Source organism: Engystomops pustulosus, chromosome 3, assembly GCF_040894005.1.
Source record: "Engystomops pustulosus chromosome 3, aEngPut4.maternal, whole genome shotgun sequence".
NCBI classification, from domain to species: Eukaryota; Metazoa; Chordata; class Amphibia; order Anura; family Leptodactylidae; genus Engystomops; species Engystomops pustulosus.
Window position 1 is genome coordinate 144,642,750 of NC_092413.1, and position 235,367 is coordinate 144,878,116.

The 235,367-nt window shown below is 43.4% G+C and overlaps 4 protein-coding genes and 1 long non-coding RNA gene across 9 annotated transcripts; 3 read left to right on the forward strand and 2 right to left on the reverse strand.

The window, feature by feature from the left end:
* Positions 1 to 14,396: 14,396 nt before the first annotated feature.
* LOC140120568 (5-hydroxytryptamine receptor 3A-like) lies at positions 14,397 to 36,048 on the reverse strand. The gene is made up of 9 exons (XM_072139558.1): positions 35,957 to 36,048; positions 30,350 to 30,513; positions 28,131 to 28,175; positions 24,324 to 24,433; positions 22,055 to 22,224; positions 20,505 to 20,650; positions 17,911 to 18,121; positions 15,970 to 16,188; positions 14,397 to 14,779 (listed from the first exon to the last, which is right to left on the reverse strand). The coding sequence occupies exons 1-9, from the start codon at positions 36,030 to 36,032 to the stop codon at positions 14,520 to 14,522; spliced, it is 1,401 nt and encodes a 466-aa protein (XP_071995659.1). The 5' UTR covers positions 36,033 to 36,048; the 3' UTR covers positions 14,397 to 14,519.
* Positions 36,049 to 50,023: 13,975 nt separating this feature from the next.
* ABCC5 (ATP binding cassette subfamily C member 5) lies at positions 50,024 to 107,002 on the forward strand. Of its 5 annotated transcripts, XM_072142412.1 has the most exons (30): positions 50,024 to 50,179; positions 51,249 to 51,424; positions 65,201 to 65,361; positions 66,360 to 66,515; positions 70,771 to 70,918; positions 74,356 to 74,589; positions 74,723 to 74,896; positions 78,095 to 78,242; positions 78,716 to 78,864; positions 80,631 to 80,738; positions 81,687 to 82,037; positions 82,673 to 82,744; positions 85,056 to 85,180; positions 87,101 to 87,173; positions 88,035 to 88,238; positions 88,341 to 88,484; positions 91,701 to 91,803; positions 97,669 to 97,853; positions 97,983 to 98,129; positions 98,208 to 98,337; positions 98,613 to 98,766; positions 100,334 to 100,462; positions 100,547 to 100,733; positions 100,929 to 101,018; positions 101,136 to 101,325; positions 102,134 to 102,293; positions 102,592 to 102,670; positions 103,129 to 103,242; positions 104,986 to 105,150; positions 106,452 to 107,002. In XM_072142412.1, exons 2-30 carry the CDS (start codon positions 51,296 to 51,298, stop codon positions 106,551 to 106,553), a joined length of 4,311 nt encoding a protein of 1,436 aa, XP_071998513.1. In that variant the 5' UTR covers positions 50,024 to 50,179; positions 51,249 to 51,295; the 3' UTR covers positions 106,554 to 107,002. The 5 variants fall into 5 exon arrangements, with proteins under 5 accessions (XP_071998513.1, XP_071998516.1, XP_071998515.1 ...); XM_072142413.1 differs by lacking the exons at positions 50,024 to 50,179; positions 51,249 to 51,424; positions 65,201 to 65,361; ... (4 more) ...; positions 78,095 to 78,242; positions 78,716 to 78,864 and having other exon boundaries at positions 80,642 to 80,738; positions 81,590 to 82,037; XM_072142415.1 differs by lacking the exons at positions 82,673 to 82,744; positions 85,056 to 85,180; positions 87,101 to 87,173; ... (14 more) ...; positions 104,986 to 105,150; positions 106,452 to 107,002 and having other exon boundaries at positions 81,590 to 81,740.
* Positions 107,003 to 115,182: 8,180 nt separating this feature from the next.
* RNPEPL1 (arginyl aminopeptidase like 1) lies at positions 115,183 to 130,341 on the forward strand. The gene is made up of 11 exons (XM_072142417.1): positions 115,183 to 116,618; positions 117,504 to 117,644; positions 119,589 to 119,740; positions 120,141 to 120,257; positions 121,518 to 121,753; positions 121,933 to 122,046; positions 122,851 to 122,963; positions 123,047 to 123,155; positions 123,233 to 123,460; positions 125,114 to 125,256; positions 128,195 to 130,341. Exons 1-11 carry the CDS (start codon positions 115,548 to 115,550, stop codon positions 128,435 to 128,437), a joined length of 2,667 nt encoding a protein of 888 aa, XP_071998518.1. The 5' UTR covers positions 115,183 to 115,547; the 3' UTR covers positions 128,438 to 130,341.
* On the reverse strand, positions 117,353 to 169,263 carry LOC140122047 (uncharacterized). Its single transcript, XR_011854247.1, has 4 exons — positions 169,162 to 169,263; positions 160,731 to 160,869; positions 159,761 to 159,911; positions 117,353 to 117,674 (listed from the first exon to the last, which is right to left on the reverse strand). It is a non-coding gene; the product is annotated as an uncharacterized lncRNA (long non-coding RNA).
* Positions 169,264 to 174,603: 5,340 nt separating this feature from the next.
* CAPN10 (calpain 10) lies at positions 174,604 to 199,930 on the forward strand. Its single transcript, XM_072142419.1, has 12 exons — positions 174,604 to 174,914; positions 174,990 to 175,121; positions 184,262 to 184,458; positions 185,170 to 185,357; positions 185,960 to 186,101; positions 186,495 to 186,661; positions 193,104 to 193,360; positions 193,783 to 193,985; positions 197,567 to 197,819; positions 198,023 to 198,210; positions 199,157 to 199,202; positions 199,594 to 199,930. Exons 1-12 carry the CDS (start codon positions 174,789 to 174,791, stop codon positions 199,618 to 199,620), a joined length of 1,926 nt encoding a protein of 641 aa, XP_071998520.1. The 5' UTR covers positions 174,604 to 174,788; the 3' UTR covers positions 199,621 to 199,930.
* Positions 199,931 to 235,367: the final 35,437 nt, after the last annotated feature.

Sequence of the window (235,367 nt, forward strand, 5' to 3'; positions counted from 1 at the left end):
AAAACCCGATGTATTTGGAAAAACCGCCGCATTTAATAACTGAAAATTTGTCTCTTGGGAAGCGCTTACCTTCACCTGGTCCAGCTCGGTGTATTACGGTGCGTTCAGATGATTTTCAGCGCAGCAGCGCCACCTGGTTGATGGCGGAGGAACTACCTTCATAAATCCCGTCCGGACCCGAAACCTGTTCAGAGAACGCGCCGCTGGATCGCGAATGGGCCGGGTAAGTAAATCTGCCCCAATGTGTCTGCTTAGAGAGTGCCCGCCCACACTCTGAAATTCTGGTGGAGCATAACCGCGGTAACCGTGGGGGGGGGGGGGGGCGGCAGTGGAGGATGTTGGAGCAGGTACCTGCTGGCTGCCGCACAATAAGCACGTACTATACCCGGGGATAATCACAGCAGTGAATGTGGTCAAGGACCTTTGATAAGGTCATGTGGGGGGCAGTGTGACAGGTATATAATGTGGGGGGCAGTGTGACAGGTATGTAATGTGGGGGGGCAGTGTGAGAGGTATATAATGTGTGGGAGGGCAGTGTGACATGTATATAATGTGTGTGGGGGCAGTGTGACATGTATATAATGTGTGGGGACAGTGTGACAGGTATATAAGGTGTGCGGGGGCAGCGTGACATGTATATAATGTGTGGGGGGGGCAGTGTGACAGGTATATAATGTGTGGGGGGGGCAGTGTGACAGGTATATGTGTGGGGGGGCAGTGTGACAGGTATATAATGTGGGGGGCAGTGTGACAGGTATATAATGTGGGGGGCAGTGTGATAGGTATATAATGTGGGGGGGCAGTGTGACAGGTATATAATGTGGGGGGCAGTGTGACAGGTATATAATGTGGGGGGGGGCAGTGTGACAGGTATATAATGTGTGGGGGGGCAGTGTGACAGGTATATAATGTGTGGGGGGAAGTGTGACTGGTATAAAACGTGTGGGGGGACAGTGTGACAGGTATACAATGTGTGTGGGGCAGTGTGACAGGTATATAATGTGTGGGGGGCAGTGTGACAGGTATATAATGTGTGGGGGCAGTGTGACATGTATATAATGTGGGGGGACAGTGTAACAGGTATATAATGTGGGGGGCAGTGTGACAGGTATATAATGTGGGGGGCAGTGTGACAGGTATATAATGTGGGGGGCAGTGTGACAGGTATATAATGTGGGGGGCAGTGTGACGTGTATATAATGTGTGGGGGGGCAGTGTGACAGGTATATAATGTGGGGGGGGCTGTGTGACAGGTATATAATGTGGGGGGCAGTGTGACAAGTATATAATGTGGAGGGGCAGTGTGACAGGTATATAATGTGTGGGGGGCAGTGTGACAGGTATATAATGTGGGGGGCAGTGTGACAGGTATATATTGTGTGGGGGCAGTGTGACAGGTATAAAATGTGTTGGGGGAAGTGTGCAGGTATATAATGTGGTGGAGCAGTGTGCCATGTATATAATGTGGGGGGCAGTGTGACAGGTATATAATGTGGGGGGCAGTGTGACATGTATATAATGTGGGGGCAGTGTGACAGGTATATAATGTGGGGGGCAGTGTGACAGGTATATAATGTGTGGGGGGCAGTGTGACAGGTATATAATGTGGGGGGCAGTGTGACAGGTATATAATGTGGGGGGCAGTGTGACAGGTATATAATGTGGGGGGCAGTGTGACAGGTATATAATGTGGGGGGCAGTGTGACGTGTATATAATGTGTGGGGGGGCAGTGTGACAGGTATATAATGTGGGGGGGGCTGTGTGACAGGTATATAATGTGGGGGGCAGTGTGACAAGTATATAATGTGGAGGGGCAGTGTGACAGGTATATAATGTGTGGGGGGCAGTGTGACAGGTATATAATGTGTGGGGGGCAGTGTGACAGGTATATTATGTGTGGGGGCAGTGTGACAGGTATATAATGTGGGGGGCAGTGTGACAGGTATATATTGTGTGGGGGCAGTGTGACAGGTATAAAATGTGTTGGGGGAAGTGTGCAGGTATATAATGTGGGGGAGCAGTGTGCCATGTATATAATGTGGGGGGCAGTGTGACAGGTATATAATGTGGGGGGCAGTGTGACATGTATATAATGTGGGGGCAGTGTGACAGGTATATAATGTGGGGGGCAGTGTGACAGGTATATAATGTGTGGGGGGCAGTGTGACAGGTATATAATGTGTGGGGGGGGCAGTGTGACAGGTATATGTGTGGGGGGGGGCAGTGTGACAGGTATATAATGTGGGGGGCAGTGTGACAGGTATATAATGTGGGGGGCAGTGTGATAGGTATATAATGTGGGGGGGCAGTGTGACAGGTATATAATGTGGGGGGCAGTGTGACAGGTATATAATGTGGGGGGGGGCAGTGTGACAGGTATATAATGTGTGGGGGGGCAGTGTGACAGGTATATAATGTGTGGGGGGAAGTGTGACTGGTATAAAACGTGTGGGGGGACAGTGTGACAGGTATACAATGTGTGTGGGGCAGTGTGACAGGTATATAATGTGTGGGGGGCAGTGTGACAGGTATATAATGTGTGGGGGCAGTGTGACATGTATATAATGTGGGGGGGCAGTGTAACAGGTATATAATGTGGGGGGCAGTGTGACAGGTATATAATGTGGGGGGCAGTGTGACAGGTATATAATGTGGGGGGCAGTGTGACAGGTATATAATGTGTGGGGGGCAGTGTGACAGGTATATAATGTGGGGGGCAGTGTGACAGGTATATATTGTGTGGGGGCAGTGTGACAGGTATAAAATGTGTTGGGGGAAGTGTGCAGGTATATAATGTGGGGGAGCAGTGTGCCATGTATATAATGTGGGGGGCAGTGTGACAGGTATATAATGTGGGGGGCAGTGTGACATGTATATAATGTGGGGGCAGTGTGACAGGTATATAATGTGGGGGGCAGTGTGACAGGTATATAATGTGTGGGGGGCAGTGTGACAGGTATATAATGTGGGGGGCAGTGTGACAGGTATATAATGTGGGGGGCAGTGTGACAGGTATATAATGTGGGGGGCAGTGTGACGTGTATATAATGTGTGGGGGGGCAGTGTGACAGGTATATAATGTGGGGGGGGCTGTGTGACAGGTATATAATGTGGGGGGCAGTGTGACAAGTATATAATGTGGAGGGGCAGTGTGACAGGTATATAATGTGTGGGGGGCAGTGTGACAGGTATATAATGTGTGGGGGGCAGTGTGACAGGTATATTATGTGTGGGGGCAGTGTGACAGGTATATAATGTGGGGGGCAGTGTGACAGGTATATATTGTGTGGGGGCAGTGTGACAGGTATAAAATGTGTTGGGGGAAGTGTGCAGGTATATAATGTGGGGGAGCAGTGTGCCATGTATATAATGTGGGGGGCAGTGTGACAGGTATATAATGTGGGGGGCAGTGTGACATGTATATAATGTGGGGGCAGTGTGACAGGTATATAATGTGGGGGGCAGTGTGACAGGTATATAATGTGTGGGGGGCAGTGTGACAGGTATATAATGTGTGGGGGGGGCAGTGTGACAGGTATATGTGTGGGGGGGGGGGCAGTGTGACAGGTATATAATGTGGGGGGCAGTGTGACAGGTATATAATGTGGGGGGCAGTGTGATAGGTATATAATGTGGGGGGGCAGTGTGACAGGTATATAATGTGGGGGGCAGTGTGACAGGTATATAATGTGGGGGGGGGCAGTGTGACAGGTATATAATGTGTGGGGGGGCAGTGTGACAGGTATATAATGTGTGGGGGGAAGTGTGACTGGTATAAAACGTGTGGGGGGACAGTGTGACAGGTATACAATGTGTGTGGGGCAGTGTGACAGGTATATAATGTGTGGGGGGCAGTGTGACAGGTATATAATGTGTGGGGGCAGTGTGACATGTATATAATGTGGGGGGGCAGTGTAACAGGTATATAATGTGGGGGGCAGTGTGACAGGTATATAATTTGGGGGGCAGTGTGACAGGTATATAATGTGGGGGGCAGTGTGACAGGTATATAATGTGGGGGGCAGTGTGACGTGTATATAATGTGTGGGGGGGCAGTGTGACAGGTATATAATGTGGGGGGGGCTGTGTGACAGGTATATAATGTGGGGGGCAGTGTGACAAGTATATAATGTGGAGGGGCAGTGTGACAGGTATATAATGTGTGGGGGGCAGTGTGACAGGTATATAATGTGTGGGGGGCAGTGTGACAGGTATATTATGTGTGGGGGCAGTGTGACAGGTATATAATGTGGGGGGCAGTGTGACAGGTATATATTGTGTGGGGGCAGTGTGACAGGTATAAAATGTGTTGGGGGAAGTGTGCAGGTATATAATGTGGGGGAGCAGTGTGCCATGTATATAATGTGGGGGGCAGTGTGACAGGTATATAATGTGGGGGGCAGTGTGACATGTATATAATGTGGGGGCAGTGTGACAGGTATATAATGTGGGTGTCAGGTTCGCTAGGGAGATTGCTGGGACTTCTGGTTCTTCTGGTGGTGCCAGCAGCGTTCTCCGTACCCCGGCGCGTATCCGCGCAAACTCCACCTCTCGTCCTGGGCAGCGGCTGCTAAGATCTCGCGCTGTCTAGGAGGGGCTGGGACTTTGAACCTCTGCTGGGTGCCTGGTTATTCTGCACCGTGAGGGGTTAATTCCCAGGTACTGTCCAGCTCCTATCAGATTCTGGAGGTGGAGTTCTGGCTGCATAAATTGCAGCTTCACTAGTTCCCAGTGCCAGTGTTTGAAAATCCCTTTCTCCCTGGTTGCTGCTCGTTTGTATTGCTCAGTATCTGTATCTATATTGTTGTTAACTCGGTTAGTTTTTGGACTTTGACTCTTGCTTACTGATTCTGCCTTTGACGTTCCCTCTAGTTGTGACTCCGGCTTGTTTACTATTCTTTCATGTTCTATGTTTGTCAGTCTGTTTGTGTTTGCCCTTATCCACACTTACTCAGTATATTCCGAGTCTTCAAGTAGTCGCCCCACGGTTTAGCGTGGGGGGGCTATAGGAAGGGACAGAGGTTGGGGTAAGCTCAGGGCTCACCTTCCCCTGTCTTGTGTGTACCCTATCCTAACAGAAACACTGGCCTAACATAGGTCTGCATCCTGTATCCGACCTGCTACATTCTCTCCTTCCATGGAGCCTTTGTCAGCTGTGGTCGCTCAGGTCCAGACCCTAACTCAGTTTGTTCAGGATCTAGCTTCCCGTCTCCAAATTCAGGAATCTATGCAGGTTCCACGGCAGACATCACCGCAGGATCCACTGCCACCCATACCTGAACCTAAGGTTCCTCTCCCTGACGTGTTTTTTGGTGACCGTAAGCATTTTTTTTCATTTCGGGAGGGCTGTAAACTTTACTTTTCTTTACGCCCTCGTTCATCGGGCACAGAGATTCAAAGGGTGGGCGTGGTAATTTCCCTGTTGCGTGGGGATCCGCAAAATTGGGCTTTTTCTCTCCCACCTGACTCTCCATCCCGTTCTTCTCTTGACGCTTTTTTTTCTGCTTTAGGCCAGATTTATGACGAACCTGACCGTCGAGCACTTGCAGTTTCCCACCTTAGATCTCTGTGTCAGGGAAAACGGACAGCAGAAGAGTATTGTGCCCAGTTCAGACAGTATGTGACTGACTCGCAATGGAATGACTGCGCCCTAAAAGACCAATTTATGTCCGGACTGTCAGACCGAGTACAGGACTTAGTCTTAGCTTATGCCGAGCCTCAGACATTAGATGATGCTATGACTCTGGTCATCCGAGTTGATCGTCGCCTAAGATCCAGGCGATCACCTCGGGTGTCCTCGGACTGTCAGCCAGCGGCCAGTCCGTCTCCGGGTAGTCCAGAATTGGAATCCATGGAGCTGGATAGCATCTCTCCTGCACAGCGGAAGCAACGTCGAGTGAGACGCCATCTTTGTTTCTACTGTGGAAGTCCTGATCATCAGATCAACACCTGTTCCAAGAGGCAGCAGCAGGAAAACTTCCGCTCCTAAGCAGTAGTCGGGGGGACTGCTTAGGAGCTCAGGTACTCCCTATTGTGGCTAGAATGTATTTACCTTGTACGGTTAAGTTTCAGTCTGTTTCCTGCACTGGTCGCGCCTTTTTGGATTCAGGTGCTGCGACTAATTTAATCGATTATAATTTGGTCTCTCAGTTTGGCATGTCATTGATTCCATTGTCCACTCCTATCCAGATGTCGGGTGCGGATTTGACCCCTCTACAGGCAGGGTTGATCAAATTCCGAACCCCGCAGATGAAGCTTATGGTGGGAGCTATGCATGAAGAATGGTGTTCTTTTCTAGTTATGGAAAACCTGTCTGAAAATGTCATTCTTGGTCTACCCTGGCTCCGGATCCATAATCCGGTAATTAATTGGGAAACTCTGGAGCTGGTTCATTGGGGTCCTCTCTGTAAGGAACACCTGACCAGAGTTTCACTATGTACAGTAGTGACGGAAGATCAGAGTCTTCCAGGTTTTCTCTCTGACTACTCAGATGTGTTTTCTAAACCCTTGTCCCAAGTCCTTCCTCCTCACAGGGAGTTTGATTGTAAAATTGACCTTCTTTCCGATGCTAGATTGCCTAAGGGTCGTATATATAACTTGTCGGTGCCAGAACGGGAGGCACTAAAGAGCTATATTGAGGAGAGTTTGGCAATCGGACATATTCGTCCCTCTGAGTCGCCCACTGGGGCCGGGTTCTTTTTTGTTGAGAAAAAAGATGGTGGTTTACGGCCGTGTATTGATTATCGAGAATTAAATAAGATAACGGTAAAAAACTCAGGTCCCCTCCCCTTGATCCCGGATCTCTTAAATCAGGTTTCTGGGGCCCAAGTTTTCTCTAAATTAGATCTCAGAGGGGCTTATAACCTGATTCGGGTCCGAGAAGGGGATGAGTGGAAAACCGCATTTAATACACCTTTGGGGCACTTTGAATACCTGGTTATGCCTTTTGGTTTGAGTAATGCCCCAGCGGTTTTTCAAGGTTTTATGAACTCCATCTTTCATGATTACATCGGTGTGTTTATGGTGGTGTATCTAGACGATATTTTGATTTTTTCTCCTGATATGGTTTCTCACCAGCAACATCTCCGCCAAGTACTTACCAGGTTGCGCAAAAACCACCTCTTCGCTAAGCTGGAAAAGTGTGTTTTTTGCGTCCAGAAGGTTTCCTTCTTAGGTTATGTTGTGACTCCCTCTGATGTACAGATGGATCCGAGTAAGGTTCAGGCGCTCACGGACTGGGTTCGGCCTACAAATCTTAAGGCCCTTCAACGATTTTTAGGTTTCGCTAACTATTATCGGAACTTTATAAAGAACTTTTCTGTGATCGCCAAACCCCTCACGGATCTAACCCGTAAGGGTGCTGATCCAAACAACTGGTCCCCTGCCGCTTGCTCAGCGTTTGAAACTTTAAAAGCGGCATTCTCGTCAGCCCCAGTTTTGGTTCAACCTGACCTCTCTCTACCGTTTGTTGTGGAAGTTGATGCCTCCGAGGTAGGAGTAGGTGCAGTGTTGTCTCAGGGGTCCTCCACTCTCACCAGACTGAGGCCCTGTGCATATTTCTCTACAAAGTTTTCCTCTTGTGAGAGGAATTATGATATTGGTAATCGAGAGCTCCTTGCCATTAAGTGGGCATTTGAAGTCTGGCGACACTTTTTGGAGGGAGCTCTTCATCCGATAACTGTGCTCACAGATCATAAGAACTTAGTATATTTGGATACTGCTAAGCGTTTGAACTCACGTCAGGCTAGGTGGGCCTTGTTTTTCTCTCGCTTTAATTTTGTGGTCACCTACCGACCTGGGTCAAAAAATGTGAAGGCTGATGCCTTGTCCCGTAGCTTTGGGACTCCTGAGCTTCCAGCGACTACGGACAGTAATATTTTGTCTCCAGGTGTTGTGTTGGCAGCTGTCTCCTCCCACCTCTCCTCTCAAATTTTAGCAGGACAAAAATCTGCACCCAAAGACCTTCCGGAAGGCAAATTGTTTGTTCCTATTTCTTGTCGTTTGAGAGTGTTGGAGGAGACGCATTGCTCAGTATTGGCAGGTCATCCGGGTATGCGGAGTACCTTGGATCTCGTAAAGAGAAGTTACTGGTGGCCTCACATGACTAAAGATGTGCACACATTTGTCCAAGCCTGTCAGGTCTGTGCGCGAGGAAAGACTCCCAGGAGACGTCCTGAGGGGCCTCTTCTTCCGCTTCCAGTTCCCACCAGGCCATGGTCTAAAGTGTCAATGGATTTTGTCACTGATCTGCCAGCATCTCAAGGCTATACAGTGATTTGGGTGGTAGTGGACCGTTTCTCCAAGATGGGACACTTTGTTCCATTAAAAAAGTTACCCTCAGCTGAAGAATTGGCTGATTTGTTTATACAGAATATTGTACGCCTCCATGGTATACCAGATGATATTGTGTCTGATAGGGGCGTACAATTTGTTTCCAAATTTTGGCGAGCATTCTGTTCTAGACTGGAAGTTAATCTGTCGTTCTCCTCTGCGTTTCATCCTGAGTCTAATGGTCAGTCCGAGAGAATGAATCAGGAGATGATTCAATATCTGCGACTCTTTGTCTCGGACAGTCAGGACCAGTGGGTGAAATTCCTTCCGTTGGCAGAATTTGCTATTAATAACCACTGTAGTTCGTCCACACAGGTATCTCCGTTTTTCTGCAATTATGGTTTTCATCCTCGTTTCTCTTTTTCATCTGTGCCTGTCTCTAACATTCCTCGAGCGGAAGCTATTGCATCCAAGTTACGCTCGCTCTGGTCACAAGTTCGGGAGAGTATTCGGAGGGCACAAGATTCTATGGTCCAACAGACTGAAAGAAGGCTCACTAACTCTGGTACGTTTGTGGTGGGGGATAAAGTGTGGTTATCCACGAAAAACCTTAAATTGAAGGTCCCCTCTTTGAAGTTTGCGCCCAGGTTTGTGGGTCCGTTTGTTGTCACTCATATGGTTAACCCGGTTTCCTTTAAGATTACACTTCCAGCGGGGTGGCGGGTTCATAACACCTTCCATAAAAGTCTTCTTAAGCGCTATGTGGAGCCTGTGTTGCCTCTTCCTGACCCTCCTTCTCCATCTATTGTGGAGGGGAATCTGGAATTTGAAGTGGAAAAAGTGGTGAATTCCAGATGGGTAGGTAACTCCCTGCAGTACCTGGTCCATTGGAAGGGTTTTGGTCCTGAGGATAGGTCTTGGGTTCCGGCTAGAGATGTTCATGCTCCACGGTTGCTCAGGTTGTTTCATCAGGCCAACCCTCAGAAGCCATCTTTAAGATCTAGGGGTCCGAAGGCCCCCCGTCAGGGGGGGGGTACTGTCAGGTTCGCTAGGGAGATTGCTGGGACTTCTGGTTCTTCTGGTGGTGCCAGCAGCGTTCTCCGTACCCCGGCGCGTATCCGCGCAAACTCCACCTCTCGTCCTGGGCAGCGGCTGCTAAGATCTCGCGCTGTCTAGGAGGGGCTGGGACTTTGAACCTCTGCTGGGTGCCTGGTTATTCTGCACCGTGAGGGGTTAATTCCCAGGTACTGTCCAGCTCCTATCAGATTCTGGAGGTGGAGTTCTGGCTGCATAAATTGCAGCTTCACTAGTTCCCAGTGCCAGTGTTTGAAAATCCCTTTCTCCCTGGTTGCTGCTCGTTTGTATTGCTCAGTATCTGTATCTATATTGTTGTTAACTCGGTTAGTTTTTGGACTTTGACTCTTGCTTACTGATTCTGCCTTTGACGTTCCCTCTAGTTGTGACTCCGGCTTGTTTACTATTCTTTCATGTTCTATGTTTGTCAGTCTGTTTGTGTTTGCCCTTATCCACACTTACTCAGTATATTCCGAGTCTTCAAGTAGTCGCCCCACGGTTTAGCGTGGGGGGGCTATAGGAAGGGACAGAGGTTGGGGTAAGCTCAGGGCTCACCTTCCCCTGTCTTGTGTGTACCCTATCCTAACAGTGGGGGGCAGTGTGACAGGTATATAATGTGTGGGGGGCAGTGTGACAGGTATATTATGTGTGGGGGGCAGTGTGACAGGTATATAATGTGGGGGGCAGTGTGACAGGTATATAATGTGTGGGGGCAGTGTGACAGGTATAAAATGTGTTGGGGGAAGTGTGCAGGTATATAATGTGGGGGGGCAGTGTGACATGTATATAATGTGGGGGGCAGTGTGACAGGTATATAATGTGGGGGGGCAGTGTGACATGTATATATATATATATACATATGTATACAGTGTGACCTGGGATCGGGTCTGGGATCGGGGAGGAGGAGGTTGTCTTCTTGTGTCCTCGTCTCGTTGGTCGTTTGGGTCTGGTTGGGTACGGGAGTCTGGGTGTTGATGAGAGGTAGGGGGGCGTCTGTGGCCTAAAAAACGATGTTGTCTTGAGTCAGTGGATCTGTCGCCGCTTGACGAAGATGATCGTCGTTGGTATCTTTGTCTTTGTCGGAATCCCTGAAAATTCGAATCTTGCCACTTATATACTCTCTTTTGTTGATAGTCTTCGGTATCTCTCAAAAACTTTGCCCTTTTCTTACTTTCTGTTTCCACCCGGAAGTCAGTTATTGTTTTGTCGATCCTTTCGACAAAGGAGGAGGAGGCTGGAGGACAGGAGGAGGAGGCTGGAGGAAAGGAGGATGCTAGAGGAGGCTGGGGGACAGGTGGATAAGGCTGGAGGACAGGAGGATGCTAGAGGACGCTGGGGGACAGAAGGAGGAGGCTAGTGGACAGGAGGATGCTAGAGGAGGCTGGGGGACAGGAGGAGGAGGCTAGTGGACAGGAGGATGCTAGAGGAGGCTGAGGGACAGGAGGAGGAGGCTAGTGGACAGACAGAAGGATTCTAGAGGAGGCTGGGGGACAGGAGGAGGAGGCTAGTGGACAGGAGGATGCTAGAGGAGGCTGAGGGACAGGAGGAGGAGGCTAGTGGACAGGAGGATGCTAGAGGACGCTGGGGGACAGGAGGAGGAGGATAGTGAACAGGAGGATGTTAGAGGAGGCTGGTGGACAGGAGGAGGAGGCTAGTGGACAGACAGAAGGATGCTAGAGGAGGCTGGGGGACAGGAGGAGGAGGCTAGTGAACAGGAGGATGCTAGAGGAGTCTGAGGGACAGGAGGAGGAGGCTGGAAGACAGGAGAAGGCTGGGGGAAACGAGGAGTTTGGGAAATCAGAAGGAGGCTGGGGAGCAGAAGGAGGATGCTGGAGCAGGCTGGGGGACAGGAGGAGGAGGCTGGGGACACGAGGAGCAGGCTGGAGAACAGCAGGAAGATAAGGGATGGAGGAGGCTGGGGTACAGGAGGAGGAGGATGCTGGAGCAGGCTGGAGGACAGGAGGAGGGTAGAGGATAGCAGGGCTGGGGGACAGAAGGAGGAGGCTCTAGGGCTGGAGGACAGGAGGAGGAGGATACTGGAGCAGGCTGGAGGACAGTAGGATGCTAGAGGCGGCTGGGGGACAGGAGGAGGCTGGAGGACTAGAGGAGGCTGGGGGACAGGAAGAGGCTGGGGGACCAGAGGAGGATGCTGGAGGAGGACAGAGGACAGGAGCTACAGGAGGAGGATAGAGGACAGTAAGCTACAGGAGGAAGATGGAGGACAGGAAGCTACAGGAGGAGGATGGAGGACAGGAGCTACAGGAGGAGGATGGAGGGCAAGAGCTACAGGAGGATGGAGGACAGGGGGCTACAGGAAGAGGATGGAGGACAGGAGGAGGATGAAGGAAAGGAGGCCACAGGAGGAGGATGGAGGACAGGAGCTACAGGAGGAGGATGGAGGGCAGGAGGTACAGGAGGATGGAGGACAGGAGGCTACAGGAGGAGGATGGAGGGCAGGAGGAGGATGGAGCTACAGGAGGAGGATGGAGGGCAGGGGGCTACAGGAGGAGGATGGAGGACAGGAGGAGGATGTAGCTACAGGAGGAGGATGGAGGACAGGGGGCTACAGGAGGAGGATGGAGGACAGGAGCTACAGGAGGATGGAGGACAGGGGGCTACAGGAAGAGGATGGAGGACAGGAGGAGGATGGAGGAATGGAGTCCACAGGAGGAGGATGGAGGACAGGTGCTGCAGGAGGAGGATGGAGGGCAGGAGCTACAGGAGGATGGAGGACAGGGGGCTGCAGGAAGAGGATGGAGGACAGGAGGCTACAGGAGGAGGATGGAGGACAGGAGGAGGATGGAGGACAGGGGGCTACAGGAGGAGGATAGAGGACAGGGGGCTACAGGAGGATGGAGGACAGGGGGCTACAGGAGGAGGATAGAGGACAGGAAGCTACAGGAGGAGGATGGAGGACAGAAGCTGGCGGAGGAGGGTGGAGGACAGGGGGCTACAGGAGGATGGAGGACAGGGGGCTACAGGAGGAGGATGGAGGGCAGGAAGCTATAGGAGGAGGATGGAGGACAGGGGGCTACAGGAGAAGGATGGAGGACAGGGGGCTACAGGAGAAGGATGGAGGACAGGGGGCTACAGGAAGAGGATGGAGGACAGGAGCTGCAGGAGGAGGATGGAGGACAGGAGCTGCAGGAGGAGGATGGAGGGCAGGGGGCTACAGGAGGAGGATGGAGGACAGGGGGCTACAGGAGGAGAATGGAGGACAGGGGGCTACAGGAGGAGGATGGACGACAGGGGGCTACTGGAGGATGGAGGACAGGGGGCTATAGGAGGAGGATGGAGGAGGATGGAGGACAGAGCTACAGGAGGAGGCTGGAGGACAGGGGCTACAGGAGGAGGCTGGAGGACGGGGGGCTACAGGAGGAGGATGGAGGACAGGGGGCTACAGGAGAAGGATGGAGGACAGGGGGCTACAGGAACAGGAAAATTAAATTATATGTTGCAGAGTTGCATTAGGGGATATTATATTGGTCCACAAGAAGGGGGGGGGGGGGGATTAAGGGGCGTTGTAGCATTTGGGGACCATCAAGTTCGATATTAGACTATGCTTGTGGGTGAGACAATGGGCGTGGTTTAGAAAAAGTGGGAGGGGCTATGTGTCCCTCTTTCTCATGCTCGAAAGTTGGGAGGTATGCTAGGGGATTGAGATTTGAGAATTCTCTTTCATGGAAAAGCATCTTTAAGGATGCATCGCTTTTATGTTTTTTGCATATTGCATTCCCACCTTCCAAAACCCATTACATTGTTATTTTTTTAGTCTACAGAGACTAAATGGGTGCACCATTTAATATTTTGTGCAAAATACTAGTAAGATGGAAAAAAGCTAGATTGGCACCATAATTGTGGCACCCATGGATAGCCGTTGTTTAGGCAATGTGGTCAAGCTGCAGCAATTAACAGGTTAAGACCAGACACACAGGGGCACATTTACTAAGGGCTTTGCGCCGGTTTCTGAAAGACTTTGCACATTCTTTTAGGTGAAAACGGCTTGAACAGGTATTTAAGAAGTGTCGTGCCACTATTGTGTCGCACCCTTTTGTGTCGCAGCTGCACAAGCCTCCATGCAATACAAATTGTCGCAGTGCTCAGTCGGACCGAGCACTGTATTTAGCATCCAAAGTCTGTTGCATGACCTATGTTAAAGGTGAACCACAAAAAAGTTGATGAACTCTGTCGGGCCAGTGCAGGGAAGCGCCCGATTCATGATTTCTGGTGCACGTTCTTAATGAATCTGTCGCACCTATCATTATACACAGGCAAAACTCTTTTAGTGAAGTTTAGTAAATGTGTCCCATTATGTTGATTCCTGAACCACTATTTATATGCACACTTAACCCCCTTTCTTTTTTAAATTTGTATTTCCATTTTTGCTCTCTTTCTTTTATTTTTTCATGTTCGGAGCTTTATAAGGGCTTGTTTCTGTGTAACCAATTGTCCTAGTGGCAGTATTTAATTTTCCATGCTGTGTAATGGGAAGAGGAAAAAAATTCAACAAATGCAGTAAAATTGTCAAAAAATGCTTTTGCAACATTCACTGTGCGCTCCAAATGACACCTCCTCTTTATTCTGTGGGTCAGTGTATTTGGTTTAATAAGTTTTTTTAAATGTATATCTTTTGCCCTATTCTGATGCTAATAATTTTTTGCATACTTTGGCATATGGAGGTGTCATTAGGATGTTTTCATTGCTACCATTTTAAGGACTGTATGACCTTTTTATCAAAAAGTGGCATTTTGGGCGCTATTTTCTGTTACGGGATTCACCGCCAGAAATAACTGTGTATATATATTGATAGAATAGGCATTTTGGGATGTGGCAATATCTGATTCAAGATGACTGGTCACCCGCGGGTGTTAGCTGCATAATGCAGCAAGAATCCACTGTGTATGGAGCGGCTCTTAGCTATAATAAGTAAATGTTAGAGAAAGTAATATTGTTTCTTACAATAGGAGAGAAAAGAGAAAAGACACATGTTTGGTTACGCTTAAAATTTTTTATTTTTCATTTTGTACTTTTATTTCAACAGACAATGTAATAATACAAAATGTAGGGACTGGTAATGTTATTTAAGTGAAGAAGGGTTGCATTTAACCAATTACCAGTTTCTTTAGGAAATAATGTTTGAGCCTTGTATAACTATTATATAAAGAGAATTTCTTTATGCATGATACCAAGTCCCCCATATAGCCAAAAGTATTATAGCATAAACAGTCATGAAGAAAAGGTAGAACCGGTAAACCAGTGCATCAAGAATAAGCCCAATTTGCAACCACTGCTCTGCTATTTTTTTCTTTTCATCCTGACCTTCCATCACCTGCCTCATAGTATGTAGATCACCTGAGATGCTGCTTAGAAATATCTGGGACTGGTTTCCCTTGGTAGATGTAATTTGAGTGGCTTCCATATCATATTTATCCCCTGTGTATAAAATAGAGTCAACAAGCATTGATACAATTATTGACAAGATGGCTATTGAAGTAGGAGATAAAGGAGGGCTCTTACCCCTGTGGGACTCTTTATTCCATGGTGATGTTCTTACCATCAGAATAACCTGTTTGTCCTCCCTCCCATGCCCCATGTATTGTGGTGACTGAATGGATTGAAGAGTCCCACGAGAGTGAGTGCCATTCTTTATCTTCTGTATTCTAAATATAGTACATTTGTCCACATGCAGAAGAGACCGCAGTCCCCACTGTTATCCAGTGCAACTAGTCCTCCGAAGTAATTGAAGTACGGTACATTCACACAATGCAGTGCCACGTTAACAAAAAAAGTTATTGTATGGTTGCTGTAAAAACTGGTTAACTAGTTGCACTGGTTAGCAATGCCAGCACAGCAGATATTTGAATAAAATGAAGAAAAAAACAAAAATAATGAGGATGAGGATTAACCTCTTAATGACATGGCCCTTTTTGTTTTTTTTGTTTTCATTTTTTGGTCCCCGCCATCAAAAATCCATAGGGGCTTATTTACTAAGGGTCCACGGATCGCATTTTCGTCAGACTTTCCGACGTTTTCGGGACGTGATTTGCGCCACTGGGACAGGTGTTTAGCAGGAGATTGTGTCGCACGTGGTCGGAAGTTTGGCGTAGCTGTGCTGGCTTTCATGTGACAGAAATCTGGGGGGCGGGCAGTTGGACGATCAAGCACTTACATGCACCAGGAAGAAGAAGGTGAACTCTGCCGGACCTGAGCGGGAAAGCGACACATGCAGGATATCAGCCGCATGATCTTAGTGAATCGCAGCACAGTGCATTCCGATCGGGTGAACTCCGTCGGCCGCGTAAGTAAATGTGCCCCATAATCTTTTTCCATGTACAAAGTATTTATTAATTTTCCATCCCATGTACTGGGAAGCAGGTAAAAAATTGTAAATGTGATAAAATTGGCAAAAGTTTTGATAAATCTGTCCCCTTGTTGTGAAATAGATATACCATTTATAAATTCCATGGAAACTAATTTTATTCTCCAGTATTCTCCATTTCCATCTTATGTGTTTTGTTTTTTTTGGATAGGGTGACTTAACCCCTCGCTCAAATAATTCTAGGTTGAATTCAATTAAATCATGTAACTGAAATATTCCCCCAGAATGTGATAGAATATCATACCTGCAGCTTCATGGATGGTAGAAGTATTTTCTTGTTCTTTGTCAAAATGATATTGTGTTTTGTAACACAGCAAAAGAGCAAAATAATGAAGCACTAATGCATGTAACCACAATGGCACACGTGAACGATTCAAGGAACCTTTGTATAAAATATTCATTATAAAAATTGTTTCTAACAGTCCAATAACCAATAGCGCCAGGCACAGTGACACATAAATACCTGTAGAAAAGAATTTACAAGAAATTTCAAATTCATAGCACAGAAATTATATTTTACTTTCAAGCAGCACAAAGAGACACTCCCACGGAGAAAATAAAAAGTTACCTCCCTTTTCTTCTAGTATGGGATCATTAACATATAAAACATTGACAGAGATATGAACTGAATGCCTGGCGATAGTTAAATGATAATAATAATCCCAATGGGAAATTCCTTTATAGCTTTTGTGATGCGTTTAAAAATGCATGCATTAACACAAACAGAATGCAACATGTTAACGCAGTCTTAGGTGTGAAGTAATATGTGAGGTAATATGATAACCACCATATACAGGAGCCATTGTCTACTGTGGCAGTAAGCAACCATTCACAGCTCAGCTTCTATTTTGCCACAGGTCATTAATATGAGCTCTGAACTTTGATTGGTTACTACAGACAGTGAATATAATACAGCTTATGTGAGAGGTAGAGTGAGTGACAGAGAGACAGGCGGGGAGAGTGAGTGACAGAGGGACAGGCAGGGAGAGTGAGTGACTGACAGAGAGACAGCCAGTGAGTGTGAGTGATAGACAGATAGGGAGAGTGAGTGACAAAGACAGGCAAGGAGAGCGAGTGACAGAGAGACAGACAGGGAGAGTGAGTGACAGAGAGACAGACAGGGAGAGTGAGTGACGGAGAGACAGTCACTGGAATGAGAGTGCCCAAGACCGACAGTCACTGGAATAAGAGTGCCCAAGACCAACCCTCACTGGAATAAGAGTGCCCGAGACCGACAGTCACTGGAATAAGAGTGCCCGAGACCGTCAGTCACTGGAATAAGAGTGCCTGAGACAGATAGTCACTGGAATGAGAGTGCCCGAGACAGACAGTCACTAGAATGAGAGCCCCCGAGTCAGTTACTGGAATGACACTGCCAGAGACAGACCGTTACTGGAATGAGACTGCCAGAAACAGACAGTCACTGAAAGACTGCCAGAAACAGACAGTCACTGAAAAAACTACCAGAGACAGACAGTGTCAGTGACAGAGACAGTCAGTGACAGAGACAGTCAGAGACAGTCTATAGATACATTTAAAATATTTTATGTTAACCGAAGAGCCTGGACACATTTTTCTATGGACGTTTTTTACCAGCCCAGATGAGGATCCACATTGGTTCTATTAAGTATTTAGTGGAGTGAAAAGCATTTTTTTTCTTTCAGCAAGCTTTAGATGCCTTTCAGACAAAACATATTTTTATATGCATATTAGTGTGTATATAACCAAAACAAGGATGTGGGGATTTGTAGATCAAGATAAAAGAGCAAGCAATTACAGCTCAGCTTTTATTTTACCAGTGCTCATGAATATTTTAAAGGAGAGCTGTAATTGGTTGCCATAAGCAACTCTTACTCTTAGACAGCTTGATAAATCTGCCCAAGGTGTCTCTAGGTGAGCAGATATCAACGAAAACTTTGTTCCATTTACATTTCCAGCCTGCACTAGGGGCGCCACCAGTGTTTTTTCCATTATATTTTAGAAAAATAGTTTAGAAAAAGACACTAGTAACATGCTGTTTACAAAAGCTTGAAATATATAATGAAATCCTAAATACATAATCCCATGATAATGTAACCCCAAACCTGGTGACAAGTTAATAATAATAATTATTCATAGAAAAGTTACATATTAAAAAATAATGCATAAGGTATAGAAAACTGAATTTTTCAGAATTATAGCTTACCTATAAGTGGCGTTCCACTGGATGTAGCAGGCAGCAAATCATTTATGATTAGAAGAAATACCATATAACCTAACAGTAATGTCATTTTGAAGGTAGCTCTGTCCATGCTATGTGGTAAAAGGTTAAAACTGAAGATATCTACTAACATCAAGAAGGCACTTGGGAGCAGCAGATTCACCACATACAAAAGTGGGCGTCGTTTTATAATAATCTGTCATAAAACATATTTCCATCAGTTAACAGTAGCATGGATTTCCAATCAGATTTTATGTTATTACAGTTAAAGGGAACCTGTTTACACCATTAAGCCAATGGTACCCACGGAATATCTTTTTAGTGAATCACTATCTGACTAAAAAGTGACTTTATGGCCGAAGCTGCTTCGGCGCAGGGAGGTACGCGCTCGGCGCACCATGCGTGCGACCGTGCAAGCGGCTACATAGGAAGTGAATGAGAGCCGCGGGCACGGCGTACCTCCCTGCGCCGAAGCAGCTTCGGCCATAAAGTTTAAAAAGTGTTTTAAACTGCGATACTGCGGTTTAAAACACTGACATAACTAAGCTCCGGCACCAGCTCACCCTGAGCTGGTGCTCGGTAGTTCCCCCTTATACCTGCCACTTCAAGTGGTAGGTTTCCTTTAAATACCTGTGCAAGCAGTTTGCCCTAGAAAAACGTGCAAAGTCCGACAGAAAACTGGCGCAAAGCCCCTTTATTTTTGTAAGGCAATCCCTGTGTGATCCCGGAGGACACCATGTTTTGGCAAAATGTAAGCGGTAAATAGCATTTTTACAGCAACAAATAAGCCCATAGGGCACTATATATCAGGTACATGATTGCATGCCAGGAACAAGCTGCAGCCTTAATTAAAAAATGGTAAAAGTATTAGGAAAGATTTACAAGCAGGGCCGGCCATGAATCACAGACTATGGGGCAGATTTACTTACCCGGTCCATTCGCGATCCAGCGGTGCGTTCTCTGTGCTGGATTCGGGTCCGGCCGGGATTTATTAAGGTAGTTCCTCCGCCGTCCACCAGGTGGCGCTGCTGCGCTGAAAAGCATCGGAACGCACTGGAGTTCACCGAGCCGGGCCGAGTGAAGGTAAGTGCAAGCTCCGCGACAGATTTTTTTTAAAAATGCGGCGGTTTTTCCAAATCCGTCGGGTTTTCGTTCGGCCACGCCCCCCGATTTCCGTCGCGTGCATGCCAGCGCCGATGCGCCACAATCCGATCGCGTGCGCCAAAATCCCAGGGCAATTCAGGGGAAATCGGCGCAAATCAGAAATATTCGGGTAACACGTCGGGAAAATGCGAATCGGGCCCTTAGTAAATGACCCCCTATGTGCCGAAGATGGGATATGTGGGATCACATTGTGATATATGATGCAAAGAGTCTGTTTTCACCACAAAACAGCATCATTGCAGTGTTGCTTCTGATGTTTCATGGGGAAGCATGATACATCACTAAGATGCGCGGAATCCTGTTGTTGGCACTGTTGTTGGTCTGGGAAATACAGCTAGCGCATGCTCTGTGATTCACGGATCGACCACAGTCATGTGCCTCTTGTCATAGATGTCCATCACTTTTGAGGCTTGCAGCAATGAGAATATCTACAGATTACATATTGACCCAAACAAAAACCAAATAAAGTTTGTTATTTATACATTTTAAGGTCGTAGTGGGTTATATTTTCATGTACATTAAAAGCACAAAACATGATGACAGTGAGAGAAATGGAGGGGGAAATGAGGGAGTTGAGGGACATTGGCAAAATGTAAGCGGTAAATAGCATTTTTACAGCAACAAATAAGCCCATAGGGCACTATATATCAGGTACATGATTGCATGCCAGGAACAAGCTGCAGCCTTAATTAAAAAATGGTAAAAGTATTAGGAAAGATTTACAAGCAGGGCCGGCCATGAATCACAGACTATGGGGCAGATTTACTTACCCGGTCCATTCGCGATCCAGCGGTGCGTTCTCTGTGCTGGATTCGGGTCCGGCCGGGATTTATTAAGGTAGTTCCTCCGCCGTCCACCAGGTGGCGCTGCTGCGCTGAAAAGCATCGGAACGCACTGGAGTTCACCGAGCCGGGCCGAGTGAAGCTCACCCTGAGCTGGTGCTCGGTAGTTCCCCCTTATACCTGCCACTTCAAGTGGTAGGTTTCCTTTAAGAAGTATCCGCGCCACTTATTTATCTTAAGTGACCCTTTTGTGTTGTGGCTGCACTATTCTTCATGCGACACAAATGTTGTCACTGAAATGGGCGTTCCAGAGCTCAGTTGGACTGTGCGCCAGATTTAACATGCAAAGGTCCAACAGAATTGTGTTGCATGTCCCATGTTAAAAAAAAAGTGGTGCACTCTGTTGGAGCAGTGCAGAGAGTGCCAGAATAATGCAGAACATGAGCCAGAAATCCTGAATCTGGCGCCCTCTGCACACTACACAGGCAAACTGCATGTAGTACAGACTGCACTGTTCTTGATAAATGTGCCCCATTGACTCTGTTTTTGCAAACAGAGGCTGAATCAGAAAACTCTCCACCCCACTTCTCTGGAAAATTAGTAAATAGTGAGAAACAGCTATTTAAGACTTACATTGAATGTCACCATATTCTGCATATTTCCAGAATTGGAGATTTCAATCTGGACCAGTTCCCACTCACCCTGTGGATCGTTATCATCTGAAGAAATTTTGTCAATGCCACCATATGTTGTGAGAAGACCGAGTTTAATGTGTTGAGCTGTGGACACAAACAATACAAGATGTGAATGAATATGTAACTTAAAAAGGACCTGTCACCGCTCCTGACAATAAAGCAAAGCTACATCGTTCTATTCTGCTGCCTCCTGCTGAGGGAAGTATATGCTCAGCAGAGGCCTCTGAACTTCATGGGGGGTTATTGTAGCAGTACTAAACCGCCATTGTCCTTCACTAGGCATGATGTTTTACATATGCTACCAGTGATTTACGGATACTACCTACTCCAGGCAAAGACACGCCTTTTGCTTCTATGATGCCAATGTGATAATTTACTAACCATTGAACTAAGGACATTACTTCTTTATTCCTAACTAACCAAGTCCAAGTCCTGTCCCACTGAAAGTTTCTGTATAATCCTTTGAGACGCAAATAAAGCATCTCAAGCCTTGCATGGCATCATCATCATACTTCTGGTGTGATTTCTTTGAGCTCACTCAGTGAACAACCTGAGGTTGTTTAATCAGGGGCAGAACTTGACACACATAAGGATAGAGTGGGATATGAATGTTGCATACGTAGTAAGGATTTGTCAGGAATGATAATATTAATTCCTTATTCATATAGCGTCTACAGATTACGCAGCTTGCCAAATCGGTCGAATTATCTCAAGGTGTCCTTACAATGTATGGAAAAACAAGATGTGAACGTAGCCTTATCTGGCATACCTCGTAAAGCAAACCTGTCACTAGGAATGTCATTTTTAGTAGGTGACAGGTTCCCAGTGGCATAAGTAGCATCCACTGGGCCCCGGGACAAAATTGCTAACAGGATCACCCTCCTATTATACCGAAAAAAACCCTTCAAATCCTTTCTGCCATGAGACATTTCAGTGTCTTGTACTGCAATACTAAATTGAAGCAGGAAGCTAGGTTTTTGTATTGTTACTACAGTGAATATTTCAATACATTCTAAAAAATAAACAAAAAAATCACAAACATGTTAAGTATCGCTGGGTATAAAAACAGTTATTCCCATTGGTAAACCCTTTAAGTAGAGCCCAAATAAATAGAACTTAAAAAATCTGAAAAAGAATTGAAAAAAATACACTATATATAGGTCTGCGCTTAAAATCTATTAGATCTATTAAATAATCTATAATCGAAATAATCTATTAAATACATCTATTAAAAACTAATAGAACCTATACACATTTTGTATAACTGTGATCGTATCAACCCAGAGAATAAAGGTGAACGATCATTCCCAGTATATGGCATGGAATATTAAATGCCATGGAAAAATGAAAAAGTTATAGATTTTTGAAGGTGGGAAGTGGCGCACAGCTCTTAGTAAATGTGCTCCTATAAGTTTTCCATGATAAGAATATTCAGTATATCTATTTCATACTTACAAATCGAAGAATAGTGTGATACAATCTACTCACCTGTATTTAGGGATGTTCCAAATGTCAGGGAACAATTATGAATGTCAAAAGGGAAGCGAAAAATACTGAGCTTGCAAGAACTAACAACTCTCATTGGCTTCATGAATCTAACCCATCCCGTGTGATCCACTGTTAGATAAGAAAGTTGTTGATATTTGTCCTCATCCACACTGAAAGATGAAAATATCAAAAGGAATATGATAATCTATTCTAAGAGCAACAAAGTTATTAGACATAAAGCATGGTCATAAAAATGTAACATGTAGGTGAATATAACCCCAGTTAAATGGATTATCCATAATTAGGAGAATATGACTGCTGTCTTATAAAAACATAAGCTCTTGTGAGCAGGGCCTCACTCCTCTACTCGGTAATGTAGCATTTTATTTAATAATAATGATTAATAATAATAATTTATTTATATAGTGCACACAGTTTACGCAGCGCTGCGCAGAGATTGCCAAATCAGTCCCTGCCCCCATGGGGCTCACAATCTAGTCAACCTACCAGTTTGTTTTTGGAGTGTGGGAGGAAACGTATATACTGTATGTCCCATAAGGTTTCTAAAGCGCTATATGATGGTGCTATATAAATAAAGCAGGCAGTTATGTTTTTCAACTGCAAAATTGTTCCTTAAGCAGTCGACAGCTGTAATGGTGGAAACGTCATCTAGTGTCTGCACGACCTGGACATATTGCCAGATTCGCTACCCCTAACTACCAGCCATGGTTGTGATTGGCCAAGGAGACACTACTGGCCAATCAAAGCCATGGCTAGTTTCTAGGGGCGTTAATATGTCATACTGGCTGTTCAGCAGCCAATCCGGCAATATATCAAGGTCAAGCGAGGCGTACAAGTAGTTCGGGTTCCCTCATCTCTACTTGTAACTATTTTAAAGATAGTAACCCTTATGCCTAACAATGACCTTGAGCTAGCCGCAAAAACGACATCTAACTAACAGATGCTATTGAGGTCTATTATGTCCGGTCATGATGTGGTGAGCAAATACTCAAAGGCATCTGGCTGTCACACAGGGGCAGTTAACGCTGTGGTGGAACTAAATGTAATTTATGCAACCACATACAAAGATCTAAGTTTTTCAATCCATTTCCACTTTGTCACATTTATCACTAAATTACTAAGATTGCAAATCATCTTTTGTGATATACCTAGCGGAGTGTAGATCTTGCAGACTACAGTACACAGGCTGAAAATTAAAACAGAGAAACATTATAGTGGTCGTAACATAACTGGCTTATCCAGACATTTCCGTTACCATCACCAGGATTGCACAGCACATCTACCTATTATGGCTATTGACTTTGCCATAAACCCAAGAGAGGGATGACAGGAAGAAAAAATTAAATATGTGTGAAGTCCATTGCATATTAGCCCTGGATACTTGTTACCCTAAAGGGTTAAACTACAAATATTACTTGTATATATATTAATTTGATTATGCCCTCTTTCTGCTGTGCCTTCATGTGGTTTTCCCACTTATCACATGACTTCACCCTCGTGCATAGTACACACTATATGGTATGAGTAAGGTCCCCTAGTGGGCTGAAATGTGTCACATTTGTGCTTTTGTATCTGGCCATATCTTGTAATATGAGCTAAATTTAGTTTTGTAGCTTTAATTATACATTTTGATGTGTGCTGGTGCTTGCTTTTTCAATTATACAATTGCCAGTCTGCTTAAACTAGTGGGATAAGTTATAGGATAAACCTCCGCTAACAGAAAACTTAGGAGGCTACAGGAAGTACCAACCATGGCATGTAAATGATTTGACAGATGGTGGATGCTCCCTGTATCAGCTAATCTGTTCCCTGAGAAGTGATGCAAAATGTGGTGATATTAAACTAACTTTCTGTTCTGTATATCATAACAACTTTTATTGTGCCAAAATATCAAAACATCATAAATTATATATATTATGCAGATTATTGTAGTCATATCGACCGATAAAATAAGTTGTTTTTTTTTTTCATACTGCAGGCATCCACAATAGTGCAATTGAAAAACCAAAACTCCTCCTGCAAAAACCAAGCCCTAGGATAGGTAAATTAAAAATTGAATAGTGGGTGTTCAACATCCCACCAATTAGTTAAGTTGTAGAGGTGAAAAAGAGCTGTGCCTACATTGTTGCCAGATGTAAGAACATAGCTATCTGCTTGCTGCTCTTACACTCCAGCACTCCTGTGGATTGGTAGTGGTGCCAGAAAGGTCATAAGCAGTAAAGTAATTTCTGTTGTGTAGAATACTCACAACTGCTGGATAAATATATCTGGAACCCACATCTTTTCAACTGGAACAGAGATGTCCTTGATGCCTCCACAGCTCTCTGGATTCCATTTTGCAAAGTCATTATACCACAGCTTAAAAATAGATAAAATATTGTTATCCAGGGGCAGAACTACTGCCGTAGCAGGTACAGCAGCTGCTATAGGGCCCACACAAAGAGGGCCCCAGCAAGCCGACAACTCTTTCTGTCATAGCACACAGAGAGTTGACAGCAGTTGTGTAGATGCTAGGTGTGGTTAAGTGTGCCAGCGTCAATACCTGTCTGGCTGCATTCAGGACAAATTACTAGTGTCTATTTTGCGGGTACCTGTCATCCTTGCCCAAACAGCAGTTTCCTTTACTTGCCTGTATATTGCATGTCTCCTCTATGTGTGTAATCCTGTCACAGCCTTAGGCCTCATTCACATGGCCGTGGGCAGGCTTTTATATGGCTGATGTATATACGTCACATATATGTCCCCCATAGTCCAGCAATTGGCGCACTGCACCGTACGGAGCAGTATGGTACAGCACACTTGCTGAGCCCTACCGTTCCATAGCCGGGGAAAAGAAAGGACACGTCTTTTCGTTCTTTCCCCGTAATATGGCCCGAGCACCATGTTTCACTATGAAAAGGGGCGGGGGTGAGCAGCGCTACGTTGCTACAGTAAAGTGGCCATTTATCCTTATGCTGTAGTGGCAGGTGGGCGAGAGCTGAGAGTGACATAGAAAGTGGCTAAAAGACACAAAGAGCCCACAAGGAGGACCTCTAACTTCAAAGTTATATGCCTTTCATCTGTCTCCACCTACTATATCTTGTGCGGTGCCCATCCTTTCTACTCCCATGGTGTAGTCCCTTTTACCTCAGACCTGCTGTAATAATCTCCTTCCTGTCTGCAATACTGAAGAAGTAGGTAGGAGTGTATATGTGAATGAATGTAAAATGTGCAATTAGTGTCTGTAATGTAAAGTTTATATGTCACTGTAATTGTATACTGTGAGGCTAATGTGTATAAGGCTGGGTTAGTACTTTGGGCCACATTAATAAAAACTAGTGCAAACTGTACTATGTGCAGTAAGTCATCAAAACTAGCGCACATTTTCTGGTGCACCCTCCACTGCCCTGGATGGGTGCACCATTTGTGGCGAAGACAGAATTGTGCCGCACGTAAGTAATACATGTGGTGCAGACTACAACTAAGCATTTACACACCAATTAGGTGCTGATTTATACTGTCTTGTCAGACACAGTGCAGCCGCGACACAAAACTGGTGCAGACACTTTATAAATACATGTGCAAGCAGTTTGCACATTCTTTCTAGTGCAAAGTCAGACAGAAAACTGGTGCAAACACTTTAATAAATGTGGGCTTTTGAGTATTGGACATGTTCAGCACGTATGCCAGGGAATTTACTAACATACATATTGAATAAGTCCATAGACTTATAGGGGGATATTTATCATACGCTGGCGCTCGTGCGCCAGCGTATGATAGCCCCGCCGCTGCAAATTTGCAGCCCGATACATGAAGAGGCTTCTGCCTCTTCATGTATCGGGCTGCCAGATGCGCAGCGTTTATCCTACGCCAGGCCCTGCCTGGCGTAGAAAAAAACGCAACCGGCGACTTTTCACGTATGAAAAGTCGCCGGCAGCAGCGAGTGCACAGGCGCGGGGACAGTAACGCCCCTCGCCGGCCCACTCCCGTCCGGCCGCGCCCCCCCTTCACACCCCTTCACGCCCCACTGGCGTGAAGGTGGCGGATTGGGGAAAATAATCGCAAAAGCTAGCAATAAGCTAGCATTTGCGATTATTTCAGGGCCTCTGCGCCAGTGGCGGTGCGCAGAGGTCCTGATAAATATGCCCCATAATGACACATGGAAGCATCCTTTAGGCCACGGTCTTCTCAGTATGTAGCATCCAGCAGTATACACAGAATGGAAATTTATATCAGACTGCACTATATAATGCTGGTTACTGCTGGAAAAAAGGTATATGTTCAGTAAATTTTGGTGACACCGTATGGCATGTATCTTCGGCCTCAGCTTTATGTCTTGGGTAATTATTCATAGACCTATCTATCCTATGTAGAGACATCCTGAACATCGCTGGCTGCGATAATAAGTGCAGAATTGGAGGACAAACAGTACAGACCAAACGTTTGGACACACCTTCTCATTCAAAGATTTTTTCTGTATTTTCATGACTATAACAATTGTAGATTCACACTGAAGGCATCAAAACTATGAATTAACACATGTGGAAATATATATTTAACTACTGAAGTATATCTTATATTCTAGTTTCTTCAAAGTAGCCTTTTGCTTTGATTACTGCTTTGCACACTCTTGCCATCCTCTTAATGGGCTCCAAGAGGTAGTCACCAGAAAAGGTTTTCACATCACAGGTGCCCTGTCTGGTTTAATAAGTGGGATTTCTTGCCTTATAAATTTCGGTTGGGACCATCAGTTGTGTTGTGCAGAAGTCAGGTGAATACACAGATGATAGTCCTACTGAATAGACTGTTAGAATTTGTATTATGGCTAGAAAAATGCAGATAAGTAAAGAAAAACGTGTGGCCGTCATTACTTTAAGAAATTAAGGTCAGTCAGTCAAAAAAAGTGGGAAAACTTTGAAAGTGTCCGTAAGTGCAGTTGCAAAAAAACATCAAGTGCTATAAAGAAACTGGCTCACATGGGGACCGCCCCAGGAACGGAAGACCAAGAGGCACCTCTGCTGTGCAGGATAAATTCATCCGAGTCACCAGCCTCAGAAATTGCAGGTTTACAGCACCACAGATTAGAGACCAGGTCACTGCCACACAGAGTTCTAGCAGCAGGCACCTCTCTACAGTACAACAAATGTTTAGAGGAGACTATGTTCAGCAGCCTTCATGGTAAAATAGCTGCTAGAAATCCACTACTAAGGAGAGGCGAGAAGCAGAAGAGACTTGTTTGGGCTAAAGAACACAAGGAATGGACATGAGACCAGTGGAAATCTGTGCTTTGGTCTGATGAGTCCAAATTTGAGATCCTGGGTTCCAACCGTTAGCAGAATTTAACATGCAAAGTCCGACAGAAGTGTGACCCATGGTAAAGGTACACTAAAAAAAGTGAAGCACTCTGTGGGGGCAGTGCAGAGGGCATCAGATTCATGAAGGACAGGTGCCATAAATCATTAATCTGGCGCACTCTGCACACTACACAGGCAAACTGCACATAGTTTTTAGTAAATGTGCGCCTTTCTGTATTTATTTCTGGTTTTCTTAATCTCTGCGTGCTGTCATTCTTTGTCTACTTCTAGAGGATAGAAATCTGTCTATGATCACGAGATGTCAAGGCTGGTTACATCAAAAGGCTTGGATTACTGTGATATCACATGACCAGCAAGCAGAGAGTTAAAAAATCCTAAAAAAAGAAAATTATACAGGAAGTATTTATTATCATATTAATAGAAACAATACAACTTTCTGAAGGAAGGGAGAATTATATTATGGGGGGTCTTTAAGAGGAAGGGTTTAATTAACTAAAATTATTTTAATGATGGTGTAACTGATGGGGTGGCTGGTATATTTGCATGCCGCAACGTACAGTTTGGGGTACCTGTCAAAATTTTGATATGGGACCCAATCAATTCTATTTACTCCCCTGTTATACATAGCTAAATAAAACATAATTATAGTTTTAGAGTAGTTTCAGAATAACTGCATGGTATATATTAGGTCCTGGGGTTGAAAGTAGGCAGTTCAAACAACTGTTATTGGAGCTCACCTAAATATTTATTTGCTTACTTACCATACGTATCCATACAAAGGTTGTCAGCAGTTGTCCTTTCTCATTCTTAAATTAAAAGAAAAACATGAAAAATTCACATGTGGAAGTTCTGTTTAATTCATCTGGGGAGCAAACAGCCACCAGTAACATCCATGATTGGTGCTGGCACCGTTCGCACGTGCAAAGCCACAATATTGGCTTTGATTGTCGACCCCCATGATGTTACAGGGGAGTGACAATCAGTTGCAATGACGTACTGGAGTCTTTATAAGACTCCAGGACCTGTCATTGCTGAATATCTGTAACAGTGTACCAGTGGCATACTTTTACAGATCAATAGCAAATTCTCCATATATTGCAATACAGTAATATTGCAGTATATGGTAGGATCAATCAGACTCCCTAGAGTTCTTTAACTCTAGGGAGTTTAAAAAAATTGTAACCCACCTTTCCCTAGAACTGGTATAAAAAAACAAATAAAATAATAAACATATTAGGTATCACCGCATCCTAAAAGTCCTGATCTATCAAAATATAAAAATGGATTAAAACACCATAAAACCTGTATAAATTTGGTATCCCAAATGATCGTTCCAATCCAAAGAATAAAGAAAATTTGTCATTTGGAGCACACAGTGAAAAACCAAGCTCACCAGAATATGGAGCAAATGGTTTTTTCACCAATTCAACAAGTCCTCATCCTCACCCAGCTCTGTACAGGGGAAAAATAAAAAGTTATAGATGTTTGAAAATGGGAAGTGACAATGGCAAAAAAAGGCCAAGTCACTAAGGGGTAAAAGCTAACCTGTCACCAGGAATGTACTTTTTAGCTGTGACAGGTTCCAGTACCCCTATGCTATACTGATTTTTAAAAGTCCTTTGTCAGCATTCTGAAGCATTTCAGTAATTTATATACGTTAAATTTACATTACTTGGTTCCCTACCAGCAGCATGTGGGAGAGGCAGCTACAGCCTGTGTGTACCTGTGTCTCCTCATGCATTCATACTCTCCTCCACACCACCCCCTTCCCCTGCCTGCTCAATGAACATAACAGGAAGTGGGGAGGTAGGGAGTTGGATTAGTGTGGAGGAGAGGAGACTGACACAAGCACACAGAGGCTGCAGCTGCCCCTCCCCGGGAACTCACAACCCGCTTCTAGCAGGAAGCCAGTTAATATGAATCAAATTTATATAAACTAATGAAATGATTCAGAATTCTGTCAAAGGCATTTTTAAAAGAAGAATCACATAGGCTACTGGAACCTGTTACATTACTAGTGACAGGTATGCTTTAAGGGGACCTGTCATCAGAAATTGGCCCAATAAATCAGCAGAGCAGCTTCTTGATGATGTTTCTTTCATGGTCTGGTGTGGTGGCATCATCCAGAAAATCAACTTTGAAGTGAGATATAAATTGGTTTTATGAGGTCAAGGAGGCAGAGATTTTAACACTGAAGTCAAGCTTTTTCTGCCTTAAAACACCCCCTTTTCTGTAACTGATCGTCCTGACATCATTGACCAGATCTCCTGGTGTCAATCACATGAGAGATTTTCAGAGAAAGAGAGAATTGGACTTCAGCATTAAACTATCCTCCTCCCCGACTTAATACAGCTAGCTTACATCCTTCTTCAAAGTTGATTTTCTGCATTATGCCACCAAGCTGGGCCATGAAAGAAACAGAAGCTGAACAACTGCTTGACAAAATACTGGCAGTGGATTATTAAGCCAATTTCTGATGACAGGTTCACTTTAAGGTTTGTGAGAAGTGCACACTTTTTTTTTCTCTGCCTAAGGGCTCATTCACATGGCCGTCTGCGGGGACGTACATGCAGCCGCAAATTTACGGCCGCATGTACGCCCCCATAGACGGCAATAGCGGCGCGGTGCAGATACGGTGCCACACATGCTTGCTCTATCTTTTGGCGTGTGTGTGGCCGTGCGCCGCTATTCTCTATGGAGGGAGGAGGGGTCACCTCCTCCTCCTCTCCAGCACACGGCGGTATGCCTGCACGGCAGGCATACCGCGTGTGAATGAACCCTAAGGCACCAAATATAAAATATTTATAATATACCTAAACTTGTTAGACAGTCTAGATCAGGTAAAACCAAAAAATAATAATACAAAAAAAATTGTTTTGCAACATATGTTCCAAATTCTAGGCTTTAGAGGGCATGCTCCAAACTCTACAACTTGCATCAAAAATAAACCTTCAAAAGTATTTATTTATATAATACATACCACTCCTAGAACTGCATACAATGTGATGGAAATGTTCACTGATGTCGGGTAATTGAGATTTCCTGATGGGCGGAAAGCCTTCTTTAAAAGTACTTGTTGAAACGAATCAAGAAAGGCTTCTGCTGTACCATTAGCACAGTGAAACAAACTCACAACTTGGTTACCTGGTAAAGAAAAATCAGATACTATGTAAATGTGGAAGACTAAGTATTAAAAAAAAGAAAATACACATGTAAAGCTGTGTGCAAACTTCATCTTAAAATTGTAAGGATCAGTTCACACAGATTTAATTGATAAAGAGATTTTCTTATTAGAGTACCGGCAGCAAAATAATGCCCTATGCTTAGCTTTCCAACCTACCGTTATAATATGGGGCTCGACATATCTCACCATATACTGTATACTGTGGGATATGTTGCCCGGTTTTGCCCCATCCCCCTGAAAAGGCGCTTCCCCAGTGGTGATGCTGCCCTTATAAGGACACTTATATTACTGGGGACCTCCCTGAGTGTACGATCAGAGGAGTCCGGGGCTGCATCTGTATGCGTAAATGGCCTCCACTGAGCATATATGTCTATCAGCTGGAGGCAACTAGCTGCATCTTTCCATCCTCGTTTTCTCACATTATACAATTTACATTGTGTCGCCTGAGGCAAAAACTATACCTCCATCTTCCAGTACATGTCTATCCTGATGTATACACTGAGCATATAAAGAAAACTACATGTGAACCTTGTCTTATTCATACAAACTGTATTTCACTAACTTTTGCAGATACTTTACTGGTGTACAAGTATTAAAAAAGCATGTACGAACCATCAGTAATTGTGATTATTTCTCCCTTTACAATACTTCTGCGCTCCCTATGGTGTGAAGGCGGCATGGCTGGCGGTGGAGCGAACCAGCCGGGGACGTTTCCAAAGTGAAAGCACGCTGCACAGCCCAGTCCGAAGACAAATTTAAAAGGCTAGAGGGGCGGCGGCAGGGCCGCATCTGCCATGAGGCGAGATGATTTTGTTGCCTCAGGCGGCAGATGGCAGAGCCCTTTTTTGGAGCGGCAAAATATTGGAATATAATGTGGGTGATTCGGGTGCTCATGGCCTTCCAAATTGCCCACCACAAATATCAATCACATCTGTGACCGTGTCACTGATGCAATTGATATACAGAGCGACGCAGCTGCCTACGCCGCTCTCATCTTCTTCCGGCTCTCCTGCCGGGTCTCTCTGTGCAGGGTCACAAATCTGGGGCCACATATTTATAAAACCTAAAAATTAAAATAACCCCCCTTTCCCTAGAACTGATATAAATATAAATAAAACAGTAAAAAATCATAAACACATCAGATATCGCGTCCAAAAATACCCGATCTATCAAAATATAATAACGGTGTTTTACTGCGTTAAACCCTGTAATGGAAAATAGTGCCCAAATTTGAAAATGTCACCTTTTTGCCATTTAAAAAAAAAAATCAATAAAAAGTGATCAGAAGGTCGTACATCCCTAAAAATGCATTGAAAACCTCAACAGAAGTCGCAAAAAAATGACACCACCCACAGCTCCTACACCAAAATATGAAAAAGTTATTACCGTAGTTCCAGAAGATCTCAAAATCTGAAAAAAAATTTTGTACAGGGGGTTTTAATTTTTGTAGATGTATGAAAACATTATAAAACCTATACAACTGTGGCACCCCCGTAATCGCGACGACCCATAGAATGAAGTAGACATGTCATTTATGGCGCACAGTGAAAGCCGTAAAATCCAAGCCCACAAGAAAACGGCACAAATGCGTTTTTTCACCAATTTCACTGCATTTGGAATTTTTTTCCCGCTTCCCAGTACACGACATGGAAGAATAAATACAATCACTATGAAGTGCAGTTTGTTACACAGAAAACAAGCCACTACACAGCTGTAAAAAGAAAAAGTTATAGATTTTTGATTGTGGAGAGTGAAAAATAGAAATGAAAAAAAAAAAGGGCCAGACCCTTAAAGAGTTAAAGGGCTATTTCCAACTGGGCATTTTATTTCATTCATTTGCCATATGTAAACATTTCTTCAATTGGATGTTATTAAAAAAAATGTTCCTGTGAGAAGATAACTTCTCATGTAGCCATGTTGTCCCTTAGAAACGAGAAGGCTTCCTCGTCTACGACCACCTCACGTTTTGGCAGCGGGGGCCAGACATGCACTATTGGGACCTGCATGACCGCTAGGCTTCAGTGTTCATTACAACAGGACGGCTGCAGTAACTCCGGAACATTTCATACACAAAAACTTTTTGTTTCTTTGTGCAGTCACTCCAGCAGAGGTGGTCGTATCCAGGGACACAGTCTTGTTTATAAGGGACCATATGATTACAATTATGAGAAATTATCTTCACACAGGTACATTTTTTTTAAAATCTAATTAAAGAAATGTTTAGCTATGGCAAAGTAATGAAACTAAATGTGAATGCTCAGACGAGAATAGCCCTTTAATTAGAAAATACAAGATACTATTCATATGATGCGTTTGCTTTGCGTTTTGAAATGGGCAAAACAGATCAGCAAACGCATAGGTGTGTAATAAGTGGTAGCCTGTATTTTACATTGTTGACCTAATTGTTGTTACTTCTATAAATAATGCACACATATGCGTTTGGTAAAGTGCTTTGCCTCATGCGCTTATACTTGGTTTCAAAACAAAATACAAACGCTCTTTGTTATGGGGGGTTCTATATTAATAAGTTGGAGCGGTATTTAATTACTACAGGGGTTTCTGTATATAATAAATGGCATGTATAGCATGTCCTGTACATGCTATCATTAATTCCAGGGGACTATATATACAGGACCATTATATGGCTGGTTTTACTTGGGGGGCAGTGCGGTCAGTGGTGTTGTGAGGGTTATATATATTTAGCAGTACAGTGTTGTTATCCAGGTGACATTATACTGTAAGTCACTGTGGTATTTATACTGTCCAAATGTGGAGATGTGCTGCACGGAGCTGAAGACATCTGGGGATGGAATCAGCAGTAATGGCCAGTAGAAGTCATGATAAAATCCTCTTGCTGATGGAGCAGATTATCATCTATAACAGTGGTGGCTAACCTATGGCACGGGTGCCAGAGGTGGCACTCAGAGCCCTCTCTGTGAGCACACAGGTCCTCGGCATAGAGCTCATAAGACAGGAAAATAAGACAGGACCCATGGCCTCCTCCTGCAGTCGAAGGCACAGCAACACATCCTTGGCTGCCTGGGACTGCAGGAGGAGTGAGAAGATGTAGACAGAGCTGGATTATAATTTGAGCTCCTGTCATGGGCCCTGCAATTCTTCCTGTACAGGGGAACCTAGAGGGTAGCTACAATAATAATCTGAATTTTTCATCTTTCTACTGTATTGATGTCCTCAGGATGCCAATGCAATTGAAAGCTTTGACAAAGCAGTGAGCAATAAATTATTGCTAAAATTGCCATGATAGCACTTATAAATAGGTGAGTTTTTGTTGTAATTTGGGCACTTGCTTTCTTAAAGGTTCACCATCGCTGATCTATAAGGTACTATTTGCCACTTGTGTCTGTGTCACTGACTGACCTACTAGTGTGTGAGACAGCGTCAGCCTGTCTACTGTCAGTCACAGAGTTCCTGTGGATGTTATGAAAAGTTAGTAAAGTCGTCCATATTTTCTGATGATAGTGTGGGCACCTACATGTTTGATGGAGTGCATATATCAGGGGTTCAGGGGTAGGCTGCTTGTGGGGGGGCACATTTTTATTTCTCGCCTCAGGCAGCAAAAAGTCTAGATTCGCCCCTCATACGCCAGTGGACGAGCGCCGACGTATGATAAATCTCACCTAGAGAGTCCGAATAGTAAAGCAAATAGTTCAGGTTCACATAATTATAGTCCTGGAAAACATTCAGTCATTTTATTACTCAAGCTTGATTTCATTTCAGCAGCCTGCACCATTCTTCTCCATGACTGAACAAAATGTTCTCCAATCTCATCAGCTGCTAAGTAACTGACAAGTCGTTCTAGCAATAGATCATGAAAATCTATACTGTATTACATATTCATTAAGCGTCTGGAAGTTAAGAGGAGACATTGGAAAAATATAAATATCCAGTTCTATTATATGTTTGTACACTTTGTACACTAACAGTTATTAGTGTCAAAATATGGCAAAATGAAGACATTTTTTTTTTTGTACAGAAGGTTTTAATTTTTTAAATTTGGTATCCCCCTAATCATATCAACCCAAAGAATAAAGGGGAGGAGCAATTTGGAGAGCATGCTTACATTTGTAAAAACATAGGGGCACATTTACTTACCCGGTCCTGTTATGATCCCTGAGGTGCGTTGACAGCGAGGATTCGGAGCTGCCGCAATTCATTAAGATTGTGCGTCCAATTTCCTGCATGGGACGCTTCCCCGCTGAGCTCCGCCGGAGTTCACCATCTTCGTCCCGGTGCATGTGAGTGTTCATCTTGTGACACAATTTGAATTTTAAATTCTGCGGTTTGTCCGAATCAGTCGGGTTGTCCGATGGCCCCGTTTTATATTGCATGAAAGCCGGGCGCCGATGCGCCAAAATCCGATCGCGTGCGCCAAAAACTTCCATGCAATTCAGGGTAAATTGGAAATAGTTGGGAAACCCGACGGAAATGCGTCTGATGGACCCTTAGTAAATGTGCCCCACAGCCCACAAGAAAGTAGTACAAAAGTGTTCACTGTAGTTGGAATGTCCTTTCCTGATTCACACTACACGGCATGAAAAATTAAATACTGCCACTAGAAAGTACAAATTTTTACGCACAAAACAAGCTCTTCTAAAGCTCTGTACAAAAAGATTGAAAAGTTACGGATTTGTAAAGAAGGGGAGCAAAAAATGGAAATGTAAAAACTTGCTTTGGGGAAGAGTACTTACTGGGGGCTGTGGGGATCATTACATACTGTAGGCCAGTGATGGCAAACCTTTAAGAGAGTGAGTGCCCAAAATGCAAACCAGAACCACTTATTTATTGCAAAGTGCCAACAGAGCAATTAAAGCATTAAATTAAAAAATTGTCTTGCTCTGTGCTATACCACAGCTTCAACGGTCCTGAGGACACCAATATCTTTGACGGTGGGAAAATTCTGATTACCATTGGAGCTTCCCTGAACAGGAAGAATTGTGGAGCCAAGAGCAGGAGCTTCAATGGCTCCAATGATAATCTGACCATGTCCACACCTTCTCTTCCTGCAGTCTCTTCACATCCTGGGCTACCTGGACCTGCAGGAGAATCCATCAAGTCCTGTCTTGTGAATTCTTTGCTGAGGCAACAGCCTGAGTGCCCACTAAGAGGGCACAGAGTGCCACCTCTGGCGCCCGTGCCATAGGTTCGCCACCACTGCTGTAAGCTGTAGGGATCATTACCTTGTGGGGACTGTATTGGGCATTACTTATAAATATACCTATATAAGCCTATAAAACATATAGGTAAATGAGCAGTTTTAAAATAAAAAGATAGAAAAGATATAACTAGGTAATTAAAATATAGATGTAAAATATACTCTATAGTCCCTAACAACACAAACATTTTACACACATATTCAATCCTTCCCAGTGTTGCACAGCTCACCTTGTAATAATAGGATAGCTAAGTGCATGAAAATTCCAGTTCTGGTTCCTAAAGTCTTCATCCCCGTATTCTGCATGAGCTCTGATGTGTCTTCTTTCACCAAACACCTACTTTAATAGCATTCCAGCCAACAGAATTCTTATTACATTAAACATATCTAGGCAACAGATCATTGTGACTTTTTACAGCACAATATTTACTACACAAATGATATGCTAGAGCATTACATCATCTCTTTCTGCCATAGAAAAAATAGAAATCTAGTAATGAGCTTATGTGACTCACTGAAACAGTGAGCTTCATCCCAGGAGAAAGCAAATAAAGTAGGAAAATCACATCATGAATCGCCTGCTAAATGAAAGCACCAAGGAATTAAAGGTAAATTAGTCAGCTCAGAAGTAGACATAATGCAGAAAAATAAAAATAATAATTATCTCCAGTAATTAATAGTCTGGAGGACTATGACGATGAACTAGTTACAACAATCCTAAATTAGAACAATTTAGGTCAGTTAAGGGTTATTTTGCAATATGTGATGCAAATTTATATCATACTATGGCCCACATTTCTCAAAAACAAAAAATGGAAAGAGTTCTAAGTGGCACTTATCAATCTTATATATCCAACCTTATGTGCTACCACCTTATCCCTTAAACACCAAAAGGGAAAAAGAGGGGGGATTTGTGAAAAGTTTTTATATATGGGAGTGGGCGCTAATAAGGATCGGTTCCAAACTTCTTGGCTTTAAATGTAATATTTTTAATCTTACAATTTAAAAGTACATAAAATCAGAACTATAAACATCTGTAAAAATAAATCTGAATATAATATCCTTACATCAATACATCAAAGTAGTATTTGTAAGCTTCAATAAATGTTTATTGACTCTAAAAGGCAATATAAAATATCACAAAGATGCATAAAAGAATGTATAATAATGCATGTATCGCATAAAAAGGTGAGTTTATGTTTCGACAGTTCAAATAAGATTGAACCCGAAAATTATGGCAAATGTCGTTAGTATGATCATGCACTCATGGTTAGTTGGATCTTGCTGGATCTTATGCCATATCAGTTTTTTCTCTATGTTGGAGGGCGATGGAACGCTGTGTCAAGCGTTTGTATTTGTATTTCACTCCATTGTTCCTACCACCGCATGTGTTGCGTAATTGCGTTTGGAGACGCCAGCTGAGACGTAAGTTTTCCACTGGAGGATGCAGTACTGACTACGTAGTCTCGTTCCTCGTTGTCCTATGATGTTTCTGCCATATATCGCAGTATGTGTTCGTTACAACCAGCGGAATGTGTCCACCCCAATCAGTGGAATTTTGATGTTGTTGTAGATACAAAGGTTGTCTCACTGCAGATTCCTCCGAAAACACTTTTTACTGCAGGAGTTATCTTTAAATGGTTTGTACATGCGTTTTTCTCAGTGATTGGTTGATGAATAGGGTTCGAACACATGATAATGGCTAGACGCGTTTCAGAGCGAGATGCTCCTTCCTCAAATGCTTGACACGCCGTTCCATCGTTTTGGATGCTGGATAGGGCAGATAAAATAGTCTCAAAAATTCCAAGAAATGATTTAATTTACAACCAGTCTAAAAGAAACAAAATAAAAAATAGAAATAACAATTCCTTGTTTTTTTTCCACCACATTCAGTACATAATATCATCAAATAATAAACATAATAAAAAGGAACTTACCCCAGGACAGATGACAAGCTGTTTAAAATTCTGGAGAATGAAGTCCAATATGTTGCTAAAAAAGACACAACTGTCCCCCAGTCAATTCTGTATTGGTGAGCCCCGTAACCCCACTTGGCTTAAAGGGGTTGTCCGAGTTTAAAAAATATATATATATGTGGCCGGGAGTGGGCTGACTAAAATAATAAAGCTGTACTTACCTTCTGGTGCCCTCCCGTATCCAGCGCTGCTGTCGCTCCGGTCCGGGCACCATGTAAACAAACATGGCCGCCGGAGCAGCGCTGCATTCAGCTTCCGGCCGGCAGTGGCCGGGTACGCCTATCCGTCCCTATACACAGCATTGTGTATGGGGGCCGGAAGGTTGTCGTGTCCGGCCGGAAGCTGAATGGGATACGGGAGGGCACCGGGAGTACAGCTTTATTATTTTAGTCAGCCAGCTCCCGGCCACATATATTTTTTTTATCAAAACTCGGAGAACCCCTTTAATAGTATGGGTTCATTCAAATGTGGGCATGATGTCTGCAAGTACTGCAAATACGTTTCGCCCACTAAAACCTTTTGCTCATTTGTCACTAACCAACAATTTAACATCAAGCAATATAGTAATTGTAATAGACCATATGTGGTCTATCTGGTTTCATGTAATACATGTAAAATTCAATACGTAGGATGCACCAGTAATCCCCTGAAAGTAAGATTCAGACCACACTTATCAGACATCACAAACAAAAATGCAGTAAATATTTCAGTGGTTTCCAGACATGTTCACAATGTACATAAAAATGACACTAGTTCCCTTAAAGTGTGTGCAACAGAAAGAGTACTGTATACAATCTAACAGTTTGAGATGTTAAAGGAAACCTACCACTTGAAGTGGTAGGTGTAAGATGCATATATCGAGCACCAGCTCAGGGTCAGCTGGTGCTTACTTTCATTAGTGTCCTAAACCCCTGTACCGCGGTTTAAACACTTTTTATTCTTTACAGCCGAAGGAGCTTTTTGGCTGAAAGTAAGCACCGGCATATGCATCTTACACCTACCACTTCAAATGGTAGGTTTCCTTTAATACAAGAGCAAAAGCACTCTGGAAGACAATTACTATGGCGTTTCCGCCAGTTTTGTGGCGCTCTCACCACATGTTCTGCTCTCAGACCTATTTATTAGCTTGCGGCGCCAGAAAAAATGACTTTTTCCGTCTGCTCTGACTCTTCTCCCAAAAGGGGCGTGGCTTTGGCGGAGTGGAAACTCAGACACAATTAATATGTGTCGCAGCCCTTTTTGGGCGCTGTAAACTGGCGGAAAGTAGACCAAAAGAAAACTGGTCTAGCAGGGACTGTTGGACACATTTCTGGTGCTCGGGACAGATTTTGGTCCCAGGGACAGAAAATGGTCTCAGCGCCAGAAATGTCTCTGCAGAGCTCTACAATATTAAATGTGTATCTTCTTTCCGAGAGCAGGTCGGTAACAAAGCCAATGCAGACACCGACACTTTAACCCCTTAACGCTCTGCGCCGTAGCTCTACGGCGCAGAGGTATAAGGGATGTATGAAGAGGGCTCACGGGCTGAGTCCTCTTCATACAGAGGTGGGGGTTTTTGCATTTTGCACAAAACCCCCACCGCTAATAACCGCGGTCAGTGCTTGCACCGATCGCGGCTATTAACCCCCTAAACGCCGCCGGCAAAGTCGCCGGCGGCGTTTAAAAGACGGCGGCGCGCGGGCGCCGGCATCTTTTTTTCGATCGCCACGCCCCCGAACGTCATCGGGGGCCGGCGATCGGTTGCTATGGTAGCCTCGTGTCTTCTTTTGACACGAGGCTATCTGGCAGCTGCAGATTCGGTACAATGAGCCAGTGGCTCATTGTAATGAATGTGCTGCAAAAATGCCATATATTGCAATACAGAAGTATTGCAGTATATGGTAGCAGCGATCTGACCATCTAGGGTTAATGTACCCTAGATGGTCTAAAAGATAGTGAAAAAAAAAAGAAAAAAAAAAGTTTAAAAAATAAAAAAAATTAATAAAATATTAAAAGTTCAAATCACCCCCCTTTCCCTAGAACGGATATAAAACATAACAAACAGTAAAAATCACAGACATATTAGGTATCGCCGCGTCCCAAAATGCCCGATCTATCAAAATATAAAAACGGTTACGGCCGGCAGTGACCTCCGAGACGGGAAATGGCGCCCAAATGTCCGAAATGCGACTTTTACACCTTTTTACATAACATAAAAAATGAAATAAAAAATGATCAAAATGTCGCACAGACCTCAAAATGGTAGCAATGAAAACGTTGCCTCATTTCGCAAAAAATGACCCCTCACACATCTCCGTGCGCCAAAGTATGAAAAAGTTATTAGCGTCAGAAGATGGCAAAATTTTTTTTTTCTTTTTTGTACACATTCGTTTAATTTTTGAAAATGTATTAAAACACAATAAAACCTATATAAATTTGGTATCACCGCGATCGCACCGAACCAAAGAATAAAGTAGGCATGTTATTTGGAGCGAAGAGTGAAAGTCGTAAAAACTGAGCCCACAAGAACGTGACGCATGTGCGGTTTTTTTAAAATTTTTCCACATTTGGAATTTTTTTTCAGCTTCGCAGTACACGGCATGTTAAAATAAATAACATTACGGGAAAGTAAAATTTGTTACGCACAAAATAAGCCCTCACACAGGTCTGTACACGGAAAAAAATGAAAAAGTTATGGATTTTTGAAGTTGGAGAGCGAGAAATGAGGCGAAAAACCCGCCGTCCTTAATGGGTTAAGTAAATGTCCCCCTCTGTGTTTATTTACATAGTGGTGCATTGGGATCCACAGAAGTTGATTCACAGGAGCCTGTGGGATTCAATGATCCATGTTCATTGGCTCTGAATGTCATGTGCTCCTACAGCTGGGTCCTTTAAATTCCTGCAAGGTGTGATGCACACCAAGCTATGATTAAGATTTTATCGAAACGTGTAAGCTATCAGGGTCTTGCGCCATTGTTCCCTTGTTTTCTCTGTCCTGTGCTCCTGCCTACCATGTGTATGCTTTTTTAAACTGAAAGAATAAAGCTGGAAGATTGGTATTTTTATCTGGTGCGGGAGCTGGAGTTTCTTTCTTTTTCATAGGGGATACCAACCCCAAAATGGTAACACTGGAAAAAGCATCTCATACCGCAAAAAAAATGCCATCACATGGCCCCAATAACAAAGAAGCTAAAATTTTATAGCCTGCAAAAGGGGCCAATGAAGAAAGTAAAATCCTGCACCTGCAATGCGCTCCTTCCCTGCTGCGCTCCTGCGCTGTGCGCCCATAAAGAAATTAACGGCCACATGTGGGGGGGGTCTCTGTACTCAGGAGAAATTGCATAACAAATTTTAAGGTGGTTTTTCTCTTTTTCTCTTTTGGAAATGTGTAAATTTTAGGGCTAAATGAACGTATAACCGACAAAATTTGACCATTCTAAATTTCACCTCCATTTTGATACAATTACTATGAAGATGTCAAGGGGTTAACAATCTTTGTAAAAGCTGTTTCTGGTAGTTTGATTATATAGGAGGTTTTTGATGTTAAATATGTAAAATTTCATTCAAAACAGTATTTATCTGGAAAACCGATATTCGATTTGCAATAAATTATCCAGACATTTCAAAAATTATGAAAATGTAAAGTAGACAAATGGGAAATGTTATTCAGCAACTTATTTAGGTAGTAAATCTATCTGCCTGAAACCAAAGTTCATGTAATAATCCCAGAGTGCCAACATGGCTATTTAGCCTAAAATTACCAACAATACCGCTCTATAAGAGACATATTATACTGCCACATGATAACCATTACCAGTACAACAAGATAAATACCACCATACTCATAATAAACAGACCACTATGGAAAGACCAACATCAGCAACTATATCAAAAAGTAGGAGAAAATACAGTGAGGAACACTACCGCCATACAGTGAGGAACACTACCGCCATACAGTGAGGAACACTACCGCCATACAGTGAGGAACACTACCCCCATACAGTGAGGAACACTACCCCCATACAGTGAGGAACACTACCCCCATACAGAGAGGAATACTACCCCCATACAGTGAGGAACACTACCGCCATACAGTAAGGGACACTACCTCCATACAGTGAGGAACACTACCGCCATACAGTGAGGAACACTACCGCCATACAGTGAGGAACACTACCTCCATACAGTGAGGAACACTACCGCCATACAGTGAGGGACACTACCGCCATACAGTGAGGAACATTACCTCCATACAGTGAGGAACACTACCCCCATACAGTGAGGAACACTACCGCCATACAGTGAGGAACACTACCTCCATACAGTGAGGAACACTACCCCCATACAGTGAGGAACACTACCGCCATACAGTGAGGAACACTACCTCCATACAGCGACGGCCACTACTGCCATACAGTGAGGAACACTACCGCCATACAGTGAGGAACACTACCCCCATACAGTGAGGAACACTACCCCCATACAGTGAGGACCACTACCGCCATACAGTAAGGGACACTACCTCCATACAGTGAGGAACACTACCTCCATACAGCGACGGCCACTACCGCCATACAGTGAGGAACACTACCTCCATACAGTGAGGGACACTACCCCCATACAGTGAGGAACACTATCTCCATACAGTGAGGGACACTACCTCCATACAGTGAGGGACACTACCTTCATACAGTGAGGAACACTACCTCCATACAGTGAGGGACACTACCTCCATACAGTGAGTAACACTACCGGCATACAGCGAGGGACACTACCGCCATACAGTGAGGAACACTACCGCCATACAGTGACGGACACTACCCAAATACAGTGAGGAACACTACCTCCATACAGTGAGGGGCACTACCCCATACAGTAAGGAACACTATCTCCATACAGTGAGGAACACTACTGCCATACAGTGAGGAACACTACCGCCATACAGTGAGGAACACTACCGCCATACAGTAACGTACACTACCCCCATACAGTGAGAAACACTACCGGCATACAGTGAGGGACACTACCGCCATACAGTGAGGAACACTACCTCCATACAGTGAGGGACACTACCTCCATACAGTGAGGGACACTACCCCCATACAGTGAGGAACACTACCTCCATACAGTGAGGAACACTACCTCCATTCTGTGAGAAACACTACCCCCATACAGTGAGGAACACTACCGCCATACAGTAACGGACACTACCTCCATACAGTGAGAAACACTACCGGCATACAGTGAGGGACACTACCGCCATACAGTGAGGAACACTACCTCCATACAGTGAGGGACACTACCCCCATACAGTGAGGAACACTACCCCCATACAGTGAGGAACACTACCCCCATACAGTGAGGAACACTACCGCCATACAGTGAGGAACACTAACCCCATACAGTGAGGAACACTACCTCCATACAGTGACGGACACTACCCAAATACAGTGAGGAACACTACCTCCATACAGTGAGGGACACTACCCCCATACAGTGAGGAACACTACCCCCATACAGTGAGGAACACTACCCCATACAGTGAGGAACACTATCTCCATACAGTGAGGAACACTACCGCCATACAGTGAGGAACACTACCCCCATACAGTGAGGAACACTACCCCCATACAGTGAGGAACACTACCCCCATACAGTGAGGAACACTACCGCCATACAGTGAGGAACACTACCGCCATACAGTGAGGAACACTACCCCCATACAGTGAGGAACACTACCGCCATACAGTAAGGGACACTACCTCCATACAGTGAGGAACACTACCGCCATACAGCGACGGCCACTACCGCCATACAGTGAGGGACACTACCCCCATACAGTGAGGGACACTGGCTCCATACAGTGAGGGACACTACCTCCATACAGTGAGGAACACTACCTCCATACAGTGAGGAACACTACCTCCATACAGTGAGGGACACTACCTCCATACAGTGAGGAACACTACCGGCATACAGTGAGGAACACTGCCCCCATACAGTGAGGAACACTACCGCCATATAGTGACGGACACTACCCAAATACAGTGAGGAACACTACCTCCATACAGTGAGGGACACTACCCCATACAGTGAGGAACACTATCTCCATACAGTGAGGAACACTACTGCCATACAGTGAGGAACACTACCCCCATACAGTGAGGAAAACTACCCCCATACAGTGAGGAACACTACCCCCATACAGTGAGGAACACTACCGCCATACAGTAATGGACACTACCTCCATACAGTGAGAAACACTACCGCCATACAGTGAGGGACACTACCGCCATACAGTGAGGGACACTACCTCCATACAGTGAAGGACACTACCCCCATACAGTGAGGAACACTACCGCCATACAGTGACGGACACTACCCAAATACAGTGAGGAACACTACCTCCATAAAGTGAAGGGCACTACCCCATACAGTGAGGAACACTATCTCCATACAGTGAGGAACACTACTGCCATACAGTGAGGAACACTACCGCCATACAGTGAGGAACACTACCCCCATACAGTGAGGAACACTACCCCCATACAGTGAGGAACACTACCGCCATACAGTAACGGACACTACCTCCATACAGTGAGAAACACTACCGCCATACAGTGAGGGACACTACCGCCATACAGTGAGGAACACTACCTACATACAGTGAGGGACACTACCTCCATACAGTGAGGGACACTACCCCCATACAGTGAGGAACACTACCGCCATACAGTGAGGAACACTACCGCCATACAGTGAGGAACACTACCGCCATACAGTGACAGACACTACCCAAATACAGTGAGGAACACTACCTCCATACAGTGAGGGACACTACCCCCATACAGTGAGGAACACTACCCCCATACAGTGAGGAACACTACCCCATACAGTGAGGAACACTATCTCCATACAGTGAGGAACACTACCGCCATACAGTGAGGAACACTACCCCCATACAGTGAGGAACACTACCCCCATACAGTGAGGAACACTACCCCCATACAGTGAGGAACACTACCGCCATACAGTGAGGAACACTACCCCCATACAGTGAGGAACACTACCGCCATACAGTAAGGGACACTACCTCCATACAGTGAGGAACACTACCTCCATACAGCGACGGCCACTACCGCCATACAGTGAGGAACACTACCTCCATACAGTGAGGGACACTACCGCCATACAGTGAGGAACATTACCTCCATACAGTGAGGGACACTACCTCCATACAGTGAGGGACACTACCTCCATACAGTGAGGGACACTACCCCCATACAGTGAGGAACACTACCGCCATACAGTGAGGGACACTGCCCCCATACAGTGAGAAACACTACCGCCATACAGTGACGGACACTACCCCCATACAGTGAGGAACACTACCTCCATACAGTGAGGGACACTACCTCCATACAGTGAGCAACACTACCTCCATACAGTGAGGGACACTACCCCCATACAGTGAGGGACACTACCTCCATACAGTGAAGGACACTACCCCCATACAGTGAGGAACACTACCGCCATACAGTGACGGACACTACCCAAATACAGTGAGGAACACTACCTCCATAAAGTGAAGGGCACTACCCCATACAGTGAGGAACACTATCTCCATACAGTGAGGAACACTACTGCCATACAGTGAGGAACACTACCGCCATACAGTGAGGAACACTACCCCCATACAGTGAGGAACACTACCCCCATACAGTGAGGAACACTACCGCCATACAGTAACGGACACTACCTCCATACAGTGAGAAACACTACCGCCATACAGTGAGGGACACTACCGCCATACAGTGAGGAACACTACCTACATACAGTGAGGGACACTACCTCCATACAGTGAGGGACACTACCCCCATACAGTGAGGAACACTACCGCCATACAGTGAGGAACACTACCGCCATACAGTGAGGAACACTACCGCCATACAGTGACAGACACTACCCAAATACAGTGAGGAACACTACCTCCATACAGTGAGGGACACTACCCCCATACAGTGAGGAACACTACCCCCATACAGTGAGGAACACTACCCCATACAGTGAGGAACACTACCCCATACAGTGAGGAACACTATCTCCATACAGTGAGGAACACTACCGCCATACAGTGAGGAACACTACCCCCATACAGTGAGGAACACTACCCCCATACAGTGAGGAACACTACCCCCATACAGTGAGGAACACTACCGCCATACAGTGAGGAACACTACCCCCATACAGTGAGGAACACTACCGCCATACAGTAAGGGACACTACCTCCATACAGTGAGGAACACTACCTCCATACAGCGACGGCCACTACCGCCATACAGTGAGGAACACTACCTCCATACAGTGAGGGACACTACCGCCATACAGTGAGGAACATTACCTCCATACAGTGAGGGACACTACCTCCATACAGTGAGGGACACTACCTCCATACAGTGAGGGACACTACCCCCATACAGTGAGGAACACTACCGCCATACAGTGAGGGACACTGCCCCCATACAGTGAGAAACACTACCGCCATACAGTGACGGACACTACCCCCATACAGTGAGGAACACTACCTCCATACAGTGAGGGACACTACCTCCATACAGTGAGCAACACTACCTCCATACAGTGAGGGACACTACCCCCATACAGTGAGGGACACTACCCCCATACAGTGAGGAACACTACCGCCATACAGTGAGGGACACTGCCCCCATACAGTGAGGAACACTACCCCCATACAGTGAGAGACACTACCCCAATACAGTGAGGGACACTACCGCCATACAGTGAGGAATACTACCCCCATACAGTGAGGAATACTACCGCCATACACTGTGGTACACTACCGCCATACAGTGATGAACACTACCCCCAGGTAGGCAATATGAAGAATTGTTGAATCCAATTTGGGTTTGTAGGGCACAGTGTGTGTTGTCATATATGTGTGTATATATATATATACACTTCCATTGGTCCAGAGCTCTGGGCACCTGTGCCATCCTGTCAGTGAGGACAGTGTAGTGCACCCAGGCACAGCAACAAGAGATCTGGGCCAAGGGCAGTATATATGTGGCCATGGACAGCTGTCATGCAGGGTAATTTGGGACACAATAATAAGGACCTATAGTTATAGTTGTTTAGTGTCCCAAAGCCACCTGCCTGTGTAATACACACAGAGCAGCTCCTGCCTGCTCCCTCCTGCTGTACTTTTCTGTACTGGACGCTGATGCATTATACTCTGGTTCTGTCTCTCTTCTTGTGTTCCCAGGCTGCAGGGGGAGGAGGAGGGACTGGAGGGGCGGGCACTGACCTGCTGCTGTTTCTCTAGGCAGCACTGTTGAGCACAGAGCAGGTCACACGCAGCCTTCAGTGAGAGAGATCACTGGAGCTCTCAGCGAGCGGCAGCTTTTCCTGCCTGCCTGGTGTTCTAATGATTTATATATAGACGGCAGGGGAGATGGTCCACGTGCCCACAGAGAGGGCTCTGCGTGCCCTCTGTGGCACGCATGCCATAGGTTCGCCACCACTGCCCTAGGAGATGGGGTGAACCAGAGACAGGAGCAAGGACAGGTAAATTAGAGCTGCAGGGCGCTGGGGTACAGACATGGGTCGTGGGAGCACCCGTGACAATGAACATTAGTTTAATGTTATTTTAGGTTCGTTCATGTTATTGCTGCTGGCATATAAATTCTGCTGTTCGGTCAATTACACCATATTTTTTAATTTTTACTCTTCTTGAGACAACTTACTAAAGACATTATCAAGTTATCAAGTTAATCCAGATGTGGCAGACGGATTTATAAATTGTGACTTTTAAAACAGTTGCAAATTTGTTGCACATCTACTCCAGTGGAAAAACTTTTGTGCAACCTCTTTTTAATAAAAAAAAGTAGCAAATTCAGTATCGACACCAACACCTCTTATTCTAAATTTGTCTGTGATAAATCTGACTTGCAAAAGACACCTTAAAAGGTCAAAAGACACTTAAAAAATATTCCTGCCTAATGATACGTCTCACCCTCCTGTTTCTAGACAGCTTTAAATTTCATGGCGAAATTAATGCCATAATCTGCCCCACACATAGAATATTGCCCAGGAGTTCAGAGGTATGTTGACATAGAGCAACTGCATACATATTATCTATCATAGACAGCTCAGCACTTTTATAGCTGTATATACTAGGAATAAGCACATGCAGCTTCTCTGCTTTTTGGCTAAGATCAAGTGTACCATTATGGTTCTATTTTTCAATTGGTCTGTTTAACCTTTCAAGGACCCAGCCCTTTTAGAATTCGGTTTTTGCTCCCCTGCTTTTAAAAACCATAACTTTTATTCTTTATTTACTGATATGTATTAAGTCTTGTTTTTTTTGCCAATGAAAATTACCTTTGAGGGGTTACATTCAATATTCCATGACAAAACCGACACTAAAAAAATATGTCACTCCTCTCCTATGGGCTCTGAATTTATTGATTATGATTTGCAGAGCAAATGAAACGTCCCCTTTATTTGTTGGATCAGTGAAATTATGAAGATACCAAATTTATAGCTTATGTCATATATGAAAAGAAGAAAGAATGGCACTTGCCATTTCCACAGCTTCACATAATTCTCTTATTCCAGCACAGTAAGTCGAAAAAACGGGGTAAGGAAGTGATGCAGAGCTGCTATGAGAACGAGCGATGGCCATTTTGTGTGTGCAGTGCTTCTTCCGAATTGTTGATGAAATTAATAGCTTATGTTTTAATAACTTTAATTTTCCATATGGTCATTTTCTGGCTTAACTTTTTTTTATATTTTGGTATAAAGAGCTGTGGAAGGTTAATCGCTTTGCGGGAAGAGGTGACACTTTCATTACATTGATACCATTTTGAGACCTTCACACTCTTTTGATCGCTTTTTCTACATACATTTTTATTTGACATTTATTTTTGCATTTACCACTTGAGATACTAGCAATGCGGCTGCTATAGGAAGTAGCTGCTGTTTGGGCCCACAGACCGAGATGGAGAAATCATTGTTGGGTCAGTTAGTATATGGTGGAAAGATAAGAAATTCAATCTTAGAAAGATTACGTTTCAAGAAAATAGAGGACATAATGTTAGAGATGACAGAGAGACAGACACTGAGGAGATGGGGGACAGTGCAGACTATAAGGGTTGGTGAGTTGGTGAGTATCAATGGCATGTGGGTTCCAGTATGAATGGATGGAAGTATTTTGAGAAGGTGAAGGATTATTGAAAGTAAAAGAAGGAAGGTTATGGTCTGAAAATGGAAAGGAAGAATTGGTAAAATTAGATATTGAAGAAAGTCAGGAGAAGACCAAGTTGAGGATGTTTCCCTCATTATGAGAAGTAGTTAGTGCTAAGAGCTGAGAGGCAGGAGGGCTAATTGGAGTGATAATAGGGATGTTAAAGTCTTCCATAATGATGGTTGGAATGTCACAGGATAGAAAATGAGGGAGCCAAGAGGCAAAGCGGTCAAGGAACTGGTAGAGCGAGCCGGGAGAATGGTATTATACAGCCACATGAAGTGAAAATGGGTGCAAAAGTCTAAGGGTGTGGACCTCAAAAGATGGGAAAGTAAGTGAGGGTACAGGAAGAATGACCTGGAAAGTGCATTGTGGAGAGAGGAGTATACCTACCCCTCCTCCAAGCCTATTCTCAGGTCTGGAGCAATGAGAAAAGTTTAAGCCGCCATAAGACAATGCGCACGGGAGGCAGAGTCATCCTGCTGGATCCATGTTTCAGTGATGGCCAGCAGGTCAAAGGAAAGAAAGAAACGGATTCTAATTTATTGCACACAGAGTGGGCGTTCCAAAGGGCACACAAATCAACAATAAGGATGCCCACCTGCTGTAGGCTATGACACAACATGCACCAGTTTGTTCTACACAGTAGGACCATTATCACCCTCTCCCTGATCTGCTAAAGATGAAGGCTATTTGTTACTTTAATATATTACTGTCCATAATTGGCACTCTCTGTACAGCTCCATAATGCAGCTCTACCCTGAGCAGTTATTTCCTGTAGGTTTCTAAGCTGGTGAGCTGCCAGGAGGACAGCACAATGCTACTGACTGTCACACCCAGGCCTAAAATGGCCTCACTCAGATCTCCACATAGAACCTTCCAGAGGATGATGCTGCAGCACGAACATATGGGCGGGGCTCCATTGAGAAACCCTCCCCCTCGGCTTTTTGACAGTATAGTCACGCCTCTCTTTGGCCCACTGCATTCTGGGAGCTGCAGTCAGCACACGGGAAGTTTTAGTAGGCGTTGAGGTAAACGAAAACTACATTTCCCATCACACACAGCACTACTGCCAGCCTCTGCTGACGCTGAGCATGCGCAGTGCCTCTCTGCCCGGACACCCCCGCAGCCCGGCTGCTTGTTTTCCTGAGTTGAAGAGCCGCAGTGGAAGAGATAGGACGGAAGCTGGTGACAGCTCTGAATCCCAGACACCTGCGCCCACAACCTGCCAGGTAACTGGGCGCGACAGCGGTGCTGCAGAGGGCACTGGCGTGTAGCTGAACCTCAGTGTGACTGAGGTATATGGGGGCGCACTCAATGTCACCCCTAGTTTCCAGTCAGACGCGCTCCCTTTGTCATTGGCCGCTGAGGCGCTGCTTGTAGCTGAGCTCTGCGGGCCTCCTGGCACAGTGTTGTGAGCCCATAGAGGTGACATTGCGGCTGCGAGGGCCGTTACCTCACACAGACGTAGCGGAGGTGATAGGTGTAATAAGCCCATGCACTGTGAGGGGAGCAGTCTGCCCCCGCCGGGGTACCACACGGCGGGGTACCCTTTTTTGTTTATTTCTCAGTGCAGTTCTCGTGCTGAGCAGCAGGGGGCGCAGGCGGTCTGTCCCTGGCTCCTTTATTCTCGCACAGCGCAGGGGGTGGCACATTGGCTGCTCTGGAGTTGGCACAGATCAGCGGGCATTTGTACGTATTTATGAACACTGCGGCATGACGCCCGGCTTCTGCCTGCATAGATTGGGCAGCTTTGCAGTCTGTACAGGTGACAGAGATGTCTATGTGCTCTCATTTCATGCACAATATATTTAGGGCCGGATGTTCATCTCTAAACAAAGCAGTGGTGATTTCTCTGCATGGATTGTGAGACTGGTGCTGGGGTTTAGACGGTTAGATGGCTGTATGATGAGAGTATACACTGTAAGAGGCAGGGTGTACCAAGAATGTCTCCATAAAAGCAGATTAGATGTAAAGCCACTAATCTAACGGGCAGTTTTATAACAATCCTGCGCCTCCCTCTTATCCATGACACACTTACTGATCCGCCTGCTGCTTTCTCTTCAGCCAAGCGATGATGTCATGAATGAAGCAAAATGCTGGCAGAAGTAACACCAATCCTTTCTGATGGACCAAATACAAGGATTTCGGTTGAAGACTTGTCTGGGCATGTGCCTGCTCTTGTAACAGAGCTTTACTGGAGGCTGTGAAAATTGTAGTCAGTGTAGGACTTAATGTGTGAATAATTACAGGAGGTGCAAACAGTTTTTTTTTTTTTTTAATTCATTTTCTTTTTATTAGTTTTTAGTGAACGCTGTGTCACTAGAGGCACTCAATGCTAAGAAAAGATGAAAGATCTAGATCTCGGAGTCGAATATGTCATACCCAGCATCGGGTACAGAAATGTTCGGGAGCAAACCAACAAAGATGAGAAAAAAGAGCAAGAAGACTTCAAATATACCAAGGCAAAATCACCGGTTAGTTTTTTTTTTTTTTTTTTTTTAATTTAGTTTTATGTCGTTAAAAGTCCACCGTTTTATAGATTACATATTATACACTTTTTTTAATATCTTTTCCTTAATCAAGGAGGTTTTCTTGTATAGAATATTTTAAAAATTGCATTCCAGAGCATCCGTCATGCCTTCCGTCTCTAAAATGTGGTGGAGACCAATTTGCTTTGTTTTTGGTTCCATATATGGTACTTCCATCGTTCAGTTGTTGACTCCCCTGTTGACAGGTGATAAATGCTGATTCTGGGAACACCACTTTTAAAGCGCACCTGTCACCAGGAGTGTCATTTTTAGCTGCTGAGAAGTTCACTAGCCTATACTATGTTGAATTTAAAAATGCTTATGTCAGCATTCTAAGTACTGCCACTACTTCTTAAAACTTTATTTCACATTTTTCCACATTTAGAGGGGCAGGGGCATCAGCATTCTGTCTGGATCTCCTCATGCTTTCTTCCTCTCCTCCACATTGAAATGGAGGAGGGGACTGACTGCCTTCACCCCCTTGCTCCAGGAGCTTGGTTATGTTTTATAATGTAGTGTCAGTATTCGGCATATCCTAAGCTAAGGCAACCTGCCACCAGTTGAAAATGACATTACTGGTGACCGGTCAGCTATATGTATAACTGGACACAGTAGGCATATGATCGATCCTACTTTGTGATTGACAGACCTCCCAATTTATATATTTTTTTTTAAATAATTTCTATATGGGGGTATATTTAGTTGCTGTGTTTAGGTGAAGTTTAAATGCACAAGGAAGCAACTGTAGCATATGAAGGATAACATCTAAAAGGTCCTAATTTTCAAAGGAATCTCTTGTGGATTTAGGCCCATAATACACCAAATGATTGACTTTCTGATAGATTGAGCATTACACATAGAAAATAATGTATTCAAATGACATTTATGGAGCCACATGGGTAGAGAAGTGTCTTAAATATGGCTTAAATAATAGCCAATGATACTAAGATGTCAGTATGTACCTTGCTTATGGAACAGCAATCAAGCCAGGAAGAGACTTCCCAGTGTGTCAATATTATTTGAATGTTGAATAAGTCTCAACTGTATAATTAGTTCACTGTAAATTCTCGAAAAGTAGCATATTAAGGGTCTTATTGAGTGAAGACTGTGCTAAAACATAAGTTTTATTCCAAAACACATAAAACCGCATAAGTGTCATAAAAACTGTGTGTGTGTCATAAGTAATAAATATCAAATTAACTTCTTTGCAGAAGTATACACTATGGAGGTGTTATAACGAGCAATAGCGTCTGATATTTTTTTTTTTTTTGTCTTAGTGCATTAGGGTAACATCACTCTTACCATAATTCAGATGTGTTTTGCTCCCAGGCTGGAGGTAGGGGATGCCAGATGAAACTATTGTTCCTATAGGGTCCCCTATAACTCCCGCCCTTACAAGGGTAGTCCACAGTTGTCCCTGTTAGAGCATGCTCCTGTACATGCCAAATTCCCTGACGCATTTTGTAATTTGACTCCTCAAAGGGATTAAAGTGTCTCAGTACTGGTACGGCCGTCCATAAAAGTGGTTTAGCTCGGGCCAGACATCCAGTGGCATGCAAGTCACATAGGGTTTGCTGTAAGCTAGCGCCCTGAAAAGAAGACTGCTCGTCTCAAGTCCTGGTGGACTAGGAGATCCTAGGTATGCAGGCTGGCACTTACAAATTCTGTCGCACCTATTGGTCGCAAACCACAATGTACACAGCCTGGAGCATAGTCAACCAGTAGTGCGCATGATCCAGTTTGGTGGGTAGGATTTGATAGACGCGTCTCCATGGTGATGCTGAAAAGCCCATCCCCTTGTGGGTGTGTTTACCACTTTGAACGTAGCAGAGGACATCAGCAGGAAAACGTATAGGAAGCCGTCTACCAATTGCAGTAAACTTCTGGTTTCATATACAGGGCCGTGTGAATAGGGTCCAGCATCGACGCAATATATGAACCCTTGACATAAGATAATCTACATGGTACTGCAAACCTTTTCAATGACATTAACAAAGCAATGTACAGGCACATAGTGACCCCCACCCTCAGCGCAAGAAAAACAGTATTACATAGATATTATAGGAAGGTCTAGGGACAAGGTCAAGAGACTGCCCTTGTCATGGCGGGAGTTATAGGGGACCCCATAGGGACAATAGTTTTATCTGGCATCCCCTACCTCCAGCCTGGGAGCAAAACACATCTGAATTACGGTAAGAGTGATGTTACCTTAATGCACTAAGACAAAAATCGGACGCTATTGCTCGTTATAACACCTCCAGAGTGTATACTTCTGCAAGGTAATTCATTTGATATTTATTACTGATGACACACACACTTTTTGCAGATGACACTTTAGTGCAGTTTTTATGTGTTTTGGAATAAAAGTTGTGTTTTCGCACAGTCTTTACTCAATAAGACACCTAATACATTATCTGAATGCTGTTTAATAAACTGGAGTAATGCTTAATCTTCCAGTGTATAAAATGACATCATTGTGCACCGGTTAGTAGCCAGGTTGGTGACCATTAATATTCCTAAATCATGATGGCTTCTCTTTAAATTTTGCTGCACAATAACTCCATATGTGTCCTTTCACACTAAGATCTTTGTTCAAGTCACACAATAGTATTTTGTTTCTGTACAACTAGTGTGCTGTGAAGCAGGGAACATTGGAGAATGTTTGTATTGTTTACCAATGTCTACTGCTTACACTATGAGGGCTCATATTAATAGTGGCGCACCTGTTTGTTCTTTATCAGGTATGATTTATTCATGAGCTACTGTTGCAGGTGACGGATTCACATGAAGGAGATGTATATTTCACTTGCTCACTCGTGCGATCTTCCAATTAGTGACTATGACAAAATATGGGAATTAATGAATAGTTTAGGTGGAAAATAACCGGATTGGGTCCTTATAATTAATACAAGTAAAAGGACAAAAAAAAGTTATTGTAGGAAAATGAAGGTAGGTTTCATTCTTAAGGTCTTTGGTAGATTTTCCATAAGATGTGCCATCTGCTTCATACAATCCAACCAAGCATTTACTCCTAGATCCAGGCACTGTGACTGTGGTAATCTTCTTTGTTATTCCGTGGCCTCTTCTAAAATGAATGTTTAAAAATAATGCTAAATTATGCTCTGTTGTGGTTTTATAGGCCCTGAGGCCTTGCCAGAGCCCCTCCGTGTTGTAGCTTGACATGCTGGTGGAGTGTACAAGGATTACAGCAGGCAGAGTGAGGGGGAAGTGCTGATGGAGCAGTTGGGAGCGGTGTAATAGCCTGTGAAAGTACAGCACAGAGGGGCTCTGTTAGTTTTCCTTTAAATGGCACCTTTCTGTAGGTTTTGAAGACTGGTCATGAATAGCAGAATAAATATTTAACTCCATTCCTGATATTGAACAGAAGATTAACTTAAGGGGTATTCTCATCTGGGCATTCACATTCAGTTTCATGAATCTACCATATATAAACATTTTTTCAATTGGATGTTATTAAAAAAAAATGTTCCTGTGTGAAGATAAATTCTCATAAATGGAGCCATGTTGTCCCTTAGAAACGAGATGGCTTCCTCGGATACGACCACCTCACATTTTGACAGCAGTAGCCAGACATGCACTATTGAGCTCTGCCTGACCTCCTGGGTTCAGCAATCATTGCCACAGGACGGTTGCGGGACATGCAGTAACTCCTGGACATTTCATATACAAAAACTTTGTTTCTTTGTGCAATCCCTCCATCAGAGGTGGTCGTATACAGGGACACAGTCTTGTTTCTATGGGACCATATCACTACATTTATGAAAAATTATCTAAAATTTTTTTTTATTAAATTTTTTTTTAATATCTAATTGAAGAAATGTTTATATATGGCAGATTAATGAAACTGAACGTGAATGCTCAGACGGGAATACACCTTTACCTTTTAAGCTTTTTTAAGAGAGCCTGTCAGGGTGATTCCTTATGGATCAGTGGTTCAGTGCCCCAAATCACCCTTTTTAAGGTTCTTGGCACAATATTGGGCACAATAATAAAAAAAAAAAAAAAAAAACACACTTGCCTTCTCTCCTGAGCTTCATGTGCCATTGCTCTGCTGCAAGTGAAGCCAGTGTGGTACATCCTGGCTTCAGTGTGCATGCACTGTATGTATGATGCATGCACAATGGAGCTGGGGACTGATCTTGGCTCCACCCAGTATTGCACGAAGAGGTTCTCATCAGACTCTCATCTAGGTAAGTATAAATATGTGGGTTTTTCACAACTGGTCTACTTGGAGACCTGATAAAGGCCGATTTGGGGCCCTGAACAGCAGGTCTATTTGGACCTGCAGTTGGTTTAGGGTCCCAAGTTGGTGTGAAAGGTCCTCTTTAATTGTGCAGGTTGGGAAAGTGCTGATCCTGACATGTATTTTTGAGGTGCAGGTTTTGCTATGTGCACACTCATGACCAGGCAGGAATAGGTCATGCCGAGTTTTGTGGCTTGGGTAGTCGTCCTATGCACTGAAACCATGGCTTTGTCTATACGCCCGTTAAGGTAATTGGGGGCATAAGCTAGCCGTTCATGGCTAGCACACATCCCCAAATTATCTGTGCATTAGGCCTAACACTGTGTTAACATCGTCCAGGATATTCTTCTGTGCTTATCTCTGAATACAGGTGAAATAAATAGATCAAATCTAAAGATCTAAAAGTCTGGAATCGGTGGGCATAAATTTATTGTAAACACATCTTTCAAGACCCAAAGCCCTCTTTTGGGCATTCTGTAATTTGGGTAAATGGGTGTGGTACATGCTTGTCATTCCACAGTGCCAATAGTAATGACAGCTTTGAAGGTAGGAGCAAAAATGGTCCTTGTGCTCATCCACACCTTGAAGACCCTTGCACCCATCCTGTCAAATTTGTAAGTAGGGTTTTTTCCTAGAACGTTGGGATATGACATGTTATTGATCTTTTGAACAAGGAGTTGTACAGTTTACAATTTTGACACTGTTACAAAACAATATGCAGTATAAGCCATCAGAATACATCTGTAATCATCTCAAAATGTTTAACCTGCTAAACTTGGTTCTGCGGTCTAAGCTATTAATCTAGTATGCTAATACCACTATTCCTTATGTGGCATCTCAGAACTGAAATACAGCGATCCCAGAAGGTTGCCCTAAGAATAGAATCATCTGAACTGGGCACCTTAGGTGTAGTGATATGCCCTTTTGTGGGCTAACTTGCATATTTGAATGTGGTGAATTTATTAATAATCTGTTTTTTAGTTAGCAATTACCACACCAGCTTTAGAGGTAATACAATCTACATCTTCGTAGACTTTCTGTGTTCTAGTCCAATTCTCCCACTTAAATTACTCTTTGCAGTGACTCATAGTTGTGGGGAAGCAATTCTTGAATCCAGTCATATATTACTCATGCAAGCCGAGTCATCGATTAATTTACAGAGATAATGGAGATGGCTTATAATGATTATGATGGTTCACAAATCCTTTGAGAGTTGCCAAGTTTCTGAGGGCAGAACTGTTCTAGTAGCCAATGGTAACCAATTAGAACTCCGCTTTTATTTCCCCTGTTTATAAAATGAAAGCTGAGCTCTAATTGGTTGCCATGGGCAACTAGAACAGTTCTGCCCTCAGAAACTTTTGAGAATATAGACTATTCCAGAGCTTGGTAATCCTATTGGATTCTTAAACATATCTAATGAAACTTGAATGTAGCAGATGAGATGCAAAAGAGGAGTTTATTTGATGAACAAGACAATATACCGGTAGTATAATCAATTATTTATTAGAACTTGTATAATCTATCGGCTGTGATTGTGGCCAGTCCTGAAAAATTCCCCTGTTCTCAATACTGTCATCATATTTGTGGGATTCACACACAGTAGTTTGGAAATTCTATACTTGAAGGGTTTTCCCATGAAAGAAAATTCTCAAGTCTCAATCCCCTAGGGATGTTTACACCTTAAAGATCATTTTAACCCCTTGCTTTACAATTTTACAATTTGTATTACTGTTTTAGCGCCTAGCACTCCCTAGGATGATCACTGAAAAATTCCAGGGTGTGGGCCGGGCCTCTATATACATTTTATATATGTTTATACACACTTTCATCTGGCTTCTGACTTTGTACTGACAGACACATGAGATATGAGATCCCAGACTTTTACACTGCCAGCGCTGCTGCATTTCTGTTCTCACAGATATGTGCCTGCTGCCCCCTTCCCCCGGATAACTTATTTCCTTGTAGTCTGCTTCTCTTACCTCTCGATGACGGGCACAGAGCAGAGAGAGACAGAAATCTCCGCTCCATGCTGTCACACAGGAATCCAAGATGCAGGACTGATAGAGACATATACAGAGTGATCAGCTTAACAGCAATGAATTGCAAAGTCAATATTTGCCTAGAAAATGAACTTTTTCCCCCAAAACACATGTCAACTTCATTGCAGGCCTGCCTTAAATGGAGCAGCTAATATCGTTTCAGTGATTGCTCCATTAACACTGGTGTGGGTGTTGATGAAGACAGGGCTGGATATCAATCTGTCATTAATCACACCACTGGACACTTTCTAAGTGCTCGGCATCATTGTTTCTCTTCTGTTAACCATGGTTATCTCTAAAGAAACACATGCAGTCATCATTGCACTGCACAAAACTGGCCTAACAGGGAAGAGTATCGCAGCTAGAAAGATTGCACCTCAGTCAACAATTTATTGCATCATCAAGGAATTCAAGGAGAGAGGTTCCATTGTTGCCAAAAAGGCTCCAGGGCTTAAGTGTTTCGGCTTCGGGATCGGAATGGTAGCAGGCAGGTGTGAGGCATCTGCATGCACTGTTAGGCGGAGAATCTTGGAGCAAGGCCTGGTGTCAAGGATGGCAGTAAAGAAGCCACTTCTCTCCAGAAAAAACATCAGGGACAGACTGATATTTTGCAAAAGGTATAGGGAGTGGACTGCTTAGGACTGGGGTAAAGTCATTTTCTCTGATGAATCCCCTTTCTGATTTCTTGGAACATCTGGAAAACAGCTTGTTTGTAGAAGACAAGGTGAGCGATACCACCAGTCTTGTCTCATGCCAGCTGTAAAGCATCCTGCAACCATTCATGTGTGGGGCGGGTTCTCAGCCAAGGGAATCGGCTCTCACAGTCTTGCCTAAAATCACATCCATGAATAAAGAATGGTTCCAGAATGTCCTCTAAGAGCAACTTCTCCCAACCGTCCAAGAGCAGTTTGGTGATCAACAATGCCTTTTCCAGCATGATGGAGCACCTTGCCATAAAGCAAAGGTGATAACCAAGTGGCTCAGGAAACAAAACATAGAGATTTTGGGTCCATGGCCTGGAAACTCCCCAGATCTTAATCCCATTGAGAACTTGTGGTCAATCATCAAGAGACGGGTGGACAAACAGACAACCAACAAATTGTGACAAAATGCAAGCATTGATTGAGCAAGAATGGACTTCTATCGTCAGGATTTGGCCCAGAAGTTGATTGAGAGCTGCCAGGGAGAATTGCAGAAGTCCTGGAGAAGAAGGGTCAACACTGCAAATATTGACTTGCTGCATTAACTCATTCTGACTGTCAATAAAAGCTTTTGTTACTCATAATATGATTGCACTTGTATTTCTGTATGTGATAAAAACATCTGACAAACACACATAAAAACCAGAGGGCAGCAGATCATGTGAAAATATAATATTTGTGTCATTCTCAAAACTTTTGGCCATGACTGTACCTGTGAAATCCTGTATTTTTTTGTTAATAAGTGACTTGGAGAATGTGTTATTTTGTTAACCTGAGTTCATATAAGAAACTTGTCTTCATGGGAATACCCCTTTTAAATTGTGAGAATTTAGAATGACCTTGCATATCTGTGTGTAACATTTGGTTTACTACAGTTCAGTTTTTTTGTTGGCCTCTCTTAGGGAGGTGTGGTTGTGACTTCTTACCCACATAAGCATGGGTGTTGCCAATTTCTAAGTATATGGATACGATGTGGAAAGTGACAGAACCAGTCAGTTTTGGTATATATATAGTGTCTAATTTTCTGATGCCTTTACAGACTACAACATGCTGCTTATTCTTTATGAAGATGTGTTGTAGTGTATTTATATTACTAATGCAATGTGTAGGCTACACAGTTCTTCTGAAATTCTCTTTCTACTATTGGCCACAATGTCTTTTATGTGAGGGGCTTTCTAGTAGCTTTTAGTCACTAGTGTAATGACAAAGACCTATGTATTTGTGTTACAGCAATTGCTTGTGTAAACAACACAACACAAAAAAACAACACATAAAACAAAAAAGAACAAAGGTTAATATGTGTACCTCAGATACATAATTTTTTAATGTTTTAGGGTTTCTGTGTTTGTTTATGTAATGTTTCTGTTCATAAGATTTCCCACTTTTCTCCCTCCGCTTATTCTCAAATCTTCATGTGGATGCAAAGATAGTTCTGTTGATATTTGTTTTGTAATCGGTTCTGTCTATATATACCTAAAGCTTTTGTTTAATAGTTGTAGTGAAAGTGTTAATTACAAAGCACTGAATGTACTGTAATAATTACATTAGGTCAGCCTTTTTGTCTGAATGAGTCAGCATTTGGTCAGGCCACTTCCTTATTTTCCATCTCCTTTGATTATGCAATGTGTCACGTGCCACGGCTGCAGACACTCAGTCATTGTCATGTTACTGCTTCAGAGGACATTGGCTGCCTGCCCTGACTTCTTTATATCCAGTGACCGGGATTCCTATGAAAACGTTATTCTCATGAGCTGAGTGCTTTTACCCAGTTACCAGACTTGTCTACTAAGCAAACAAGACAAGAAGACTGTAACTGGTTGGTTTCGGTTTATAACTTCCTCACTTAATTGTACGTTTAGCAAATCTGAAGGCAAGTTTTTGGGGGAACAGGGAAGAGCCACTTGTACTATTTCTCACAGCTGCAGTTTTCCCCACTGGTCATAATTTCTATTTATTCTTTTTAGATGCAGTAACAAAAAATACTGCTTCCAGGATTTTCATGTTTTTAATACTGTTTTTGTTAGAGTATATTTTCATATTCGGGCTTGATTTAAAGGGAACCATCACCACATTTGCACATATATAGCCAGTGACAGATTCCTATAGAGCCCTGGTAACTAACACCCTTTTTTTTTAGCTTAAAAATGTTTTGCTTACATTCACATAAATCACCTTTTATCTTATGTTACCTGGCATCAGAGGGGGAGGGGCGTGTCCTGCTCATGTGGCCCCTCCCATCTACTCCCCATGCTTTATGCCTCCTTACTGGTCACAGTTCATGTCATTTGACCAGACTGACATAATCTCAGGTCCTTTAGCCTTTTAACATTAGCAAACTGTACCCCATGCATGTATCTGAACACATGAAGACACACCTTGATGGACTTCTACTCCTTTCCATCTTCCATGGAGGCTGCTGTGATTTCATGCAATCACATACATGGTGTACAGTTTGCTATTATCAGAAGGCTAAAGGTGCAGGGATGATGTTACTAGGGTTGCACTATGCATCGAAATCTCAGTACTTGAAGTGGTAGGTGTAAGATGGGAATACCGAGCTTATTTTTGTTAGTGTTTTAAACCGCTGTATCAGGGTTTAAAACACTTTTTTTAAACTTTATGGCCGAAGCTGCTTCGGCGCACCATGCGCGCGACCGTGCGCACGGCTACATAGGAAGTGAAGGAGGGCCGTATGGTCGCGCGCATGGTGTGCCGAAGCAGCTTCGGCCATAAAGTTTAAAAATTGTTTAAAACACTGACAAAAATAAGCTCCGGCACCAGCTCACCCTGAGCTGGTGCTCGGTATTGCCTTCTTACACCTACCACTTCTTCAAGTGCTAGGTTTCCTTTATACAATACTTTAAAAGCCAGAACGGTCCAATACCAGGTTACTGTTACTGAATGACTTCCACAAACTCTACAGACTCCGGCCCATTCGCTTCATGCCCCACTGGCTTGAACGTGGCGGAGAGGGCTAAATAATAGCAAGTGCTAGCAGTACGACGCCATGGGCCGGTGGCACCTCCTCCTAGTCCCGCCCACTCATGAATAAGCTTAGCGGTCCGGCATATTCAGGGTATGGCACTGCAGTGTTAGCTAGTTTAATCGGAAGGTTCCGATCAAGCTAACAGTTCCACACTGCTAATAATGAGGCATCGCTATCAGCTACTTACGCCCCTACAGTGTTTTTATTTTTTTTGGGGGGGGGGGGGTTTACTGGACCTCTTTCTAGCATTCCTGAGTTATGATCACTCATAGTGACACATGTCGGATTTTAAAAAAGGGCCGTTTCGGGAAGGTGCAAAATGACCAAGTTGTAAAGAGGTTAATCGCGGCACAAATAGACTTTGACATAATCCCATGTCCTTTTCACTTGGTTATATTTTAAGTCTATCCACTGTGTTGCTATGTTCCATACCTAACTGTAATTAAGAGCTACTTATGTCGAAGTCTAAACTATATATGCAGACATTTAGTTTTTGGTCTTGACATAATGTGACCCTTGAAAACCTTCTTGCCAATAGTCTATCTGTTGGCAAGATGTCCACATTTTATTGGTTGTGAAAATTCATTCCTACTAGAACTGTGTTACATGGTGTAGAGACACTGTCTTGCCCCTATTCCCTTTATATGACATCAGAGACGCTGCATGCGGACAGGACTGTCGCTGAGACAACCACCTAATGGCAAGTATTGTACATGTGTCCTATACATTACAGGGACATGTGTGGGCTGTTTGTTTGTAGCAGTCTGTGACCTGCAAATTCCGTTCTCTAGGGAAAGAAAGCAACCTAGCAAAATCTGGGGGAACAGAACACTGCCGCCTCAATGTCCTCAGAAAAGTGACTCCATGCAATATTGTGCCCTTCACTGGTTCTGGTGGGACTTTTCTTCTGAATGTTTCAGAGGCATTGAGTTAACTGTTAAGAGATCTCCGTTTTATGGGAAATGAGCCAAAATATTGCAATTTCTGCTAGTAAGCAAAAATGGTTCCACATTATTTATTTGAAGTGTCCATTTTAAAATACATACTAGGTTATTCACTCTCACATTATAGCCAATAGGAGATGTAAAGTTATGCAAAACTTTAATTGTTTTTGTTTTGGTTGCTTTGGTTACAAGTACAGGCAGTCCCCGGGTTATGTACAGGATAGGTTCTGTAAGTTTGTTCTTAAGTTGAATTTGTATATAAGTCAGAACCGTATGCTTTATAATTGTAACCGCAGCCAAATTTTTTGGAGGTCTCGGTGACAATTGGATTTTTAAAAATGTTGGGTTGTCATAAGAACCAGGGTTAACAATAAAGCTTAATTGCATACACATTTGATAATTGTTACAGCTGTTTATTGATGCTGCTGGCTTCTCCTACAATGTGACCGCTGGCAGGGCCGTGCTGGGGGTGTGTCGGCCGCCCCCTTATGAATACCGCCGACTGCCAGCACACCAGATACAGGATCCGACCTTATTTGGTAAGAGGTCGGATCGGTTTAAATCAATTTACTGCACATAAGTTAAAAAAAAAAAAAATGGCTAGGGAGAAAGGGGCTGGGGGAGGATTATGGGGAGCACATTTGGTGGGTGGGTTTTTTCTGGGGTGACAGGTCCTCCTTTAATGCCCTGGAATACCCTATTTGAGCGGGCTCCCTACTTGTTTCCTGAGCCATCAGTGATGGAACATTTCATCAGGGGTTATTTTGACTCCTGTGTTAGAGGTTTACTGACCCTAGGAGCGCTGCACTTTTCTGGACAGTGGTCTCCATCTTAAGCACATTGGTACACCATTTGCACCATTGTTTAAACCCGCCCAACTCCGGGCCTGCCGCTTTATTTTATATGGTTATATTTTGATTTTCCATGGAGGTGAAAATATTTAATTTATGTTTTTAGCCCATTTTTCACCATTCCTATATGTTTAGATTGGATGGTGGATTATTTTATTTATTTTTTTTTGGTCTACATAGATATACCTTACATACCATGTATTTTGTGTATATTATGAAAACTTACTGAGGCTTTTAGGTCTTCCCTTTGATTTGTGAGAAACGATAAATGATTTCCCTTTTCCAAAGAATTTTTTTCATCCGCTTTTCTAGCTTATCATTTTAAAACCTTCTTTTTGCTCAACATCCCCCATTTTTCGTTTCTTTATCTTTTATTTATAAAGCTTTTAAAAAGCTCAAATGTCTGCGGCATTAGTACTTCAGGTAACAATTGTGATTTCAGACTTTTTCAGATAGAGCAATGTATCCATACTTCATGTACCAGATCAGGAAGCAATCTCGCCTATTTTTACATTTCTAAGGCTGCCTCTGACAGTAATTGTCATTGAGTGTAGCTGCATAATGGAAGGATCATTCTTTCTAGTGTTTTATTATAATGAAGTACCATAATGGAGCACTTAAAGCAATGTAGAAGGCGGTTATGACTCCTCTTTAAATTTTATTTTGGGAATCTTGCATACATTGTAAAAGGTGTGGTGTTTTTTTTTTGTTTTGTTTTTTTCTCCATGCATTGTATTTGGGTAATTGTTTTAATGGTCATGAATTGACTTGATACTATTGACAGATGCTTTATACAAAGTTATGTTACATATTAGATAACTGATACATAAGATAAATCTACCCAGTATCTTTTCCAGTGCACGCCATAGTTTTACTCCTGTTGCAGTCCTATTTCCAATTTTGTATATACTTTTTCACTACTAGCCTTCCATAAGCCATAAATACAGCAGCATTGTAGCTTAAGGGAGTTATGAAAATCCCATACACATATTGTGGAAACTGTTTTACACTGCTACAAAATCCAGTGCAGAATTCAACCATTTCAGTGGTAAGGTTGAGCTTCATCCCCATGCATAAAATACACAAAAAACAGGCAATGTTTGGCTTATTTCTTAGTCTTGCAGAACTGGGTTAAATTCTCTAGCAGTCTAGTGCTTGAAATACATGCCATATGCGTAATGGCTAAACCTGGCATTTTTGGCATAGTTGGCAGAAAACCTTATGTGCATCAGTGTCCTCCTGACTTGCCCACAAAGGCATCTAATATTTTGCAGATTGGACATCCTGTTTTTTTTTTTTTTTTTTTTTTGAGAAATGAAAATAAAAGCATTTTTTAAAATACAACTGTGTGTAAAGGCACACATCCATCTCAGGGAAGTAAAAGGTCCAATCAGCAGGTGTAAGTGAGTTCATAAACCTGCAATTCTGCATTAATCAGCGAGAACCATTTCCCTAGCATAGGGCGCTTAGGAGGATTCCAGTTCAGCAGGAAAACAATGCCTCCTTTTGCCACCTTGAAAGGCAGCCCCCTTGACACCAAGTATGACCTACAAGAAGTAGAAACAAGAAATATGGGGTAAAGTTAGCACTTCTGTTAGTCGGGGCTTTCAGAATATTTCTTGCAATTCTCGGTGGACCATTAGCAAACAAACCCCCCCCCCATCCCCAATGATGGTCAAGAGTTTACCAATGGAGAGGAAATGAGATCTAGGTAACACTGAGCAGCACAGTTCAGATAGAGGAACATCTTAAATTCTGTTTTTGTTGATGTCCTCTCCCAGTTCAACACAGATGTGCTGCTCCACCAGGGTAGTGGAGTCAGAAAAGTTGGCTGTTGGCCAAACTGGTGTTACAGTTCCTCATTACTATTTTGAGATTTGATATTTTCTAATACCTGCTGTATTGTTAGTAATCCTGTTTTCTTTTCCAACTTGCAGAATGTGGACTGCCTTGATGCCCTAGAAACTGCTGCACGAGCTGAGGGGCTTCCATTGGATGTCTCCGCACACTCACAATTGCAGTTCTTGGGTGAAAATCACCCCAATAGCAAATACCACTATGGTCTACACTTGCTGAAACCGTTTCGAATTACTTCCAAGTAAGTTGTCTTTTCCATCTCTATATGCTTGTAAGACGCTAAAGGGACACTGTCTCAAGATTTACAACATTAAACTACTAGCCTAATTAAAATATTTTTAAAACCCTTGATTCCTGGAAACGCTGCACCACATACATACTAAAAGATTACTGCATATCTAATGGTAGATGTCCTTTTAAAGGGGTTTTCTTATGTTTCTTATATGTACTCAGGATAACAAAAACACATTCTTTAATTCAGTGTTATTAACAAAAATGCAGCATTTCAGATATAAGTCCAACCTGTCTCTATCAGTCCTGGTGCACACAATTTAATTTGCCCCTAGACAGGACCATGTAACTTCTGACTTGGGGTCAGGTGGCCGCCATCTTTGATTTGTATGTGACAGCATGGAGCTGAGATTGGTGTCTCTCTGCTGTGTGCCTGTAGCCACTCCCCCTGGACATGGCTCACACTGATACAGACACTTCCTGTCAGCACATTGTGAGCAGAGAGCAGCTGCAAACTACCATCTACAAGGAGAAAAGTGATCTGAGGGAAGGGGGAAACGGGCACAGATCTGTTAGATGTAGCAGCGCTAACAGTGTCTCTGTGTAATAGGCATATCATGCATCTCTGATCTGTCTCTTTCTATGTGTCTGTATGTTAGTACAATGTCAGAAGCCGGATTAAAGGGTATATACACCTGTTCCTGATAATGTAACCACATTGTCACCCCACAGAACTAGATGGATCATAATGTGTCTGCTTAGAGCACACCCTGGGATTTTGCCCTGAGAAGCCTGGGAGCTTAAACGGCAATACAACTGAGTAACATTGTAAAATAAGGGGTGAAAATGATTTTTATTGTGTTTACATCACTTGGGGATTGAAATGTGAGAATTTTCTTTCGTGGGAAAACCCCTTTAAGATCTACTACCCCCCGACACAGTATTTAAAAGTGATCTGAAATACTTTGCATAGCTTTTTTAATAATTCTCGATTTATGTTCTTTACAGACACCAGCACCCTGTGGATAATGCTGGATTGTTTTCGTTCATGACTTTTTCTTGGCTTTCACCTCTTGCACATAAAGCCTACAAGAAAGGAGAGTTGTTTTTTGAAGATATCTGGCCATTGTCCCGCCATGAGTGTTCTGATATTAACAGTAGACGGTATGTTGTTTTATACTATATATACTTGTTGTTATTCATCAGTTATCTTACTCTATTGTGGACCACGCTAGGATCTCATTCATGGTACCTAAGGTTGTTTAACAAAGAATCTGTTCACATCTGCATCAGTATTTTCTTTCTATTTCTTCAGTGAAGCAGGACAACAAAAATATTCTAACATACACCATAGAGCTGTAAAAATAAAAAACACCCTATAAAGGAAAACAGTTGTGGAATGTACACTCTAGTATCAAATTTGGGAAATGGGTGGGTGCCAGAAAAACAGCGCAGTATTGGAGAGAAAATAGAAATTATATTAAGAGAAAAGGAGAATCTGTGACCCCATCAGCCTCATGGAATATCCTGATATTGTGATATCAAGATTTTTATAATGAATAAAATGCAATTAAATGTAGTTTAAACAAAACGTGAAAAAAAAATCATATTTGGCTTATAACAGTGTGGATTTCGCAGGGCCCTCGCACATAGATCAAAAAACTATTTGTCACATATCCCTTATACTGCACTTTATCAATATATAGTACAAAAAAAGTTGAAACCAAGAGTAAAGGAAGAAATGGTTTAAAACATTATTTTCATCACCAGAAGTCTCTGAATTACTTACCGTAGTTTCTAATGAATATAACTGCAATGTTTTTAGGGCAAGGCGTAATGTATATAGCAATCGGGTGTGTTACCACAGCATCTTAGACCTATCTCACTTTAATAGTGTTGAAAAAGTCTTCAAAAACGCATTTGATACTTCACCCTTTAAGGACCTCTCCCTTTGTTGTTTTATTTTTGGATCCCCACAATCAAAAAAAAAAAAATATATATTATATATATATATATATATATATATAATATATATTTTTATTTTTTTTTTATTTACACGTAAAGAGCTCTGTGAGGGCTTGTTTTCTGCGTAACAAATTGCACTTCATGGTGATGGTATTTATGCTTCCATGCTGCATACTGGGAAGCAGGAAAGAATTTCAAAATGCAGTGCTGTATTAAACTTCTTGTAGGTTCTACTTGGTGTTAAGGAGGCTGGCTTTCAAGGTAGCAAAAGGAGGCATTATTTTCCATTTAACACCTTGGAAACCATATTTTCATACTTCCCAGAATTCCCTAGTGGAGCATCAATGGCTTTAGGTCTCCACAGGCCTATAAGGCGGCCTTAATTGGCAAAATCTCCAGTAGGAGAACTCTTGCCTTTTGACTGAAGACTATGAGCCATCAAATCCATCATGATTAACCAGGGACACTTACTCATAGATCCATTTTTTTCTGATATTTAATATAAATTGTCTTTAGAGAGTTTTTGATTCTGTATTCTGCTCTTTGTCTGAACGCATTTTAATAGTGTGTGTTTTTTTTTTTTTAATATACCGTATTTTTCGGACTATAAGACGCTTCTTACTATAAGACGCACCCCAGATTTAGGCTTCCAAAAAAAGGAAAAATATATTTTACACCAATTAAAATATTTCTGTCGGTTGCACTATACGCACACTCGCTCAGCCCACCTATACGCACACTCGCTCAGCCCACCTATACGCACACTCGCTCAGCCCACCTATACGCACACTCGCTCAGCCCACCTATACGCACACTCGCTCAGCCCACCTATACGCACACTCGCTCAGCCCACCTATACGCACACTCGCTCAGCCCACCTATACGCACACTCGCTCAGCCCACCTATACGCACACTCGCTCAGCCCACCTATACGCACACTCGCTCAGCCCACCTATACGCACACTCGCTCAGCCCACCTATACGCACACTCGCTCAGCCCACCTATACGCACACTCGCTCAGCCCACCTATACGCACACTCGCTCAGCCCACCTATACGCACACTCGCTCAGCCCACCTATACGCACACTCGCTCAGCCCACCTATACGCACACTCGCTCAGCCCACCTATACGCACACTCGCTCAGCTCACAGCCCACCTATACGCACACTCGCTCAGCTCACAGCCCACCTATACGCACACTCGCTCAGCTCACAGCCCACCTATACGCACACTCGCTCAGCCCACCTATACGCACACTCGCTCAGCCCACCTATACGCACACTCGCTCAGCCCACCTATACGCACACTCGCTCAGCCCACCTATACGCACACTCGCTCAGCCCACCTATACGCACACTCGCTCAGCTCACCTATACGCACACTCGCTCAGCTCACCTATACGCACACTCGCTCAGCTCACCTATACGCACACTCGCTCAGCTCACCTATACGCACACTCGCTCAGCTCACCTATACGCACACTCGCTCAGCTCACCTATACGCACACTCGCTCAGCTCACCTATACGCACACTCGCTCAGCTCACCTATACGCACACTCGCTCAGCTCACCTATACGCACACTCGCTCAGCTCACCTATACGCACACTCGCTCAGCTCACCTATACGCACACTCGCTCAGCTCACCTATACGCACACTCGCTCAGCTCACCTATACGCACACTCGCTCAGCTCACCTATACGCACACTCGCTCAGCTCACCTATACGCACACTCGCTCAGCTCACCTATACGCACACTCGCTCAGCTCACCTATACGCACACTCGCTCAGCTCACCTATACGCACACTCGCTCAGCTCACCTATACGCACACTCGCTCAGCTCACCTATACGCACACTCGCTCAGCTCACCTATACGCACACTCGCTCAGCTCACCTATACGCACACTCGCTCAGCTCACCTATACGCACACTCGCTCAGCTCACCTATACGCACACTCGCTCAGCTCACCTATACGCACACTCGCTCAGCTCACCTATACGCACACTCGCTCAGCTCACCTATACGCACACTCGCTCAGCTCACCTATACGCACACTCGCTCAGCTCACCTATACGCACACTCGCTCAGCTCACCTATACGCACACTCGCTCAGCTCACCTATACGCACACTCGCTCAGCTCACCTATACGCACACTCGCTCAGCTCACCTATACGCACACTCGCTCAGCTCACCTATACGCACACTCGCTCAGCTCACCTATACGCACACTCGCTCAGCTCACCTATACGCACACTCGCTCAGCTCACCTATACGCACACTCGCTCAGCTCACCTATACGCACACTCGCTCAGCTCACCTATACGCACACTCGCTCAGCTCACCTATACGCACACTCGCTCAGCTCACCTATACGCACACTCGCTCAGCTCACCTATACGCACACTCGCTCAGCTCACCTATACGCACACTCGCTCAGCTCACCTATACGCACACTCGCTCAGCTCACCTATACGCACACTCGCTCAGCTCACCTATACGCACACTCGCTCAGCTCACCTATACGCACACTCGCTCAGCTCACCTATACGCACACTCGCTCAGCTCACCTATACGCACACTCGCTCAGCTCACCTATACGCACACTCGCTCAGCTCACCTATACGCACACTCGCTCAGCTCACCTATACGCACACTCGCTCAGCTCACCTATACGCACACTCGCTCAGCTCACCTATACGCACACTCGCTCAGCTCACCTATACGCACACTCGCTCAGCTCACCTATACGCACACTCGCTCAGCTCACCTATACGCACACTCGCTCAGCTCACCTATACGCACACTCGCTCAGCTCACCTATACGCACACTCGCTCAGCTCACCTATACGCACACTCGCTCAGCTCACCTATACGCACACACATACTTCCCCCATTCCCCTTCTTCTCACCCTGTCCCAGCGCAGCATGAGAGTATGAGACCTGCAGTGATGTAAGAAGCATGTGATCAGTCACATGATTCTGACATCACCGCAGGTCCCGTACAGTAGGACTTCGGGGAGAGGTAAGAGCAGTGCGGAGGCTCTTCTCTGGGAGATCGGGTGCAGTTCTGGGTAGCACCCGATCTCCCTTACAGAGGTCAGGAGGGTCTGGCAGTGCTGGATCCTCCTGACCTCCGGACTATAAGACGCAGGCACTTTTTAGCAAGATTTTTTCTTGCTAAAAAGTGCGTCTTATAGTCCAGAAAATACGGTAGGTTTTATGTTTAAATGTAAAACCTTATCATATCAGACTGATAAAGAGCCAAAAAAATTGTCTTTTATACAGTTTACAAAATGTTCCAAATATCAGATCTGTAGAGACATAAATATGTCTATTCTCTGTATATGCATGGGTATAGTGGACCTTCACGTCATAGAAAAAGAGAAAAGTAGTCTCTTAAGCATGGCTTACAAGAACCTGGTTTATGCATGTTATTTTTTCATACAGGTTAGAGAGACTATGGTGTGAGGAGATGAAGGAGCGAGGGGGTGACGAAGCATCTCTTCGGAGTGTTGCATGGAGATTCTGTCGAACACGGCTGATCATCTCCATCATGTGCCTGATGCTCACTCAACTAGCTGGCTTCATTGGTCCAGTAAGTAATTTCCACCCTGTTTCATGCACCCACAGGGAATATTGTCTTTAGCTTTTTTTTTTTTTTTTTTTGTGGTTTCTTTGCCCTAATATAGAGCATTTTATTATTGATCTGCAGAATAAGTCCTGTTTTTATTTTTTTTTATTATTTTTGGCCACGTTTAATCTGTGGTTGACTTTACATGAATATAACGTATTTCAGAATTACGAATTCTAAAAAGAGATATAAACTGCAGATCATAAAATGAATTGACTTGTCTGTAATGTTATGTAATATAAAGTAGCAGTGTTTGGCTTTTGCCTTTCACTGAAATGGATTAGCTGTGTAGGGCAACTGCTGTCTTGCTTACAGAATAAGACAGATGCATTAGGCACAAGGATGAATTCTAATAAGGTCTCCCTGTGGGCACCTCTTACCTCACATAATTCCACAGCGGTTGTACATGCATGTTCTCAGCCAGCTGTAGCATCCTATTCTCTCCATTGCAACCTGTTGCCAATTTTTCTTCAGGTATATAGCAGTTTCGCTACTTTTAGTACTAATTTTCAGTGTGCTGTGTAAAGATGAAGGTGCAATATATGGGTAAGTACTTATGGGGCACTGTTATAATGTTTAAGTTTTATTTTTATAATGACATTCACTGCCTACAATTGTTCTATTGGCAACTTGTGCTATTTTTCATGAGGTTTTGATAATTTTGAGTCTGTTGGTTTAGGTGTTTTATTACTCATAGAATGATCTTAACTTAACAAAACAAGATTCATTAAGAAGAGCTTCTGTCATTGTTACACTACATAGGAAATGGGTTCTCCCACGCAAACTACACAAGTGGCTTCATTTTCAAGCAATAGATTATAGGAAGACAAGTTTATATCCATGTTTTCTTTTTTTGTGTGTGTGTTCCACACTCTTTAGGTCATGGTCAGCAGACTTGATGTTTTGTGTTAAATGGCTTTTTATGGTAGATCATCTCTATGGTCTTGACATGAATTTAGGACGAACAATGGTTTCCTGTTGAAGTAAGTGAGCCATACGGCTTGGTACCTTTTCCAGCTAGTTAGGTGCAGAATTGCTGTAACGATGCCGATACTGATAGAGCTTTTACATAATGGACTATTTTGTGTCCATTTTTAATCTTGTTTGGAAAATGTGGTTGTTGCTTTTCTTGGTCAAATATCAGAAGGCCTTTGTACTGAAAAAAATACTCTGGTAGATGACTTGGCACAATAATCCTTTTGAGATGAGGATGGAAGGTATATTATGTAATCCATTTCCATATGACTATCTATCCCCTTTTCTGTATTGTACAGTAAGAAGAACATTGGGTTGTACTGATAGAGAACATTGGTTTGATTTCACATGTGTTGTCCAGCCTCTCCTGTTTTGTCATGTGAGACGCTGGACTAATAATGGGGTGGGAGAGGGATCATTACTAACGTAACCTCTGTAGTGGAACCAATGACAGAAGCTATTCTTTAGAATTTCCAGGGTGGCAGTTCTGCGGCCAGATTCAGCCAGGCAAGCTGGGCAGAAACACACGGGGTGCAAGATCAAGGTAAGGTCTTCTTTATTCCACGGGAATGCTTACAACCACAAGAAGCTTAAGCCTATGGTAACATTAATCTGCAGATTCTCCCATTAACTCTTAACAGTGCTTTCATTATTTGCTTCCCATTCTACATTTATTTGTTTCTGTTTAGTTTATTTTTTTTCACCTGGTAAATTGATAATTGTGAATGCTGGGCATTTGTTTTCTTACCCTTTAATCATTGGATACGGAACATTTTGATTTTTTTTTTCTTGAGTCTCTACCTGGTTACTGGAGGTGCACACACCTTCTGCAGTGCCTTCACAAGGCTCTCTTAGAAGCAGGTCTTCCATTATCTTGCTGTATCTGTGGTCCTTTTTTTTCATTATTATTATTTTTTTTTTTTAGTTTATGTATCCAGTGTCTTTAAAAGTAGTTTGTTTCATCCTTCGGTGCCAAAATTTTACACAAGCAGGTACCCCAGTGTTCCATTACCAAACAAGCAGCCTTATGTGCAGTCTCTTCGCCTTTCCAAGTGCTGCCTTTCCCTTATACAAATATGAGCTGAAAGCTACCCCCAACATGGCTGAGTTGGGGAGACAACAAGGACATGGACTCATCGGACTCCTCCTGTAATAACAGGAAAGGCAGGCTGGGTAATGCGTAACATCAGGTTTCTTCCTACCTACCGATGGCATACGCGTTCAAAGCTCATAATCTGTGCCAGCCACATGCCAACCGAGTGATTGGCTCAGCTTGAAAGACTGTTGTACAAGGACTAGAAAAGACTCAAAAGATTCCAGCCATCCGGTTTATCGTTCTGATCTTTTGTTAAATCTTTGTATTTCATCTCTATAAATTTTTTTTTTTTTTTGTCATTGTGGCGATCTAATTATTGGATACAGCTCAAGAAATTGATGAAAAGTTTTTCTTTTTCCTTTTTTTTTTTTTTTTTTTTTTTTTGCTTTTTAAGTTTAATATTTTCAGAACCAGTGGAATGAATTGGTAGAATGTTTGTTTGACACCTGTATATTATCTCTCTATGAATTGTATGTGATTCTGTTACTACAGAAGTGCTTGTTGGATTCTGTTTGGTGAAACACAACCCCACTCCCTAAATAAAATTTTGTTTTTTCCCTAAGTTGACAGTTTTTTATCCATGATAGTTAAATGCTCAATTGTTGGTAAAATAGTGGTGCAGTAGTGTAACTTAATTGATTTATTTAGCGATCTAGAGAATGACAAATAGGAAAGAGCATTATGAATTCGCCGGCTGGGATGTGAACCTGTCAGAGCTTTTGGTATAGTGGAAGACTGGTTGCCTGGGTAAGCGTAAAGTGTCCAGAGTACACAGTTGAATTGTATTGTTTTCACTTTCTTGTTTTTTTTTTTTTTTTTTCTACAATAATGAACTGCTGATATTTATTTTCAGGAATTTATTGCCAAAATGTCCTTCTCTTCCCCGTACAACTGTAGGTACAATTGTTCCTTTTTATCCAATGCGCACGTTGAATACAAATTAAGTATTTGCATTAAGATTTATTTTTTACTTTTATTATTTTTCCTTTAATTTACTGCCTCTGTTTCTGTTAAACTATTTTGGTTATTGTATGATATTGTACTATTCATAAATGAAGTTTTATGTTAAGTTAGAATGCTTTTAAGTCCTGTCACAAGTCGGTACTGCTGTTACTATTTTGAGGATGTATGTGTAACCACCTTGCATTTTATGTCTCTTATAACTTCTATTCACCATCTCTACATATTACACACTTGCCTCCAGCAGTATTGTTTTCCTGCTCGGACTTTGGGAAACCAATGTCGGCATTCTAACTTTGCATAAAGCTTGGTAACATTGTTGTGAAAAGGATACAAGACTCCTCATGCCTCTTTGCCTCTCTCCCCGTAGGCGTTCGTAGTGAAAAGCCTCTTGGAATATACCCAGCAGAGTGAGACGGACCTCTCATACAGCTTGTTGTTAGTGTTTGGGCTCCTCATGACAGAGATTGTCAGATCTTGGTCCCTGGCACTTACATGGGCTTTAAATTATCGAACTGGTTCCCGACTTCGAGGGGCCATACTTACCATGGCCTTCAAGAAGATTCTTAAGCTAAAGAATATAAAAGAAAAATCACTGGGCGAGGTGAGTATTTCGCTCAGTATAGATTGCTGTGTATGCTTTTTAAAAAACAGAGGTAAAACTAATATTTTTTTACTGGTTTAAAATCCCATTTTTTTTTTTTTTTTTTTTTTTTTTCTTTTAAATTTATTTGTAGCTGATAAATGTTTGCTCCAGCGATGGGCAGCGAGTGTTTGAAGCTGCAGCTGTTGGCAGCCTGCTGGCAGGAGGACCTATAGTTGCAGTACTTGGGATGGTGTACAATGTCTATATATTGGGCCCCACTGGTTTTCTTGGCTCTGCAGTGTTTATCCTATTTTATCCAGCTATGGTGAGTTACTTCAGATCTTTTTTTAAGAACTAAAAATAATTATTTTTGCCTCAACAGATTTGGGAATGTATCTAAGCAGGAGTGGCTCTTTAAAGGACATCTAACACATGTAATTTACTGGTGGTAGAGTGTCCTCATTAGACGCTTGTTCCGTCTAGGGAATTGGGGACTTCGGGCATCTTTATTAATGATCTGCTTTTAATTTATTCACACACATGCACACCCCCACCACCACCCTTACTGCTGCAAGCCACCTTGCTCCCGGCTGGGGAATTGCATTCCGGCCAGTGACGCCAGAGCCTGTGGGCGTGGAAAGCGGGCGGTGTGCTCTCTCTAGTTCCCTGGCCAGGAGCAGGAGACTGCTTGCAGCGGAGGATGTGAATAAATTAAAAGCTGGCGCCGGCTGCCTTACAAAGTGCATATTTAACCCCTTAATGCTCTGCGTCGTAGCTCTACGGCGGAGAGGTATAAGGAGTGTATGAAGAGGGCTCATGGGCTGAGTTCTCTTCATACAAGGGTGGGGGTTTTTGCATATTGCAGAAAACCCCCACCGCTAAATACGCCCGGGCGGCGCCATCTTTATTACGATCGCAGATTCGTTACAATGAGCTGCAAAAATGCCATATATTGCAATACAGAAGTATTGCAGTATATGGTAGGAGCGATCTGAGCATCTAGGGCAGGGGGCCCCAAACTACGGCCCGCGGACCGTTTCGACCTGGCCCCCGACGCTTGTCCTGCCAGCAACGGGCCCCCGCGGCCTTGACAGTCGGGCAGGAGCCTCCGTCCGTCCGGACAAGAAGCTCCTGCCCGTCACTGTATAGTGCTCGGTGTGGCCGCAAACGGCCGCTCGAGCACTATTACTGGAGCGATGTGGCCGGAATACAACCCCGGCGCACAATAAAACCTATATAAATTTGGTATCACCGCGATCGCACCGAACCAAAGAATAAAGCTGCGGTGTTATTTTGAGCGCACAGTCAAAGTCGAAAAAACTGAGCCCACAAGAACGTGACGTTTTTTAAAATTTTTTCCAGATTTGGGATTTTTTTTCAGCTTCGCAGTACACGGCATGTTAAAATAAATAACATTACGGGAAAGTAAAATTTGTTACGCACAAAGTAAGCCCTCACACAGGTCTATACACGTAAAAATTAAAAAGTTATGGATTTTTGAAGTTGGAGAGCGAGAAATGAGCAGAAAAACCCTGCGTCCTTAAGGGGTTAATTAATAATGGTGCCCGAAAACTTGCTAAAAACGGTCCCCCCATCCCCTAGACCAGTGGTGGCGAACCTATGGCACGGGTGCCAGAGGTGGCACTCGGAGCCCTTTCTGTGGGCACTCAGACTATTAACCCCAAGACAGAGTTCACCAAACAGGACCAAATTCAACCAATATCTTCCTGCAGACCCAGGCAATTTAAGAGAGGCTGCAATCAGCGCTATTTTAAAACGACACTTCATTGCCTGTTTGGAACTGCGGTAAAAGTGAGAAAGTGTTCATAGAACTGCAATATCTTTATAGGTCATCCTACTGGACCCTACATTCTTACTGTACAAAGAGACCCTGGTGAGAAGCTACAATGATAGTCTGAATGTGCTCTCCTTCTTTCAACTGTATTAGTGGCCTCAAGGGGCCGATACAATTGATAGATGTTGAAGAGCAGGTAGCAATAAGCTACTGCTTAAAATGCAATGTTGGCACTTTGCAGTAAATAAGTGGATTTTGGTTTATAGTTTGCGAACTTGGTCTCTAAAAGGTTCGCCATCACTGCCCTAGACTAAACAAGTAGTCTAATTAGGACACTCTACCACCAATAAACCTTTAAAGGAAACCTACCACTTGAAGTGGCAGGTTTCAGATGGAAATACCGAGCACCAGCTCAGGGTGAGCTTACCATGCGCGCGGCTACATAGGAAGTGAAGGAGAGCCGCGCGCATGGTAAGCGCCGAGCGCGTACCTCCCTGCGCCGGCTATAAAGTTTAAAAAGTGTTTTAAACCGCAATACAGCGGTTTAAAACACTAACAAAAATAAGCTCTGGCACCAGCTCACCCTGAGCTGGTGCTCGGTATTTTCTTCTGAAACCTGCCACTATAAGTGGTAGGTTTCCTTTAAAAGGCTGAATGCTTTCTTCAAAAACCAATGCCACATCTGACCACGGTTTTTATGCTGGCATTGCAGCTCCGCTATGTTGAGATGAATGGTGTTTTGTTGCAATACTACACACCACCCAGAAGAAGAAGCACTTCTTTGAATAAAGCAGCCATGTTTTTCGACCTCAGGACAACCCTTTTAAACCTTAACATCTTACACAGCATAGACAGAAGGAAACCTGTATTAGAAGTCAAAGGCAGCAGTGAAATGGCTGTATGCAGTTATATTTAGTAGGATTTGTTAATAAGGGGACTCCAAACCTCATCATGATAATCTTTATATAGTGCCATTAAATTCCTTAGCACTTTGCAAATCATAGACATATACAAATTTAATAATACATTACAGAGTACAAACAGTCATTTGGAACAATAGCAGTGAGGGTCCTGCTCGCAAAAGCTTAGTCTGTAAAGGGTGACACGAGGTATAAGAACTTTTTATAATAGTCTAGCCATTCTTTATGAGTGAACAGTATAAAATAATTTTAATAAATAAAAATTCGGCTGCTTGAACCAGCCATCAGCCGCCGTCTTAAATACAAAGTCCAATGAAATTAAGGGCACCAAGCTCTTGGCATAGTTCTAGGGCAGACATGGGGAAAAGAAACCTACAAGGATTGTAAACCAAGCACACTGATATACTGGCGTGTACCCCCTCTGGCAGGATCTGCTTTTCTTGGAGCTTCCTTTTACTCTTGTTTTTAAGAAAAAAAGGCTTTGAATTATACAAATGAGCCTGAGGGGATCCAGGCTCCATTAACACTTATAGAGTGCTTCACGCTCATTCGCATCATTTTTAAAGCCTTTTTTGGAAAAACTAGGACATTAGAAGCTATGAGAAGAACGGACCTGCCAGAAGCAGCACACCCCACAATGTCACTGTGCTTGGTTTACAATCCTTCCTCCTGGTGACTGATGTCCTTTAAGTATTGTGACCATTGGAATGTAAGCTTCCGTATTCCCACTAAATTGAATGATGTTTGTGATGATATTGGGGAAGTACATATTCACACCATAACAATAATTCTTCTCTTTTTGGCACAGATGTTTGTATCCAGGCTTACTGCATACTTCCGAAGGAAATGTGTTTCGGTCACTGATGAACGTGTTCAGAAAATGAATGAGGTCCTTAACTACATCAAATTCATTAAGATGTACGCCTGGGTGAAAGCCTTCTCTCAAAACGTCCAGAGTGAGTACAGTGCTCTCCAGAAGACTTAATGAAATTCGTACAGGATTTTTGTTTGCTTTAAAAACATTTTTCAATATAAGGCAGTGCTGTTTTTCAGCAATACGAACCTGCTGCATGTTTCATCAAAAGTAGTAGATGTGCACTGATAAATTGTTTCTAGTTTTGCATATATTCTGTATACTACTGTACATTTTATTAAGTTGCTACACGTACCTATGCCCTTCTATCCGGCATATTCATGATGAGTTCTGCAGCCTGTGTGACAATGAATTTTTTTTTTGTGTGTGTGTGTGCATGTTTTTTAAAATACACGTTAAAATGTTCATATCCTGTATATAGAATTGTAAAATGTGCTGTCTTGGTCCATGTAAGTTGTACAGGCCATATATGTAGAAGGCAGCAGTCATTGTTTTTCAGAAATGAGTTTGAAAACATTGATGTAATGTTTCTATACACCTCCTTTTTAATTTTAGAAATAAGAGAAAATGAACGCAAGATTCTTGAAAAAGCCGGATATTTCCAGAGCATCACTGTGGGAGTTGCTCCCATTGTTGTGGTCATTGCCAGTGTGGTCACTTTTTCTGTGCACATGATGCTTGGATATGACCTCACCGCTGCCCAGGTAACATATAGTTACATATAGGTAACTGTTTTAGTTATAACTTCCCTTCATATGTGTGCACATTATGGGTTTTAATTCAGTGTTTAAAACATTGTTTCAACATTTGAAGAAATGATGATTACTCTTTGAAGCAAACCTGTTACTTTTTTCTTTCTCCTCCATGTCCCCTATAGACAAATGTGAAAGCTAATTATTAATACAATATTGCCAATTATATCACTTCAGCAGTTGTCCAGTGACCATCAGATGTAAATAGACATATGAGGTCACTGTGAGATACAGCTATTGACTCGGACACTCCTACCTTGCTCTCTTAACATATTTTGCTAGACAAACAAGGGAATGTGTGTGTGGAATGCTATACTTAGCCTGTAAGGGGGGGAAACCAGGAGATTCCTATAAATAAAGAAGTCTGAAACACAGGGCTAATAGACCCTTTTGAACACCTGCTATGTGTGTGCTCACTCTCCCTGCTGTGAGCTGTCCACTTTATGTGAGGATATAACTTTAATTTGGTGCCCCCATTATCCGAACTGTAAGGATACCAAAATAATTCTAGTAACACAATTGTGAGCACATCCCCAAAAAGTTTTATAATAAATCAGGCTTTATTTATTTATTTTTTTAGTTCTAACAATGAAAGAATGTAATGATGTACAGAGGGGAGAGGCTAAGTGGGAGGAGTAAGATTGTGTGTGTGTTTTTTTTTTGTTTGTTTGTTTGTTATGGGGGGGGGCGCTGCTCATTGGATACACCCTGCCGACATAGAGAAAAGGGTAAACTTGGCTTATACCCGAGTATACACGGTATATCAAAGTTATCAAAGTTTTTCAGCACACTTTTTGTACTGTAAAACCCCCACTTGGCTTATGCAAGAGTATTTAAAAAAATAAACGTACTACACACCCTGTCACGTCCTTTCCTTCCCAAAGTATCTCTTCAGTATCTGTGCAATCTGCAGGAGCAGTGTCTCTGCCTGCTGACAGTATGGTTTGTGCGCCAGCAGATCACATAGAGTTGTATCTGCCTACTTGGTCGGGAGACTGAAGAAGTGCCAGGGGTAAATGCTGGAGGTTGAGTACTATGTTTATTTTTTTAAGGGTGCTCTGGGCATTTTATTGATAAAGGGAGACCGCTAGACATTTTATTGATGTTGGGAGACTATTGGACATTTTATTAGTATCCGCTGAATTTCCCACCATACGTTTTCTGTTTTTTTTTTTTTTTTTTTTGTTTGTTTTTTTAAATTTGGTACCTCGGCTTATACTCAGGTTGGCTTTTACGCTAGTATATACAGTAAGTTTTTGTTAGAACTAAAAATAGCCTGATTTATCATGAAAGCATTTTGAGAATGTGCTCAGTTGTCTATGGGGACATGGGATATATTGTGGGACTGCATGACAAATCTTTACAGGCTACCATGGATTTTGATGAAAATGCACAAATCTCTTCTATTCTGCAGCAGAGGAAGCCATTATTCCAGCCCAAATAGATTCTAGGGACTCAGAACTGCGACCTAATGTCGTTTGCACATGAGCATGTTTGTTCCAACCAACTTGCTCCGTGGTCTGCTGGATTTACTCTACTGAATACAGAGCAGCTCATCCAATGCGATGAGGTCCGTGCAACCAGTGTTCAATGCTGGTAAATCCTGAAGACAGAGCAAGTTGTCGTGGCTTCTGGCAAAGTTATTCTCTAACTTGGCAAAGCTTGTTGGGAAAGTAGAAGTTAATTTTATTGAATTTACTTTTTGTTTTTTTCCCTAGGCATTTACAGTTGTCACGGTGTTCAATTCCATGACCTTTGCGTTAAAGGTGACTCCGTTCTCCGTGAAATCTTTGTCTGAGGCTTCTGTATCTATGGAAAGATTTAAGGTAAGCTGTGGTCCTCAGACTTGATCCAGCTTGGTTCAGGGGGTATCCAAAACTGCCATTGATTTTTTTATTTTTTTTTCCCAGTTTTTAATTGGGTTTGAAAAGTTGTAATTTAGAATTAACTATTGGTTTTTAGAAGTCTTAGGCATCTAAAATGTACTAGCCACTTTGATTCTTACTGGGAATAATGCTGTTTCATTTAGGTAACAGTATTTAACTATTACTTTGCATATTTCCTGGCCATCAAGTCAAAAAAGATGGAATTTTCTGCAGATGTTTCTATTTAAACAACTCACTTTTTGTGCTTAACCAGTCTTTAGGTCTATATACGTAGAGTTATGTCATGCAGGTTAAAGTTACACTGGAAAAGGCAGAGGCACCTATGGGCTACTGAGAAGGTAACGTAGGCCCAAAAGAGCATGTCTGCTCTTTTTTTAATTAGCTAAAAAAAAAAAACTAACAGTCGTTTGTTTCAGCTCTAGCAAATCAAGTCAGATTGGTCTCCTGGTCAAATCTCATGGCTGTAAGTGGAAAGTCTACTAGGTGCAGCTACACATGGTATAGCGAAAAGGCAGAAATAGTGGATAGCTGGTTTTTATAATAGGTTCTATATATTCTTGAGTAAGGTCATTGGTAATTTTGCATTTGCTGCATGTCTTCTAGATTCAGGTGTTGTTGGTTTGAGTTTGTTGCAAGTGTACGGGGCCACACTCCTAATGAGAGTTAGGAATTATCCAGATTCTCTGACTGCCTGATTTAAGTAGAATTCAAGTGTTAATCCAGAAATGCTCCCAGGCACCGTTAATATGAAGTTAGTTGACTCTAATGAGCTACCTTTTGCTCCGCAGCAGCTTCCTTCCACTGTATAGCCTGATGTTTTTGCCTCCTGAGTGACCTAGACCTGACCTGCTGTCTCATCTTTGCACCTTTCTCACAACCTCTTATCAGAGTTTATTTCTAATGGAAGAGGTTCACATGGTAAAGAAAAAGCCATCCTGCCCAAACATCATCATTCAGCTGAAAAACGCTACATTAGCATGGGATTCTTCCCATGCCAGCACCCAGTGCTCTCCGAAGACAACCCCCAAACTGAAAAAAGATAAGAAGGGGGCAAAAGGAAAGAAAGAGAAGACTAATTTGCAAAAAGATGGACCACAGACTGTTCTAACAGAGCAGAAAGGACATCTACTGGTGGATAATGATGAGCAAACCAGCCCCGACGAAGAAGGCAAAGATATCCATCTACCAAGTATGAGGCTTCAGCGGGCTTTATACAACATTGATCTGGAGATTGAAACGGTAGGTTACAATCTATACAGTACACTTTGTATTACACCTAGGGGTGTTGTCAGCACTGTATCTTTGTTAGAGAATGGCAGCCCAGATGTTGGGTCAACATTATTGCTAGTAATACTGCATACTGCAATTTGGCAGTTATATGGAAAGTTCACCTACATCGGACCTACAACAATACATTTATAATAATTAAGCATGTAATAATTCTAAAGGTGGACAATCTGTGAATTATCTGCAGCAGAAATAATGCAGATAAACAGTAAGTTTCTTTGGTTTTGAAAAGGCTGAATTCCACATTTTATAATTGAAGACCTTCAGAATACAAATCTGCACTGCAGGTGAATTTCAAATCAGATTTTTTTGTGCTGCATGTAGAATAGATTTCTCTCATTCACTCTGCAGCTGCTGTAAAATTGTGCAGAGATTATGACCTGATGGGGGTTCTCTGTCATGTTACCCACATATGAATATGCCAATAGTTATTTTGTTTTCTTGGTTCCAATTTTGTGTACTGTGTAATGACTAACTATCAATTTAGTATTCCTCTGTTTAACTGGCTGTAAAAATGAAACGTGTTATTGGGTTTAGCTTTGGTTAATCACTTAACAGTTTATTGTTCTCTCTTGTTTGTTTCTTAGGGCAAGCTCATTGGGATATGTGGTAGTGTGGGCAGTGGAAAAACATCCTTAATTTCTGCTATACTGGGACAGGTAATGTACTTGATAAATGCATAAAATGTTTGTTGTTTGAGGAACATGACTATCATCACATTCATACGCCACATAACTGCTCAGCCAAACCCTGGCTTCAGTAATTATCTGGGGAATAATGGTTTATGACCAGGTGTTGGCACACTTCTACTGTGCACAATGTACATAACAGAATTTCTGGTGGGTATTTGTTTCGTGGTTCGTTTTTTCGATTACTAAAAAACATCACTTTGGTGGGTTTTTCAGGAAATGGACAAAACTTAAAATGTTAAAGGCACTATAATTGGTAGAGTTAAAGAAAATAATCTCTAAGCTCACGAAAGCAGGGCCCTCACTCCTATTGTTCCATATGACTGTTTGTACTGTGTGATGTCTTATTTTATTTGTATATGTCCCCTATGATTTGTAAATCGCTACAGAATATGATGGCGCAATATAACTAAAGATTAAGAAAATCTACCATCGCAATCTACCACTTGCTCATAATTCCAGGCACTGTGACTGGTAAACTTAAGGGGGAAATTTATCACTGCTTCTACGACAGTTTTCTAGCGTAGAAGCTGTAAAAGAATTGCAAATCCTTGGGTAGTGAAAGAATTTGCGATTCTTACAGAGACTATGCCACCTCCACAACATGTGATCGTGGAGGGGCGCAGCTGCTAGTGGAGTGGGTGGGCACAGGACAGGCACCAGCCTAAGCTTCTCGATGTATATGGCCGGAGGCGGGCCATGATGATATCCATGGCTTCCCTCCTCCTCAATCAACTTCCAAAATTATGCTAATGAGACCGAAGGCCTCTGGGAGTGTTACCAAAGCCCCATCAATGCTGCAGATTCACAGGTTCACAATGAGTAGAACATGACTCGCCAAACCCCCTGCTCCCTCCCCACCTGCGTAATCTAGCATCAGCAGGAAGTGCAGCTGTAGGGCGAGACCAGTTCTGCTCATTGCCATAGCTTCACAGGTTGTAACAATGATGGGCTCTGGAAACACCCACCTGAGCCCTTAGGGCTCATTAACATAATTTTAGAAGTTGATTTTTAGAAGGAAAGAGGCCATGGATTACCAATATAAGAAGTTTACCACAGTCACAGAGCCTGAATCTACGAAAAAGTACCCCTGTTTTATCATGCTGGATTTTGATGGTAGATTTCCTTTTATGTACTTTTCATTTATGAAAATATTTTTCCAGCCACTTAAATGTAAGGGTGTATTAAAATATACATTTTTCATCAATATAGTGTAATTATAGGGTTTCAATTTTGTAGTGCAGTCCAAAACCAATATTACATTGTAAATAAAGCCAAAAACATATAGAAGTTTTATGTAGTTTCATGGATACATTTACTGAGCATATTTTTAATAAGCAGTACTGATCTATTTAGTTATCTTAGTATTATTTTAAAGGAAATTTACTAATTTACTTTTATGCATTATGAACAAAACATACCTTGAGAATGCTGTAGCTACACTGATGTAGAAACATATCTTGTTTAATCCCTGAATCGAGTGGTTTTGCTGATGACAAAAAAAATTGTAAAATTATATTCTCCAGCCATGTCCTGCCCAGCATAAGTGGAGAATACGTCATCACTGTGTTGTGCCTGACATGTAGAAGTGATCAATACCTGCACCATCCACCAGCTGCTGTGTACGAGTCATCGAGCTCGGGTTAATTAGCCCTGTCTGGGCAGTTCAGGAAGGTCCATGTACCGTATATACTGGTGTATAAGCCGAGTTTTTCAGCACAAAAAATGTGCTGAAAAACCTCCCCTTTGCTTATACACGAGTCAATAAAAAAGCAAAAAAACTTCCATACTCACGTGGACGCGTATCTGCCGGCTGACACAACACAGAAGGCCGGAGACCTTCTTTTTTTTTTTTTTTTTTTTTTTTTATGTGCCTGGCGAACGGGGCTGGCAGGCTGTATACTGGGAGGCATTTTCCACCCTCGGCTTATACTCTAGTCAATAGGTTTTCCCAGGTTTGGGTGGTAAAATTGGGGGCCTCGGCTTATACTCGGGTCGGCTTATACTCGAGTATATACAGTAATGTGTTTATGTACAGCAGTCGGCCTTCCCAAGGTTTTGAAATGTACAATTGTTTTTTTAAACAAAACCACTCAGATCAGGGATTAAACAAGATATGTTTCTGCATCAGTGTATCTACAGCTTTCTCAAGGTATATTTTGTTCACAATGCATAAAACAAATGGCAAATTTCCTTTAATGAACCAACTTTATTCCCCAAATATCTCAAGTCATTTCTCTTCCCATCTCCAAAATGCCTGACTGTTCTTTATTCTTCACAGATGACACTCTTGGAAGGCAGCATTGCTGTCAATGGGTCATTTGCCTATGTTGCTCAGCAGGCTTGGATATTGAATGCCACTTTAAGAGACAACATTCTGTTTGGAAAAGATTATGATGAGGAAAGGTATGCATATATTGTCTTAATTCACACATTGAATATGAGGTTTCACAAATGGGCTACTGACTTCTCCCAGTCTGTGGCTTGTACCTAGTTTTGTTTTACCCCTTTCTTCATGTATATATGAATTATAAACAAGGTCCACTTCTATAAAATTATCTCTTATAGTCAACATTTTGAACTGGAGCATAAAACAAGTCACTAAATTGCCTTTATACAAAATAAAGATGAGGAAATAATCTGCTTGCTTGATTGAACTGGATTGTGAACTCTATTTCCATCTGATTAAGTATTTTAACAAACCCTTATGCACAAAATCTAAGTGCATAAACTGTGTTTAGGATCTGTTCATATGTGGCATACGTGCTTCCCATGTTCCTGTAAAGGAAACCTCCATTCTGGCCTCTCACGATGTGATCCCATATCACATTTCACTGTAATCATACCAAGGGTGATGTTATAACTCACCAACCTCTTTTCTGCTCATGTCCCATAGCCTATAAAACTCATGAAGTCATTGCTAGCCTACAGGTTCTTATGTTCAAAAGAAGACACGTGGACTACATTTCTGAACGGCTGTTAAAATAGTAGACCTACAGAGATTGAGAAACTTGCCTGTCCCTGCAGAAATAAAAATTGTATAATCAGATTGCCTTATTTGAATTTATAGTAGAAAACAGAGATGACTTTGCATTCTCCTCAATAGCTGACATTGTAGAACACTTGTTTCTGAGAACCGGGCTTATAGAGCTGTATGTTGTGAAATTTTATGTTTCTGACAACCATTTACTGTAAACTGATAACGTTTTGGCCTATTAAACTAATTGGAATGCATCTTGTATTACCACAATAGTGATGTATACTTGGTATGGTATTTATGAGGACAGGTCTAAAAGATATAATTTGAGAGGCGATACCCGCTCGGGGCAGCATTCTGCCCTGATATCTTTGTGCATACTTTTAATTCCTTTATCATGTACACTCACCGGCCACTTTATTAGGTACACCTGTCCAACTGCTCGTTAACACTTAATTTCTAATCAGCCAATCACATGGCGGCAACTCAGTGCATTTAGGCATGTAGACATAGTCAAGACAATCTCCTGCAGTTCAAACCGAGCATCATTATGGGGAAGAAAGGTGATTTGAGTGCCTTTGAACGTGGCATGGTTGTTGGTGCCAGAAGGGCTGGTCTGAGTATTTCAGAAACTGCTGATCTACTTGGATTTTCACGCACAACCATCTCTAGGGTTTACAGAGAATGGTCCGAAAAAGAAAAAACATCCAGTGAGCGGCAGTTCTGTGGGCGGAAATGCCTTGTTGATGCCAGAGGTCAGAGGACAATGGGCAGACTGGTTCGAGCTGATAGAAAGGCAACAGTGACTCAAATCGCCACCAGTTACAACCAAGGTAGGCAGAAGAGCATCTCTGAACGCACAGTACGTCGAACTTTGAAGCAGATGGGCTACAGCAGCAGAAGACCACACCGGGTGCCACTCCTTTCAGCTAAGAACAGGAAACTGAGGCTACAATTTGCACAAGCTCGTCGAAATTGGACAGTAGAAGATTGGAGTGCTCCAATAGAGCATCTTTGGGATGTGGTGGAACGGGAGATTCGCATCATGGATGTGCAGCCGACAAATCTGCGGCAACTGTGTGATGCCATCATGTCAATATGGACCAAAATCTCTGAAGAATGCTTCCAGCACCTTGTTGAATCTATGCCACGAAGAATTGAGGCAGTTCTGAAGGCAAAAGGGGGTCCAACCCGTTACTAGCATGGTGTACCTAATAAAGTGGCCGGTGAGTGTATAATTGGAATAAAAATGCCAGATCCACTTTCAAGTCGCATTGTAAATATTACTTACGGAATTCGTTCAAGTAATAATGCAACAAAGCAATATTCATTATTTTTTATTTTTTCAGGTACAACACTGTGTTAAGCGTTTGCTGTCTGAGACCAGATTTGGCAATACTGCCCAATAGTGACTTGACAGAGGTGTGTTCAATAGTTTGCTGTATGTCTTGTTATATTTCTTTATTTACTGCTTTAACACAATACCTACTACCGTATATACTCGAGTATAAGCAGAGACCCCTAATTTTACCACCAAAAACTGGGAAAACCTATTGACTCAAGAATAAGCCGAGGGTAGTATACAGCCAGCCGGCCCCCTGCATGTTAAGCACATTAAAAAAAATAAACTTAAAGGGGTTATCCGGGTTTAAAAAATTTCTTATGGCCGGGCTGGGGAGTGCTATTTAAACACAATAAACATGTACTTACCTCCTCCGGTGCTGCCGATGTCCCGCGCCGCGGCCGGTCTTCTCTGTGTGCCGGTTTCGTTACAAGTGCGCACAGAGAGCTTCCGGCCGGCCGGTGCTCCCATGCGACACCATCTCCCAGCGCTTACAACGCTGAGAGATGGGGACGGATGGGAGGAGCCGGCCACATCGCAGCCCGGAAGCTCCCTGTGCGCGGCTTCGGTGCCCCTGTAAACAAACAGGGGCACGGATCGAAGGGACCGCGGCGCGGGACATCAGCGGCGCCGGACGAGGGAAGTACATGTTTATTATGTTTAACTAGCCCTCCCCAGCCTGGCCCTAGGTAATTTTTAAAACCCGGATAACCCCTTTAATACTCACCTTCTGGCGATACCCCCCCAAAATTGACACTTTTTTAAAACCGTTTTTGACACCGTTTTTTAAAAAATTTCTTTAACTGAAAATTGGTTCCCCTCGCAGAAATAGAAACCACCCCATTCAGATTATTAGAACAAATTTTATGCTGTGCATGAAGACCTTGACTGCGTTATTGTGATACTCATGGTCCACTGTATGTATCTTATTTATTTCATAGATTGGAGAACGTGGAGCCAATTTGAGTGGTGGCCAGAGGCAAAGAATTAGTCTGGCAAGGGCCCTTTACAGTGAGCGCAGCATATACATTCTGGACGATCCCCTCAGTGCCTTAGATGCCCATGTAGGAAACCACATCTTCAACAGTGCCATCAAAAAGCACATGAAATCTAAAACTATTTTGTTTATCACCCATCAACTTCAGGTAATGGTTAGAGTGGTGCCAGGGTGATCTATCCTGAACATATGATGAAATTTGACAAGCCTTCTGTCAATCTATGCCCTCTTTAATGCTTCTTACCTCCAGTACCTTGTGGACTGTGATGAAGTCATTTACATGAAGGAAGGATGCATCACAGAAAGGGGAACACATGAGGATCTTATGAAGCTCAATGGAGAATATGCTACAATATTTAACAACTTCCAGCTAGGGGATGCACCTCATATTGAGGTAAGCTTATTTGATTTAATCTCTGTGGATTTTTCTAATGTATTGTAAACTATGCATCTACAAATAATTTACAGGATTTGATTTAAATAGACATTTTTTTTTCTCTGCACATTGGTGGCAGCTTTATCCTGGTGGGGTTAGTTTTGCATCTATGGTTTATCCTCTGGCCCTGGCAGAAGTGTTTTTAGATTAAATTATATCATTGATTTACTTCACATGTTGAGAAATAATGTCAGTATAATTTTGCTGAAAGTTTACTAAATGGTGCTGTTTTTATAGTTTCCCTTCACATTTTCCCAACAGTCCTAAGTTGCCTCTAAAATATTTTCTTTACAAGAAGTCAAGTGCTCCAAGTTGAGGAGGTATTCACTGTGAGAGACTTCTGCTTGAGTGTATTCTGCATGGCTTTAATAGCTCCCGTGTGTATTCTCATAGAATCGATCCAGCCTTATGTTTACTTTGACAGAGCATTAAATTCATAATCATTTTACCCTTTTACACTGTAGGCGCAGAGGTGCCGGGGTTGTATGAAGAGGGTTCCCCAGGTGAGCCCTCTTCATACATAGGTGAGGTTTGCTGCATATAGCACCGATCGAGAGTATTAACCCCTCCAATGCTGGCTGCGGCATTGAAAAGACGGTTGTAGCGATCGTCGCTCCCCGTGACGTCATCTGCAGTTTCATTGTAATGAATTCTGTGTAAAAATGCCGTATAACTGCAGTACAGTAGTAGTGCAGTATATGGTACAAATGATCAGACCCTCTAGGGTTAAAGTACCTCAGAGGGTCTTAAAAAATAGTAAAAATAAAATTTAAAAAATTTTAATTTAAAAAATCCTGAAAATGTAAATCTCTCCCCTTTCCTTAGAACTGATATAAAACGTTATAAACAGTAAAAATTACAATGTATGTGTTAACCCCTTACCGACATGTGACGTAATAGTACGTCACATGTCGGGTCCTGATGCATGGAGCGGTATATTGTAAGCAAAGGCTTACTGGTAACACCCGCGATCGGTTTCGGCACCGATCGTGGGTGTTTTCGGGCTAATCGCCGCCGGGAAAGCTGCCGGTGGCTTTCTGAGGATCGTCGCTCCCCGTGACGTTATCGGGGAGCTGCGATCTGTCGCCGTGGTAGCTTCGGGTCTCACGAAGACCCGAAGCTACTTCGGATTAACCCATTCATTACAATGTGCTATCAGCACATTGTAATGTATGAGTAGTAAAATACACATATACTGCCATACTGTAGTATGGCAGTATATGATAGGATCGTACAGACGTCCTATGGTTAAAGTACCCTAGGGAGTCTGAAAAATAGTAAAAATAAAAATTAAAAAAAAGTTTAAAAAAAAAAATTATAAAAAAAACCCTAATAATTCAAATCACCCCCTTTTCCCTTGAACTCATATAAATATAAATAAACAGTAAAAATCATAAACACATTAGGTATGGCCACGTCTGAAAATGCCCGATCTATCAAAATATGATAACTGTTTTTTACTGCGTTTAACCCCTAACGGAAAATCGCGCCCAAAGTCGAAAATGGCATTTTTTTGTCATTTTTAAAAAAAATTTAAAATTCTATAAAAAGTGATCAAAAGATCGTACAGTCCTAAAAATGATAACATTGTAAATGTCATCAAAATCCGCAAAAGATGACACCACCCACAGCTCCATACACCAAAGTATGAAAAAGTTAATAGCGCCAGAAGATGGCAAAATCCCCCAAAAAATTTTTGTACAGGAGGTTTTAATTTTTTTAAATGTATGAAAACATTATGCAACCTATAGGAATTTGTTATCCCCGTAATCATACCGACCCAAAGAAAAAGTAGACATGTCATTTGGGGCGCACAGTGAATTCTGTAAAATCCAAGCCCACAAGAATACGGCACAAATGCGTTTTTTTTACCAATTTCACTGCATTTGGAATTTTTTTCTCGCTTCCCAGTACATGGCATGGAATATTAAATACCAACATTTTGAAGTGTCATTTGTTACGCTGAAAATAAGCTGTCACACAGCTCTGTACATGGAAAAATAAAAAAAGTTTTTTTTAATGTGGGGAGTGAAAAATATAAACTCAAAAACGAAAAAGGGTTGCGGTGGGAAAGGGGTTAAATTCAGTTGTGGGCCCCAGAACGGAAAATTGTGCCTAAATGTCTAAATCTTCTTTTACACCATTCTACATCCCATAAAAATAGAATAAAAACTGATTACAAGGTTGCACAGTCCTCAAAATAATAGCAATGAAAAGGAAAGCTCATCTCACAAAAAATTACACCTTAACAGCACCCTAGACCAAAGTATGAAAAAGGTATTAGCGTCAGAAAATGGCAAAAACAATTTGTTTTCCTGTACACATTCTTTTAATTTTTAAAAATGTATTAAACCACAATAAAACCTGTATAAATTTGATATCACCGTGATTGAACCAAACCAAAGAACAAAGTAGATGTATCATGTGGAGTGGACAGTGTAAGCCATAAAAACTGAGCACAGAAGAAAGTGAAACAAATGTTTTTTTTTTCATTTGCAAATTTCCACACATTTAGATTTTTTTTTTTTTCTCACCTTCCCAGTACACACCATGGGATAATTAAATAATTTCACTTAGTAAAATTTGTTATGCAGAAAATAAGCCCTCACAAAGTTACTGCTCTCTTGTGTATCCAGATGACACATTTTTCTGTATATGAAGGTCTTCCCTTATAGGAGAGTTATAGGAAACTGTACTACCATATATCTCTACTTGCAAGGTGGGATTAATGCACTTCATGTAATAATATAAAATCTTCCTCTTGTGAATACAAATGATTCATAATTATGCATTTTTGTTGGCTTTATCTTTTGTGCTGTGTGGGCATATAAAGAGCGGACTTGAGCTGATATCTGCTTTATTTTATCTCATAAGATGAGAATAGATTTAACACTTGGGAGAATTTAGTATTGGAGACTGGTTTCTTGCATAGAATGATCAAATTATGGTTCTATCCTGAGATTAAAGCTAGCACAACGGGAATCCCCAATTTTATTGCAATACACTCCCGGGGTCCCCTTTGCCAGATTCACTACTTGTTGTTTTACACAGGGGCATGTTTATTCACAGGATGCCCAATGTGTTTCTGCGCAATCGCTTGTTTTCTCTGCATTGTTCTTGCATGTTATTTTGCCTTTGCCAAATCTTAACTAATATTTTATTTTATCTGTGCAGGTGAGTCTCAAAAAGATTGTGAGCAATTCATTAAAGAAGCCTTTAGACAAAGGAAACAAGCCCGGGTCTGTGAAGAAAGAGAAGGTCACAAAAAAAGAAGATGGTAAACTATTTATAGATTTCTTGGTGGTGTGCCACAATTAACAAATGAGAATATTAACCCCTTAACGCTGAAGCCACTTTTCACCTTCCTGACACGGACCATTTTTTAAAATCTGACATGTGTCTATTTAAGTGGTTATAACTTTGGAACGCTTTAACATATCCAGTTGATTTTGAGATTGTTTTTTCGTGACACATTGTACTTCATGCTGGTTGAGAAATTTAATAAATATATTTAGTATTTATTTATGAAATAAATGGAAATTTGGCAAAAATTTTGAAAAAAACAATGTTTTCCAAATTCAAAATTTTCTACTTTTTGGAAAGTTGGTCATATCACTAAAATAACTTGATAACTAACATTTTCCATATGTCTGCTTTAACTTGGCATCATTTTTCAAACATCTTTTCCTTTATTTTGGATGTTAGGAGGCTTATAACTTTAGGTGAAATTTTTCAGATTTTCACGAAAATCATCAAAACCTACTTTTGGAGGGTCAATTTAGTTAGAAGTGACTTTATAAGGCCCACATGACAGAAACCCCCCACAAATGACACCATTTTAGAAACTACACCCCTCAAAATATTCAAAACAACCTTTGGGAATTTTGTTAACCCTTTGAGCGTTTCATGAGCGTGAAAGATAAATGAAAGTGAAATTAGAGAAATGTAATTTTATCTTACTATAGATTCATTGAACACTAAAATTTGCACCTTCACAATGGGTTAAAAAGGAAAATGCATTTTACAATGTTGAGGGCAATTCCTCCTGAGTATGCCAATACCCATTTTGTCACTGTACCCTGCTGTACGGGCACAGGGGGGCACTTGGAATGGAAAGAGCGTTGTTTCGTTTTTGCAGGGTAAATATGGCTGAAAAAGTTTACATGTGTCAGGATGCATTTGGAGAGCCATAATAGTACCAAAACAGAGGAAAGCCCCAACAAGAGACACCATTTTGGAAAGTACACCCCTTGGAGAGTTTAGCAACGTGTAATTTGTGTATTTTCCCCAACAGGTGTTTGATTCAATTAGGCCCCAAAAGGGAAAAAAGGTGAAAATTTTCTCAAAAAAGTCACTTTTACCCCAAATTTTTGTAAGCCACAAGGGATAAAAGATGAAACAACCCCATAAATGTGTAAAACTATTTCTCCTAAGCACAGAACTGCACCACTTTTGCATATAAAGTGTTGTATGGGTGCAAAGTAGGGCTCAGAAGGGAAAGAGGGGCTTTGGCCTTTTAGAAGCCAGATTTGACAATCATCCTTTACATGTGTCAGGATGCATTTGGAAAGCCCTAGTGGTACCAAAACAGAGGGGAACCCCAACAAGTGTCACCATTTTGGAAAGTTCACCCTTTGGAGAATTCAGAAAGGTGTAATATGTGTATTTACCCCTACAGGTGTTTGCTTCAATTAGGTCCCTAAAAGGAAAAAGGTGAACATTTTCCCAAAAAAGTCACTTTTACGGCTAATTTTTGTATCCCATAAGGCAGTGATGGCGAACCTTTTAGAGGCCGAGTGCCCAAACTACAACAAAGACCTGCTTATTTATCGCAAAGTGCCAACACAGAAATTTAATTTGTGATTTATACTCCCTTCTCTGTCACAGTTTTCATTGATACCAGCACCCTGAGTACACCAATAAAGCAGAAAATAGTCCCAGGTAGCTCTGTCACTTTAATATAGCTCTGTGCACAGCAAGTCCTTGGCTGTCTGGGACTGCAGGAAGATACCTGGAGTCCTCTCTGGTGATGGCCTGAGTGCCCACAGAAAGGGCTCTGAGTGCCACCTCTGGCACCAGTGCCATAGGTTAGCCATCACTGCCATAAGGCATTAAAGATGAAACAACCCCAAAAAATGTGTACTAGCATTTCTCCCGAGTATAAAATTGCCCCACACATGCAAATAAAATGTTGTATGGGTACGCAGTGAAGCTCAGAAGGGAAAGAGGGGCGTTGGCCTTTTAGAAGCCAAATTTGACAGACATCCTTTACATCTGTCAGGATGCATTTAGAGAGCCGTAGTGGTACCAAAACAGAGGGGAACCCCAACAAGTATCACCATTTTGGAAAGCACACCCCTTAGAGAATTTAGCAAGGTGTAATATGTGTATTTGTCCGTAAAGGTGTTTGATTTAATTAGGACTTAAATAGATAAAAGGTGAACATTTTCTTATAAAGGTCATTTTACTCCTAATTTTATATAGCCACAAGGGATAAAAAAATGTAATAACCCCCCAAAATGTGTGAACCTATTTCTCTCGAGTGTAGAAGTACCCCACATGTGTATATAAAATGTTGTATGGGCGCACAGTAAAAGGAAAGGGGAATGTTTGCCTTTTAGAAGCCAAATTTGACAGAAATGTTTGACATGCATTTGGAGAACCCTAGTGGTATAAAACAGATAAGAATCCGAAAAGTGACCCTAATCTTTGAATGCACACCCCTTAGAGAATTTTGCAATGTGTAATATATGTATTTGCCCCTACAGGTGAATGATCCAATTAGGCCCGAATCATTAAAAAGGTGAAAATTTTCCTATAAATGTCACTTTACCCCTAATTTATGTAAGCTACAAGGGATAATATATTAAATAACCCCAAAAAAGGTGTAAAACTATTTCTCCCGAGTGTAGAAGTACCCCACATGTGCATATAAAATGCTTTATGGGTGCACAGTAGAGGAAAAGAGGGATGTTTGTCTTTTAGAGGCCAAATTTGTAAGAAATCCTTCACATGTGTCAGGATACATTTGGAGAGACGTAGTGGTACCAAAACAGAGGAAAACCTGAAAAGTGACCCTAATTGTTGAATGTACACCCCTTGGGGAATATAGCAAGGTGTAATATGTGGCGTAGTGTAATACACGTGGTGAAATGAGCATTTTGAACATATAGGTGGTTTCCAAATACGATGTGCAATGGAGTCCAAGATGGAAATTGCAATTATTTCTGGAAAGTTCAGTGCCCGTTATGTGGCGCCCCTTATGAAATAATGGAGGGTTATAGGGAGCAACGGGACATAACAGTTGTTACAATTATTCATTTTACCGAAATTAATTCACAATAGGTTGGGCGTGAATTGTGAATGTCTAGTGTATAAGGAGGTAGAATATACCAAGGGACCAACTAAACTTTTGTCACTCTGGAGTTGTCGCAGGTCTCTTAGTAGTATGTAGTGTCCATCCTAACTCCTCTTTTGGAACAGACTCTTTATTGAGTCCTACCATTAGAAGCAGCAGAATTCACCGGGAAAATGCTGTCCTGGAACATCTAAACCAGAGGTACTGGGGCCCCGTCCTTCTTGTCCCAATATTAGTTTCCTAATATCTTTCTCTTGAAAACAGAGAAATGATACGGCAGGACCTGCACATTGGAACAGCTCGTAAGAGTTATACAGCAGCATCTGTACAATGTGCACGGCCCGCACTTTTGTACCATATCTTGGTTTTTCGTAGGGAAATTATCACCAAGTGTTGCTCTTATTCACCCTAGCGATGCCCATTGTGACGAATATTGCTGCTTTTGGCTGGACCATATCGACCAGCAAATAGTGGCAAACATGGACAGAGGGGGGCAGCAAAACCCCTCTGGACCGCAAGGCAAAATTGGTGGCTGTCAGGAACAGCCGCCACCCTGCCCCGATCACCGTGTCTACAGACATGGTGATCGGTATTACTGACGTCATAAGTAAATTCGCTGCTATCGGCTCGTCTGAATTGATGAGCCAGTAGCAGCGATAATAAACTGGGGGTGTGTGGGGGGGACGTAACCCTTCTGGTTCATGGGGCAGGATGGATGGCTGTGAGGAACAGCCGCCGTCTTACCCCGATCAGTGAACAGCCGCCGTCTTACCCTGACCGGTGTTGGAAAGTCACTACCTGCCGCACCGTTCTATAACAACGCTCGTTGGGAATAGGCTATACAATCTTTATTTATTTTTTAAGCAATTTAGACAAATAAGGGCTTATTTTTTGCAAGACGAGATGCACTGTAAAAAAAACTTAATTTTAGTGGGTTTTTAGCTTATTGAAGAAATTTTATTAACTTTTTACGTGTGGAGGAAAATAAAATCATCAATTCTTGTTTTGGATTTTTAGCATTTTTTTGGGGGGTTGTTCACTGTAGCATAACAATAATATATTATCTTTATTCTACGGATCACTACGATTACGGTGATACCTCATTTATATAGTTTATTTTATATTTGTCCAATTTTATTGAAGGAAAACTAGAATAGAAAAAATTGCATTTGTTTTAGTATTGCCATTTTTATAGTGGCATAATTATAGTATTTTTTGGTTTACGGAGCTGGTTGTAAGCTTATTTTTTGCGTGACAAGTTGCTCTTTTTATCGGTATAATTTTGGTGCTTGTAACTTTTTCGGATCACTTTTTAGAACATTTTTTGCAAAGGAATTTGATAAAAAGTTTTAATTTTTGGCAAGTTTTTGGGGTTTTTTTTTTTTACCACGTTCACCGAGCGGGTCCAATTATGATTAGGATTTATTGTACAGATTGTTACGGACGCGGCGATACCAAATAAGTGGGGGTTTTTCGTGATTTAGTGTTTTTTATACTTTATTACCTGTGTAAAGGGAAATGTGGTGTTTGGGGGGACTTTCACTTTCTTTTATTATTTATTTTTACTGTAAAAAACCTTTATTTATTTATTTTTCCTTTTTTACAGTTAATGACATCTAAGCTTGAACAAGTGATCTTCTGATCACTTGTTCAAGCTTTTTTACAGGTTACACAGTGCAATACAGATGTATTGCACTGTGTAATGTAAGTCACTGAGCATGCTGCGCATGCCCAGTGTCTTACAGCCGGGTCCTGCCAGGAGGCACGGACCCGGCACCGAGATGAGGATCGCGCAGCCCCGGGCACCGGCAGTCCTGGGGCTGCGATCGGAGGAGTGGACCCCCCCGGTAAGCGCCGCGGGGGGGTCCGATTCGCATTTAAATGACTTTAAATGCCTCTGACACGCCGCGGTCAGCGCGACCGCGGCGTGTTAGGGGTTAACACCCGCGATCGGAGAAATCTCCGATCGCGGGTGTTAGAGGCGGTTGTCAGCTATAACATATAGCCGACACCCGCAGCTTCTGGCCCCGGCTCCGTTCAGGAGCCGGGGCCAGAAGCTTGACGTAATAGTACTGCATTTTGCGGGAACGCACCTCCCGCGATGCAGTACTATTACGTCAAATGACGGGAAGGGGTTAATCTCCATGTAGGAATGTTGCTGGTTTGAAAATGTAATTTCCTGTTTCTGATGTACATATTCATCAGTCTTTCTTATGTATGTTAGTTTTAAATTAGCATTATTTTTTTTAAATTTATGGGAGACTGCATAATGGAAGCTCCATATAAGAAAAACTTGTCACGTCTTTAGGTACACACAATTGTGTCAGTGTTATGCTGCTACTATCCCCATATGGGGCCTACCTTCCAGGCATACCTAAAGAGATCCAGGCACATCTAGCCCCAAAAACGAAGGTCCTACCACATTTTCTATAGTTGTACAGTTGCTGTACATGATATCCAAATGGTTTTGAGAGCAAGATGTGCCTGTGTTCTCTTTAAAATATATTGTTTAGCAAGTCTGAAAACTATATTTGTTTGAGAAGGGCTATGGAAAATGGTTATGTTATGGAGAAACAGTGTTATTTCTGACACTGAAGATAATATTTATGTTAATGTGGTGCCATAGTCAATATTTACTGTATATTGTAATGTCTGGCAAGAATAACTAGACATTTGAGAGGATACATACTTATAATTACTTGGATTTCTTTCAAAATACTTGCAATTTTTTTTTTTTTTTTTTTTACATCCGACGTGTTTCCATTTTTGTTTTGTAATCGACAGGTCAGCTTATGCAGATGGAAGAGAAAGGGAAAGGATCAGTGCCCTGGTCTGTATACGGTGTTTATATCCAGGCAGCTGGAGGTCCTTTTGCCTTTTTCGTCATCATGTCTCTGTTTGTGCTCAATGTTGGAAGCACCGCATTCAGCAATTGGTGGCTAAGTTATTGGATTAAGCAAGGAAGTGGGGTAAGATTATCTGATATATCAATAAAACTGCAGTCTATTGAAAAAGTATGATATGTAATACTAGTGCAGTATTGCAGCTGGACCTTTGTTGTAGAAAGTGTTTTTCACAATGTTTTTGTTTTCCTGCAGAATACTTCAGTGCTGCTATACAATGAAACTGTGGTCAGTAACAGCATGAAGGACAATCCTCATGTGCTCTACTACACTGGCATCTATGCTTTGTCTATGCTTGTCATGCTTATCCTGAAAGCTGTCCGTGGCGTTGTCTTTGTGAAGGTAATGAATTTTCAGGTAGTTGCCCTACTGGGCTGTTGTACTTGTATAACTAATATTCCTTCTTTTCATGTGTTTCAGGGTACTCTTCGAGCCTCTTCTAAGCTTCATGATGAACTCTTTAGGCGTATTCTAAGGAGCCCCATGAAGTTCTTTGACACAACCCCAACAGGTCGAGTGCTGAATAGATTTTCTAAAGATATGGATGAAGGTAAATTGAATATTTTGCATTTTTGGAGCACTCATGATAATAAAATGTACTTCTTTTCTGTGCTTGTTAGCTTGGTCACAGTTAATATTACTTTGTTTCCAAAAATGTTTCTTCTTGCATCAAAAAAATAATCGATTTTAATTTTTGTAATGTTTCAATTTTAGTTTGAGTTTAATTGGAACAATGACCAAGCAAGTCATAAGACTTACATTTTACAAACCTTGTGCCCATCTATGTTAACCAACATGTTTTCTATCTTTTTTTTTTTTTTGCAGTTGATGTCCGCCTTCCCTTTCAAGCTGAAATGTTTGTACAAAATGTCATACTAGTTTTCTTTTGTTTGGGAGTCATATCTGGTGTCTTCCCATGGTTCCTGGTAGCCGTTGGACCACTTATTGTTCTGTTCACTATTCTACATGTGGTTTCCAGGCAAGTACTCAACTGCTTATAGGCATGTTACAGGCTTGTTTTGCATGGGCTACATCTTCAGTTTTATTTGAACTAGTTGAAGAGGTTATTTACGATTAGTAGAGAGAGATTGTGGCACCACATGTGTCTACTACCAGATTAGCAGGTTCAGCCCATGGAACACAAGTGCAGGACCATAATAAATCCCTTGTACAACGTGAAAACAAGCAAACAATGGGAAAAACCACTGCAGAAACTTCCTTGACACCAGAGGTCGCACTAACATTTTTCCAGAAGGGTAATAGTACTCCTCTCACAATTTTTGAGGAGTATTTTTAACAAAGGAGGAGTACGAAATTTTCACTAATAAATGTATAACTCCTAGCGTATATATAGTGTTATAAGACGTCTATTAATACAAGGAAAAAGTGCGTTTTTTAACGGACTGCTCAAAAACGTGTTCAAAACGCCATGTGTGGCATCACCCTTAGGCCACATGCACACAACCATGTGGGGGACGCATGTACAACCGCAAGCTTTCGGCTGTACATATGTCCCCAATAGATGGCCGCACGGAGTGATACCGCTCCGTACACGGGAAAATGACATGTCCCCGTGTTACGGCCAGTACCCAATATATTTCAATTGTATTTCAATGCCTGCGCAGCTACGGCCTGGTGGGCATACGGTTTGTTTGAATGCAGCCTTACTGTCTACAGAGTGGACTATTTAATTAATAAAATTATTTAATTCATTTGCTGCGGTTTGGGAACTTTTTTTTTTTCTTCTTCTTACAGGGGCACATTTAGGGAGGAACACATAATATGTGTTCCCTGCTTTTCTTTAATATAGATCACAGATAACAGTGATCTAATTGTAACTGCCCATTGGATCACTGTCTTCAGTGATCTGTATACAGAGAGGATGCATACAGCACCTTCCATGAGAGGCAAATTACCAGTACTGGAGTATAGCTCATCGGTAAGGTTCCTGCCTGCCATGCTAAAAAAAAAAAATAGTAAAAATAAATAAAATGAAAAAAAATTTTAAAACCCTTTAAGTTTTTAAATCTCCCCCTTTGCCTTTTAAAAATAATAAAAATAATAAACTTGTTGGGTATTGCCATGTCCCATAAGTCCTTTCAATATATCGATGGTTATTGCCATCATTAAACCCTGGAACAGAAAATGGTGCCCAAATGTCCGAAATGCCACTTTTTTGCCATTTTGGAACACCTAAAAGCCCCCAAAATGGTATCAATGGTAAATGTCATCATGTCCCGCAAAAAGTTAACACGTTATACCGCTCCATCCACCAATACTTGAAAAAGTTTTGGCTGCAGAATATGGCAAAAATAAAGAATGTTTTACACATTTACATTTTTGTTTTTTAAATCTAATAAAAACAAATAAAACCAATATAAATTTGGTATCGCACTGACCCAAATAATAAAAGAGGTGTCATTTAGTATGCTTAACGAAAGCCGTAATAAATGGTCCCAAAAGAAAATTAGGCAATTTTTTTTTTTTTTCATCAATTTCCCTGCATTTTTGCATAATAGTAAAATGTATTTTCTTTCCTTTATTAGGGTGTTCATTCGGGAATTGAAGAGGTTGGACAACATTACTCAAAGTCCATTCTTGTCACACATAACGTCTAGCATTCAGGGACTTTCCACCATTCATGCATATAACAAAGGGCACGAGTTTTTGCACAGGTTAGTACCAGTTCTTGCTGAATAGAAGCTTTTGTTTTAGTGGCTTTACTCGATTGTTGGTTCTCATATGTTTTTATTTCTCAGGTATCAGGAGTTGTTGGACAGTAACCAAGCCCCCTTCTATCTGTTTAACTGTGCCATGCGCTGGTTGGCCATTCGTCTTGATATAATAAGTATATCCCTCATTACTACCACGGGCCTTATGATTGTTCTGATGCATGGGAATATCTCTCCAGCATATGCAGGACTTGCAATGTCATATGCCGTACAGGTGAGTGCCGTACTGGAATTTTCTTGTGCTATTCCATAATACCTTATTGTCTTGTCCTGAACTGTCCAATACTTGCATTCGAGATGCTAGAACCCTTTGCATTGAGTTTATCGTGCATCGGCGGGGATAGCATTGTGACTGATATATCATGACTGTGTGAATTGTGCACCAAAGTGTTTTTAATTTTTCTTGCAGTTGACAGGATTGTTCCAGTTCACAGTCAGACTTGCATCAGAAACAGAAGCTCGCTTCACATCGGTAGAACGAATCAGCCATTACATAAAGGTAATATTCTGTGTGTAACTTAGATTTCTGCTAAACTTTTATAACCATGTGTGTATCTACATGATAACTGTTCAGATCTTCATTTCTGTGTTGAGTAAATCTTTATTTTTCTTGTAGACATTGGCTCTTGAAGCTCCTGCCAGAATTAAAAACAAAGCTCCACCTGTAGATTGGCCACAAGAAGGAGAGATCATTTTTGAAACTGCAGGAATGCGATACAGAGAGAACCTGCCCTTGGTACTTAAGAAAGTGTCTTTTACCATAAAGCCAAAAGAGAAGATTGGAATTGTGGGAAGAACTGGCTCAGGTGAGAAATCTCTTTGGTGTACAGAATGCCTTGTGCTCTAACATAATGCCTTTGTTGCTCTGTTCATAGTTTTTAGTTTTCAAATAATTTTATTAAAGAACGCCATTGATAAGCTATACAATCCTCACAGCTACAATATCCCTGCGCAGGGGGTCACACATGAAAGAGGGGGTCTTACATGTAGAGTATTCATTACTAGGCTTTTAAGTATAAACACCCCATAAAAACTCATGACCTACAAATACCGTATTTTTCAGACTATAAGGCGCTCAAAAAAATCAGAAATCAAAGGCACACCTTATAGTCCAGTGTGCCTTCTATATGAACCGCACTTAAAGACAACAGCTGCCTTGCACTGTGCACAGGTCTGCCACCTGCTGGTCAATCATCCTTATCATCAGGTGCGCCTTATAATCAGGTGCAATGTATATGAACTTAGGCATTTTAGCAAGCATTTATTGAAGGTGTGCCTTATAGTCCGAAAAATACGGTAATACAATGAATGCACTTAACAAACATTGCTACATTCAAGACGCAGACATCTGGAGAGAGAGGAGAGGTGATGGAGGTTGTGTGTTCACATCCATCCTAGTTATTGTATTCCAAAGGGGAAGACATAAGACCGTCTATGGAGACAGTCTAGCTACTACCGAGCATGTCCACCATATGAGTTGGTAGTTACCTTTTTACTGGCACCCTATAAAGCTGAAGTTGGAGACATTGGGATATAATTAATGCAAACGTGATGGGACCATTCATTGTTTGTTTTTTAAATGCGTTTCTTTTCCGTTTTCATTGTATCCTATAGGGAAGAGTTCCCTCGGCATGGCCCTTTTTCGACTTGTGGAGCTTTCTAATGGTTGTATAAAAATAGATGGTGTAAATATTAGTGACATTGGCCTAGCAGATCTACGCAGCAAGCTATCTATTATACCCCAGGAACCTGTCTTGTTCAGCGGCACTGTTCGGTAAGAACATTTTATATTTTCTGGGTCAGACTTGGTCAGTAGTAGGCTACCTAAGTTTTATCCCTTTTTATATATAATTTTTTTTAAATTGAAAATTATAAACAAAGTTTACGGTGAGTGGTTGGCTGCTCTTTATTTCCTGCAATTATTTTAGAATGCCAGAAGGAGCAGCAATTGGCAAGGGTGTGTTATATTGTAGGTAGTGTATGGAGTTGTTTTGGGTCGGATGCATTGAAGCATATTCTGATTTTTATATACTTTTAAATCTTCTTTTTTTTTTTTTTTTTTTTTTTTTTAGTTCCAATTTGGATCCATTTAACCAGTACACCGAGGAGCAGATTTGGGATGCCCTTGAAAGGACACATATGAAAGATTGTGTAAGTTAATGTGTTTTCAAGCTCATCTGACCAGTCATATATGTACAGCATGCATTGGAGTTGCCAAACTAAATGTTTTCAACTAAAGACTAAATTCTGATAATGCCACACATAATAAGCTAAAAGAAGGATAACCGCTGCAAATCATTACTGCATCGCTGGAGAATAAGTAAGAGGGATTTTACAAACATTTTATTCTTGCCATTGTCATTGGGAAGGGAGAAGGATACATGTGATGTTTAAAAGTTGCACCATGGGTTTCAAGAGAAAAAAAGGAATGAGGCTAATGAATAACTTCCTACACTGATCTGCAAAACAAATGCATAAAGTCACAGAAGAACCTGTAGGCCATGCCTGCTACATACATATACTTGGTTGTCAGAGAAATGTATTTGGTTGGGAAGAAATTGCACATCTATCTTGGTGTTTAGATCTCTACCTATCTGTCTTCATGTTAGGTGGCCCAACTACCTCTCAAACTTGAAACTGAAGTTTTGGAGAATGGGGAGAACTTTTCAGTGGGAGAACGTCAGCTAATGTGCATAGCTCGAGCTTTGTTACGCAGATGTAAGGTAAGTAGGAAAGCCAGTGTAATGATGTCTTGGAAGAGGTTATATTACTGTATTTCATTGAAGAATGCTTTGCTCATAAATGCAAGCTGTCACACTATCCTTGCACAGAAATGTTTCATAGTTTGTTTGATTTTTAAATAGTTTCATAGTTTATACGGTTGAAAAAAATTGCAGAAGTCCATTAAGTTCAACCAAGGAAGGGAAAAGATGAGGAAGATTTAGGGAAAACAATTCTATATATAACAGAGTTGTCAATTTTATTTATGTAGCACAATGCGTGGATTTCATAGCCTTATTCTGTTTGGGGTCAGTGGGTCCCATTATATGTCAAGTAGAATAGCTCCTTAAATTAGTGCTGCAGTAGTTTGTGCTGCACCGCTACTATACCGGCTACAATTCTTAACCACGTTGTAGTTTGGCAACTAGTGGGAAAGATATTTACTCGTTGTAAATATTTATATTTTTATTTTTAATTTTTATACCCCCCCCCCCCCCCCATAAAACCAATTTTAAAACTTTAATAAAATTGCATTCGGTACACCAAGCCAAAATTGCTTCACAACCCATGGTTGTTTGGCACCATGATCTCTTGTACGTCACACTCCAATCACAAATTATGACCTTGCGTTCCCAAGATGCCGCATATTTTCACAATTATGGTCTTATAAATATATATTCTCCCACAGATCCATTCATCTAATTCATTAAACATAATCAATTTTATTTTTTTTCAATGCATTCCTTAAATACACTTTAAATGATTTGGAGTAAACTGTAGAGCTATAGTGATTTTACCAAATTATTGTGTGATTCCCTCTTTGAAAACAAACAGAACAATGCCTACTTTGTGCTGCTCGTCCTTTTCTTTACAAAGTTTTCTGTTCTGAATGTGTTATCTGACTAATATCTGTCAGTCTATGCCCTCAGGCTGAGGCCAGTTAGCTTGCCCACAGAGCCCATGATGCATTGTGTTCTCTGTCAAAGTAATGTAGCATCAAATCCATTTAGTTTCCCACATGTAAATACAGTGCACATACAGAATGTATATGGTGACCAGCCTGGCAGCTTGCTTCACACAGAGAAGCGGGGAACATGTAACAAGTGTTAGAAATAATTATTATACGTAGTCTATACCTGTGCTGTGTGAGCACTGAGGGTGCTTATCTGCACAGAGCACAAAGAGCAGATGACAAGGTGGGGGAGGGAAGCATAATGAGGTGCAGAGAGAGACCGAGAAAGTTCTGTAGAATCACAGACTGGGTTGGCGGAACTGATGGGGGAAAAAGGGAGATCGTGTACCTAACTATTCTGTCTTGGACACATCCAGCTCTGCAGAGAGCTCCTCTCCTCCCATAAAACCGACCAAGAAACATAGTGTAAACAAAGTACGGGCTTGTCAGCACATGGAGAGGAGGCAGCTATTGCAGCACTGAGGTAATCTAAGGGGGGTAGCAAAGAAACTGCTGGATATATAGGTAACAAACCTAATAGGCAAAGTTGTTTTACATCTCAAGAGCTATTGATTTGTGGAAAAAAAAGCCTTTACAGGTACTCTATATATAAATTTCCTCAATTTATATTTCCAATACGACTCTGACTTCTTATTTATTTTGCAAAGATCCAAAAAGAGTTCATGTGAAATACCATTTAATACCATTAATCTTTTGCATTTCTTTTTTCTGAAAATCAACCGTGTTAAACAAGAATTTAACTAATTAACATTTATCACATAATCTCTTTCAGATTCTTATTCTTGATGAAGCCACTGCAGCCATGGATGCAGAGACTGACCTCTTAATCCAGGAAACTATAAGGGAGGCCTTTTCAGACTGCACAATGTTGACCATAGCTCATCGTCTCAACACTGTTCTTGGGTGTGACCGTATTATGGTTCTGGCACAAGGACAGGTGAGTGAGAAGATGAAAAACATGACAATCCTTAGGCTCCGTGGGTTTCAACATATCAAATTTTCAGAACTACATAGGCTGCTTTATATGACGCATATCACATCATAAGGCCAATTCTGGGGCAGACATCAACTATTATCTGATACACATCCAAAAAAAAATTCATTTTATTATTCATTTTTTGCTTAAGTGTAATACATGTAAAGCAAAAAATGAAGATGCCATGCAGTTTGGCGGCTGCAACTCCGGATGAATGTGCTGGTGCGTTTATCGTGGTGAAACACCACCTTCTTTTTCGCCAAATGCGACCACGTGGCCTTCAATTTTTGGTCGAAGCGATCGTTCTTCCTTTTTCTATAAAAAATCCATTTTTCGCATCCCAAAAAATCGTCACCATGACCTTTCCGGCTGATTGGACCATTTTCGCCTTCTTTGGAGCAGATTCACCGAAGAAATCCATTGTTTTTATTGCTGCTAAGTTTCTGGTGTTATGATGAATCCAGGTTTCATCAACGGTGACAACTCGACGCAAAAACTCCTTCAGATCTCTTAAATTGCTCCAAACATTGGTTCAAAGTTAACAGCCGCATCCGCTTGTTGTCCACCGTGAGCAATCGCAGCACACATCGGGCCAACAATTTTTTCATCGCCAACTTATCATGTAAAATATTAATTGCCGTTCCGGTTGACACACCTACAGCCGCTGCTACTTCGCGGACTTTCGTTTGTCGATCCGCGAGTATCATGTCGTGGACTTTTTTGAATGATTTCCCCGGTAACCATGTCTGCCGGGCGCCTGGTCTCTCCTCATCAAAAACGGATATTGCCCACGTTTAAATTTGTTGAACCAATATTTAACCGTGGTCATTGATGGTGAAGTGTCCCCATAAACTGCATCCAACTTTGCTTTTATCTCGCATTTTTTCCCATCCAAAAACAAAAAGCGATTTACTGAACGATACTGCTCTATTTCCACCTTGGCAAAAATCACAAAAACGCGTCTTGCTCAAAAGGCTGTGATGTTAAGTGGGAGTCTCACAAATATAATTACTCTTATCCACAGGATAGATGTAATTCAGTGGGGAGCAGCTACCATAGAAATCGCCCATTAATGGCACCTGACTTGTATAGAAATGTATTTGGTCCTGGAAATTCCCTTGAAAAGATTTTGGATGTTTGGGGAAAAAAAGCTATTTCAGAAGGGACACTAGTAAAACTGAGAATTCAAAGACCGCCATTAGTTCTACAAACTATGGGTGGCTGGTTTTCTTTAATATGATGTGTATTTTTATTATTTTCAGGTGATGGAATTTGACACGCCATCTGTATTGCTGTCCAATGAGAATACTCGGTTCTACTCTATGTTTGCTGCTGCAGAGAACAAGATAACCGTGAAGGGCTAAATAATGAGCAACTCAACTAAAGCCCACATTGTGGGGCTATGCGCTGCTCTTCATTCCCTGCCTGTGGCAGGCTCAATCTCTACCGTTTTTTGTTTTCCTTTAACTGAAAATATGGTATATTTTGCCCATTTTACTTTTCTTTTCTTTTTTTTTTTTTTTTTTTTTTTTTTTTAGCACATACCAATTCAGGACTGATATAGATATTTTTTTTTTAACTGTTTGGAAAAATATTCATGTTCTATTGTATTTATTCCTAATACTAAAGGTAAAAATTATATGCGTTTTCGTTAAGAAATGCACTGAAAATAATTAAAATGGTTCAGGCAACCATAGTTCTGTATGTAGCCAGCTTAGAATGAAGCTTTCTACATGCGTCTGTACATAGCCTATATTTACTGTGAAGATGTAAGCTGGTTTATTTTATATTAAAATGAGCACTGGGTTAACTATGAATGCGTCTGTGCATTTTCTGCACTCATTTATCTATACATTATTGACAAATCTATTTTTTTCATTTCCAAAGGGCAGATTTAGTGCATAACAATCCATAGTGTAAAACAAATACTGGTAATTTGTCATGAATGATGTAAAATAAATGCCAGAATTATATCTTTTTATGGTCACCTCCTTGTCTTCCAAAACAGAAAAAAAATTATCAGCAAGCACCATTTTTTCAGTAAGCTGTACAATGTGCCGAATTTACTGTATATGCTGAGGTTTTCGGCACAAAAGTGTTCTGAAAAACCCTAACTCTGCTTATACCCGGGTCGTTTAAAAAAAAAAAAAAAAAGTGTACTCCCCTTCTGACGCCAGGGGAAGCAGGCTATATACTGGGGGGAGGGGAAGCAGGGAAAGCGGACTATATCCTGGGGGGGGTCAGGCGAACCACCCTGGATGTGACCAGTGCCATTACTACTATCCAATAATTAAAGGACACCTGTCATCAGGTCTGTGTCACTAGTCCTGTCACCACTACCTGTTGGAGCAGCTCACGAGGATCCCATTACAGGTTTAATCTAGTCAATTCATACATTACTCATTGTAAAATCATCTTTTCTTTATTATGTAAATGAGGCTGGTCATCTGGTCAGAGGCAGTGATGTCACCCCTGTTCCCCCTCCCCTCTCCTCCCCCTGCTCATGTCTGTGTGTAATGTATAGTAAAGCATTGCTGGTGTGTGTGCTGCATCTGCTGACATGCTGCATCCTCCTACACATGTACCTGACATGTTCTGCTATAACATGGCTGCAGCCTGGAGCTGTTGTATCTCTCCTATACACACACAGGCTGCAGGGGGTGTGGCCACCAGCACCAGGAAGCACATCATTACACAGCCTCACATCATTAGCTGTCGGTCAAGCACTGGGGGTGTGGCTGTGCCTCCCACTCATGAATAAGCTGGACAGCTTGAATATGCTAATGACTCATTGGACATCTCACAGGTAATTTGCATACAGCTGTAGGACCTCATTGCTTAGGGTTACAGGCATGCAGAGGGACAATGAAGGGATAGAGGCAATGCTTTCTAATGGCTGTTTATGAAAGTATATTTGTTTAGGGGGGTTATTTTGCCTGACGGGTTCTCTTTAAATACAGAAGGACATTTTTAACGTGCAAGGGAGGCAGGTGTAACATACTAGCATGCTAAACGTCTGTAACAGGAGTATGCAGGGGGCTCAAAAAGTGATCAAATGGTTATACAGCAAAGAAAACAGGAATTTGTCCCGCAAAAGATGACACCTCACACAGCAACGTATGCAAAGAAAGTATAAAAGTTATTCACGTCAGAAGATGGTAAAATGAAGATTTTTATTTCCGTACTGAAGGCTTTAATTTTTTTTTTTAAATGTATCAAAGCATAAAAAAAAAACATATAAGCCGAGTTTTTCAGCACAAAAAAATGTGCTGAAAAACTCAAACTCGGCTTATACTCCAGTGGAAAAAAAACCCAACAAACCCTCACCTCTCCAGCGCCCGGGCAGGTCTTCTGTGTGATCCATCAGTCAGCGGCAGGTCCCTGTAACGTCGCAGCTCTGTCAGCCGCTGCTGACGGCAGAGCTGTGCGCCGCACGGACCTGCCGCTGACTGATGGATCGCACAGAAGACCTGCACGGGCGCCGGAGAGGTGAGGGTTTTTTTTAAATAAATCTAATGTCTGTATAACGGGGCAGGGGAGGGGTGGCAGCTGTATAACGCGGCAGGACGGTAGCTACATTACGGGGTTGTAGGTATAACGGATTTGGGGGGCTGCCTGCATTACTGGTCGTAGATGTAACTGATTTGGGGGGAGGGAGGGCTGGCAGGCTATATACTATGGGGGCTAGCTGGCTGGCTATATACTGTGGGGGGGGGGTGGCTGTGACCCCACCCTCGGCTTATATTTGGGTCAATATGTTTTCCCAGTTTTCGGTGGTAGAATTAGGGGCCTTGGCTTATACTACTTGGGTCAGCTTATACTCAAGTATATAGGGTATATACAGTCATATTAAAAAGTTTGAGCACCCCTATTAATCTTAATAATTTTTAGTTATCAAAATTTAGGTTTTTGCAACAGCTATTTCAGTTTGATATATATATAATAACTGATGGACACAGAAATATTTCAGGATTGAAATGAGGTTTATTGTACTTACAGAAAATGTGCAACATGCATTAAAACAAAATTTGACATGTGCAAATGTATGGGCACCCTTATCATTTGCTGGATTTGAATACTCCTAACTACTTTTTACTTTTGAATTAGTGAAGCACTAAATTGGTTTGGTAACCTCATTGAGCTTTGAACTTCATAGCCAGGTGTATACAGTCATGGGAAAAGCTATTTAAGGCGGCCACTTGCAAGTTGTTCTCCTATTTGAATCTCCTCTGAGGAGGCATCATGGGTCCTCAATACAACTCTCTAATGATCTGTAAACAAAGATAGTTCAACATAGTTGTTCAGGGGAAGCATACAAAAAGTCTTCTCAGAGATTTAACCTGTCAGTTTCCACTGTGAGAAACATAGTAAGGAAATAAAAGAAAACAGGGACAGTTCTTGTTAAGCCCAGAAGTGGCAGGCCAAGAAAAATATCAGAAAGGCAGAGAAGAAGAATGGTGAGAATAGTCCAGGACAATCCACAGACCATCTCCAAAGACCTGCAGCAGCATCTTTCTGCAGATGGTGTCACTGTTTATCGGTCAACAATACAGTGCACTTTGCACAAGTAGAAGCCGTATGGGAGAGTGATGCGAAAGAAGCCGTTTCTGCAGGCACGCCACAAACAGTCTCCTGAGGTATGCAAAAGCACATTTGGACAAACCAATTTCATTTTGGAAGAAGGTGCTGTGGACTGATGAAACAAAGATTGAGTTGTTTGGTCACACAAAAAGGTGTTATGCATGGCGGCCGAAAAACACTTGCTGCCCACTGTAAAATTTGGTGCAGGTTCCATTATGCTTTGGGGCTGTGTGGCCAATGCCGGCACCAGGAATCTTGTTAAAGTTGGGGGTCGCATGGATTCCTCTCAGTATCAGCAGATTCTTGAGAATAATGTTCAAGAATCAGTGACGAAGTTTAAGATACGCCGGGAATGGATATTTCGGCAACACACTGATCCAAAACACCGCTCCAAATCTACCCAGGCATTCATACAGAGGAACAATTACAATGTCCTGGAATGGCCATCCCAGTCCCCAGACCTGAATATCATAGAACATCTGTGGGATGATATGAATCAGGCTGTCCATGCTCCGTGACCCTCGAACTGAACTGGAATTGTATTGTAAAGGGGAATGGTCAAAAGTATCTTCATCCAGGAACTCGTGAAATGCTGCAGGAAGCGACTAGAGGCAAAAGGAGAATCTACTAAATATTAATGTCACTTTTCTGTTGAGGTGCACATACTTTTGCACCTATCAAATTTAGTTTTAATGCATGTTGCACATTTTCTGTAAGTACAATAAAGCTCATTTTAATCCTGAAATATTACATTGATGTTCTAAAATCAACCTTTAAAATTGTGCTATTGAGGGTGAGATCCTACCCTTTGTGATCTGGCTTTACAGACTGTTACACTGCCTCATCCTGCTCCCAAAGCAATTGTGCAGTGAGCTGCTATGCTGCTGTAGCTCTACAATACATGAAGTACAACATAATTGAAGCACTCAACGTTCTGTATATACTTTCATGAGAATCCCTTGCTGTGTGTGGGCAACCATTTACCAAAGAATGCCAGATGAATGCCCTGCCAATAGAAGCATGTGTAGCTACAGAATCTCCTGCAAATAGACTGCCACAGGCCAGTCCTGTTTTGGGAAACCTGCAGAGTGGGCTTTCAGCCCAAGGCTCTCATGATGAGACCTATCTTTACCCTGCTCAGTGTGAGGAATTCCAGCTGCAGTGTTGAAATGATTATTAATTCAGCCTCTTGCATTTGTTTTTCAAGGGCGACTAATCTTCTTGGGGGACTTGAAAGTGTTTGTCATGTTGTAAAGATGCAATATTCTATCGTTCGAGGGACTGCTCTATTCTAACACGGCACTGACACATGCCATTTCACAAATCTACTCTCTCCTCTCACAGGGTTCAGATGTTTCTGAATTTCTGTTTGTCAGGAGCTGGGATAGAGAACTGGAGACTCCATTCGATCAGGATGATAACACAGCCCAGTACTGGCACTAGAAGGATCCGATGTCCTAAAATCATCTTCTGGCACGCCGCCATAGAAAGGCGTTGCGTCAGAAGACGTACCCTTAATGACCGCCGTAGAAACCCGATAGAACAGTCATTAAGGGGTTAAACTTCTCCAAAACAGTATCACGGCCCTGCCTGGTGTATTCTTTGATCTTTATGATGTTCTCTGTGCTTAAAACAGAACCCTGAGGTCGAAAAGTTCAGGTCAGGTGTAAAATTTTGTTCTAGCCATGCCTAGAACACAGGTATGGGGCAACAACACCTCCAACTGGCCCTAACTGCACAATTCCAGGCTGTGCACCAGGAATTGCGCCTATTTTAACCTTCCCAAATACCCACTCACTGTCCCTCCTCATAATACCCACTGCCTACACTCAATAACCCCACAATGCAATCATTCCCCCACCAAATAAATTAAATGCCCTCACAGTATATCTCCTTCTATATTATAATAAGATAAACATAACTACTTACCTCTCTTCCTCCTAATATTGCATCTTCTTCTATGCAGGACAAGGTATAGTGAAATCACTCTATTGCTTCAACTGCTCCAGGCCTTTGTTGTGAGCTGCTGGAGCCTCAACCCCACAGCCCAGAAGGCGCAAGAACGTCACTTAATTGCACCTCCTTTACTTTATCAAGGGTGAGGTTCATGTTTTTAACAGAGTAACCAATAGTCAATGTAACCCGGCATCAGCCACAAATAGTAACAGTGCCCACAAAGGTAAAAAAAAAAAAAAATTACTTACGTTGTTCCTCTTGGCACCAAGTCCCCTGCTGTGTACTATTGAAGGGGACCCTGGAGAGAAGGGAGAAGCATTCTTTCATCTCAGATTCTTCACACGCAGCACTCAATGGGGCCGATGTGTTATGCCTCCTTCATTTTTCCTTTTTTTTTGCATAAGACATGAAAAAGTCGCAATTATATGGTCAAACGCTTATTACCCACATTTTTTTTTAAGTAGGTGTGCATGGTACAAGGCACTACAAAATATTATAACCTGTGCCAAGTTCTAGGCCCTAAAAGGTGTAGAGTTCAATTACGGCACACCAAGTGATGATGAGTGCCAGTAAGTGCAAGACTCATTCATACCGCCGGTCACATGATTAAAATGTAATCCACAGGACGCTAGTGTTAGGAAGATGCTCATGGTTTATAATGTAAAAACAGCTTTTGAGCAAGTATTCAGACCCTTAAAATGTTTTAAGCTTTGTTTAATTGCAGACAATTGGTAAGTTCAAAAAAGTTCTTTTTTTGCTTGGAAATGTACACTCTGCACTTCATCTTGACAGCCAAAAACTGAAGTGTAGATATTTTTACTAATTTATTAAACAAGAAAAACTGAAATATCACATGTTCATAAGTGTTCAGACCCTTTGCTCATTAAAGGGTCTGAATACTTATGACAATGTGATATATTAGTTTTTCTTGTAGGTATTTTGACAAATTTATTAAACATTTCTATTTTGGGGGAGTTTACATTAATGTGCAAAAAAGAATTGGCTTTGAAACAAAAAGTGAAAAATTTAAAGGTGTCGGAATACTTAGGTGGTGGGGACCTGCATCTGCCAGACGGCAGATCATGGAACTTTGAGGAAGGACAGATAATCAATAGGAGGTGTATCTTTAAGACACACCTTTCATTGATTAAGGAAGCACATTATGCAGGCAGAAGAAGTGAGAGCTCTGCATTTAGTAATTAGGGGGAATGGGGGGCTGCTGCCAAAATCTGCACTCAGTATTCAGTGGTGAACAGGGGATGCTCCTGAACTCTGCATTATATAACCAGGGGCAATGACAGGGGTTGCTGCTAACGCCTACATTAAGTATTCAGGGGGGCTATTGTTGAACTCTGTCTTAAGTAATTGGGGAGCTGTTGCTGTACTCTGCTTTAGTTATTAAGGGGGAGCTGCTGAGCTCTGGAATAATGTGAGGGGAGCTAATGAACTTTGAATTTATTGGGGGCTAATGAACTCATGATTAATAAGGGGGCCCTCCTGAACTTAATATAAATTAGCATGGAGGCTGCTGAATTCACTATTAACTAATAAGGGGGGCTGCATATTCATTTCTGGGGTTTCTGTGTTACATATAATTTAATGGGGGAGTGTTTCTTCTATTTTACATTTTATTTCAATAGAGGGTGTCGTGCTACATATTTATTACTGAGGGAGTGCTGTTTTGTGTCAAAAATCATATAACGATGTGGTGCTACATATTAATGAAGTGGAGTGCTTTTGTGCTTCATAGTAATGAGGGGGTGCCGATGGTGTACATAAATTAATTATGGGCCCTAAAAAATTTGGAAATGATCTTTATGGAGGAGTGGGCCAGAATTCCTGCTGCGGTGTGTGCAAGCTTGTCCAAGAACTACAGGAAACAAAGGTTTCTGTTCCAAAGATTCTGTTTTTCTATTGTATCAATACTTATTTCACGGATTTCCTGTTCCGGGCTATGTAAAGAACTGAATACTAGTAGAATGTGTGAGCAGATAATTATCTGATATGGGGAAATTCATGCAGGACTAAAGAAAGTAAGAGCATTGCACTCAGACCATGCAATTACCTTTGAAAACAGTTTATTAAATAACACCAAAATGGGTGGATATAGATGAACTCCCATTGTAAATGGAGGGATACCATTGAGGCCGCACGTACCGCTAGGTGTCCGTCATAACGCGGTGCTAGCGCACAGGGGGAGGTCTTTGGCCCGAACGCACATGCGTTTCCAGAGAAACACATGCGACCGGCTTATCAATCGCATTCGTTTCCCTGGAAACGCATGTGCGCTAGTGTCGCGTTATGACGGATGCCTAGCGGTACGTGTGACTGCGGCCTGAGGACCAACATCTTCATGAAAGAGTGAATTCCTATGTCCATTTCACACGGTCAAAGTTAGGTACCAGCAACACAGGTACTTCTCAGCCTGAAAATGATTGGGATTTATGTAGTTGCCATAAAATTTGTTTCTCGTTACTACACTGGGGGATGTACCATGGCTATAGGCTTGGCCATTAGAAGGCCAACACTAGGTTGAAAAAGTGTTTTTGGCTGAGCCTCAGTGAGCTATACCATTACCACAGGCCTTATGCTGATCAGTGTGTACAGCAGTATGAGCAAAAAATATAAATAAGGCTGAAAAGAAAAACAGATCAATTCTTTGTACTTCCTGTCATTCTCGCCGGTAATGAGGCCTACTATCGAAGAGTCATCAGAGAACTTCTGGATGTAGCAGCTCCTTGAATTGTACCTGAAGTCTGCTGTTTACAATGTGAAGAGGAAGAGAACTGTACCTTGAGATGCACCGATCCTACTAATCAGAGTGTCCGACATACAGTCCCGGGCTCTCACATACTGAGGTCGGTTTGTGAGGTAGTGTGAACTGGTACCACACAAGATGTTTTGCACAGTTGTGGCACCCTTCCTAATCTCAGGCTCATATTGAACATATGTGCAATGATACCACAAACCTGATCATCACAGGTCATGAGTAGTCTCGTTCTGATACCATCTGGACCTGCAGACTTGACCACTTGCGTTTTGTAAACACAATGTTGACAGAAATATAATTAGGTAAATCTCCTCTTCTCAGCTGTTGTGATACGTTTGAAAACACACTCGTTAACGCAACAAAACCTCAACGTGTGAACACAGCCTCAGGGCACTCTCACACATACCGCTAAACGCAGCACTAGTGTACAGGGTGGGTCTCGGCCCGATCGCATATGCGTTGTTATGAAAGCGCAAGTGATCGGTAACCAGAACACGGTATCTTGCATCGTTTTAGAATAGTCATGAGGACTATCCTACTCTTGTCCCGGGCCTGGTCTCAAGCCAATTCCCATTGTAGGGCAACACTAGCTCATACTCTTCACAAAATAATAAGGCAGCAGGGTTGTCCTCAGTAACCAATCACATTGCAGCTTTCACTCCTCAGTCCCTTCTCTATCGGGACCAATAATTACCGTCCGCGGTTACGTCTGGTGGTGGCGCCACCTGGCGGTCTTCAGGGTCACCGGTGACGTCATTTGTTAAATGGCAGAGTGACTATCGGTCAGAGAGGCGCTTGCTGTACAGTATGGGTGTCGGTCGCCGCACACTGTACGGCCGGGAGCAGTATGCGGGGAGCCCTAGCAGTTGCCGGATCTGTTCGTGAATACCGGGTGGGCTGAGCAGGGTCAGGCCTCGCCTCCCCGTTCTGTCACTTCCTGTCCCGGGCCGGCCGGTGTTTACTGCGGCCCCTTTACAGAAAAGGCCTCTCGGGGCCCCGATGGATTTTACATAGCGTCAGCGGAACTCAGCTTTCCCCGAGGCGGCCGGTCATGTCCTCCGCTGCCCCGTGCCCGGCGCTCTGCTGCTGCCGCCGCCCTCTGCACCCGGGGCCCGGCCAGGAATCTCCGCAGCGGTTTGTCCCGGGTCCAGCAGACCCGGCCTCCGCCTCCAGCTTCCAGCTCTACCGCCTTCATCACTTCCATCTGGGGCTGGAGCTGCGGCCGGACACCAGGGACCTGTCCGCCTGTTTGGTGCTTGAAGTCAGCCCTCTGGTGCCTGGAGGCCCTGCCCTGGTGTTAGACACTCACCCGGTTGTCAAAGTTAGTTCTGTGCGGTGCAGGAGGGGAGGACGACATGGCAGGAGCCCCAGTGATTTCTCTTACCACTGTGCCAACCAGAGCTGCCCTCACAGTGACCCTGCCTGCCCCACCACCGAGAACAAGGACCTGTCTGGGTCAGATGTGTCCGGCAGCAAATATGAGTGCCCCAGCACCTCTCCAACACATGGACACCTATGGTGTGCGGCACAAGAGACCCCCGGCACATCAGATTGCTCTCCTGTGGTGACCCCGGAGCCCCTTGACCTATCTGTATCTGGGAATGTAAACCATAGTTCATTTCCTGGTACATTACCTAGTGGTGACCTGTCATCTCTAGAAAACACTGCTGCTGCCGCTCCCGGTGACCCCATTGTAAATGGTCATCAGCTTCCACCAGCATCTCCTATAAAACCTTCTTGTTTTGCGCCTCTTAATCCCTTAGCCGCCCCATATTCTCCCCCTGCTGAGCTGTCCTTCCACTCCTCTTCCTCTTGCTACACCTTATCGCCCGATTCTCTGGTGTCTCCTTCTCCCGAGTGCACTCGGAGTACTCCCCTCCACTTCCCATCTATGGACGTTCCTGTGATGGAGGATTTGCCTAGCACTTTTGGCCAGCCTTGTGGGATCCATAATGCAAGCGATTCCGGGCCATCACTCTGCACTTGCTGCTTCCCCTTGGACTTTAGGGTCGATGAGTTTACGGATTATGGCTCTGCTCTAACCATCACTGTGCCTGAAACTCTGCAAACCAATGAGACGTTCCAGATCATTGTACACTACGTCACAGGAGAGGGTCCTGCGGTGAGTTAGACTAGCATAAAGCCTCAGTGCTGGGAAGGGGATCTCTAAAATATAAACTTTGTAAAATATAGACTAAATTTGCTAAATAAATATTATGTATATGTGTTATAATGTTTTCTTTTAAACGTTTTATTTTCCTCTATAGAGAAATCTACAGGGAAAAATAATCATTCCAATCACTTTTTTTAGCCAAATAGAGAGGAGACCCATTTACGATTCTCTTTCAGTCCACTGCTGGCTCTAATTGTAAATTAGGGTGTGACTATACCCTAATTGAGGACCACAGATGAGGTCTCTGCTGTGAAAATCCTTTATCGCCTCTACCCTCTTCCACCCATGGCATTCGTTGTCGGAATATGTGGCGCTAATTCACATTAGATCCCTTTTACTGCATGTCTTAAATTGACATTATTTGTTTTCTCAAGCACCTCAGCCATTGGCCGGAACTGTAAGAGTGTCCTCAGTGTATTGTCACACAACTAGTAGATGGACAGGGGAAAGAACGGACGCAACCCAGTCACACTAAAACCAATCACTTTCAATGAGTGCAGGCACATGGCCATTATTTTAAAGGCCCAACTGTCAGTTTTGATGAGCAGAGCGTCTCCTAATCAGAACCGTTTCTTCATGGCGACCTTTGAACTGTGTGTGTGCATTGAGCCTAAATGCACGGATTGTGCAGAGTCTGCCCCTGGGCTGGGTGGAAATCTGCAGAGTATCTACATGTCAGTCGCTCTTAAACATGTTTGCGATACCTATTGGAACCACATTGACTACAAAGTTACTTTTAAGTAATGTCTAACTGTTGTGTATAGATTATATTTTCCCGTGTGATGGTTATACATAATTCTTGTTTGTGTTATATTCTCTATACTTCATCATCAGGTATGGTGGCTGGATCCTGAACTCTCCTATGGAAGCTCCGAGTTGTTTGTCTTCACTCAAGGACACTCAGTTTCCAACCGTTCCTTTTTCCCCTGCTTTGATACACCAGCTGTAAAGTGTACTTACTCTGCCTCTGTCAAGGTAGGTTAGCAGTGTGGCCTTTGAGGAAGCCTAAATAAACAAAATAAGCCAAAAATAACAATGTTACACACTTATTAAACACTTTAGAATATATATATTTTCATCACCTATGTACTATATCAATCCAAGGTAGAGAAACAGATTTTTGACATGGTAAACGACCTTTCATAAGTTCCTGAATGGTGAGTGTTCTGCTCTTGCTGTTCTTAAAGCAAGACGACAAATTTTGAAAATGGAGTATACTGTTCATGGCGCTGTTCTGATATTGTTGCTGCAAATGAATACTGTAACGTTGCAGATAACTGTAAATGGGACTGTGCACCCACCAGAAATAATAATAATGAATTATATAATAATGAAACATCAATTTACATAAAAAGCTGTTTGTCAAAGGTGACACATTTTATTTTACTTTTATAATAAAGTGCCTAATGAATCTAAACTTATTGATTGACATTAATATTCTTTATCCTTTTAATATAGATGGGTGGGTCAGGGGTTTTCCCACAAACCAAAGTTAGGCCCTATTCTGAGGATAGGTCCTAACTTGCTGATCAGTGGGGGTCTCGGTGATGATGCGTTGCTTGGTAATTTCCGCAGGCTCTCATTTCATGCATGCTTAGAACCATATAGCTTGTTCTTTCAAGGGTTATTCCCACAAATACAAATTTCTTAAATATTTCTAACAAAATAACATATTCTCTAATGTACTGTTATTAACAAATATATAGGAGGAGGTCTCTTTATCTTGTTCAAAATACCCTGTCTGCAGCTGGTGGCTCTGACCTTGTGTTCGTGGCTAGGTGCAGAAAATATTGTTTATCTACAAACTGACTTATGTAGTGCAACAGTTCACTTAATTTTTGCTTATTCTGGATAAAACGGAATAACACTGCAGCGCAAATAATGCAGAATCCTGCGCCATTACTTACATTGTAAGCAAAGAAAGCCTTAGCTTGCAACTGATGCTGAACCGAAGATCTTCCATTTGGTATTGGATTTTGCTTTCAGTTCTTACATAATGCAATCGTACAAGTGTGAACTCAGCCTAAGCAATAAGGAAATGGGGTGCTTCTGTGCCAGAAAACTAGAGCAAATTGGGACCCCTGAGACTACTGATTGGCCACAGCAAGTCCCGGGACATTTCTAACCTAGCCAGGAGTGCATGTTAGCAGATGGCTCTTGGACTCATTCCTGTCTGTTTTAAGTCTGCAAAAAATGCAGTTGGATGTCCATGTGGTCCATATTGTAACTAGCTTTTTCACATCTGTATGTCATCCGTGTGTGCTGTCCGATCTTTTTTGCAGATCCATTGACTTCTATGCAGGTCTGTGGTTTGCATTTAAGAAAAAAATAAAGTTTAATTTTTTCCTAATTCTGCACATTCTTTAAAATAGAAATGAAACGGTCTGTATACTATCCACAAAAAAAGGGATGGTATACTGATGTCAGAAATGGCTGTCTGAAGGAGCCTTAAGTGCACTTAATTTTTCTTTGATATTGGGAATGCTGGCAAAATGGCAATGGCTCATTAGAGTTGGGCCCTTTTCCCACACAAGTATGGTATGTCCAGGCCAGAATTCGGGCATACCACATAGCCGGCTGCAGAGCGGAGTGCTCCTATCCCCTCTCCTAAGTGAGTCGTGCCATATTTCCGGCAAAAGATAGAGCATGGTATGGTGACACGTGGGTTCTTATAATGCACTTCTATGGCAGCCGTATTCTACCTGCCATTTGTAAGTCTAGCTGACAGCCGTCATATACGTTCACATGAAAAGGGCCTTATGGGAAAATTCTCCAGAATATTAATTCTTTTATTTAATCTGATTTGTAACTTTTCGATTACATGGTGGTGACTCCTTTTCATTGCTTTATGACAGGTTTTATGCACACAAACGCATGCCCTTATCTACTTATGGCCACTCGTTTCTGTTTGTCTTCTAGGCACCTGCTGGCATTCGTGTCCTCATGAGCTGCACCCACAGTTACTATGTAGAGGAGATGGGCATCTTTCACTTCTATATGGAACATCCTGTTCCTGCTTATTTAGTGGCCCTGACTGCAGGACATCTCCTTCCAGCTGATATAGGACCCAGGTAAGAGCCATACTTTCTATTATGACATATGGGAGGTTCTGAAAGCAGCCTCCATTAAAGATTTTGTTCAAAACACTGTGCTATTTTTCTGGTAAAGGAAACCTGATGATCTTCATAGTTCTCAATAAAGGAACTATTTGGGATTTTTTTCTTGTTACTGACCAAGATAATGATTATGCTATGTGAACACGAAGCTTCCTGCAATGTAAATGATTGTGTGGAAAATAAATCCCATCATTTCAGCTACCTCTCTATGACCAGCAGAAATATCACAGTATGCCCATAACTTCCCTCTTCCATCTGCAGTGTCTAGTTCTGGCATCGGCTTCTATGTTCGATGTTTCAAGACCACCTGTGTTACAGCTTTCCTCCTACAATATTTTTTCTCTGTCTTTCACAGAAGTCGTGTTTGGGCCGAACCTTGCGTGCTGCCTTTGGCTGTGGGAAAACTGGCAGGTCGGGTAGAACAATGGCTTCAGGCGGCAGAAAGTTTGTATGGCCCCTACATCTGGGGAAGGTGAGACAACGTATACCAGTGTTTATAACCTGTGCCACTGGCTACATCATGCTGTAGAAAAGTAACCATCCATCCAAAGGTGCTTAGTTTTTAGTTATGGAAATGTACAAGAATTATCTTTGGGAAAATAGGGTGGAAGGGCTTTGCAGAAAAGGTTTTGGCTTAAGGCACAGTTCTATTTGCCAAAAATGTGGCAAGCTCATGATGCATATTTGCTGATTAAGCCTTTTTATTAGAATCCCTAGATCTTTATGAATCTGAAATTGTTTAATCTGCTATTGATCTAGTAGCCATGTACAGCACCATAGCCTGTTCTTTATCATGAACTCTGTTCTATCGCTTAACCCCATGCAGTTGGATAGATCAGCCATTAACCCATGTGTACTATAAAGTATATATTTCATCTGGCTGTGTGCACATGAATGTTATTTTTTCACTTGATTTTTTTGCAATCAAACTTTTGCATACCTGTACACTGTATTCATCTTTATTAGGACCAAACAACTGACAAACAATTAAAAGCACCATATACCATCTATTTTTCAGACTATAAGGCGCACTAAAAATCCTTTGATTTTCTCAGAAATCAAAGGTGCGCCTTATAGTCCAGTGCGCCGAATATATAAACCGTACTTACAGACAACAGCTGCCTTGAACTGTGCACAGGTCTGCCACCTGCTGGTCATTCATCCTTATAATCAGGTGCGCCTTATACTCCGGTGTGCCTTATATATGAACCTAGGCGTTTTAGCAGGCATTTATTGATGGTGTGCCTTATAGTCCGAAAACTACTGTAGCTAATGTATTGCAACATTCATGATGAGATGCAGCATGGAGTAAATGCAACAAATGGCAAATGTTAATGGAACAATCATGTCCAGCTGGTAATATCAATAAATACATTAACTCATTTAAGGCTGTGTTCACACAATGTGCTTGAAAAGTGTTTTTCTCCTTATTAGTGCCGTTTCCTATGTTGTAAAGGGTTTATGCTCCCTGTAGCCATTGTTATATTGTTCCTATGGCATCGGTTGCAAACCTGAACAGATGTGCACATTAATTTTAGTTCACAAGATTTCCCACAAGTCCCTCTAGGTCTTCTGTGGATTTCTCACCAGTGGCTTTGTGTATTTTTACATTTTGTGCACATTAGTCTTTCCTCCTCTTATTTTCCATAAATGTTCCTTGTAGAGCCATGCTTCATTATTTTCCTGAGTGCAACCCTCTTTCAACAATCCTCCTTCCCTGCCTTCATTCCAGGTACGATATAGTCTTCCTGCCCCCATCCTTCCCTATAGTTGCCATGGAAAATCCCTGTCTGACGTTCGTCATCTGCTCCATCCTGGACAGTGAGGATTTCCTACTTATTGATGTCATTCATGAAATTGCACATGGCTGGTTTGGGAATGCAGTGACTAATGCCAGCTGGGAGGAAATGTGGCTGAGTGAAGGCTTGGCAACCTATGCCCAGCGCCGCATCACCACTCTGGTCTATGGTGAGTACATGTTCTCATGTCTGTCTCTAATGTTTATTAAGTGTCTTTTTAGCGATTGTATCACCTATTACGATGATATTCGTATTTTTATTTTATTGGCATGTATAATACATTTTATAATCTCGAAACTGCTTTGTTAATGAATAAACACACATTGTCCCCTATTTGATCTTGGTCAGGTGCATCATTCACATGTCTAGAAACTACCTTTCGCCTGGAAGCATTGCACAGACAGATTCGAATACTTGGGCAAGATACACCATTCAGTCGATTACAGGCTAAACTGGATCCAGGTAAAATCGTCCTTAGGAAAACTGATTGGGAGACCCAGCATTCAGACTCTTATCCTTTGGAAAGGAGATATTTGTGTGCTTAGGAAGACGACTTCTGGATGTTCTAGTATTTATTTATTGATTTGCATATCTTAAATGATTACATATCATTAGGATAGGTGACCAGTATCAGATCAGAGAGGGCCTGACACCCAGCACCCTCGTGATCAGATGTTTGAACCAGTTCCATCCCTCGGGATGGACTTATCACATGTGCTCCGGCTCATGATAAAGGCCACACCCACCTCCATCTCACCGGATACATCAAGTCCTCCGGATGTATCTGTTGGGCCGCCTGGTCAGACCTGGTGTAGTTTTGTGGAAAAACCTGCGAAAGAAAGTGGGCAGGAACGCCCTATGCCCGCCTACTATGTGGCGGGCCAATTAGCAGCCACGCCCCTTCACACCCAAGTGGCATGGAGTAGCATACCTGCAAATATAATCACAATTTCATGCAGTGCTTAAGAAATTTGATTTAAGCCCTTCTATCCCAGAAACTGGCATAGAAGCACCGATAAATCTTCCCCTGTGTGTATATACTATATGTGGGTAATTGACATGTATACCTTGTATGTGTAATATGTTTATATACTGTAGGCATATGTGTGTGTGTGTATAGTTCAGTATCATTTTTGTAATGGGTGGTCCCATTCAGAAGTCTGCAATGGGGCCCAGCCTCTCAGTTATGCCCCCCTTATGTCCCAGTTCTGGATTGCCAAAAGGTCTTTATAGGTACCTGAAACGACTCCTTTTTTTCCTCAACAGGAGTGAACCCTAGTAACCTCATGAATTTGTTCACATATGAGAAGGGCTTCTGCTTTGTGCACTATCTGTCCCAGTTATGTGGGGATCAAGACAACTTCGACGCCTTCCTCAGGGTACTGGGATTTAAGTTTTTTTTTCTATCTCTTTAATTATACTTACTTTCTTACAGTAATTCTCATCTTTTTCTCTTTTACAGGATTACATAGAGAAATTTAAATTCCGCAGTGTTGTAGCCCATGAACTGCTGGAGTCTTATCTCGGCTTCTTTCCTCATTTAAAAGAGGAGAGTACAGGATGTAGTGAGAGTGAGTCACCAAATATTATCACCTGCATTACTTAAAGAATAATCGCCAAAATCTCATGATCTTGTTCTCACCACCAGGTTTTGAGTTTGAGCGCTGGCTGAATGCCCCAGGACCTCCATTGACCCAACCAGATCTATCTCAGGGATCCATGTTCACTTCACCTGTGGAAGCTTTGAGTGAACTATGGATGGCTGAACCTTTGGACATTGAAGCTGCTGCCAATTTTGCCAATATTGCTGAATGGCAAACCTTTCAGACCGTGCTCTTTTTGGACAAGCTTTTAGATCAGTCCCCATTGCGGCCAGGTAACTGCATCTCTTATTTGTGTCCTATTTAACTTAAATGTAGAAATATACTGAGAGCATCAGTTACAATATTTGCCAATCACAAGACCGTTCAGTATTTTAGCTTGGCTTTGGGTATGTTTGGTGCTTCTGTTTCTGACCTGTCCAAACTATGTCTTTTAGCTGAGTAAATACCTTAATTGACAATCTCTAGTAGAAAATCTTGCTTTTAAATTTTTTTTTTCCATTTGCATTCTTTTTTTCGTTGCATCTATTATGGGCAACATGGCATTTTCTCCCGTAGATTTTAGTGATTTTGCTTGATTCCTCTCTGGCTTTTCCGTTTTGCAGAGAAATCTGTTACATAAGCACCCTGACATCTCTGTGTATCTCTTATGTGTTCTCCTGAAAGTGGGAAATATTAACTTTTTTTTTTTTCTCTGATCAATAAGTGTTTAACAATCCATTGAGACATGAGGCTGCTTTTCTGCAGTGAGTAAGATAAGAAGTATCTATATAAGAGAAACCAAGCAATAATAGTACGGCATGGAGAGGGCTGACAGGATTAGTCCCCTCCATAGCCGGTAATTCTTTGCTACATATTGCAGCAAAGACTTACCAGTAACACTAGCACCGATCGCGGGTTATCCCGCACATGGGCACCGCCATCTTGCCGAAGATCGTTGCTCCCCGTCATCAGGGAGTGGCAATCCATTGCTATGACAGTCATGGGTCTTCTGAAGACCCGAGGCTGTCTCATTTTGCACATTGTACGTTGTAATGAATTAGGAGGAATGAGGTAGGATCGATCAGACAACCTAGGGTTAAAGTACCCTAAGGGGTCTGAAAAAATAGTAAAAATGAAGTAAAAAAAAATCAAATCAGCCCCCTTTCCCTAGAAGTCATACAAATATAAATAAACAGTAAAAATCATAAACACATTGGGTGTCGCCACTTTTGAAATTATATCATAAAGTTTTTTCACTGCGTTTAGACTGGTAACGGAAAATAGCACACAAAGTTGAAAGTGCCACAAAAAATGACAGCTCAGTACAACAAAGTATGAAAAAGTTATTAGCACCAGAAGATGGCAAAATTAAAAAAGTTTTTTTTTGTACAGGAGGAAACCATTATCAGATGGTATCCCCGTGTTCGCACTGACCCAAAGAATAAAGTAGACATGTCAATTTTATGGCGCTCAGTGAAAGCCATAAAATCTGTGCCCACAAGAATATGGCACAAATGCATTTTTTCACCATTTCACTGCATTTGGAATTTTTTTTTTTCCCAGTACACAGCATGGAATATTCAATACCATCACAAAGAAAAGCAATCTGTTACACAGAAAACAAGCCATCACACAGCTCTTTTCGTGCAAAAATAAAAAAGTTATAGATTTTTGAAGGTGGGGAGTGAAAAAAAGAAATGAGAAAACAAAAAAATGCCGGATCTATTACTTTAATCAAATCAGTTAATCACGGACACAAATCTGAACAAAACCTAAGGTGTACTAACCCATTATATTGATAGCAGTATGTTATCACATGAAAGGGGGGGGGGGGGGGGAGTCCTTTTACTTCCTATTCCCCTAGTTCCTAGTATTGTGGTGTCTTAGGTTTTTCGAACATTCATTTAAGAGAAGAATAACTTTATTTTTTTTTCCCCCTCCTCCAGAGGTTATGCTTCAGCTGTCTCTTTGCTATTCTGCTGACTTAGCGACTATGAACACAGAAATCCGTATCCGCTGGCTGCAAATTGTGGTGCGCAACAACTTCCAACCAGACTTGCCCCGAGTGCGCCACTTCCTACTATGCCAAGTTAGTATTCTTTTTTTAATATAAATGGAAAATAATTGACACCAATTTATTTATATAGCCAACATGACCTAAAGTAGTAGGTCAACAAATTGAATAACCAAAATGTACATAATGTTATTGTATGAGTTGCTGTATTGATGCCTCAACATTACCAAGATCCTCTACTTGCTTTTTTTTTTTTGCCAGTGAATGGAAATATATCTTGCTCTATGCTGTAAATAAATATGTTCTGCTTGTATGGGTGGTTACATGATCAGGACACATAAAGTTAAATTGCAGGGTGAAAGATGTTGTGCGGTGTGTGGGTTTTTTTTTTTTTAAATGTATATTGTTATATATATACACAAACCTACCAATCATGAGAATGGTGATCTTGTTCTCACTAATGGGCGAGCTGGCAGGCCGAGCATGCTCATACACCTGCTCCATTTTGGTGAGAACAGAATCTTTAGATGGAGGGGGTCCAGTTCTCCTTAAAAAGGGACGTTTCACCACCTTCTATCATCAACTCCAACTCTTTGCATGTTTATAGCCAAGGACCTCACTTCAGAGGGCTATAGCATTGGCTTTCTGGCACCTGGAAACGCCCTTTTTTTCTATGAAAGAGGAGACTCTACAGTTTCCTGACACATAGAAACACAAATTTAGATTCATATGAAAGAGCGAGTTTCTAGCCATAGATGTAGCCATCTGAATTGTGGCCACCCCCCTCCCCCCAGATTCTTATCCATCAGGCTGCAGGGAGAATGTTGGTGGATGCTGCACATAGGAGCTGCTACACCTCACAGATGATTTTATACGGTTCTACATTTTGATAAGGGATAATATCAACTAATGTTCACGTTTTTCTACCAAGCACACTCTGAGAACACACTTGCTCTCTAATTGCCTTTATATTTTGTGTCCGTTTATGTTACAAAAATTGAGTGAAGCGATGAACATTGGATCCTCTTTGCCTAATGTGGTTACATATTAGCACCACAACTCAAAACATGTCCATGAAGTTATATGTAACAATAGAAACACACGTGATCCGGAATAATTTTCACACCATCCTTCATTATTAACACCGATGTTATGACGTTCTTTTGAAACGCTGAGACTTCATTATTGTGCGGTTAATACAATGGGACACATCTAAAAGTGAGTTTTGGCATCACATTCGCTTGGTTTATGGATGTATAAATTTTTATTTGGGTTACCATTGTGTAAGGGAGCATACAATGATAGATCTGTGTGAAGCTCAGTGCAGTATTCTGCAAAAAATGTTTGCTGTCCCCTGTGGATTTAACCTTCTCTTTGCTGTATATTTTGGTGAATATACACATGTGGGGTCTGTATGATCTCCTCACATATTACTGTTTTTAGGAAAGTGTGTCTTCTTTATATACCGTAAGTATTCTGGATTTGTACATATTTTAGAGGAAATTCTTAATTTTCATGTAAATTTACCATTTTATTACTGTAAAGTTGCATGAAGTTGGTAGTGTGTATGAATTTAATAATAAAGTTTATTTTTGTATAAATGGTAGGCGGGATTTCCAAAAAACAAAATTGATTTTGACAGAATAGGAGCTTCTTACTTTGTGTGTAATATCTTTTTAAACACATTTTGAGGGTTGCAACCAAAAATGGCACCATTTTTGGGAGAGTAAACTCTTGTTGTGTATTGTGGTGTATATATAAATCTCCTCACTCTGTGTTTATTATTTTTTCAATGGCTATTTGTGTGTAAACCTCTGCTTTGATGGGAGTGTTATGTAAAAACGTATGTTTTCAATGCTGTTTTTTTTTTTTGTTTTTTTTTAATAATTTGTTTGTCACAAAGTTACATGAGGTTGGTACAGGATGTCAACTGTTAATCAAGGCAAATGCAATCGCCTGGTTGTCTGATTTCTAAAAATATATAGGTTTAAGGGCTGCCTTTGCTTTTTATTCTGTTTTATTACTATATTTTGCAGGTTGTGACTGTTTTGGCTGAAAAGCAAATATTTAGTTATTTCAGTTTTGGTGATTTATTCCTGTGAACATAGGACTATGGGGTATCTGTGAACTCTAAACATGTTCATCTATTATATTTAGGAGATGTGTTTTAAAATAAATGTTTTCCGATTGGAGCACATTTTTTTTGCCATAAGTCAAATTTTATGTATTTTTATAAAATTTTACTTTGACTCAAAATTGCACAAAGGCCCCTATGTCTATAAACTCTTTTATGCAATTTTAAAAATGGTGCAAGTGTCTGCTTTCAGAAAATATATGGGTTGTTGGGGTTTAGTATAATTTTTGCTGTAATTTCAGTTTTATTTGTACACATTAAAATTGTAATAAATTTGCTTTGGCCAATAATGCGACAATTTCCAGTAAAAGGAGTAATAGGTGCTCCTTCACCAATCCTGCAGTACAGGCAGTCCCTGGGTTACGTTAAGGATATGTTCTGTAGGTTTGTTCTTAAGTTGAATTTGTATGTAAGTCGGAACTGTAAATTTTATAATTTTAACCCCAGACAGAATTTTCTTTGGGTCTTTGTGACAATTGGATTTAAAAAATGTTGGGTTGTCATAAGAACCAGGATTAACAATAAGTTTAATTACAGACACCTGTGATAACTGTTATAGGTGATATTGTAGCCTAGGGCTAAAGTACAGTAAATTGGCCTGTATTTATATTTTTTTGCATTGGTTATTGTGAGGCAAAACATGAATGGGGGGAGCACACAGAACAGGTAATGTTATTCATTGTTGCTGTGTAGTTTCCAAATATAGTAACTAATGCAGAAAAACAGTTGGAATGACTGTACTTGTCAGATAATATACTCTCTCCTCTCCTGGTGGTTATTGTGTTTGGTAATTTGTTCTGGCCATGAAACCATGCGAACGATTGTCGATCTTGTGCCTAGTAAAGATGGTTTCATTTTATTCTTTCTTTTTGTTTCTAGACATCCAGAATGTATACCATCCCTCTCTATGAAGACCTCAGTGCTGGACCACTGAAATCTTGTGCCCTTGAGATCTTCTACCAGACACATGGGCGTTTACATCCGAATCTCCGTAAAACTATTCAACAGATCTTGGCTCAGGGAGGTTCTGCGTTGCAGTCAGACACTATTTTACCTGTCCTATCTACTGAGCTCTGTACACAAGGCTCTTCCTCTCTCAGGGATGTGAATGTGACGGCCTGACAGTCCCCTTAGCGAGGATGTATTCATCAAACAGATCCTCATTCATTCAAGGCTGTGCCTTGCCCAGACCCAACAGAGGGGAGGAAGTGCTGATATTGTTTGCACTGGGGTATTCAAAGCGCTAAGCTGGAACACCCAAGAAAGCTCAGGTGGGAAAACCACTCAGCCCAATGTCGGAATGTTGTGTATAAAGCCTTCAGAGGGCAAAGAGGTGCCAAGTGGTGGAAATGGACTATCTATAATTTGTTTGGTTTTTGGTGGGGTAGGTTGCTTGAAGTTCAGTCACAAAACATCTATGCATTTTACATCTGAGGCTTGGACTTCAAAAAAGGAATTTGCTGGATGGAAACCAAATGGTGTTGCCTTTTTGGAAAGACAAACAAGCCGGATCTTTAGTTTAAGTCATTATTCTACTGTGTAGCCTTCCAGACAGACGGCAGATGGCTGCAGGTGAAGGTTACCTGTGTAGCCTATACTTTATTTACAGCTTATTTTCATGCCTTACTTTTCAAGTTGGTTTATCACAGCCTGAATTGTTTTTTCCACTACTTTTTATGTGATATTTACAGTGTGGTTTTGGGTTTCCTGATGCAACTGCTTGGAATGACTGGTCCGTCAAACACAAAGCAGATTTAGAAACCTTCTACTATGACTTCTTGATGCAGAATGCCAGCGAGGGCTCATTTTTCTTTTTAAACCTGGGCCGACTTTGAGATGTTTTATTTTATTAGATTTTAATTTTGTTGAATACTCTTGGTGCAAAGTCACTATTTTAAATTTTGTTTTAGTGTGATATTGGCATAAAACATAACCAACTTTTATTCAGTGTGGCTGTAGATGTGCGGTTCAGTTGACACCACAACTGTGCTGTACCATTGGCATGTATGCCAGGAAAGGATGGGGTATAACCTGATGTGCCCACATCTGTGCTTGCCAAATATACACCAAAATGATGTCCTTTTGGTATACTTGGCCCAAATATGTTGAAATTCTAGAAACCGTTATTTTTATATAGCCTTTATTCTAAGTATATAGGCATGTTTGTCTAACAACCATGATGTGAAGTGGTCTGTTAAAGGGGTTGTCCGGGATTAGGACTTTTTATATATAGGTCCCAGTAGTATAAAAATATATACTCGAGCCGTTCCAGTACAGTCTGTATACAGAGGCTAAGCAATAAGGTAATCTTGACAGTGAGCCTGCAACTGCTGCTGTAGCGGGTGCGTGGCTGACATTGCTGAGTCTCTGTATATAAACAGATGCTGGCAGGTGATGGGCAGCGCTGTATATATGCACTTTTTTCATTATATACCCTCCTTGAACCTAATAAAAATTATATAAATCCTAACCCTGGACTACCCCTTTAACACCGAACGTGTTGTAAATTTAGTTTTAACCTTTTTATCTCCTTTGGAAACCAAACCGTTAATGAATGATTGCACTTACAGTACCAATATCTTGGTGTAGACTTTTACTATTAATGTCCAGATGTGTTTTATAATGGTCATCCTCATAAGGAAACTCTGATTTGGCAGACTCTATTTACAAAAATAATTTTTTATCAAAGTGTGACCAATATATATATGAAGAGGCCAGTCTTCATTAGGCCATGTTTACGCCATGCAATCTGGAGCAGTTTTATTTTCAGTGGTGATTGATAACTTTTTATCAGAGACTGCACCAAACTGTACAGTGTAAATGAGGACACACAGACATGTAGACTTCTGGGCAGAGCAAATTTTATAATATTGCTCATTTCCTGCATCTAAAGTTTTCAAGAAAATACTCACATCTACCAGCAAATCTGTGACCTTTGCTTTACTGATCAATCATATCATGCTCTTTTGTATTGCTGTAAGCTAATTTTTTGATGTTAAAACACAAAATAAAAAATTATAAGAATATTATTTGAGTCCTGGTTTTTACCTGGAAAACTACCATTAATGCTTGAGTATAAGTCTTTCAGTACAATTTTTGTGCTGAAAAAGGCCCATATTAAAAAAAAAAACAAAAACTTGGTACTTGCCTTCGGGCCCTTCCCGAAGCTCCTCTTCTCTCTCTGGGTTCCTTTTGTAGTGAGGGGCCCTGTGTGGGCTGCTGGCTAGCTATTATTAAAGGGCATTTAATTAGTGGGTGCATTTCCCACCCTGGCCTTATAGAGTTTTTGGGAGGTAAAATTAGGTGCCTCTACTTATATTCTGGTTGGATTATACTTTATATATAACTTATTATTTAACTACTTTCTGCCTTAGGTTTACCTTTAGTGAATAACAATCTGTCTGGATCATGTGATGTCTTAGATGAATATCACATGAAGTAAACTGTGAATGGCTGCATACACATCCTCAAAAAGAGGAAGAATTTCTATAGAAAAATTTTATAACTTCTAATTGATTGCGTTCAAAGGCGTTTTCCAGAAATATGCATAATTCATATACAAATGGCTCATTAAAATATAAGCCAATTTGTAATTAAAAATGTTGCACCCCTTAGCAGAAACATTTCTAAACATACATTTTAATGAAGAATTAAAATGCTACTGGCCCTTTAATCAGTCCGTTCAATTTTTTTTTGATCCTGTGGGGGAGGAAAATTGGAACATCAGCTCATCATAGACGATAATGCCACAGTGGAGACTCTTTGAGGATGGGTGCTGGGACAAAAAAATAAAAAAATCGATGATCCGGAACCAGGACATTCCATGGAAGAATATAAAGAGTGTTTTGGTGCCAGTATGTAAGCACAGCAATTCCCCGGGTAGCAGATATAGATAAAAGCAGTAAAAACCACAAAAAAACATAGAAAAAGTCAGGTGACACGTTTCAGACTAAGTATTAGAATCCTTATTCATACCTAAAAGACACGTAAACGCCATAGAAGTAGTAATGCCCAAGGTCGGGTGTAGTCAAATGGCGGATGATGTGTGCAATGGGAGAGAAGTAAGCAAGTGCATCAAGTGACAATTGTAAAGATCAGGAGATGGAAACAAAAAAGCAAGTCTAAAGGTATCTATTGGTAACAATACATCCTTTATATAATTTTATAACAACAAATCCTCTTTATAATTGAGAGCTTTGGGAAATCTTGTACCTAAGGTTAAAATCTAGAAAGCCGTAAGGAGAGCCTTGTGTCTGTAATGGACGGGGAACCTGTTCAATACCCATAACCATCATACAGACCCTGTGTTTGCTTCTTTAAAATGTTTTGAAGCCCCAGAAATGCGAGAAGTATTAGGAGCACTGTTTAAATCTTATACTATTGTAACTGGGTGTGGGCACTCCTCTGTGTATGGTCAACAGGAGGGATTCCTTAATCTCCAGATGTAGGGTGGCAGGTTACCCTTGTTGCCTAAGATGACTGCTGGTCACATGTCCTGCACCTGCCTCATGTGATCATCACTGTTTTGCTGTAGTTGGTTGGTTGCAGTGCATCCAGCATGGCCAATCTCAGTGAGGTAATGTGCAGTGATGGCAGTTACACATCATTACTATGGTAACAGAGCTAGACAGTCTATTACATCATCTCTGGGAGCAGAGCATAAGAGGGGGGAGGAGTTACTGAGAACTGAGGCATCATGTGACTTGTAGTCTTCTAATGCCTCAATGTCCAGATCAGACACTTGCCAACTTCAAGATGTTATTTCCCCCATGACGGCCCCCTGGAGGTTGCTTCTCCTTCCTCTGTAGGGACAGGAAATTGAGAGTATTAAAGGCCCCACCCTCAACCTCCCACCAGTGTTTTTCCTGTCCCTATAGGGATAGGATTGAGAGTAAAACCTCTCTCTCCTCCAGGGGGAGGTGGAATCTCGTTCCCCTCGTGGGTGCCTGTTCCCCCGGGGCTTCCCTCGTCCTGCCTCTTTAGGGAGCCCTACTTGGGGTCCTCAGGCTCCGGTTGCCATCGGGCAGGTGCCGGCGGCTCGTTCGCGGGTCCGCGGCAGCCGGCACATAGCGCCTCCTCAGTGCGCGACGGCACTTCCGGCAGCATGTATAAGACCGTGGTGTAGTCGCTGTCTGCTGAGGTCTATGGGAACAAAATGGCAGAGGAGGCTGAAAATCTTTCCATATCCCTTGGTTCTGTGAGTAGGACGTTTGGCTGAACGCCAACGTTGCTGGCACTATATGCTGTGTTTGGGAGTCGGCTTTTTTGATTAAGCATCACTCCTGTGTTTTTGTGTTTTTAGAATTAGGAGAAGTACATGTTTGCCAAGGAGAAAGTTAAGGAATGTGATAAGGAGAGACCAAAAAAGGCACCGTCTAAACGCTGCCAGATGTGTAATACAAAACTTGATGTGTCGTATAAAAAGAGCTTATGCAAGGATTGCTTGGACAAGATATTAATAGAAGAGAAGTCTTCATTTATGGATGAATTAAGGGTTGTTATGCGTGAGGAGATTAAAGCCTCTAGAAGTCCACCGCATAAGAAAGTCAGAGGAAATCCTGTATGTGTAGATACTGATGATGAGCAACCTTCATGTTCATATGAAATGGATATTGAGGAGTCTGATATCATGCAACAATCCATACCTAATGACCCTAAATATCTTTTTCCAAATGAAGATATGGATGGGCTTATTAAGGCATTAAGAGACTCCCTAAATATTGAGGACACAGTAGAAGAAAGGTCAGTAGTTGACGAATTATTTGGAGGATTAAGAAGGAAGAAAGTGAGAGTTTTTCCAATCATTGAAAATCTCAAAGATCTTGTTTTGGATGAATGGAAAGACCCAGAAAGACGTTTAACAATCCCCAAAGAATTTAGGAACCGTTTATTATTTGACCCAGAGGAGACGAGAATTTGGTATAATGTGCCTAAAGTTGATGTTCCCATTTCCAAAGTTGTCAAAAAAACTGATTTACCGTTTGAGGATTCTATCCAGTTAAAGGATGCTATGGATCGGAAGTCAGACTGTCTGCTTAAGAAAGCATGGGAGGCCTCTATGGCGACTCTTAAAACTAATGTTGCAACTACCTCAGTTTCTCGCACTCTTTTCTTTTGGTTAAGACAGCTCGAAGACCACCTCAGAGAAGTTACATCTAGAGAAGAGATTCTAAATTCCATCCCGCTACTGAAGTCAGCGGCAGCCTTTCTAGCTGACGCATAGGCAGAGACTATTTGTTTTTCCGCAAAGGAAGCCACATTGTCAAATGCAACCAGAAGAACACCTTTGCTTAAGCAGTGGTCAGGAGATGTGTGTTCTAAGGCTAAGTTGTGTAGCCTTCCTTTTTCTGGGGAGTTTTTGTTTGGCGCAGAGCTGGATGATATCCTGGATAAAGCAGCTGACAGTAAGAAAGGGTTTCCGGAAGCGAAGCAACAGACAAGGAAGCAGTTTTTTTGTGGCTTTCGCTCAACCAGAGATCCGCAGAAATTTAAGGGCAGACAAACATGGACACAAGGATTTGGAAATTCATCCAGAGGAGGAAGAAGCAAGCAGTTCCTCTTCAGTTCCACAAATAAGCAAGAAAAACGGCAATGACGCCCCCCCCCCCCCCCCCACTCCGATGAGTGGGGGGGAAGATTGAAAAATTTTCACCCCCAATGGGAGAACATAATTTTAAACAGGTGGGTGCTCTCAATAATCGAGGACGGTTATTTTTATAGAGTTTGTGTCACCACCCCCTCACCGATTTTTTGTTTTATCCAGACAATCTAACAGGTCTCCTTTGGGAAGAAGTTTCCGGTCTGCTGAAGCTGAACGTGATCAGTCCAGTCCTCCCAGAAGAGGAAGGTATGGGTCATTATTCTCCCTTATTCTTGATAAAAAAAAAAGCCAAATGGAACCTTCAGATTAATCACAAACCTGAAATGTTTGAACAAATGGGTAGCATACGCCAAACTCAAAATGGAGTCGGTGAAATCTGCCACCCCTTTAATATCTCACAATGCGGTTTTATGCACCTTGGACCTCAAGGATGCATACTACCATGTACCCATTCATCCAGAGTCACAGAGATACTTACGGTTTACAGTGTTGTCACCCTCAGGGGAGGAGTTTCATTTTCAGTTTACTGCATTACCCTTTGGTCTCTCTTCAGCTCCTCGGATCTTCACCAAGGTTATGGCGGAGGTAGTGAAATATCTTTGAACAGAAGAGATCTTCGTGGTACCTTACCTAGACAACTTCCTGTTGATTGGAGACTCTGTAAGTCACATGGAGAGTCAGAAGAAGACAACAATAGAGATATTGCAATTCCTGGGATGGATCATAAATCTAGAAAAATCGGACTTGACCCCAAGTCACATAAAGGAATTTTTAGGGGTATCTCTGAACTCTAACACAGACCTCCTATCTTCCACAGGAGAAAGCGGACAAGCTTCTTGGGAAGATCAGAAATTTCCAGAAGAGGAAGTCAGTGTCAGCTCGGACACCACTATGGTTGCCTATCTAAAAAGGCAGGGCGGAACCAGATCCAGGGAACTGCTAAAGATATCCCAGAAAATATTCTCATGGGCGGAAGAAAATCTTCGCTCAATTTCAGCCATCCATCTGAAGGGCTCAGAAAATGTAGTGGCGGATTATCTCAGCAGATCTCAGATCTTTCCAAACGAGTGGAGTCTGAACGAGGAGGTCTTTCAGGAGATCATTTCAAGATGGGGATTACTAGCCATCGATCTGTTTGCCTCAAGGAAGAACTGCAAGGTAGAGAAGTTCTGCTCACTAAATCCAAGAGAGGCTCCTTGGGGGCTGGATGCATTCTCACAGGTCTGGAGCCAAGATCTGGTATATGCCTTTCCCCCAATCCCGTAGGTAAGCAAAGTGCTGCAGAAGCTGTTGATCAGTCCAGCCAGTCTTATCCTGGTCGCACCCTTCTGGCCGAAGAAGAGTTGGTTCCCAATTCTTCAGAAGTTAGCAGTGGACCTTCCATTTATTCTTCCCGAGAGGCCAGACCTTCTACATCAGGGACCAGTCCTGCATCAGAACCTATGGTTTCTAAAATCGGCAGCCTTGATCCTGAAAGCGCCTTCTTGAAAACGAAGGGACTATCATATAAGGTAATTAAGACCTTAAAAAATAGTAGGAAACCAGTAACTCATGCCATATATCTTAAAATATGGAAAAAGTTTTGTTCCTGGTCTAAGGATATGACTAATCAGGATTCTCCTAATATATGTCAAATCCTTGATTTTCTACAGGACGGGTTTGAAAAGGGGCTTCGACCTAGCACCTTGAAAGTCCAGGTCTCGGCCCTGAGTGCATTCTATGACACCGCACTTGCAGAACACAGGTGGGTCAAAAGATTTTTTCAGGCCTGTACACGTTTACGTCCTACTGTTAAAGAGTCATCCCCTCAGTGGGATTTATCTTTAGTCTTAGATGCCCTAACTGAGAGCACTTTTGAAATGATTCACAGATAGTATATGGTATACAGAACCGTTTGAAATTATAACAGCTTCACTGGACAAACGGACAACACAAATAAAACTTAACTTTTAATTAGACGTCTAGGTAAAACCTCAAGGGGACCCCCTTAAAGATAAGCCCTCATAGTGTGACTTATGAAGTGGCTATACATCAAAGTGAAAAAGCATACGAAAAATTAGTCCCTAGCCTTGCCACTAGGTGTCATGCATCTGTAGCATTTTACAACTCTCAGGGCAAGCAATAAATTTCAGTATAGACTAAAGATAGAACCTGGAATGTAATGATTTACTTCCGTGTATCAGATTGCCAATAGTTAGGACTTTTTTTCTTCAATTCACTTAAAATTCAAATCCCAGCACTCATCTCTCGTTTGTGAAAAACCAGAAATATCAAAAAATGTAGGAACATTAGTGGTATGTCCCTACAAATAAAGAAAAAGAAAAGTGCATAGGAAAGAATGGGTGTGTGTGCCGTCCTATGGTTACCGGATGCAACTGTTATATTAATATATTTCGGCGGACACACTTCTTATCACATCAGCATTTGTTGCAGTATTAGTCCAGCAGATGTGGTAAGTAAGAGGACACATCGGCTATACATTCATTGCATCCTCAAGACACTATACTTGCAGTGTTATAGACGCATCCGATTATTATGCATCACATTTACACAAGTATCATGCACGCACTGATGTTTATGCGTAATGCCTATCAGGAGATAGTCTGCATTCATAGATAATCATGCACATTGTCTCTGTACGATCCCATCACATGCACACCTAGTTTCTAAGTATCATGCACGGATTCCTCATTTCGTACTATCTCATCCCATGCACACTTGATTTCTATATATCATGCAAAAATTTCCTCATCTCAACGCGTTTCACCCGTTGTACCGGGATCATCAGGAGAACTGTCAGGATTGTATGATAGGACTAGCTACCAAAAAATAAATAAAAAGACTTCTAAGCGCCGGCGTCCTGATGGTGGGCGCCGGCGGTAAAATGGTCAGCCGCGATATGCAGTGCCGAGACGCCTATATTTAAAGGGAGGCAAGTCCCGCCCCTCCGCTCACACATCTCCACAGTGACATCGCTTATTGGTCTATTGGTGCAGACTGAGCGACCAATCACCGGGAGGCAGGGCGGGGCTAATGTCGGGAGAGCCGTCATGATGATTGCATCGAACTCGATGCTAGGCTGATACAAGGGCAAGTATATTCTGCTTGTACTGAGATAAACTTACCAGAATGTAATATTCATTGAGGAGTACAGTGCTGCGCATTTACCACGGAATTGTGCGCGACTCAGTATTGTGTAATGCGCGTACATGATGTATAAGGGTAAGGATAGTACATCATATATCGCATATGTGACGAACATATATAGCTCATGAGCCAGATAATACCGGAAGCATTAGTGCGGTGTTCCATACTTTGTTAGGTGACAAACATTGGTATGGATGATGCTTCATTCAGAGAATATGAGATCAAGTTCCGTTAAACGAATTGCGCATACCCCATGTAAATTGCGCATATCCCATATATAGATGCAAGGTTAACATGTTTATGTGAACACAGGTGTTACCAACAATTGTTTCCCTGTTTCCTCTAAATATCTGATACATAATACGGGGACCAGGAACAATAATTGCAATTAGTCGATAAAAGCTGCAAAAGAGATACCATCATTTAGGCCATTCGGTTTCACGCATTTCATGCAGAAAATCCATTGCGCCTCTTTCCTTAAGATCTGGTTATCCCAATCACCCCGTCTTGGGGACCGTCTCACTTTTTCAATGGCCTGAAAGGTCAATGCCTTAGGATCGCCTTGATGGTACTGCTGTATATGGTGTGGTATGGGTTTGTCCCTGGCATTTCTCACGTCACCCACATGTTCCAGGATACGATTCTTGAACTCCCGGAAGGTTTTGCCCACATAATTTAGCGGGCAAGGGCATGTGATGAGATAAATAACTCCCATTGTTTGGCAGTTCACAAATTCCCTATTCTCGTAGACAGCCCCTGTCGATGCACTTTTAAAAGATTTGCTTTGGCCAATGTAATCGCAGGCCTTACACCTGCCGCATTTGAAGGTACCTTTAAGGTGACACTTATCAAGCCAGGTATTATCTGGAATTAACAGGGGTAAGAAAACTATGGACAAGCCGGTCCTTTAGGTTTCTACCTCGCCTGTAGGTGATCGACGGATGACTCTCCAGTTTGTCTTTAATGTCTCCATCTTTTTGAAGGACATACCAGAATTTTTGTATCGTCTCTCTTACTACTAGAGCCTGATTGTCATAGGTACCTATTAGGCGAATAACTCCCTTATCTTCCTCTTTTTCTTTCGGGACTAGCAGGTCAGATCTATTAGTGGCACTAGCGGTTCTTTTCGCTGATTGTATCACTGTTGAGGGGTACCCTCTTTCAAGGAACCTCCTAGTCAGATCGTCTGCTCCAGTCCTAAAGTCCTCTTCAGAGGAGCAATTCCTACGAACTCTAAGGAATTGACCCCTTGGTATGCCCCGTTTAAGGGGTGGGGGATGGTGACTCTGCCATGCTAAGAGGCTGTTGGATGCTGTTGGCTTCCGGAAGATGGTGGTGACTAATTTACCATCTTCCTTCTTGCTAATCTCCAGATCAAGAAACGCTATCCTGTCGCTATGGATTTCAGATGTGAATTTCAGGCCAACAGGGTTTATATTCAATACCTCTACAAACTCCAAAAAGGATTCTTTGGTGTCTGTCCACAAGATCAATATGTCGTCTATAAAACGAAGCCACATTAGTAGCTTCGACGTCCATTTCTCCATCTCCTCAATGAAAACAGTCCGCTCCTCCCACCAGCCCAGAAATAAGTTAGCGTATGTGGGAGCCATCGGGCTCCCCATCGCAGTACCTCCGAGCTGGTGGAAGAAGCGACCATCAAACAGAAAATAATTGTGCTCTAAGATAAAAAGCACTAAGTCAACAATCAATTGGTTATGACTCCTTAGGTGAGTACCCCTGGTGGATAAAAAATGTTGTATAGCCAGAATCCCTTTGTCATGGGGGATGGAGCTATATAAAGCCTCAACATCCAGGCTGGCCAAAAAAGTATGTTCGGGCACTTCAACATCCTCTAGTTTCCTCAGGATGTCCATTGTGTCCCTAACATACGACGGTAGTGCCAGGACAAACGGTATCTTAAAACGGTATCAACATAGGTGCTAATGCCTTGTGTAAGGCTGTTGATGCCAGACACAATAGGACGACATTTTATAGGGGGGTACCCTTTATGGACCTTAGGAAGGCCGTAGAACGTAGCAATGGTAGGGTATCTGGGCATCATCACCTTCTGCTCATCTTCCCCTATTAGGCCGTCCACAAGGGATTTCCTCAGTAGATTATTTAGTTGTATTGCAAATACCTGTGTGGGGTCATCACTGAGAATTCTGTAACAGGACACATCAAGGAGGATGTTAAGGCACATCTGAACATAGTCATTCCGATTTAGAATGACTATATTCCCGCCTTTGTCAGACGGTTTGACCACGATGCTCTGATCCTTTTCTAAAGAGAGTAATGCGTTTATCTCTCTTTTGTTGAGATTGCCATAAGATGTATCAGAGGGCTGCAGTTTGGATAATTAGTTCACCACCAGCTCCTCGAATATATCAATGGCAGCCGTGTCAAACTCTGGAGGTGAAGTTTTACTTTTAGGTTTCAAATTTGTAGTGAGACCCGAAGCTACCATGGCGACGGATCGCCGTTCCCCAATGACGTCACGGGGAGCGATGATCCACAGAAAGATGGCGCCGCCGTCTCTTTGATACCGCCGGCACCTTTGCCGGCGGCGATCACCGGTAAAACACCCGCGATCGGGGCCGGCACCGATCGCGGGTGTTACCGGTAAGCCTTTGCTGCAATATGCAGCAAAGACTTACCGGCTATGGAGAGGGCTCGGCCCGCGAGCCCTCTCCATGTACCGGGACCCGACATGTGACGTACTATTACGTCACATGTCGGTAAGGGGTTAAAGACTGCCTTCCTTATAGCCATCACATCGGCTAGAAGGTTAAGTGAGTTGCAAGCCTTGTCTATCTGTGAGCCCTATTTGTCTATCTCTGAGGATAGGATTACGCTTAAGCTTGAATTTCTTGCCTAAGGTTGTCTCTAATTTCCATAGGAACCAAGAGATTGTCTTACCAACATTTTGCCAGCATCCAAGAACTCCTATAGAGGAGAAATAGCATCTGTTGGATGTAAGGCGTTCAGTGCTTAATTATCTTGAAGCATCTGGTCCTTGGAGAAAGGATTTAAATCTGTTCATTCAATTTGCAGGAAAACATAAAGGCAAGAAGGCTTCAAAAACCACAATTGGACGATGCATTACTGAAGCCATTAAAGAATGCTACAAGGTCAAAGGTGTTCCCCTACCGCTTTCAGTCAAAGCCCATTCTACTAGGGCTATGTCTACATCTTGGGCGGAGCGAGGAGGAGCCTCTACTGAAGAGATTTGTAGCGCAAATACTACCTTTGTTAAGCACTATAGAATTAATGTTCTAACTTCCAGATATCTGGCCGTCAGCCAAAAAGTACTTCAGGCTGTGGTCCCTCCCTGACTGGGCGTAATTTGGTATGTCTCCAGGGGGCCGTCATGGGGGACGATATGGAAAAAAGGAATTAGTCCTCACCGGTAGTTCAGTTTCCATAAGTCCACCATGACGGCCCTATTTTTTTCCCTCCCACTTGTATAAGAAGTTTTATGTTTTATCTATGTATGTGAAATTAACGTACTAAATAAATTTGAGTTATTTGATAAACACTGGTGGGAGGTTGAGGGTGGGGCCTTTAATACTCTCAATTTCCTGTCCCAACTTCCAGGGGGCCGTCATGGTGGACTTATGGAAACTGAATTACCAGTGAGAACTAATTCCTTTTTTTATTCCCATATGTGGGATAATATAGAATTAGCCTTACCAGTAATTTGGTTTCCAATAAGTGACCAGGACGGCCCCCACCTGGAGGATGCTCCTTATATCCTGTTGGGACAGGAAGTTACAAGAGGTTAAAAGGCTCCTCCCTAGCACCCAACACCAGTGTCTAGCACCTGGAAGGATGCTAGTGTATAGAAAATTTGGACCCATTACCAAGAAGGAAGCTTGGGAAATAATGGGGGCCGTCATGGTCACTTAGTGAAAAATATAGAATTAGTCTTACTGGTAATTCAGTTTCCTCTAAGTTCCCATGACTGCCTCCCACCTGGAGACTTACCAGATCATACCATTATTAGGGAGGGACTACTGCCTGGAGAATTTTTCTGCCGAACACCAGATCATCCTGGGAGGCAATATCCAAGCTGTAGTGTTTTGCAAATGTTGAGGAACTTGACCTTGTTGCAGCACGGCAGATTTGTTCTAGAGATTCCCCCTTTTTTTTTTTTTCTGCCCATGAGGCTGCCAAAGCTCTAGTAGAATGGGCTTTAATGTTTTCCAGAAGGGGAGTGTTTTGCAGACTTATAAGAGAGAATGATAGTAGACTTTATTCATCTAGCTAAAGTTGCTTTAGAGGCTTTGCCCCCTTTATTTTTTCATAGAAAATGTATTAACAAGTTTTTTCTCCACCCTCGTGTAGCTTCTAGATAAAGAAGTACACACCTCTAGGGTTTTAGGCTGGTGCCACATGCACCGCTTTGTCTGCGTTTGAAACTGCAAACGCAGACAAAGCCGCGCCCACCGTTTATATGGAAACGCCTGTGACCGGGAATGAGCTGGCGGTGTTCTGTGTTAATTTAATGCAAAACACGCTCGTTCCCGTTTCAAACACAGACAAAGCGGTGTGTGTGGCACCAGCCTTAGGGTTTGAACAGGAGGGAAGAACAATTTCTTGTCTGCGGTGGAAGTCTGAGGCTACTTTTGGAAGAAAGAGGGGATCTAACTTAAGGACTATTCTGTCATCCTGTATTCTTAGAAAAGGATCTTTACAGGAGAGGGCCTGAATCTTGCCTAAACTCCGGGCTGTAGTAATGGCTATCAAAAAGGTGGTTTTAAGAGTAAGATTTTTTTATTTTATCTGAATCAAGAGGTTCAAAGGGAGGACCTGTGAGATGGTTTAGAACTAAGGAAAGATCCCAAGGGGGCACCCGGTTTTATATATATAGTCTGATACAGGAACAGCCTCTAATGAACCTCTTAACCCACTAATGATCCGATAGGGGGAAGTCGAGAAAAACGCTTGTAAAAAAATCTAAAATTTGTGCTAGATTTGGGGCGCCCTGAGAGGGAGGGTGGTCCCCACACCAAGTAGAGAATTTCTTCCAAATCTTCAGATAGATGGCATTGGTTACAGGTTCCCTACTCACTTTAATGGTACTGATTACTTTGTTAGAGAGGCCCTTAGCTGCTAAGAATGTCCTCTCAGGATCCAGGCAGTGAGTTTTAACTGATGTATGTTCTGGTGACGTAATGGACCCTGTGTAAGAAGATCCTGACGGTAGGGGAGATGAAAGGGGCTGTCTATAGACAGTCTCTGAATGACCGGAAACCAGCTTCGTTTTGGCCAGTATGGGGCAATAAGGATCAGTAGAGCCCGCTCAGTCCCCAACTTCTGTAGTACCCTGGGAATCAAAGATATAGGCGCAAAAGCGTAGACAAGGCCAATTCTCCATGATTGGCTGAAGGAGTCTAGGTCTGCTGCATAGCCCCTGGATCCAGAGAAAAGAAGCGGGACAACTTCCTGTTTTGGTGAGTTGCAAACAGATCCAGTACTGAAGTCCCCCAAAGCTAACAGATTTCTTTGAAGGTTTCCGGGTTTAGAGACCATTCGTTTGGATCCAGTATGAATCTGCTCTGGAAGTCTTCTTCTACATTTTCTGTAACCCTGAGGAGAATTGCCGAGAGGGAAAGGAGGTAGGATTCTGCCCACTTGATGCATGTCAGGTTTTTTTATTTTGTACCCCCCTGTCTGCGAAGGTATGCAATAGTTGTTGTATTGTCGGAAAGGATTCTGACATGTTGGCCTTTTATGGACTTGGACTGTTTTGAGTCTCTAGGACCGCTTTTAGTTACCTATAATTTGAGGACATGGAGCGAGTGAAATCGTCACACAGTCCCTGAAGATGCAGACCTGGAAGTACTGTTCCCCAACCCTTCAGACTAGGGTCGGTACAGATTGTGAGAAATGGAGTGGGGTTCCACCAAACCCCCTTCCTTAGATTTTGGGAATTTCTCTACCAGGTAAGGGAATGCTTGACTAGATAAGGAATTTTTACCTTGAAATCCAGATGTAGTATATTCTTGTCCCAAATCCGGATTGTCCAATCTTACTTTTGGCCTCTGTTCTGCCAATTAAGAGCAGATTGTCTAGGTATGATACAATCACAATGTTCTTCATCCTTAAGTGGGCTACCACTTCCACTATTATTTTGGTGAATATGCGTGGGGCAGACAGAATTCCGAATGGCAGTGCCCTGAATTGGATGTGAGTGATTTCTCCTTCCGGGGATCGGATCACAAATCTGAGATATTTTTGATTGTTTTAGAAAATGGGGACGTGATGGTACGCGTCCTTGAGGTCTATCGTGCAAAGATTTGAAACCTGTTAGAGGTGATGCAGATTTTACAGATTCCATCTTGAAATGTTTGTATCTGATGAATTTGTTCAGTTTTTTTTTTAGACTTCCCCTCTTTCTGACTCCTGTACTGGAACAATAACATTCATGTGACATAGCTGCTACATGTTGGCCCAGAGTTGGAGATTTTGACTTTTGGTGAACTTGGTGAAGAAAGTGAAGAAATTCTATCCTGTAACCTGTAATAATCTGAAGAACCCAAGGACTTGGGGAAATTTCTTCACATTTGGCTACAAAATAAGAAAGTCTTCCACCCCCCCAACCTGTCGGTCATTGTTTCTTCTGGTTTTGGTCGGGGTTGAAGAGGTAATCTCGACCTGCCCCCCATTTTGCGTAGCTCCATCTTCCTGTCTTTCCCTTGCCCCTGAATGGTGTATTGTTTTCTCAAGAGGGACGAAAAGGAAAAAAGTTTTTTTTTGGGAGGAGGTTTTTAAATCCAGCTTGCTACCAAATACAAAGTCTCCCTGAAAGGGAATTCCACAAAGCATGGTTTTAGACTTAACATCGCCCCCCCCCCATTGCTTCAGCCACAAAGATCTACAAACCGAATTGGCTAGGGCTGTTTCCTTAGCCGAGAATCTTAAGGCCTCCGCAGAGGCATCGGCTTGAAATGTGGCGGATTTAGTGGAGAGGCATGGATTCTATAATGGACTCCCTGGGGGTTTTGATTTTCAGAAAGCCAAAAAGAATAGTGTCCTGGCTACAAATGTGGAAACTATATTTGTTTTAATATTTAAAGACTACGTTTCCCATGCTCTTTTTAAAAGAGCATCGGATTTACGTTCTAAAAGTCTTTAAGTTGAGCAATATCCTCAAAGGGGAGGTCATTTTTTTTAAACTACTTTTGTGACCTGGACATCTACCTTCGGTATAGCATCCCATAAGGCATTTTCTTCGAAAATTAATCTATTACGAAACTTCTTAGGGTTATATATCCTTTTCTCTGGATCTTTCCATTCTTCTAAGACTAAATCTTTTAATCTGTCTACTACTGGGGAGACCCGTTTCTTTTTATGTTTTAATCCCCCGAAGAGTTTGTTTAGAACAGAGGTTGGTTCTACAATATCTTCAATAAGTAAACTTTGTCTAGATGGCTAGATCTTCTGCAGAGAAGAGGTATTTTTTGTGTCCCTGTTCTTTAGGTTGGACTTCCTCTAAATCATCCTCGAGTTTCTCACTTAGAGAACCGAAAGGGAAATCTGAATCCTGATCAGATGAGGAGGATTGGATGTATCTAATCTTTTTCCTGGGGGGTTCAGGAAAATGTGCGGCAATGGAGTAGGATAATTCCTTTTTAATTGCTAGTCCTAGTTTGTCTATTTGTGTAGACATAAAATCTTTTTGTAATCCTCTGCTACTTTAGCATTGCATAACCCACATCTTTTAGATGGTTTCTTAGTGGGTTTCTCTCTCTCTATTTTTGTTCTCTCTCTTTAGGCTCTTTTTGAGCGCGCACTGGAGCGATCCTCACGCTTCTCCAGGGCTCGATCACTAATCCACTTGAAAAAGGGGACCGCAGATCCCCGAAACGCGTTGTGTGTCTTCCGTGTACCTTTTATGATTTAAATAAAAAGAAAACCTATTGGAACCACCCGCCACCCGCTCTTGACTTCCCTGCACCTAAGTATAAAGTATGAACTTTTTGTTTTTTATACCGCCTAATGTATCCTGAAATCTAAATTTCAGGTTATGGCGGTGTTAAGGAGATCGCACTGGTTTCGGACGCCATCTTGACCACTGTCTGCCATCTTAGATACAGCGGCCATGTTCCCTGACCATTGTCAAGTTAATGTCATGATTCAAACTTCATTTTATGTAACCTGTTTGCTTGCCTGTCAGCTAATACCCTTTGACATTTAATGAGAAGACAGTCTGTCCTTGATTATATTATGATTCTGGAGCCCACTTATCTTCTTCTTCTCAGCTAATTAGTATAAACAATATCTGTGTACAAGGTCTCTGAGAACTGAGCACAATTAATTAACTTTTTCCCAGAATGTGCTGATGTCCAAAGGAATCGAAGTGCCTTATCTCCTTTCATACAACACCCAAAATGCTGATTTCTCTGTATTAAAATACAGCTGTTTTTTTTAAAAAAATAAACAGTGTGATTTGAGTGCATCTAAAGACCGGACTGTGTCTTTCTTTTACTCTGTCAGCTCGCTGCCGGCAGCTATCTCATCCTCCCTTACAAAAGTCAAGAGGGCTGTTGGGGCCCTGCATAAAAATCCCTATCAGTATTGGTGTCCCTTTTTGTTTGAGTGAGCTTAGGAGTGAGCAACAACAGCACCGAAGACAGCCTCCGTGAAGTGTCCCCGCCAGCTTGGTGAACAGAACTGACCAGAGAGCTCTCAGGGTAAGCTGTTTTTTTTTGTCTACCTTGATATGTCACTTCTGGTTCACTAATTGGATGGACCGGGTAAGACTGTCTCTGTGTTATATATTTGCCACTGTTGTTCACTGTAACCTAAGCTCAGAGTTTTGGCAAAGAACCACTTTGTAAGGTGATTGGACAGTGATTGACAGAGACTAGACAGTCTGTGATGTTAACTGAAGCAGTGAGACGGGAAGTAGTAACCCATAGATGTCTGCAATGCTAGAGTGGGAGATATTCTGTTGTGATTATCATAGTGTCTTTAGTACTGTTTGACTGGTGCCAATAGGGTTGCCCATAGAGGTATAGAGCTCAATTTGTGCACGTGCAGCGGAGACCCGCCCTGATCAGGTGTGTGTTTAGCTCTCTTTTTGGGGAGTCTGAACGGCCTCGTGGGACTGTAAGAACTAGTAGTGACTTAGTAAAGAGTCGGTAAGAGAGTGGACTTGGTGTAGAGTTGGTGAAAGAGTAGTGACAGGTCAGAGTTGATTTGGTGTAGAGTCCTCTGTGGAAGTCTGGTATCTAGTTTCTTTAGGGTTAGTAAATCGAGGTGTTTGCATTCGCTGTGTCTGTGGGGACAAGTTTGGCAGTGTTGCAGTAGTAGGGATTTATGATGAGTTGTGAATTGGAATTGAGCCAAGTGCATTGCAGACAAAGAGATGTAGGTAGACAGAAGATTGGCTTGATGTAAGTAGACAAAAGGTTGTTGAGTTAAGTAGGACTGATGGAAAAGTGCAAGTTGACATGATCGGACATAAGGGCTGGTAGTTTTGTGTTGAAATGAAAAGTAGTATTGAAGGTTTGAAGGTTTTGGGATGTGTCAGATGATCTGATGATTGTAGAAGTGAGAAAACTTGATCAGATTTGCAAACAGACACTTAGAGCCTCTGACTTTAATGGACGGACCAGGACAGAGTGACTGGGATCCTTCAGTGCCCATTGAAGAAAGAGACAGGCGATAAGAGACATTTAAAAGTTTTTGATGTGGAAAGAATTTGAGAAAATGAGATTTAATGATATTTTTCTTGGAGTGAAAAATGGCCCCTGTAATCCAGACTCCACCCCTGTATCTGGTGGTTAGAAAAGATGACACGCCCTACCATCCTTCAGTGGTGGCCATCTTAAGTCAGTTTATTTTTCAGTGGCGGCCATCTTAAGTTATATTCCCTTCAAGTCCCTGAAAGTTAATTGCCTATGACTCTACTCTGTTGGCAGCCAAAAAGGCTGGTTGAGGGGCTTTGTAAGATAACAGCTGACCGTGCTTGAAGCGTCCTGGCAGACGTTTGAAAACAAACGTCAGCTGGTGATATTTCACCGTTTTGGGCGTCTGCTAAGGGTCTTGGAGTGTGGGATGTTGTTTGTTTGAGTATTATTAAAATGTATTTGATCCCGACAATTAGAGAAAAATTACTATAAAAAGTGTTGCAATGTCTCTGGTACCTGCTTTCTGGCGTTTAAGGGGTTAACTAGGCAGACCATGGAGGCAGAATTCTGCGTGGTTTGGATTGGAATTCTATGTCTGTCTTATCTACGAGAGAGACAGTGACCTTGATGTTCACAGAAAACTGAATTTCTCTATATTGAGGTGTTTGGAATCTGTGTTCTGTTATCTTGTGGTTCACAGGCTAGTAAATAGGTTTTCAAAAAGGGAGGGGGGGGGGGCAGATCGCTGCATTTAGAGTTCTCCCTGACAATCTAAAAAAAAAGACTTGAAGGAATTTATTTGGTTGTGGAACAAGAATACAGTATGATGTGATGTCCTCCTGTATAACCCATGAACAGACTAAGCAAGAACGAGCCCCCCGACTGTATTACAGATTCTATGACTGACTTTTGTTCCTTTTTGATTAAAAACCAACATAAGTGCACTTGGATTTTGTTGAGATGTTGGAGTCTGGCCAGGAGTTTATAGATAATTAAGAGAATCCTATATGTCTGGATGAGATAAAGCGGAAACGCACACGGTAATGGAAGAGTTCCATGGGAACGGTTTGCAGCTTTGGGACACATGGGGATAACCTGACAGTGTAGTGTACATCTGTTTTGTGATGGGTTCTCTACCAGACTTGCGTACACAGGGAGTGATAAGATTGTGAAAGCCAGAGTGAAACAGAGACCAGTTTCGCAGATCACGTCAAAGTGAGACTGAGAGAAAGTTGGGTCCGCTCACAGCCCGACCCAAGTGGGCGTTGCGGGGAGGAGACATTACTATAGTGAGTGGCGGAGATGGCCCCAACAGGGCAGGACAAGGGGGGTGGTAACGGACAGGGATGTCAGCCAGAACAGTCCCCCTTCTGAACGTCCCCCCCAAACAGAGTTAGTGCCTTTCATTGTAGAACTGATGTGTGACTCTCCCCTGTTAGCCCGATGATGATTTTAACCCATTTCCCAGTCAAGAATAAGACCCAGAAAGAACAGCCGGATACATGTAGGATGGTCCATGACCTTTAAGTTGCCAATGAGTGTACTGAAGCTCAGTGGTCCCTAGCCCAAACTGGAAGCAGTCTTTGAGAGTGACATATTATTGATTTGGCAAATGTTCTCCTCTCTGTGCCCCTACATGAAGATTTCCAGTACCTATTTGCCTTTACCAGTTCAATATTCCAGTATACCTGATGTAGATTCCCACAAGGGGGGTAAAACTCACCCAGCCAATACCCCACAGCCCTACAGGGAGTAGACTGGCAGACTAGCCCCTTTCTGGATAATGTCCTTTTCAGTATGCGGATGACCTACTGTTTTTGTTTGCCAGGATGCATTTATTGACCTTATGTGTTTTCTGTTCCAGAAGGGTTGCAAGGTTTCCAGAGACAAACTCCAGTACTGCCAGGAGAAGGTGGTCATCATAGGCCACTGCTTCTCAGCCACAGGAAGATACCTGGCAGAGGAAAGAAAGCTGGCAGTCCAGAATGTGCCCCTGCCCTGAGGCCCTAAGCCTCTTCACATGTTTCTAGGACTGGTCAGCTCCTGCAGGCCTGGGATAAGGTCTGCTGCCTCCAGCCTTTTGCTGCCCCTTTCTGACTGCATTGCCTCTTCCCCATTTGCCCTTAGCCAGGAGGCAATTGATGCATTCCATAGCCCTAAGCTGGCAAATCCTGTCTGCTCCGGCCCGAGGCACATCCTATTGGATAAGACCTTTTGTTTTATTTTGAACTGAGTATCTATGCCACGCCACAGGTGTCTTAGCCCAGGAACGTGGTGGCCTCCCCAGTGGCCTATTATTAGGCCCGGTTAGACTCAGTCGTGAGGGGAGCCCCGCATGTGTCAGTAGCTGCAGCCAGCAATCTGCTCAGCAACGCCAATGAGTTGATCCTAGACCCTAGATCACTCAGTTACTGTGTAAACCCCACATACCTTACACAGTGTCCTCACCCAAGTACAGCCCAAGCATCTTAGCAAAGGCCAGACAGCTCAGACTCCAGTGTGCACTCCTGATGCCCCAGGATACACTGATAAGGTGCACATCTCTGAGTCTTTCATGTTAAGGTTTTTTCTCATAGATGACTCAAGGTCTGCAGGAGAGGACAGACGGTTCTACACTGGATATACAGTGGTCAGTGGCGCACATGAGGTAGTAAAAGCAGAACCACTCCCTCCACACAGGTCAGCGCAGGAGGTGAAGTGATGGCACTCAGGGAAGTGCTACAGCTGGTGGAAGGTAAAAGGGCAAACATCTATACTCAAGGTATAGTTTTGAGGTCTAAACACGACTATGAACCCATATGGAAGGCTAGAGATTTCCTCACCTCTGCAGGGACCCCTGGTTAAAGAGCTCATGGATTCTCTCTTACTTCCACAAGAGGTGGGGATAGTGAAAGTAAAAGCACACACAATTTGGTAACTCCACAAGCCAGGGGCAAGTATGTGGCTGACAGGATGGCGAAGGCAGCTGCACAGATGGAACCCAGAGACTGTCCTGCGGTGAGTTCTGAGCTAAAAGTTTGATCCACAGGTGCTCCAGTCCCTGGTGGCCCGAGAGTCATCGGAAGTTGGGCGGAAAGCTGGACCCCAGATGCCGATGGGACCTGGATACTGGGAGAGAGGGAGTGCCTGCCCGGAGCCCTGCACCTAACAGTAAGTCAAGTAGCCCACGGAGACACACACACATATCCAAAATGGCCATGCTAGCGCTCATAAACCACCAGTGGTTTGCCCGGGCATTGCTACCCCTGTCACTAGACTAGTGAAAGCCTTTATAGTCTGTGCCTGCCACAACCCGGGTAAGGTGGTAAAGACCCCACAGAAGGTGACACCTAAGCTGCTGTATCCCTTCCAGAGGCTGCAGATGGATTTTATCCACCTACCAAAAAGTGGTACGTAGGAATACGTGCCTGTGTGCATTGATCTCTTTCCAGGGTGGCCAGAAGCTTCTACCATGACCAAGGCTACTGCCAGAGCTGCAGCCAAGAAGGAGGTGAGTGAGATTTTTCTGCAGGTTTGGACTTCCAGAGACCAAAGAGTCCGGTCGCAGAGCCCACTCCACTGGACAGGTAAAGACCTGAAACCTTGTCCCTCCTGGGTGTAGAACAGACCCTGCACACCCCTTACCCTTCCCAAGTTGGTGGTGCCTTTGAGATACTTTAAACAGCACTCTTAAGTTAGAGATCCAGAAGGCCATGAAAGAAACAGGGAAATCATGGCGTGAGTGCTTTCCTGATGCCCTCTATTCAGTTAGGACCACCCCCAACAGAAAGATGGGATTGTCCCCCTTTGAAGTACTTTTTGGCTACTTCCTACAGACCCTATAGCTGATGGCAGGAAACCAGGGGTGGAATATGCCACACAGTTGAGCCAGGCCTTGGAAAAGGTGTTTCTGATTCCTTTTCAGATCCAGACAGAGACCTCGGGATGCATAACCTGAAGCCTGGAGACTACATGGTGGTGAAGAGAGACACCAGAGAGAGAGAGAGTTTGAAGCCTCGCTACGACGGTCCTTTCCAAGTCCTGCTGACCAGTGCCACGTCTGTGAAGCTAGAGGGAAGTCAGCACGCTTTCTATTGCAAACTTGCTTATTCTTCTTGCTAGCTTGTCTCTTCTGACTGACTGTATTCTCAGGGACACCCCAACTATGACTATCACTGTAACTATAGGGCTGACCAGGATGCCCCCAGGGTAGGAGACTTTACCTACGGTTGGTGCAACAAGACAATGACCTTCTTTAACATTGACAGCACAGGTTACCCTGTGTTAGCAGTGTCTGATGTGTACAGGATTTGAGGAGAGTCAGGTCAGGCCTAGAGGCTGGGAAGGTGAGTGTACGGTGATAAAGTGTGTGCATTCCTTCCTCGTGATCCCCAGGGATAAGGTTGATCAGACACATAAAGAAAAGGTAGAGAATCCCAAAGGATTCTGGAGGTCTGAGAGAAGCACCTAGATGACAACGGTTATATAGATACAGTGGGTAGTAATTAAGGGTGGGGGTGGTATTCAGTTACATAATACATATGGGACCCACATCTGAAGTAAGTTAATATGTAAAAAAGAGAACAAAGGCAGATGTATACGGGTGAAAAATATATAGCAAACTTGATGCCCATGGGCATCTCTGCTCTCCCCAGCTTCATCTCCATCACACGGTAATATCATACTTGGTATACTTACATCTTACCTTTGGAATTTTTCCTTTATGTTTTTCTAACTACTTTTCTTATCCTACATCGTATACCTTCATATTTATTAGTTGGATAGTGTATCAATTTATTGTGTTGCCGTGTTTATACATGCATTTACTACTTCTATATTTATACCATTTATCCCATATTACTTGCTGTGTCCATGCTGGGGAGCAGCTCCATGTTACCCTCTGTGACAGGGTTTTTTAATTGTTTTTAACATTCACTTTTGTTTCTAAATAAAGTTTGCTATATATTTTTCACCCGTATACATCTGCCTTTGTTCTCTTTTTTACATAGATACAGTGGGAGCACCAAGGGGGGTCCTAGAAGAGTACAAGGCCCACAATCAGATATGGGCAGGTCTAGAGTCCATTATTCCCCAGAGAGTTATGAGCAAAGATGTTGGTTGGGTTAACTGTTTTTATTGTAATCAACAGAGATTTGTGAATTATATCGGAGATGCTTCCCAGAACCGTATGGCTTTGGACATGACCCTTGCTGAGAAGGGAGAAGTCTGTAAGATGGTGGGAGCGGATTGTCGCATATACATCCCAGATGACATCGCCCCCTATGGATCCATTACCCATGCTCGTGAAAAGATTGAGGGACTGTTCAGGAAACTCAAGAGCTTGAGACTGGGATTTCTATATACACCTCGTCAGAAGATATCCAATCGGTGTGTAATAGAGGAGAGAAGAAAAAGAGAAAGCGCAACCTCGTGAAGACAGTAATGCACAAGGGGAAGGATGGATGGGTAAATTGGTCGCTCACCTATTTACATAGGCATAATGCCTATGTAAAGTGTAATACCAGCAGCCGGTGGTCTCCTGTAGATCAGCAGCACTCGGACTAGGCTCCAAGGCTGAAGAGGATCATTGTAGAAAAACCCGACTGGAGGCAGGAGTGTTGGCGCTTAGAAAATCCTCGATAGGTAAGTATAAATGGCTCAAAAAGAGTACTTTTTTATTTTACAAAATAAAAGATATTTCTTTTAAAAGATTGCTAAAACAATAAAATGCTACGCGTTTCTGCTCCGTACCGGAGCCTTCGTCAGGCATGGCCTGTACCAGTGGAGAGCTTCTTTATAGAGTGGTGTCTTTGCAGGCATGCCTGGTGTGACCCAGGAAGCTAAAGGATTCCATTCATTGTTAAAAAGAGTATTTTTCACTAAAACTTAAAAATTAATTATAATAATCTTAGTACATAGTAAATACAACATTCTAAATATTGGCAACCTGGTTAATAGATATATGAGCAGAATTAGTAAATAGAGGATGTGGAAGCCGGGACCCGGAAGTGAATAGATGTTTCATAACAGGAGGATTTTTGTGAATGGCTGGTGGGGGCCGGCTTTCGGTGTTTGCATAACAGCATAGTAAGTGTAAGGTTGCTAGGAGATGGAATGATGCTTGTTGGACTACGGAAGCCTGGAAGGGACACATTTAAGACAAAGCTGCCTAGCTAGCGGGCTTTCGGTGTTTGCAAAACAGCATAGTCAGTGTAAGGTTGCTAGGAGATGGAATGATGCTTGTTGGACTACGGAAGCCTGGAAGGGACACATTTATGGCAAAGCTGCTTGCGATGTATTGAGTTACTACAGGAGTCTGCGTTATGAGAACAACTGTTTTGTGAGTAACATTGGGTGCTGTATATTAGGTGTAAGGAGATATTAGGATATTAATGGATACATAATAAGGGGGGAGAGAGTGTGTGTAAGTGGAATTAGATAGATTCCAAAACGGCATTGGGGCCGTTCGGATGCAAAGTCCCTAGCTTAAAAATGCAATAGGATTCACGCCTGTTAAGGGTTTTTACCCTATTGTTACAGTTTTCAAAGATTTGTTCTATCGGCGTGAGTGTCAGTTTTTCAAAAGTACAGTTTTTTTCTACAGTGAGATGTTTTGACAGGCTCTGCTTTAGAAATCCAGTCTTCGCCTTGTGCCTATGGCCGTTCATTCTCACTCTGAGCGTTTGAATCGTGCGTCCCACGTATTGAAGACCACAGGCGCAGTTAATTAGATATATCACAAAATCGGAGGCGCACGATAGTTCTTGTTTTATTTGGAACGTTTCCCCCGTGTTAAAAGATTTAAAGGATAAGCAACCTGGGTTCAACATTTGACAGCAGAGGCATTTTTTATGTGCGCATCTCTTAATTCCTTTTCTCTGGGTGGTATTCTTATTTGAAAAGACAATAGTTTTCAGCTTACTAGGAGCGAGAATGTTTTTAAGAGTTGTTGCTCTCTGGAACGTTATTTTCGGGTCGGACCTGCTGCTTTCTTATAATAAAGACAACCAAATTATTACAAAAACCCACTTTAAATCAGTTGATAGTAATAGTTTTTTAGATTACCATAGTGCTCACTATCAAAAATGGCTAAAAAATATCCCATTTAGCCAATTTTACCGCATTAGAAAGAACTGCACAACCACTCAAGATTTCGTAGAGCAATCAACAGTCCTAAAGAAACAATTTCTGGACAAAAAATACCCTAAAAAACTAATTAAAGAAGCCTTTAAGAGGAACTTGGGACGCGAACAGAGCGATTGCCTGAAGAGCAAAGAAGAAAGAACTGATAAAACATGTAGAAAAAATGAATTACTAACTCTAAGAAAAGAACATGCGCTCAGCTTCATCACCACATATGACAAAGGCAATAAAGAGATCCGCAAAGCCCTGAATAAACATTGGGGTATTCTGTTAGAAGAAAATAACGTTCCGGAGAGCAACAACTCTTAAAAACATTCTCGCTCCTAGTAATCTGAAAACTATTGTCTTTTCAAATAAGTATGTATATAATACATACAGCGTTCCGCCATATCACATACAATACATTCAGCAAGCTGCCATATACCATACAACACATACAGCATGCCGCTTTATGGTATATAATAGACACAGCGTGCCGCCATATACCATACAATACATACAGCATGCCACCATGTACCATACAATATATACAACGTGCTGCCATATACCATATAATACATACAGTGTGCCCCATATAGCATATAAAACATACAGCGAGCCGCCTTATACCATACAACACATACAGCGTTCCCCATACAGCATATAATATATACAGGGTGCAGCCATATTCCATACAATACATTCAGCGTGCCCCATATAGCATGCAATACATACAGCGTTCTGACATATACCATACAATACATACAGGGTGCCGCCATATTCCATACAATACATACAGCGTGCCGGCATATCGTATATAATACACACAGCATGCCGCCATGTACCATACAAAACATACAGCGTGCCCCATATAGCATATGATACATACAGGGTGCCACCATATACCATACAATACATACAGCGTGCCGCCATATACCATACAATACATACAGCGAGCCGCCATATACCATACAATACATACAGCGAGCCGCCATATACCATACAATACATACAGCGTGCCGCCATATACCATACAATACATACAGCGTGCCGCCATATACCATACAATACATACAGCGTGCCGCCATATACCATACAATACATACAGCGTGCCGCCATATCGTATATAATACACACAGCGTGCCGCCATATACCATACAAAACATACAGCGTGCCCCATATAGCATATGATACATACAGGGTGCCACCATATACCATACAATACATACAGCGTGCCGCCATATACCATACAATACATACAGCGAGCCGCCATATACCATACAATACATACAGCTTGCCGCCATATACCATACAATACATACAGCGTGCCGGCATATCGTATATAATACACACAGCGTGCCGCCATATACCATACAAAACATACAGCGTGCCCCATATAGCATATGATACATACAGGGTGCCACCATATACCATACAATACATACAGCGTGCCGCCATATACCATACAATACATACAGCATGCTGGCATATCGTATATAATACACACAGCGTGCCACCATATACCATACAAAACATACAGCGTGCCCCATATAGCATATGATACATACAGGGTGCCACCATATACCATACAATACATACAGCGTGCCGCCATAATCCATACAATACATATAGCGTGCCGCCATAATCCATACAATACATACAGCGTGCCGCCATATACCATACAATACATACAGCGTGCCGCCATATACCATGCAATACATACAGCGTGCCGCCATCTCGTATATAATACATACAGCGTGCCGCCATATCGTATATAATACATACAGCGTAGCGCCATATATCATACAAAACATACAGTATGCTGCAATATCATATATAATACACACAGTGTGCCGCCATATACCATACAAAACATACAGTGTGCCCCATATAGCATATAATACATACACGGTGCCACCATATACCATACAATACATACAGCGTGAAGCCATATACCATACACTACATACAGCGAGCCGTCATACACCCTACCATACAGCTTGCCGCCTTATAGCATATAATGCATACAGCGTGCCGCAAAGTAATATAAAATATACACAGCGTGCCGCCCTGTAATATAAAATACACACAGCGTGCCGCCATGTAATATAAAATACACACAGCGTGCCGCCATGTAATATAAAATACACACAGCGTGCCGCCATGTAATATAAAATACACACAGCGTGCCGCCATGTAATATAAAATACACACAGCGTGCCGCCATGTAATATAAAATACACACAGCGTGCCGCCATGTAATATAAAATACACACAGCAAGCAGCTATGTAATATAAAATACACACTGCGTGCCGCCATGCAATATAAAATACACACTGCGTGCCATTATGTAATATATAATACACACAGCGTGCCGCCATATAATATAAAATACACACAGCAAGCAGCTATGTAATCTAAAATACACACCGCGTGCTGCCATGCAATATAAAATGCACACTGCGTGCCATTATCTAATATAAAATACACACAGTGTGCCGCCATGTAATATTGAATACACACAGCGTGCCACGAGGGGGCTGCGGACAGGTGAGGCGGTCCGGGCGGCCGATTGAGGTGGTCCAGGCAGTCATGGAGGTGGGCTGGGCGGACATGAGAGTAGTGCCACAGACAGGAAAGGCAGGCCACGGACGAGAGAGGCAGAGACAGAGCCGTCAGGACGGATGCAAATTAAAGAGGCCGAGCCGCGGTCATGATGCCGCCCCATGAGCTAAGGCTGAGTTCACACCTGTGTCTTTGTTTCAGCTATATATAACATAAGTGTAACAGAAGATAACCTTCCATACGTGAATGTCCATGGGGAACAAAAGGGGATCAGAAGATCTTCCGTTCACATTCCGTTTTTTGTTTCTGTTACAATCTCTCAAATGAGAGCCGAATTTTTAACCTCAAGCTCGGCTGAGGGTGCTCCCACACAGTTAGTTTTTGAACCTTTTTTAAACAGTCTGAAAACTCATGCGCTTTGTTTGTTTAGCACGCTGGTTTGGCTGGTTTGAACCTGTGTATATTAATTCATAGAAATGTACTGTGAAAATGCACCTCAAAAAATCAAGACAAAAAATATGCAGGGGAGAAAACGCCAAGTTAATATACTTTAACTTAAAACCCGTTGAAAAAGCCAATATGCAAATTTGATGCATTTTTCCAGGATGCAAAAACGGAATGAAAAAAAAAACACAACAAAAAAACGACACGTGTGTCACCAGCCTTAAAAACAGTCGAAAAATGGTCCAAGAATGCCCCGTGTGGCAGCACCCTTATATTTGCTGACCAGTGCGCACTCTGATGTCAGCAGCGGCTGACGTCACAGCTTCTGTGCCGGAGCGTCACACGAATCTGCCGCAGAATTGGGCAAACCGGGGCTGACTACAGTGGCAGGGGGCTGGCTGATGGGGATGGCTGACTACAGGGGCAGGGGGCTGGCTGACTACAGGGGCAGGGGGCTGGCTGACTACAGGGGCAGGGGGCTGGCTGACTACAGGGGCAGGGGGCTGGCTGACTACAGGGGCAGGGGGCTGGCTGACTACAGGGGCAGGGGGCTGGCTGACTACAGGGGCAGGGGGCTGGCTGACTACAGGGGCAGGGGGCTGGCTGACTACAGGGGCAGGGGGCTGGCTGACTACAGTGGCAGGGGGCTGGCTGACTACAGTGTCAAGGGGCTGGCTGACTACAGTGGCAGGGGGCTGGCTGACTACAGTGGCAGGGGGCTGGCTGACTACAGTGGCAGGGGGCTGGCTGACTACAGTGGCAGGGGGCTGGCTGACTACAGGGGCAGGGGGCTGGCTGACTACAGGGGCAGGGGGCTGGCTGACTACAGGGGCAGGGGGCTGGCTGACTACAGGGGCAGGGGGCTGGCTGACTACAGGGGCAGGGGGCTGGCTGACTACAGGGGCAGGGGGCTGGCTGACTACAGGGGCAGGGGGCTGGCTGACTACAGGGGCAGGGGAACTGCTGACTACAGGGGTAGGGGGCTGGATGATGGGGCTGTCTGACTACAGTGGCTGGGGCTGTCTGACTATAGGGGCAAGTGGCTGGCTGACGGGACTGGCTAACTACAGGGGCAGGGGGCTGGCTGATGGGGCTGGCTGACTACAGTGGCAGGGGCTGGCTGACTCTATGGCAAGGGGCTGGCTGACGGGGCTGTCTGACAACAGTGGCAGGGGCTGGCTGACTACACTGGCAAGGGGCTGGCTGACTACACTGGCAAGGGGCTGGCTGACTACACTGGCAAGGGGCTGGCTGACTACACTGGCAAGGGGCTGGCTGACTACACTGGCAAGGGGCTGGCTGACTACACTGGCAAGGGGCTGGCTGACTACACTGGCAAGGGGCTGGCTGACTACACTGGCAAGGGGCTGGCTGACGGGACTGGCAAGGGGCTGGCTGACGGGACTGGCTAACTACAGGGGCAGGGGGCTGGCTGACTACAGTGGCAGGGGGCTGGCTGACTACAGTGGCAGGGGGCTGGCTGACTACAGTGGCAGGGGGCTGGCTGACTACAGTGGCAGGGGGCTGGCTGACTACAGTGGCAGGGGGCTGGCTGACTACAGTGGCAGGGGGCTGGCTGACTACAGTGGCAGGGGGCTGGCTGACTACAGTGGCAGGGGGCTGGCTGACTACAGTGGCAGGGGGCTGGCTGACTACAGTGGCAGGGGGCTGGCTGACTACAGTGGCAGGGGGCTGGCTGACTACAGTGGCAGGGGGCTGGCTGACTACAGTGGCAGGGGGCTGGCTGACTACAGTGGCAGGGGGCTGGCTGACTACAGTGGCAGGGGGCTGGCTGACTACAGTGGCAGGGGGCTGGCTGACTACAGTGGCAGGGGGCTGGCTGACTACAGTGGCAGGGGGCTGGCTGACTACAGTGGCAGGGGGCTGGCTGACTACAGTGGCAGGGGGCTGGCTGACTACAGTGGCAGGGGGCTGGCTGACTACAGTGGCAGGGGGCTGGCTGACTACAGTGGCAGGGGGCTGGCTGACTACAGTGGCAGGGGGCTGGCTGACTACAGTGGCAGGGGGCTGGCTGACTACAGTGGCAAGGGGCTGGCTGACTACAGTGGCAAGGGTCTAGCTGACGGGGCTGGCTGACTACAGTGTCAGGGGGCTGGCTAATGGGGCTGGCTGACTACAGTGGCAAGGGAATTGCTGACTACAGGGGTAGGGAGCTGGATGATGGGGCTGTCTGACAACAGTGGCAGGGACTGTCTGACTATAGGGGCAAGTGGCTGGCTGACGGGACTGGATAACTACAGGGGCAGGGGGCTGGCTGACTACAGGGGCAGGGGGCTGGCTGACTACAGGGGCAGGGGGCTGGCTGACTACAGGGGCAGGGGGCTGGCTGACTACAGGGGCAGGGGGCTGGCTGACTACAGGGGCAGGGGGCTGGCTGACTACAGGGGCAGGGGGCTGGCTGACTACAGGGGCAGGGGGCTGGCTGACTACAGGGGCAGGGGGCTGGCTGACTACAGGGGCAGGGGGCTGGCTGACTACAGGGGCAGGGGGCTGGCTGACTACAGGGGCAGGGGGCTGGCTGACGGGGCTAGCTGACTACAGTAGCAGAGGGTTGGCTGACTACAGGGGCAGGGGACTGGCTGATGCCCTGCTCCTAAGAGCTTAAAGGAGTTTTCTGTGAATATGGAAAACCTTGAGGGGGCAGGGGATGAATATAAAAAACAACAAATACTTACCTCGCTCTTGCTCCTGATTCCCACGGCGCTCTGGTACTGCCGGTCCATGGGTCGGCACCTGGCCAGAAGTTCCATGGGTTCCGAGGACCTGCTACAGCCAATGAGTGGCCTCCTGGGACATTCCGTTTTCCAGGAGACTTCACTTCCTGTGTTGTCCCCTTGCCCAACAAAGCCATTAATTGACTGAAGTGAATCTCATGACCCCTTGAAACTACAGGACAGATGCAGACCCCAAACTAGAAATACCTGAGTGAGCTGGGCTTCTTACAAAACTGTCTGCCAGATACTCATTTGGCCAACATCTATCCTGTACATTGTCTTCTTCATCTGTCACTGTTCGATCGAGATGATCAAGCATGTTAAAAACAGGCATGATCCCAATCTTTACATATGTCTCCTGTCAGGATAAGCACAATAATTATTGGTTACCTCCCCCTCAACCTAACCCACCAGTCAAATATATAATCTACACCCCGCTCCTAGGAGTTTACAATATAATATACAGTTAATGCCCCTCTCCTAGGATCCTACGCTACAATATATATAGAGAATGTCATTTACTGTACAATGGCTCATAGGATCTAATATACAGTAAATCCCATTTATACAGTGGTATTTGACAGATTCTCTGATCAGTGTCAAATACTGGATTAAAATTAGGTTTTTTGATCCTGATTTTGACCAACAAGCCCTGTATTCTAGGTGGACATCACATGGACCCAACCCTTACCTGTGTCCTCCGGGAGCTGCTGGGGGGCACAGTATAAGGGGAGCTGCTGGTGGGGAGAGGGGAGCGGCCGCAGTATGAGGAGAGCTGCTGCTGCTGGGGGCCGGAGCAAAGTATGAGGGGAGCTGCTGCTGGGGAGGGGGCTTAGTATGAGGAGAGCTGCTGCAGCTGGGGGCAAAAGGTGTGGCTTAGGGGGAAAAAATCTCAGCAGCATGCTACATGCACCATGACTTTTGTCCCTCCTCCGGCCTTCCAAAGGTTGGGAGGTAGTACATGTTGCTTCTAGATTTCACCGCCTACTATTGACTTTAACTGGAGTGAGATTTTGGAAGCAATTTGTAGATTGTAAATTGGTACCAAAATCCAGTCCTCACTGTAAGAAACATAGCTGTTTTCTGCTGAGGTTATTTGTGGGTAAATGGTTCTGAACTGCACCATTTACCCCAAAAAATATTGTGCGTGACCAACCTGCCGCAGAGACCCTCTTACCTGGATGCATCCTGTTCATGATGTTGAGTTCAAGTGATGGCAGATGTCTCCGGGACAGAAGCCCCAACATTCTATTCCCATTGTGATGTCTTGTGGTGTCTGTGATGTCATGTATCCTGTGATGTCACCATCACTAACACTATTGTTGAACCAAATTTAACAAAATAAATGAAAAAAATCACTTAAAACAAATCAGTATAGCAGGTACCGTATATACTTGTGTATAAGCCGAGTTTTTTAGCACAAACAATGTGCAGAAAAACCTCACCTCGGCTTATACACGAGTCAATAAAAAGAATTAACTTATGTACTCACCCTCCGGCAGCCCTGATGCTCAGCGTGGCTCCCAACGCCCCCGTAGCTCCTCTTCTGTCTTCCCCGCCGCTCCTCTTCTTTCTTCGATCTTCTGTACAGCAGGCAGGGACACGGCCATGTTATCTTCCTGGCCGTCGGGGCCGCTGGTGACGTCATAGTATGCGCCGCCAGGGAGATAACATGGCCGCGTCCCTGCCTGCTGTACAGAAGATCGAAAACAGAAGAGGAGACGCAGGGAAGACAGAAGAGGAGAGCATCGGGGACATCGGTAGCCGTGCTGAGCATCGGGACCAACGGAGGGTGAGTATATAAGTTTATGTTGGCATAGTTTTATAAGATTCCACATATTTTACTAGAAGGTTATGAGGGTCAGAATTTGGGTGCCATTTTTAAAAATTTTTGGAAAAACACCAGAATACGTATTTAGAGGGACCTGCTCAACTTTTAATTGACTGTGAGAGGCCTAAATAATAGCCATAACTACCCCATTATGGAAACTACACCCCTCAACGTATGAAAAAGCACTTTAAAGAACTTTGTTAACCCTTTAGGTGTTTTATAGGGGTTAAAACAAAATGGAGGTGCGGTCTACAAATTGTAATATTTTTTGACAATACACTCATTTTGGGTGGAAAATGAAACACTTGCAATGGATTAAATGAAAAAAGGCTCCACAAAGTTTGATACCCAATTTCTCCCGAGTACACTGATACCCCATATGTGGTGGTAACTGCTGTATAGGCGCATGGCCGGGCAAAGAAGGGAAGGAGGCGCCATCCAGAGCATTGTCAAATTGTACAGGCTATAATTTTTTTTTTCTTTTTCTAATTTGGACCTATAGGGGCAAATGCAGTGCACTTTTCTGGTACATAATTTTGGGGCATTTATAGCTAATTGGTGAGATTTTATTAACTCTTTGTTGGTGGAGGAAATGAAAATCATCAATTTTTTCGAGATTCTTTTTGGGGGGTTTTTGGGCCGTTTACCATACCATAAAAATAGTATATATTATTTATTAAGATTTTTTTTATTTTTACCCCATTTTTACTGAATAAAAAGTAATTTGGCGAAAATGTTGTTAATTTTAGCATCACATCATTATTTTTTGCGAGAAGCGTTTTTAGTGGTCTTATTTTAGAGTGCATAAAATTTTTTTTATCACTTTCTAGAGCATTTTAAAGAAAAAGGTGTTAATTAAAAATTATCTTTTTTTCAGAGTTCACTGTGCGGGTCCAATAACTATTCTGTTTTATTATTCAGATTGTCAAGGACGCAACGATACCAAATATGTGGGGGTTTTGTGTATTTTATTCAATTTTACTGTATAAAAACTAATTTGGAAAAAATCTTGTTCATTTTAGCATCACCATCTTTTCATATGCAGAACTTTTTTATTTTTCGGCTGACAAATCGTGCGGGAAGTATCTTCCCTCGTCCAGTGCGCGTAGGGGTTAATTATGTAATTATTGCTGCTGCATGGCCCCCTTACACAAGAAGTAAGGAGGGGATTCCTACCTGCATATCATTCTCCTCCTCTTCTTCATTGTTTCATTGTTCACCTGTCATTGCATACTCCTGCCAATTGCAATGGACTAGTCTGTAGCAGTCCAACGTCAACAGGGTCATCTTGTCCCAGTTGAAGTGTCCCCTGTTGTACCACATGGCATTCTTAAAACAGCTGATAAAGAGCCTAGCTACCTGGCTATCCTTAATGGCGCGGGTGCCCTGCAACAGTCCATAAAGAACCGCATGATACGCCATGGTGTCCCAGGGTGTCCAGTGCTGTATTAAAAAGTGGTGGACAGGGTCGGACGTGCTGTATTAACCCCTTCCCGACATTTGACGTAATAGTACCGCATGGCGGGAGGTGACTTCCCGCAAAATGCAGTACTATTACGCCAAGCTTCTGGCGCCGGCTCCTGAACGGAGCCGGCGCCAGAAGCTGCGGGTGTCGGCTATATATTATAGCTGACACCCGCCTCTAACACCCGCGATCGGAGATTTCTCCGATCGCGGGTGTTAACCCCTGACACTTGTTCAAGCTAAGATGTTAGTAACTGTAAAAAAAGTAAAAAAAATAAATAAAGCTTTTTTTTAAATAAAAATAAATAATAAAAGAAAGTGAAAGTCCCCCCAAACACCACATTTCCCTGTACACAAGCAATAAACTATAAAAACACTAAATCACAAAAAAACCCCACTTATTTGGTATCGCTGCGTCCATAACAATCTGTACAATAAATCCTAATCATAATTGGACCCGCTCGGTGAACGTGGTAAAAAAAAAAACCCAAAAACTTGCCAAAAATTAAAACTTTTTATCAAATTGCTTTACAAAAAATGTTCTAAAAAGTGATCCGAAAAAGTTACAATCACAAAAATGATACCAATGAAAAGAACATCTTATCACGCAAAAAATAAGCTTACAACCAGCTCCGTCAACCAAAAAATACTATAGTTATGCCGCTATAAAAATGGCAATACTAAAACAAATGCAATTTTTTCTATTCTAGTTTTCCTTCAATAAAATTGGACAAATATAAAATAAACTATATAAATGAGGTATCACCGTAATCGTAGTGATCCGTAGAATAAAGATAATATATTATTGTTATGCTACAGTGAACACCCCCCCAAAAAAATGCTAAAAATCCAAAACAAGAATTGATGATTTTATTTTCCTCCACACGTAAAAAGTTAATAAAATTGCTTCAATAAGCTAAATACCCACTAAAATGAAGTTTTTTTTACAGTGCATCTCATCTCGCAAAAAATAAGCCCTTATTTGTCTAAATTGCTTAAAAAATAAAGATTGTATAGCCTATTCCCAATGCGCGTTGTTATAGAACGGTGCGGTGGGTAGTGACTTGCCAACACGGTTCAGACACAGTGATCGGGGCAAGATGGCGGCTGTTCCTGACGGCCATCCATCCTGCCCCATGGAACAGAAGGGTTACGTCCCACCCACATGATCGCTGCTATTGGCTCATCAATTCAGACCAGCCAATAGCAGCGAATTTACTTATGAAGTCAGTAATACCGATCACCATGTCTGTAGACACGGTGATCGGGGCAGGGTGGCGGCTGTTCCTGACAGCCACCAATTGTGCTTTGCGGTCCAGAGGGGTTTTGTTTCCCCCCTCTGTCCATGTTTGCCGCTATTGGCTAGTCGATTTGGTCCAGCCAAAAGCAACAGTATTCGTCACAATGGGCATCGCTTGGGTGAATAAGAGCAACACTTGGCAATAATTTCCCTACGAAAAACGAAGATTTGGTACAAAAGCGCTGGCCGTGCACATTGTACAGATTACGCTGTACAACTCTTACGAGCTGTTCCAATGTGCAGGTCCTGCCGTATGATTTCTCCGTTTTCAAGAGGAAGATATTAGGAAACTAATATTGGGACAAGAAGGACGGGGCCCCAGTACCTCTGGTTTAGATGTTCCCGTGTTTTGCCAGGACAGCATTTTCCCGGTGAATTCTGCTGCTTCTAATGGTAGGACTCAATAAAGAGTCTGTTCCAAAAGAGGAGTTAGGATGGACACTACATACTACTAAGAGACCTGCAACAACTCTAGAGTGACAAAAGTTTAGTTGGTCCCCTCGTATATTCTACCTCCTTATACGCAACACATTCATAATTCACGCCCAACCTGTTGTGAATTAATTTTCGGTAAAATTAATAATTGTAACAACTGTTAGGTCCCATTGCTCCCTATACCCCTCCATTATTTCATAAGGGGCGCCACATAATGGGCACTGAACTCTCCAGAAAGAATTGCATTTTCCATCTTGGACTGCATTGCACATCATATTTGGAAACCACCTATATGTTCAAAATGCTCATTTCACCAAGTGTATTACCCTACACCACATATTACACCTTGCTAAATTCCCCAAGGGGTGTACATTCAACAATTAGGGTCACTTTTTGGGTTTTCCTCTCTTTTGGTACCACTACGGCTCTCCAAATGTATCCTGACACATGTGAAGGATTTCTGTCAAATTTGGCCTCTAAAAGACAAACATCCCTCTTTTCCTCTACTGTGCACCCATAAAGCATTTTATATGCACATGTGGGGTACTTATGCACTCGGGAGAAATAGTTTTACACCTTTTTTGGGGTTATTTAATATATTATGCCTTGTGGCTTACAAAAATTAGGGGTAAAGTGACATTTATAGGAAAATTTTCACCTTTTTAATGTTTAGGGCCTAATTGGATCATTTACCTGTACGGGCAAATACATATATAACACATTGCAAAATTCTCTAAGGGGTGTACATTCAAAAATTAGGGACACTTTTTCGGATTCTTATCCGTTTTATACCACTAGGGTTCTCCAAATGCATGTCAAACATTTGTCAAATTTGGCTTCTAAAAGGCAAACATCCCCCTTTCCTTTTACTGTGCGCCCATACAACATTTTATATACACATGTGGGGTACTTCTACACTTGAGAGAAATAGGTTTACACATTTTGGGGGGTTATTATATTTTTTTTATCCCTTGTGGCTTACAAAAATTAGGGGTAAAATGACCTTTATTGGAAAATTTTTACCTTTTTCCTATTTAAGTCCTAATGAAATCAAACACCTTTACGGACAAATACACATATTACACCTTGCTAAATTCTCTAAGGGGTGTGCCTTCCAAAATGGTGACACTTGTTGGGGTTCCCCTCTGTCTTGGTACCACTACGGCTCTCTAAATGCATCCTGACACATGTAAAGGATGTATGTCAAATTTGGCTTCTAAAAGGCCAACGCCCCTCTTTCCCTTCTGAGCTTCACTGCGTACCCATACAACATTTTATTTGCATGTGTGGGGCAATTTTATACTCGGGAGAAATGCTAGTACACATTTTTGGGGGTTGTTTCATCTTTAATGCCTTATGGGATACAAAAATTAGCCGTAAAAGTGACTTTTTTGGGAAAATGTTCATCTTTTTCCTTTTAGGGACCTAATTGAAACAAACACCTGTAGGGGAAAATACACATATTACATCTTGCTAAATTCTCCAAAGGGTGCACTTTCCAAAATGGTGACACTTGTTGGGGTTCCCCTCTGTTTTGGTACCACTAGGGCTTTCCAAATGCATCCTGACACATGTAAAGGATGATTGTCAAATCTGGCTTCTAAAAGGCCAAAGCCCCTCTTTCCCTTCTGAGCCCTACTGTGTGCAAAAGTGGTGCAAAAGTGCAAAAGTGGTGCAGTTCTGTGATTAGGAGAAATAGTTTTACACATTTATGGAGGTTGTTTCATCTTTTATCCCTTGTGGCTTACAAAAATTTGGGGTAAAAGTGACTTTTTTGAGAAAATTTTCACCTTTTTTCCCTTTTGGGGCCTAATTGAATCAAACACCTGTTGGGGGAATACACAAATTACACCTTGCTAAACTCTCCAAGGGGTGTACTTTCCAAAATGGTGTCTCATGTTGGGGCTTTCCTCTGTTTTGGTACCATTATGGCTCTCCAAATGCATCCTGTCACATGAAAACTTTTTCAGCCATATTTGCCCTCCAAAAACGAAACACCGCTCTTTCCCTTCCAAGTGCCCCCCTGTGTCCGTACAGCGGGGTACAGTGACAAAATGGGTATTGGCATGCTCAGGAGGAATTGCCCTAAACATTGTAAAATGCATTTTCCTTTTTAACCCATTGTGAAGGTGCAAATTTTAGTGTTCAATGAATCTATAGTAAGATAAAATTACATTTCTGTAATTTCACTTTCATTTATCTTTCACCCTCATGAAACGCTCATAGGGTTAACAAAATTCCCAAAGGTTGTTTTGAATATTTTGAGGGGTGTAGTTTCTAAAATGGTGTCATTTGTGGGGGTTTCTTGTCATGTGGGCCTTATAAAGTCACTTCTAACTAAATTGACCCTCCAAAAGTAGGTTTTGATGATTTTCATGAAAATCTGAAAAATTGCACCTAAAGTTATAAGCCTCCTAACATCCTAAAAAAAGGAAAAGATTTTTGAAAAATGATGGCAAGTTAAAGCAGACATATGGAAAATGTTAGTTATCAAGTTATTTTAGCGATATGACCAACTTTCCAAAAAGTAGAAAATTTTGAATTTGGAAAACATTGTTTTTTTCAAAATTTTTGCCAAATTTCCATTTATTTCATAAATAAATACTAAACATATTGATTAAATTTCTCAACCAACATGAAGTACAATGTGTCACGAAAAAACAATCTCAAAATCAACTGGATATGTTAAAGTGTTCCAAAGTTATAACCACTTAAATAGACACGTCAGATTTTAAAAAATGGGCCGTGTCAGGAAGGTGAAAAGTGGCTTCAGCGTTAAGGGGTTAAAGAGATGCCAGTGAGCCACGATAAAAGTGTGAGGATAAAATGAAAGAGGGTGAATTATATGCTGCCTTATGGGTTATTATATGGATATGGGGTAAGGCACCGAACCCATTGGTCCGCAGGCACATGGTACTGCTGACAAGGTTCTTCAAAGGTAAGCAAGAAAGTGTCCAAGTCAGTACCTTTATCCAGCAGGGGAAAGTCCTCAGTCCGCAGCTTTGGGACATGGTTCTCTGGCAACACTGCAGCAGACTGTGGTAGCTAGCGCACCTGCAGATCGTGTTCATATGCAGCACGGTTGGCATTTCCACTGTATTGGCCATAGATGTGCAGTAGATGAAGATGCCCGCCTCTAGGCATTCATCTTGAAATGTTCACAATATTTCATACCTCCCAACTTTTGGGCTAGAGAAAGAGGGACAAAGCCCCTCCCATTTCCCCTAAACCACACCCACTGCCCCACCCCTTGCCCACCCCCAAACAGTATAATATCGACCTTAACGGCCCACACATATAATGCACCTGTCCTGTGGCCAACCCCCCTGTCGGCTGAATTATAACACAAATGCCTACGGCACATGCGCGGCTTTACTTCTTAGCTTCCTGCTTCCACGCATGTGCCGTAGGCATTTGTGTTATAATTCAGCCGACAGCCGGATGACGTAGGGAAAGGAGGTGTGAGCAAGCCACCAGACTCGCACGTATGTATCCGCCCACCACGACTCGCTAGGTTACGAGGCAGAGAATAAATGGTAATTTTTTTTCCTTTTCTGTGCAGCGATTTTATTAGCTGAAGAAAGCTTGCCCTAAAGCTATAAGGGCTCTATGGGACAGACAATGGTGAGTGTATACTACCAGCAGTGATATGAAGATAGACTGAAGCAGTAGTGAGCACAATGTGATACATGCACCACAACTGCAGAGAACACAAGCAGGTGGCTAGGAGGGCAAAAGGCGCACACGACACGGTGGGCAGGGGGCACAAGACGAACAGATGGCACAAGGCGGACAGAGGGCATGGGGCATAGAAGGCACAAGGAGCAGGACACAGGGTGCACATAGGGCATGGGTGCGCACAGGAAACAGAGGGCAAGGGGCACAGAGGCACAAGGCGCACAGGACACAGAGGGCAGGAGGCACTGGGTGCACAGAGAGCAGAAGGTGTACAGGGCAGGGGGCACAGAGGGCAGAAGGAGTACAGGGCAGGGGGCACAGAGGGCAGAAGGAGTACAGGGCAGGGGGCACAGAGGGCAGAAGGAGTACAGGGCAGGGGGCACAGAGAGCAGAAGGAGTACAGGGCAGGGGGCACAGAGGGCAGAAGGAGTACAGGGCAGGGGGCACAGAGAGCAGAAGGTGTACAGGGCAGGGGGCACAGGGGGCAGAAGGCGTACAGGGCAGGGGGCACAGGGGGCAGAAGGCGTACAGGGCAGGGGGCACAGAGGGCAGAAGGAGTACAGGGCAGGGGGCACAGAGAGCAGAAGGAGTACAGGGCAGAGGGCACAGAGGGCAGAAGGAGTACAGGGCAGGGGGCACAGGGGGCAGAAGGCATACAGGGCAGGGGGCACAAGGCGTACAGGGCCGGGGGCAGAAGGCGTACAGGGCCGGGGGCACAGGGGGCAGAAGGTGTACAGAGCAAGGGGCACAGGGGGCAGAAGGCGTATATAGGGCACAGGGTATACAGGAATCTGATAAAGATGATAGCAAGTATCTAAATTGGACTAAGGGGAGGGATACAGCCAAACTACAAATGGTGACAAGCCCAGGGGAAGTACATAATCAGGTCTCAGACAATACCTGTAGAGTGTGCAGGTACATGAGGAGACAGTAGAGACTTGCACTGCCCGCTGTGTGTCTACTAATGACAGCTCCGGCTGTGAGCTGCATGCTGCCAGTCACACAACAGGAAGCAGTGTGAGCTGCAGTCACATGACACCCGAAAATGGAGAGGATAAAGGTGTACTGGGCGGAGTCTGCATGACTGCACTGAGTGGGAACAGAGGATTGGCCAAGCGGAGGAGGTGGGAGTGGACAGGGGATTGCCTTAAAGGGGTTGTCCGAGTTTTCAAAAAAAACTATATGTGGCGGGGAGCGGCCTGACTAAAACAATAAAGCTGTACTTACCTCCCGGTGCCCTCCCGTATCTAGCGCTGCTGTCGCTCCGGTCTCCGACAACCTTCCGGCCCCAATACACAATGCTGTGTATAGGGACGGATAGGCGTACCCGGCCACGGCCGGCCGGAAACTGAGTCCAGCGCTGCTCCGGCGGCCATGTTTGTTTACATGGCACCCGGACCGGAGCGACAGCAGCGCTGGATACCGGAAGGCACCGGAGGTAAGTACAGCTTTATTACTTTATGCAGCCTGCTCCCGGCCACATATATTTTATTTTTTTTTTAAACTCGGACAACCCCTTTAATGGAGATGGGTGTGGACTCTTCTATGTGCGAGGATAATGATAATGTGGCCGTCTATTCATAGTGAAAGTGTGAAGACGGGAGATCACGTGGCAATAGAGTAGATGTCCCGGTCCATGACTCTCACCGTGACGGGCAGCGGGGCAGAGCCTGAAAAACGGGACTGTCACGCTGTATCCGGGACGGTTGGGAGGTATGATATTTTGACTCTCGGTGGGTAAATGCCCCAGCCCTCCTGCTCTATAACATTCTGCCAGCACATATCAAAGCAAGATAAATAAGATAGACCTGCTGGGTAAGCTGCATTCCACAACCACACTACCACCAAGTGGCTGAAATGGGGTATTACTTGAATGTATTTAGATGTTTGTCAGTTGCAAGGGTTATGAGCTGTATTTACAACATAGGGTGCATTCACACGTGGTATGCCCGCCGTGCGGACATACCACCATGTGCTGGAGAGGAGGAGGTGGCCCCTCCTCCCTCCATAGGAAACAGTGGCGCACGGCCGCACACCAGGGAAAAGATAGAGCATGTTCTATCTTTTCCCGGAGTGCAGCGCGGAACGGTGCCGCCGCCGTGCCTCCATTGCCTTCTATGGGGACGTATATGCGGCCGCAGGACACTGTACACTGAAGCCGCTGTAGTATATGAATGTAGCATAGGTATGGTGCATGCGAAAAGAAGGCCAGGGTGTACTACTCCGGCTTTATTGAGTCACTGCAGAGGCCCGGGGAGCACCAGAGATGAGTCTGATGTGTCTTATTGGACTCATTTGTACATAAGTATCTAGTATGAACTTTTTTTTTTATAACGCCTAATGTAGCCTGAAATCAAAATTTCAGGGTATGGCGGTGACTTTTCTGTATGGCTATAAGAGTTTATGACTTTTTCTGTTGCCCATATATTATATTACAAATTAGTTTCACTCTATTTGCTAGGGATATTTTCCAGTTCCCCATCTTGTGTAAAGTTATTAACCTTCTCTGTAAGTGCCGTTGAGATAAATAGAGAGGAAAGTGCATGAGCCCCCATCTTTTTTATTCATTTGGAGGAAAAATGGAAACCCTGTTCTTGTGATATAAAGTGGGTCCCTCTACTAGGACCCCTATCCGTCTGCAACCTATTCTCTACCCTGTGCATATGGGAAAAAATGTAGTGAACGGACAACCCTTTTAACTCACCAGCATTTGACCCATACACAGGATAGGAGTTAAAGGAAACCTACCACTTGAAGTGGCAGGTTTCAGATGGACATACCGAGCACCAGCTCAGGGTGAGCTGGTGCCGGAGCTTATTTTTGTTAGTGTTTTAAACCGCTGTATTGCGGTTTAAAACACTTTTTAAACTTTATAGCCGGCGCAGGGAGGTACGCTCGGCGCTTACCATGCGCACGGCTCTCCTTCACTTCCTATGTAGCCGCGCGCACAGTCGCAATACAGCGGTATTTCCATCTGAAACCTGCCACTTCAAGTGGTAGGTTTCCTTTAACATGTTGATCACTGCGGCTGGGGGCAGACTGCCAAAACACTTACGTATAAGAAGAATGGGGGTCCTAAACGAACTTGTGAATGGACAGCAGGGTGTGTGCGCTCCCGGCCGCGCTATTCCTTCTCCATGTCGCCGGTAGCTGATCCCTGGACTCTAATGGAGTACAACAACTTTCTGTTGGCCAACATTTATCCTGTACATTATCTTCTTCATCTGTCACTGTTCGATCCAGATGATCAAGCATGTTAAAAACAGGCATGATCCCAATCTTTACATATGTCTCCTGTCAGGATAAGCACAATAATTATTGGGTATCCCCCCCCCCCCAACCTAACCCAGCAGTCAAATATATAATCTACGCCCCACTCCTAGGAGTTTACAATGTAATATACAGTTAATGCCCCTCTCCTAGGATCCTACGCTACAATATATATAGAGAATGTCATTTACTGTACAATGGCTCCTAGGATCTAATATACAGTAAATCCCATTTATACAGTGGTATTTGACATAGATTCTCTGATCAGTGCCAAATACTGGGTCAAAATCAGATTTTTTGATCCTGATTTTGACCAACATGCCCTGTATTCTAGGTGGACATCACATGGACCCACCCCTTACCTGTGTCCTCTGGGAGCTGCTGGGGGGCACAGTATGAGGGGAGCTGCATCTTATGGGGAGGCAAAGTATGAGGGGAGCTGCTGCTGCTGGGGGGGGGGGGTGCAGTATGATGAGAGCTGCTGCTGCTGGGGGAAAAGTATGAGGGGAGCTGCTGCTGGGGGTGGGGCGCAGTATGAGGAAAGCTGCTGCTGGGGGACGCAATTATGAGGAGAGCCGCTGCTTGGGGTGGGGGCAAAGTATGAGGGGAGCTGCTGCTGGGGGCGGGGGCGCAATATGAGTAAAGCTGCTGCAGCTGGGGGCGCAGTATGAGGAGAGCTGCTGCTGGGGGGACGCAATTATGAGGAGAGCCGCTGCTTGGGCTGGGGGCAAAGTATGAGGGGAGCTGCTGCTGGGGGCGGGGGCGCAGTATGAGGAGAGCTGCTGTAACTGGGGGCAAAGTATGAGGGGAGCTGCTGCTGGGGGGGGGGGGGGCGAAGGGGTGGCTTAGGTGGAGAAAATCTCAGCAGCATGCTACATGCACCATGACTTTTGTCCCTCCTCCGCCCCTCCAATGGTTGGGAGGTAGTACATGTTGCTTCTAGATTTCACCACCTACTATTGACTTCAACGGTAGCAATTTATAAATGTGCGTCCCACATTCTAAAAAGATTTTTATTTACTATATACTTTTTTCATCTAGATTAGGATGTACATTTAGATAAATACACACTTTTTATATTGTTGAGGGCATCAGATGAGCTTTCGCTCAGGGAGTCTCCCTTAGGCTGGCGCCACACGTAGCGCTTTGTCTGCGCTTGCAAACGCAAACGCAGACAAAGTCGCGCCCACAGGGGCGGGCCTCGACCCGATCGCATCGGCGTTTCTATGGAAACGCCTGCGATCGGGAATGGCTCGTTCCCGATTGCAGGCGTTTCCATAGAAACGCCGATGCGATCGGGCCTCGGCCCGCCCTGGTGGGCGCTACTTTGTCTGCGTTTGCAAGCGCAGACAAAGCGCTACGTGTGGCGCCGGCCTTAGGGTGTGACACACATGGAGTTTTTAGGTCCGTTTTTTTCCAATCTGAAAACGCACTACTAAAAAAGGCCCAAAAACGCCATGTGTATCACCACCCTAAGGTACACGATGGATACCAGCAATGTTTGAATTTACCAAATCATATATAAAGAGGATTGTCATGGTGTGGCACACATATCTCTCATTCCTGACGAAGAAAGCCGTGACTTTCGAAACGTGTCGAGGAGAATTGTTCCTTTGGACGATCCGTAGATTGAGTGACGTCCCTCCAACGGAACTGTGTAGCGGGTTGCAGCCACCGGCCAGGGCTGCTCCGCATTATTGCTAACTAATTCAAAGTGCCCCACATGTAGAACCTCATCCATATACCAATTTCTTGGATGCAGAAACCTCTTTGGACGATTCAGGTGAATAACAGGAATTCGGACTGGGTACAATTACCATCGGGATGTTTTCATGCTCCATCACAGGTACCACCTTAGCTATCATTTATATTACTTGGACAGCGCAGGTTATTCTATAGTTTTAATCACCTTTACTTATTTGAAGGAATAGTGTGGCCTACCCTTTCCTCCACCAGAGTCCAACCACACTCTAAAGTGTCTACTCTGTTTTTTTTTTTGCGCTATTTGAAATTGTATTAATTTGGAAGAGTAGTTGAAAGCAAGAGTTTCCCTTCGCCTTGCTTTTAAGTTACGCTCTCCTGAAGCATTTAAGTAACGCAGCCCCCTGAAGCAGGTGTGAACTGAGCATCACTTTCAAAGTACTGTAGAATAGTATGCTGCCTGCACAGAAGAAGTCAGCATTGTGCCCATAAGGCTGCTGTCACATGTAGCACTTTGACTTTGTTTAGAAACGGAATCAAAGCGCACAGGGTGTTCCACGGCCCAATCACATATGCGTTTCTAGGTTAAAGCATGCGATCGGTGACCAGCACCCGGTGTCTTGTATTGTCTAAATATTAGGCCCCGGGTGCTGGTTACCAATCACATGTGTTTTCATAGAAATGCTTATGCGATTGGGCCATGGCACAAAGTGCTACGTGTCACAGCAGCCTAAGGCCTTGTTCACATTTCTTATCTGTTCTATGCATAAATTGGGAAAATGGACGTAAAGCTGGACTGGAAGCAGTGTATGAAGCTGGTCTTAGTCACAAATATCATACCCGGGGCATATTAAGGCTGCCATGGGCCCTGGGCTGTATGAACATTATGTCGGACGTGTCCCTTCTATCTGCTTCAATCTGTGCATGACCATTCTGCTCCATTAATCTCCATGGAGCTGATGGAAATTGCCGAGCTCAGCGCTCTCCGTCAGCTCCATAGAGCAGAACGGTCATGCGCGACCGTCTGCATCATCAGGCTGACAGAGAAACGAGCAGTCCGACGGAGGTAGGTGGGACCCCATCGGACTCCTCCTTTTTCGTGATGCGTGGGGGGGTTCTCAGCACTGAGACCCCCCACTGATCAGCTAGTTAGGCCCTATCCTGTGGATAAGGCCAAACTTCTGTTCGTGGGAAAACACCATTAAATGGCTGTTGTGTCCATGTGTATGGAGAGCGGGAACACATCATGGGTGAAGGTCCATTCCATTGAATAGCGAGCCCATAAGTCACTTCTGCCTCATGATGAGACCGCTGATAACTCCAGAGCGGCCAGTGTGATGTGAGAGGTGACAGAGCGGGAGGGGCGGCTGCCCATGCGTGACGGGAGATGTCAGTGTGGGGGCGGGGCTTGTGTGCGCCGAATGATGGCCGCTCATCAGACAGCGGTGCAGCCGGGGTGAGGGACGCTCGCCGGGCGGCTGTACTACTAGGATCCGGCAGTCACCATGCTGTGTGTCAGCTGAGCTGTCGCTCCTCGGAAGGCCGCTGCAGATATCATGCCTCCCCCCGGTACTGGGCTCTTCGTGGACCCGGAGTTTCCTGCCTGTGTCTCCTCGTTGGTGGGCGCTGGTGACTCTCCGCTGCCTCCATTATGTGAGCGCATTACATGGCGGAGACCTCAGGTGGGCGCCCTCTGCTCCCCTCACCCCATGGCCGCTGGTCCTGGAGGCTGATCCCTGTCACCTTGTGTTTTCTAGGAGATTTGTGCCGCTCCCCGGCTCTTCCCGGAGGACAACAGAGATGCTCTGGGAGCACAAGGCATCCTGGGAGACTGCTGGTTTATCTGCGCCTGCTCTGCCCTGCAAAAGTCTCCCGCCCTCCTGCAGCATGTAAGTTGTCAGGTACCTACCTGCATGGAGAATCCCAACCCTCCTGCTGAAAATGTATGTCCCATGTCCTTAGTCTGAGGGATATTAGAAATGCTATATTTTGTATGTATCCGGGCTCCCTGGCTGAGCCTATATGCATACCTCCCAACTTTAGTGGAGGAGAAAGAGGGACAAAATGGCGGCGCGCGAAGCGCGCCGCGGCGATTTTTTTACCCACAGAAGCCACACCCTAGCCACGCCCCCTAACCACACCCCCTGGCCACGCCACTGCTCATACCTTCAACGCATCCACTGGCACCAATGTATATTTATGTATATAATTGGGGGGCATATTCCACTCTCCCTAGACAACGAGCATGTCCCCCCCCCAGACAACGAGCATGCCCTCCTAGACAACGAGCATGCCCCCCCCAGACAACGAGCATGCCCCCCCAGACAACGAGCATGTCCTCCCCTAGACAACGAGCATGTCCCCCCCTAGACAACGAGCATGTCCCCCCCAGACAACGGGCATGTCCGCCCCCAGACAACGAGCATGCCCCCCCCTAGACAACGAGCATGTCCCCCCCAGACAACGAGCATGTCCTCCCCTAGACAACGAGCATGTCCTCCCCTAGACAACGAGCATGTCCCCCCCTAGACAACGAGCATGTCCCCCCCAGACAACGGGCATGTCCGCCCCCAGACAACGAGCATGCCCCCCCCTAGACAACGAGCATGTCCCCCCCAGACAACGAGCATGTCCCCCCCAGACAACGGGCATGTCCGCCCCCAGACAACGAGCATGTCTCCCCCTAGACAACGAGCATGTACCCCCCCTAGACAACGAGCATGTACCCCCACCTAGACAACGAGAATGTACCCCCACCTAGACAACGAGAATGTACCCCCACCTAGACAACGAGCATGTCCCCCCCCTAGACAACGAGCATGCCCCCCCCCTAGACAACGAGCATGTCCCCCACCTAGACAACGAGCCTGTCCCCCCCTGTGGCTGCGTGCCCTTTTTTGTGTGTTTGTGTTATTTTTGTCTTCCAGGACCGTGCCTGCTGTGGACTGCTTCGGATTCAAAGGATTACGTCGATGACCGACATTTCTAACAAATAAAATGGTTAACGAGGGTGTGTCTGCGTCTTTTGTTCAATAAAATTTTCTGAAAACGGTGTGATTATTTATTTTTTTGCGACACTCTTCATAGTTTGCCATAGTAGTGGTGCCGGCTAGATGACGGTGCTCATTACTAAGGGCAGGCCTTAGTGTTTGCCTTAATTTTTTTGGCAAATTCACACTAACGCCCATACGATTACCCCGGTACCCACCGCCACCAGGGGTGCCGGGAAGAGCCGGGTACAAACCAGTACCTGACCGTCTATAGATGGTCAGGTAGTGGGGCGGCTGCAGGCTGTTATTGTTGCGCTGGAATAGCCCCCTAACAGTGGCCTATCCCAGCTCAGTAATGGCAGGCTGCTGCTGCTTTTTTGTATCAGGCTGATTTGAAAAATAGGGGGAAGCCCCATGCGGTTTTTTCTTCAAATTTTTGACAAAAATATGCGTGGGGTCCCCCCTTTAAAGGGGGCTCCCAGGCTGTTTCCCCCATTTTTACAAAAAAATGGGGGGAAAAACGGCATGGGGTGCCCCCTATTGTTCAAATCAGCCTGATACAAAAAAGCAGCAGCAGCCTGCCATTACTGCGCTGGGATAGGCCACTGTTAGGGGGCTATTCCAGCGCAACAATAACAGCCTGCAGCCGCCCCACTACCTGACCATCTATAGACGGTCAGGTACTGGTTTGTACCCGGCTCTTCCCGGCACCCCTGGTGGCGGTGGGTACCGGGGTAATGGTATGGGCGTTAGTGTAAATTTGCCAAAAAAATTAAGGCAAACACTAAGGCCTGCCCTTAGTAATGAGCACCGTCACCTAGCCGGCACCACTACTACGGCAAACTATGAAGAGTGTCGCAAAAAAATAAATAATCACACCGTTTTCAGAAAATTTTATTGAACAAAAGACGCAGACACACCCTCGTTGACCATTTTATTTGTTAGAAATGTCGGTCATAGACGTAATCCTTCGAATCCGAAGCAGTCCACAGCAGGCACGGTCCTGGAAGACAAAAATAACACAAGCACACAAAAAAGGGCACGCAGCCACAGGGGGGGACAGGCTCGTTGTCTAGGGGTCAGGGGTAGACATGCTCGTTGTCTAGGGGGGGGGGGGGGAATGCTCGTTGTCTAGGGGGGGGGACATGCTCGTTGTCTAGGAGTCGGGGGGAGACATGCTCGTTGTCTAGGGGGGGGGGGGATGCTCGTTGTCCAGGGGGGGGACATGCTCGTTGTCTAGGGGTCAGGGGGAGACATGCTCGTTGTCTAGGGGGGGACATGCTCGTTGTCTAGGAGTCGGGGGGAGACATGCTCGTTGTCTAGGGGGGGGGGAATGCTCGTTGTCTGGGGGGGGACATGCTCGTTGTCTAGGGGGGGGGCATGCTCGTTGTCTTGGGGGGGACATGCTCGTTGTCTAGGGGTCAGGGGGAGACATGCTCGTTGTCTAGCAGGGGGAAATGCTCGTTGTCTAGGGGGGAAATGCTCGTTGTCTAGGGGGGGTACATGCTTGTTGTCTAGGGGGGGGAGACATGCTCGTTGTCGCAGTGAAGGGGAGGGGTCCTATGGAGCGCAGTAAAGGGGAGGGGTCCTATGGAGCGCAGTAAAGGGGAGGGGTCCTATGGAGCGCAGTAAAGGGGAGGGGTCCTATGGAGCGCAGTAAAGGGGAGGGGTCCTATGGAGCGCAGTAAAGGGGAGGGGTCCTATGGAGCGCAGTAAAGGGGAGGGGTCCTATGGAGCGCAGTAAAGGGGAGGGGTCCTATGGAGCACGCAGTGAAAGCCATAAAAACCACATTTGATATTTTCCTTCCCGCTTCCCAGTACAGGGCCTGGAATATTTAATACTGTCACTAGGAAGTATAATTTGTTACGCAGAAACAGGCCGCACACAGCTCTGTACGTGGAAAAATAAAAAAGTTATTGATTTTTGAAAGTGGGGAGTGAAATATGGAAACGCAAAAATCGTTCCGTCAGAGTAATGGAGCAGGCGGCCGTGTATGACCATTCTGCTCCATTACCGTCATAGAGCGATGACATGGACCTTATGTGGACCCCAACACACCCCTCGTTTTCATGATCTATGGGGGTCACATCACTGAAACCCCCACACATCAGCAGGTTAAGCCCTGTCCTATGGATAGGGCCTAACTTGTATTTGTGGGAAAACCCCTTTAACCCCTTAACGCTCTGCGCCGTAGCTCTACGACGCAGAGAGTATAAGGAGTGTATGAAGAGGGCTCACGGGCTGAGTCCTCTTCATACAAGGTGGGGGGTTTTGCATGTTGCAGAAAACCCCCACCGCTAATAACCGCAGTCGGTCATTGTCGCCGGCAAAGTCTTTTTTACGATCGCTGTGCCCCCGAACGTCATCGGGGGCGGCGATCGTTTGCCGTGGTAGCCTCGGGTCTTCTTTTGACACGAGGCTACATGGCTTCTGCAGGTTCGTTACAATGAGCCAGAAGTATTGCAGTATATGGTAGGAGCGATCTGACCATCTAGGGTTAATGTACCGTAGAGGGTCTAAGAAATAGTGGAAAAAAAAGAAAAAACAGGTTTTAAAAATAAAAAAAATTTATAAAATATTAAAAATTCTAATCACCTCCCTTTCCCTAGAACGGATATAAAACATAACAAACAGTAAAAATCACAGACACATCAGGTATCGCCGCGTCCCAAAATGCCCGATCTATCAAAATATAAAAACGGTTACGGGCGGCGGTGACCTCCGAGGCGGGAAATGGCGCCCAAATGTCCGAAATGCGACTTTTACACCTTTTTACATCACATAAAAAATGAAATTAAAAATGATCAAAATGTCGCACAGACCTCAGAATGGTAGCAATGAAAACGTCGGCTCATTTCGCCAAAAATGACCCCACCCCCAGCTCCGTGCACCGAAATATGAAAAAGTTATTAGCGTCAGAAGATGGCAAAATTTTTTTTTTTTTTTTTTTGCACACATTCGTTTAATTTTTGAAAATGTATTAAAACACAATAAAACCTATAAATCCGGTATCACCGCGATCGCACCGAACCAAAGAATAAAGCTGAGGTGTTATTTTGAGTGCACAGTCAAAGTCGAAAAAACTGAGCCCACAAGAACGTGACACGTGCGGTTTTTTTAAAAAAAATTTCCACATTTGGAATTTTTTGCAGCTTCGCAGTACACGGCATGTTAAAATAAATAACATTACGGGAAAGTAAAATTTGTTACGCACAAAATAAGCCCTCACACAGGTCTGTACACGGAAACATGAAAAAGTTATGGATTTTTGAAGTTGGAGAGCGAGAAATGAGAGAAAAACCCTGCGTCCTTAAGGGATTAAGTATATGGTACAATAAAAGCAGAATAGAAGTGCACTGGGGGGGGATTAGGGATGGGGGCAGGGGGTCTATGGGGGAAAGTGTTTAACCCTTTAGCTGCTGCCTGCAGTCCCTGTAGAGTACCTGTTATCACACTGCAGCAGCTGCACACACTCGGCTCTGCTTCATCAGACGAACTTCAGTGAGGAGCAGGAGGAGGAGGTGGGGGCAGGAAGCTATTGATGTAGCAGAGCTGGAGAGCTCCTGCCTGCACGGAGGCTGATCCCCTGGGGCTGCTGTGCAGGGGCAGTGCAGAGAATAGGACACTCTGCACTGCTCCATCCATCCATCCATCCATGTGCCTGCAAGTGGCAGCCTGAGGACAGGGAGGGCTCTGCCTCCCAGGGGAGGGGATGGGGGAGGTGCCGGCTCTGCAGCAGACAGCCCGGGAGCTGGAGAGGAGGAGGACGCTGCACCCCGCCCCCTGGCTTCTCTGTATCCTGAGCAGGACGGGGGCGGGACTCGGGGGCGGGACTCGGGGGGGGCGGGACTCGGGGGCGGGACAAAACGGAAAAATCCGTGAAAACGCAAAAAAACCGGGACTTTCACTTAACGGTCCGTGCAGGCGGGACAAGGGTTAAAAAACGGGACTGTCCCGCCCAAAACGGGACGGTTGGGAGGTATGTATATGGAGAGGACACCCAAAGTCCATGAGGTACTAATGTAATAACCTGCAGCTTCCCAAGATGGAGAATATGACACAGCCAGCGCCAAACACTTTCCGAACCTGTCCAGTATTGGACACGACCATCATCTCTGAAAACGTTGGAAACCTCTTGTTACACTTCTGATAACACTTCTAGATAATGTCAAACAAGTTGTGCTGTACCCATGTACAGGAGAGTATTGTGTGGTGACATTAGTACTGTATAAAGGATCAGAGCAGTAGGACTGTGCTATTCTCCTGCTGATAAGAGTAGTAGGAAGTGTGCAGTATCCACATAGTGTGATGAGACACACACACACACACACACACACACACACACACACACACACACACACACACACACACACACACACTCTCTCCAGTTCAGTCACATGGGACGCTTACACTAGGGAGCCCCCCCTATTTACAATATAAATTCAGCTCCAAAATGGAGTATTTACTGTATATACTCAAGTATAAGCGTCAAAAAATGTGCTGAAAAACCCAACTTGGCTTATTCCAGACTCAAGAAAAAGTGTACTCCCCTTCCGATGTCCCCACGGCAGTTCCTCTTCTATCCATGGGGGCTCCGTGTCCCCGCGCTGTCTATCGCAGGCATAGTAATGTCAGCCACACGCTGGCATTCTAGTATGTGTGTTGTCATTGGCACACACTATGATGTCGCGATGCCTGTGTCGGACCGTGCACTGGCACGGAGCCGATGCCGGAGCCGAGGTAAATAGAAGAGGACCTCATAGCGCGCTGCCAGAAAGTGAGTACATTATTTATTTTTTTTTTACTAAAGGCATTATTTTGGGTGCGGGGGTTGGCTGGCTATATACCACAGGAGGCTGGCTATATACCACAGGGGGCTGGCAGGCTATATACCACAGGGGGCTGGCAGGTTATATACCACAGGGGGCTGGCAGGCTATATACCACAGGGGGCTGGCAGGCTGGCTAGATACTACAGGGGGCTGGCAGGCTGGCTAGATACTACAGGGGGCTGGCTGGCTAGATACTACAGGGGGCTGGCTGGCTAGATACTACAGGGGGCTGGCTGGCTAGATACTACAGGGGGCTGGCTGGCTAGATACTACAGGGGGCTGGCTGGCTGGCTAGATACTACAGGAGCTGGCTAGATACTACAGGAGCTGGCTGGCTGGCTAGATACTACAGGAGCTGGCTAGATACTACAGGAGCTGGCTAGATACTACAGGAGCTGGCTAGATACTACAGGAGCTGGCTGGCTGGCTAGATACTACAGGGGCCTGCTGGCTGGCTAGCTATATACTACAGGGGTCTGGATATATACTACAGTGGTCTGGCAGGCTACATACTGTGGAGGTGCTGTAACCAATGCATTTCCCATCCTTGGCTTATACTGGAGTCAATAGAAGCACTGCTTCTACATGTAGTGTTACCTGGCTGCCACCTGCTAGGTACATGAAGAGGCCTGAGGCTCTTGATGTGTCCGGCACGACAAGGGGGGCGGTGACGTATGATAAGTCTTCCCTGTGATTCATAGACAGTGTGTCTTCCTCCCACCTCCTGGCTTGTCATGTTACAGAGAGGAGGAGGTTCGCATGCTAATGCTGTCTACCCCTTTCCTCTGTGAGGTTCACTTTTGAAGAGGATTTTATAAAAACGCCATAAGTTTTCTCGTTACCTCTCGCCCCATAAGAAACGTGGGTGTCTAGGCTTAAAATCAGGGGTGTTGCATGATTTGAGATCTTGCTGTATGCCTCCTGTATGTGCTGATGGTATACACATTTTGTCTCTGCTCATGTATTAACTTTTGAAGCATGAAGCTTTGAAGTAGAAGGGGTGAGTGCACAAGTGTTTGAAAACACTGGCTTTTATTATATATGTAAACAAACTAGCTAATCCAGCAACAAAAAACAGGAGAGTCGGCTTAGTTGAAGCTGTTGCGGCAAATATTGTTGCATTGGAGTATGGATATACCTTGTTTGTAGTCCAATAGACACGCGCCAAATCCAGATCACCGGACAATCCAACAGCATTCATAGAATTTGTTACTTTTGAACTTTTGACCTTTTGATTTTTTTTGTTCATATATTCAAAACAAAAGCAGCACAAACAAAAATTTGAACCGCACAAACTAGCACTAACGTAGCAGAATTGTTCGGAACCAGTTTTGTTTGATTAGGGCAATGTGGGGGGCTGGTTGACCTCTGGTAACTTTCATTAATATCTTAAAAACGATAGTGGCACAAACGAAAATTTCGGCTGCACAAACGTTTGACACCAATTTTGTTTGGTTTGAACAATGTGGGGGGGCCAACTTCACTCAGGTTTAATTACCTGTCTTTAGCTAAGTCTGTAGAAGCAGCTTCTTCTCTTCCTCATTGGCTGCCACAGTTTGTAAGAAGATACAATGTATCTAGTACCCAACCTCTCACACCCAGATGTGAGCTCTAAAGACTGTCACATATCAGCCTCGCACATCATTTGAGCATGTTTTCTAGGCAGGAATTATATGCAGTGTTATCGATTTGAGCATGTCTGATAGGCAGGCAGTATATGTTGTATATTCAATACACAAGCTCTGTCAGTCTCAGGTGTCAGTGTTAAGTATCAAATATTCTATTATATGATCTATGACTGACTTCTGACCATGTCCTAAAATGGACACTGTGTAGGGCCCTTCGCACCAGCATATGGTCTCACAAGGAGTCTGAGGATCTCATCTCGGGACCTAATGGCAGTCATTTTACCTTTGGCAAGCACATGGAGGACTGTGTGTCCCTCCAAAGAAATTCCACCTCACTTCATTACTGACCCACTGGTAAACCAGTCATGCTGAAGGATGTTGCAGGCATCAGATGGCTCTCCACATCGTCTCCAAATTGTGTCACATGTGCTCAGTGTGAACCTGCTTTCATCTGTGAAGTGGTGAATTTTCCAATCCTGGTGTTCTCTTCCAAAGTGCAAGCGTCCTGCACAGTGTTATGCTGTGAGCACAATCCCATCTGAGGACGTGCAGGTTTGAGGTTTGTGCAGACACGTGCACGTTTGTGGTCTGCTGAGGTCATTTTGCAGGGCTCTGGCAGTTCTCCTGTTTCATAAAGGTGGAGGTAGCGGTCCTGCTGCTCGATTATTGCCCTCCTACGGACCCCTCCACATCTCCTGGTGCACTGGCCTGTCTCCTGGTAGCACCTCCATCCTCTGGACACTATGCTTACAGACACAGCAAACCTGGCCACAGCTCGCATTGATTCATCTGGGATGCTCTGCGCTACTTGAGCCACTTGTAGATGTGGAATCTGTGTTATGCTATCAGTGTTATGTGTGTTATGTGCTATCAGCCACATGTACCAAGAAGTGGTCTGTGGGCCCTACCCACAAAACCACTCCTTTATTGATTGTGTATTGCCAATAATTTCTACCTGCTGTATATTTCATTTGCGCAACAGCATGTGAAATTGATTGACAATCAGTGTTGCTCCATAAGGGTGGTGGCACACGTGGCGTTTTGAACCTGTGTTTAGACCGTCTTTAGTCATGCTGAGGAAAAAACCGCATACGTTTTTGTATGTTGTTAATTAAGATGATTGGTAAAACTGGACAAAAACGCATGGGTTTTTAAACAAACTGAAAATGCACGACTAAAAATGGGTTCAAAACGCGACATGTGCCACCACCCTAAGTGGACAGTTTGATTTCACAGAAGTGTTATCTACTTGGAGTTATACTGTGTTGTTTAATTGTTCCCTTTTATTTTTTTGAGCATTGTATAAGCAGCTCAATGTGGTGCCCATTTATGAAGGATGAGACTAATAGTAATGTACAATGCATATATATATATACACTATAAGATGTACAGCTGCATCTACATGGTATTGACAAACTTGGCAGGTAGTTTGAGTGACCATGGGCCCCACAGTAGCCATGGAATATATAATTTAACCAACCCCTCTATCAGGTAACTTAAGAGCATTTCCGCACCTCTGCATTTATATGTAACTTGCACTGTGTGATCTTACATTGACTTGCATTACTTTACTACAAAGGTTTTTCCTGCTGGCCAGTACACCTGGGAGGATCAAGGGTACACTGGACGCTTTACGTGTCGGTTTTGGAGGTTCGGTCGCTGGGTGGATGTTACCATTGATGATCGCTTGCCATGCCTTGGACACAAACTCTGCTTCTCTCATTGTCAAGATCATGGAGCTTTTTGGCTTCCACTCTTGGAAAAGGCATATGCTAAGTATGTGGATTTAATGAAAGGTCTCTTAATCTTGTAGTATTTTTCTGTGATATGTATTCTGTATTGAATCCGCATTTGTTTTTTTTTTCACATCCATATGTCGTCATTTTTTTTTCACTCCCACAAAAAAACAGGTATTTAATGTTTTGTGTTTTCTGCGCTGCCCAGTTTCTTTGCCTGCATATAGATGTCATCCCTGTGCTGTCCGATTTTTGCTGTACCATTGGCTTCTATGGAGGTTCGTGGTACGCATGTGAGAAAAAAAGTGTGTGCTGCACTTTTTTCTCAGTCTGCGCATCAGTGTAACAAAAAAGGATATGTGAACAGACCCATTGAATGGATAGCTTGCTGATGTCAAAAACGCTTGGCTGAATGAGCCCTAATAGTGAAGTTTTTCCCATATTCTCCAGCACTGTTTTTTTTATGCTACTGCACTCTTTGAGGTAGATCTTTTCCATTGGCCATGCATCAAGGCCCTAATGCAGGAACCTCACTTCTGCTTCAGATTAAAAAAGTGAAGTTATATTCCTTCACTGCTAAAGGGGGCCAAAGTCAGGAGTCCACAAAATGAGAAGCATAGTTATTTTTTTATCTACCTTTGCAATTAAAATAAGGCAACAGAAATTCCATAATATTTGCTTGTGTGAATCATTCCTCATCTCGTATAGTCAGCATTATTGGCCATAATTTTTTAGCTGTATGTGTCTACAGGTTACATGGCTCCTATGAGGCCTTGTGGGCTGGCCAGGTTGTTGATGCTTTGGTAGATCTAACTGGAGGTTTGGTAGAAAGATGGTCTTTGGAATTAGCCAATGAGAGTTTCAAAGAAGAAATCATCTGCAGGATGCTGGATCTGAAGGAACATTGTGCAATGAGTTGCTCTGTGCACAAGAGGGAAGGTGAGCATTACATTTATTTCATTTTTGAATGGTTTGGATATGAATTGTGAAAAATGAATGACTGGACACCAATAATGACCCACCCATGGCTATGGTCATCACTATTTAGTCAGTGGGGGTCCTACACTAAGAATCCTCAGTGATGAGCAAATTCTGTCTTCTGAAGGACAGCTCCATTTTGTGTTGGTGCAGTGCTAGGCACCTCCTCTTTCATTTAGCAATTCAAGAGTAACAGGTTGATCACTACACAGAAAGGAGCTGTTTACTTCGCTAATGGACAGAACTGGTTAAAGTCTAATCTGCCATAGTTTGCTGCAACTTAGGCCAACCCATTTTATCACAGACATGCCCCTTTTGGTGTACCAATCACAATATGAAAGTGTCTAAGAACTTGCACTGAATTTTGGCGCAATTTAAAATGGGTGGAGCACCCGGGCACCATAATTAAGTTTACGCCAGGTCAGAACTGGCATAATTTTATCTTTAACCTGTGGTCACCACTACATTGGCCTTTTCTTGAGGGATTCAGGATCTGTAGGATTAAACAGAATAGCATTGCAGTACACACATTTTTTTTTCACCAATATTTTATTTAAATGTAGGTTCTGGAGATCTGGGACAGTTTCATGCCTTCACAATTACCGATATACAGCAAGGATTTACAAAGGATGGACAGTCTTTGCTCTTATTCCGTGTACACAATCCTTGGGGTAGAAGTTGCTGGGAAGGTTCCTGGGGACAAAGGTTTGTGTTAAGAATTGAAAGATTTCTCTTTTAGAAGGTGGATTGAGTCCAAACCTATAGATCCATTTATATATATATGTTATACAAGGCATTAAAAGACCTATAAAACTCCCAAAATACATTCCCTATCTGATAGAGGGTAGGGTACATTGTTTGGTTTGTGATGTACCTATGCACTTTCTAATAGTATACTACCTATGCCCTGGTGAGATCAGATTAGCTGATCCCCTGATAATTTTTAAGGGATTGTTTTGTTTGCCATTAATATTGTTTACATAGGTGCTATTTATGACTTTATAGTATTAGACAAGAAGCAAAATGATTACCAATTTTGCTAGAACAAAGTTTTATAAATTGTTAACAGGACAACTTCTCTATTATCCCTTATGGCAGTGGTGATAATTGGGCGTTGATGGACCAGGTGGAAAGTTCTCGATTTCTAACTCAAATTCAAGATGGCGAGTTCTGGGTGGAAAAGGCTGAATTTTTTCGAGAATTTCATGAGGTTACATTGGCGTTTCCTGTCGTCAAGAAACTTTGTATCCAAAGTATCTGGACTGGTGAGTGCAGGTAAATTGTGCAGATTACACTTTGAGAAAATGCTTATGGGAAGAAGAACTAAATTATAAGCCATTTTCATGGGAATGGTATAGGTAACATATTTTTCTTGGGTTTAGGTGGTTAAGGCAGTGGAGTTGGAATAAAATGGGACAACTCCAAAGATACTCACCGGCCACTTTATTAGGTACACCTTGCTAGTAACGGGTTGGACCCCCTTTTGCCTTCAGAACTGCCTCAATTCTTCGTGGCATAGATTCAACAAGGTGCTGGAAGCATTCCTCAGAGATTTTGGTCCATATTGACAGGATGGCATCACACAGTTGCCGCAGATTTGTCGGCTGCACATCCATGCTGCGAATCTCCCATTCCACCACTTCCCAAAGATGCTCTATTGGATTGAGATCTGGACTGTGGAGGCCATTTGAGTACAGTGAACTCATTGTCATGTTCAAGAAACCAGTCTGAGATGATTCCAGCTTTATGACATGGCGCATTATCCTGCTGAAAGTAGCCATCAGATGTTGGGTACATTGTGGTCATAAAGGGATGGACATGGTCAGCAACAATACTCAGGTAGGCTGTGGCGTTGCAACGATGCTCAATTGGTACCAAGGGGCCCAAAGAGTGCCAAGAAAATATTCCCCACACCATGACACCCCCACCACCAGCCTGAACCGTTGATACAAGGATCCATGCTTTCATGTTGTTGACACCAAATTCTGACCCTACCATCCAAATGTCGTAGCAGAAATCGAGACTCATCAGATCAGGCAACGTTTTTCTAATCTTCTACTGTCCAATTTTCGATGAGCTTGTGCAAATTGTAGCCTCAGTTTCCTGTTCTTAGCTGAAAGGAGTGGCACCCGGTGTGGTCTTCTGCTGCTGTAGCCCATCTGCCTCAAAGTTTGACGTACTGTGGGTTCAGAGATGCTCTTCTGCCTACCTTGGTTGTAACGGGTGGCGATTTGAGTCACTGTTGCCTTTCTATCAGCTCGAACCAGTCTGCCCATTCTCCTCTGACCTCTGGCATCAACAAGGCATTTCCGCCCACAGAACTGCCGCTCACTGGATGTTTTTTTATTTCGGACCATTCTCTGTAAACCCTAGAGATGGTTGTGCATGAAAATCCCAGTAGATCAGCAGTTTCTGAAATACTCAGACCAGCCCTTCTGGCACCAACAACCATGCCACGTTCAAAGGCACTCAAATCACCTTTCTTCCCCATACTGATGCCCGGTTTGAACTGCAGGAGATTGTCTTGACCATGTCTACATGCCTTAATGAGTTGCCGCCATGTTATTGGCTGATTAGAAATTACCGTAAGTGTTAACGAGCAGTTGGACCGGTGTACCTAATAAAGTGGCCGGTGAGTGTATATAATGACTTGTTTCAATTGGTTCACTGCAGCATGTGCTAATATATCTCTTTATAAGAATTTGGAATGTGCTATAAATGTCTGTTCTAAGGATTTAGACTTCTTTTTTTTTTCATTTTTAAAACATCTTTATTTCATATAAACATTAACAATATATACTACATATGGTTTTTTTTGCCATTATTGTTCTTATAACATATACTTTCCGCTTTAAACATTCCCCTAACGTGTGATTTATCTGCATCCCACACTAGGGCAGTGCTTACAGTGCCCACATTCATACTAAAGAATTCTCTAATCTGCATAGGCAATCTATCATGATTATCCAGTATCTCTACCCACATAGGAGCAATCCTAAAATTATAACTTGTGACTTTCCCATTTATCGCAACAACAGCAGTGAGTGGAGCGTGATCTGAAATCGCTTTATTACCTTAATTTGCTTTTTTAACATAATGCATCCCACAATCATTGGTGAATACTATATCTAATCTTGAAAAAACCTTACGTGTTTTTTAATAACATGAAAATTCCTGCGCATCTGGGTGCTTAAGCCTCCATAGTTTGTGCCATCCCAACTCTTTACTTATCAAATACAACCTACTTAATCTATGATTCATATTTGTGACTCTACACATCCATGCTAGTATCCATTACTGAATTAAAGTCAGCGGGACCCCTCTAATATTTACCATAAGTTCTTGTAAATCATATAGCATGTGAGATGTGTATGTGTGTGTATATATATGTGTGTGTATATATATGTGTGTGTATATATATGTGTGTGTATATATATGTGTGTGTGTATGTATGTGTATATGTATGTGTGTGTGTGTATATATGTATATGTATGTGTGTGTGTATATGTATGTGTGTGTGTATATGTATGTGTGTGTGTATATGTATGTGTGTGTGTATATGTATGTGTGTGTGTATATGTATGTGTGTGTGTATATGTATGTGTGTGTGTATATGTATGTGTGTGTGTATATGTATGTGTGTGTGTATATGTATGTGTGTGTGTATATGTATGTGTGTGTGTGTGTGTGTGTGTGTGTGTGTGTATATGTGTATATATGTATATATATATTTGCAATATAACCCATTAACTACCCTGAATAACACAATACAAAAATATGTATCTTCCTTCCTTGTCATATTTGACTGATATTTCCTGGAATTTTACCTTTTTATTGATGGCTATTAAAACCCCTCTTGAATAAGATGAATTGCATGAATGGTATACCGATCCAAACCATCTGTTTAGCCAGCGACCCGTTCTCACGGGTTAGATGCGTCTCTTGAAGAGCAATTATATCAGGAATGTTTCTGTTAATAAGATCAAATACTTTAATTCTTTTAATTTTGGTACCTAATCCCCGGACATTCCAAGATAATATTTTGATTTGATTACTGAGATTCTTCATAGATGTATCCCCTAGACACCTTCCCATATAGAAAACCCCATAGGGGAAGAAAGGAGCAAGGAACCACCCAAGAAAAAAAAAACCCTGGAGACAAATTCATTAACAACCAACCTATCTTCTATACCAGTGATGGGCAACCTTATGAGCTTGGTGTGTCAAAATTCGCCAAAAAACCGAGCATAACTCGGGTGGTGTGTCACCTTGACAAAAAAAAGATAATTTTGTGATATTTATAGTTTAAATAACAAATATGTATAATTATTTAACTTCTAGGGTACTTTAATCCTAGGTTGTGTGGTTGATCCTACCATGTACTGCCATACTACATCTATTTTATTACAATGTGCTGGACAATCTCTCAGCCTCCCGGCTACTGCACCTGGCAGTGTAGGAGCCGAGGATGAAACTTAACTCTCCGGCGGCCGCGTGTCACTGAAAATGGCTATGCGTGTCAGCACTGACACGCGTGTCATAGGTTGGCCATCACTGTTCTATACCTATCATCACATTTACATATCACGCAAAACCTACTTATTTTAGATTTTTATTGATCCAGTCAATTTTCCCATACAATACGTAATTTTGCAGGAAAAGACATGGAATATTGTATACTCTTATTGTGCAGTTTGGCTTTTACATGAAAGAAGTTCATTCTCTTCTGTTGAGTTTCCAGTGCGAAATCCGGAAATCTTCTAATAGCCTGCCCGCTATACTCAATTTTATCCTTTTGCCGTGCCAGCTGTAATATTTTCAGCGCTGCAGTCGCTCCGGTCAGGGCGCCATGTAAACAAACATGGCCGCCAGACTCAGCTTCCAGCTTCCAGCATTGTGTATGGGGGCCGGAAGGTTGTCGGGTCCGGCCGGAAGCTGAATGCAGCGCTGCTCCGGTGGCCATGTTTGTTTACATGGTGCCCGGACCGGAGCAACAGCAGCGCTGGATACCGGAGGGCACCGGAAGGTAAGTACATCTTTATTGTTTTAGGCAGCCCGCTCCCGGCCACTTATAGGTTTTTTTTTTTTTTTTTCAAAACTCGGACAACCCCTTTAACCACATTATCCATCTCTTTAACCTCTTTCCTTAACTGGTGAACTGAGTCCTCCAAATCTGAAATTCTAGTTTCAGCGTGTTCATTCCTGATGGCTTGTTTTTGCATATCTGCTCTAATAATAGCCATTTCCTCTTTAAATACCCCTATCTGGTTCGTTAATTCAGCTACTGCACCATTACCTTTCAGTATGGCTGTCATTATTACATTAACCGGTTAAGGACCGGGCCCTTTCCCGTTTTTTCATTTCCATTTTTCACTCCCCACCTTCAAAAATCTATAACTTTTTTTATTTTTACACGTAAAAAGCTATGTGACGGCTCGTTTTTTGCGTAACAAATTGCACTTCATAGTGATCGCATTGAATATTCCATGCCATGTACTGGGAAGCGGGAAAAAAATTCCAAATGCAGTGAAAATGGTGAAAAAACGCATTTGTGTCGTATTCTTGTGGGCTTGGATATTACGGCTTTCACTTCACGCCACCAATGACGCATCTAATTTATTCTTTGGGTCAGTACGATTACAGGGATACCAAATAATGTTATAATGTTTTCATACATCTACAAAAATTAAAACCTCATGAACAAAATTTTTTTTTTTATTTTGCCGTCTTCTTGTGCTTATAACTTTTCCATACTTCGTTGTATGGAGTTGAGGGTGGTGTCATTTTTTGCGACTTTTGATGATGTTTTCAATTATATTATTTTTAGGACTGTACGACCTTTTGATCACTTTTTATAGAATTTTAAATTTTTTTTTAAATGGCAAAAAAGTGCCAGTTTATACTTTGGACGCGATTTACCGTTACGGGGTTAAACGCAGTGAAAAACCGTTATTATATTTTGATAGATCAGGCATTTTCGGACACGGCGATACCTAATGTGTTTATGATTTTTACTGTTTTTATTTATATTTATATCAGTTCTAGGGAAAGGGGGGTGATTTGAATTTCTAGGTTTTTTTTTATTATAATTTTTTTTTCAACTTTTTTTTTGTTTTTACTATTTTTCAGACTCCCTAGGGTACTTTAACCCTAGGTTGTCTGATCGATCCTACCATATACTGCCATACTACAGTATGGGGATTTTACTCCTCATACATTACAATGTGCTGATAGCACATTGTAATGAATGGGTTAACCCGAAGTAGCTTCGGGTCTTCGTGAGACCCGAAGCTACCATGGTGACGGATCGCCGCTCCCCGATGGCGTCACGGGGAGTGGCGCCCATGCGCCGCCATCTGTTTGAAGCCGCCGGCAGCTTTGCCGGCGGCGATCAGCAAGAAAACACCTGCGATCGGTGCCGGCACCGATCGCGGGTGTTACCGGTAAGCCTCTGCTGCAATATGCAGCAGAGACTTACCGGCTATGGAGAGGGCTCGGCCAGCGAGCCCTCTCCATGCATCGGAACGCGACCGCCGCCGTGAATACACAGCGGGCGGTCGCGAAACGGTTAAATGATGGAGGATCCTCTTATTACTTTTTCCCTTGTCTGAACAGACCCCTGTATAGTAACATTGGGAGGTTCTAATTGCACTTCTGTGTCAGCATTTTGATCCGGCTCAATTTGGTGCAGTTTTCAAATTTTCTCCTCCCTTGCAGCTGCTGACTACACTCTAACGAAGTCTCCATGGTACTTTCCTGTGCTGTTTTTTTGATGGTTTAATTAAACTTTTACTTGTTTTAGGGGATAACACTTATTTGTCTAATTTGGCTGCAGCTGTTTCTCTTATTTTGTCATATTTGTTTGTATTTTTAGGTGTCTCGTTAGGGGATGGATTAGGAGTAACTACTGGCCCCTTAGATTTTTTTCATGTTGGCTTTCGTCATTATGCAGCCCACCCAGAAACCACAAAAACCCAAGCGAATAATACACTTTAAGACCTCCTATCACAGAAACCGAAATATTTCCAGAATCAAAATGTTGCCAACTTGCACATTAACTGTCCATAACATAAGTCTGTGGCTTCTGACGTAGAAAAAGGTGTCGCTATGCAATATAAGAAGAATGGCTTGAAAGCAATATCCCTAGGGCACGATTTAACCGTGCTGTATTTCCCACGGATACACAATCTTAACGCAACAGAAAGGTTATGATCTATGCGAAGAGAAACCACAAAATCCTAAGCAAATAATAAGATTTAACACCCCCTATCACAAAGATATTTTGAATCTGCTTCATACATAAATATTACTAAAGCGTTTAAACGCTTTACATCTGTTTAAAAACATAACGAAAATAAGCGCCGGCGCCAGCTCACCCTGAGCTGGTGCATGGCTTTTGCAGCTTGGAAGCACCATCGGAAGTGGTAGGTTTTCTTTAATGCCATAATGGTGAGAATCCATGGGTTTTAAATACCTCTGACATACACATAAAGGCTATTTTTCTACGACTGTATCTGTTTTGTATTAGACTTGTTTGATTTGATTTGTTTTTCGGGTGAATTGTTAACTAGAATGAACTTCGATAACATCTGTGTTTTTGCTGCTTTTTTAACTATTCTGTTTATTACTCAGTTGTAAAAAGTATGTACATTAACACTGTTCTTTTGGGGATCAAAACATTTTATTTTTTTTTTATTTTGCACACAGGTTCCCTGCTTTCTTATACTCAACAGATTAATGGTTCTTGGATTAACGGCCAAAATGCAGGTGGATCACGCAATAACGTCAGCTTCCCTGAAAACCCAAAGTTTTGGTTACGTGTCAGGATGCAAAGTGAGGTGTATTTGACCCTAATGCAAAGACCAAGGGATAAAATTGGATCCTCAAATAACAGCAGCCGAACGTTACAACATGGAACCTCCAATCATACAACTGGAACAGCTATTGGATTGCACATCTGGAAGGTAAATTTGAGAAAATGAAAACTGTTCTGTGATTGGTTCTAATAGGCAACTAAGAACATTTCTCTTTGAAATTATTCAATACTTTTACCTCATTAGGCAAAATATGCCTTAGCTTTGCTCCATAGATAATAAAAGGTAACTAAGGGGGATTTGAAGTCCCCTACTTTCTGTTCATTGTGATTTTAAGTCTCACAGCAATCATTGAACTGTGATTGTATATTTTATATGTATTTATAAGATATATTATGATGTTATATTGTAAGTGCATTTGTAGCCCTTGATGTGGAAAAAGTAAATAATGAAGGTATAATAAAAGTCTCACAGCAATCACATATTCTATAGGTCATTTATGGGGAACCCCCTTAATTTTTTTTGTCCAGACTTCAGGGCATTAAATATATATATTTTTTAATGTTATGTAGGTGAAAAACCGTCATTTTAATCTTCAAAAGACCATTTTGACAACACCTGTGGTTGGTACCTCATCACACAGTTATGACAGACAGCTGCAACTACGTTGTGAATTATCTCCAGGATATCATCTTCTTATCCCCAGCACGTTTCTCAGGGACATAGAAGGGGACTTCTTACTCCGTGTGCTTTCTAGTGGACCCATCACACTCAGGTTAAATGATTATACCGTGTATGACAATGAAAACCTTTTTTTTTTACTTTTAAATTTCAAATATGAATTGCGCAGCTGATAACAGTACACATAATATTGTCTCCTTAAAGGAAATCTACCATCAGAATCCAGCGTGATAAACCAGAGACACTTACTCATAAATCTCTGAAAAGCAGACAAGAGACAGCAACCAAAAAATGACCAGTTATTAAATTGGGTAATGTATGCAGCTCAGGGTCCTGGTGTGTAGGATCCAAATTCCAATATAGACAGGAAAAGGCCACAGCATCCAATATGATGAAAAAGGTGATAAACCTTTATTCACACAGGCATGAAAAAACTTCAACAGAGATAAGAGATTTTTTACCTAATGTTTAAACAGGAAATGAGGTCACCGGGTAGTGGGTGTATTTATATGTGCATGTGCACAATTGTTTGCATGCTTGACATAGATTCATGGCGAATTGAAATGTTGCAGTTTTTTCATGCCTGTGTGAATAAAGGTTTATCACCTTTTTCATCAAATTGGATGCTGTGGCCTTTTCCTGTCTATATTACTCATAGATCCCGGCACAGTAACTGTGTTAATCTTTTGTATTTGTTATCCATGACTTCCTTCCTTTATAATTATGCTAATGAGTCTCACAGGCTCTAGGGGTGTTTCACGAGCCCCTAGGTGCAGTAGCTTTTCAGGATGTTACAATGAGCAGAGATGGTTACCCCTCCCTTCTTGCTGCTGCTAAATTTCAGAGGGTGGACGGAGAGACCAGGGTGAAAGATGCGGCTCAGTGTAGCATCTTGTGAATCTGCAGCACTAGGGGGTTCTGGTAAAGCCTTAGCTGTGCTTATTAGCATAATTAAAATAGTTGATTTTAGAAGGAACAAGGCCATGGATAACAAATATAAGAAGATTACCACAGTCACAGTACAAGCTAGTGTCCCAGGTTTTCATGCTTGATTTTGATGGTAGATTTTTTTTTTTCAAAATACAACTGTAAAGTATAAAAACTTTTGCCTAATTCTGCACTATGCCAAAATAAGCAATTCTCTAATTTATTATAATGAGCTATCAGCAGCTGTTTAGCAGCTAGCAGGGGCTTTACCTTGTCCCCCCAGGCTACTTTACATCTGTCATGCTTTCTGGTTGCCATGGGAAATCGTATAGTACAGCAAGAGATGATGACAGGAGGCTTGTTGAGAGGGGCTGTAGGAACTCTAATGATGTCACAAGCATGTGTTTTATCACATGCTTCCTGTCGGCCAATTACAAACAATCTGCCCTGCATCATTTCAAAGTACTTTGTGTGATGCAAAGGACTTTCAGTGATGCCATAAGCAGATCGGCCAATTACAAATGCTGGAATTGTTATCAAAGTCTCTCTCCCGCTGTGCTTAAACTATTTTTTGTCAGTAACTTTACAGTTACGCTTTGAAAAGTTTTTCCTGACTTGGCTATTGGTACTCTTCCTTGATTTGCTGTGCTGACTGACTGCAGCTTTCTTCTGACATTGTATATGTTTAGCCAGCCTAAAAGCAAACTGCATAAATATGGACTCTCCTTGAACTGTCTGCTCTGTCCTTAGCCTATTACCCACTTCAACAGATAATAACCAGCATTTAAATAGTGACAACCAGAGAAGTCACTAAGTCAGTGGTAGGGATGTCCCATAGTCAGTTCAGCACTATCTAATGAAAGCAGGAGAAGGGAGAAGCAGTAATAAGCTGCTTCTGTCTTTTCCCCAGGAACCCTAGCTGTCTTTTAACTTCCTTTTGTGATCTACGCAGGAGAAACTGCTGCTAGGCCGAAAGATATCTTGCAGATTTAGGACAAGCACAGAAGCACAGTTAGCCATCTAAAGACACTGGCTGTCGTTAACAGGTTAAAAATCTACATGTACAATTTCTAGCAAAAACCTTTTCACTTACATGTCAGTGGACTGTCTGGTGCTAGACAAATTTGCTTTTGCATACACAGGTCCTTTATCATTTACTTTAGTTTCAACAAAACATTATTGTTCAATAGTCGCAAAGATGCCTTATAATAGGACAGGCGAAACAGGGGGAACAAATATACAACAGTCTCATTAGATACATAGCCAGCTACTGTATCAACTGAGCAATAATGTAGATCAGACCCGGAGGAAGTATATGGAGATCATGACGTGTTTCACCTCCGAACCAGAGCTTTCATCAGATGCCTGTTAAAAGCTCCGGTTCAGAGCTGAAACGCGGCACGATTAGAGATGAGCGAGCACTAAAATGCTCGGGTGCTCGTTAAAGTCAATGGGAGACCCGAGCATTTTTTTAAATAAAATAGAACATTAAAAGAACAGTGCAGAATAAAATATTCCACATGTTTCCAGATGTTTTAATTGTTAGAATACATTGAAAAAACACTATTCTTCACTTTACAGGTGTTCGCGCCTGTCTCCCGCTAAGTTAGGAGATGTGCGCCGAACATCTGGATGTGAAGAGTAGTGTTCTTTCAATGTGTTCTGCACTTAAATGCTCCCGTGTTCACTGTTTTCAGTTTTTATTCTATTCTTCACTTTGCAGATGTTAGCGCGTGTCTTCCGATAATGTTTAAAATGGTGCGCACATCAGCAATGTGAAGAATATGTTCTTTGAATGTTATTTGAATGTGTTCTGCACTTAAATATTCGTGTTTTCACTGTTTTTAATGTTTTTATTCTATTCTTCACATTGCTGATGTGCGCGCACATCTCCGACATTATCGGAAGACACGCGCGAACACCTGCAATGTGAAGAATAGAATGAAAACAGTGAACACAGGAGCATTTAATTGTTGAATACATTGAAAGAACACTATTCTACACATCCAGATGTTCGGCGCACATCTCCAAACTTAGCGGGAGACACGCGCGAACACCTGTAAAGTGAAGAATAGTGTTTTTTCAATGTATTCTAGCAATTAAAACATCTGCAAACATCTGGAATATTTTATTTTGCAATAAAAATACTTTTCTTGACTTTATTTTATTACTTTAATGCTCGATTTCGACAGCCGAGATACTCGTCCGAGTAATGAGCCGGTCCGAGTATGCTAATACTCGACCGAGCAGTATACTCGCTCATCTCTAGTCACGATCTCCATATGTAATTAAGAAACCTTCACAAGACACCTTATCTCCGTGTGTGTCTGAAATAGCGCCGTCCTGATGCCTCCTCTGGGTCTGATCTACACATCTTCCACGGTTCCGGGATACTAGTCCTTTGTTCGAACGGGGCTTTCCAGGAGTGGCAGCTAGATACAGCATCTCTTCAGTTTCAAGCAACTACCGAACAACTTCATCTACATCTAACGTTATTACACGATAGCTGCGCTTCTTTTTCTTGCTTTTTCTGCTCTCTTGTCTATCGGGGTTTCGGGCCCTCCCGCCCCACAAACTGATTCCACCTCAATGCTGATGTTCAGATATGTTCCCATACAGGAACACCAAAAAGAAAACTGCATATGCTCTAGGTATAATTACGGTCTTGTACCTCTCTTCATTCAGCAGCAAAACCACTTTCTGTAACATTTTAGATGATAAAGGTTCATTTTTTTACTCCTATTTTAGTGAGGTATCCTCAAACAAGCCTTTGGAGCAAGAAAGTGAAGATAAGATGCCTGGTGTATGGGAAACACTGGAATTTAAAGGACAGTGGAAGAAGAGTAACAGGAATGCAGGAGGCAGCAGGAACTTTCCTTCATACCATCTTAATCCAAGATTTTCTTTTCGTGTGTCGACTAATACAGAGGTGGTAAAGATTACACTTTGCCAGCACAATCAGGAGAATGCATGCCATGCTATTGGCTTTCATGTGTACTTGGTGAGTGTAATTTGTGCTTTGACTGTAATATACATTTTTATCCATGAACTAAAATGGCTTTAGCTGAGAAAATTCAATAAGTTAACTCCCATACAGTGATGGAACATCTCTGGGTATTCCTCTGTACAACTCCATATGTACAGAATTAGCCCCATGGAATCGTAATATCTTCAGGAGTTCAGATTTTTTTCATTTGTCTTTAGGTACTAGTTGATGGAAGTCTCCCATTATTTTCACAAGAACCATGTGCCAGCTGTGTCCCACATAGTCATACCTTGGAAGTATGTAAAATCTGTCATCTTGCTCCTGGACAATATGTTGTTGTGCCTTCCACGTACCTCCCTGACCAGGAATGCAAGTTCTCAATATTCATCTCTACCAAGACTGAGCGGTAAGAGCTTCATCCTTTATACATACAACTCTTCTGGTATATTTATTTGGATACATGTGCTTTAGTACTTAAGAAACTTGGTACTATATGTAAACAGAGCAAAGTCCATCCTTCTCTAATTACATCCCTCCTCATTCCCTCTATGGTCCCTTGCCCAAGAACTATTTTCTAGTACAAGTGCTGTCCTAGCCTACATCTTACAGCTCTCAGACAGGGTTGTGACTTATTGTGCTGTGATCACATCCGATTTTTTTCAGTTTGTTGATCCAAACCTATCAGAAATACTCTGGCCTGTGCCATGCGTGAAACTCACTCATTGAAGTCAACTGAAGTGCATGAAATAAATCGGATGGCGCGTTTTTCAAGGAAGTAGCTCAGAGCTGTGAAAATCTGACAATATTAGGATGACACTAAGACTACAAAAACAGGTGGTTGCATTCTACTAATATAGTGGATCAGAGCTGTCCAGCCTGCATATTTCTCTGATTAACCTGTATACAAATCTGGTATATATATAGCATAATAGACTATCAATTGATTAGAGTGCTGTCCAATGTAAACTTGAATAGCACCCGTACTGGAAAATAGCTTGTGGGCAAGAGACCTTAATATGCTTTAGAATCTGAAATTCCTGCTGAATTCTGTCTTTCTAGCAAGGATACACGACCAAGATCCCTAAAGACCCTAACGGACCATATAAGAAGTGCGGTCTTGCCTTCTATACTTAATATTGCTATCAAGGATGACAGAAGCTTTATGCAGGCTATGGGGGAGCAGTAAGTCATGGAACAGACAGTGTTACAACTCCCATAAATAGCAACAAAGTAGCTGGGTATTATGTACACACACTGGACTACTGTTGTCTGCAAAGTTTGTTGAAAAGTTTTATTTTTAAGGTTTTATTTTACTTTTGTTTTTCTAAATCATAACTTTTATGTATTTGCAGAAAACCTATTAAGAGTGAAGAGACCCTTGGCCAGATCCTAAAAGAGGTCAGAAAAAAAGGAAAATTAGGGCCTGTCACTTCTCCCAAACTTCCTGTTTTAGTTAATCTTGGTGTATTTCATGGTATTCCACATTAAATAACTATTTTGCAACACTATTTTTAGAACTTAATTTCAATGTATTTTTACATTTAAATATTCCACCTGGCCACTTATGAGTGTGTTTACACTTGGGCATTAGCATGTCACTTGCGACATTGCAGGTTGCATAAGAAAAAACACTTACAATCTGTTCAAATTGTAAAGAACACAATTATTTGCTAAAACCGACATCTCAAGATCAGTGACATGTCCTGTTTATAGAATATTGTACAACAAAGCTTAGAAGTATGGCGTATTAATTGATGATATCCATTCTCCCATTCTTCTTCCTTTTTAGGTTTCCGTTATTTCGCTGATGAAGTGAAAGTATCAAAATCAATCCCTGGATATTTTTATTCACTCTTAATGACCAAAAAAGTGTAGTTTGTTTTACAGTTTTTTTTTTTCCTGGTAACATTTTTGTAAACTGACAAACAGGGTATAGAAGTGATCTTATGGCAGGTTTCATATTAACATATTAACCCTGAACCTCAGGTGAGGACCTCACCAATAATTTGAATCCAAGCTGCTATACAGAAAAAAGGTGATATTTGCCTGTTCCTATGTTTATACTCAGTCTTATAAACCTGAACTGTGTTTTGTGCTCCTACATTAAACTGTATTTTGTATCTGGCTATTTGTGTCCTTTCCTTCCTCGTTATGATTCTTATGATTTGGGACTATACATTTGGCCATGACCTCCTTAACATTTGTTTCCAAAATCTCTAAATGGAGATTATTGCACACAAATTTAAAATGTTTCTACTGGACTTGATAACCAATCTGCATTATTAAATACTTTTGTGCAGTAAGTATGAGATTCTGATGAAATCTACTGTATTAGGCCTCATTCACACTGATGCATGGGAAACGTGTATATACGGCTGATATACATCCCCATAGACGGCAATGGGCACACGGCGCCCTACCCCGGGATAAGCCGCTCACCTCCTCCCCGTGCTGTCATGTGCCCCTGTGCTACGGTACGGGGGCAACGGCAGTGTGCATGTAGCCTTAAGCTGCTGATTTTTTTTTTTTTCTGCACAGAAAATCAGCATGTGATATACACGGCGTACAGGCAGCCTAAACAAGAATTCCCAACTCAGGATTCCACCCCTTAATATGCTATAAACACCATTCTATCACTATAGCTATTTCTCATTCACTTACCACGTGCTCTCCATGAGTTTCTAAAATAGCTCAACAAGTCCCAGTCTGATGTCCCAGGACTCAGCTTTTTAGTTTTAAAAAGCAGAGTATGACGTGAAAGCTGAGGGAGTTATAATTTGGTTTTTATTTTTAGACTGTAACATAAAATTCCCTCAAATTTTTCCTACTTGAATCTCTAATAGTAGTTCTTAGTTAAGCTCTGTCTGGTTGAAAAAAAATAAAAGGTAATCTCATGGGCATTCACATTTACTTTAATTCATCTGCCATATAGATGCATTTCTTCAATTGGATGCTATTAAAATAATGTGTGAAAACAATTTCCCATAAATGTAGCCATTTTTCCCTTAGAAACGAGACTGCTGTCCTTGGATACCACCGCTGCTGGAGTGCTTTCACAAATAAACAAATTGTTTTTGGCTATGAAATGTGTAGGAGTTAGGGTTTTTTTTACACTAGGGTTGCAGATCTCGTCAGAGTGCAATCCGCAAAAAAACTGATGTTTTGCCTGTAATTTTCATCAGTTTTTGCTGATTACGCATTGTAATTTTCAATGCGTTTTTCACGCACAGAAAACTCCCAATGAAAAGAGACCACAATCATGAGTCTTTTTTTCATGTAAGAAGTTTTTTGATAAAACTTCATTATAGACACCTTACAGCAGATCATTGCAGCCTTGGACTTAAAGAGGACCTGTCACCCCATTTATCGGCACTAGGAGCTGCTTACTAAAGTAAGCAGCTCCTAGTGCTTGAACAAACGCCACAGTGTTACGAGTGATAGCGTTACCGGAAAACTGCGGCAGGGTATAGTGTAATTGTCGGACAGCTCGCAAAGCTGTCCAACGTATTCATGAGAAGGGCGGGGTTGGGGCGTGACTAGGGGCGGTGACTGCCGCCTAGCGCGCGGCAGTCAATGCCGGCCTACGGAGCGAGCGGGACGGTCCGGGGTAGAGGCAGCTTTGCAAGCTGTCCGATGATTACACTGTACCCCACCGCAGTGTTTGATAGCGTTACCGGAGGTTTCCAGTAACACTATCACTCTAACACTGCGGCGTTTGATCAAGCACTAGGAGCTGCTTACTTTAGTAAGCAGCTCCTAGTGCCGATAAATGGGGTGACAGTAAAGCACCCAGAGATCTTCACCAGATGTCACATTGGACAGATGGGTCCGTCTGTAGCTAGGGGTCTTTTGTAAGTCGGTTGTGTTCTTTAAAGGAAACCTACCACTTCTGAAGGTAGGTATGAGATGTAAACACCGGCACCAGCTCAGGGTGAGCTGGTGCCGTAGCTTACCTTAGCTAGTGTTTTAAACCGCTATATCGCGGTTTAAACACATTTTGATTTACAGCCCCGAGGTAGCTTCGGCGCAGCAATCACATAAATTGCATCCAGTGCTAAAAGCAAAGTGCCCAGAACCTTTGCAACAGAGACTGTCTCATCTGTAGAGGCTGCACCACAGGTACCAGCAGTCACTGGAATGTCAGCTCCTACCACAACTAAAACATCCAAGTCCTCTGTCCGCAAGGGATCCAAGCACCTCTATTAAGATCGCTGATCCTGGTGCAGGAACCAAGATATGATGAGACCTTCCTTAATAACATAGTCCAGCAGGCCCATTTAGTGGACCCTTATATTCAACACTACACTTATCATAACAGCGGGAATGCCACCCACATAGACAGGACATACACAAAGAGGGGTATGAGAACCTCCCGGTACAATATCACCCCCATAGAGTTCTCTGACCAGTGTATGGTAAGTATGTCCCTGCTGTAGTTTGTGGTAGGGGCTACTGGAAGGCTAACAGCTCGCTCTAACAGGACCTGGAGTTTAAGGAGTCATTTAGCAACGTTTATAATGACTGAAAGACCACCCAGTGTATGTTTGATGGTATGTTGCAGAGTTGAGGGAGTGTATGAAAGATGATTGGGGAGTATTATGGCTTCTTGCCTCCCAGTATAAATCTGTACGTGTTCTCCTTGCAAAGAAGGGAGACATGAAAGACTTAAAGAACTGGCAGCCATTGTCTCTGCCATTGTGAGGTGGTGGCTGAGCTGCTAATTGACGATCAGACATGTGGTATGAGAGGTCGGAGTATAGAGGACTCATTACTGCTGATGAGAGAAGCGGTGGCCTATGTCACGCAGCATCATTTTGGGGCATACATTGTCGGCCTAGACCATAGTAAAGCCTTTGATAGAGTCCACAATGGCTACTTGTATCAAGTGCTGTTGGAGTATGGCCTTCCTCTGCCTTTTTCCAGTGGCTACATGTCCTCTATAAGGAGGCAATGAGCCAGCCTTTAGTTAATGGTCACCTTTCCGGATCATGTCGGGTGTGAGACAAGGCTACCCCCTCAGCCCCTTGCTATATGTCTTTAGTTTAGACCCCCTTATTGCTTGGCAATAAGGAATTTACAGGACTGAAATGGCATTTGCTGAGTAAAGTTGAGAGGGTAAAGTTCTGTGCCTATGCAAAGGATGTGACAGTCTTTATGTCCTCTAGATATGACTGTGTGGCTCTACAGCAGGAGATAGCAGGATAGATAGAGGAACGTTGTTTATCTTCCTCATAAAGAGGGTGGTCTAACTTAGTGTTGTTCTTTTGTTCTTATTTATAGTCATTGTTTTCCATTGCACCAGAAAATATAATTTAAGGATTGGCAGAACAGCAAAATGTAGAAATCGGCACTCCAGGCTGGCTAAAAATTAGTCTTCTTTATTCAAAAATCCATAAAAATAAATACAAGGTGGTCATAGTGGTGACACGTGGTGTCGGAAGATTCAGATAGTGAGGGTGCAACTGCAGCTAATCACATCCGACAAACACATAAACCGGAACAGACAAAAATCTACAAAACACAGCAACAACAAAAAAACTCCAAGAATCCACTGCAAAAAAACGCACAAGACGTGCAGGAAAAAGACACAACCGCTCAATACAACACCAGAGCTACGAATCCCATCAACAAGAAGCGGAAGAATTAACAGTCTTGAATTCATCGGCATGTGTTCTCACTGTAGAACAGAAACAGGTCCTTGCAAAAGGCCTTAATTTTGTACCCACTACCAATTTTGATTTGTATCACACTTTACTGGACGCTAACAAATTCGTAAAATTACTAACCCTGAGAAGGCATTTTTTCAATTAAGACTCCACAGAGGTTGGACAAGTGCAAAACATATCTGAAGACGGAGATACAGTTGTACAAAATGAATATAAAGATCATGTTTTTCGAGATCAATGTGTTATCTTAGATCTACAACAATTATCAGATAGCAATAGAACTAAACAAGAAGATGTATTGCCTATATCCACCAAGAATACTAAATTTTATCCCATAGGGGCCAGAACAAATGAAATGGACATGTTTCAAACACTAGTGGAAAGGGACCTACAGGACCTTAACAAGAAACTTCAACACAGACAACGGAACATGTCCAAAACACAGGAGAAGGCATTGAAGGAATTACAAAATAATGAGAACATAATTGTCCGTATGGCAGACAAAGGCGGCTCAATTGTCGTTATGGACAGTGGCCTGTATGAGAAATGTATAATACAAATGTTGAGTGACACTATGGTATATAAGATATTGAATAGTGATCCCACTAACAGCATTAAACAGAAAGTAATGCAAAATATACAATGGGGAGTATCCCTGGGTCTGCATACTGAAAAAGAGGCTTCATTTTTGGTTCCAGATTTTCCAATTTTTCATGCTTTTCCCAAAACACACAAAAATATCTTTCCCCCACCTTTGCGCCCAATTATATCAGGGGTTGATTCCATCTTAGAGCGACTTAGTGGGTGGTTGGATTCCTATTTACAGCCGATGGTGAGAGCATTACCTGGGTACATACAAGATACGAAACAAATTTTACAGATTATGGAGAAACTTGCTTTTTGTGGATTACATGTGACATAGTTTCTTTGTATACAAACATTCCTCACGATAAAGCGTTAATAGCACTAGAACAGAACATGAAGCTATTCACTAACTATTCTTATGAGTTACAACAATACATTCTTTCAGTAACACATATACTACTTACCAATAATTTTTTCTCTTTCAATAAGACTTTCTATATGCAGACCCAGGGATGCCCCATGGGATCATGTTTTTCGCCATCATTGGCAAATATCTATGTAGCTTGGTGGGAGCGAAATTACTTGTACAACTCTACCAATACTTTTATCAACAATATATATTGGTATGGTAGATATATAGACGACGCCCTGCTCATATGGGACGGATGTGAGCAGGACGTCGCCAATTTCATCAGCTTCATTAACAATAACAACTGTAATTTATCATTTACTTATGAAATCAACAAGCATAAAATACCTTATCTAGATGTTATGTTGATAGGTAATATGGAGACTAAATCTATACAGACGGAACTATATCGTAAAGGTACCAGTGGCAACTCGGTGTTACAAGCATCTAGCTGCCATCCCCGACATGTGATTAAAAATCTACCAGTAGGTGAATTTATTCGTGCTCGCAGAAGCTGTAGTTCAGAAGAATCCTTTTTCAGAGAATGCAATAATATAACTACTAGATTAATTGAAAGAGGGTATCACAAACCTGTTATAGATAGAGCTATAAATATAGCCAAAACTAGAACAAGACAATCTCTGCTATCTGACAATGTTAAAAAATCTAATATCCCTTCTAGGGTGGTTTTCTCTACCACCTATAGATTTGAACAAATAGTGGCTATAATAAAAAAATACTTACCGATGTTAACAGCAGATAACAAACTGAGACAGATTTTGAATAAAGGATGCCAGTTTGTATCACGTAGAGTACGTACAATTGGTAATGCAGTTTCCCCTTCTACATACATATCGCAACAGAATAGGATTCGGGGTACATGGCTTACTGTCAAAGGCTCCTATAAATGCGGAGGTATTAGATGCAACTGTTGCGCCCATATGCACAACATATAAAACTACAGATAGGCAATGGAATATAAAATCATTTATTAATTGCAATACCAAATTCGTAGTGTATTTGGCAGTATGTATTACGTGCAATCTCCACTATGTGGGCAGCACGATCCGTCCTTTGAAAAAGCGAATTGCAGAACATATAGCAGATGGCTCTAAAGTACGGTTGTCAGATAAGAATATATCAAGTTTATCCAAACATTTTTTGGAAAAACATGATGGAGATCTTACAAACTTGATGATCACCGGCATAGAAAGGGTTACTGCCCCAAATAGAGGCGGGGATCGCACACATAAACTCCGCAACCGGGAGATGTTATGGATTCTACAATTAGATACACGTATGCCTGGAGGTCTTAATAGCAAAACTGATACAATGTACCTTTATTAATAGATAAAAGCACTTACCATATATCTGCAACTTGTTTTTTAATCTTTGCAACATTGTCTCTGTCAGCAAACTACCTGTTTCTATGTTTACACAACAACATGTTTAGCTGTTCTAGTATGCGCATGTGGTAATTAGTACAATCCGATACACCTGTTGTATGCCTTTGCAACACCCTCGCCACTGCAAGGCAGAGGAGTGGTTGCGAATACGTCCCACCATGTAGCTTGCAGCCTGTGGAGGGTCTGATTAGCCTCACAGCATGTCACTACATAACACAGATGAACTCTGCAGTGGTAGATCCTGCCTGGTAAGGCAGGAGTTAATTGCTTTATGTGATGTCATATGTGTCAGCCAATCACAGGTGTTATACTTTGTCTCTGTGAGCTGAGCTGTGAGCTGAGATGTAATTGGAGGAGTAGCCACCACCTGACCAGGGGAGTAACAAGATCCCTGGAAACTTCCAGAAGAAGTTAGTCCTCTCTCAGAAGAGAGTGCAGTGTGAGGAGAGAGTTCACTCTCTCAGATTAGAGACTCAGAGGAGTCTGTGCAGTCAGCATACCAGACCAGAGCAGGTGAGCCTAGCCCCTGCCTGAAGTGGAGCTAATAGCTAGTGAGTGAGGAAAGGGGTATCATCCTACCTTTAAGGGTGATACCTGAAGCACTCCAGGATAAGCTGAAGCTTCCTATTAGGACACAGCTACCTCCCAGCCTGCCCTCTGCATCCAGGCTGAGAATCCCTCCTGTGGCTCCCTCCAACTTGCATCTCAGTACTCCACCATTTTGTTAAGGCACGTTGCTGCGGTTCCTGTCGGTTCCAATAAAGAACTGTAAGTTGTTTTTGTTCAACCTCTGCCTCCGTCTGGTCCCTGCTACTACAGCTGCCATCATCACGGGCACCCTGTCCACTACACAGAGACTCATACTCTAGACACCAAAGGGTTGCCCCAGGGAGAACCGCTATAGCAGCCTCTCCCTCATCATTTCTTGCCAACACCACCTGCTGGAGACCTGCCAGGCTGTAGGACAGCCCTCCGGTTCCCCATACCAAGCACCGTGACACAAGCGTGCTTAGGCCGCAACCGCCAGCCACTCAGGTACTGCGGGCCCAGGCTGTCTCCAGGCCCCGAGAAAAGGCTAGGCCCCGGTGGGGGATGTTGCAAGTGGCGTCACGAACAGGATTGATACTTCTGTGCCTTATTACGGCATTAAAGACTTTCCTTTATTAAAAAGACTGTGCTGCCTAACCCTGCTGCCATCCGGGTTTAGGCCCAAGTGATTGTGTGTTTCACATTGAACTGTTATACTGCTGCCACGTGCTGTCGAGCGCCGCTCCAGCACTCAAGAGGTTAATTCCTGCAAGAACTGTTTCAGCTCTGCTACATCCGGCGCTGCTGCGCCTGAAGTATTTACCTCAGAGGCGTGTGGCGCAGCAAGTATTTCCAGCCCGCCAAATCCTCACTGGCGGGAACTCCAGAGGCGTCACTAGGCTCCGCCCCCTGCGCGAGTGGCGCGAAGTACCGTGGAGGAGGAGCTGGAGCGAGTGCGGCCGGCAACGAAGAGGGTTAATCGGCCATCTTGGATTTCGGGGCAGGCCGCGCCTGAAGCCGGCCAGCAGAGTGCGCCTCATCCGGAGTTCCGGCGCACGTGTCCTGCGACTGGAGGAGAACACCGCTGAGCATCACCGTGCCCCTGCTGCCTGCCGGACATCGGGAACGGAGACCTTCGTGCACCGCGGCTGATCCTGAGTGAGTACCGCTGGGGAAGTTAAAGGGGGGTAGAGAATGTTTCCGATGCTAGGTTATTGGCTCACCTCCCAGGGAATAGTGACTGTGTCTTAAAGTGCCCACGTTCCATTCTAGCCATCGCCCATAGCAATGGACATTGTGTAACCCTACAGGCTTCCCCCAGCTAGGCCAGTCATGTCCGCCCAGGACGAAGATACGGGACTGGAGCAAGTCCCGTCCCCTGGTCCCTCCTCAGGGTACCGGAGCATGTTAAGTCCTCCAGTGAGTCCTTTCAGCCCTGCTACAGCCAGGGTCCCTGGGACCCCCACCATGATGCCTCTGACTATGCCCTACTATCCGGGGGCCCCCTGGTTACCCCACTACGAGGGAGAATCACACAGTCTCCCTGAATTCAGAGACAAGTTGTTAGCCACCTTTGCCCTGTACCCGTTCACAGAGGAACAGAAAGTGGGCATCCTAACCGGGCAGTTGAAAGGACCCGCTCTCCGGGAAGTCAAGTCTTGGCCCCGAGAACAGTGTCAGAATGTGGCCCAAATTCTTGATAGGCTGCGCAACACCTTTGACAAGTGTACTGCCTCAGAGTTGAAGCAGCAATTCTTCGGGAAAAGACAGAAGCCCCAAGAGTCCCTCCGAGACTTTGCCCTCTCCCTACAGGAGACATGGAAGGCCATAACCCGTCTTGATCCCAAAGACGCTGAAACCTCTGACCAAACCCTGAGGGAACAATTCATTAATGGACTTGTTGATAGAAATCAAAGGTGTCAACTAAAGATCATCTCTTCTCAACATGCCCAGGCCTCCTTTCTTGAGTTTAAGGAAATTGCCATTGACATATTAGGGGACCGACCGCCTACTGGACCGCAGAAAGAGCCTGAATCCGTGGAAATGGAGGAATCTGCTCTAGCTTGCCATCCAACGCAGTCGACATCACCTACTCCTGCGGCTACGGAAGTTGCTGACTTAGCAGGACAGGTCTCTAATCTGGCGGACACCCTGCATAAAATACTCGATCGGTTGACCCAGTTGGAAGTGACTGTCTCCGCTAGGAGGAAGAAACCCCCAGAGAACTCTGTACGGTCAGCTACCCCTCGTGACTCCCCGGCCAAACAGCGCCCAAGAGAAGCGAAGTCGTTAAGCACCTGGAGTCAGAAGGAACCCCGCCAGCGGTGCAGCTACTGCCGTAAATATGGGCATGAAGAGGATGGATGTCGTCAGTTAAACGACAAACCCCTGGAGCTAAGGGACGACCTCCAAGGGAAGAACATGTAAGTCCCCGAGATGCCAACTGGATGCCCAGGTTCGTGGGGACTCGCCCCATGGTTCATGTAACCATCAACGGAGTTACCCTACCGGCCTTAATTGATACCGGCTCGCAAGTGACCACCCTCCGGAGTGCTGCCTTCGAGAAATGCCGAGGAGGAGCATCCTTAGTCCAGCCTCCCAAGGCTTACTTGAACATTATTGCTACGAACGGAAAACCCGTTCCCATCCGCGGCTACTGGGAGCCCACGCTAACCATTGGAGACACTGAGTTAATCAGACAGGGCGTAGTGGTGACGAGAGTGCCCGAAAACGGTAACTTCTCCCTGGTACTGGGTACCAATGTCCTCCGCAACTGCTACCCTAAAGTGCTGAAGGCTCTCCACGACTCCCTGCCAACAGTGCCCAACGGTTCCCGGAAGGTAATTCAGGAGACTATGCAGGTTCTAGCGGCGCAACAGAAGTTTTCTGGCCCTAATGGTGAAATCTGCAGAGCCCGGATCAAGGATCCCCAACCTGTTCGCCTTCAACCTGGGACTGAGACGTTAGTATGGTGTCGAGCCTGCATGGGCGTCCAAGGTCAAGACTACCAGGCGATAGTAGAACCTCTACCAGCTGATGAAGACCTGCCCATTCTAGCCGCCAGGAGCCTAGTCACTGTATCCCGAGGACAAGTACCCATTCGACTACTAAATGTGGGAGACTCCCCAGTGGATCTGAGAAAGTACCAAGCCGTAGCCACTCTCTTCAGCGTCCATCCTGAAGACTTGGTGGAAACCTCTCTGTCTGCCTCCCAACAGTTGGAACTGAAGCAAAGTGCTGAAGGTGAGCCTGCCGAGCAATCCTGGTGGCTTGAGCTCAATATTGGAGACGACGATTTTACTCCTGCAGACCAAGTACAAGGTGTCCTGGATGTCGTTATGAAGCACCACCAGGCCTTCAGCAAACACCCACTGGATTTTGGGCAGACTACCCTGATCCAACATACCATCCCTACTGGCTCTCATCCCCCTATCAAGGAGCGATACCGGCCCATACCTCCAGCCCGCTACCAAGAGGTGAAGAAGCTGGTACAAGAGATGAAGACAGCCAATGTTATCCGGGAAAGTCACAGCCCATGGGCTGCCCCGCTGGTCCTTGTGAAAAAGAAGGATGGAACCCTTCGATTCTGTGTTGACTATAGGAAGATCAACAATATCACCCACAAGGATGCCTATCCTCTTCCTCGAATCGAGGAATCCCTCGCAGCCCTAGGGTCAGCTGCCTACTTCTCTACCCTGGACCTGACCAGTGGCTACTGGCAAGTGGCCATGGCGCCGGAAGACAGAGAGAAGACGGCTTTCACCACCCCAATGGGCCTGTTCGAGTTCAACAACATGCCGTTCGGGCTATGCAACGCCCCAGGCACATTTCAACGGCTGATGGAGAGATGTTTGGGTCATCGCAACTTCGAGACCGTCCTGCTATATTTGGACGACATCATCATCTACTCCAAGACTTATGAAGACCACCTCCACCATCTGGCTGAAGTCTTCCAAATCCTGACCCAACATGGGTTGAAGGTCAAGCCATCCAAGTGCCACCTGCTACAACCTAGCGTCAAGTACCTGGGACATGTGGTGAGCGCTCATGGAATTGAGCCAGATCCAGAGAAGATTGCAGCTGTCCACGACTGGCCTACCCCATCAACCGTACGGGACATCAAAAGCTTCCTGGGATTTGCCAGTTATTACAGGCGTTTCATCCCGAAGTTTGCCCAGCTGGCGGCTCCCCTGCAAGAGCTTCTAAGGGGCCTGCCAAAAGAGAGCCAACGTTCCCGAGTATCCATTGAGTGGACGGCCGAACGAGAAGCTGCCTTCCAGATGCTCAAGCAACGGTTGACTGAGCCTCCGGTGTTGGGATATCCAGACTACAGTCTGCCTTTCACCCTATACACTGATGCCAGCAAGCAAGGCCTAGGGGCTGTACTATCCCAGCTCCAAAACGGAACTGAAAGGGTCATAGCCTACGCCAGCCGTTCCCTCCGAGAACCGGAGCAAAACGACCAGAACTACAGTTCCTTCAAGTTGGAGTTTCTGGCGTTAGTCTGGGCTGTGACCGAAAAGTTCAAGGACTACCTGGCTGCATCATTCTTCACTGTCTTCACAGACAATAATCCCTTGGCGCATCTGAACACCGCTCGTCTTGGAGCACTGGAACAACGGTGGGCCTCCAGACTTGCCAACTTCAACTTTACCATCAAGTACCGGGCTGGTAAGACCAATGACAACGCCGACGCTCTGTCACGTCTCCCTGACCAGTGGGAGCGACCCTCCACGGATGCTCAGTGGGAAGATGTGGAGATGCCAGCGTTCTATGCCCGGTTTGTGCGTCAAGATGCCCAGAGAGTTTAGTCCTTACCGTCAGAGGCAGCGCCAGCTACTCCTCAAGAAGAGTCAGAGCCCCCTGCGGAAAAGGACCTCTGGATAAGTCTTCAGGCTGATAGCCGCGCCATAGGAGAAGTAATGGACTATCTCTCTAGTGGGCGAGTGCCTGAAAGAATCCGCTGCAGAAGAGCTGATGGAGAACTGTCTCAATTGTGGCGCCAGAGAAAGACTCTGAACATGCATCAGGGTCTGCTAAAGAGAAGAACTCTGGACCCTATCACTTATGACCGGCTGTACCAGATTGTAATTCCCAGGAGGGACGCCAAGATAGTACTGGAAATGTACCATGACCAGTCCGGACACTTTGGCGCTCAGAAGACTGAAGCCACCCTCCGAAGACGGTTCTACTGGGTCAACATGAAGCCCGACATCGAAGCCTGGTGTCGGGAATGCCCAACCTGCGCCATCGCTCGAGGAGAGCGACACAATCAAAGGGCCCCTCTACATCCAATTGTGAGCCAACGGCCCTTAGAGATCCTGGCATTGGATCATGTGAAGTTGGAGCCCAGCAGATCCGGTCACAGTTATGCTCTCACGATCATCGACCACTATACCAAATTTGTGGTTGCAGTACCTGTCAGAGATCTATCTGCAAGGACCACCGCAGCGGCCCTGTGGAAGAGCTTCATCCTCCCCTATGGCTGTCCGGACCAGATCCTTACAGACCAAGGAACAGCATTTGAGTCCCAAGTCTTCCAGGAGCTGTGCACTCTATATGGCTGCAAAAAGCTGAGGACCACAGCCTATCATCCCCAAGGCAACGGGCTTTGCGAAAAGATGAATCAGACTCTAATCAACATGCTGAGGACTCTGACCCCTGCAAAAAGGGCTGACTGGCCAAAACTGTTGCCCGAATTAGTGTACCTGTACAACAATACCACTCATTGCTCCACAGGATACACCCCGTATTATCTCATGTTCGGGAGACACGGCCATCTCCCTGCTGATATGACCTGGGACATGGAGTCCCCTGATTCCCAGTCTTTACTCCCCCAGACTGACTGGGTTCACGAACACCAGAGGCACCTGGCGGATGCCAGAGAAGTTGCGGATCTGCGGTTGGAAGAGGCCCGAGAGAAACAAAAAAGGGACTTCGATCGTAATGCCTGTGCTGAGCCTTTTGCCCCAGGAGATCGAGTGTGGCTGCGCAACAACCATCCTACCAGTAAGCTAGATGGGCGTTGGGAGCGTGAGCCATACCTAGTTAGGGACAGTCTCTCCCCTGAAGTCTACGAGATTTCAAGAGGAGACCGTCCACCACTCCGGGTACATAGGAACCGGCTGAAGAGATGTCTTCGTCCTTTTGCCCCTATGTCCACACCTCTCACCTCGACCCCCAACTTACAGACCTCCTTGTGTTCACCTACCCCCAGTTTCTTAGAACTTGTGACTGTGCCTCAACTCTGTTTTGTTTCCACTCCAGTAAGAGGTACCCCAGAGAGACCATTATCCCCACCGCAGTCTCCAATACTGCTGCCTGTGGAGGATGATCCGGCTCCAGAGTCTGCAACCCCTGAAGCATCAGAGGCAGCTGAGACTTCGACTCCAGCGCCTGACTCAGAGGAGGATGATGAGGAGGTTGTTATCTTCTCCAGGCCGGAACTTCGGAGGTCTCAAAGGGAGACAAAAGGTAAAGCTCCTGCGTACCTGCAGGAGTACCAACTGGTGTCACACAGACGGAGGAGGCAGGTACGCTTTTCTGACACCGAAGTACTTACCACCGAAGAAGATACTGAGTAACCCCTGATGGGCTGTAGCCCACTTCAGGTACTGTGAATACTGTGTACATATGTAAATATTATTTCCGCTAACCCTATAGAGCCAGAGACTTTCCTGAGACTCTCACCCTTATTTATCTCAGTGAAGAGATTTTCCACTATTATGTGCTATGATAGCACCCCTTCCTCTGCCACAGCAGAGATTCCTACCAAAGGACTCTGTCCCTCTACACATAGAGGAGACCCTTTGCATCTTTATTGCACTTTTCCCCACCTCAAGGGCTGTGCCCAGAAGATGGACTTTGCCATTAAAGACCTTCTGTGAGACTTTTGCCAACTCCAAGGAAAAGCTGCTACTTTATTGACTTATTATATTGCACTTAATGCCTTCCTTTTTAGGTATGGACATTCTGCATGCACTTTTATGCCTTTTCCTTTCCAGGTAAAGAGACATTTTATTCTGCTACCCTGTGTAGCCTACCTTTGTAACGTTTGTAATGTTCAAGATATGTACCCATTGGGCTCCTAAGCCAATGTGAGTTTGCCAGTAGTTTGCACTAACTTTTGACAGGCTTTTCAGGTTGTAGTGTGGCTGTGTCGGACCGTCTCTATGTAAAACCCTGACCGCTACCTTATCCCTCAAACCGAGGTTTGCACGTGGGTGTAGTCCGTAAACTGCGGGTCCTTAGGGGACCGGGGGTGTTACCGAGATAGCACCTGGATGCCACTCATACACAGGGTAAGAGTGTCAGTCGGCAGGTACTTGTACATTGTACAATGTCTTATTGTGTCACATATGCCCATGTAATGCATATACACACACCATATATTTGTCGCTAGGGAAGAAGTGTTTATATAACAAATATACAGGCCCTGGTGCAAGGAGTGGATTACAGGACATGACACCACACCTTTCCTACTGTACAGTTCGGTTTAATGGCGTTAGCGACCAACTGTCATACTTCACATTTACATGTCGTTGTTTTAGTCCGACACCAACCCAGGTGCCTGTCTCCAGGGCCATGGGCGGTTGGTCCCTACATATCCGATAGCCTGCACTTCCCAGAAGTGCCCTTATCTACCTCTGTGCCCCAATCCGTAGTCGAGCCGAGGGCGGCTCTTTCAATTGCCCCGGGGGTATGCAACACCCTCGCCACTGCAAGGCAGAGGAGTGGTTGCGAATACGTCCCACCATGTAGCTTGCAGCCTGTGGAGGGTCTGATTAGCCTCACAGCATGTCACTACATAACACAGATGAACTCTGCAGTGGTAGATCCTGCCTGGTAAGGCAGGAGTTAATTGCTTTATGTGATGTCATATGTGTCAGCCAATCACAGGTGTTATACTTTGTCTCTGTGAGCTGAGCTGTGAGCTGAGATGTAATTGGAGGAGTAGCCACCACCTGACCAGGGGATTAACAAGATCCCTGGAAACTACCAGAAGAAGTTAGTCCTCTCTCAGAAGAGAGTGCAGTGTGAGGAGAGAGTTCACTCTCTCAGATTAGAGACTCAGAGGAGTCTGTGCAGTCAGCATACCAGACCAGAGCAGGTGAGCCTAGCCCCTGCCTGAAGTGGAGCTAATAGCTAGTGAGTGAGGAAAGGGGTATCATCCTACCTTTAAGGGTGATACCTGAAGCACTCCAGGATAAGCTGAAGCTTCCTATTAGGACACAGCTACCTCCCAGCCTGCCCTCTGCATCCAGGCTGAGAATCCCTCCTGTGGCTCCCTCCAACTTGCATCTCAGTACTCCACCATTTTGTTAAGGCACGTTGCTGCGGTTCCTGTCGGTTCCAATAAAGAACTGTAAGTTGTTTTTGTTCAACCTCTGCCTCCGTCTGGTCCCTGCTACTACAGCTGCCATCATCACGGGCACCCTGTCCACTACACAGAGACTCATACTCTAGACACCAAAGGGTTGCCCCAGGGAGAACCGCTATAGCAGCCTCTCCCTCATCATTTCTTGCCAACACCACCTGCTGGAGACCTGCCAGGCTGTAGGACAGCCCTCCGGTTCCCCATACCAAGCACCGTGACACAAGCGTGCTTAGGCCGCAACCGCCAGCCACTCAGGTACTGCGGGCCCAGGCTGTCTCCAGGCCCCGAGAAAAGGCTAGGCCCCGGTGGGGGATGTTGCACCTTTTTTAACATGGGTCCTTGCCAATAGTTTTCAGACCATGAGTAAGAACTAATATCAACGTTCGAAACGCGTAGGTCTAATGGACTATGCACTATGACCACCTTGTATTGATTTTTATGGATTTTTGAATAAAGTAGACAAATTTTTTGCCAGCCTGGAGTGCCGATCTCTACCTTTTCCTGTTCTGCCATTGCTTCAGGGCGTTCCGACAAGCCCATTCGGGATACGTGCACCAGACTCTACAGAGGTGTTTCCCATATTATTATTTATAATTTAAGGATGTATTATGTCCTCATATATATACGTATGATTATGGTTTTTATTACTTTTTCTCTCCCTTCGTCAGAGAATATGGAGCAGACTTTAAAACATTGTTCAGAATAAACACTCACATGACTTTGATTACGTGGGTCAGAAACAATCCCGCCCACTCTCATGACGTAGGGTGGGGAATTGTCTTAAACGTTGAAGAGACTCACCAGACCGACAGGCCATGATTAAGATGCACTGCATCAAAACTCGTAGCACTAGTGATCTAATAAAGAAGAAATTATTTTATCTCCAATCCCGAGTGATTATTGGATTGCGCTGGACAAATTCTTGAAGTTTTGCCATTTCTACCCCTTCGCTGCGGTGTGTCCGTGGACACAATACCATCATGGGACTGTGAGCATGTTGGAGCTTGGTGAGCTGAACTACATTTGGTTTTTTTCATATATATCAGTATTATAGTAGTTATATTCTTTTCGCCTCAGGCAGCAAAGATGCAAGAATTGGCCTGTGCAGCAGATAAGTATTAATACCTGGCTGGCTGCAGGAAGGGCATAGTACTAGGGTCTATCAGAGCCCCTGCCAGCAGCCAGTTATTTGCAGTTATTACCTGCTGCATGTTTTTTTTTACAAGGAGATGATTTTTGTTTCACTGGTGCACACAGGTTTGAGTATTTGAAAAAAAACATTATTGTGCAATTGATACAAATAAGTGTTTTTTTTAAGCTACCATATATACAATTTCATTAATATTTTCAATTGCGGTAATGGCGGGACTTCATTGTGACTTCATCCGCTGCAATAATGCAGGGATCCATGTCCAGGCTCAATGCTGTACGCCCACCCGTCCCTATTCACAGCATTGTATATGCGGGACGGATGGTTGTCGGGTCTGACCGGAAGCTGAATCCAGCACTGCTCCCACGGTTTGTTTACATGGCGCTTGGGCCGGAGCGACAGCAGCACGGGCACCCGGAGGGCATCGGAAGGAAAGTACATCTTTATTTTTTTTAAGCAGCCCCCTCCCAGCCACCTTTTGTTTTTTAATTAGTTTCAGACAACCCCTTTAATGGTGGGGAGGCTGCTGATGGATATGTTATGAGTGAGGGGAGGCCACTGATGGATATGTTGTTAGTAACGGGAGGACGCTGATGGGCATGTTATTAGTGAGTGGAGGCCGCTGCAGGATATGTTATTAGTGAGGGTAGGTTGCTGCTGGACATGTTATTAGTGAGGGGAGGTTGATGCTGGACATGAGGGGACAGTGAGGGGAGGCCACTGCTGGACATGTTATTAGTAAAGGGAGGCTGCTGCTGGACATGTTATTAGTGAAGGGAGGTCATTGCTGGACATGTTATTAGTGAAGGGAGGTCACTGCTAGGCATCTTATTTGTGAAGGGAGGCTGCTGCTGGGACTTGTTATTAGTGAGGGGAGGCCACTGCTGGACATGTTATTAGTGAAGGGAGGCTGCTGATGGGACATTATTTTAAAGAGTAGGAGCAGAATTTCCCACCCTAGGCCTATACTTTTTTTCCAGTATTTTTATGGTTTGGCAACTCTGTCTACACTCAGGTCGGCTTATACTTACTTATATGTGGCATGTATATTTTTTTCCTCACAGTAAAAATCCCAAAGAGAAGGGGACATTATAGGTGTGTGGGGGTTGCTATAGAAAAAGGGATATAATAATGTCCCCTTTTCTGTACCCATTTTTTTAATCAAAACATTAGAAGGAGGCTACAGAAAAAAAGGCCAGCTGGAATAAAGGGGGATTTTAGATCAGGGGCTTTAGTAAATGGCATATTGTATGGGTTGGGTTTAGATATGGACTGTTTGCAGGGCACACAATTTTATTTTCCAGGCACCATGGTAAGAAGGTATGTCGGCCTGGTTCCTGCTAAAAAAAACTTTTCGTGCAGCCGGTCCCTAAATACAAAAAGGTTGGGGAACACTGACCTATAGGGTAAGCTAATTCCTAATGTGTAAATACATCGGTCTGGAGTTACCTTCGAGCACCGCTGGGTGTCAACTAAATCCTAATAAAGTCTTTACCTGTAGGCATATTGGAGTATAGGGACACTGCAGGGGAATTTACAAAACCTTTGTCAGGTTACCTCATGTGACGCGCATCACCCTTTCTTTCTGCAACATCCCCCACCGGGGCCTAGCCTTTACTTAGGGCCAGGAGGCAGCCGGGGCCCAGAATACCGGAGTGGCTGGCGGTTGCGGCCTAGGGCACGCTGATGCCACAGTCCTTGGTATGGGGAGCGGAGGGCTGTCCTACAGCCTGGCAGCTCTCCAGCTGGTGGTGTGTGCAAGAATAAATGGAGGGAGAGGCTGAGGTACCTATTCTCCTTTGGGCAACCCCTTAGTGTCTTTAGTATATGTCCCAGGGAAATTGATGGGGAACCCGTGATGGTGATACAGCCGTATCCAGGGATCAGACGGAGAGGGAGAGGCTGAGGTACCTGTTCTCCTTAGGGCAACCCCTTATCCAGGGATCAGACGGAGGCAATGTTGTACAAAATAACTCCCGGTTCTTATTGGAACAACTGCAGGCAACGGGCCAAATGGTCTTTACAGATGCCGGATTACATGATTATTCCGGATTACTGGAGTGGTCATGGAGAGTGATCCTCAGGAGTAGATTCACCAGCCTGGAAGTATATGCAGGCTGGGATGAAGCGGTGTCCAGATGTGGATGCTGCAGCTTGTCCTGGGATTAGCTGTGTGCCTGTACTAGTGGTGCACAGACACTGGGGGTCATTTACTAAGGGCCCGATTCGCGTTTTCCCGACGTGTTAACCGAATATTTCCGACTTTCCCTGTATTGGGATTTTGGCGCACACGATCGGATTGTGGCGCATCGGTGCCGGCATGCACGCGACGGAAATCGTGGGCGTGGCCAAACTAAAACCCGCCGGATTCGGAAAAACCGCCGCATTTAAAAAAAAAAAGTGTCGTGGAACTTGCACTTACCTTCACCAGGAATAGGCCAGGGAACTTCAGGGCATTCCAGCGGAACTCGGGGAACTTCAGCGCAGCACCTGGTGGACGTCGGAGGAACTACCTTAGTGAATCCCGGCCGGACCCGAATCCACCGCAGAGAACGCGCCGCTGGATCGCGAATGGACTGGGTAAGTAAATCTGCCCCACTGTCTCTGGTCACTCAGTGTGTTCTGGAAGATGTGCTCTCTAGGAGAGCTGGGTTCCAAGAGGTGCTCCTCTGTCAGGAGCTGGGGCCTAAGAGCTGAGAGCTAAGACAGACTCTCTGCTCTGTAGAAGGTCCTGGGGCCTAAGAGAGCTTTCCCCTTACTGTCCAGGGGTTTAGTTAAACCATGGTCAGGTGGTGGCTCACTCTCCAATCACACTCCAGTTCACATGAAGGAATACAATTGGACAATATCTTTAGAAAACTTAACCCTTCCCTGGACAAGCAGTATCTACAGCTGCTTATTACCTTAATTTACTACATTACCCTAAAGTGAGTTGATCAGACTCCCTTAGAGGGGTCCTAAAGATAGTGTTATATAGTGAATACTGGGGACGCTGTATATAGTTATTGCTGGGGAGCAGTATATATAGCGATTGCTGTTCCCTGTCTGGACTACAGTCAATGGGCTCCCACCAAATTTTGCACCCAGGGCCCCCCACAAAGCTTAATCCGGCCCTGGTCCCATATATGCTTTTATATGCGCCTCTTTATCAAGTGTTTGTAAGTATATTTTATACTATTAAATTCCAATTTGTAAGACATACTACGAAATTTCTGTGCTTATTTCTTCTAGCCGTCCACTGTGGTGAATGGTGGAAACGAGGGAGGAACAACCGCAGTTGTAGTAGTCTGAATAGTGGTCTATTCTTGTCGCAGGATTCTTGTATTTAAGTAATTAACTCTAAAGAAATAAAATTTGTGGAATGTTCTATTGAAGGAAAGTGAAGCAGTTGGAACATTTGGAGCTCCGGTCAGATAACTTTATTTCTGGTCCTGGGCTGTTTGAAGCTCCTTAAGAGTGAAGAGTGCAGCACGTTACTATAGAAAGGAGAAAGAAAGAGATGATAATCCAGCCATCAGTCTTAGGGTGTCCACAGAGGTGTCCGCTAGGAACACTGTGGCTTTCTGGGCTATAGTGATAGGAGTTGGTCTCTCGTAAATCCACTCTTTTTTTTAAATCAAATATTTTTATTGAACATTTTTACATTTTAACCCCAACGAATACAACACCAGGGGAGGTAAGTACAAATTTTTGCCACAAATGGGAATATTATACAATATGTAAATAGTATCTTACAATCATATATGTATTACAGAATGACTTCAACTTTTACACTTTACGTTATACACTTTACATAAATACTTTCTAAGTTGGCAATCAAACATATTTATGACAATAAGTTAACTTACTCTCTACCCTATACCACCCCCCTCCCTCTGCCCCCTCCCTTCCCCGTGAGCCAGCTCTCCGTAACCACTTGTATTTGATCTCATCCTTATTGAAAGGACCTATCACTACCTATTTTACTAATGACAGTTGATATTCTAAACTTGCCCTCAACCGTGTAAGAGAAGCCGATGGCAGACCAGGTGTGTCAAGCCATTTTCCCCATATTTTTTCAAATTTCGGGATACTGTTTCTTTTCACATAAGTGCTATTCTCCAATCGTATGATTACATTCAAGCGATCTGTAAATTCTTTCTTATCAGGAGGCCTAGGTCTTATCCAGTGAGCCGCTATAACTTTTCTCGCTTGGTAAAGAGAGCGTTGAATCGCAATGTTATTAGGTTCCGTCAGATTATCTACTTTTAATACACCAAGTAAGCATGCTAGAGGACTCCCTTCTATAGCTATGGAAAATACTTTACTCAACAGCCCTAAGACCTCTTTCCAGTAGGATGATAGCTCTCTGCACTCCCACATCATGTGAAGAATTCCAGCTTCTTCAGTTCCACACCTAGGACATTCAGAATTAGGCCTAACCCCTATGTTAAACAGTAATTGAGGGGATTTATATGCTCTATGTAATAAAAGAAGGTGGGACATCCTCCGAGCTTCACTAGGAGATAGGACTGGGACTAGTTCCAGGGCCTCAGTCCATTCTTACTCTTCAATAGGTCCCACCTCTCTGTCCCATTTTGCCCGACATTTTAGTGGGGTATCTTTTATAAAATCATTAAGTAATACAGTATAAGAGTAGGAAATTAGGCCTTTAGTAGAATTCGCTTTTAAAATTCTGTTCAATGCACCAACGGAGCCCACTTCTATTGATTCCACCCTTTTCTGCGCCTCAAAGGCATGTCTGAGCTGTAAATATTGGTAAAACCACCCATGTGGCACCTGAAACTCTTCACGAATTTCTTCAAATGTCCTAATATTGCCTTCAGAACATATATGTTTTAACGTCTTTACCCCTTTCAGTTCCCACGGAGTGAAGCCCTCCAGACGAAATATTTCTGGTAGAGCTGGGTTACGCCAGATTGGGGTGTCTGAGGTGTACTTAGGGATTCCTAAAATGTTTTTGACTTTAGACCATACCTTTGACATAAGGGACATTGTTGGTTTATTACTTAGTGCTCCACCCCAAATCCACTCTCCAAGGCGTGCACCGGTGTTGCATGTTGTGACCACAGACTAATCAAACGATGGGCTGAACTCATTGCTTATCCTTCTACTTCCAGTCCCCATCCTTGAAAATGCTGCAGCTGTGCTGCCAGAAAATATAGCCATGGGTTCGGTATGGCTAGGCCTCCATCCATTTTCCCCCTTTGTAGGGTATCTAAACTTATCCTAACCTGTTTACCCTTCCAGACCAATCTTCGAAATAGCCCACAGATTTTATGGAAATATTTCAGTGGGATCCAGATTGGTGAATTATGTACGATGTACAATAGCTGGGGCATTAACACCATTTTGACTAGATTACCTCTTCCAATTGGAGATAGCGGAAGTTTGCACCAAAGTTTTATTTTTTCCCCAAACTTAGACAATAATGGTTCTAAATTATACTTTATGTATTCCTTCGGGTCCGGGGTTATCACTATCCCTAGGTATTTGAATTTATTTACCACTTGTAATGGCACTCCCAGCGGGACTATGATGTTGTGATCAGTTGACAGTGGCATTAGAACTGATTTGTCCCAATTGATTGTGAACCCTGAGTAGGTACCAAATTCCTTTATAATTGTCATTACTTTGGGAAGGGATCTATTTGTATTTCCCATATATATCAGCATGTCGTCTGCATAAAGCGAGACTCTTTCTTCGCCATCTTTCCCTGGGAACCCTGTAATATCCGCAGATTTCCTAATAATAGCGTCTAAAGGCTCTATGGCTAAAGCAAATAGGTAAGGGGATAGGGGGCATCCCTGCCTTGTTCTCCTTTCTAACGTAAATTTGTTTGAGACACAACCATTTACTTCTACCCGTGCTTTAGGACCTGAATATAATAGTTGTATCCAATGAATGAAGCTTGTCCCAAATCCCAAACATTCCAGAGTTGCCCATAAAAACTTCCACTCGACGCTGTCAAAAGCTTTGGCAGCGTCGAGTGAAAGAACAGAGGTCTCCTCTCTCTCAGTCATATCTGACTGCAAATTTAAAAATAATCTTCGGATATTCAAAGCCGTAGATCTATCTGGCATGAATCCCGATTGATCAACATGTATCAAGGCAGTAATTACAGTGGACAGACGATTAGCTATTGCCTTAGCCACAATTTTAATGTCTACCGGGAGTAGCGAAATTGGTCTGTAAGAATCAGGACACTTATGGTCCTTCCCAGGCTTTGGAAGTAAGATTATCATCGCCTCTCGCATGGAGGATGGGAGAAGGCCCACTTCATCTGAACTATGAAGCACCTGTAACAGGCGGGGTAGCAATATTTCACCAAGTTTTTTAAAGAATTCTCCCGGAAGGCCATCCATCCCTGGCGCCTTGTCATTTGGGATAGATTTCAAAGCCTCTTCAAGTTCCTCCAATGACAATGGAGCGTCAAGCTGAGTTCTCTGCTCCTGATTAAGTGTGGGGAGGCCTATACCTTTTACATATCTTATAATGTCTTCTTCCCCCTTTGACAATTTACTAGTGTAAAAATCTCTATAGAAAACATAGAAGACATTTAATATGTCCTTATCCGAGTTTACTAGGATATCACTGGATGTATAAATTTATTTTATGTGATTTGAACCCTCCTGTGTTTTTATAACATTAGCAAGTAGATGACCCACTGCCTCACCTTGAACAAAGTATTTCTGCTGCATAAATAACCTCTTACTGTCTGCAACTTGTTCAATATGTTCCTTAAATACCTTCTGGGCCTCCTTCCAGCTTGTTTCCTTTGCTGGCGATGGTGAGTTAATGAAATCCTGCTCGGTTTGCAATACTCTCTGTTGTAATTGAAGAGTTAGTGCTTTGGATTTAGACTTATGCGTATTAATGCGTGCCTTATATATACCTCTGATGTACATTTTAAGGGAGTTCCACAGAGTACCCACCATTACTTCAGCTTCATTTAACCTAAGAAATTCCTCCATTTCAATTCCAAACTCATTCCCCTTATCTACCAGCTGTAGCCAAAAGGGGTTCAATTTCCAAGATCCTACTGGTCTAATAATAAATGCAGGGATGGATATTTCAACTAGAACCGGGGAGTGATCCGATATACTGCGGAGGCAAGTATTTCACCTCCTGAATGTATGCGTGCATAAGCGGTGATATTACTGCCATATCAATTCTGGATAATGTCTCATGAGAGCTGGAATAGCATGAGTATTGCCTAACTTCTGGGTTTCTACTTCTCCAGACATCATACCAGCCCACTTCCTCCAATAATTTAGCCAGAACCGTTGGTTCCTCAGATCCCACCTATCTGCTTGCGTTAAACCTGTTAGGAAGCAACACCATATTGAAATCTCCACCAATCAGTACCGGTAGTTGTGGTAAAGTATTAATGAAAGCCGTTATTTGTTTTAACACTCCACAGTTATACGGGGGCGGAATATAAACGGCCACAATTATCTGTGGTGTTTTATATACAGATCAATGCAGGCATATGAACCTGCCCTCAGTATCTACGAGCGAAGAATGGCATTCAAATGGTATTAAACTAGGAATCAAAGTGCTTACTCCTCTGGCGTGTGTGGAGAATGTGGAGTGGAAGCTATGCTTCACCCAACCCTTTTGCAGTACATGTATAGAATCTTTTATCAGGTGGGTCTCATTAAGGCAGATAATTGCTGGCTTATATTGTTGTATAGCGGAAAAGACCGCTAGCCTCTTGTTGGCATCCCCCAAACCTCTGGTATTCCAGAAAAACACATTATATTTGTTAGCCATTCCACCGTGTGTTATTTCGTTCTTTAGGTCCCTCTATCATGGTTCTTACTTTGAGCTGGCTCACCCCTCCCAATACCCATCCCCAACAAACAAACCCTATAACTAAACACATAAAAGACATTCTCCCAAGGACAGGAGACGGGAGCAAAATTATCCCTCCTGCACCCTCTGTGAGCATGAAGTAGATCTTTTAACCTAACATAAACACACGTCCTATTTTGTTACAATAATATATAGTGCGTTTATTATCAGAGCAACTGCCCCTATATGCCGCAAAACACTCTAGCACAAAGGGCAGGAGTTTTGATACTTTGTTCCAGCTGGATAAAAAAGGGAAAAAAAAAGAAGAAGGGGGGGGGGGAATTCTAAATAGGGTGAAATAATTTCAACATGTTACTTGACATTAGTCCGTATATCAATCTCACGGTTCTTCTACAACTCCTTCCCTTCCCGTTCATTCTCATCGAGCCAGGCCACCGCTTCTTCTGATGTCTCGAAGAAATGTGTGTTGCCAAGGGCCACTACCCTTAGTTTAGCAGGATACAACATTGAATAGGGAATTTGCAATACCCGTAGCCTCCGTTTTATGTCCATAAATCTAGCTCGCCTCTTTTGCACTTCCATGGAAAAATCAGGATATATGGATACTGATTTACCGTCAATGGTTAAGTCCTGATGATCTCTCGCCTTTCTTAAAATCAGATCTGTCACGATAATGAAGTAGCTTGACCAACATAGGTCTCGGTCTTGCTCCCGGTGGGAGTGGTCTTGATGGTACTCTGTGAGCCCTTTCTATAGCAAAGAGTGGGGTAAGATTATCTTGACCCATTTTCTCCTTCAGCCAATTTTCCATGAACCCCACTGGGTCCTGTCCCTCCGCTTTCTCTGGCATTCCCACCAATCTTAGGTTATTTCGGCGTAGTCTGTTTTCCAGGTCGTCAGACTTTGATATAAGGACACATAACGACTCAACCTCTTCAACTCCTTATGTACCGGAACCATCTGATCTTCTACTTCACATACTCTGTCTTCCACTGCATGTATCCGGTCATTAGTTTTCTTCATGTCTTGGCGAATCAGATTAATATCCTCTGTCAGGCCACCAATACGAGTATTCATGGTCAGCATCGCCGTACCACAGTGAGCCACCGCTTTGAATACATCTTTAAGTGTGGGTTCTTCAGGTATTGTTAAACTTGCTGCCATTTCTGCCACTGTATTAGGTTGCAAAGGAGTTTTGTTGGTTTTCTTTTGACGTTGGGGCAGGGAGTGCACATTGTGTTCTTGCATCTCTTCCTCTGATTCCTCTGCTGAGGATTGCACCTCCATCCTCCTTTTTGAGGTTTTGCTTTTGGATGAGTTGGCTCCCTCCCAGGCAAACTTCTCCAATCTAGCAGCCACCTCCTGAAATCTTGTTACAAAAGCCTCCCCACTTTGTTTAGCTGGGGTATTTACATTACTATCTTTCCCGTCTTTTTTTCGTGCCCCTGATCGGGTCATATTTGTAGCTCTAAGGCAGGATAGAATATATAATTCAAGGGATTTCTCCCCTGGGCTCAGAGGTTATATTCAATTGCAGGTATCTCTCTTATTATCTATGACAGCAAGTCCTCTTACTGTTTGGAGGCTCCCCACTGCTGCAGGCTGTAAGGTAGTATAAGAGATCCGGACATCCAAGCAGGGGGTTCACTGGTCCGGCAGCCGAAGCTGTTTATCCCCGCAGCGCTGTGCTTCCTCCCAATGTACGAGACTCCGCGGTCTTTTGTCCTGCAGGCCACAAATCAAAATGGCCGATGCCACGAGGCGCCGCTTTAGAGATGGCGCGGTTCTTACACAGGTGCGGCGTGATGCCGAAGTCCCTGCCGGTTTGCCGGCTTACCCTGCAGTTGTGTGCGCGCACCTTTTCCCGGTGCTGTGCGCCGTTATCAGGCTGCCGCTCTCGTTCCGGCTTGCACCTACGCTCTTTCCCTCCGGACTAAAACCGTCGGCGCTTGCGGCTGCACGGTCCTCACACCGATGGGTCAGCAATGGGCCTTATCCCCGTTAGAAAAACATATAAAAAGAAAGTTTTTGGAAAAGATAGCGGCTCACCTTGGCTCTACGTCGTGCTCCTGGAGTACGTCTGGACCTTGACGTGGTATCACATAGAAAAAAACAAATTCACTCCGGCACCGGCGTGGCTCATTTAAAATCTTGTTCAATCTTTATTTTCTTTTTGATTAAAAAAGATGACAACCCAATGGCAACACCTGTCATTACAAAGTGCGGGATCAAGCCTACGCGTTTCAGGTGCTGTACGCACCCTTAGTCATGGCACAAGTATAACTGCAAAAGGGTTAGAAGTATATACCTGAACCACAATGACGTGGTCGGTGTATTTCCGGTAAACGCCCTTGTGTTTGGTTAACCCTAAAATTACCAACATATAAAACAAATGTATATCATTATTGGAAAAAGATCTTTAAACATAAACTCGTGTACAGAGACAATCTTCATGCGACTTGTTATAGGAAAATTAGAAAAATAGAAAAATAGAAAACAGAACTCAGGCGCTGAGTCGGATCACAAATTGTCATGCTATATCGAAATATCTCATGATCAAGCTGTCACGTGATACCGAAAAGGAGAATTATTCTCACCGTTAATTCGGTTTCCATTAGTCCACCATGACGGCCCCAACTGGAGGATGGCCCTTGACCTCTGTAGGGACAGGAAGCAGAGAGGTTAAAAGCCCCTCCCCTACACCCACACTCCAGTGGCTACCAAATAACTACACCGGCTGTGGATGCAACCCATTTATTGTATGTTATAGTCACACACAGATACAACAGGTTAAATAATAAAGACTAAGACTACTCTGTCTTAAAAATAAAAGGGGACGGGAAAAATATATGGGCCGTCATGGTGGACTAATGGAAACCGAATTAACGGTGAGAATAATTCTCCTTTTCCATGGCGTCCCCCATGACGGCCCCAACTGGAGATGTACCAGATTACCAGTACCTTAGGGTGGGACAACTGCCTGCAAGACTTTCCTACCGAAAGCCTGGTCCCTGGCACTTTGGATATCTAATCTGTAGTGTCTAGCAAATGTTAACTGGCTAGACCAGGTAGCTGCTTTACAGATATCGACTAGAGAGGCCCCACGTTTTTCAGCCCATGAGGCTGCCACCCCCCTGGTTGAGTGGGCCCTGACAGTCCCCGGAATGTCCATATCTTCGGCATCATATGCCTCTTTAATGGTAGTCCGGATCCAACGGGCAATAGATGCTTTGGAAGCTTTCTTCCCCTTATTCTTCCCTGTATACTGCAGAAGGATGTTGTCGTCCTTTCTCCAAGGTTTAGAGATGTCCAGATAGTGGAGAAGACATCTCCTCACGTCCAGAGTATGCCATGCTGACTCCTTACTGTTCTTAGGGTTCTGGCAAAAAGAAGGTAACACAATTTCCTGATTGCGATGAAAACTGGAAGACACTTTGGGAGCAAAGGCCTTATCTAGAGTTAGAATCACTCTATCTTCCAGAACTCTAAGGTAAGGTTCTCTAAGGGAGAGAGCCTGGATTTCTCCTAACCGTCTAGCTGAGGTTATGGCTATAAGGAAGGTCAGCTTGAGGGTTAGGCTTCTAAGGTCCGTAGTCTCTAAGGGCTCAAACGGAGGACCTGTCAGGTGATTCAACACCAGAGACAAATCCCAGTTTGGGATATTTTGTTTTAAGTGAGGTCTCAATCTGGAGGTAGCTTTTACGAACCTCTGGATCCACTTGTGCTCCGCCAAGGAAGTATCAAAGAAGGCACTAAGGGCTGATACCTGGACCTTGAGTGTACTCGTCTTCAGCCCTTTATCAAACCCAGCTTGCAGGAAATCCAGTATCTGCGAGATGTTGGGAGACAACTGGTTAGGAGGGACTGAGCCACAAAAAGACACGAATTTCTTCCATATTCTGGAGTAAATTCTGTGGGTGACCACCTTACGACTAGCCTTCATCGTGGAGATCACTTTGTCCGATAGCCCCTGGGCTGTCAGTATCTTCCTTTCAGGATCCATGCAGCGAGCTGGAGAGCCTGCGGATTGGGATGAAGGACTGGACCCTGGAACAGGAGGTCTGGACGGGGTGGTAACAGGAATGGATCCGCCATTGCCATCTTTTTTAGCCAAGGAAACCAGTTCCTTTTTGGCCACCAAGGCGCTATGAGTATAACCTCCGCCTGGTCTTCCCTGATCTTTTGTATGACCCTGGACATAAGAGGTATCGGAGGAAAGGCATACAGTAACAGCCCCCCCCAGGACTGGCTGAACGCGTCTCTTTGGTTGAAGGGAACTGTAGGTTCCAGGGAAAAGAAACGCGGGAGCTTCGCGTTCTTGCTGGAGGCAAACAGGTCTACTGACGGATGTCCCCACCTCCTTGTTATGTGAAGGAAGACATCTTCCTGAAGACACCACTCGTTTTGATCTATCTTCCTCCGACTGAGGAAGTCTGCTGCCTGATTTTCTTCCCCCTTGAGGTGGATGGATGAGAGGGATTGAAGGTTGTCTTCTGCCCAGGTGAAGATTTTGTTTGAGAGTGCCAGGAGACTCGGATTTTTGGTTCCCCCTTGGTGACGTAGGTAGGCTACCGTAGTGACGTTGTCCGAAAAAATTCTGACATGCTTTCCTCTCAGCATTTGTGTGCTGGACCTCAGGGTTTCCAGAACAGCTCTTAACTCCCGATGATTCGAGGAACGGGTTTTCACTGAATCCGGCCACAGGCCTTGGACAGGATGACCTGCGACAATCGCTCCCCAACCTGACTGACTTGCGTCCGTCTGTATAGTTGTCACTGGCCAAGGATGCCAGGGTACTCCTTTTCCCAGGTTTGCTGGATCTGTCCACCAGTCTATGGACCGTAAGACTGAGAGGGGAATCTCCACCTTTTGATTTAGGTGACAAGGATCTTTGTCCCAAGAGGACAGCACCCAGTTCTGTAGTGTCCTTGTATGACTTTGGCTCCATTGCACGCACTGGATGCATGCAGTCATGAGCCCAAGGATCCTCATTGCTTCTCTTATGGAGCAGCTCTTCTTTTTCTTGAACGCGTTTAGCTGGAGAATTAAATTTTCTCTCTTTGCTGGAGGGAGAAAAGACATCTGTCGTGTGGAGTCTATTAGAACTCCCAGGAATACCACGTTCATGCTTGGTTCTAGGTTGGATTTTTCTGTATTGATGATCCAGCCTAGCCGCTGAAGAGTCTTCATGATGATATCCCTGTGAAGAATCAGCTCCTGACTTGAGGCACTTACTACCAGAAGGTCGTCTAGGTACGGAATGATGGATATTCCCTCTTTTCTCAGAAACGCTACCACCTCGACCATAATCTTTGAAAAGGTTCTCGGTGCAGAAGATATCCCGAAGGGAAGGGCTTTGTATTGAAAGTGAGCTTCCTCGCCTTCTGGTGACAGGACTGCGAACCTGAGAAACTTCTGCGAGTTGGGGTATATTGGGACGTGGTAGTAGGCGTCCTTCAGGTCTATTGTACACATGAACGCCTGACGATGGATTAGCGCTGAAGCGGAAGAGACGGTCTCCATCTTGAATTTTCTGTATAGGACGAACCTGTTTAGCCCTTTCAGGTTGCAGATCATCCTGGACTTCCCGTTCGGTTTCTTTATGAGGAATAGTGGAGAGTAATGTCCTCTTCTCTGATGTTCCTGGGGTACAGGGATAATCACATCCAGATCTAACAACTTCTGCACTTCTGTCCAGAGTTGGAGCGACAGGTCCCGAGAGGGTTGTCTGGTAAGGACGAAACTTGTGGGAGGAAGAGCGGTCAATTCTATCTTGTAGCCGTCCTGGAGGATGGACAGAATCCAGGGGTTTGATGTTATCCGGCTCCATTGCTGATGAAAATTCAACAGTCTTCCTCCCACTTTGGCGTCATTGTTTCCTGAAACTCGTAGCGGAGTTACTGGGGTTGAGCAGAAACCCCCTGCCTCTTCCACCTTTAGGGTAGCTCCACCTTCCTTGTTTACCCTTGCCCCTAAAGGATGGTCTCCTCTCTTTGGGGTCACGAAAGGAAGGTTTCTTCAGACTGGTCCTGGATTCTGGGAAGCCTTTTTTCTTATCCGCCGCCCTCTCCAGGATGGTGTCCAATTCGGGCCCAAACACATACTCGCCCTCGAACGGGATGCCGCACAATTTAGACTTCGACCTGAAGTCTCCGCTCCACTGGCGCAACCAGAGAGATCTTCTTACGGAGTTGGAAAGAGCCCCTTCTTTAGCACTAATCCTCACTCCCTCTGCAGAGGCGTCAGCAATGAAAGCTGTGGCTGCTTTCAGGGTCGGGAAGGTATTAAGTAACAGCTCCCTTGGGGTTCCATCCCTTACATGCTTTTCCAACTCCATTACCCAGTGGAATAGTGTGCGGGCTACGGACGTTGTAGCAATGTTGGATTTAAGGTTCAGCATGGAACATTCCCAGCTCTTTTTTAATAGGCTGTCTGCCTTTCTATCCAGCGGATCTTTCAACTGGGTAGCATCCTCAAAAGGCAAATCGGTCTTCTTGGTCATTTTAGTGACCTGGATGTCCATCTTAGGAGCCGAGTTCCACAGCTTGGCTTCTTCTTCATCAAAAGAAAGACGATTTCTGAATTCTTTTGAAAGAGAAATTTTGTTTTCCGGATCCCTCCATTCTTCTAGAATCAGATCCCTGAGAGTATTATTGACCGGGAACACGCGCCGTTTTTTGGCTTTGAGCAGACCAAAGAGTTCATCCTGAATGGACTGCGTCTCCTCTACCTCTTCTATCTTCAGGGTATCTCGCACCGCTTTTAAGAGGGGTTCCAGGTCTTCGGAAGCCAGCAGATATCTCGATTCCATCCTGTTTGCAGAGGTGGAAGGAAACGTATCAGGTTCCAAAGAATCCCTGACCGTAGCACCATCAGAGTCTGAAGCGGGGTCAGAAGATGAATCCACTATTTTCTGGCGCTTTTGAGGTGGTTCCTGGGGGGCAAAGGCAGCCAAGGATGATGACACAGATGATCTGACTTCCTCCTGGATAAAGCTACGCATCTCATCCATGAATGAGGTTTTTTCTTCACGAATCAAATTATCCAGGCATTTTTTGCACACAGGTTTCTTATATGCACTAGGTAATTTCTCAAAGCACATGTTGCACTTTTTATGAGGAGTTTTCTTCCTCTCAGAGGAGGATTGCTCCTTAGCACGGCCTTTTTCCTTTTCCTTGGGATCCTATCAAGGAAAGGAGAGCCCGGATAAGGAACTGCTATAAACGGGACGTGCGGGTGACCCACCACCCTATCCCTTTAACCCCTACTCACAGGAGGTGGGGATATGAGGTCCAGACCTGAGGCCTCTAAATTGCAGGGTTCCATGCTCCTGGAGGAACTACAATAACCAGCCAGCCTAGAATGTAATAATAACAATTGAAGGCTTGTAAATCAGCACTGTAATGGTTAAAGGGTAGGATGTTACCTGGTACCGGTAAGCCAGGAGAGATCCACCAGGGTCTATAAGGTAAACGTGGCCCATATCAGAATACAGTGCAATAAAATATAGTATGTGCCAGCATAATATACAGTTATACATATCAGGGTGTTTGAAGCCAAAGACCTGACCTGAAAAAACGCCAAAGGGAACCTTTAACTCGTAAGCCGCAGGTTAGAGGTGTGCTCCGGAATGAAGATTAGACCTCAGATCAACGTGATTACCACACTAGAGCAATTTAAACTTACCGCCCCGCGATCCTGTTTCCGGGTCGCACGGCTTTGACGTCACTTCCGGTTTCGTCACTCCACCGGAAGTTGACGCCGGGGTCGACCGGAAGTGCGCGGGAGCGCCAGAATCACATGTTCCGGGTGTCGTAAGCTCCAGGAGCTGCGGGCAGAGCCGGAAGGTAAAACACAGATCCACACAGGCAGAGGAAAGGGCCGCAACCCGATCGAGGCCCGGAGCTGTGCTGGGTAAGGGATAGGTCCCGCGCCATGGTGTCCCCCCTCACTGTCCCAACTAGTGGGAAGCGAGGAGAGAAACTTCTCTCTACTCCCTGCCCTGTGTAGGGACAGGAAGCCACTGGAGTGTGGGTGTAGGGGAGGGGCTTTTAACCTCTCTGCTTCCTGTCCCTACAGAGGTCAAGGGCCATCCTCCAGTTGGGGCCGTCATGGGGGACGCCATGGAAATATCACATGATCACCAGATCGTGCTGTAACGGTCCACCATAACGTCGAGATGAAAGTGGCAACGGACCAATTCATCGCGACATGATAGCTGGACAACACAAGTAAGTTGTACCCCAATCAATAGTTGTATCGTTTAAGACATGAAATATTGATAAAAATGTATACTGTGAGGGGGGGAGGAAATACATAGTTATTTTCGATTACAGGTCACCCAATAGGTATGTATTATATAACTTACAGGGTGTAAATTCAAATTTAAGTAATGCAGAAAAGGGATTTATTCAAATTATTTACTTGCATTTTTATATTTTAATTTATTGTTTATTGTTTATTATTATTTTTTATTTTTTATTGTTGTTGTATGATGGTAAATAAGATGGGGAACATAATCTGCATTCAATAATGAAACAAGAATTCATGTTTGTAATTTAATCCTCTAGGTACTCGTGTGTCCAGATAGAAAATCCAAAAAGCTTCTCTATCTCTTAATGCTTTGTGTCTGTCACCACCTCCTTTTGGTCCCTGGACTTGTTCAATAGCATATGTTTCTAGGCTTGATGTGTTCCCCTGATGTTTTTCTAAAAAATGTCTAACTGCACCAGAGATGTTTTTTTTGTTATATAGTTCTTTCTTATTAATATCTCTGAGATGCTCAGTAAATCTCTCTTTGAATTTCCTGATAGTACACCCTATGTACATCACATTGCAAATATTGCATTTGATAATGTATATAATATATTTGCTATTGCAGTTGAGATGTTTTTTAATGTGAAATGTCGAGGAACCATCCGTATTTGTGAATGTTTTAGTGTTTTTCACATAACCACATGTTATACACGGGTATAACATGTGGTTATGTGAAAAACACTAAAACATTCACAAATACGGATGGTTCCTCGACATTTCACATTAAAAAACATCTCAACTGCAATAGCAAATATATTATATACATTATCAAATGCAATATTTGCAATGTGATGTACATAGGGTGTACTATCAGGAAATTCAAAGAGAGATTTACTGAGCATCTCAGAGATATTAATAAGAAAGAACTATATAACAAAAAAAACATCTCTGGTGCAGTTAGACATTTTTTAGAAAAACATCAGGGGAACACATCAAGCCTAGAAACATATGCTATTGAACAAGTCCAGGGACCAAAAGGAGGTGGTGACAGACACAAAGCATTAAGAGATAGAGAAGCTTTTTGGATTTTCTATCTGGACACACGAGTACCTAGAGGATTAAATTACAAACATGAATTCTTGTTTCATTATTGAATGCAGATTATGTTCCCCATCTTATTTACCATCATACAACAACAATAAAAAATAAAAAATAAAAAACAATAAAACAATAAACAATAAATTAAAATATAAAAATGCAAGTAAATAATTTGAATAAATCCCTTTTCTGCATTACTTAAATTTGAATTTACACCCTGTAAGTTATATAATACATACCTATTGGGTGACCTGTAATCGAAAATAACTATGTATTTCCTCCCCCCCTCACAGTATACATTTTTATCAATATTTCATGTCTTAAACGATACAACTATTGATTGGGGTACAACTTACTTGTGTTGTCCAGCTATCATGTCGCGATGAATTGGTCCGTTGCCACTTTCATCTCGACGTTTTGGTGGACCGTTACAGCACGATCTGGTGATCATGTGATATTTCGGTATCACGTGACAGCTTGATCATGAGATATTTCGATATAGCATGACAATTTGTGATCCGACTCAGCGCCTGAGTTCTGTTTTCTATTTTTCTATTTTTCTAATTTTCCTATAACAAGTCGCATGAAGATTGTCTCTGTACACGAGTTTATGTTTAAAGATCTTTTTCCAATAATGATATACATTTGTTTTATATGTTGGTAATTTTAGGGTTAACCAAACACAAGGGCGTTTACCGGAAATACACAGACCACGTCATTGTGGTTCAGGTATATACTTCTAACCCTTTTGCAGTTATACTTGTGCCATGACTAAGGGTGCGTACAGCACCTGAAACGCGTAGGCTTGATCCCGCACTTTGTAATGACTGGTGTTGCCATTGGGTTGTCATCTTTTTTAATCAAAAAGAAAATAAAGATTGAACAAGATTTTAAATGAGCCACGCCGGTGCCGGAGTGAATTTGTTTTTTCCTATGTGATACCACGTCAAGGTCCAGACGTACTCCAGGAGCACGACGTAGAGCCAAGGTGAGCCGCTATCTTTTCCAAAAACTTTCTTTTTATCCTGTCAAATGTGGACCTGGTTATAGCGTTGCTCCCATTTTTTTGACACCCATACATCTCTAGGCACACCGTCATTTACTTACGGGAAATAAGTCAGTGGAACTACTCTGATAATATGGAGACAGGTGTGAACAGACATATATCAGATACAGGTGTGAACAGACTATCACTGGAACGGCAATCTAAAGCCGAAAAAGTTTTTAGTGAACTGGAATTCGAGGAGAACTCTCCCCACAACACACCTGTTGATACCAAAAACTGGGAAGACCTGATTATCCAAGAATGCAAGATATGGTGGGATCATACCACTCTTACTAAATACCTTGCTAAAAACATGATTCCACGTGGCTTACGAATCAAAAAGATCCCTACATACATATACTCACCAGAATTTGTTTCCAGTTGGAACATAATCTTATCAGATTGCTCTATGCGACTTATGAATCTTATTGTTGAAAATGAGGAATTTAAAATGAAAGAACTTCAGGAACAAATAGAACAGCTAAAAATATCACTTCAGACACAAGTAACTACTGAAACTATGGACGATCTCAACAACAAAATCCAAGAAAAACTTAGTAAATTGGAAGAAGATATCATGATAACAAAGAAGGAGAAATTTCAAAGAGATTGCTACGACTACTCCCATAATCAGGTGTATGAATGGGGTAGACGCGATTACAACAGGACTACACCAAGATCAATACTCAAGAAAAACAGAAAGTACAATAAACCTAAAAATGTTCCTAAAGTCAATTTCTTGTCATCGGATGGGGATACTTCTGATTACAATGACGATTTATCAGATATGGACAATTCAAGTCAAAATGTTACGTCTCAAACTGCATATTACAATAAACCTAAAAATAACAAAAAAATGTCAAAAAACGGACGAGACGGGGACGAAGGAAAAGGAAGGCATCCACCCCCACCACCACAGTGGACACTCCGCAGTCAACAGACCACAAACACAAAGAAGAAATAGATGTTTTGAATCTTTCCAGCAAACCCCTTACGGAAAATCAGATTAGTGTACTATCTCTTGGACTTAGTTTCTCTCCTAGTAGAGACTTCGATCTCTTCAGTACACTGAAAGACATTAATAAATTTATTAGGGGTCTTACTGTGAAAAGACATTTTTTTGTATCTGAACGAGATACTGTTTCAAGCCAGGAACCAAGAACATCTATTACACCTAATCAGGATAACATGTTCACAGGCTTTAAATTCTCTGAACAATTGTCCA

Excerpts from the sequence above, each read along its gene's own strand:
- LOC140120568 (XM_072139558.1), bottom strand. The coding sequence starts at position 36,032 with ATGCAGAATACGGGGATGAAGACTTTAGGAACCAGAACTGGAATTTTC. Across the intron at positions 30,514-35,956 it reads AGCTATCCTATTATTACAAG|GTAACCAAGTTGTGAGTTTG; the intron begins GTGAGCTGTGCA and ends TTTCTTTACCAG. Across the intron at positions 22,225-24,323 it reads GATATATTTATCCAGCAGTT|TGTGGATGAGGACAAATATC; the intron begins GTGAGTATTCTA and ends TTCATCTTTCAG.
- RNPEPL1 (XM_072142417.1), top strand. The coding sequence starts at position 115,548 with ATGTCCTCCGCTGCCCCGTGCCCGGCGCTCTGCTGCTGCCGCCGCCCT. Across the intron at positions 123,461-125,113 it reads TCAGTCCCCATTGCGGCCAG|AGGTTATGCTTCAGCTGTCT; the intron begins GTAACTGCATCT and ends CCCCTCCTCCAG. Across the intron at positions 125,257-128,194 it reads GCCACTTCCTACTATGCCAA|ACATCCAGAATGTATACCAT; the intron begins GTTAGTATTCTT and ends TTTTGTTTCTAG.
- ABCC5 (XM_072142412.1), top strand. The coding sequence starts at position 51,296 with ATGAAAGATCTAGATCTCGGAGTCGAATATGTCATACCCAGCATCGGG. Across the intron at positions 98,130-98,207 it reads GTGGCGTTGTCTTTGTGAAG|GGTACTCTTCGAGCCTCTTC; the intron begins GTAATGAATTTT and ends CATGTGTTTCAG. Across the intron at positions 103,243-104,985 it reads CTTTGTTACGCAGATGTAAG|ATTCTTATTCTTGATGAAGC; the intron begins GTAAGTAGGAAA and ends AATCTCTTTCAG.
- CAPN10 (XM_072142419.1), top strand. The coding sequence starts at position 174,789 with ATGCCTCCCCCCGGTACTGGGCTCTTCGTGGACCCGGAGTTTCCTGCC. Across the intron at positions 185,358-185,959 it reads CTCTGTGCACAAGAGGGAAG|GTTCTGGAGATCTGGGACAG; the intron begins GTGAGCATTACA and ends ATTTAAATGTAG. Across the intron at positions 199,203-199,593 it reads TTGGCCAGATCCTAAAAGAG|GTTTCCGTTATTTCGCTGAT; the intron begins GTCAGAAAAAAA and ends CTTCCTTTTTAG.